Source organism: Canis lupus, chromosome 28 (genome assembly GCF_003254725.2).
Source record: "Canis lupus dingo isolate Sandy chromosome 28, ASM325472v2, whole genome shotgun sequence".
In the NCBI taxonomy this organism is placed as follows: Eukaryota; Metazoa; Chordata; class Mammalia; order Carnivora; family Canidae; genus Canis; species Canis lupus.
Genome location: NC_064270.1, coordinates 21492316 through 21697556, shown reverse-complemented (window position 1 = coordinate 21697556; position 205241 = coordinate 21492316). Strand labels below are relative to the sequence as shown.

General features: G+C 38.8%; 1 protein-coding gene and 1 long non-coding RNA gene across 14 annotated transcripts; both read right to left on the bottom strand.

The window, feature by feature from the left end:
* Positions 1 to 972: 972 nt before the first annotated feature.
* Positions 973 to 125950, bottom strand: ADD3 (adducin 3). Of its 13 annotated transcripts, XM_025467164.3 has the most exons (16): positions 123476 to 123802; positions 122211 to 122438; positions 31661 to 31883; positions 19825 to 19963; positions 15763 to 15914; positions 14708 to 14788; positions 13705 to 13854; positions 12863 to 13006; positions 12657 to 12755; positions 11349 to 11531; positions 10501 to 10758; positions 8909 to 9028; positions 8355 to 8441; positions 5556 to 5679; positions 3815 to 3910; positions 973 to 3208 (listed from the first exon to the last, which is right to left on the bottom strand). In XM_025467164.3, the coding sequence occupies exons 3-16, from the start codon at positions 31853 to 31855 to the stop codon at positions 2916 to 2918; spliced, it is 2121 nt and encodes a 706-aa protein (XP_025322949.1). In that variant the 5' UTR covers positions 31856 to 31883; positions 122211 to 122438; positions 123476 to 123802; the 3' UTR covers positions 973 to 2915. The 13 variants fall into 13 exon arrangements, with proteins under 13 accessions (XP_025322949.1, XP_048959552.1, XP_048959553.1 ...); XM_049103595.1 differs by lacking the exons at positions 122211 to 122438; positions 123476 to 123802 and adding an exon at positions 125708 to 125950; XM_049103596.1 differs by lacking the exons at positions 3815 to 3910; positions 122211 to 122438; positions 123476 to 123802 and adding exons at positions 50854 to 50952; positions 125708 to 125901.
* Positions 125951 to 137341: 11391 nt separating this feature from the next.
* Positions 137342 to 151918, bottom strand: LOC125753943 (uncharacterized). The gene is made up of 5 exons (XR_007406916.1): positions 150358 to 151918; positions 140926 to 141030; positions 140714 to 140766; positions 140484 to 140634; positions 137342 to 137683 (listed from the first exon to the last, which is right to left on the bottom strand). It is a non-coding gene; the product is annotated as an uncharacterized LOC125753943 (long non-coding RNA).
* Between the last annotated feature and the right edge of the window lie 53323 nt (positions 151919 to 205241).

The window sequence follows — 205241 nt, the reverse complement described above, 5'->3', positions numbered from 1 at the left end:
AATACTAGAGGAAAAGGTAGAGGCAGCATACCTTTCATGCTATATATTGACTCTCAAATATAACTTAAAGTTAACTGTCTTTGTTGCTTTATGGAAGGGAGTTTTGAAATGAGTATTCTTCTAAAGCAGCAATTTTTCACCACAGAGTTATTTACAAGCCAAAGTAATAATTAAATATGCCCAAGACTATGAATCTATTCTTCTCTGCCCAAACCTTTCATTTTTATAATGGGTAATTATAGCAAAAACTTCAATTAACCAGAACCCTCAATTAACATGATTTCCCCTTCTTGCACTCTATTTTTAGGACAAAGTGGGGAAAAAAAATCACAAGAAGTCATTCATGTGAAGGATTGAGTTTGAAAATCTTCTAGGATGAATTATGCTAAGGAGAAAAAACCCAGAATAAAATTACATTCACACCTTGATAACCAGCATATATGAGATACATCTATAAATCATCCAGAGTTAGAAGGGAATAGATTTATTTTGAATGTTAATGTGGTGGAACTGTAACCTATTTTCCATTCTTTTTACTGTCACATTGTTACCTAAATAAAAAGTCAAAGAAAAGGGTAAGTATTATAAACTCAGCACATATTCTGCAACATTTTCTATTCGGCATCCATAGATCATAACAGCAGATCTAAAACTGAGAATCGGAGTCCTAAGTCCTTCAAAGATCTTTAGATCCCAGAGATATATTTGTGGTCACCGTACACTATCAAGACAAAGAATAGGACACTAGGGGAAGATTTCTTTTAATGTGAGCTGAAACAAGAAGGGTAATTTTTACATAGTGGATTTTTAATTAATTTGAAAATAAATTTACCAGGACATTACTGATTCAGAAGCAACAGTCCTACCCAAAAAAATCTCACTGTGGTTTAAAAAAAATTTCTTTCAACATTCCACAAAGTAATACAGGCTAAGGAACCACCCCTGAATTGAAAGCTCATGATACCAAATGCATCTATTTAAAATACTGTTTATTTGTGATTTAACATTAATTAGCATTACATCTAAGAGCAATATCAGATAACATTTATACATTTTCCACAGGACACAGAGGTTCATTGGCTCATTCTTTATGCCAAAGCAAGTAAATAGAGGCATTAGCAAAAGGTGCAAATAGTTCACTGTTGCGTTTAAAAAATATTTATGCACATTGCATTCATTTAAGATATATATATATATTTAAAAAGTTATGGGAAAGCATAGTTCACAGGTTACTGTTTCTACATACATTGTAATACAACATAAATGATGTAGAACATAAAAAAATCCTCAAATACAGAATTAAGCAACTGAAAGTTTCCACTAAGAGATTAAAACACTGATTCCAGTAGTTAGTGAGATCTAGAATGAAATTTCCAGGCTCTGTTTCAACTTTGCATCATCATACACATACAAACAGAACCAGACCTAGAACACACTGTAATCAATGTGATTTTTTACATGCCAACTCACCCTCCAGAAACACTTTGGATTATTTTTACCCACTGACCATTTCGGATCATTGATTTTACATTGATTTGTGACATCACTTGGGTGAAGGGGAGAAAAAACTATATTAAGTCTAGGTTTAAATTTGTATTTACATTAGAAAGAAAGTTAAACGAAACAAGATAAGAAAACTTTGTAAAAATTACGAAGTGGTAGGTTTTCTCACGGGGGGATTAGACCCACTGATTTCTTCTAGTGCTGCCTTCTAAAGATTCAGAAGCTAAAAGGAATTGACCTTTTTAAAACTCAAATATCAACCAAGAAATACAATGATTTTGGCAGAGTAGAATTTCAGAAATTTGGGACATGTTTCAAATAAGCTATGCCTCAAATCCTATCAAGACTATCAAACTAGAATTCTTTGTATGACACCACTTTTGTTCCCTTCATTTTTCACTTTCTCTCTTCCTTTTCATTTGGTTACCATATGAGAGCTTCTTCATTTGTTAGCAATACTAAGAAAAAAAATACATGATAAGGTTCAAATATGGATCTAGTTATACCTTGAAATGTTCTAGTCCCCTTTTGATACCAAGTCCCTGGATTCTTGAATTATATTTAAGTATACTTAGTACCAAGCAGCCTTAAATATGCTCTACTGTTATATGATTGGCTAATATGCTTATGATGCTTTTATAATGAATGGTATACAAACATCTCAACATACAAAAATTGTTTTTGCCAGAGTTAAACTAAATAACCCATGTTATGTGTACAAAATCCCCTTTGTTGAAAAATAAGGGGCTTTCTAAACTAATAAAAAAGGAAGTTTTCAAAAATTATAGTTTACTAAAATGATTTTTGTTTTGGCAAAGAAAGTTACTTCAGGTGAGGAAATTTTATACTATGAATAAAATTCCAAATGAATCTTTTCTTAAACTTTTTAAAAAAATTATGTGCCAGTGTATACTAATGCTATAGATTCTTAGAAGCTTTTAAAGCATTCTGTTAATGCCCACTGAAACAATGGGAAACCAAAGGTACAGTCAATAATGGTGGTAAAAAATTATAATCTGATTACCCAGTGAAGCAGCTGCTGAGAAATAAAAATTCTCTCACTTGTTCACTGGTAATTTATTTCCAACAGATATTATGCAGAAGGCCTGAAGTAATTCAGACAGGTATCTGTTTGTGGTGAATTATAGTAATACTTCATGAGGGCAGAGCTAACTAAAACTAACAAGTGTTTTAAAAATCCAGAATCTTTTTCGGAGATATAAAATGAGAGATGAATTTGAAACTTTTTCATAATAGGTTTTTCTTTTAGAAAATCTCTTTCCAGTTCTTAAAGTCCAGTTTGCTACATACCCCCAATCTTATCTACCACTGCTTATTAATAATCAACTTAAATGTGGTATTTAGATGTGCAATGTCACATTGTAATAATAATAATTATAAAACGACTTTAGTTAGGCTTCAACTTTCTCCTTTTTTTTGTTCTTTTTCAGAAAGGAAGGAGTACGGAATTTCTTCTTTTTCTTGGATGGTGATTTTGAAGGTGAGCCTTCAGGTGACAGAACTTCTTCAATTTTTTCTGGAGACTTAATGGTAATCTCGATGTTCTCTATGGTCGTGCTTGTAGTTAACCTACTCACTCGCTTAGCGAGCTCATCTTCAACATCAAGCATATCATCCTTGCCATTCACTACCGTGACAGGCACTTCCATGGAGATGAAGCTCTTGGAAAATAACTCATGGTTTTCTACAAAAGGGGAGGGTAGAGTTTTTTGGTTATTTTATTATAGTTAACATCTTTATTTTACAAAACTGAAATGTTTTAGCAATGTACTAAGACATTACTTTAACTTCAGTAAAGATAAATTATTATCTTTGGATCTATTAGCATGAAGCTAATTTTCTTACAAGGTATAAAGGGGAAAGGGACAAAGTTATTAGACCAAAGGATGAAAGCTGCGTAAGGCTGGTTTGATGATTTGACACTTTCACTATAAATCAAGTCAGGATAAATGAGGAAGACAACATGTATTTTTCTTCAATTTTGGTCATTTGGCAATCAAACTGAAAAAAGATTTCATGCTTCTGATTGGAAGATGTAGGACCAATCACTTTTAATTTCACAAATTCTTAAGAACTACCAGTTGCCAAAATCCAGATTAAGGCAAATCAGTATAAACGCAGAAGTAGCACACCATTTAATAAAAAAATATAAAATTATTGGGAGCTTTAAGTAAAATCCATGGCAAACTTATTGCAATCAGGCATTCAATTTCTTTACATAAAAACAAATGACAGAAGACGAACTCTTAAGACTAACTCGGTGAATGCTATGGGAGGTTACAGTGAATACCTTCTAATTTTTCAGGGATATTTTGCGGTGACTGGGTTTGAGACTGAATTTGTGAAACAGATGAAGCGTCATCTGAGAGTAATTCCTGCTCAGCATCTGTTGGATGAGAGTTTAGTTAAAAGCCATGCAAAACAAAGAAGCGTAAGATCTCAGGGAGGTCAGTGCATATATCAAACACCTGCAGACATGTGATAAACTCTTCTGCAATGAGCTGAGCATGCTAACAGCTTTCCCATATATCAAGAACTATGCATTAAGAGGAGGTTAATATGTTAACACTTCTGGCTGCTAATAGCAAGTTTACATACATGCTTTAGTAAGGAAGCATGGCTACTGACAGCCCAGGCAAATAATATGTATGCATTTAGCTTTTGCTAGGGTGTTAGAAAACCAAAATAAAAAAAATAAAAAATAAAAAATAAAAAGAAAACCAAAATATATTGAGCAGCCAGGTGAAAAGAATGATGAAGTCTCACCAATGATGCTACATTCATGAGGCAGAGTGCCTCACTGAATTTTTGAACAATATCCAATTAGTGATTCCTGTCAGAGCAATATTAGTGAGCTAATTCAGAAGGCCATAACGAACGTGGAAGAAACTATTTATAAAAAATATATATATATAAAAGGTGACGGTTCTAGAGTATATATAGTATTTATTACCTGGCATCTTTAGGCTTTCAAAAAATGAGAGATTAAAAAGGGACACTTAACAAAATAGAAAAAAAAAAAAAAACGACAGTTTCCAACCTTAGGTTAGAATAAACAAATTCAATAATACCACTTATTTAGTATAATCACATTAATGAGTCAGGATGACTCCCTTTTGTGACAAAGGCACTAACATACCGATAAAAACTGTCCCCTGGATGATCCCAGATGTTAATTTCTTCTACACGATATCTAACATGGACACAAAGTTTTTATTCATTCTGTTCTGCTTTGGGTAAAAATTTCAATTGTATGTTGTAGATGGTCTTTTAAAGCAGAGGCTCTTACCCTCTTTTGGGGCTACAGACTTCTTGTCCCTTCCCTTGAATGCCCCCTTTCCCCAAATGTGTATCATACAAAATTAAGAATATATTTTTTAGATGGCTTATGGGCTGTCTGGAGCTTATACAAAGACCCAAGATTGAGAGCCCCTGCTATAAAGAATTTCTTATTTTTGAGGGGAAAAAAAGGGAGCTAGTATTTAATTAACTGGGGTTTCATTAACAACTTTTAAATATAATTCTTACTTAGGGTTCTGAAGTCAGAAAAACTCAACCTCATGACAGTGTCCATATGCTTAAAAAAAGTCACATCAAAATTTTGTCAGTTTGCTTTTGAGACTATAATACTAGCACCTTGTGATACCCAAAAACAACAGAGATTTTACAAAGTATTAAAGACACTTAAAAGACGCTGTAATGTTTAAATCTATTACTATATCTGTATTTATTTTAGCTGATAATTCTTTACTTATCTGTGGATTTCACTTTACTATGGGAGATTTTTGGTAGCCATCCAATCGCTTTCTGAAGAAAACTGTTTCCTCTACATGTTAACATACATGGACTGTGGTGGCTCTTTGTATTTTAGCTCTACCCATACTCAGTAAGGTCTGGGAGAGATGATATAGAACAATCGATTGCAGAAAGAATATTTAAAAACAAAAACACTGACTGTCTTCTATCATCCAACTCAAGGTGCTCTATTGTTAGTAGTATGGTTAACAGGCTTAATCTGAAAATGAACTAACCTTCCAGGCCTTGCTGTTTACGTTCGATTGTCTTCTTATACTCTTCAAGCTCTCCTTCTGTGAGATGACTGAAGGGGTTGGGAGGAGCTGGTGGGGCCTGATCATCATCTTCAAATTGCATGGTCTTGCAGAGAAAAACATTGACAGATCAGAGGCTTATTCTTCAGAACTGGGTTAGAGGGGCACAAACATAGCTGAGGGCTCCCAGAATGATGGTGGGAGACTGGGAGGAGACTGAAAATTCTCCAGATAAATTAAATGGCCTCAGATAAAAGTAGTACAGATATTAACATTTGGGGATTCCCCAGAGAAATAACCAATGACCCTATAGCAAAGCTCACCAGTTCCCAAGCTCTGCACATACCCAGAGCATTTGACTGGTTTTCAGTGACCCATTCTTAAATATACACAGACTACCATGCATTACCAGACACCTGAGGAAAGCTTACAACATGGAAGGGAGAAACCAGGACAAGAAAAAGGGAACTCAGAAGAAACAAGGACAATAAAAATCGCTGAAATTTAAAAGTGATTCCCTTAGAGCAGTAAGAGAAAATGTATCCATGAAAAATTAGGATGTTATTAAAAAAGAAACATTCATGGGGCACCTGGGTGGCTTAGATGGTTAAACATCTGCCTTTGGCTCAGAATATGATCTCCAGGGTCCTGATATGGAGCTCCACTTCCAGATCCATGCTCAGTGGGGAGTTTGCTTCCCCCTCTCCCTTAGCCCCTCTCCCCCTGATTGTGCTCTCTCTCTCTCAATGAATAAATAAAAGATCTTAAAAAAAAAAAAAGACACATTCTGGGAATAAGAAGTCTTAAAAAATTTGTTAAAATATATCAAAACAAAATTAAATAGAAGAATAAGAAAATAAAGTCAATCAAATCTCTCAGAAAGTAGGATAAAAAAACAAAGAGATGGAAAGTGGGGAAAGAGAAAAATCAGAGGCTCAAAGAGGCCCAACTAACGGCAAATCTTAACAGAAGAGACTAGAAGGAAAAAAACTACTGAAGAAATAAATTTTTAAAATTCCCAGAACTGAAGGATAGGACTTTACAGATTGAAAACGGTTACTGGGGGATCCCTAGGTGGCTCAGAGGTTTAGCGCCTGCCTTTGGCCCAGGGCATGATCCTGGAGACCTGGGATCGAGTCCCATGTTGGGCTCCCTGCATGGAGCCAGCTTCTCCCTCTGCCTGTGTCTCTGCCTCTCTGTGTGTCTCTCATGAATAAATAAGTAAAATCTTAAAAAAAAAAAAAAAAAAAAAAAAGGGTTACTGAATGCTAAGAACAAAGACTAAAAGAAATCTACTACAGAGCACATCATAAAATTTCAGAATGGCAGGGATGCAGAAAAGGTCTAAAAGAATAAAAAAGGGCCCTATACAAAGTCACATGAATCACAGTGCTCTTCTCCTACTTCTCAACAGTAACATGGAGTTACGGACAACAGAGTGATGCTTTCCATAGTTTTGAAGTAAATTATTTTAAACTAGAATTCTAGATCTATTATATGAATATATGAATATGAATATGAATATTAATATCTGAGGGTAAGACACAGGATTTGAGGCTGTTACCTCCTAGGTATCCTTTCTCAGAAAGCTAGTAAGAAGATGTACTCAATGATAAAGGAATAAGTGAAAAAACTGGAAGACACAATGCAGGAAACAGGGATACCACACAGGCAAGAAGCAGAGGAATCCTTGGGTCAGCCTCTGCAGCTGGCCTGAAGAGCAATCAGTCCACATCTGGACTGCAATGGCAGAGGAATGAGAGATTACCTGTTACCTTTGACCCTCTGGAAAATAATATTAAGAAGGGCTTTATAATGTCTCTGAAAAGTTTGGGAAGAACTAAACCAATGTACCCAAAATACTAAGCATATGAAAAACAGAGGCACTTATTAACCCCAGGAGTCAAAGTATATAGAAGAAAGGAAATGTAATCATGGGATACTACCTGGCTCAGCAGTAAACATTTAATAATATAAACACTGAAAGCTGATTTAACAAAGAAACTGTAATATAATCTTTCCCCCACATTTTCTCATCTCTGAAATTGGGATTCATCTCATGATTTTTTTTTTTTAAGATTTTATTTATTTATTCACGATAGAGAGAGAGAGAGAGGCAGAGACACAGGCAGAGGGAGAAGCAGGCTCCATGCCAGGAGCCCGACGTGGGACTCGATCCCAGGACTCCAGGACCGCGCCCTGGGCCAAAGGCAGGCGCCAACCCGCTGAGCCACCCAGGGATTCCCCTCATCTCATGATTGATGGCATCCTACAGTTATGATTGTCAGGGGTTTTCTCTCTTTTAGTGATATACAAAATAATGGTACTTCTTACAGTCAATGACACTGATTCAAGGAAATCAATCGAGGACTAAAATTAATAGACTAAGAAAAAGCAGAACAAAGAAGCTCTTTAGAAATGTGGAGGTAGCGATGCCTGGGTGGCTCAGTCAGTTAAGCATCTGTCTTTGGCTCAGGTCATGATCCCAAGGTCCTGGGATGGAGCCCAGCATCCCAGGACTGTTTCCCCTGCTTGTGTTCTCTGGCTCTCTCTCAAATAAATAAATGAAATCTTTTTTTTTTTTTTTTCTTTAAAGAAAGAAACATGAATGCTAGAAGAAAGTCCTTGCCCTTGGAAATTGGGAGTTCAAAGTGACATTTTAAGTCTTGCAATTATTTGACTTTTTAACTTGTGCTTATATTAATAAGTGTTCATATGTAAAATACAAAGAAATTAATGTGGCAGATGAAAACCAAAGATCATACTGCTTCACGGACTTACAGAAGGAGGTTTATCCACAACAATTCCAGCAAGCAATTGAGATTGGGGTCCTGCTGTTTTCAAGTCATATCGGTTTTGTTCTCGAATCTGAATTGAAATACAATATAAGGTTCTTAGGGGCAACTATGCAGATGACCTTTACTCTCTCTTTTCCCAGAGGCTTGCTATTTGACCACCCAGAGCCTCTTTCGTTCCTGCCTCCACAAAATCCTCTCTGACCATCCCAACAACTCACATTCATCTCTTCCACTCTTCTTAATGGGTGATTTCCTATTGTCTTACGTGGTTCAAGAATTACATTTTCCACAAATGCCAGGGTTCACTTTCACTAATACAGCAACAATATGTTTAATACTACTTCTCTGTGTGAGCCCACTCACCAGTGACTAGCACAGAGCTGGAGGTATTCAATACAAGCTAAAATTATACTGAGTTTCAAATTCTTCTTTATTCAACCCCCCAAGTACGGTATTAATTAGATTTAATCTCACTAGTGATTTGAACATAAAATGGTATAAAAATGCCTCCCCTGGCCACAGAAGACCACATCTTACCTTATTTCTCTTTTCTAGTACCTCATTTGGGTTTGTGTTTAAAGGAACAAACTGATTTGGATCTTCAATTTTGATAGGTGTTCCACTACTAACTTTAGAAGAGTCCTCTGCTCTCATCCACTAAAAAATAAAAAAAATATATAAATGAAGCTTTGTGTTAAGGAAACATAGAAGGTTCTTGGTAACTATTAATTGACTCAAGAAGAGGGAGCATACGCTGCCAATATTTCAAAGAATTTCACTAAGCAGTATTTAGTAGTCAATCACTGTCTATCTCATACTACTTAGAAAAACGCTCACCATCAGCACTCACTTAAAAAAATGTGATTACTATTCACATGACTACTCACTTATATGGCTATTTAAATTTTCTCCTTTTGGGGATCCCTGGGTGGCTCAGCAGTTTAGCACCTGCCTTTGGCCCAGGGCATGATCCTGGAGTCCCAGGATCAAGTCCCATGTCAGGCTCCCTGCAGAAGCCTGCTTCTCCCTCTGCCTGTGTCTCTGCCTCTCTCTCTTTCTCATGAATAAATAAAATCTTCAAAAAAATTTTTTTTATCCTTTTGGCATTTTCAAATACGATGCTCAAATGTTCCAAGAACAGATACAGAGCTTGATCTTGTATTAATTCACACTGAGAGATGGTGCCTGCATTGAAGTTTCTTCAACTGATGGCTAAGTCACAAAAAGGACTTGAGGAATCCCTTACGAGATTGTTTTTGAGACTTCATTTTTTATTTTTGGATGCTAGAAAAGGCCAACCCTCTGACTAGCATTTTACAAAGAGGGTAATTTGGTAGTAACTCCTAATATAATAGAACGATAGGGATGGAAGTCTTATAGAATTCTTCTTCACCCCTTATTATATCACTAAAAGAAGGCTAATATATATCAAGATTAATAATGGCTGGCTATCAGTCTTGTCAATAAAATTAATTCTGGGAAACTTAGGAGTTTAATTACTAGGAGATAAGAAATCTTATAGACTAAGGAAAAACGCTTTCAAGTGTAGGCACTTCCATATCGAATGTTACTAATTTATATGACAGGATGAACTAATTTTGAGTATTTAGAGGATATTTGGCAATAAACACTAAACTTAAAGCAAATCTGAAGCAAAATGTTGAAAAAGATAAGACAACCGATTTCCTCTCTCTACAAGATCCTGCCTAAGGATAACTATGTGCAGTCATTCATGAAGCTTTGGCACTATAACTTGTCGGTAACTTTTATAGCTCTGATTTCACTGGGATAGTACAAACTGCAAAACAGTATCAAGTAATGGAGTAAGAACAGGGCTCCAGAGTCACTGTATGCATTCAAATCCTGACTTTACTATTTACAAATGATTAATCTCTCTGTGCCTCAGTTTTTGCATCTATAAAATGGGAAAGAAAAATCCTCAAGAGAATTAAATGAGAATTCATTTATGGCTCATAAAACAAAGTATTCTGTACAAAGTTTATATCTGATAAATGGCAGGTTATTATTATTTTATTCTGCTTTTCCAATTTTTTAATGCAGAATATTCAATTAATGAGTAAGCAGGCAAAATATTTAGTAAAGGCAAACCACATAAAATAGTGACATACTGTGATTTTGGTCCTGGGACTGGTTTCACCGTTCCGAGACTCTTCAGGCACATTCACTTTCATGTAAGTATTTGGAGAGTTCAGCCATCTTGTTTTCTCACGCTGCTGTCTCTGTGCCATGTACTTGAGAGGAGAGAGTGGCACTGTGTCATCCTCAAAGGAAAAGGCAGTCACAGTTGCTGGGATTTCCACATCACTCTTGTGCCTGGGCTTCTCTCGAATGAGAGGATGCCTATAAGCATAGCCAGTTCTATATCCCTACGAGAGCAAAAAAACCCACATTTGAAACAATCAAAAATGTACCAAACACAGAATTTGGACTCTTAATTCTTTATATGAATGATGAAAAAGACTCATTTGTTGAAAAACAAAGGGGAAAATACCTTTCAAACCCCAGATATCCTCCACATAACACTACAGTTGAAATTAAGCAAATTTCAAGATCTGGTTAAAACGGATTCCAGCTGACAATGTGATTTCCACTCACACAACTGTTCCTGACAAAGGTAATTTCAAAACTGCTGACCAGAAACATTTTCCTAGCTATTTTCCAGTTTTCTGGAAGCCAAATCTCAGTGCTCATTTAAGTCTTTGTTCCTGGGTCTGAAGGCAATCTATCTTCTGACCTTAGTGGAAGAGGATAAAATCTAAAGTAAGATGACATTTGCATGTTTCACCGTATGGTTCTTAAAAATGTGGTAAAATTACACTGGAATGCCTCCCTAGGGTCAAACTCAGCTCCCAGAGGCATAAAGAGGATGTTCCCAGAGAGTCCAAAGGGAGATGGAGGCATTCGCTTTTGAATCTGAAGACATGAAATCCAAGTTTACGTTCAGTTTTTCACCTACCAAATTATCCAGAGTCCTCATCAGCCCTTCAAATTCAATCTCGCCAACCTTCCACTTTTGATGGGAACCTATATTCACTCCTCCTCCTCCAGATGCTGCTACAGTGTAAGTGAAAGCTTTATATTTTTGAGGATCCAGCACAAGCAGATTGTCTACTCCACCTGCCCCTGCTAATGCCCGAACCTGTAATCAATGGCAAAATAGAGATGTACAAGACTGTAAGGATTACAGTATTTTACACCTTTAAAAAGGCATAATTTTAATTCAGCAAATACCTATAATACCTGTTCAGGCTACTAACAACAAAAATAAGGCAATATACTTGTGAAAATAGGCAGCTGAAGTATCTTTTCCATCTATCTGAAAAAGATACCTTCCAGAATTCTGATCCTCCCTGATGGAAAACACATTTAGAGCCATTCCTTTTAGCATATTTCAAGAAACTGAATTCTCTTGCCAAATTTTAAAGTTATCTTGCAGTTTTCCCATGGTTATCCTTTTTTTTTTTTTCTGGAAGTTATAATTTTAAAGGAATATAAATACTATACTGTGAATTTAACGATATTTAGGCAGAGGAAGTCAGCTCGTTATCTTAATCAAGGTTTTCATAGCTTCATTTAAGAAGAGGAGGAAGTACTGCTGAAGCAAAAAAAAAAAAAATGTTGGTTCTTAAGACATTAAAATTGACAGAAGAGTTTTTTCCCCTTTCTTGTGGCCTTTCCAATATATTAAAATTATTACTATTTGCTTCAAAAGAACCTTCTTGAAGATAGAAATTAGGTCTGTTAAAAATACATTCAGCTTCTCTGAGGAAAAAAGTGGTTAATAACTATCCAACCTATTATAATAAGGCTGAGGCTGTGCAATTGTTGTAAACTGCATGAGTTCATAAAACTTCTGGCCTTACTCTTACACTTTTTATGAAAGTAGTTACAATACATTTGATCTTTGATGACTGACAGTGGCCTTTGTTTCTCAATTAGTACCACACCACCACAAGGTAAAAACAGAGACATGTAGAATTATACTATCTTAAAAGTAGGATTATAGGGGAAATGATGTTTATGAGGCACTCAGATTTGAGTGTGTGCATCTATATGTGAAATATTTTTTCCTCCTATTTTCAATTCAAGAGATAACTGAGCTGACCCCCCTTTTATCCAAGTAAAGCAGAACTTCTATTAAAAGCTTAACAAAACAAAATGCTACCAACCAATAGGACTTTGAAAATTAGTAAATACAAAACCCACCTCAACAAGCAAATTATAAAGCAATAAAAAAAAGTGTGTGTGGGATAATTTTTCCTACCTGAATCTCACAGGCCATCTGCACATTAAATATATAATGAAAAGCCTCCTCAACTGTTTCTCCAAGGGCTACCACACCATGATTTCTGAGCACCAGCACCTAAAATAGAATCCCAAAGCAATCACTTTAAATAACTGGCATAGCTCACACTGTTTTTATCAACAGCAACAAAAATAGCTCCTTCGATAGAAACTCTACTTACATACCTTACAACTTGGCCCCAGAACTTTCTGCAGCTGAATTCTCTCCTCCTGGTCATCAAGTGACCCTTGGTAGTCATAATAAGCAATTTCTCCCAGGATGAGGGACTCTTGAGAAATTGGAAGGATCCCACACTTCATGGAGGATACCTATGTGATTGGGTCCATGTCAAGAGGACACAGTTAGTTACTTAATTACACTCTCCTAGGAACCTGATTCTTTAGTCAGCTCAGAAAGCACTCATCTATTCACTGTGTTCACCATTCCAGCCCATCTCCCACTTTATTTATATATTTTTTAAGATTTTATTTATTTATTCATGAGAGACACAGAAAGAGAGAGAGGCAGAGACACAGACAGAGGGAGAAGCAGGCCCCATGCAGGGGGACCGACGCAGGACTCGATCCCAGGTCTCCAGGATCACGCCCTGGGCCAAAGGTGGTGCTAAACCACTGAGCCACCTGGGCTGCCCCCATCTCCCATTTTAGCTCTTCACTTCTTCCAGGAAAAAAAAAAAAACAAAAACAAAAATCACAATTTAGGGGACACAGTCAATTTAAATGTTGTGCCAAATATTATGAAAGAAACTTTGCTCCAAAGAACTCAGTACCCAATTATTAGCTGATTAGTTAAAAATGCCAATGCTATCTCTCCAGTTGTTTCCTACAATGTCAGCATTTGATCCAAAGGCACTTTGATTTTCTGGGTATGCAGAAATTAGTATTTTGAATGTGATTCTGAATGATGGGGTGTGAAAGAGTGCAGGTAGTAAAGTATCACATAAGGGAAACCGTGAAAATAATACATTTCCCAGAGCCATTGTTGATTTTAGCCTTCAACCACTTACAGCTGCTGTTGCAAGTGTATGGATGTGTATCACACACTTAACATCCGGACGTGTTGAATAGATTGCAGCATGGGGACTGAAGCCTGTGTGGTCAATTTTCAAATTAGTACTTCCCTGATCAACCACTTCTCCTATTATATTGACTTTCACCTGGAAAAATCAGAGAGACATATTTAATTGGTACACACATATCAAAGTTTGCCTGTGGTCCATCAGCTAAACCAGGGGGGTGGCAAACCTTTTTGTCAAAGACCAAACAGTAAATATTTTAGACTTTGTGGGCCTCTGATGCAATTACTCAACTCTGCCACTTTATGTAGAGCCATAAAGAACTGTAAAAGAATGGTTATGGCTTTGTTTCCATAAAAATTTATTTACAAAAACAGGCAGTCTGCAACAAAACTTAGAATTTAGTAAGAAGCAGTTTCTAAAAAGCCAAATATGTTTAACTCTTCACTAAAGGTCTGGACAAGTATGGCATTACTGAAATGGCTAGAAAATTTCCATTTGCTAACATGGCAGCACCCAGAACCCCTGTAGTGCCTGCCACTCTAGAGGCCAATGACAGTGGCTACGAGATAATCATGGAAAAATAAAATGCTACACAGTCAGACCCTCTGCTCACATCAACTGAAATTTGCTGACCTCTACCTATAAAATACACATACACTTGTGTGTGGGTTAAAAAAAAAAAAAAAAAATTCCGGCGTGTATAGGGCGGGAAAAAAATGCAAAAGATTCCCTTCAAAACATGGATAGGTTTACTGATAATCAGACCAACTTCATTAGTTTCTTCAACTACCTTGTTTTTCTTGATCCCTAAAACTTTTCTTAAAAAAAAAAAAAAAAAAAATCAACATAACTTTCTAAACTCTTTCCTATTCATTATCAAACGTTTTTTCCATCCATACCCTCTCTTGTTCTGTCCTGTACTAAAAACTAAAAGCCGTCAGAAAAGCACAAAGCAGCATAGAAAAAGTAACACAGAAATTAAAATTTATACCAGATTGGAAGCTGTGGCTTCAGAAAAAGACAGACCTCTAGGAATTATTATTATGTGGTCTTGCTCCTTACTTATCCTCACCTGGAAGAAAGAGAAAAAAAATAGAGAATTACTATGAAGGTGTTCGTATTTTGCAGTGTGAATACTACTGGGAATATATTTGCAGTGAATAACTATGTAAGAGATTGCAGGTGGAGGGAGGGTGGTGGAAATTAAAGGTGTGCAACAGGAAACTTTCTTTGAAAAGTTTTCTTTCCTCAACACTCAAGCGCTTGCTAAAAATTTCTGACATAGTTTCTCATTTACTGGACTTACCTGAATTGTCATTCTGGGAGCTCTAAGGTGGCTCAGGGTCAGCTACATTCACGAGAAAATATGAAACGAACGTGGTAGGGACTATAATCTCAATTTACAACACGGAAATTAAGAGAAAAGAGCAGAAGAAAGAGAACTGAGTCTCTTCCTGGGAAGGAGCTGAGAGAGAGATGCAGGGCAAAGGGAGGAGTGGCCAGAGGGAGAAGAGCTGCAGGAAGATGGACCTTGCAGCCCCGCCACTTCCACCATGGTAGTTTCATACTTTTTTGCTTCCAAATATGGTCTGGCTTTCAATTGTGACAACATGAAAACAAATGACAATGAATGGAAGAAATATACTTAACTAAAGCCCAGGGAGGAATTTTCTCCGACCCCAGCTACCTTCTTGGCCCCAAGTGCTTTTTTTTTTTTTTTTTTTTTTCCCAAGTGCTTTTTAATGACACTCACACTCAAATATAATTAATATGGATAGAGAAAACTTTGCCAGAAGGATTTCTTCTCGGATAGGTTCTACAGCCGGTTTGAACTACAGGGACAAGGCAGACAGAAAATGGAGAGGAAAGCTAGGTCAACTGCAGCCTCTCCCTTGGAGAGAAGGTTTAAATCAGGAGTTGGCTGTAACCCAGCATGCAAGATTCAGAAGATGAAGTCTGACAGGACTTAGGAGTAAAAGAGAGAAGAGTACAGCTGCCTTCTAGCTGGGATTTCTAAAAAAAGGAATTGAAAGTCAAAGGACTCACGGAGATATATGTATTTGCCAGCTGTGCCCATCCAAACAAGTCCACAAGTCTGTACAGGCTGGCAAGCTTACAGCGAGTCAGTTTTTCTCCCTTCACATATGAGGATGTATCTGCCCCAGGAAGGTCATTGATAGGTGTGACCATGCCGAGACCTAAAAGGAAAAGTTATGGGGAGAGATTCTCATCAAGTAATGTGGTACCTGGAAGCAACCTGAGTCTGGGAGTGTCCCAGCCTTGTAAATAATGATGGGAAACTTCTCAATCCACACAATGTTTCATTAGGTTATCTTCCTCCAGAGAAGTACACAGAGAGTTAAAATGCACATCAGCAATCTTTGCTATTTCACCTAGTACTGGACTGTGAGGGAGGCAGGCTCAGGCCACCAGGGGAAAATGACCACGTGATCCCAACGGCCAAAGTGTTATTCATACTGAGGTTATTGCTAATTTTATGATGAAAAGATCTCAACAGAAAGCTACTTTCCTAATAGCCCTTTTGACTTTTAATCAAACAAAAATGATTTAAGATGGAGAAGAATGCATTCAAATTGCAGTGTGCCTTCAGCTGTCACTAGGCAACAAAATCTAGTCTTGGGCTTTAGTGACCCAACTGCTAAACTCCAACTGTGACCAAGTTCCACTTTTTCTCAGTCTTCGTTCTCCTTGACACCATTCACCACCTCTTCTCTGGAATTCTTCTGCAGGCCTGTGTGACACCACCTGGACCTCTCATTCCCCTTTCACCTGCTGCTGCTTCCTCTCTCAACGAGCTCTCTTCTCTTCCTCCCACTTGTGACTCCTTCCCAAAGCTCAGTCCTCCACTATGCTCCATTCTCAGTTTATTCTACCCCAGGAAAACACTACAGACTCCGGAGTCTACAGTTGTCACTTCTGTGCAGGAGACAGCCTGATCTCCATCTGTGACCAGGCCCTCCTGCCCCCATCCCCTTTGGCTGGCTGCTTCTAACTGCCTACAACATAATAACATACAAATTAAAAAGGTCTAAAAAGGTTTTATTTCTCCACTTTTTCTTACCTTCTCACTCCTTAGTCTTCTGATACTGATGGTACTACAGTTCGACAGGCTCACACAGGAAATAACCTTCCCTGGACCACCATATGTAGTTCATCACCATATTCCATCATCCTTTTCCTTACAAGTTTCCTTATTCTACATCCTTGAGTTCAGGCCTCACCTCACATGAAATGCTGGCAATAAGCCTTCTCATTCCTGTCCCTGCCTATAGCCCCTCTTCTTGTAAATCTATTTCACATAAAAGTCACCTTCTGCCTCACTGCTCCCCTGCTCAAAATTCTGCAAAAGCCCCAAACTTGAAGGCCTACAAGGGGCCAGGAAATCATGTAAGTGCCTAAACTGGGCCCCTGCTGCAGCCTGGAGGCTCCTAGAGAGGCTACAAGCTGAAGGGGCAGCCACCATTCTGCCATCAGCTGCTACCACGTGAGAATCTGAGTTCAAGGCTATCAGAACTTTTAAACAGAAGTCCCAAGTCGACACTCTAATGTGAAATCTTCTCATTGTGAAATGTTGTGAACTAATTCAACAAAATAGCTTCAATATGTACACCATACAAAATAGTATAGTTTCTAATAAAATTTCAGAGGTAGCCATGAATTGCTCTCCCACTTTCCCTGCCAACTTTAACTTCTGCTTTCCACAGCACAACATAAATTTTCCAGCCAAATTGGCTGATTTCTATTCCCTGACCTCTGAACCATAAGACACAAATTTCCTGCTGCCATGCCTTTGTACATTCCAGCCAGCAACCTTGGCAGGTCAGCTCCCCTTTCCTGCTATGGTATCTAGGGCACTCACAGGATAGCTCCTCTTATTATTTTGGTCTTCCTTGACCAGTCTTCCTCTTCAAATTTTTGAAAATTTCTCTTTAGGCTGTTTTCTTCTCTGCCTATACCTTCTTGAATGATTATTTAATTGACGTACACAGCTTTGAGTAATACTCCTCTATGTCCATCTGCCAAGCCACTCCCTTAAGCTGTAGGACTGTATTTCCAACTGCTACAATGTCTTGGCAACTTTGGCATGCCTAAGGTTGAACTTCTCCATTTCCCAAGCCAAAGAGATCCCCAACTCTGAACATTCCTATTTTTGTCTAATAATACCACGGAACTTCCCAGTTAGTTCTTCACACAGAAACTACAGAGATCTTTCTATATCACCCTCTTGCTTAAAATGGCTTTAAAAAAAAAAAAAAAGATTTTATTTATTTATTCATGAGAGACACAGAGAGAGAGAGGCAGAGACACAGGCAGAGGGAGAAGCAGACTCCCTTTGGGGAGCCTGATGTGAGACTCGGTCCTGGGACCCAGGATCACAACCTGAGCCAAAATGCAGATGCTCAACCACTGAGCCACCCAGGCAACCCTAAAATGGCTTTTCAAGATTAGAATACAATCCAGACTCTGGCTGCAGACTCTGGCTGGGAAACCTTCTGGCTGAAACTTAATTGAGGCTTTGCCTAGGTTTCTGACCTCACTTTGTTCTACTTGCCCCCCACCAAACCATGCTCTTCAGATCATAATCTTTCATTTTTGTTCCTTGAAGAGACTGCCAAATTAATGCTAACCTTATTTCCATCTGACACCTGTATTTATTCTTTCTACCTGGAACATTTTCTCTCAATATTGGTATGGTTCGTTCTTTCTTACCATTCAGATTTCAGTTTAAATGTCACCTCTTCAGAGACTCTCCCTCATCACCCAATCTAAAGTAGACACCTAGTTCTTCTATCAGATCACCATCTATTAATTATCTGCATGGGACTTCCTATTATCTTACCATTTTCTTAGCCTATTCTCTGTCTCCACAAGCACAGGAAAACCGTCCGTCTTATCACAGTATCCCCTATCTCTAACAGGGTGCTTGGAACGTAGCAGATACTCAATATTACAGAAAGAGCAAAACAAACCCAACCTTCAAATTTTTGTTTCTTCTCATACAATGTTTCTCCCAAGCTGGAAGAGTGATTTTAGAACTCACAGTTCTTCCCCTCTATCCTCACATCACTACAACACATCAAATCTGTTACTAAGTTTTCTCTACTCTTTCTTGGCTATGCCTTTCTCATTGATCTCTTCCTTTTTGTACCCACACTCCTATTTTAGTTTAAGCACTTACACCTCACATCAAGACTCTTTCAAAAAATTTTTTTACCCAAATACGTATGTGCCAACATACTGGTCCGCTCTGAGTTCTATGAACATACCTTTAACCTAGCAAGTTTACATCATCCCGTCTCTTTTTATGCTATCCCTCTATTTGGAAAGTACTTGAATTCACTGACTCCTACTTATAAATCTTTAACCAAAAAGAAACAAAGAAGTGAAGAAATGAAGGAAGAGAAGGAAAATGAAAGAAAAAAGAGAAAAAGAAAATCCTTGACTCTGACATGAAGCAGTCCCTGACAGTACCTTCTGGCACTCCGTATCTTTCGGGTATTGCAGTGAGTTCTGTACATATCTTGCTGAGATATAAAGTACTTAGAGTGTCCAGCTCACCAAACCGGTGCTCTTACCAAAGAGCTGTTAAATAAATAAAATGTCCTCACCCCTCTTTTATACCAAATTCTAACTACTCCACTCTCTAAAGCCTGGTTAATTCACACCTCTCTTTTTCCATAAAGTTTTTTCAGTCTACTTCAGCAGTAGTAAGTCCCAACTCTGTCTGTGTTCATAGCATAAAGCCTTATAAAAGGTCATTAGACAATTTCTTATGAACTGCTTTGTAATTTTTCTTCTATAGTTACTTTGCAGTTTTAATCTTCTTTGCACTCATGGAATGTCTCAACTAAAATTACACACTTATCTAGGACAGGGCCCTTGTCTTATAACTATTTTATAGTCTCACAAAGTCTAGTAAATGCCTAGTTGATAAGAAAGGGTAACAGATTTCAACATTATGTTACTCTAAGTATTAGATGTTATAAACTTAAGAACTGAACCAGAGCAGAATATGTTGCCAGAGATGTACAGTGTTCAAAGTAGAGATAAAATTATAATTTTTTAAACTTTCCAAAACTGACGTACTGAGGGGAGGTGAAGTGAAGCCCGAGAAAGAATTGGCCATGATGTAATCTGCAATCTGCTGTAATGCCAGCAATCCAGTTGGGTTATGGCCTTTCTTCATCTGTTCTTGAATAAGGCATTCCAGGTCTTCCCGAAAGGCCTGAAACACACAAAATAACCACTAAGCACATACATCTCACTTGGAGCAGAACGATCCAAACATAACTTTCTCTATAATCAATCTTCTTCCCATCCCTCTTTTAAATAACCTTTCATCTTCACTATTTTAAAACAAATATAAAACACAAATAATAAAACACTGGAAGAAGAAGCATGCTTTCAGAGGAGGAAAAAAGTCATTACAAATTCTTAATCTCAAAGAAAATGAGCTATTATAACATCTACAATAGACAGCTATAGATGAAGCAACCCTGTTAACAATATGGAACTAGAGTACCAGGTATAGACTGATGCACAAAGAGAGCTATTCCTTGCTCAGCAGCCTCATTATCTATGTTAGGCTAGAGTCCCTATTTGAATAGGGGCAAGGTTCTGACTCCAGACTGCCTCATAGCAGAAATCTTCACTAAGACATACTAAGTATAATACGGCTTCCATTTTATGATTTCCATGGCAATTCCCTAGTTCCACAAACATTGAAAGCAAACTGATAAGAGTTGAGAGCTGATTACACTCTTTCTGTAACACTGTGCTAAAGAAAGGACATTTTCCCCCCAACTTTGGGCACTATATGTTCCTGTTCTGGAATTCTGCTGTATCTTTTCTTTTGGGGGCTTATGTGCATGTGTCAGAAACAGTGTTTATATAAATAAAAATTCTGAACATTAAGAGAAACTCTTTATTCTAGTAACTCTTTAGTTGATAATATGATTCATCATCTGAAATCTTGCTCAATCCTTCACATTACTTGAAATAGCTCATTTTTTATTTCGGTAACACCCCACCAATACTTATTTTATTAAATTCATTACTCGTTCTCTTGCTCAAGCCTTTTTTCATTCACTTTAAACATGAAAGCTCTTGCAATATAAATCCTCTAAACCTTGATCTTGGTTACATGCAAAGCAGAATGCCTGCCAGATATTAAACTCGACTTCCCCCCCACTTCACCTAAGAGGGAGAAGGCATAAAACTGCTTTGGAATCACTACCTCCAAGAGAAGTACATATGAATACCTTGGAGATCATTAAAGTAATCTTTATCAGAGGGGTGAATTTCCTTTGAGTCACCAACAGTAGCCTTCCTTGTAAGGATGGGAATAAGATCTCCTGGAGTCCCTGCTTAGATGTAGCCTTGCTTAGAAAATGGTTGAATAACGCAGAGGTTTTCAAAAAGCATTTTTTTTTATTATTTTATTTATTTACTCACGAGAGACAGAGAGAGAGAGAGAGAAAGACAGAGAGAGAGAGAGAGGCACACACAGGCAGAGGGAGAAGCAGGCTCCATGCAGGGAGCCTGACGTGGGACTCGATCCCGGGTCTCCAGGATCACGTCCTGGGCTGAAGGCAGTGCTAAACCATTGAACCACCAAGGCTGCCCTTCAGAAAGGATTCTAAAAAAAAAGGGGGGGGGGATAGGAGCTCATAGTAGGAAGGAGAAATGTGGTTTGAGGCTATGAGGTTGCAGATATTAGGACCAGTCCTGACTTAATGATTATGTTGCTTTTAGAACAAGTTGAGAGGTATCTGTGATGTGAACTGAAAGAGCTGAGTGCTACCAGTTGTAATCTTAGGAGCTCAACCATGGGGCACCACAGAACACCCTAACTGAGCTTAGCACAGGAAGAGGGAGGTCATCCTTCCCTAATGCACCATGGTGGCCTGAACAGGCATGTCGGTCAACAGTGAACTTGCATCTTCCACTGGACAGGATAAGACTAGTTTTCAACACCACTACCACATGCAGGGAGGTACAGTGGCTATGATGGACTGTATGGACTTTAGCATGACTCACATATGCACATGCACACATATGTACATACCATCTCTTGAATACAGAAGTCACTGATGAACCCTTTTGGACTAAGCCACTAAAGTTCTTGGGACAACTTAGAGGGGAGTAGAAATTCCAAGAGAAAAATGCTGTACTTTCTACTAATACAGCAGGTGGATGTTTGAGGGATTAATTTAAAAAATACTAGTGACAGGGGCACTTGAGTGGCACAGTTAGGTATCCAGCTCTTGGTTTCCACTAAGGTTGTGATCTGAGGGTCGTGAAATCAAGCCCCATGTCAGGCTCTGTGCTCAGCAGAGAGTCTGCTTGAGATTTTCTCTCCTCCCTCTGCCCCTCCCACTTGTGTTTGCTTGCTTGCTTTCTCTCTCTGTCTGTAAAATAAATAAATAAATCTTAAAAAAAATAATAGTGACCATATTTGAATTCTGAGTTCATGGACCAGTTTATACCATGGTTTTTCTTTTACAAATTTGAGGCTTGTTAAATGTTAATCATCAGCACAATTATACAAATTCTAAACATTAATTCCATTGCCTGTATCTACTCCATTTTAAATATATTATTTAAACCAGAGAAACTATCCTATAAAATATCCTCTACAAAGAAACATTACACTAATGAGAAGTCTCCATTAATAAATTTCCAAGACTTAGTGAACATAAAATGATTGTGAGCAAGAGTATTTTTACTTTATTTAAGGCTGAAAAGAAAAGAATCTTCCAGATATACTCATTTATCTTTATAGAAACTATAGAAAACTTTTGAATACCTAGCAATGGGGCAGTCTACTCTTCTGCAACTTTATCTTCCCTTCAAAACCCAATTTTATTTAAACTTTCTTCAGCTGAAAGCAGCTTTAATCAAGATTCTTTCATTCAGTTAGAAAAAAAAAAAAAAGATACCTACAATGGGTACCACTCATTATTTACATTGTAATAGCTCTGAGAAATGGGCAGCATTTTATTGAATGCCCCACTTCATATTGTTCCAGGAATAAGTTAAGGTAGATTTCATAGATTAAAACTATACAAAAATAGTTTAGAAAAATTAAGCTAAAGAGAAGAAATAAGCATAAGAAGGTTAGTCAGAGCCAGGATGAGGTTAAGATACAAAGTACATGCTATAAAACTGCAGACATTGGCCAAATTTTATCTAAACTCTCAAGCAGCCAACATAAATTAAGATAATCTGCTCAATTATGCTGATATACAATGGCTTTAAGATTAAAAACCAACCAGATGTTCAGGAGAATCACAACTATTTATGAACTGATGAAATGCTTCTGCTGGGTGGGATGAGAAAGCTAAATATGAAAGGTTGAAAAATTTGTTCAAGGCAGTAAATGTCCAAGGCACAAACTCAGGTCCAACGCTATTTTCATCAGTAAAAATGCTTTTTCCACTTTCATACATCCCACAATATGGTGATCACCATTCTAAAGCTTTGGGATGATCCATGGTGTCACAGAATGATGTATAAGCCCTCTAAAATCAATTAAGAGAAAAATATTAATTTCCCCTTTAAGGCTAGTAAATAACTTCCACACAGTATAGGAAAATAATTTTCAAAATAAATGAAATTTCCTCAGCCTTTTTATACAGTTGAAAGTGCTTCAACATATAAGAATTCTTCTATAACCAAAGATTTAGTATTTTTGCCATGAACATTTATAATTCATTTTTAATGTTTCAAATATTTTTGAAATATTATTCAGATAATTACCTAAGTCATAAAACAATATAGAAACTAATGATACAAAATTATTTAAGCTGGTTTAAAAATTTATCTATAAACATATTAAGCTTGAAAATATTGTATTAAAAGAATAAAAATTTATCTTTATCATGACAGTTAATCATGTTCCTACTAAAATTCAATGTTAATAAAATAGTCCTTTATAGTTGATTTTCACAACAAAGTCCTGAGGATAGGCAATGAATGATTTGCTCAAGGCTGCATAGCTAATAAATAAATGGAGTAAAGATTGAAATCTGGAACTCTGCTGGGCACAGGATCTTTCCTTAATTTATAGGAGATGGGTTGTATCACTGAAACCAAATACAACTAATTAAAGCAGCAGGTATGTTGTGATCAGAAATACAGAGTAAACTTCTTAGGCTAGATTACAGCATTATTTTGTAATGGAGGAAAAAATTTTAAAGCAGCAGATTATGATGATACTTGCCCTCTTACAGCTAGGAATTCTCCCATCAAAGTAGAATGAAAAGCTAACTTATACACAGGGCAGTAAAATCATATGCTGGGCTTCTAAAGTCACACTGAATCAACAATTCTCTAGAGTGTCCACTAGAGAAGAATCAGGTTAAAAGATCATGGGACGCCTGGGTGGCTCAACAGTTGAGTGTCTGCCTTCGGCTCGGGGTGTGATCCTGAGTCCAGGGATCGAGTCCACATCAGGCTCCCCAAGGGAGTCTGCTTCTCCCTCTGCCTAGTCTCTGCCTCTCTCTCTGCATCTCTCATGAATACATAAAATCTTTGGGAAAAAAAAAAAGACCAAACAGCATATATATAGAGAGAGCAGAAAAGAGGAGGTCATGGGAGTTTTTACACCTTCAAAGCATGAATACATGAATGTGAATAAGCCAGACTACCCACAGGATGATAAATTCTTTGTGACCTTCTGAAACCAAAATATAGTCTAAGGGAATTATGATTACATAATCTTCCAAGTGTTGTCATAAAATGCTTTAAATCAGCAATATTGTATACAACTTATCCATACAATTTTCACAAAAATACTTGCCTACTATGTGCTAGGCAATGCACAACTTGCTTTTATGTTATTTAGTTGTCACAACAACCCCACAAGGTTCATTTTACCAACAAGGAAACCGAAGCTCAAGTTAAGTGAGTTTCCTAAGTCACATAGCTAATATGTGGTGGTGAACCCATATCCAAGACAAGCATCATGTGCATATATGTATGTATAAAAACATTCCTATAAACAGATTAAAACTGGAAGTGAGAAAATAGGCGGACTCCTATAAGGTCAAGATAGTCTGGTACTCCAGAATCTCTATAATTCATCTTGTGACTTTTTAGCTATATCTACTGTACTACCTTATGCTCCAGGTTAGCTTATGAGGTTTGCTCACCACTCTCTGATCACAATCTGTACTTTCCTATCCCTGCTCACTCTATTTCATCAAAGGGAAATGCTGGCTTCCTCTGGTCCTTTACCTATCAGTTTTCAGTCTTTATCACACTCATCTTAAATGCCACCTTCTTCTTGGAGTCTCTCCTTTAATCACCCCAATTAGGTGGGATCTCAATTTCTTTTCTCTCCCACCTGCCCTAAATTCTTTTAACGTTTGCCTTTACTATACTTAGGGTACCTGTCATATGACTATGATTTGCTTTTCCCACTCTACTGCACCATGATATGGGATGTTGGGGCTATTGACTCTCACACTTCTAGAGCTTCCTTCATCTTTCAGTGCTCAATGAATAAAATTTTCCCTTTCTTTTCCTAAAACATAAGGAAAGAAAGTAAAGAATCTGATCTTAATCTTGACTGAGTTAATGATAGCAAAATCCATCTCATAGATTTTCAGCACTGGAATTTGGGGCTCTAGAAAACGATCTTAAAAGTCTGTTACTTGAGGGATCCCTGGGTGGCGCAGCGGTTTAGCGCCTGCCTTTGGCCCAGGGCGCGATCCTGGAGACCCGGGATCGAATCCCACGTCAGGCTCCCGGTGCATGGAGCCTGCTTCTCCCTCTGCCTGTGTCTCTGCCTCTCCCTCTGCCTGTGTCTCTGCCTCTCTCTCTCTGTGTGACTATCATAAATAAATAAAAATTAAAAAAAAAAAAAAGTCTGTTACTTGAATAAGAAATTCTTCCTGTGTAGTTAGGTCTGTCCATCATCTAACAGGAGAAATTCATCTTTTTTAATAAGAAATGAATCTTCACTGACTTACAAATTTTTGAAAAGTCATTTAATTCTTCAACTCAAACAAAATTCTGCTTGAAAACTTGGTTTGTCTCCAGAGCATTATAGTTTGGACAGCTCTCTCATTAAACACATGTCTAAAACAGTATGGTAAAAAAAAAAAAAAAAATCACTAGATGAAAAACAGAATGTTTAAGTTAAAAGAGGGTGTCTTAAAAGCCCTATCTGAATCTTATACCTTTTTATTTTATATATGGTCAATAGTGAGGTAGCAATCCTATAAATGCAGAATTCATAAGGTATGGATAAAATAAATAGGATTATAAAAACATGAAAGATGTGGAAACCTGAGATTCATGTAGGTGAGAGTGTACTTAAGTACATACATATTCATGTATACTAAAAACCAAAGGCAGAATTTTCTTGAAGTATCAGACCCTAGCTTCTGTATCTAGGATCCGGGCTTTCAGGAGAAAGGGGTATTAGATGAAAGGTGTTGTAAATCACAGAAAAGAGGGGAGGAAAAATCACAGAAAAGAGGACCAATTTGATAAAAGAAACTGAGCTGATGCAATTATTTCAGTTAAGGCTTTAAGAAAAAAAGAAAAAATCACATAGGCTGATTTCTAAGTAATGTTTATCTTCTGGACATCAAGTAACAGAATACTGATAAATTTCACAGATACATTTTAAATAGTAATATCCGGATGTTCTACCTCAATAATAATTACTAGAGAAAAAAGTTGGAGCAAAAAGAAAAAAGATTACAGACTTGTCTCCCAACGCATCCTGCAATTATGTTATTAGATATCTCCCAAGCGTGATTAGGAGAGTATCAAACTTACTTAGAATTTCTCCATTAAGAAATGTATTCATTTGGAAATAGATTACCACTGGTCCTGTCGAAAGGAGAAAAAACAAATAAACCAAATTTTCTTCTGGATGGTCTTTGTCCTCTGCCTAAGTCTTAATATGAAGCTAAGGGCTGGAATAATAGCTTTTCTTGAAGCTTGTTTATAATAAAAATGCAAACAAAATCAATGAATTCTTGTATCTTACAGTTCCAAAATGATCAGATAAATCATGGTGGTTTTGATCAACTAATCTAATTAAGGTGCCCTCAACTTTTTTTCATTAGAGAGTGAGGGAAGGAAGGACAGAGGGAGGACGAGGAGAGAGAATCTTAAGCTGGCATGGAGCCTGATGCAGGGCTCAATCTCACAACCCCGAGATCATAACCTGAGCTGAAATTGAGAGTTCAGCCGCTTAAATGAGCCAACCAGGCGCCCCATCACCACCCTGGTAACATGTTAGGCCTTACAGCAATACTCTAAAAGGTGAAGTTTCTCCTATCTTCAAGTAAGCTTGTAGCATTACACACATTGCCCTGTTATTAAGAAGTGTCAATGTGCCTGATGTATCACCACGTATATATTCCTGTTGTTCTATCCTTCAGAGTACCATTGCACTACCTTATGCTCCAGGTTAGCTTATGAGGTTTGGTCTATCAAGCAGTCTAAACTGCTTCTCTTAACAGTAAGGTTTAAGAACACTGATTCTTCTTCTGAAATCCACCAAATGTTTTCCATATTAAGCTGTCAAGGTCAGCAGGAGCCTGATGGACAACATTCAAATGTTTAATGTTTAATGACTCCAAGCCCACCCAGCTATATATCCATCCATCTACATAGAACTTTATTAACTATCTACTATGCACAATGTCCTTCTAGTTTTTTAACTTGCATGCTTCCTTAAGATTGGTGAAGCATCATTTAATTCCAACGGTTTGCCCTGGACACTTCATTGTGAGATAAGGGGGTTAATGATAACCTAGGGTCTCCGTAGACATATATATGAGGAGTGTATTGGTCAAAAAAAACCTTGTTGATTCTCCCTAGTATATTAATGTGATCTCTAGCTAAACCTAGTTTACTTACCAGTGCTTAATTTCTAAGACAAATACTGTATTATATAAAGACATTTATGTATATATATATAAAAATATATGACAAAAAGATTAAATTCCTAGAAAGAAGTAATAAAGTAATACTTGGGAGTCTGGATGAGACATACTTTTATTTTCTTAGCTCAAGGCAATAAGGTACTGTGTTTGTCATCCAAATTTACAGACACCAAAATATCTTATGATTGAAAACTCTTCTTGTGTTGGTTACATTAACCTAAGCAACAGAATTTGAAGATGAATAAAGCAATAATAATATACAGGTAGAGTTTTTTCATTGTTACTGAATGCTTTAAGTGGTACAGGCTATTGGTTAAGAGTGTGAGGTTTAGAGTTTACATTCAGAGACCACCATTTAACTAAACTTGTAAAAACTTCAGCAAGTTACCTAATGCCTCTAAGTTTCAGTTTATTCATCTGTAAACTAGAGATATTAATACTTATTTTGATTGAGTTGTTTTGATACATAACAGGTGCCCATAAGTATTAATAAGGGGCTTAAAAAGAAGTATTATACTTTGTTTTTATTAGTTTCTCTATTTTCCTTCTCAGGTAATCAACATTTTAAATAGAAGGCTTATAAACTCTTTTCCTATAAGAATTAGTAATATCTTTGATTTTGATCTTTACTGGTTATGCGTTCTAACAAGAGTAAACCGCAATATTCATAGGAGACCCACATAAGTTTTAAGAGAATTGTATTAGCAGAAATACCACAAGCTCAGGCATAAAGGAATAAAGATAATTCCAAAAGAAAATAAATCTTTGAAACTCGAAACCTCTACAAGAAGGAAGTTCACTGAAAAAAAAAAAAGAAACACGGGACCCTGGGTGGTGCAGCGGTTTGGCACCTGCCTTTGGCCCAGGGCGCAATCCTGGAGACCCGGGATCGAGTCCCATGTCGGGCTCCCAGTGCATGGAGTCTGCTTCTCCCTCTGCCTGTGTCTCTGCCTCTCTCTCTCTCTCTGTGACTATCATAAATAAATAAAAAAAATTAAAAAAATACAAAAAAAAAAAAAAAAGAAACACAACAACATAGGCTACCATTCAAAAAAAGGAAAGATGATTCAGGAGGTAGAACGAAAAGTCCAGAAGGCAGAGCCACTAGCTAGAGTGACCCTCTAGAAATAGAAGGACTGGGTCTCCATCAAGGGAACTTCCAAACATTTGCTCAGATAGATTCCACAATTACTATGGACCAGTTATTCCTTTGTACCTCTAAATTCCCCCTTTTGAGTAGGAATATCTATATAGCAGTTATCTTTGCCTACCCCAGCACTGCCTGTGTGTGAGAGCAGATAACTTGTCCCTTTAGTTCTCAGGTATCTAGACTGAGAGGAACTGTACTAAAGAAGCTCCACTTAAGAAATCACACTGAGGAGCATCATCTGCAGCTGGAACAGAGGTAGACTGAATTGTAAAATTCTGGATTCAGGTAAATACTGTAATAAGATGAGTCTTTTGCAGGGGTGTTAGGAGAGAGTGAGTGCATTTTGCATATGGAAGGAGGGTAAATAAATTGTGGCACACTACAGTGCTTTTAAACTAAATTGTGATCAAAGTAGACAATCCTCCCTTTAAAAGGAGAATCTTAATTCCTCTCTCCATGTATATGAGCTGAAGTTAGTGATTCACTTCTAACTACAACTGGAAGGGATGGTGTTTAATGTCTAAGATTCAGTCATAAATTGTACTACAGACTTCTGGTTCTCTCTCAGATACATGCTCTGGAGGAGAACACTCAAACTGCCTCAGGTAAAGGTCTACATGGCCAGGAATTATGGCCTTTTGCCAAAACCCATGTGAGTGACCCGTCTCAAGAGCGGAAACCTCCAGGCCAGTCAAGCCCTCAAATGACAGCAGCCCTGGATGATGTCTTGACTGCAACTTCAGCTAAGCTGCTCCTGAATTCCTGATCCGCAGAAACGATGAGATAATAGAAGTTTGTTGTTTTAAGCTGTTAAGTTTTTGGGTAACTTGTTATTTAACAGTAGATACTAATACAGGTCACCATGGGTTATTTCCTTGGGTGAAGTTTGTTGTCTTAAATTTGAAAACTGTTATCCCCAAATAGGAAGACAAAACGTATACATTTATTTTAAGTCACAAGGAAATTTTAAATTCCCTACCAAAGATCTAGGGAAAAAAAGTGATCAATCCACAATTCTTTTAAGTCATCTTTGTTCCTCTCTGGGTTTAAAATTACCACTCCTGCTAAATGAATATGGAAATGATAATCTTTATGTCTGATTTTTCCTATTATTTCATTAAGCTCCGTAGGACATAAGTGAAATTGATACCTCTAGCCAATTTACAAATGGAAATACATAGGTATAAAAAAAATCAGAGCATCTACTCAAAGTTATGCTGTCATTATTTAATGGGGAAATTAAATGAAAACCCTCGCATAGAAATGCTGCTTAGTACTTTTTCCTTTTAAACTCTATAGTTAAAACTGGATGGTCCTTTTTGGAGGTTTTTTTTTTTTTTTTTAAGATTTTATTTATTTATTCATGAAAGACACAGAGAGAGAGAAGCAGAGACACAGGCAGAGGGAGAAGCAGGCTCCATGCAGGGAGCCTGATGTGGGACTTGATCCTGGATCCAGGGATTATGCCCTGAGTCAAAGGCAGACACTCAACTGCTGAGCCACCGAGGTGTCCCTTTTTGGGAGTACTTCTGAAAGAAATCTCAGTATTTAACAACTTTGAACAAAATCTGAATTTCATCTCATTCTTTCAATTAGTTTATACTATATATTACTATAATCATTTGGCTAATAAGCTAGTTCTTAAAAGCGGGGTGTGTTTCTTTAGAAAAGAAAATTTATTTATTTTGATCCAAATAATTAATGTGCCCTTCAAGTATTTATAAACACAGAAAATTTAGGTTTGCATAAAAGAAGGCACTGAACATTTACTCCCTCATGATGAATCCTCTGGTTAATCTCCTTTCCATTGGGAAAGGATATCTTTATGGGTTTATTTAAAGGGTAGGTTTAAAGTTAAGCTATACTTAAATTTCTCAAAGCTTGCATTGCTTTTATAACTTGTACTTGCTTTTATCTAGGTCACTGGATAGCTGAATTACTCAGAGTGGAATTCCCCTTCGGCCTTGGGCTCAACCTCTGTAATTAAATTCACAAGGGCACAACAAAAATGATTTACCAGGGCCACCTGAGGCAGTTCTATGCCTTGATGCTTATTTTAGTACTGAAGTTGGAAACCTAATATAACCCCAACATGGGCATCATGTGTCTATGTTTGCTGAACTCTACCCTTAAAGAGTCCATGAACTTCATTATGAATAAAGTTACTTAAAAAAAAAAAAAGAAAGAATAAAGTTACTAATTCATTTTGCATCTTAAATCAAGCTATTCTCTCATTTTCCATCACTGATATGTGACCTTTGCAATTCCACTAAGGGTTTGTAAGAAAACTCACAAATCATTTGAATATGATTTACCAAATTTGGATATTACTGTACAGACAGAATTTTAAGCTTAAGTTTATAATCCACTTTTAATTTAGTTAGCTTTGGCATGTATGCATACATGTATGCCTGCATTACACGTATGTAACATTAGGTTACCAAATCACAGACCACCTGAAAAACCTTAAGTCTTCCTATCCCGCTCTGAGCATCAAGGTACACAAAGAAAGAAAACGTGCTTGGGATGTACCTAACTCATTTCTTGTTTCCCAACAATTCAGTCCTTTCTTTTCTACACAGATATTCACTCTGAATTGGGTATCCTAGCTCAGCTGGATCTTTTGTCCTTTAATGAAGCATTACCCGCAGAAATCACACAAAGAAAATTTACACCATCAAGACAGTACTAGTTTGTTATTAAAGTTTGCAAATTAAGTATTTAAATTAGGGGCATCTAGTAGTCATTCTTCCTTTATCATCTTTCTAATGTGAGCATATTTTAAGGTACCTCCTACCTCACTCTATCAAGGTTTCCAGAGAGAAGAAAAATAAAGCCTTCTATAATTATTTCAACTCACAGGACTTTGCAAGATCTGAGTAACTCGTTTCCTCTGTTCCATCATATTGAAGTCTTGTCGTAGATCAGGAGACATGTTCCTCTCCCTAATGTATTCTGGGTCATTTTCATTGATGCGGTCGAAATACCTCTCTTTGTGAGGCATGCTAGGAGGAGGAGGAGTAGTGACCACGCCTTGGCTGGCATCTGAACTCATGCTTCAAGTCGGAGACTCCCCTTGTTATCTGCATTAATAAACACAAAGGAGGACATTCATGATAAGTTCATTATTAAACTTGGATTTTATGGAGGTCAAGTAGAACTCTTTTTTTTTTCCCCAGAGTATCAGTGGCAACTTTAAAAAGTAGCTTCTCAAAAATTATTAGAACAATATTTTATTAAAGTAAAAATATCTTATAGTCCTAAGTTGGAAATTGCTATTTTCAGAGGTAATGAAAACTCTTCAATTCAGTTATAATAATGTCATTAGCTGCTAACTGAATCTTTAGAGGGAGCAACAATCAAAATCTCCAAAAGTAAACATCACATCTTTCAAAATGGCAAAATTTCCACAATCTGTGATTACTGTCACTAGAGCTTGTCTTTTCTCTCTTATGTTTTCTTATGTTAAACCAAACTTTGGCCATATTTAAAGACCACTACATTTTATAGCAAGTGTAATTTACTAACATATGAGAAAAAAACAGCTTTAAGTTTTTCTGATGATTCAACTTCCTCGGGGGAAATACAGGAATTAACTAAGGTTGCCAGACTATGGGTAACTTCCACAGATAGTGCTTCAAATTCAAGTAAGGAACAGTAAAAAAGCTATTCAGAAACCATGTGAACAGCTGATTCACTTAATTATCATGATAATCACACTCTTCTAGACAGATCTAGAAGGAAGAAGGTAAAAGCCACTTTCTTCTTAGGATCTGAATCTCTGATAAATAAATACTAGAGATATCTGGTCTCATCTTTAAAACACAGGAACAACCAGGGATACAGACAACCAGGGAGATTACTGTATTTGTCTCTAATAATAGTCTTCTCTGATAGCATTAATCTCCACAGCTGCCTTGGTGCAACTTAGACCAAGCAAACTAACTTTAAGACATTAAAAATTCTTGCATTAGATGACATGATACTATATAAGGAAAACCCTAAAGATTCTACCAAAAAACTACCAGAACTGATAAATGAGTTCAGTAAGGTCACAGGATATAAAATCAATGTACAGAAATATGTTGCATTTCTATACACTAATCATGAAACAGCAGAAAATTAAGAAAACAATCCCATTTATAACTGAACCAAAAATAAAATGCCTAGGAATAAACTTAACAAAGGAGGTAAAACACCTCCAAAAACTGTAGAACAGGGGAGCCCGGGTGGCTCAGCAGTTTAGCGCCACCTTCAGCCCAGGGCCTGATCCCAGAGTCCTCGGATGGAGTCCCACATCAGGCTCCCTGCATGGAGCCTGCTTCTCCCTCTGCCTGTGTCTCTGCCTCTCTCTCTGTGTCTCTCATGAATAAATAAAATCTTAAAAAAAAAAAAAACCTGTAGAACACTAATGAAAGAAATTGAACATAAAGAAATGGAAAGACATTCCATACTCATACAATGGAAGAACAGATACTGTTAAGATACCCATACTACCTAGGGCAATCTACAGATTTAAAGCAATCTCTATCAAAACATCAACAGTGTTTTTCACAGAACTGGAACAATCTTAAAATTTGTATGGAACCACAAAAGACCCCAAAAAGCCAAAACAATGTTGAAAAAGAAAAACAGGGATGCCTGGGTGCCTTAGCAGTTGAGCATCTGCCTTCGGCACAGGGTTTGATCCCAGAGTCCTGGCATCGAGTCCCACATCAGGGTCCCTGTACAGAGCCTGCTTCTCCCTCTGCCTATGTCTCTGCCTCTCTCTCCTAGTCTCTCATGAATAAATAAATAAAATCTTAAAAAAAAAAAAAAAAGAAAAGAAAAAACTGGAGGTATCACAATTCCAGACTTCAGGTTACACTACAAAACTGTAATAATAAAAACAGTATGGCATTGTCACAAAAACAGACACTTAGATCAATGGAAGGCAGTAGAAAGCTCAGAAATAAACCCACAATTATATGGTCAATTAATCTTTAACAAAAGAGGCAAGAATATGCTAGCCACTGAACTTTACATTGCATGAGTTTATTTATTTCTCTTAGTCCCATGAGGTAGGTGTTATCTCTGTTTTACAAATGAGGAAATAAAATCATTGAGAAGTAACTTGTCTCAGGCCAAAGAGCTAGCAAGTGGTGGACTGGGGATTTAAATCTAGTCTGTAGCTGTCTAAAGCCACTGGTCTTAATCACAACCCACACCCAGAGATAAGCTAGTACTTTCTTTTCTAATGCTAATTTCAGCTACTTAGTAGAACCGATTATTTTTTTTGTTTTTGTTTTTTTTTTTTTTAATTTTTTTTTAAAATTTATTTATGATAGTCACAGAGAGAGAGAGAGAGGCAGAGACATAGGCAGAGGGAGAAGCAGGCTCCATGCACCGGGAGCCCGATGTGGGATTCGATCCCGGGTCTCCAGGATCGCGCCCTGGGCCAAAGGCAGGCGCTAAACCACTGCGCCACCAGGGATCCCTTTGTTTTGTTTTTGAGGCTGGTAAAACCTTTCTAAACAAATACCTTCTTTCTAAACAAAGAAGTACCAGAATTGCCTTGGTTTGTAAGGAGTCATGCATCTCCACTATAGTGCTTCCCAAGGAGGGTTATTTTAAGGGAATAAACTGGTAGATTCTACTTCTTCTTAATCCTGAACAACTAAACTAAGTATTTCTGCTTCTAGGGATATGGAAAACAACTCTGTTCCAGGGTTCTTCTCTTTAAAATTAACCAAGCCTATTTTTAAATTCAAGTATAATAACATACAGTGTTATATTAGTTTCAGTTGTATAATATGATTCAACGATTCTACATGTTTCTTAGCGTTCATCAAGATAAGTGTCCTCTTAATCCCTTTTATCTATCTCCCCCACCCCCATCTCTCTGGCTACTAGTTTGTTCTCTACATTTAAGAGTCTTAGGGTGTTTTTTTTTGGGGGGGGGTCTCTCTGTTTTGTTTCTTAAATTCCACATGAGTGAAATTTTAGGTATTTGTCTTTCCTGATTTATTTCACTCTGACTTAGACCCTTTAGGTCCATCCATTCTGCTGCAAATGGCAAGATTTCATTTTTTTATGCCTGAGTAATATTCCAGTGTGGTGTTATGTGTGTACGTGCATGTGTGCGCGCGTGCGCGCGCACACACACACACACACACACACACACTCTTTAGCCATTCATCTATCAATGGACACTTCCATATTTTGGCTATTGTAACTAATGCTGCAATAAACATAGGGGTGTATATAACTTTCTGAATTAATGCTTTTGTTTTATTTGGGTAAATACCCAATAGTGGAATTACTGGATCATATGGTATTCTATTTTTAATTTTTTTGAGGAACTTCCATACTGTTTTCCACAGGGGTGGCACCAGCTTCCCAACAGTACATGAGGGCTCCTTCTTCTTGGTACCCTTGCCAATACTTGTTATTTCTTGACTTTAGCCATTCTGATAGATGTAAAGTGACATTTTGTGGTTTTAATCAATCCTATTTTTTTTGTATATTTTTTTTATTGGAGTTCGATTTGCCAACACATAGCATAACACCCAGTGTTCATCCCGTCAAGTGCCCCCCTCAGTGCCCATCACCCAGTCACCCCATCCCCCTGCCCACCTCCCCTTCTACTACCCCTTGTTCATTTCCCAGAATTAGGAGTCTCTCATGTTCTATCACCCTCTCTGATATTTCCCACTCATTTTCTCTCCTTTCCCCTATAATCCTTTTCACTATTTTTTATATTCCCCGAATGAATGAGACCATATGTTTGTCCTTCTCCGTAATCAATCCTATTTTTAGGTTACAATATACAGTTATCCTTTCTAGTACTTCAGAGCAATATAAACCAGTGCAAACTAGCGTGAACTCCACTGCGGAAAAAACATGTGTCTTCTAAGAGGATTCTTTGAATTGAAAATGATGAAGGAAAACAGATCTTTTTTTTTATAAAGTAATGTTATAAAACTTATTGTCAACACTATAGGTTTCCCTCTGGCTATGCAGCTTAGAAACAAGGTATCTGGTATAAACAAAAATTCTCATTTAAAAAATCTTATCCAAATATTTATGAAATAACCACCCAACATGTATGTTTAAAGAAATTTAGGTTGAAGGCACAAATAGATGAAATACGCTTGAATGATGGCTTTCAAACTTTTTAAAAATGGCAATCCACAATAAGAAATACATTTTATAGTGTAATCACATACAAATATATACAGATATATATGAATATATACATATACGAGATATATAACTGGAATAAATTTATGGTACTTTCCCTTACTAAGCAGTACATTCTGATATTCTGTTTTAATCTTTTTCATTAAAAAAAAAAAAAAATACTGGCCAAATAGATTCTTGGTCTACTAATGGGTTGTGACCCACAGTCTGAAAAACACTATTCTAGAAACTCTAAGTTATGGTCAGATGGGAAACTGAAAGGAAAAGAGGTGTGTTTGTATGAGATAGAGAGGAGGGAATGAATATATGCTAGAGATGGAAGGGAATTGGAAATGCTTGTGATTTTTAAAAAAATGTTTATGGCAGGCTATAGCAGTAAGATCCTAGTGATCTGGGGGATAATTAAATTTTCCTCCATTCGGGCACTTAGAAAGTGCCATCTGTATTACTCAATGTCCATTTGTTTTCATTTTTCCTTGAGTTTTATCTACTTCTAGTTCAATTTTCCAGATCTCTTTGCTTATGTATGTAGTCCCCACGGGCGGGGGACTCCATAAGTGGTGGATGAATTGAATTATTTTGCTACATTACAACTCCTCCTAAATCAGTCTGGTTTGTATTAGTTCTAGGCTGAGAATGGTAAAAACAATCTTATGAAAAGTTATTAAAGAAAGTCTTTTCAAACAATTCTTGGCAGTTTTAACAGCTTCTTCTAGAACATAAGCTAAAAGATTATTGTACTTTCAAGTACCAGGCCTATTGTTCCATATTTAAAACAAAAATCAAAGATATGCCAAGACTTCAAAGCAGCATATTTGGTTAAAACAACAACAGCAACAACAACAAATGCTAGCTTACTGAGTTAGAGTTTTTCTTAATGAAATTTACTGTAAAATTGTGAAGGTATTTAAAGTTTTAGAAAACAATTTGGACCCTGCACAAACTATAACAAGCCATTACCTTAGACTGACTGGTGAAGTTTTACTCATTTTAAATTCTAAGAGGAATAAACTACTTTCAACTGCTAGCCGATTTTATAAACAACTGACATGGAAATCAACAGATTTGGAAAAATGGAACTAGGCATAGATAAAAGACAAGAAAAAAAAGAAAGAAAAAAACCCTAAACAATGAGCACTGAATAGCATATGTAATATAAGTAATACAAATGACACTACCTAAGTGCCCCAATGGAAGAAGATTAAATTATCCCACAAGCACTAGAGTCTTATTGTTATAATGCCTATTGATTCTTTTGAAAGTTCTCTTGAAACACTGCACACTAGATTCAAGGATCACATTTTATAGATAAGAGGAAACTACACTCTGAGGCATTAAGTGATTTTTCTCAAGTTACCATGCTCAAGTATCAGATATTGCCATAATAATGGCACATACTAGTACTATCATGTCATTCATAGATTGCTCCATTGTCAAAATTTACTTTTCCAATGAAATATATGGAAAAAAACAGGCCTATCACAAACATTTTATGCAGGAATTCTATAAATATCACGGACTGTGGAGAATAAACTATAAAGATGGCTTACAAATTTTAGCACATGTAAACAGACTTAATTGTATGATTGTCCCTCCAGCATACACATAAAAGTAGATATACAAATTAGGTTTATTTTAGTGGTAATCTGCTTTACCCAAATATACAAAAAATACATTTAAGTAACTAGACTTTCAATGATTAAGAAGTATCCACTAACATATTACCAAAAGTCAAGGAAATGCCTTTCATTTAATTATTTGAAGCAAATAATGGTCCAAATCTCTTGTTTTCCAGATTAGATAATTAATGGAAGAAGTCTTCATAAAGAGATGTGCCCAAGACCATATACCAAGTATCATCAGGGTGTTTAGGTTGTTCTAGTCCAGGGCTCTTTCTATGACACAATACTGCTTCTTCATAATTTGTTATCCTATATACTCGGTCTTTTCCATCAGTACTTAGGAAGCCAGAAATAAAGATAAGGAGTATTAGGAGCTGGGCAGATCAAGAAGTTTCATGAGGTAGGCAAAGATGAATGGTATCATAAAATATTATGGAACATTCAACATAATTTTAGTTCCAAACAAACAGAATGAAATGCAGAGTAAAGGCCCTTACTGGCTCAAATCCCATCTGAAGAAACCATCAGATAGGCAATGACCCAGTACTTTGGAAGTTCTAACCACTAACCTAACAGATAACTACTATGCCTTAATTAGAGATTATCAAAATGACACTGATTGTGCCCTGGGTAACAATAAATTTTGTTCAAGCTTACACTTTTACCCCTAAATTAATTTAGCATCATTTTGAAAGAGTTGAGGGCCTCTATTTATAATGAAACAAATGAACTTTCAGAAAAAGATTATGTTAGTAGTATAAGAAAACTGACGTCACAGATAAGAAAACTGACGTTTAATAATATGCCTCAGATTACCAAATGTTCTTTACCAAATGTAGAATTATTCATGGTTACAGATCTTAATAGGTATGAAAGAGTTGACAAAAAAAGATGGAATGGCTCAAAAGACTGTTATTTCCTAACAGTATATACAACTATTACAACCTTAATTACAGCCTTTATTGTGGTGCCTGGAAATACATTACAGGATCACAATATTTACCACCAAAATAGAAATGGTAAGTGTTCTGAAAGAAGAAAGATTAAAAAGCCTTGTGTGGCTGTCAAATTTGTATAAATTTAACAACTTTTACATTCTGGTCTAGTGCCAGAATCTTTTCAAATGACTTCTGATGAGGATATCTTTACAATAAAATGATAAATTCTAAAGTTCAATTTAAAAGTCAGGAAACAATGACTCTACAGTTGATTAGTAAAAGATACTATTAACCTAAGCCTTAGCCCCGAAATTGAAACTTAAAGTCAAGGAAAAAACCAACAAACAATAACAAAATAAACTGGTAATGGTAACAACACCCCATCATGTTGCTAAATGTCTTCTGCCTAATGGAATTTGATAGCTGGCTCAGTATTCATAAAAATAAATAAATAAATAAATAAATAAAAACCAACCCAAAAGACCAAAAAACAGATAAAAGAAAACTGTCATTGAAGGGCATAGTTATGAGAATGATTTTGTTTCAAAATTTGCTTTATAAAGAAAAAGTATACATTGCTAATCAACATAAAATATTTTAGCAAACATGAAAAATACATCGAGTTGTTTGTACAACTGGAACATAATAATAGTTACATTTTATTTTTTTAAGATTTATTTATTTATTTATTTATTTATTTATTCATTCATTCATTCATTCATTCATTCATGAGAGGTACACAGAGAGAGAGAGAGAGAGAGAGAGGCAGAGACACAGGAAGAGGGAGAAACAGGCTCCATGCAGGAAGCCTGACATGGGACTCGATCCCGGGTCTCCAGAATCAGACCCTGGGCTGAAGGTGGCGCTAAACCGCTGAGCCACCCAGGCTGCCCTATAGTTACATTTTAAATAATATAAATCAAGTACAAAAATTTTGAACAGATGCTTGCCAGGTCAAAATTCAGCAGGGTGATCCAAAGACTAAAAGTATTCACTCAGCTGTTGGACAAAGCATAAGACAGACCAAACCTCTTTGTCACTAAAGTACCAAACCTGATGAACAATATTTTATTATCAGCATTACCTGTTGCAAGGAACAGTGTGTTGGACTCCCATATTTGAAGAGCAGGGATTGGGGAGAAGAAGGGCAGTTACTTGCTTAGACATTGGCAAGACTGTAAGTAACATTTATTAGTAACTTGAAAAGAAACTTTTCATTATAAAGAGATCAAATTTACAAAATACAATGGCTATGCAAGGGGCAGAGTTACAAACTTGAAGATACATACAGAAAGTTCAGATGAAATGTATTTTCTTGAAAGTCCAAAGCCAATCATTATCTAGATTTAGCTCAAATTGTTCCCAACATGAATCATTTGGAAAAACAAATATGAAATTGATTTTTAAATAAATAAATATATAGCCTAAAAATGGTAAGTAAAACAATCAACCACAGAGAGGCAATCCCTCAAGTATCTTGCAGAATCCAAAAACAGATGGCGTTGGTGTCTTTACCTTTTCTACAAAATTTGATGAATGTTCTGTATATATTCCCACAGTCATCGTTTGTCTTCAACATGGAGCTTTTCGAAATGATTGGGAAAAAAACAAAAGGATTTTTTTTCTTCTCCTAAGAGAAAGTTGACAGAGACTAGTGGATTGATTACTTGAATGTGCCTCTCAGACATTTAGTTTCTGTTATTGAATCCCCTGGTATCAGTGAAATTTTTAAAACTGAGATCCAGGAAACTCTCCAGAACTTGACAGCTCATGATAAATGAGAGGTTTTAAAAAGTGGAATTAGTGGAGATTGTGATTTAAAAAAAAAAGATTCATTGCTCAATTTCTGGAGATACTTTAAACCTTTGGCTCTTTACTATATAGTAGTCCTTCTGGGCAAACAGTTTTTGTTTTGTTTTGCTTTTTTAAAGAAACATCAACTCTCACATACTTCATGAGCTCAAGATTATATTTGTGCAGCAGCGAGCTTGAAAAGTTTAAAGCCCCTGCTTTTGACATTTTCTTGAGAACAATATTTGAGGTCAAATTCACTCTTACCTAATACTGTACCTCTATCTAAAAACCTCAGGAAACTTTCCAAAAATGAATATCAGAGTACAAGCAATATGGAAAACTTAACTCCCCCAAATTCCAGGCTTACATCTACTTATTTCTCAAGGATTCTGAACTCAAGAAATTCTAGTTCCTCATTCTGAAGAAATGCAAACAATCCTACAAAGCTTATTATTAAAAATGAGTGGAGTTTGCAAAATAAAACATTCACTCAAAAGTCCAATCTAAAAACGGATTTGTTACTGTTGATGAAACTTCTAACGGTCTGCTCCTAATGAGGTCACTGTGACCAGAGAAACAGGAGAGAGCCTGGAAGAGCACATACACAAAAGGCAAAATTCTTTATAGTAAAAACTGAAGGGAAAAGAAACATATAAAAAGTTAAAGAACACAGCGTTTGAGTATGTCCCAAGAGTTCATTCTGATCTGCTATTTTAGGTATTCCAGCTAAAGAATTTTAGTTAAAAAAAAAAAAAAAAGAAATTTAGGTTTTATGGTTATAACATATAAAATACAGTTGAAAAAAAATCAATCTAAAAGCTGTAGGTAAATCAATACATTGTGACTGCAAGAAAGTCTGATTTGAAGGAGTTCCCACCTTCAGATTTTGGCTAGTAAGGATTTCAAGATCATCACAACTCCATCTGTTTTCTTTCTATGGAAAGTCTAACAGTGAGCCATGAAAATGAAATTTATTAAGCACAGGTAATAGTACTTGAAAACCACTTTCAAAAATACTTGGTCATAACCTGCCGTTTTAGAAATGTGATCACTGTAATAAGAGGCAGTCCATGAAAAGAGATGTTCATCAACCTCAGAAATCTGCTTTCGTAAAAAAATCTTTTTGTGATACTAGTTTTTTCAAATGAATCATCCTTTAGATCTAAACTTTGATTTTACATACTGTACTGGGTTGGACAATGTCCCTCAAATTCATGTCATTACTTCAAAATATGATTTTATTTGAAAATAGGGCGTTTGTTATCAAATTAAGATGAATTCATATTGGATTAGGGCAGGCCCTAAGCCCAATGACTAGTGTGTCTTTATAAAGTTGAGAGAGGGATCCCTGGGTGGCGCAGCGGTTTGGCACCTGCCTTTGGCCCAGGGCGCGATCCTGGAGACCCAGGATCAAATCCCACATCGGGCTCCCTGTGCATGGAGCCTGCTTCTCCCTCTGCCTGTGTCTCTGCCTCTCTCTCTCTCTCTCTCTCTCTGTGACTATCATGAATAAATACATTTAAAAAAATAAATAAATAAAAAATAAAGTCGAGAGATGTGGCCACAGACAGAGGAGACACATGGGGCAAAAAGCTATGTGATGATGGAGGCAGAGATAAAGCCAGCGAACACCAAAGGACTGCTGGCACCAAAAGCTAGGAGAGGCATAAAACAGATTTCCCTCAGGGCCCCCAGAAGAAACCAAGCTGGCTGACACCCTGATTTTGGACTTCTGGCCTCAAGAACTATTGGAGAATAAATTTCTGTTGTTTTCAGCCACTCGTTTTGTGGTACCTTTTTAATGGTAGTTCTAGGAAACAAATATGCTATTCCAATGGAATTTCCATCCTGATAATACTGATTTTTACGAGGCATTTTACCATCATAACAATGTAGATAACGATGTGGACAGATGGCACACCTCTGCAGAATCCAAGTTAGCTCTTTAGAAATAACAGACATCACTGATATATGTAAGGGCAATGGAACATAGATATCTTCCACAGTGGCAGGACTTTTGCAAACTATAATTTTTGACTGAGAAACAAGGTTTCCAAGAAAAATCTCAAGAAGATACCAATATTCTTGTCACATCAAAAGCTGATCAGAAATTTCTTTGTAGGGATCCCTGGGTGGCGCAGCGGTTTAGCGCCTGCCTTTGGCCCGGGGCGCGATCCTGGAGACCCGGGATCGAATCCCACGTCAGGTTCCTGGCATGGAGCCTGCTTCTCCCTCTGCCTGTGTCTCTGCCTCTCTCTCTCTCTCTCTGTGACTATCATAAATAAATAAAAATATTTAAAAAAAAAAAAAAAAAGAAATTTCTTTGTAATACTCCATGAAGATTCACAATGAATGCTGCCCACAAATTAAAGATGAAGTTGGCTCTACTACTTCTAGCATAGCTGAAACAGTGTTAAAGCAATTATCTAACTATAAAATATTACAGTCTAATGGAATGTTTTTTCATTTAGCCAAGGATGGATCTAAAAAGTCACTTGCTCAGGTTAGCAGGTTTCTTGCCATACATAGACATATGCAGTATTTCTGCCCATCTCCCCACATTAGGGACCACCAAACCCTAACCTGCTGTTTCAACATCATGCCACAGGCTCTGGATCCCTAGGATTATGAAAAAAGTAAAACTAGTTAAGCAGCTCAACATCAAGTTAGTCTTGCTACTGCTTTCCACTCTGTTGTCTGACTTGCAATACTTTTATCTAATTCTCAATGATGAAACTCTGTTGGTCTCTCAGACTCTCCACTCACTATAAAGCAGCCTAAAATCCCTTTGTTTCTCTGTCAGGTAACTCTAAATACTTTCAAAATTGAAAGTCTATACCTGAACCTGATACCCAGGTCTGAGTCTTAGACCTTTTTATCAGTTTCCACGGTTTCTGGAGGTCACCTGGCTTATAAGGGATTTCTGATGCCATGCAGAGCTCCCTGGTACTCGGTCCCCATCTAGCCTTCTGCAATTACTGAAATACCCTGTCTCTATGGTCTGCCCATGTCTCAGCGTTCGACACCTACTGTTGAACTTCCCTCTTACCGACAGTCCACACACCTGGCTTCTTCCCTATTGCCTGTTGCTAGGTAGGGGTCTGTCCGGTCCTCAAGGATCTGCCTATATTCCAAATCCTTGTCAGGCGTGTTCAGCCACTGCAACTCCATTCCTTAAACCATCCTTTAGCTTGTTTGTTTTAGCTTGTAATTTAGCTTGTTTGTTTTTTCATTAAAGAAATTGGCGCCACCTTCAGCCCGGGGCCTGATCCTGGAGACCCAGGATCCAGTCCCATGTCGGGCTCCCTGCATGGAGTCTGCTTCTCCCTCTGACTGTGTGTCTCTGCCTCTCTCTCTCTCTCTGTGTCTCTCATGAATAAATAAAATCTTAAAAAAAAAAAAAAAAAAGAAAAAGAAATTACATCAGAATTTTTAAAAATGCAATTTTTGATGAAAATGTTTTTATGTTGAAGAAAGGGATAATAGTCAGTAGTCAACATTTTCTGACCATCTAATGTTGTCTAACATGGTTTCAAGAATATAGCATGTTTGAACTCTTTTAATCCTTTAGAAATAACCATAGAAAGGTAGGTGCCATTATGATACTAATTTTACAAAGAAACAGGACAGAGAAGTTGCCTATCCAAGGTCACACAGAGTAAGTGTTAGCTGAGATATAAATTTAAGGAGACAGGCTCTAGGATTTCTGTTCTTAACCATTGTCCTATATTGTTATCTACCTTCCACCATTCCTCTCCCTAATCCCTATTGATGTTTTTAAATTTTGAGTCATTTGAATTTTATACCTGTGAAGATCCTTTAGCAAATGTTTCCAACTCTTGCCCTACCCCAGCCTCCACCTCTTAAGGGAACCAACTAAATGAACATCATCTAAGTCCCTACCTCTAATGTGAACTCTTTGGTAAAATTTTTTTTTCATAGACTAGATTTTTCTTACAATGAAATTTACTTGAACATTAAAACGTGATATAGGATCTGACACTCGGGGATTATTAAGTCAATAATAAACAAGCAAAATTTCCTGATCATTCAGCAAATTTAATCTTCTACCAAGTGTAATTTACAAGTTGTAGTTTACTACAACTATAATAGTAAGCTTTAGGAAGAAGTAGTACTGGTGGGTGAGTTCTTTGAAACCTAGTATCTAGATTATATATGCCCCACTGTTTCATCTAGAACTGTGTTGGTCATTTATTATTATTTAAAGAGGTCTAGGCTCTGACCACGTATAAAGTAAAATTTAGCCTTGAAAAGTAGGCTTAGTTGATATGAATAAGAACCTTGAAAATGTATGCATAAATTTTGATATTTTATGATAATTTATATGAGAAAGGAGATTGATTTTTTTTTAAGATTTTATTTATTTATTCATATGAGAGAGAGTAAGGCAGAGACCTAGGCAGAGGGAGAAGCAGGCTCCCTGCAGGGAGCCCGATGTGGGACTCGATCCCAGGACCCCAGGATCACACCCTGATCCAAAGGCAGACACTCTGCCACAGAGCCACCCATGTGCCCTGAGATTGAGATTCTTTTCTGACATGGAGACAATGAGGAGACAGAAGATGATGGGAAGACAGAGACAACAATTTAAGTCTCTAAATCACAGCTGGAACTTGAAGTCTTAATAAAAAGAAAATCTGAAAGATGAGCCAAAACATCTAATGTCAAAATCAGGGAAAAAGAGAAAGCATCATTTAATTCACGGAAGAAAGTTTAACAAAGACATCAGAAGTACAGATTTTAAAAGGATGAAGAATACCTTTGTAAGGATAACAACAGAGACAAAACACTTATAAACCCAAAGAACAACTGTTCCAAGATATATATACTGACATTGTCTAATATTCTTAATTAGAAACAAAATAAGAATAGCATCTTTAGAACTTAGGTCCTATTAAGTTCTAATACCTTTAAGGTATTATTACACCTAATCCTATCTCCTCAAGTCTCCATACGAAATAGGTCCCAAAAAGAATGTGTCCTTCAATTTATTTTGAGACTTTTCACATTAACTAGAGTAGAATAGGATACAGAGAAAGTAGATCATATGATCTGCCAAATATAAGAAAAGATTTAAAATATAAACTGCATTAAAAAAATTCCTCTAAAGATTTCTGGCAATAACTAATTTTAGAGGCTACTACATATTATGTAGTAAATGCTAATTTTTATGAAAAAAAATCACCTAATATCTGAAGCTCCAATTTCTTGATTTTAGGTAGGTTATAGTTATGCATTCAGTGTTAACAATAGACAAAACAATTTTTGTGTGTGTATTTTCATAAGAATTTAGAACCATTTAGGGAGCCTGGGTGGCTCAGTTGGCTAAGCATCTGCCTTCAGCTCAGGTCATGATCCCAGGGTTCTGGGATCAAGTCCTGCATTGGGCTCTCTGCTCCGTGAGGAGCCTGCTTCTCCCTATGCCTCTGTCTCTGCCGGTCTTTCTCTCTCTCTCTTCCTCCCCCACCCCCTCTCTCTCGGTCTCTCATGAATAAATAAAATCTTTTTTTAAAAAAGAATTTTGAACCATTTAACTATTTTTTGAAAAAATGAGATTGCTGCTCTTTCAAGCTTTAATGGTAATTCACCAGAGAGAATAAACTTTATGACTCAGCTTTTTGTATCCACTCATACATGCCTGAAGGGTCCACTTAAATTGCTTGCTATATTTTAAATTCAGGCTTGGAGTAGGATTCTTGTTTTGTGAGGCTCACAAAGACTAGACTCACAGCTTAGTTCTATAGTGCCTATTTAGCTGGATTTAAAGCCTACATCAAGTACTTTATTGTCAAATAAAAAGCAATCTTCATGGAGCTTAGGAACTTAAGTAGCTCTCCAGAATTTGTTAAATATTTTGTTTCTACTTTTGATCTCTATTGTCAAGAAAGAGTTCTATTGAGTTGTAAAGTGCCAGAAAGTGTTATTTTAAACATCTAAAAGGTAGTATGGACACTACAACTCTTGAGGTTCATGGTTAAACTGAGAAGCACAAAGATATTCACTATAATTTTCCAAAAACATAATTTTCTTAGTCCTTCCCTCAAAGAAAGAAAAAAGCAACTTGGAGTCCTACCTTTAAAAAATATAGGAATCAGCCTGGGGGTTTCCAAAATTCAGGCTCTGAAAATAGAATGGAAGAGACTTCCAAGTTTATCCCTCACAGACTCAGAGGAAAATGATGACTGTCCCAAACAAAAGCCATTTCCTTGATTGATGCTTTGCTCACCTTATTTCTCATATACTTAAACTGTTTTCCCTCTCATCTCCATCCATCCAAATCTTAATCCATACTTCAAGGTCTTATTCAAAAGCCAACTCCTTCCATAATGGCTTCCAGAATCTCCTCCATCAGAATTAGCTCCACCCTTCTCCCCACCCCCCTCTCCCTGCCACAACCAGTATTGCTCCCAAAACACTTTTTCAAAGTCTGTCTTGCCTTTAAATTATTTGAGGTCTATCTGCCCCAGTAATTGGGTCAAATCTTTTTCCTTTCTTTACTGTCCACTTACAGTTATGCAATAAGGATTTATTAAACTGAGGTGAGTAGGGCTATTGAATCATAATATCCCATTCTCTACTTGTCTTAAAATAAACCAGTGTGGAGAATTTAGAGCAACCCTTGAAAACTGAGCTAATAATCATGGTTTGTTCAGAATGGCCAGGTATCCAAGATGGTTGAGGTAATGAATTTCACCAGCACGTAAAATAAATGTCAAGCTGACTAAAAAGTAATCACAAAAAAGAGTGAAGGTATAAAAGGAACAATTTTTTAAAATCTATACTTTTGGGTTTTGAGACTAGGTACAAAAATGTCATTTTAAAATTAAAAAAAAATAACCTTACTTATCCAATCAAACAGCAAACACTAATTCAGCTGGTTGGTAAAGCTGGTTGGTTTTATAAAGAAATATAAAACACAGGTCTAGGTCCTGTCTTTAAAGAGTTTTCAGTTTAATCACAAAACTAATACATGACTACTACATGGAAAGGTAGCAAACAACAAAAACCAGGTAACTGCCAATTGAAAAATAAAATATCCAAGAGTTGTTGAGAATGGCTGTTAAACAGACTTTTGGGTTAAGACAGTAAAGGAAGCCTAAATGAAAGTAAGGTCGGATTTGCTTCATGTGTAAAATGAGGTGTTTTGATCACAGGACCTCTAGGTTTACCTTCCAGCTCTGAAGTTTTATTATACTTTTATCACATGATTATAGTGGTGACTTGATATTAACTGACCATCCCCTGAATGGAGCTTTCTTCTTCCTAATCATTAAAGAAATAAATAGCCTTGTAAAAGTAGGCAGCCCTCAAATAAGGATTATTATTTTAAATACAAATATCCAAAATTGAATGTGATATATCTCATAAGAGCATTTGATATTTTCTAAGAGAACCTGAGTTTGAGGCTTTTTTCTCTGTTCCAGCTTCTTGGTGTAGCTTCCAGAACTCAAAACAGGCCTTTAAGTGGACATTTTTTAGTATCTGAAAGATGTATTTGAAACCATTTAATTTATTCTTGTCTCTCTGCACAAGATGTGAGTAAACCTGCAAAAAGTTCATCATGTTATTAACACATTGTTTTCTTCTTTGTTCTTTTTAATTGTCATGATATTTATGCCCAGCAGTTACTGATGGCCAAATGTATTCTCAAGCCTGGCCAAAGATTTTTTTTTTAGGGTAACACTCAAAACAAAGCAAATATTGGCTTGGTTATGACACTTGTTGTTCTAATACATTAATAGCCTATTGTTCACTGTGGTTGTCTCAACAAGATAATACATTGAAAAACAGCGTTTCCTGATAGGAAGTGAATTCCCACTGTGTGTCACAGGAGTCCAGCCAAAAGCTGGGCTCCAAAGAAGAAACATCAGTTCCTTCTACGATTGCATAACGAAGCAAAGTAATGATTAGACTTTTTTTTTTTCTCTCTTTACACACACACACACACAAAATAGCTTTCTGCTTCAGCTCAAACTATAATCTATTAGACTGATTCTGCTATCATAGGATTGTTTTTCTAAAATGACTGCAAATGTTTTAGACAAAGCTGTTCAACATCCTGTAGACAGCAGTATCCTGTATATTTCTAACTATAGAGAATTTCCTTAGTCGTAAATGTCACAATGGATGGAGTAACTTGACAAAGGAGATATCAGGATGTGTCATCAAAACATAGTGTGACCATTCTCAAAGATTAGGGTCAGACATGCAATAGATTAAGTCATAATATATGAGGTACAATAATTGTAACAGATTTTTATTAACAAGGCAAAAATTAAGGCTCAATTAATCTAACCACCACGACTTTTATTTAGAATCTGATTAGTGCGACATTGATGTCACTAGCAGATCCACACACATAAGATTGGACCTCCACAGTAATTGACACTGTCCTAACAACACATTAAAACCTTTTTAAATACTTAACATATACCTTGTTTTTATCTATTTTCACAGACTCAAAATTTGAAGAACTTTTTCTGCCCAGTTCCACCTACCAGTGGATATTAGAAAATTCTAACAATGGAAGAAATAAGAGTTATCATTTTGATAGATCCCAGTGAGACAGTCTCTGTCATTTAGATACTCACCCTGCTTAATGCTGTGCTTGGCTCCTAGATGGTCCTCAATACATTTTGCTAAACTGAATCATATCTCAACCAACTGATACGGAAATTAACACAGAAAACAGGTCGTAATAATGCAGCGTTGCTTTGATAATAAATTACATTTTAGGTTTTAGAGAAGCATACTTATTCAAGGTATATCAAGTTTTCTAACAAGAAGCTAGGCTAAACCAGCAGATGAACACACAGAGACTCCCCTACCTCCAGGCTGAGAAAGTATCTTTTTATCTTCTTGTTATTATACAAATCGAACAATGAAGTGCTTTACCATTTTGCTTTCAGGACAGCTGTCCTTTGACAGAACTGCAAAAAAAATCTGGGAAACAGGAGATCCTAAACATCTTATGTGTGATGCAGCAAAAATTCCTGCTTCTGTTACTTTATAACTTTACTGTGTAACTTGATAACTTTGCTGGCAGGATAATAGTGTACAGTTCACCTCTAAGCTGCTTCCTCAGCACCAAATCAGACAACTTTAGCTATGTCAAGCAATATCAGTTTTAGCATTCAATGAAACAAGGAGATGGATTAGAGGACTAGAATATGAAAACAATTTAAACAAGGAGGCTGATGCCAAGTTTCAAAGCCCTGAGGATTAGCCTTGAATGGCTGGATTCATCGAAAATTACAAGGATCCATTTTAAAAACAAACATCACCTCACTCAGAATCTTCTCAAGTATTCAAGCTTGATAAAAGGATCTGCTTTTTTCTGGAATGGGTTGTATACTTTTGAAACAGACTTTTTAGAAAAGGAGAGTTTATATAAATTATAACATTCAACTTATCTTTTTTACATTCTTATACTTTAAAATAGATTAGCCCATATGGTAGGTCAAATAAATTACACATCACACAATATACACAAAAGATGTTTTCAATTTAAACAACAGAAACTTAATATAAATTGGGTTATATAGCTTAAATCAATACTCTTACAAAAATACAGGTAAATACTATAGTTGGAACAGGTATTAAAACTCCTCTATTTTAACCTCTCATTTTATAAAGGGCAAAACTAAGGACTAAGGAGGCTAAATGAATTGCCCACAATCTTACACTCAAGTTACCAGACTTTGAACCCAATGTTAATTTCATTAATCTGCTGAAAAATGGCTCAGCTGTTTAGCACCGCCTTCAGCCCAGGGCGTGATCCTGGAGACCTGGGATCGAGTCCCACTTAGGGCTCCCTGCATGGAGCCTGCTTCTCTCTCTGCCTGGGTCTCTGCCTCCCTCTCTCTCTCTCTCTCTCTCTCTCTCTCTCTCTGTGTGTCTCTCATGAATAAATAAATATAATCTTTAAAAAAAAAATCTGCTGAAAAATGACTCCCAGGGCAGTTCTTACCCACTCATGAATGGCTGGGACAGTGGGGCCTACCCTTAGTGTTCTAGCCAGAGAAGTAGTTGGTAAGGGGTTTTTCTATTTCTGCACAGCACTATCATCATTTCAGCACTTGGGTTCTACCCCAATTAGGATGTAGGAGGACTGATTAAGTATATCTGATAGGGGAGAAAGGGAACAATTTGGAGATAATCTGGATATCTATCAATGGATGAATGAATAAATTCATTCATTCGTCCATACAATGAAGTATACACCCATTAAAAAGAATGAGGTAGGGCAGCTCGGGTGGCTCAGCAGTTTAGTGCCACCTTCAGTTCAGGGTATGATCCTGGAGACCCAGGATCGAGTCTCATGTCAGGCTCCCTGCATGGAGCCTGTTTCTCCCCCTGCCTGTGTCTCTGCCTCTCTCTTTCTCTCTGTCTCTCATGAATAAATAAGATCTTTAAAAAAAAAAAAATGAGGTAGATACATAATGGTGTGCATAGTATTAATTTGGTTTAAAAAAAAAAAAAAGATGTGCACTTACTCACAGAAGTTCTCTGGAAAAATAGAGAAGAAATTCCCTTCTAGGGAGTAGGGCTCAGAGATTAGAGTTGCAAAGAGACGCTGTCATATGCCTTGTACACTAGAATAAACAGGAGAGGATTTAAGGGCAGCCATATAGAGCTACATAGACCTTGGTGAAAAAAATTCACTCCATTTTCTTTATATTACATAATTATTACAAGAAAAAAATATGATGATGATCAGAGAAGGGGGGCAGAGAGAGAGGGAGAGAGAATCTTTAGCAGGCTCGATGCCCAGTGCGTGAGCCCAACATGGGGTTTGATCTCACAACCCTGAGATCATGACCAGAGCTGAAATCAAGAGGCAGACACTTAACCTACTGAGCCCCCTAGGTGTCCAGATTCTTTTTTAAGAATATTTTTAAAAATAAGTAATAAGAGTATATAAAGTATAAAGTATTAGTGTAGGTATTAACTATTGACATTCTACAAAAGTTCCAAATAAGATTTATTCAGAAAATTTCCCAATTTCAACATTTAACAATGAAGTGATTGGTAAGCTTTGCTCTGGAGCAACTATAAAAAAGTCTAAGTGTATTCTCCTGGAGTCAAAGGGTCAGTAGAGATCTTCTAGCTCAGTAGATTGAAACCAACATTTTAAAAATGAAACAGAACAAAAAATAGAATGTTTTCTGTGTTGTAAGGAAAAACTTACTTCAGAAATTAAGTGGTGTGTTATGTGGTTTGTGTACTGGGTCAGGATGCAAAACACAACCTGAAAGTTTATTTTCTTGTTGAGGTGATGATTAGAGAATTCTATTGCTCAGTATAGAATCAAAATGTAAATTTCCAAAATTTCTGATATACACAATTTATTGAAAGTAAAGCTTTAGTTTTCACATCATTTATATGAATGATTCTGGATTACTATCCAAACATTTTTTCCCTCAATTCCAGTACATTGCCTTTAGCATTTTGGGGATGTCTTTACAAAGAGAATTAGAGTATTCTCAGCTGGAAAAGGTCTTAGAGAACTAACACAAATTCCCAAGTTTACAAGTGAAGAAACCAGTGTCCAAAGTAATAGCCATTTAATTCCTGGTCTAGTGCTTTTATTTGATACCAAGCTTCTACCTTATTCTTACATCCTTGTGATGTTAGAAAATGGCTAAACACAGTTACTACCAAGTTTCAAAGAGGAAGCTGAAGCAAGGAAATGCTCACAAGTCTGAGTCCAAAAAGGATGACACAATGTCACCCCAGCAAACTTTACGAAAATCTGCCATTTTCAACATTCAGCTTTGATTTCAACTGAAGTGAGTGGTTCAACTTGCTTGTACTGAATGGGTGTGTCTATCCCACAAGGGTACACGATGAACATGCACAAGAGGAAGACAACAGTCAGTACAGAAAAGATCACAGAGCACAGCCTCTCTCTCAACATGCCTACTTTAGTCAAGCATAAACACTTCACAGGCATTGAAAACCTAGCTACAAATGAAGCTCCATTATGTGAGGGCGGAAAAAGATCCATTTGCAAAGAAAAAATTGCCAAGTGTGGACCTCATTCAATAATGCAATTCTCCTATAGTTCAACTTACCACTCACGTCACAAACTCTAGAAAGAACACAGAGGCACAGACAAGGCATGGAACAGAACTTTGGGCTGCAGCCTTCCCCAACTCTTCTGACAAATACCCAACAGCAGGAAGACAAAGCATCATTATAACAGAAATAAAGGCTCTTTAGATGCTGCCTTTTTTTAATTCAATGAACCCACTCTTACACACAAAGTTCATGCCACGATGTCTCGAAATACAGTATTACCAGATTATGCTGTTAATGGGTCCAATAAATTCAGTGCAAAACACCACTTCAAGCATTTTTATGTTAACTAATTAGCACATTGGGAAACTAACAGTATTTTCCTTAAACAGTCATTGTCATCCCCCAAACAATTAAAAACAACAACAGTTCAGTAAACAGTTTAAGGAACAACAAAAAAAGCAAATAGGTGAACAGGAAAAAATTTAGTTGAATGATAAAGCTATAGGCTCCTTCCCAAGAACACTGCACATTACTAGCAGCTAGCACAAAACTGACCATCTATCTTATCGTGCTTCCCCCTAAGCTGTGCATTATCAGTTTTACAATAGACAAGCCATTACTTACAAAAATATTTGAAGCTGCTGTACATTTCTTAAGCTGGTTTTTGTGTGGCAATTCTGATGCAATGCCGCCCTAAAAATGAACTTTGTTTTAAACAGTGAGATATCCACACTCTCGGTGCGGTTAGAGCAAGGGTGGAGCCCACTGGGGGAAACAACACACCCAAGCAGACCTCAGTGACAGCAAACTGCACGTTAATACTGCCACAACATTTTTCAGGGCTTCAGAGTCAAAACTAATTGGTTAATCCTCTTCAAAGAAACGAGGGGGGTGGGGGGGAGGAGACGGTGTTCATGTTTGTAGATCTGCTTTCCTGCTATGAAATAAAATATTGACTCATTTCTTTTTTCTTAAGAAAGTAAAGATAAAATGCAAGGTAGAACACACAGCTCAACCAGCAGAATGTGAGGTGGAAGTGGACGACTATAAAGGAAGTCCAACCATGCCAACTTCTAAGTTTAGCAACAGCAGCTTCTGTATATCTCAAGGTGTTGGCAACATCGTTCACTTTAGAACTTTACTTTTGGGGTATTTGGCCAAAACAGGGGACCCAATCATGAACTTAAGCATTACCTACCCTTCTCTATCAATGCTCTAGTTCTCCTGGTAATACAGAAACAATAAAAGCACTTCTTATCAACTAACTAGCAAGAGTTGCCTTAAAAAAGGGGGGGTTTGATTTGTAAATTTGTTTTCATAGACTATTAAAATACATAAAAGGGAGATTTTGATGAAAATTACTAATATGCATACCAGACCTTAAAAAAATTTTTATAATCACCTACTTTCAAATAATTTCCTAAGTTTTGATTTTTAATTTTTTCCTGATATATTTCCAAATAAGATATTCTGTCAGATGTATACATACTGCCTAAAAAACTTAGTGACTAAAATAATTTATCAGTTATTGAAACTGTCACCAAACATCTGGTTATTGTTCAAAGTGATTTTAATCAATACTACTTCCTGTATATGCACATTCAGACACAGCCAACAGTTACTTGTAACTGAACTCCTGTAACTCATGGCATGAAAAATAGGGTTTTCAGTAAAATACCCATGCTTAAAAAAAAAAAAAAAAGCTTTGTAATCTTTACATTGAATTTAAAACAAAGAAATGGCTTTTGGAAAAGAGCAGGAAAATATTATTTTTAATGATACATGTTGTCACTTTACCCTCTGCCAAATGCTACTTCCTCACAGTGGAAAAATAAATCAGTTTGGGGTCTGAACATTTCCATTTTCTGCTCCCCCACCACTATTTTCAGAGGTGGCTCAGAACAGCTTCTTTTAGGATCCTCAGAAAGGGGTGCATACTGCCCAATCTAGCCTTTTGTTGAATTATAAGGTCACTTTTACCATAAATTAACCCACTCAAAAAAAAAAATTAACCCACTCAAGCTTGCTTTAATTATTTTTCAACCATATATATAATTATGACTCTCCTGCCATCCCTTGCTCTTCTCCAGCTCACTTCAAACTGAACTTAAAGGTAGCAGATATTTTGAAGAATTCCATTTTGATACTTTTTGGATTTGCACTGCTGGAAATGTCTGTTTTCAAGTCAAACTTCACTTTCACAGCTGCAAAGGAAATGACAAGAGAAGAAAAACACAGCCAATATATATCAGCAATTAATTCCATCCACAACTGCCCAGCTGTTTGTGCATGGAAGAATCAGTCTGTTTCCTTTTGGGGCCTTCACCACTGAAAATTGATACTGCACATTCAGAGACACAAGCTGTTTGTAACATGTCAGGAATGTGCACAAGATCACACAGAGTTGAAAAGACCAAATGAAATCCAGATCTAGTTTTCTTGGGACTCGCCAGTATTATTTCATAGCTGAAAAATAAAAAAATAAAAAATAAAACACCCCAATATCACACAGAGAGCAAGATACATGAAAAAATACTCTCCCTTCTGAATATGGTCCTTCCAATAAAGAGGAAAATCTGCCAATGACATCAGATTTAGTATCAAGAATAGACACTCTGACTTACTGGCATAGACAAGGTGTGACATTCTTAGGAGTCCACGTGCCCCCAGTATGTTAAATCCAGCCAATACTTTTTGGACTACACAGTTGCTTGCCCAATGTGTAGTTAGTCCCTTTAAAAAAAATACCCTTATAAATGTGAAAATTGTTGAGAACCAAGGCTTTCACCACAGTGATGTAGAAAAGCAAGTTTTTCTTGGTTAGTTCAGACATTATTTGGCACTCATATACACCTGCGTGTTTCAGGGATTCATGTAAATTTACTGATCCAATCTCCTAGGGTAATTCTCAAGCAATCAAATTTTTCCTTCCCTCTCCTTATCAGTTTTGTGGATTTTAGATAAAAACACTGTCTATTGAGTGCCAGAGGCTTACCAATTATAGTACAAGCTCCTTTGCAACTCAAAACATTTCCTGACGTACCACCTTCCAACACCAATTTCATTTCAAATATGTTTCATTTAAATGTCGTTTTGTTATATTTCCAAACACACACTATTGTAAAATGGTGTGTATTTTCATTATGTAAAGTGACTTGTAAAAAACTTATGAAAGTTAGAAAATAAGATGACTCTTTAGAAGAAAATAATTCAAAACATATTTTAGCTATCTTATTGGGGTTTTTTTTTTATTTTATTTTTTAATTTTTATTTATTTATGATAGTGAGAGAGAGAGAGAGAGAGAGAGAGAGAGGCAGAGACACAGGCAGAGGGAGAAGCAGGCTCCATGCACCGGGAGCCCGACGTAGGATTCGATCCCGGGTCTCCAGGATCACGCCCTGGGCCAAAGGCAGGCGTCAAACCGCTGCGCCACCCAGGGATCCCTCTTATTGGGTTTTTATATGAAATTAGGTATCCCTATGACTGAACTCACTGTTCTAAGGACTCTCCCCTCCGCTTTTGCTACATAAGAGTTCATGCACTCTTCATTCCCATACATTCTCAAATACAACTTAAATGAGACACTCATTTGGGGCACCACCAGGGCTTGGGGCTTAACAAATGAAGAGAAGATAAACACTCTGCTTCAAATATGAGATGGACGTTCCATAAGCTTCAGAATGAAGATGCTCTCAAGTGCCAGAACTCAAACTAGCACAATGAGAAGCTGTCTCCAACTAAAGTGCTGGGAAAGCACGAAGTGTCATTTGTTAAGGAAACACAAGGCATCTCAAACTTGCAGTTGACTGAAAACAAAGCACGAAACCAAAAAAAGAGCTTATCTCTTAATAAACCCACCAGATCAAGGATATTTCTAGGGTAGGAGAAGGGGGGTGGGAAAAGTTTAATCTTTAGCTGATGGAGACATTAAATTCTGGAAATACTGGTATAACTATTAGTGACTCAAAGAGACACAGAGATGAGCTTTGCTTGGCAAGCTTCAGCTCTCTGGGACATTCAGACTAACTTGAAATGTCTATGGGAAGAGGACACCTGGGTGGCTCAGTGGTTGAGCATGTCTTTGGCTCAGGGCATGATCCCCTTCTGGGGATTGAGTCCCACATCGGGCTCCCCACAGGAAGTCTGCTTCTCCCTCTGCCTATGTCTCTGCCTCTGTCTCTCATGAATAAATAAATAAAATCTTTAAAAAAAAAAAATGTCTATGGGAAGGAACTTTCCCATCTAGAGGAATGGTTCATCAGCAAGGAGCCTGCTTGGGATTCTCTCACTCCTTTCTCCCTTTGCCCCTCTCCCTGCACTCTCCTCTCTTGCTTGTTCTCTCTCTAAAATAAATCACTTTTTAAAGTTTATTTTAAACAACTCTAAATAGTTATGCCTTTGCAACCTATGCATTAGAACATTCCCCACTACATCAAATAACCTGATTGCACAAAGTGATCAGGCATGAATGAAACAGATGGAAGAAGCCTACAAGGAAATTTTTTAAAAGATTCATTCATTCATTCATTCATTCATTCATTTATTCAGAGGGAGAGAGAGAGGCAGAGACAGGCAAAGGGAGAAGCAGGCTCCATGCAGGGAGCCCTACACAAGACTCAATCCCGGGCCTCCAGGATCACACCCCGGGCCGCAGGCGGCGCCAAACCGCTGAGCCATCCGGGCTGCCCCTACAAGGAAATTATAAAGTTAAAAGAAAGTGTACACTCATCTGCTCCAACTACTCCCCTTCTTAGGTGAAAGAAACAAAACTTCTAAAGTTTTAGCTGCCTGTACCAGTCAGCCAGTTGGTCAGTAATGTCTTGGTTAGGCATAGTACAAGGTTCTTAGGCAGCAGCTCTACATTTGGCTTTAGTATGAAGAGAACTTAGAAGCTTGGGAGAGAATGCTGGCTCAGAGGATGAGGTCTGCCACTTACAGGCTATATACAACTTAAGCAAGTTTCTTGGTTTTGTTTTTTTAAACTCCTTTGAATATTAGTCTTCCCCTATGTATAACAAGGAAAATCTTAATTCATAAAAGTTGTATGGCTGGGGGGTGGGGGTGAATGGGTGACGGGCACTGAGGGGGGCACTTGACGGGATGAGCACTGGGTGTTATTCTGTATGTTGGCAAATTGAACACCAATAAAAAATAAATTATTAAAAAAAAGTTGTATGGCTTAAAAGAGATAACTTTTGTAATGCGCCCGGCATGTAGTAAGTAATCAAAAGAAAGAAATATAAGAAGTAGAAGCAAAATCAACAGTTCCAGGGGCAGTTCAAGTATATGCCCATTCATATACTGCTTCTAAGCTTTTGTGCTACCCCTACGTTTGCTCTCATTTTACATACGCAAAGAAAAAATAGCAAATAAAGCATTACTCTTTATTCCCTACCAAGGGAAGCAATTTTTTAGATCTGGGGGGGAAAAAAAGGCTACTTGTTTCCTCTTTACCTTCCTACTATGACAGAACTGGAGTGGTTGGGGGAGGGAGGCACAGATTTTCTACTTTGTAGTGACTACTTCTACCTTAATACACTTATATCTTTACCAGTCTTTGTATAAAGAGCTCCTTTTGCCTGGTGTGATCTTTCTTTTAACCATGAAGTGAGAATTCAAGGCCCAGTTAAAATCTAACCTACTTTACTGGTCTACTTATAACAAAATTAAAGCTTTTTCATCCTGTGTTTCCATAATGCTTTAAATAACAGCATTATAGAACTCATACCAGATGGCTGCTTCCATGAGTTTCCCTTACTTAAACGGGAGCATCTTTGTATTCTAATACCTAGCACATGGAAACCATCCATAAGTGTCTGCTGAATGGATATGCCTGGATAATGGGTACTCAGTTATGATCAAAGTAGCTAAAAAACACTGAGTCTGAACATTCACCAAAAAGAAAAGCAAAGCGCTAGAAAAGTAGGGAGCAGGGAGATGACCACAGGGTTTGAAATTAAATAGATTAAAAGTCAACTGTGTGCAAACTCTTGTGATCCTGGAGAAATGATTGCTGAGCAGTTAAGGTACCACTAGAATAATTCAGACTGCCATGTGCTTTAAATACTTATCCTGTGGGGATCCCTGGGTGGCGCGGCGGTTTAGCGCCTGCCTTTGGCCCAGGGCGCGATCCTGGAGACCCAGGATCAAATCCCACATCGGGCTCCCGGTGCATGGAGCCTGCTTCTCCCTCTGCCTGTGTGTATATGCCTCTCTCTCTCTATCTCTCTCTCTGTGACTATCATAAATAAATAAAAATAAAAAAAACTTAAAAAAAAAAAATCCTGTGCACCACCCACAACAACTCTCCTAGGCAGTACTATCAGGCTCCTTTTATACAAGAGAATATGGAGACTCAAAAAGGTTAAGCACATAAGGTAACATAACTTATGGCAATGGAGATAAAGTAGAGAAGTGATTTTTCATTACAAGTGATTTTCATAATAGACCAATTTTACAGAGTATGAAGAGGCTCTGGGTTTAAGAGAATCCAGATAGTGGAGGGGCAACCAAATAGCAAAAGAGATTCAGCTGAGGGAGCAAAACTCAAAGGGAGAGAAAAGGCCTGGCCAAAAAAAAAAAAAAAACAAAAAACGCACAAAACAAAAAACCAAAGCTGAGACAATTAAGAAGAGTGTGAGTTTTATGTAGGACTCATCTCCATGGAAGAGCCGGCCCCGCTGGAGTTATGAAACCTAAGTTGGAGATGGCCCTAGAACCATAGCAGTGCTAAATCATACCTTTTACTCTTATGGCTCCTCCCTTCCCAAACCAACTGTTCTAAGAAATAATAAAGACAACATGGATAACTACTTGATAAAAATGCCAATCATGGTGTTCACGCTTCAGAAATTAATGAGACCCTTGCCAAGTTGGTGAAACTCAACTCTTGTCTATAGGTTATCTGGCTATATTCTGTAATTTCCCATTTAGGAAAACACTGGGTTTTGACTCCCTTGCAAAGATGAATTTGTGAAGGAAAGCCTCCACGTTGAAGTTCAAAGCCTCAAGTGCCACAGCCCTCTGGCTTACCTCCAACACAGCATTCATTACAGTGGCTCACAATTTTCTGTTTGCTGGTGTAGCTCTTACACATGCTATGAGCAACTGGCAGGCAGGGCTGCTCAGCACCTAGCACAGGACAAGCTCAAAAAACATATGGAGCCTATTTAATATCTGATAGATGGTTTTTTGTAAATGAGGTAACCCAGGATTTAAAGATGAAGCAGTTACAGGAAAGGCAAGAATGGGAATAAGTGGGGACACCTGGGTGGCTCAGTGGTTGAGTACTGCCTTTGGCTCAGGGCGTGATCCCAGGGTCCTGAGATCGAGTCTCACCATCAGGCTCCCCGCCTGCTTCTCTGCCTCTCTCTGTGTCTCCCATGAATGAATTTAAAAAATCTTAAAAAAAAAAAAAAAAAGAATGGGAATAAGTGAAATATAGTAAATGTTCAAAATTAGCTTTTTTTTTTTTTTTGGCTGGATAAAAAAATGCATACTATATAACCTATAATAATTGGCAAGTTAAGCTTAATAAAGCAGAAGTAGAAATTCAGTAAATCATTAGGTCTAAAGATTGGGCATGATCCCCATTTAAAACAAAAATTAACCAAACTAGTGAGCTTGTATTCTATCTGAAAATTGCCAAACTTGGAGTGGAAAAACAGTTATGTGGCTTTGACTCTCCCATGGCATAATACTTTCAAAAATAATGCATTTTATTAATAACCTCTTAGAAGAGACAAAGACTACATGGGGGGGTGGTGAAGAGTAAATATTTATGTGCTATTAAAAAACCTTCAGTCACAAATAATTTCTGCTTTAGAGAAAAGTGCAAAAAAAACAACAGAAAACACATATATGTAAATATACTATGGCCATTTGACACAGCAAACATTCATGACAAATGCAATTTTTTAAAAATATTTTATTTATTTGAGAGAGAAGGGATGGGGAGAGGCAGACCCCCCACTGAGCTGAGGAGCCCAATGCAGGGCTTGATCCCAGGATCATGACCTGAGCTGAAGGCAGATGCTTTACCAACTGAGCCACCCAAGTGCCCCTGCAATTTCTTGTTAAAAATATTACTGTTGCTTTGATTTGCTCCATCCAAGGGTGTGGGACTAATGTAGGCATTTTTTAATTTTTGCTCTTTCTAAATATGAAAAAAATATCTTTAGTTGGAAAAATGGCTCACATTTCAAATAATTTACCCAATTAAAAAAAAAAGCCACCTTTTTTAATCTTGGGAAATTGAAGTATTCTCATTCCCCCCCCAAAAAAAAAAATGTTCAAGTACTTAGCTTTAAACACTGCTCTATGATAGGCAGGTGTCCAGGACACCTGGGTAGCTCAGTGGTTGAGTGTCTGCTTTTGGCTCAGGTTGTGATCCCAGGGTCCGGGGTCCCCTATGGGGAGCCTACTTCTCCCTCTGCCTCTCCCTCTATGTCTCTGCCTCTCTCTGTGTCTCTCATGAATAAATAAATAAAATCTTAAAAAGAAAAAAAAAAAAAGGTAGGTAGCCAAGTTGACACACCACATGACTTAAAGGACTTGATTTCTCAGATCAAGCTCTGGAACACATGCTGCCACTTTATTACAAGAACACATCCCCTCCTCCAAAATGAAAAGTTCCAAATCCCTCAATACTATCAAAATATAGGGCAAGAGACAGGTTTAGAAATGTTCTTCCCTTTTCATTCCCATACCTCAACCCCTCTGGTTCCACCTGCCCTCAATGAAAGTATCTGGATGGCTGGTAGATTTGCCACCTTTCCATTTCCTCAGGCAAACTGGCAGTGTGATAGAAGGTTTAATTAAAACAAAAACACAAAAACAAAATTGGCCTACAAACCCACATCTCCTTAGCATTTCAGAAACACTTCAGTTAAAAAAAAAAAAAGAAAACACTTGAGTTTAGTGCATCATTCTTTCTGCCTCCAAGTATTACTCTTGTTGGACAATATCAACTTGATCTGTGCCATATCTACAGCTGCACTAATTTTAATCTACTCTGATTTTAGATTTTAAAACTTGCCTTTAAATTCTAAGTTAGTAAGTCAATTCATCAATTAATCTTTCTACTTTCTGGTTAAGATTTATTCTTTTAACAATAACTCATTTAACACCTACTATGTGCTTGCAATTGAAGATGTAATACGGCAGAGTATGCAAGAAATGAATAAGCTGTTACACCTGATCCTAAGACATTAAGAACTTAGTGGGTTAGGGGAGGAAGAAGGGAGACACCATTCTTAAACAATTATATTAGAGCTCACTGTGTTATTGTGTTATAATATACATATTACAGACTCAGAGAAAAGAGCCAATTTGAAAGGTTCCTAGGAAGTTACACTTGAGCTTGGTCTTAAAAGGTCTGGTGAGGAGATGATGCACAACTCTGGCAGAAAGATATGAGAAGACAAAGTGCTTCTTAATAAAGCCATGTGTTATAGTACAAGTTTATTTTTTTAATTTTATTTATTTTATTTAGAGAGAGAGACAGAGAGAGAGAAGGAAGGCAAAAGGAAAAATCTTAAGTAGGCTCCATGCCCAGCACAGAGCCCAACACAAGGTTCAATCTCACAACCCTGAGATAATGACCTGAGCCAAAATTAAGAGTCAGATGCTCAACTGACTGAGCCATCCACATGCCCCAACATATGGCTTTACTTTAAATAAAAGTATTACAAATTGCAACTAATACAAAAGGGAAGTAAAATTGTCACTAGTTAACAATTTACAGTGGTATGTATAATTTAAACTACAGGAACCCTACAATCTACTAGCAAACTAAATAGTTTTGTGTCATGAGCTTTTGCTTTTACCCTAATCTTCTGACTTGCATGCTAAGAAAAGAATCTCAAAAGCCATTTATATCCTGCCTTGGAACAATGTTTGTTCTTACACTGTACTAACCAATGACTTAGAGATAATTAAGACCAATTATCTTGAAGCCAGTCAAACTGATCTGCCATCACATCCTCATGGAAGGAGGAATAAGAATGTTCTAGGTTAATACCAAGGTCAGTAAACAAAGACATGGTCATGGCACAGGTACACCATACCCTATGGGTTCAAATCCTTAAAGGTATCAAGTATAAGGAGGTAGATTTAATGGGAGGGGCTGAGAAGAAAAAAGAAAAACACAACTAATCACAAGCACTGTGCTTTTAAGTCACCTAAATTTTCAAGTTCAAGGCTCAGAAAGATGTTGATATATAAGAAAGGTTACTTTTGTGGGCTAATCTGACAAAAGTAAAAGGGATGCCACATTAAATTGCTAAGAACAGATTATCCATTTTGATCAGGTTACTACCAATGTGAAAATGCCATAAGGTTTAAGATAGGTTTCCACATGAAAGTACACATAAATAACAGAGACACATGGGTCCTGCATCAGGTTCCCCTCAAGGAGCCGAGCCTGCTCCTCCCTCTGCTTGTGTCTCTGCCTCTTTCTGTGTGTTTCATGAATAAATAAAATCTTTTAAAAAAATACATATAAATAACAATTCTCCCATTTTTATGAAGAATAATATGAAGGTCATTATTTACAGCACACAATATATGACAACCTCCTAAGTGAGAAACATCTAAAAACTGAAATTAAAGTAGAGCTATTTATATTACGTGAATTCTTTTTTTTAAAGATTTTATTTATTTATTCATGAGAGAGAGAGAGGCAGAGGGAGAAGCAGGCTCCGTGCAGGGAGCCTGACCTGGGACTTGATCCCAGGTCTCCAGGATCACACCCCGGGCTGAAGGCGGCGCTAAACTGTTGGGCCACCGGGGCTGCCCTTATGTGAATTCTTTAAAGATTCCTTGCCAGGTTCTTTTAGATAGCAATCTCTTCTGTGTTTAACATATTATCTGCAATGTAAGAGCTGTGTACTTTATATTCATGAACTCACATCTATAATACCTAAGCTCTGACTCAAAAAAACAAAACAACCTGTCGTAAAATGTCCAGACTGGGAAGTCTGATCCTGGAGTAGGAATTCTCAGTGAAACACACACCTTTGGACAGTGCATGAATAACTTCCTCAGAATATTCAGAGAAAAAGAAACCAAAAACCAAAAACCTTCTTGAGAACTGCTCCTAAGCCTTTGAGAAATAAGGTGACTAGAGTAGTACAAAAACTGGGTGGAAGAAGGCAAAGGAAGAGGCATCTTAAAGGGGCCACGAGTGACAAGCGATAAGGAGGATCAAGTAACTGTGGCAGCAGCATAAGGCCGGGCACACCCACAGGGAACTATGTGGCTTATTTCAAGGGGGTGGAACACTGAACAAATGAACAATTTTGATTTTGTTTTACTGAAAGGTTGTGCAATCCTACAAATGGGAAAAAGAAAAAGGAGCGTTTTTCCAATATAGAAAGTTAGGATGTAATAAATGGCCATCGCTTGAAAAAAATATTAAGAAGAGAATATCTTACATGAAAGTGAAAAATTGAGAACTTTGAGGAAAAGCAATATAAAGTCTATGTAAAAATGGAGCTGCATTATTTATTGATTGTCACGATAAAGCTTTTAATCCTGTGGACTATGCCATCCTTCAAGCAACAAGATCCCCATAAAGCACACTGACAAGAACATTGGGGTACGTGCATCAGTGTAAGGTTTTTCTTCACTCCAACTTTCAATTTGGCAGCTTATGGAAACAATTCTTAATGGCTGAGTTTTTAAAACTCACTCCAAGATAAGCAGGACTGTGACTCCTGTGGGCTATTTCTAAGTTGCCAAGTCATTAATCTAAAACAGCTCTCAATCCCTTTAAACTGATTCCTGCTGGCCCAATATAATAAATGATTTGATGTTTTAAATAAAAAGAGGAGGGAGAAGGAAGAAAGAAGGCCCAAACTAGAACCTCTGGAGTTACTTTTAAGTTTTAAAAAACTGGAAGCAATAAGATAATACACATTTACTACTATATTTTTCAATCATGTGCCTGGAAACTACAGAAAGGATTTTGGAAAGGCCTTTTGCCAGAAGCAAATTACTTTCTTCAATTTCAAGTTTCAACAGTTATTACCTTTGCTACACCCCCACAAATTAAAGCTGGGGAAAAAAAGATACATTTCAAGCTTTTTGCAGATGATTTACTACATTACTCAAATCTGTTCATTCCTGTAAGCATTAATTAATACCTTCCTACAGGAACTGGAAAATGCTGTTGTGCATTCAACAAGTGTTTGCCTTTGCTATGACACAAAAGTCAAGATGTACCTGATAAACCAGTAAGCAATCAGTGCACCCAGACCAATGCTTTTCGTATAGTCAGAACAGAGAAACCAGCCACAGCTTTAGCATTTTGGATCACTGGTTTAAAAACAAAAATTTGTAGCCAGGGCTCAAAAGAGGAATCTAAATACGCAAATCTTTCTCAATATAAAGCCATTACTGAGATTAAGAAATAGTCATAGAAATACTTCTTTTTCAGTAATTTCTAAAATAACTAGGCAATTTAAATCTATTACAAAACAATATAAACAAATTATAAGTGCTTAAAACTTATGAAGGAATCCTAATCAGAGTCATATTCGATTTATTAGGATGCATAAGATCAGAAGTAAAAAAATAAAAAGTTGTTTAGTCACACCAGAGTGGCCACAGCCACTCTGGAAAAACAGTATGGAGGTTCCTCAAAAAGCTGAAAATAGATCTACCCTATGGCCCAGTGATTGAGCTACTGGGTATTCACCCCAAAGATATAAATGCAGTGATCCAAAGGGGTACTTGCACCCCAATGTTTATAGCAGCAATGTCCACAAGAGCCAAACTATGGAAAGAGCCCAGATGTCTACTGACAGATAGACAGAATGGATAAAGAACATGTAGTGTGTATACACACACACATACACACACACACACACACACACACAAAATGGAATACTACTCAGCCATCAAAAAATGAAATCTTGCCACTTGCAATGATGTGGATGAACTAGAGGTTATTACACTAAGTGAAATAACTCAATGAGAAAGACAATTACCACATGATCTCACTCATCTGTGGAATTTAAAAAACAAACCAGAGGATCATAGAGGAAGAGAGGAAAAAATAAAACAAGATGAAATCAGAGGGGGAAACAAACCATAAGAGACCCTTTAATCACAGGAAACAAACTGTGGGTCGCTGGAGGGGAGGGAGTAGAGGCATGGGGTAACTGGATGATGATGGGCATTAAGGAGGGCACGTGATATAATGAGCATGGGTGTTATATAAGACTGATGAATCACTGACCTCTACCTCTGAAACTAATACATTATACGTTAATTAACTGAATTTAAATAAACAATATTAAAAAAATAAAGACCATCTATGTCCTGAAGAAAAAAGTTGCTTGATCCTCTGAAGATGATGACCTCAATGTTGTGAAGAAAAAATTCCTAAATTAGAAAGCAAGTTTTCTTCAAGTGATAAGTTATGGGGGTGGAGAGTTCTTTCTACAAGGTAAGCAGTTGTTATAGACCCCCACCACACATTCACATAAATCCAGAATCGTAAAGTGTAATATCCTCAGTTAAAAGGTAGACAAAAAAAATCTGTCTACCAACAAAAGGAATTAAAAAGCATACACACAGAGACCAAACAAAAACAAAAACAAAAAACCCACAACACCTTAATCTGTCTTTTCCAGAATGCTGACTGGAAAAAGAAAAAGTCTCCTCTGAGAATCTGTAACAACAGGCCTACTCTTCCAACAATCTGGTCTTTGAATACACACACACACACAAACACACACCCCAACATGGTCCAAAAATTCTTTAAGCCAAGAGAACAATATAAAGTGGCTTTCAGTTGTGGCACCCCTGACACTCCACAAAAAGGGAACATAAATTCTGTCTGGAGAAAGGTGATCTCAAAACAGACTGCATAAGGATTTCCATAGATAAAATCTTGCCAAGTTAAAAATTCAAAATTACAAAGCACATGAGTAATAAATCACATTAAACAAAAGTCAGCAGAAACAACAGAGAATAGAATTTTTTTTTTTTTTTTTTTTAATTTATGATAGGCACACAGTGAGAGAGAGAGAGGCAGAGACACAGGCAGAGGGAGAAGCAGGCTCCATGCACCGGGAGCCCGACGTGGGATTCGATCCCAGGTCTCCAGGATCGCGCCCTGGGCCAAAGGCAGGCGCTAAACCGCTGCGCCACCCAGGGATCCCCAGAGAATAGAATTTGATACCACCCCCCAAGAACTGCACACAGCAAAATAATGAGACAAAAAATATGAAATAAAATTTTTTAACAATGTTCAGAATCCTTTAAGATAGAATTGGAAGCATGAGAAACAAGATGTTATAAAGAAAGACCAGAACTGAAAAACTACTGAATAATTGAAAAAAACTTAGCGACTGGATTAAGCAGAGTAGATTAGACCCACATAGAAAGAATAAACTAGAATCTACATTTGAAAAAATGAGCCAGAATGAAACAAAGAAATGGAATGTGTTTAAAAAAAAAAAAAAAAAAGACTAAGAGACAGAGAGTAAAGAGGTCCAATATACTGGAGTTTCAAAAGAGGAAACAGAATAAGGGAGAGGTCGTTTTAAGGAAATCATGGCTAGAGACATAGAGACAAATCACCTATAAAGGACTGGAAATTACATTTGCAATAGATTTCAAAAGAAAAAAGTCATAAACATAGAGATAATAGTGCTGAGAGAAGTTAGCAGCCTAAAATTGTGAATCAAACAGAACTATCAAGAATAAGTAAAATAAACGTCTCACTAAAGAGGTCTTTCTATAAACTCATTAAAGGAACTTCTAAAGGGTGAATTTCAGAAAAATTAAAAGTGAAGAACAGAGATGGAAGAAAGAGCAAAGAAAATGGTAAACAAGTGAGTAATTTTAAAAGTATTATATAAAATAGAAATAGCAATAACAAATGTAGGTTAAAAACGTGGAAGTGAAATCCTGATCAATAATATCACATAAGATGGAAACGGAGAATGAGAGTTAGCATTTTAAGATCCCTGTATTGTTCAGGAGGAGAGAAAAAGCTACTGACTTTAGACTAATAAAACTTTAATCTGATAAAAGATTATCCAGAATAGATTTTAAAAATCACTAAAAGAAAAAAAAAAAAAAAGACAACCTAATCTGCTTATTAGTAAAAGATCTAAACAGGTACTTTCCAAATAAGAACATTCAAATGACCAAGATATGCTTGTCATCATTAGTCATCAGGGAAATACAAATTAAAACCACAAGGAGATATGCTATCTACCTATCAGTATGGTTAAAATGAAAACAAAAGCAAAAAATTGTTAATACCAAGTACTGGCAAGGATGTGGAGCATCTGGAACTCTTAAATAGTACAAATCCTTATGTCAATTAGTACAAGTATTTTGGGAAAATTTTTTGGCATGATCTACAAAACTTAGACACACATAGGCCATGTAATCTAGCTACACCTCTCCCAGGAATACACTCAAAAAATGCATATGCACGCACGCGCGCACGCACACACACACACACAAACACTAAAAACACACAAAAATATTCATGGCAGATTTATTTATTTGAGAAAGAGTGTGAGTGAGCACAAGCAAGGGGAGGGACAGAGGAAGAAAGAGAAGCAGACTCCCCCCTGAACAGGAAGCCCCAGCTTCAGCTCGATCCCAGAACCCTAAGATCATAAACTGAGTAGAAGGCAGATGCTTACCAGATTGAGCCACCCAGGTACCCTTAGAATTATTATTATTATTTTTAAAGATTTATTTTTTCATGAGACACGAGAGAGAAGCAGAGACACAGGCAGAGGGAGAAGCAAGCTTCTTGCAGGGAGCCTCATATGGGACTCGATCCCTGGACCGGCGTCACACCCTGAGCTGAAGGCAGATGCTCAACCACTGAGCCACTCAGGTGTCCCTGGAATTTTTTTTTTTCCTAGAATTATTTTTAACAGCCCAAAACTAGACACAATCTGAATGACCATCCACAGAAAGGATAGATTATTATACATTCATAAAAATACATACAATAATGAGATAAACTATGATGCAACATGGATGAATTTCACACACAGAAATGTTGAGCAAAAGAAGCCAGATTCAAAAGAGTAGGTATTGAATGATCCAATTTATAGAAAACTCAGAAGCTGGCAACATTATACTATGATGTGCCAGAATTATGGCTACCTGGCAAGAAGGAGATAAGGCCCAGGAGGGCAGGCACATGACGGTGCTTCCGGTGTTCTATGTCTTGATCTAGGGTATTATACAGTGTATTCACTTTGAATATACTTGTTAACCTCTATCTTCTGATTCATGTACACTTTTCCACAGGTCTATTAAATCTACATTTAGTGGTTTACATAAAAAAATTAAGATAGTCTATAGGAAAAAGTCTCTCCTTCTGTAGCAAGAGCTTATAACTTGATGTCATCTTTTTGTTGGCCAGTTTAGCTCTCCAGAAAAACCTAAATCCTTTTTCTCACGAAACCAAAGCATTTTCCCAAAGTCTCTCACACATGTTGAATTGTATATTTCCTATAAAAACAAAAGCAAATTAATCCATCTAATTTTAACTATTCAGCATGGAGGAATAAATTGAGAGATTATCAAACAGAATTTAGATCCCAAATCAGTACACTACATACTCTTCACATTGGCAATACAGTAAAAAGACTGAAATGTACAGCAGAGCTGAAATGATCACAATGTTCAAACACTGTGGCAACAGCAATGTTAAGTATTAACACATTCCTTCATCTGACCTATACAACCACTTCTCCAATCTTCAGAACCTGCTACCCTTTTCTCGTAAGTAGAAACATTCCCAACACATTTAAATTAGGTCTCACAGTCATTAAAAAATTAAGAAAATTAAAATTGTTCAAAATTAAGTGATTATGTAAAATAAAAGCAAAAAACTGTATAATTACTAATGCACAGCAAATGATCAGGAATTTTTCCCCCTTGTATCGCATTCTGCTGGGTTAAGATTCTGAAATTCCTATTTAAAACCAACACATTTTAGTGTTATACACTCTTGCCCTAATGTAAGAAAATTTTCTGGATTCTTACTGTACAGAAACATTACATTTATCTTACTTTTGCTTAACACTGTTTTATCTCATGGTCCTAGAATCTGATAGAGAATGTGACATAAAAATATATCTGTTGGCAGAGTACTACTTTCTGATGTTATCGAAGAGCAAAGGCTCGGGGAGGATTCTTTCCCTCAAAAAGTGGAAGATTTAGTCTCATTTACTAACTTATTAAAATTCCTTACTATTCTGAAAATTTTTGTAATATACTTCATACTTTCAAATATATAAAGAATAGATATGTATTCTCAAAAATAAAAATCTAAGAGTGGGGCGACTGGGTGACTCAATGGTTAAGCATCTGTCTTACACTCAGCATCTGTGATCCTAGGGTCCTAGAATCGAGTCCCACATCAGGCTCCCTGCAGGGAGCCTGCCTCTCCCTCTGCCTATGTCTCTGCCTCTGTCTCTCTCATGAATAAATAAATAAAATCTTTAAAAAAATCTTATTAATCCTTCATTAGCTAGTCTATTTGTTATGGAAGGTCTTCATGCAAATGGATGTTTCTTTTTTCTTTTTTAGAAGCACTTGTATTCCATCTATGTATTTGTTTTCACATGCACTGTAAACAGAATTTACCCTCTGTGAAATACAGTACCAGTTTGCTTACCTCTTTATAAAAGTACTTGAAGATGCTCTCATTTTAAGTTCCCAAAGGCTGACTCCAGTCAGTCCTTTCACTTAGACTTCTCTAAGACCAACCAGCAGTAAGAGAAAAAAATACAATCCTTTTCCAGATTGTACTATACCAATAAAAGTGAGTGCCACTCAATAAGTCAACCGATAAGCCCCTGCCCACTATGTATACTGTTAGGAAGCCATCAGCATTAGCTGCGACTACACCTTAACTGTAATATGTGGCTCTGCTTGATGAGCCCCCACTCTCTGGACCACTGTAGCTTCTTTTTTAAAAAATATTTTATTTATTTATTTTAGAGACTGCGGGAGTTGGGGGATGAAGCAGAACAGAGGAAGTGGGAAATGGGGGGAGGGGAAAGAATCTCAAGCCGACTCTGCACTGAGCACAGAGCCCAACTTGGAGCTCCATCTCAGGACCCTGAGATCATGACTTAAGCTGAAACCAAGAGTCGATGCCCAACCAACTGAGCCACCCAGATGCCCTTCACTTGAGCTCTTTATCTTTCATATTATATAGTAAGTCTCTGTGAGTAACAGACACTAATATGGGAGACAAATACATTTTGTGCTAGCAGAGCTCAGGGTCCATGAATAGCAAAAACAGCTGAAAAGACCTTAAAGGTCATCTAGTCCAATTCTCTCTTTGCACCTGTGAGAATTCAGAGGCTCCTAAGGTCACTACCTAAAGTCATACAAAGTGCTTATCTCCTGACTTCAGGCCAGTACTTTTCCCATTCCATCAAAGTTAAAGTTGCTGCTTAGGAGATAATACTCAAATTGGAATCCTCTCTCCTATGGAACATGTTGCCATTTCTCTGTAACATCAATGAAGCATTCCACCTCAACTGAGATGTCAAAAAATATTTCAAACCTATCTGACCAATGTCAAAAATGAAGTTGTGCTAATGTGCATAACCAACTAGTGTACTAAACTTAAACACACATTAGATTGGGGCAGCCTGGGTGGCTCAGTGGTTTGGCGCCATCTTCCTCCCAGGGCGTGATCCTGGAGACCCGGGATTGAGTCCACATGGGGCTTCCTGCATGGAGTCTGCTTCCTCTGCCTTTGTCTCTGCCTCTTTCTCTCTCTCTCATGAATAAATAAATAAAATCTTAAAAAAAAACAAAAAAAAAAACCCCACAAATATTAGAGTATACAATTTCAAGGAAGGAAGGAGCTCTACGTAATTATATTGTTCCAGTGGCAATCAAATTTGTTTAGGATGGTTAGATGAAAGAAATAACATCAGGTTATTCTAAAACTTTGAAAATAAAATAGTGGGATAGTTAGAATACAGAGCAAGTATTTAATTCTTTGTAAAGGAATTGTGTGGTTTATTTTAAAAAATGAAACTACTTCGATTACAGCACTAGTCTAAAACATTCAAAAGCGGGATCCCTGGGTGGTGCAGCGGTTTAGCGCCTGCCTTTGGCCCAGGGCATGATCCTGGAGACCTGGGATCGAATCCCACGTCAGGCTCCCGGTGCATGGAGCCTGCTTCTCCCTCTGCCTGTGTCTCTGCCTCTCTCTCTCTCTCTCTCTCTCTCTGTGACTATCATAAATAAATAAAAATTTTTTAAAAAAATTCAAAAGCTCTTGAGACCTTCTTTTAAAAATGTATTCAGAAGAGGTTTCTTCTTATCATTCAGTTTTTGAAGCACACATACCCCATATTTAATTCACTCTCTGACTATAACCTAGTATTTAACCATTATTCACATCCTTATGTGGGCACATATCCAACCTCTTCCTCCATGAAACACTGGAATAAACTTTATTAGGAAATTAGAAAAATTAAATGAACAGGAGAGAAAGCAAATTCATTTTCACACAAAATACAGGATACAGCTGTGATCTGTCAAGCTTACAGACTATCTCCTTAACTAAGAGCAAACTTACAGGACTCTCCTTAGCTGAACAGGAAGTAGCAATCTAAAAAAACACAAATGTTCCCTAGCCCCAGTACTATTCCCTTCACTTCTCATTTCCAGCACACACTCACCCTTTGACCAGGCCTGTGTAATACACCCATTCAAATACCCTTGATGAAGTGTCAGTAAATTTATGGATGACAAGTTTTTTTGAGTCCACAGAATAACCTTTAATCATGATGTCCCCAGATAAAAAACCTGTGTTGGCTGTACTCTTCTGAAGAAACAGGTTGTAACAAAAATGACAAGACCTTCTTTGGTTCTTAAGAAGTTCATATTTCTGTATGATCCTTAGTTTCCCATTTCTTAAACTTGTTTCTATGGCACCAAAATATAACTAAAAAACCCAGAATTTCCCTTTCTGTCCTTTGCAGGATACTATGTAAAGTCACAAACATCAGGCACCTAATCCAGGCCCAAGGCAACAAGGCAACAGATGTGGAAAAGAAGAATTTCATAATGGAGCTAACACATGATTTATAAGTGATTTATAAACTATAAGTTAAAAAGATAAAAGCCAAGCAAAGCAGCAGCAAGAAAATGTTCTAGGCATAGAAGCAGCATGAGCAAAAGCAGCAGTATATTTGGGATCAATGGTAACAATACCATGGCAGATCCTACAGCTCCACTTTAGAATGGGTTTGTGATCCCAAAGAATGAGTTAGCTGGATGCTTAGATGTTTATTAGAGGTGCTTACACTGAATCAACAGGAGATCATATTCAAAATGGTAGTTCTACATACACATATGAGAGGCTCAAAACAAAGGAAACTGTGATATGCTCAAAAGGGTGTGTTTATAGGAGAGAGGAAGTGGTGAGCATTTTAATCAAGAGAACACTGTGAAATCACTTTCAAAATAATACCCCTTTCAGTTCTTTTATTTTCCCAATTTACCTTTTCAATCAATTGGAGGAGAGAGCAAAGCAGTAATGCCACAGTTCTCAAAGTACTATCTTTGTGAGATCTCATACAAAAACAGAGCTAACTCTCATACCATCTTGGGAAGTCACCAGAAAGTCGCCATCTTATCAAGTAGATGGTATATACTAGAAATGAAAAGATAAGCTATATGGAAAAAGCAATATAAGAACAAATGGGATAGAGAGAAGTAACTCTTTCTGAGCTCCTGCCCTCTCCCAGAGCAGGCTACACAATTTATGAACAGCTGGGAAATTTCTTTCTCACAGGAAAAGGAGGACTTCTTAGTTCACATTAAAGTGGAAATGACAAAAACTATATCACATGGCAAAATAGGTGCTTCCTGAAGGAACGAGACAGCACTGCCTTTACTTAAACACACACACACACACACACACACACACACACACACACACACACACGAAAAGCAAAACACATACAGAAAGCAAAGCAGAAAAAATCTTTTTCAAGAGATAAAGGGTAAAATAACTAAATCAAGGAAATATTTCATGGTAGGATTTAGCCTCAGGTGGAATAATCACTTAGTCCCAATAGGTTATCTCAAGTGCAAAAACACTTAAGGGGAATAACAATTCTTATCTCTATTTTAATAAATATCTAGTTTCAGCTTTTCTTCCATATATACACAAAAAGAATCTAATCTGTTTCATCACTAACTTATCACTAGTTCATATAATTCAGATTTTAAAGAATGCTTGAATGGTTCATTCTTCAAATATACTGATTCTTAACAAGCATATTCCTTCATTCTACAAAAAGTATTCTTGCAATGCCTACTAAATGCCAGACACGAGTTTACATGTTAGGGACAGAGTGGAGAACAAGTTTCCTGCCCTCAAGGAGCTTATTCAAATTGTGAAGGACAGGTTTTAAAAATCTCATTGCCTACTTTCACTTTACTGACTAGAACAGTGGATTCCAAACTTTACAGTTTTTACAGCAAATCAGAATTTTCAAAGCATGAGGAGCTATTAAAAAAAAAAAAAAAAGAATCTCCAATACCCAGGCTGTACCCCATACCATTTAAATCAGGATCTTAGGGGTAAGACTCGGGTATCAGTAATTTTTTTTTGAAGTTTTCTACATGACTCCAAAGAACAGTCTATGGGAATATTAAAGAACCAGAGCATTGGTTCTCAACTTTGGGTCTTTGAAGGAATGGAGAACAAAAATAAAGAATCCCTAAGAAATAGATTGCTCTATCTTCTCCCTGTCATACCAACCAAATCAGAGGTTCACTGGGGGTACAGGACAATTTACTCTGTGGGGAGGTGAGATATACTTGCTATCACAATAGCATCTTCCCCATCCCTCACCTTAGAAGTCCCTAAAAAGGGGGCTGTCAAAAACACTAACAAAAATTAAAGTCCTTTATAGAACAAAATACGGTCCCTTTAAATTCCATATTTCTACATGTTTACTTAGAGAGCAATTTAAATCAACTAGTAAGAGCAAAATAGAACTCAATTATCACCCAATAAAAGGGCATTCCTTGCATTTAAATATATCATTAGGGCAGCCCGGGTGGCTCAGTGGTTTGGCGCCGCCTTCAGCCTGGGGTGTGATCTTGGAGTCCCAGGATCAAGTCCCACATCGGGCTCCCTGCATGGAGCCTGCTTCTCCCTCTGCCTGTGTCTCTGCCTCTCTGTGTGTCTCTCATGAATAAATAAATAAAATCTTTAAAATAAAATATCATTAAAAATTAAAAGCTGATGTACAAAATTCTAAAGAATTCCCATTCTGGACGTGCACAGGTATGTCCAGATCCCTCTCTTTCTGGTTGTTTTCATCTCATAAATGAATCACAAGTATTTCTCAATATTTAAACCATGTGTGGTAATATCCACCATACTCAGGTTTTAGTATGCTGCTTTTCTCTTCTGTATGAACATTCTAAATGCTTTAAGCATGTCCCATCAGTATGTCCCAAGAATATACTTGATAAAAGTATAGTCCATGATTAAAACATAACAATGCAAAAGTATCATACACAAACAGAAAATACAAAATCCCCATTTCTAAGGTACAACCATTCATTATAGCAAATTGCTTGTTAACAATACATTTAACATCTTTTAACATATAATGTTTATGTCAACGCATGTTATAAAGAATATTTTCCAAGTTTAAAACATCTGTCTCTAATCTATGAATACAGCAATAAAAGACTTAGCAAAAAACAAAACAAAACAAAAAACACCTCTTGGTTAAGTAAAAATGCTTTCCTGCATCTTTTCAAAAGAAGGAGAATTTTCCAGAGTAACTATTAGGGAAAACTACTGGTAATTATATTTGATACATAGCAATAATGTAATGTATTCAATACAGAGAAGTTTGTTGTCACACAATATCCAATTAAAGTGTAAATGGATTGGGGTAGGGAAAATGAAAATTGGGGACGTGAAGAAAGAAGATGAGAATGTCACAGATTTCTTAAGAATCTGTGTCCGTGTCACTAACCTCATCCACCTCTTATCAACAAAGGCATCAAAAGATTTTACAACCAAAGGAACTCTTAAGGAAATCATTGGAAACTGTTAATAACCTAGTGTTTCCTTATACCACTGGCTACAGGAATCCAAACAACTTTCTAATAAAGACTGTAAAGAACCAAAAGTAATCTGATTATAATTCCATCTTTCCACTAGAATAACCACTGTCCAAATAGTCCCTTTGAAGGCTGAAGACCACCAACCAAAAGAAACAGTTCTCCATTTGTTCTAGATGCATGCTGAGGGTACCTTTTTTTTTTTTTTTTTAAGATATTATTTATTCATGAGACACACACACAGAGAGAGAGAAGCAGAGACACAGGCAGAGGGAGAAGCAGGCTCCATGCAGGGAGCCCGATGTGGGACTCTATCCCGGGTCTCCAGGATCATGCCTGGGCTGAAGGCGGCGCTAAACCGCTGAGCCAGGTGGGCTGCCCCATGAGGGTACATCTGAGGAAGACAGACTTAGTCACTTCATCAAATTTCACTTGGTAGGAGTTGGGGATAAAGTTCTTGGATTTTAAACTCCTGCCAGTGGTTTTATATTCACTACTTTTGTGAATTTATTCAGTGTTGACTAGAAAAAAAATCCAATTTGTTCATTTTCCATTTCCTTCTGTTCACTCTTGGTCAAAGCAAATTAACACTCTAAACTGCAAAGCAAATTTCTCACTTTCTACTCCAAGTCCTTCAATCACTTTGCAAAAAAAAATTTTCATTTCTACCTAAAACATTAAGGAAAACTATTCTTCTACTTCTAAAAATTAGGTCTACTGGGGCACCTGGGTGGCTCAGTCAGTTAAGCATCTTCCTTTCATTCAGGTCATGATCTCAGGGTCCTGGGATCAAGTCCTGCATCATGCTCTCTGCTCAGTGAGGAGTCTGCTTCACCCTCTTCCTCTGCCCCTCCCCTGCTTGTGCTCCCTCTCTCTCTCTCTCAAAATAAATAAAATCTTAAAATAATAAAAATTAGGTCTACTACTGCTTGTGATTGGGGGGAAAAAACCCTCAACTTAAACCGGACTGTCATCTTCAAAATATTTTAATTCCCTATATAATAGGAGATAAAGACTAATTTTTAAATTCTTGCTGGTTCTCACACTGTTTATATTTATAATATATAATTCATATTTATCATATTTATAAATTGATCATTAAAGAACCAATTATTTAGAAAACATACCATTCAATCAAGGAACAGAGAGTTTACAAATGCAAAATGGAAGTAACTCTGATATGCAACTTACTAATGGAACTACATATTACATACATTTGAGGGTCATCAGAACTCTTCCTGAATTATGTCAACTCAAGGATTAAGGCTTCCTTTCCAACCCTAAATACTGGAACTGGGGGAAGGTGAAAGTTATGCAGCTAGTCATCTCACTAAGAACACCTGAAATTGTGATGTGATTTTGGATTAACATCTTTATGTACTTATAAAAATCTGTTTGCAATTTAACAGTCTTCAGGTCATAAGCTCATATACGCTACCACAGGCATTATATTAGTCTGCATGTTCAGTTAGGCCCAAAGCTTTCATAGTGGTTAGCATGGATTTACAATAAGTGTTCCATTTTACCATTATAGTCTCATTCCATTGAGAAAATTGGCACAATGGGCTTTTATGTCATCTAATAAAACATACTGTGCAAAGAAAGTCTAGATTAGAAAACGATTACATAGTTCCTTCTGTGCGTATAGTGCCTTCAAAGTTACAATACATTTTCTATTGTTTCATTTTATGCTCAAAACAACTCTAAAATTATAACTCCATTATAAAGACTAAAATCCATCAAGGACATAGTAAATGGCAGAATAAGGACTTGTAATCCAAGTCGTCTGACATCAGTCTCTTTATTCTTAGGTAAGCTGCCATACTTCAGTCACTTAACGTTTTAGCTTCTTTTTTTTCTTAATTTGGGCTTTTCTTACACTTATAATATGAAAAATCATGGAAAAACAATAAGTTCTTAATCTTGTAAATATTTATCAAGACTTTGGACCTTAGATAATACTATCCCTCCAATAACTTATATGGTGAAATTTGGCAACCCGTTTCTCTTCAGTTTTGTTCTATTGTGATAAAATACATGTAACATAAATTTACCATCTTAAGCAAATTTGTGTACGGTTCACTGTATTAAACACATTCATAATACTGTGCACCATGACTACCATCCATCCCCACAGTTCTTTTCATTTTGTAAAACTGAAACTCTATACCTATTAAACAGCAACTTCTCAATTTTTCCTGCCTCTGCCTCTGGCGACCACTATTCTACTTTGTCTCTACAATTTTGATTACTTAAAGTATATCACACAGAAGTAGAATTATAGTATTTGGGTTTTTTTGTGACTGGCTTATTTCATTGAGCACATTCCCAAGTTTCATTTATGTTGTAGTGTACGTCAGAATTCCCTTCCTTTTTAAGGTTGATGAATATTCCATTGTATGTATATACCACATTTTGCTTATCCATTCATCTGTCAATGGACACTTGGGGGCAACTCAGATTTCTGAGGACTGCCAAAAATGCAACACTGTATCTAGCACTTAGCCCAAAATACACATATTTAAAAGTAATGCTCAAGAAGTAACACATGTAATATTTCTGAAATTAAGGATAATCATGAGAAGCAGCTAAGTGGTCTATGAAAAGAACGATTTTCTACTATTTTCTATATCCACACCATGACAAAATAATTCCAAACACTTGGAAAAGAAGCTCAGCAGTTCAGTCAAATATTGTGAATACATCTCCTTGGATGTTTTATCACCATAGCTTATTCCTGTTTGTCCTTCTGGTCATTTTTTCCCAGTTTATGTCAGTCAAGGAAGATTTCAGTAGCACTATAACAACAGTTAATATCATTGGGCACTTATTAGATGCCGAATACTCTATGTAGATTTAAGAACAAGAAAATTGGCCCCTAAAAGATTAGCTTTCTTCCAAGGTCTTGAGCTAGTTAAGTGGAATATGAATCTATTACTTCTAACTCTAAACCCAGTGCTCCATCCACTACACACAGATAGTATTAGCAATATTTGACAGTAATAAATTATTTTATGAGTTACAGCTCTTAATCTTGATACTACATTCTTGATTTCCGATAATTATAAAAGTAATACACACTCATATTTACATACCACTCATTAGAAGTGAATTTTAATCAGTTTACCAGGTGTTCTTTCATACATTTTCTCCACATATATTAACAGAAACATTCTTGATCACACTTAAAAAATAACTCCTTGTATGACATATTCTGCTCTACACCTTAGCTTTTAAATTGATTATAGAGTGGACATTTTATTCTAAGTCCATATACGTGGAATGAGGTCGTTCTTCAATGGCTACAGTGTATAGTCATCCACCATTTTCATTTTTTAAAAAACCAACTCTTCAATGATGGATATCCTTATACATATGACTTAGCCATATCCATATGCACATTTTATGGAAGTAAAATGTAAGGTAAATTCCTAGAAATGTGATTGATGGGTCGGTCAAGGGGTAAGCACATTTAGTCTCTGGCAGATATTGACAAATTGCCTTCAATGAAATTTGAATTTATTAAGAGTCTCCTTACCAGTGTGTAAATCAGCATTTTTTCTTTCTTTCTTTCTTTTTTTTTTTTATGATAGTCACACAGAGAGAGAGAGAGAGAGGCAGAGACACAGGCAGAGGGAGAAGCAGGCTCCACGCACCGAGAGCCCGACGTGGGATTCAATCCCGGGTCTCCAGGATCGCGCCCTGGGCCAAAGGCAGGCACTAACCCGCTGTGCCACCCAGGGATCCCTTTTTTTTTTTTTTTTGCATTAATTTTTTCATTTACAATTTCTGTTCCAGGGGAATCTCACCCACTCTTATTTCTATACTCAGTGAAAACATTAATGCTTAAGGAAAAGAAATCAGTGGTTCTGTTAACTTCACAGCAAGATTAGACTGCTAATTTAATTACTGAGTGGTTATGGTTTTTTGTCTTTTTTTAAGTTCCAGTTACTGAGTAGGGTTTGTTTTGTTTTTTTAGATTAGTTAAAAACAGTAACAGCAAGAAATCAAGCTAGAAAAACAAAGGAATAATTGAAGTATATTTTGTGACATAAACTATATATACAGAAAAAGAACAGGTATTAGAATATATGTACTAGACTTTATTAATAAAGTCTAGAGTATTACTAGAAATATAAACATAAAATATATCTAAACACCCAGCAGTGGCCTTAAAGAAGCCACATGGACAGCTGATTGAGAAATGCTCATAAAGTAAAAAGCTAGGGCACCTGGGTGGCTCAGTGGTTGAGCGTCTGCCTTAAGCTCAGGTCGTGATCCCAGGGTCCTAGAATTGAGTCCCACATCAGGCTCCCTATAGGGAGCCTGCTTCTCCCTCTACCTATGTCTCTGTCTCTGTTTCTCTTATGAATAAATAAAATCAAAAAAAATTTTTTTAAGTGAAAAGCTATATTATGTGCTATTATCATCTGCCACAAAAGAATATTAGTTACGATCAAGCAGAAAATGGCATTATTTATTTTTAAAGATTTTATTTATTTGAGAGAGAGATCGCGTGTGCACAGAGGGAGAGGGAGAGGCAGACTCCCCGCTGAGTAGGGAGCCCAACATGGGGCTTGATCCCAGGACTCTGAGATCAAGATCTGAGCTGAAAGCAGATGCTTTAACCAACTAAGCCACCCATGTGTCCCCAAAACGGCATTAAATTCATCTACTTTAAATCTAAAAGCATCTTTTTTATTACCACTGAACTAAATGCAAAAATGTAGAATGATCACTATGGTATGGTAAATTGTTGAGTTTATTTTTCCCCCGTCTGCTATGATCTTATGCTTTCAGCCATCTGGATTGTATTTACTGTACTACTGGGAAGTTATAGTTGCTCACTAGCAAAAGTAAAAGCTCTATCTTTCCTAAGCTCTAAGGAAATTCCTCTTTTCTACTCCAACTTCTCCAGCAATACTGCCTCTGTTAATTTTATGTGTCAACCTGACTGGACACAGATTGTCTAATTAAATGCTACTTCTGGTATATATGTGAAGATGTCTCTGGATGAGATTAGCATTTGAGTTGGATTTAGTAGCCTGCCCTCTCCAGTGAGGATGAGTATCATGTAATCTTTTAGGAGCCTGCAAAGAACAAAAGAGGAAGGAGGAATTAACTTTTTTCTACCTCTTTGAGCTAGAATATTTCATCTCATCTCCTGACCTGGGTCTGGGATATACACCATTGGCTCTCTTTGGTTCTCAAAATGTCAGACTTTGACTGAATTATACCACCAGATTTCCTGGGTCTCTGGCTTACATATGGCAGACTATGGGACTTCTCAACCTCCATAATCAACTGAGCCAATTCTTCACAATAAATCTCTTTTGATAGACAAATATTCCTACTGATTTTTCCTCTGAAGGATCCTAATTAATAGTCCCTTTCACTTGAATCACCGTCACTTTATTATCAAATATACATATAACCTCTGAAATGCTTTTTAAGCCAAACAAAGATAACCAGTCATTTGTTTTTAATATAAGCTATTTGTCAAAATAGCCGTGGTATAGTTATGCAAAGGAGTCTGCACTTTAACCTGCCTCAGGAATCTAATGTTTTACTCTATACACTTGGTATCACAGACCATTAGAATGAAGCAGATATTCTATGAGCAGTGATTCTTTAATGTTTTAACGGGGAGGTGGCCTTAGCTCTTACTCATTTTCCAGGCCGATAAGGAGGTCATATAAAAGATCTCTCTATAAAAACACATTTTAAACTTTTTTTTTTGTTTACTTATAAGTAATATTGCACGTTGTGAAACATTTTAAGGTACAAAAAGTCAAATTGTACAAAGGAGCACAATTAAGTTAGTCTTCCTTCCAACCTTGAATGCCTTTCTAGAAGAAACTATTTTTGCCACTTTCTTGTGATTCTTTCCATATATCTCCTTACCCATTTTTATAAAAATTATAGGACATATGCTCTCTACATCTTGCTTTGTTCCACTTTATGGCATACCTAGAGTTCGTTCTATTTCAGAATGTATAGATCTACCTATTTTAAACGGTTGCACAGTAATCCATTTTATGGATATCATTTTTTAAATTCCCCCATAAGAGGCATCATATTTTACATTTTTCTTTCATAATGCTGCACTGATTATCTCTGAATATACTTTTTTAAAAAGATTTTATTTATTCATGAGAGACACAGAGAGAGAGGCAGAGACATGGGCAGGTGGAGAAGCAAGCTCCCCACAGGGAGCCCAATGAGGGACTCAATCCCAGAACCCCAGGATCATGACCTGAGCCAAAGGCAGACACTCAACCACTGAGCCACCCAGGTGTCCCTGAATATACTTCTCTGCATGTATCTGTTAATCTATATAAAATATACATAAAATTTATCATTTTAACCATTGAACTATATAGTTCAGTAGTGTTAATATATTCATAATACTTTTATCCACAACCATGTGCAACCATCACTATATCCCATTTCCAGAACTTTTTTCATCATCCTAAACAGAAACTATACACGTTAATAACCCCTATTCCCTGCTCCCCCCAGTCCCTGGTAATTTCTATTATACTTTGCCACTATGAATTTGCCCATTCTAGGTATCTTATATAGTAGAATCATATAATATTTGTCTGTCTGTATCTGCCTTATTTCTGTTAGCATATTGTTTTCAAGGTCTATTCAACTTATAGCTTGTATTAGAATTTCTTTGAAAGGCTGAGTTCTTGGGACACCTGGGTGGCTCAGCGGTTGAGCATCCCCCTTTGGCTCAGGACGTGATCCTGGAGTTCTGGGATCGAGACCTACATTGGCTCCCTGAGAGGAGCCTGCTTCTCTCTCTGTGTCTCTGCCTTCTCTCTGTGTCTCTCATGAATAAATAAATAAATAAAATCTTTTATAAATAAAGGCTGAGTTATATTCCACTGTATGTATGTATACATGTACATGTATGTAAACATTTATTTATCCATTTATCAATCAATGCACATTGAGTTGCTCCCATTCTTTGGCCATTATGAATAATGCTATGAATACTGATGTAGAAGTTTCTATTTGAATCCATGCTTTCAATTCTTTAGGGCATACACCTAGCAGTGGAATTCTTGAATCATATGGTAAGTCTAAGTTTCTGAAGAACTGACAAACTGTTTTTGACAGTAGTTGTACCATTTTACATTCTCACCAGCAACTTCCAATTTTTCCACATTCTCACCAACAAACGTTATTTACCGTTTTTTGAATAGCCATCTTAATAAGCATGAAGTGGTATCTCATGGTTTCAACTTGCATTTCCTTAATGATTAGCAACATCCAGCTAATGTGTTTATAGTATATATTTTTTGGAGAAATATCTATTTGAGTCCCATTTATAACCATTTTTGAATTCAGCTGTTTGTCTTGTTGAGTTATTGTTCTTCATATATTCTGGATATTAATTACTTAACAGATATATAATTTGCAAATATTTTCTCCCATTCTGCAAATATTTCACTCTTGACAGTATTTTGTGATGTACAAAAGTTAATATTTAAAAAGTCCAATATGTCCATTTTTTTTCCTTCTGTTGTCTGTACTTTTGGTGTCATCCAAGAAATCACTGCCAAATCCAATGTCATGAAGATTTCCCCCCATATCTTCTTTGAAGAGTGTTACAGTTTTAGTTCTTAGTTTAGGTCTTTGGTTTATTTTCAGTTAATTCTTACATATAGTAGTCTCCCTTTATGTGTGGGGGATACATTCCGGTGGATGCCTGAAACTGCAGATAGTAATGAACCGTTTTTGTTTTTTTTTTTAAGATTTTATTTATTTATTCACGAGAGACACAGAGAGAAAGAGAGGCAGAGACACAGGCAGAGGGAGAAGCAGGCTCCATGCAGGGAGCCCGACGTGGGACTCGATCCCGGGTCTCCAGGATCACTCGCCCGGCTGAAGGCAGCGCTAAGCCGCTGAGCCACCCAGACTGCCCAGTAATGAACCTCATATGTATTATGTTTTTTCCTATACATACATACCTATGATAAAATTACATTTATAAATTAGGCACTATAAGAGTAACAATTTACTAATAAAATAGAACAATTATAATGTACTATAATAAAAGTTACGTGAATGTGGTCTCACACTCTTTCAAAAATATCTTATTGTACTAGTCTTTTTAAGATTTTATTTATTTATTCATGAGACACACGGAGAGGGGGGGAGAGAGACTGAGAGAGAGAGAGAGAGAGGCAGAGACACAGGCAGAGGGAGAAGCAGGCTCCATGCAGGGAGCCTGATGTGAGACTTGATCCCAGGACTCCAGGATCACGCCCTGGACTGAAGGCAGTGCTAAACCGCTGAGCCACCTGGGCTGCCCTTGTACTAGTAGTCTTCTATTGCATTTAATCTTCTTGTGATGATGTGAGATGGTAAAATGCCTACATGATATGAAGAAATGAGGTGAATGACATAGGCAATGAGCCATAGTGTTAGGCTACTGCTGACCTGACCATACGTCAGGAAGATCATTTGCTTCTAGACTACGGTTGACCGTAACTATAACCCCAGAAAGCAAAACTGTAAGGGGTGGGGGTTCAGGCTACTGTATGGTATGGTATAAGGATTTAATTTCATTCTTCTGCTTGAGAATATCCAATTTTCTCAAGATCATTTGTTGAAAATGATTGCCCTTTCCTTATAAAATGGTTTTGGCACCCTTATCAAAAGTCAACCATACATGCAAGGGTTAATTTCTAGGGCAATATTAATTTTGATAGTGCCAAACTGCTCTCCAAAGTGTATATACCAATTTACGCTCCTGCTAATATGTGAGAGGACTCATTTTTCATATCATCCAGATATTTCTGAAAGCAATAAAATATGACCCGAGACAAAATATATTTCATATCATTCTTAAGTATTTTAGTAAGTTTGTAAATATCATACTTAGGTAAATATATTTGTAAAATGTTTCAAACAGAGTGGTAGTTTTATTAGCTGAATATAATTTTAAAACACACTCATTTTTACCTTACCACCCCAAGATACTCCCAAGGTATTCTTTGGGGATACACACAAAACTATTTTTTTTTGGTAAGAAGTCACTGGAATTTAAATTGTTTTTTCATTTTTGCTTCTAAGAGACTCTCTCACTTTTTGTTCTGCAACTGAGTCTTTTTCCTATTGTTGTCTTTTCTTATTTTCCCAAAGATCAACAATAAGGAGCATAACAAGAGTTTCTTTCCAGTGGCCCCAAATTACAAATTTAAGATTCAAAAAAGAATACATATTATGACAGTTTGTAAGATTTTCATTTGTAAAATAGTTCTTAACCATGGATCCATATAAAAACTATCTAGGCCTCTACCCATGGATATTATGATTTAAAAGACCTGGAACAGGGATCCCTGGGTGGCGCAGCGGTTTGGCGCCTGCCTTTGGCCCAGGGCGCGATCCTGGAGACCCGGGATCGAATCCCACATCGGGCTCCCGGTGCATGGAGCCTGCTTCTCCCTCTGCCTGTGTCTCTGCCTCATTCTCTCTCTCTCTCTCTGTGACTATCACAAATAAATAAAAATTAAAAAAATAAATAAATAAATAAAAGACCTGGAATGGAACCCAGATACATAGACTTGTAAAATGCTAGAATCTGACCCTAATGTATCTCCCTGCCATCAGAACTCATTTGACATAACAACTCTAAGTAGTCAGTAACTGTTACAATTTACATTTATAGATGACCAACTTGAGGCTGATAAGTTAGCCAAGTGACTTGCCCCAGGTCATATTATAGAATCCAAGTCCTACAACTATATTACACAAAACTGCCTAAGCCCAATATTACTCACAAGGTCACTAAAAAGTGTGTTAATTTGGCAAAGGTCCTTTTTAGATTATAAATTATCTATGTCAATTTTAACCATATAAATGATCTATCAATAACTCTTAAAACTGCCTTGAAAGTAAATACTAAAGAGTAATGAATAACATATTAAGCTACTGTGAACTAGCTATCCTTATTATTCTGGCACACTAGGAAAGCATGACCCTGAAGACACATATCACCAAGTAACCTGGTGAAAATTCCATTCTACTGTCTTTAGGATGACAAATTCTTTATCTCAATAGTTAGTATCTGTGACCTATAGATAAATCTCATGGTTTATGCTAGACATTACTTCCAAATCACACTAGATCTCAATACTGCTTGAATGCAAACTCTATAAAATAAGCCAAAAGGGGGACAGATTATTTTGGATTATGACAGTATTTCAGGTTTTAGTCTTTTCCAATCCCAAACCAATTATTTTCAAACCACTATTTTATAATGCTTCATTAACAGTATTTTTTGAAGCTCTTATTATGTACAAGGCACCATGCTAAATGATTTACATATATATTTAATGCTCACCGTTAACTTAAAGAGACATCTATTATCTCCGTCTTGCAAATAAAGAAAACAAAGCCTAGAAAGGTTTAACAATTTCCCCAAAGTCACAATGGTAAGTAGCTAGATTTGAATCCCATGCTCTTATAATTACTGCTTTCCAATTAACTTATACATAAAAACTTTACTTTAGATGAGAGTTCAAAGCTTTTGATCCCCCAGTCTCTATAATTACATAAACAGATAAAATTTTTACAGGTTCTTGATTAACTAAAACCTCAAAAATGCTGAGTAGCAACAAAGGACCCTAAAACAATCTATACTTTCACCAGCAGGAACAAAGTCTGGAGGGAACTTCAGCATCAGCACTCTATTCCAAACTCTGCTGGAAAAACTCCTCAAGGAAAGCAATCTGCTATATCCCCGTGCTATTGTTCCTCAGGCCAGAGATTGCTTTATGGTAAGCTTCCATTGGTAAGATTGCAGGCAAAATCCAATCCTCACCAAATCCACATAGCAATCTACTGTAAGGCATGACTACTACTACTACGACAACGACTACTACTACTACTACTATACACACACACACACACACACACACACACACACACACAAACAACACCGAGTACTCAAAGTACGGCATTTTTAGAAAGAGCAATAGTTAAGTAAGGTTATCTAGTTCCAAAGTATAAATCACAATCATTTTCCTTTTTTAATTAAGAGGTCATTATTTTTTAATTTCATGGAAAAAATCTGAAAACTTTACTGCTTGCTGTTCTGATGTAGTGTTACTTCTGTAGTTTACAATTTTATTGTGAAGGAGTATATTTTGTTCCCCTCTTCATAACATCAACTATCCTTGAAATAAAAACTTCATTAGTATTACTTATCAACTAGGGATGTTCTGTTTTGAAGTTTTGAAGCTCATGTTACAGGGGCAGCATCTTTGTTAGACTAGAACACAAAACTACATGAAATATTTGTCTAATTCAATGTGGAAATTTCCGGGTTCCTTGCTGGTTCATTCTCTTAAATATCATGTAATAATAAAAATCAATCAAAAATATGAAGCTCGGGATCCCTGGGTGGCGCAGCGGTTTGGCGCCTGCCTTTGGCCCAGGGCGCGATCCTGGAGACCCGGGATCGAATCCCACGTCGGGCTCCCGGTGCATGGAGCCTGCTTCTCCCTCTGCCTGTGTCTCTGCCTCTCTCTCTCTCTCTCTCTCTCTATCATAAATAAATAAAAATTAAAAAAAAAATATGAAGCTCTATAAAAACAAATATAAAAAAATATGATTCTTACTGTCAAGGAGCCAATGGTCTAATAGGCCAGAAGATACAATAATACAAAATCATAAATTATCACGTAAGGTTTCCCATAGGATACACACACTATAGAATTAATTTATAACCAGAAGTTTCCTTCTCCTATTGTTTAACAAATTTTATCATACCAGACTCATAAGTATATCGGCCCTAATTCTCTTATTCTTCCCAAATCAAAAATAATCAGTCCTTCCTCTGAGCTACTACAGCCCCGATCTGTACCTTCCTACCACTTGGTACTTTATGCTGCAGTTATTTAAGTACACAGCATATCTGCCCCAAATGACGCAACATTCCTTGAGACCTGTTTCTGATTTACCTTTGTATCCTCTATCCTGTTAGTACCAGCAAGAATTAAAATATTTAGTGAATGAAGAATTTAGAACTTCTATGATAATCTGAAAATAGCATCTTAGTTTCAAGGGATTAATGTAGCTTTTACAATTTTCCAATCTACTCTTGAGAGAACTTATTTAGTGAAAACCTATGGTTCCAAAGGCGATATTTTCTTCCCCCTCAAAGAAGATATGTTCTTTTTACCATGTTGTTCTTCCCAAGCTATTTATCCTTAGTTGCAACATAAAAATTAAGAAGCAGACTAGATAATTCTAACCATAAAAGTGTAGTAACAAGGGCACCTGGGTAGCTCAGTCAGTTAAGTGTCTGCTGTCAGCTCAGGAAGGGTCCTGGAAAGGAGTCCTGCATTGAGGCTCTCTGCTCAATGGGGAGCCTGCTTCTCCGCCTACTTATGCTCTGTCAAATAAATAAATCTTTTTAAAAAAAAAAAAAGGAAAAAAAGGTGGAGTAACAGCAAATGGGCAAGTGAAATATGTAACAAACATTCAAATGCAACTTAGTAAAGTCTTAAGAAAAGACATATATACTTAAAAAATAAGTAGGGTTATTAGAAAAAACTGAGGGGGGAACAATTTCTTTACAGGATAATGTTACAACTTTCTCTAAAAACTCATTCACATATAGCTAAAAATAAATTCTCATTTTCTCAAAAATATAAATGTACAAATTTGAAAAGTTCCTATTCCAGATTTTAAAGTATTAAAAGTTTGATGATATATTCATCCTATTTTCAATGCTTAAAATTATTATTTCAACAACTCATTATAAAAACAACTCATCTGGATTTAAAGGCTAAGATTACACCTTAAGTAGAGTTACAAGTACTACAGGAAAAAGGGAGAACAGCCAGGAAGAGACCTCTATCTACCTGTAAAGAGCAAGCAGTTCAACTGAAAAGTGGACTGGCCCAACAACCACACCAACTGAGGTCTCCAGCACACAATTCAAATGAAAACAAAATTACTATGTCTTCCCCTAGGCTATTCCACAGCCTGGAAATAAGTTTTTTAAATCAACATTCTTGACCACTGAACCAAGATTAATCATTACTGGCCCATGCATGCAATTTGCCAAAAAGCTGAAATACATGACAATTCATGAAAAATAAAAGGTGACCTATTAATAAAACTCTAAGGTAAAATACGTATTTCTACTATTTTCTCAAATGTTTAAAAACTAGTTTGGATCAACAATTTAAAATTTCTAGTATAATTTTAGACAAAAAACAAAATCAAATTATTTCATCATTAGTGGAAGCTTTCTAATGAAATAATTAGATGATGGAAATTGTTGAAGTAGTACTTATTTGTAATTATCAAGAGAATTAGATTTGGCTCCTGAGTCTAAGAAGTGAAAAAAATCGATGGAAAAAAGTACCAAAGCAAACTCAGTTATAATATTATTATTAATACCATATTAGTGTGCTAATTCTAAACTAAAAGCCACATTCCTTGTTATTCTAGAATATTTCCTGATCTAAAAAATAGTATTTTAATTGAATGTATTTTCTCTTTTTAAATCATGAAGGTTTTTGTAAAAAGATTTATAGAATTATTTCTCAGTTCACCCAATAGATACTTCACTAAACACTCCCAAGTCACTTGGGCAAGAATGACTTACAAACACACTGCATGAACACTTTTGAACTAGTCAAACCTCCTGAATGCCTGTGCTCTTTGTCACCTTCTGGTTGCCTTACCACTACTGCCCTCACTGCCTCTCTCCCAAGAATATAGAATGTTAGTTTAAAATAACTAATTTTTATTTAATATAGTTGTGTTTTAAATTATCTTACATAACTCACAAAGTATACTTCCAAAGAATAAGGCATCTTTTTGTAACACAAAGTCAAAATTTTCAAGATTTTTTTTAGATAAGAAATTTAACACACGGTCCATGAAATCCCAAGACAGTCCATGGATAAACTTCAGAAAAATTAATTTGGGATCTCTCAAATTAAAAACAAACAAAAAAATATGCGCATTCTGGGAGAGCCCATAGCTTTCATCAGATTCTCAAAGTACCCCGTGACCCCCAAAATTTAGGAAGTGATCTAATTACATTAGGGGTTTTTTGGTTTGTTTGTTTTTAAAGATTTTATTTATTTGAGACGGGGGGGGGGGGGGGGGGGGCGGGACAGAGACACAGGCAGAGGGAGAAGCAGGCTTCATGCAGGGAGCTTGACTTGGGGCTCTATCCTGGGTCTCCAGGATCAGGTCCTGGACTGAAGGTGGCGCTAAACCACTAAGCCACCGGGGCTGCCCACATTAGAGGTTTTAAGTCTGGTTTCATTGATACATGCCAATCAACTGTGAGGTATCTGTCACAAGTAACTCGGTGATTTAGTATCCAATCTCGTAAAATATTTGCTTTTTGAAATACATAATGGAACAGACCCAAAGATACTTTCATATTAACATAACTTTCACTTACTTACATTTTTTATATGACAGAGACAAAGAGCAATGAAATTGCACATAATTCAGAGCACAGCCATGGAAATGTGCTGTGCATGTGAATTCCCTGCATGTTACCTGTAATCCAGCAGAAAAAAAAGCTTGAGAATCACTGACTTGAACCACACCCCTCATTTTATAGATGAAGAAATTAGACTCAGAGATTAAGTGATTGGTTTAGTGACTGAGAAGTCTTGGAACTTCAATCAATGTAACCTTAAGCAGTGCTGGGATTAGAATGAACACCTACACTGGTATTCTCTTAGTCTGGAGAGCAGCTATAAAAAGAACAATTTTATACCTTGGTATTCAATAAAGTTCCATCCTTGGAATACTTCTCTCACTCTGTACATTCACCTTGGAAAACTTCATTTGCCTCCTACAACTTCAACTATAATTTCTCCTAATTCACAAATCTGTATTTCCAGTCCTGTCAAACTTACTTGTGCTCCAGATATATACATCCAACTGCTCCCTTTATATCTCTTACTGCTATGCAAATTTCTCAACCCTTACATGTTAAAAAAAAATCAAACTCCTATTACCCACATATTCTTCAAGGGGCTATGAAGAGGGAGAGGGAAGAGATCTTCAATCCTCATTTTCTTTATGCCAAAAATCTAGGAGTTTCTTCAATCTGACTTTCACTTCCACATTCAGATAGTAATCAATCCCTTCTCATTTTGCTATTTTCCCTCTCCATCCAAAAGTAGAAGGCTCTGACTCTCCATCCCTAAGACAACTGGTTTATTTTAGGCACTTCTCCCTCTCAGGGAATACTATAACGATCCTTTTGCCATCAACCCTTCATCTACTTTCAATATTGCTGCCAAAATGAGATTTTTTTTAAAAGATTTTATTTATTTATTTATTCATGAGAGACACACACACAGAGAGAAGCAGAGACACAGGCAGAGGGAGAAGCAGGCTCCATGCAGGGGGCCTGAGGTGGGACTCGATGTGGGACTCGATCCCGGGACTCCAGGATCAAGCCGTGGGCCAACGGCAGGCGCTAAACTGCTGAGCTACTCAGGGATCCCTAAAATGAGATTTTTAAAACAAATCTGACCACATCATTCCACTTCCTATAAATCCTTCAGTGGCTCCCCATTACCAAAGAATAAAGTCCAAATTCTTTAACAAGGTATGTAAATGACTCCATGATATAATCTTTGCTATAAAACTATCTGCTTTATAGTACAATGGAATAAGGAGCACTTAAACTTGTGGTTAACTACTAATTATGGAGAACTGTTTAGAAATTACTGTACAAGTATACATATATTAATTGGTACAAATATTAATTGGTTAAACTGTGTATGTGCTGTGTAATTCTGCCAATGCAATTTGTTCAGTCATGTTTCAGGTAAGTTGGCCCATTAATCACCTCTCAGTCTTGGCAAAAGTTTTATATCAAGTAGGAAAAGCTAGTAAGACAAGAGGGCTTCTGGGACAGTCCATAACAGAAGATGGCAGGCTTTGACTGGGAACAGTGGTAGCATGAGGGAGGAAATGGACAGAAGGAAAAATAGAAGATTCAAAAAATTCTCTAATCCAAATAAACTCAGTGGTAATCAAAATTAGTCTCAAAACAAGAGCAGCAGCACCAGTAGCAGCACCACCACGACCACGGAAACTTGTTAGAAATGCAAATTATGCTTTCGAATGTGTAGGGTGTGGCCCAGAAATCAATGGTTTAACCAGCCCTCCAGGTACTTCCTGGAGCACACTAGAGTCTGGGAACTACTAGCCTAAAGGGATTCATGCTCAGATTGGTAGCAGGAGTACCAGGCCCACTGCAGGGAGCTGAGATAGCACCATGGTGCAGCTCCTGTTTAGTCAGTTGGTCTTACTTGGTTTTAAAGCTTTTGATCCCATTTCTGTTTGTTTGTAAAAGATTTTATTTACTAATTTGAAAGGAACAGAGAGAGAGAGACAGAGAATGAGTGGTGAAGGGAGAGGGAGAAGCAGACTCCCAACTGAGCAGGGAGCCCCACACAGGACTCAATCCCAGGACCCTGAGATCATGACCTGAGCCACTCAGGTGCCCCTGATCCCATTTCTGTTACTGAGCGGTTGGTTCCTTTCTTGTGGAGAATTATGACTTTAATCGTTAGACTTCCTCACCAAGCAATATCCTTTAGACTGAAGGTTACTCAGATGAGTCTATTCCCTATTACCTGTAACTCTTTTAAAACATGGGATGCCCAGAGGGTGGGGTTGAGGATGGAGATGGAAAGGGAGTATCAATTGGGCACTAAGTGAATGGACTCACTGAAGAAAAGAAACCCTATGAATGAGGTAATTACGATTTGCTCCACAAGAGAGGAAGTGTAAGGATCTCATACTAACAGAACACACAAGGAAAAAAAAATTTATTTCGGTATAAAAGAATCCCTCCCTTAAATCCATTTGAGGTTTGATGGTCTAGTCATAAATACTACTTAGCATTAAACATGCCATTTTTAGTTATTCAGCAAATGTCAAGCCAAAGCTAACAGACACATGGCTTTCCAAATACAACTGAAAATAAAATATTATCTCATGGTTTGGTTTGGCAGTTAATGGTAAGAGAACTTTTTCTGGTAGGAGACTACATTTATACATTACATGTCCCAAACCTGAAACATGGCTGGCTAAATTTCATTGGTTTAACTGAATTTATGCAACAGCTCACAATTTGAAGAGTGAATATATTTAGTATTTTCTATTTCTCACAATATGACACAAAACTTTGTAATTTTCCAACCTAGGGATGATTCAAGATCCACATTTAGCTGTAACATTAAAAAAAAAAAAAAAAGCACACTCAGATATCATGTTTAAGGAATTCATGGAAAGCAAAGAAATGCTTAAAACCCTTGATGTATATTCAAGTGAGAGAATATAAATAGCAGGCTTTGGTAGAGAGTGCCACTGTCTTATTTGATAGTCTTAAAACCTCATTTCACAGAGTTAATTACATGGCAGTACCCTGAGTTATTGAAATCTATGGTTTTCCTTTCAGTTCAAATAAAAACAGACTAGTTTAATTGCTACTAAAACATCTCTTGGGCAGCCCGGTGGCTCAGTGGCTTAGCGCCGCCTTCAGCCCAGGGCGTGATCCTGGAGCCCCGGGATCGAGTCCCACATCAGGCTCCCTGCATGGAGCCTGCTTCTCCCTCTGCCTGTGTCTCTGCCTCTCTCTCCCTCTCTCTCTCTCCTCTCTGTGTATTCTCTTGAATAAATAAATAAATAATCTTTAAAACAAACAAAAAAACATCTCTTTACCTAACAGTTGAACAATTAATTTTATTTTACTCTTGAAAAAATATATAATTTAAATTAGAAAACAGCTTGTTAGAGAATTATCTGGCCTACCATAAGTCAACGTAAATTTTTAAATAAAGTTACAGGGGCAGCCCAGGTGGCTCAGTGGTTTAGTGCCACCTTCAGCCCAGGGCATGATCCTGGAGACCTAGAATCAAGTCCCATGTCAGGCTCCCTGCATGGTGCCTGCTTCTCCTTCTGACTGTGTCTCTGCCTCTCTTTCTCTCTGTCTCTCATGAATAAATAAATAAAATCTTAAAAAAAAAAAAAGTTACATTCACAATAAAACATCAAAATGCCCCCAAATGATATCAGTATCAATTTAAAGACATATCCCTAAGGAAGTAAACATTTCTATGTAAAACTGCCTTATAATACTGATTTGAAAATGAAACAAACACAAATATTATATCCCCCAACCCAAGATATCTGTAACTGTCAAATTTTAATTGTGATTTTAAGAAAAGAATAATCACAAAATAAATTTTGAAATCTAACATTACTTAAGGGCTTTGTTTTCCCCCAAGTACATTCTAAGAAACAAGAGTTCCATAGGATTTTAATACATTTTATTAGAGTGACTGATTTCCCTGGTCTGTGGGACATTTGAGATACACTGAGGTTAGTTTTTTATTTTTATTTTTTTGAGGTTCGTTTTTTAAAGGTAAACTCAGTACCTAACAATATTTCTCAGTCTTTGCTAATGCTAATGTACATTATGAACCTTAAAAAGGAAGAGTAAAGAAAGTATCTTTCTAAACATATTTGAAAACTATTTTTCCTGAGTAAGCCTTAGAACTACAGAACATAGTGTGGGAAATGTTACTGGGCTGAAAATGTATTATATCTTTATGGTGTTAATTTTGAGGTAAAAAAGCGTCCATATTAGTTTTCCAGATCTAATCTCCTACGTTTGAATTCCTTGTCACTTGTGCCAAGTGGTCTTTGACTCAGCCTATGTACCTGCTCACCTTAAACAGTATTAGTTTTGAGCTCATTCTACACAGAAAGTTGCCTAAAGATATTAGGCTACTCATCAGTACTTCAGGATCTTTCTTGTTCACAGAGATTAAGGGGGAAGCAAGTTATGAACCCAGGAACTTTTCAAAATAGAAATGAAAAACAAATTAGTATAATACAATGAAGTTACTGTCACTGCTCTTATTTACAAAAACGCATGAAGTATTTGCACTGTATGTTACAATGTTTATACTATATACATTTTGACATAGCACATGCAAATTTTAAACTTAAAAATTAACTTATTTTTAACTATACTTTAAGAACACTGTTGCCACTATGAATTCCCCAGAAACAGGCTCATCTGATTAGTACAACTGATCTGCCAGCTGGATGGATTCCAGGTAAATTTCAAACTGGCATTTGGCAAAATATCCCTATACCCAGGATTTTAGAAAGAGCATAAATTAAAGATGAATTCTAGAATTGCCACGAGAGTTAAGCAATTGTATGGTCAAACATGAATATAGTCAACCTACCCTCTTTATGCTAAATTTGCGAGCTGAGCAGTTTAAATAATACTTCAGATTCTGTGCTTGAATTCTGCTTACATTTATTCTGTATTAGTCTGTTGGCATCTAACTCTGGATTAGGAAAGACTACCATCTGGTAGTTATAGCAACCTTTTACTAACTTGGTCGGAAGTTGAAGACCATGAGTCTCAAAGAAATGCAAACAGGTTTATTACTATGAATATATCAAAACCTTTTTTTAAAAAAAGGTCAGTCTATAGGACTTTTCACTTTAGAGAAATACCATGCATGCTTACATGCTCACACATTACATAATCAACCTACAAAAGTCAAGTTTTAAAAAGGGTTAAAGAGATGATTAAATAAGCAATTAGGTTCACATTCCCTTTACCCACAAGGCTGCCACTGTCCCTTTGATAAAGCCTAGGGATGAGAGCCAAATTAGCCCTATTTAAATTGGCCATTTAACTCTAACTTCCCTTCATCACATGGGTGCACATATTTTTTCTCCTCTGTAAGAAGTTTCGGGTGAGCAATACTTCAGATGAAGTAAATAACAGTATAAAAACAATAACAACATGTATATAGCATATGAGCACACAGTAAAGTTTTTCAAATTCATCATGATCTTATATCATAAGGAAAGCCAAAGAAATAGAACAACAATTATCTCATATTCTATCATTTCCTAAGGTTACCCAGTTATGGTAATGGTAGAGCTGGGATAATTTAATCCACACTACCTAGTTAGAAATTTTATTTTCCTCCTAGTATTTCAATTTCTTTCCTGAAATAATAGTATCTTACAGTTTACATGGCTTTTAGTAATATGTAATATGCATGTTTATGTATAAAAGGGTTTTGAATCTGAACTTGTCCAAACTTCCCTGCAGCCCACCTCCATCTAGTTTTACTCCTTGAACCTCTTTGTTCTTCCTCTGCTCTCCTTATCTTCCCAAAGTCACTAACACTTCCTCAAACCTAAATAAAAGCAGAAGTGTGTAAATGCAGTATCTAGCCATCCAGAGCACTCATGAATTGTGATTATATCTACTCCAATTTACAGACTAGCATACCAACACATGGACTATTTTCCCATGCTCTCATCCTTAATGCAACAATGTCAAGGACATAGCCATTAAGAGATGACCTAGGATTATTCAAGACTTATCCAGCTCAATACGCTTATTCTATCCCATTATTTTACTTCAACCCTCTTTGTCTATAAAAAGCTCTTTCCTTATATGGTCAGTCTTTGAAGTCGCAGATTTGATATTCCTGGCATTTTAAGAAGGAGACTCTTCTGTATCTCTTCTTGAAGGCATCTGTAACATTCTTTTGCTGACTGATTTTCAAGACAGGAGAGATGTTCTTTCACATGAGGCTTTTAGATTATCGATCCTGCTCAACAGGCTGTCACTAAGCTGAAGTCTCTTCATTAATGTTTGAGCCACTCACTAGGTACTAGCAGGGGAAAAGGCCTAGCCAGGATGGAGAGGGGGAACACTAAAGCTGTTTACCAACAGGAAAGGATCTGCTAACACCATTTGGCAAGAGACCCCTTTATATACAGCTTCATGATAAAGGACACACATAGTTAATGGAAACCACAATGAGAGTATATAATACAGAAGAACAATGGCTCTATAATCAGACAGACTTGGTTTGGAATCTTGATTCTGCTACTTGCTAGCGGACCTAGGGCAAAGTCACAGTGTATCTGAATCTCCTTCAGTTTATAATATCAATCTTAAAGAATTAATAGGAACTAACCCCTGGCTCAGTATCAGGTATATGGCAGGGACCCAATAAACAGTAGCAATTAAATAATTGTTTTTAAATCACTTGTCTTCAAGAAGAAGCTAGTCAGGAGTTAGTAATCACTAGGGGTAGTATGCAGAGTAACTTAAAAAATATGTATCTCATAGATTAGGAGTTAGAGAAGGAGAAGGAGAAGCTGCTTGTAGGCAACAGCTCTCAAAACAGCACTGTAAAACTAACTGGCTCAGCCAAGTTGGCTGGAACAGCTATAGGTAAGGCTTTCTGGGGGAGCATTTCCCTGAACCTCTACAAGCAACTAACAGTAAGAATACAACATAAATTCTCTTATCTTCTTAACAGTATTTTCCAGTAGAAATATAATGTAAGCCACAGCTGTTTTTAAATTTTCTAGTAGCCATATTAAAAAGAAACAGGTGAAATTTATTTTAATATAGTTCACTTAACCTACTATCAAAATATTATTTCAGGAACGCTTGGGTGGTTCAGCGGTTGGCATCTGTCTTTGGCTCAGGACGTGATTCTGGAGTGCGGGGATTGAGTTCCACATCGGGCTCCCTCCCTGCAAGGAGCCTCCTTATCCCTCTGCCTGTCTCTGCCTCTTTCTGTCTCTCATGAAAGAATAAATAAAATCTTAAAAAAAAAATTCAAAACATCATTTCAGGGCAGCCCGGGTGGCTCAGCGGTTTAGCGCCACCTTCAGCACAGGGCGTGATCCTGGAGACCTGGGATAGAGTCCCACGTCCGGCTCCCTGCATGGAGCCTGCTTCTCCCTCTGCCTGTGTCTCTGCCTCTCTGTCTCTCATGAATAAATAAAACCTTTAAAAAAAAAAAAACATTTCAACATAAATATTAAAAATTGACTTGTTTTTACATTCTTTTTCCTTGTAGTAAGTCTTAGAAATTTAGTATGTATTTTATACTTAACATCTCAATAAAGTCAAGCTACGTTTCAAGTGGTCAATAGCCACATGCAGCTAGTAGGTACCATATTGAATAGCGGGGCTCTACAATCCTTGCATGAAGCCCAGGCCAAGAATCTGCCCTAATACTTGTTGCTCTACCATTCTACTAGGGACCCTAAAAAGCCTTGTTAGAAGATCTTACTTTTATTTTTTTAATTTTTTAAAAGATTTATTTATTCATGAGAGACACAGAAAAAGAGAGGCAGAGACATAGGCAAAGGGAGGAGAAGCAGGCTCCATGCAAGGAACCCAATGTAGAATTTGATCCTGGGACCCCGGGATGGGGGGTGGGGAAGAGACTCGACCAATGAGCCACCCAGGTGACCCAGAAGATCTTACTTTTAAAATGTAAACATCAACTGACATTTCAACAGGGATTATGTGACACAAGTTAGCCACCTGGGAAGTCAAGAAGGAGGAAAACTAAAAGGGGGGATGGGCATGCCATGAAAGGAATCTTAAGGAAACCAAAGACATATCTTGTGTAGATCACAGGTTAGCTTAGACCCATGCCACTAAAATCATCTCACAAATCCCTTCTAGGCTGTCAAACCCTGGGCTACTATAATAAGATACCTGTATATCAAAAGCTGGCATAGTCAACCATGACAAACATATACACAGTACACAACTAGTAACAGCTGTTGGGAGCTGTAAGACAGTAGAGGAATGCCAATCACATCAATCAATACCATTTCTTGACTGCCTATTTAACAGAGTGTATTCCAATCAGGTCAGCACCTTTAAAATTCCACAATTTTAAAACTTTTAGTAAATAAGACCTCTGTAAGGGTCACTAGAATAATGTAAAAGTCTTGAACACTTTTTTAAAAGTTGAATATAATCCTTTCTTGCTGAGGTATTGTGATAATTCATACATTTGGATAATTATGCCTTCGGTTAAGTCTGCTTAAAGTTCAACCGTAATTGTAAACAACTTTCAATCAGGTAAGAAAAGTCTGTGTCATATGGTTTGCTTTTTTGCAATTCAAAAAGTACTTTCAAAGTATGTAATGTAAAGTGCAACCAGATGCTGTTGGCAAAGAACTGGATTTTCAAATGTGACCGATTTCCAAGAACATTACCACAGATGTGGCCTACACTATGGGTGAGCATAAAGCTTTGAAGAGTTCATATCTAATCTAATCATCTGTTCAGAACTCTCCATGCTTTCCATTTTTTAGAGATGTTTTAAATTTTCAAATAAAGGAAATTTCTCAAAACTCAGAGTAAATCAAATATGATTTAAAAACAGCATCCTCCTAAATAGACTCAGAACACACCATACAGCTGATGTCATAAAAAGCCCCCATTCTATCCATAAATATCAGTAGATGTTAATGCTTGAACAAGAATAGGTCACTTGCATTTTAATATAAAGCTTAGTCATTGAGTGGCAGTTTTCTTCCATTTAGAAAAGTTTTCCTTAGTTCCAATTACTACAAAAATTTACAATCATCAGTAACCTATTACTCTGTCGACTAGCGTTCAAAGTGGGTGCAAAACACATTTAAATTCCAAAATTGCAATAACCCGTGCTAGCATTTGTATCATATCTAGGAAGAGACAAAAAAAAAACTATCTTTAATAATTGAGATTTTCCTCTTAAATAACTGAAATTTAGAAACATGTACAGATGCTATGTTAACTCACTAACAGGATAAGTATATGGAAATAAAACGTAATGGCAAAACTCATTTCTTAGTATTTAAACATGCAGAAGATAAACTATTTCATATCATTACTTTCTGAAACTTTCAGATAATGGTCCTGAACTAAAATCTCAAATCTCTCAATTAAAATCTAAACCACAAAGCTTAGAAACTAGTTTGTTTTGAACAAACACTGAATCATAATCAATTTAGTAAACTTGCTAAGTTTCTTTAATATATTACCAGCATTCATTTTAGGCATGCCTTCTTCCTCTTTTCTCACAAACAGGGATTTGGGAGTGGTGGATGTAACAATCATTTATTCATTTATAAATTTACTGAGCACCTCAGATGTACCAAAATACAAATGACATATTTTACATGTCATCTTACTTAATCCTCGAAACAACCTAAGAGATGGGTATTTTTATCACAATTCTACATACAAATAAAGTAAAAAAGTTCAGAGAAGTAAAGTAACTTGCTCAAGGCCAGCAGGATTTTAAGTTAGACTGGTCTTATTCATACTCCCTTGTGCTAACTCTTCCCTTTCTATTCCAGCTTGCCTCAACTCAAGCTCAATCAAATGAACCTACCCTCTAACATTCTCATTCAATAATATTTGCATTTCTTTTTTTAAAAATAACATTTGCATTTCTTTAGCAATACTAGTTTTGGGTTACACATTATAAAGGAGAGAAACTGAGGACCAAGAATGATCTTTTTTTTTTTTTTTTAAATTTCAGAAGTGTTCTATTTTCCATTAATTATAGAAGAGTATAGAGATGACTATAGTCCCCCAAGCAAACTTCTACTGGAAGAATCCTCAACACTAATGTAGGACAAAAGAGAAAGATGTTCTAGTGCTGTGCCATTTAATTTGGTAGCCACCAATTACATGTAACTACTGAATACTTGCAATGTGTCTAGTCTGAATTGAGATGTGCCATAGTGTAAAACATAAGATGTACAAGAAAGAGCAAAATATTTCATTAACTTTTTATACTGATGACCACCTTATGTACAAACACCATACATGAACAGAAGGCCCAAACCCATACAATTAAACCTTTTATTTTTTTTAAAGATTTTATGTATGTATGTATGTATGTATTTATTTACTTATTTAAGACACAGAAAGAGAGGCAGAGACATAGGCAGAGGGAGAAGCAGGCTCCCTGTAAGGAACCCAATGTGGGACCCGATCCCAGATCCTGGGATCACACTCTGAGCTGAAGGCAGATGTTCAACCACTCAGCCACCCAGGTGCCCCGCAATTAAACCTCTTAAAAGATAGTGAGCTATCAAAAGAAAAACACTTTGGGGAAATTCAAGTAATTATTCTGATCAGAAACGGCAAAAAATGTTCTTAGAGTAGCCAAACAAACGTAGCCTTCTCCCCCATACACACTCTCCAAAATCTTATAAGCTATCTTTCCACCAACTTTTGATTTTATGTACTTTCATGAACATATTTATCTTCATTACTCAAGAATTGGGCGAGGTATTATTAGGGCCGTTATTCCAAATATTGATTCTAAGTACATTACGCTATAAAGCATATTGAAGTCAATGTATATTGACTTTGGGACCCACCTAGAAGTTACTGTTTCTAATATAGCCCGGAAATCCATTGGTATTTTTTCAACCATTTGGTTTCCTTTCATTAGAGGACCCAAAGAATTTCAGGTAACTGAAGTTTTTAGTAATCAACATTTTATTCTCTGTAGACCAAAATCTCAGGAAAAATTACCAAGAGAAACTTTTTTTTAAAAAATCAACCATTAACTTAAATATTACATGATTTTTATAAAAACTGATTTATAAGGTTTTATTTTATTTTTTTTTATATTTTTTTAATTTTTATTTATTTATGATAGTCACACAGATTGAGAGAGAGAGAGGCAGAGACACAGGCAGAGGGAGAAGCAGGCTCCATGCTCTGGGAGCCCGACGTGGGATTCGATCCCAGGTCTCCAGGATCACGCCCTGGGCCAAAGGCAGGCGCCAAACCGCTGTGCCACCCAGGGATCCCTGATTTATAAGGTTTTAAATACAAATATTGCCACCATATACTATTTGAGACAATATGGACAGACCCAGAGGGTATTATGCTAAGTGAAATAAGTCAGAATGAGAAAAACAAAAATTATGATTCTGCTGATAAGTGGAATCTAAAAACAAAAACCCACAAATTTTGTCACAAGAATACACAGCTAGTACCCAAGCAATTTAAACCAACTTATTAAAACACTGAATTCAAAGCTCTCCAACAAGTATGTTGAACTTGTACCCAATTCCTATTAAAATCGATTTAAAAAAATAGATCAAAAGACATCTTACATACTCACAGTAAAATCAAAAGCAATTATATTTAGACCCCAACCATAATTGTGAATCTTTTTAGTTCCTTATAAGGATGTTTTATCAAAGGCCTTATTTTGAAAAGATGAGGCTATCTTGAAAATTACCTACTAAAACTGTTATGAAACCAGATGTAGTAGCAAAACATGGAAAAAGAAATCCAAAACAAATCTGATAAATTCCTTTCAAAGTCCTTGGTATGGGGGATCCCTGGGTGGCACAGCGGTTTGGCACCTGCCTTTGGCCCAGGGCGCGATCCTGGAGACCCGGAATCGAGTCCCACGTCGGACTCTCAGTGCATGGAGCCTGCTTCTCCCTCTGCCCATGTCTCTGCCTCTCTCTCTCTCTCTCTCTCTCTGTGTGACTATCATAAATAAATAAAAATAAAAAAAAAAAAGTCCTTGGTATGATGCAACACAGATAAAATGCATTCTTAAATGCTAAAAATCTTGATAAATGATTTTATCACAAAATTAGATTAAAAATACTAACATTTCCAACCTGACAGATTTTCTCCTTCACTGTGTTGTACACTGGTTTGTTATGATTTCAAATCCACTTGCTTAGGACCTAAGTAAAGTTGTTTTGATCTAAGGGTGAATTTGTTTTTTTTTGAGGAATCTGCATTGGGATACTATCGACATTTGTTGTTGTTGATGAGCACTTCCTAGCTCAACTGCTGACTGGCACCCCTGGGGATTTACTGATAAAATCAGTTGGAAGAACATCTATGACATAATAGACATTTAAACTTTAAATACCAAGAATCTGTGAGGACTTATCAAGAAAGTTTGGTGTTGGTAAGGCTACCCTTTGCTAATCTAAATTTGCTCTCTGAAGATCTCAAGATTTGCTCCTGCTGTGGCCACACTACTCTTTGGTCAGCAATGGTGTTAAACCATGCAGCAGTCTCCAGAAGAGGGATAGCTGTCCTTGCCTTGGCAAGGACATAGGCAGCGTGTACATCATGTAATGGTCCACAGAGTAATAAACTTCAGAGCAACCCACTTTGCTGCCAACACTGGTACCATCGCTCACTAGCCACATGCCCCAGAAGTAAGGAACTAAGCCAGCAGCTGATACCCAAGTTTTTGTTGGAAGGACTGACTGTACCAAAATCCAATTCATAGAAAGGTACAGCAATTAAATTGTAATTGATCTAGCATTGGTTTGGCATAGGTTCTTTATGGCTAATTAAGAGACATTATCCTGTATTCTATTGGCTTGTGAAAAATTTAAATTATAATTCCTGCAGTGAACCTGTGTTAAATTACTGGCAAAGACAATCTTAGTCTCTGAGCATAATTTGCCTCAAACAAAACACTGTGCCTTATGTAATGACCCACTTAGTTGAAAATAATGGAAAATTGGGGCCATAAATCCTATAATCTATTTTACTCAAACAAATGACCTAAAACTTTCCCTTTTCTTTGGAGTGTGGAACTGTTTCTCATTTAAATCTTCCAAAAATAAATAAATAAATAAATAAATAAATAAATAAATAAATAAATAAATAAATCAAGGGAGCTAAATACATCTAGTTTGAATTTTCAATATAATGTTCCTAAACATGTCAGAAACATTTACCATGTACATGACTGCCTTCAGTGGTAAGTATACTAAAACCGGAACAATATACAGAAGATCAGCATAGCTTTTTGTCAAAATAACAAGAAAGTACATGACACATTCCAGAGGTTTCTTTGAAACTTCAAAAACCTTTTCCTAACTCAATGAAAGATTTAGAAAACAAAACAAAGACAGGTACCAACTATTTCTTGAAAAGTAGCTTCAAATCACTGAGGGATGGTGAGGTCTTTCATTCCGCCTACACCTGATCTAGGGAAGATCAAGTGAAATTCTGGTGAACTCCCTAACCCTATAATTGCATGAATGGGTTAAGATTGCTGGTAAAGTCCTAAGTAGAAAAGGCATTGGACTGACAGTCAGAAACACAGTTGTGAGTCCAGATCAGCCACAAGTAATATGATCTTAAACATGCCACTTTACTCAACCAGACCAGGTCCTTCATCCATAAAATAAAGTAGAGGATTCCAAAATTCTAGGAGTCTCAATTTCAACCCCCTCTTTACTCCAAATGCCTCCCAAACTTTAAAACTTACAGATAATTCCCACTTCCAATCATTAATATAGTAGAAAGTCTAAATGATCCACATAAAGGCAGAATTTCAGCATCCAAAGAGACTTGCAAACCTGGGTAGCTCCTACTTGTATTAGTGGGGAAACTTCCTTTTTATTGCATCATGAAGGCAGAGGTCAGCCTGCGCCACTTTACAGATTTCCACCTCTCCCATAATTACCAAACTTCCTCTCAAACCCACCAACATAGAATTTGCATAGCTGAGGGATATAATGAGGCTATGGTTCTTCACTTTAAAATATGAATCAGGGATGCTGGATGGCTCGATTGGTTGGTTAAGCTTCCAGCTCAGGTCTGATCTCAGGGTCTTGGGATCCTGGGATTGAGCCCCGCATCTGCTTGGGATTCCCTCTCTCCCTCTTTGCAACCACCTCCCTGCCCCTACCATGCGTGCTCTCTCTCAAATAAAAAAGTCTTTAAAAATGTATATATGAGGGGCACCTGGGTGGCTCAGTTGGTTAAGTGTCTGCCTTCAACTCAGGTCATGATACCAGGGTCCTGGGATAGAGCCCTGCATCAAAGCCTGGTTCTCCCTCTCCCCATGCTGCTCCTGCTGATTGTGCTCTCTTTGCATCAAATAAATACATAAAATCTTAAAAAAAAAAAAATGATGATTTAAAGGCTATAGGTTTTGTGCCCCTTGTCTCAACTCCAAGGGCTATTTGAATGACAATCATAACCTTTGTTGCATGATACAGACCTGTATACGGTTTCTAATTACAATCTTGATTAGGGATGAAAATAACAGATTTTGTAACACCTGAAACTTTGATCTTAAAACAACTCTTTTGATCTAAGAATACAGAAGGCTGAATGGGGAATTATTGTTTGATAGGTATAGAGTTTCAATGTTGTAAAATGAAGAGTTCTAGAGATGGAAGGTGGTGATGGTTATATAATATTACCAACAAACTACACCTTTAAAAATAGCTAAGATGGAGGATCCCTGGGTGGCTCAGTGGTTTAGCACCCGCCTTCGGCCCAGAGTGTGATCCTGGAGTCCCGGGATCAAGTCCCACATTGGGCTCGCTGCATAGAGCCTGCTTCTTCCTCTGCCTGTGTCTCTGCCTCTCTCTCTCTCTCTCTCTCCCTCCCTCCCTCCCTGTGTCTCTCATGAATAAAATAAAATCTTTGTTAAAAAAATTGTTAAGATAGTAAATTTTATGTTTTATTTACCATAATAAAAAATACTGGAAGACAACAGATATCCAGGACTCCCAGATGGCGTCAGTGGTACCAGTGAAGAGGAAACTCATGGATGTTAAAATAGGGAAGCTGTGAAGCTGTAAAGCTGGATACTGATGCAGGATTTTGTTCCTAAAGGCACTTGTTGGGGAGGGTCTCAAGGGGGTTACTACCAATATTACAAGTATGTCAATGTAAAGAAAGGGAGCACTGCTGGACTTCCTACAATGCTGGCAGCTTATATGCTGTTCAACTATTGCGCCTTTCTTAAAAGGAATTCAAACATGAGTGGCTAAGCCAGTACCACTGAAGAGGGTCCTGTATGGAGGGTGGCCTGGCACCCCTTCTTGAGGAGCTAGATCATTGCTGAATCCTTTCTTATCCTAATTGAGAATTAACACTCAATAAAAGATGACTGGTACAAAAATAAATATATTGGAAACTTTAAAAAGAATCCCCTCCCACAAATATGACTTTTATAATATCTGCATAGGGGGATCCCTGGGTGGCGCAGTGGTTTAGCGCCTGCCTTTGGCCCGGGGCGCGATCCTGGAGACCCGGGATCGAATCCCATGTCGGGCTCCCGGTGCATGGAGCCTGCTTCTCCCTCTGCCTGTGTCTCTGCCTCTCTCTCTCTCTCTCTCTGTGTGTGACTATCATAAATAAATAAAAATAAAAAAAAAAAGTTTATAATATCTGCATAGGAATGACATTATATTAAATACCATTCAAAACAAGAAAAGAAACCAAGTCTAGTAGCCATAAGCTTGAGTCAGGCAATCTTAAGGCTTAAGAGAAAATCTTAGGACTTAGTGGAAAGCCAAAGGCAAGAGTCAACAAAACAATGCCAAGTACCAAAACTTAAAAGTTTTAAAAGAGGTACTGTTGGGACACCTGAGTGGCTCAGCAGTTGAGCGCCTGCCTTCGGCCCAGGGCATAATCCTGGAGTCCCAGGATCGAGCCCCACATCAGGCTCCCTACATGGAGCCTGCTTCTCTCTCTGCCTGTGTCTCTGCCTCCCTCTCTTTCCGTTTCTCTCATGAATAAATAAAATCTTAAAAAAAAAAAAAAAAAGAAAGAAAGAAAGGTACTGTTATAGCTGGCCTAATGGGGTAGATGCACAAAGATGGTAAAGGTTGACCATTCCTGACCCCTTCTTTAACCTCCCTACTAGATAGAGGATGTTTTTCTATGGGAACACTTCTCAAAATAGAATTTGCTTTGCATATATCATTTCATAAAGTTATTGATCATTGCCTAGGATGAGACATGGAGACAGAGGATTATAATTTCCACTGCCCAATCTTCATACCTCTGTTGTTAAGTGGATAGAAGCTTGAAAAGAACACTCTTTAAAAAAAAAAAAAAAAAAATAGAGAGTGGATCTGGAAACCATACGTAGGAGAACAGGGCTAACTATTTCTCCAGGCTGTTTTGAGCCTAAGGCTCTATTTCTTACACAGCATTTCATCCACCAGGTGTAGGCAGGCAAAGTCTTGATTCAGGAATTTAAAAATAAACAATAAAAAATATCTCTGGAAAAATACACACGAAAGGAGGAGACCTGAGTGGCCTGGGGTGCAGCGATAACTTTCTTCTCATTGTATACTCTTTTGTGCCTTTTTGGATTTTGTTCCATGTCCTTATGTTTCTTTTTTTTTTTTTTTTTTTTTAAATATTTTATTTATTTTTTTACGACAGACATAGAGAGAGAGAGAGAGAGGCAGAGACACAGGCAGAGGGAGAAGCAGGCTCCATGCAGGGAACCTGATATGGGACTTGATCCCAGGTCTCCAGGATCAGGCCCTGGGCCAAAGGCAGGGGCTAAACCACTGCGCCACCCAGGGATCTCCCCATGTCCTTATGTTTCTTACTCAAAAGTTAATTTCAAATGTTTAAAAATGAAAATAATTTTACTAAAATAAGACTCACAGTAAGTTTATCTTAGGAACCAAGTTATAAACTCTTGCTTTTAAATAAATCAGTAAGTGCTTCTACTCTAATTGTCAAACTTTTCATAGTATTTTATGACAATTATTTTTAATAATTGCTTTTGAATAAGCTATTTTAATTCTTAAATTTTTTAAGCATGAAAGTTTTATCCTGTAATATTTTAGAAGTTAGTTCTGTCAAAGCTTGTATTTTCTTCCAACCATTTATAAAATAACTATGCCCGACTATAATATCCTCTTTGTTACATGTCTTATTAAAGGGAGCTACAAACCCACAAACAAAAATAGCTAATCAAAGACAAATCTTATGTTACTTATTTCATTATGCAAATATGCAAAAACTTACTGGATTGTATTCTCTACTAAGTTTACACCAAAAAAATATTTTGAATGTACCCCTTTTGATATTTCTGATTTTTCTAATAGGTGCTTATTACCATGTTTACTTTTGAAGTTCCAAGATAAACCACTAAATGTAAGAGGAAACCTCAAGATGGCATAATGTCCTGTAATGACTACCCGCAATACTTGATAATGAAATGCCCTGTACCTTCAATTCTTTATTATTCCATTACACAAAAGTTTACAATACAAAACACAGCATAAGGAGGTAGTTTCATTTGGACATAAAAACTAGTACACCAAAATGAGGACTATTCAATCATTTCCAAAGGCCCAAGTGAAAACAAGTCCCAAGACTGAACAATAGGGTAATAACTGACAAGCTGTAAAAATTAAAGAAAATTAAGAAATAGTCACATTTCTAAAGTCTTTTATGTATGGTAAGGAAAAGATACATTCAAGAATTTGCCTCATTTCTAGTATTATAAGTGTATCTCCCTTCTGTCATAAGTCAGAGAATTGGAAGTGAAGTAAGACGCATTTAAATTTCCACCCATGGTGATGGAATGTTCCTTCAACCTCTGCATTATTCAGCAAGGTGTAAATATTTTTGTCTTCACAATGTCCCATTCTTTCCTTTCTAATCTCAAAGCCACTGCCTTACTTCATTTGCTTAACTTGTTGTCTCTTTGCCAACACTTTCTCCATGACAACATTCTTCACACCGCCAATCTCAGACACATCTAATTATGCCTCATCAGTTAAAATAAGTGCCCCAGAATAAAATCTAATTTTCCTAAAATAGCACCTAAGGCCTTTATGATCTAGTGCTCTCAACCTTACCTTTCCTGTTTCTTCTCCCACCACGTTTATCCTATAGACCTATATGCCTCTCTATCAAGTTGGGTCTGTAATTCACCCTATTTCAACATTTGAAAGATCCTCTAAAACTCAACTCAAATGTCAACCTCCTTTATTAATTGCTTCTCTCAATGGGATAAACATTTCCCTTCTCTTTGCCCCCCCCTGCACTTCCTTTAAATTGCTGCATAGCTCTCAAGCTAGTGCTGGAGCCAAGTACAGAAGTGCCTCTCCTCCCCTATACTTCTTGTCTGGTTCATGTGTTCTCTTAAAATGCTGAAAACATATTAAATCATCCAAGTTATATGGACCTCTGTTCTCTAGAAGCTTTCATTCTAGTAAAGGAATATAAGAATACATATATTTATTTAAAATAAAATTAGGGAATAAATTTTATGGTATATGAATTATATCGTTAAAAAATAACATTAGGGTAGTAAGCAGTATGAAATTTAAAGATAATTCTTTCATCTACTTCCTCAGCAGGAAACTCTTTGATGAGGGATCCCTGGGTGGCTCAGCAATTTAGCGCCTGCCTTCGGCCCAGGGTGTGATCCTGGAGTCCCAGGATGGAGTCCCACGTCGGGTTCCCTGCATGGAGCCTGCTTCTCCCTCTGCCTGTGTGTCTGCCTCTCTCTCTCTCGTGTCTCTCATGAATGAATAAATAAATAAAAAATTTTTTTTAAAAAAAGGAAACTCTTTGATGAAAATAATAATGTTTTTTAAGAAGGTAAATATCCGTGCAGCCCCGGTGGCGCAGCGGTTTCGTGCCGCCTGCAGCCCAGGGAGTGATCCTGGAGACCCAAGATCGAGTGTCGGGCTCTCTGCATGGAGCCTGCTTCTCCCTCTGCCTGTGTCTCTGCCTCTCTCTTTCTCTCTGTGTCTCTATGAATAAATAAAAAATCTTAAAAAAAAAAAAAAAAGAAGAAGGAGGTAAATATCCTGGTTGGTCTAAAAAAATTAATAGGAATTGAGTTCTCCATATTTTTTAAATTATAGATATGGAAAAAAAAGCTATCTTTATTGACTTAAGATCTAATAAACTTATTTATAAACTGGTTTCTGTTCTCTGAAACTCACAGAAATGATCATCTGAGAGCTTTCTTTTGCATTATCTAGGCCATCTCAATGAAATTGAGAATTAAAAAAATTAAACTCACGTATGACTTGCTGAGGATAGGATCACAAACTGCGTTCTGATTTCTACCTGAACGATCTAAGTATCTTAACTCTGCCTTTCAGTGAACCAAGCTAAACCAGGTTTAGTGTGGTTAAGTCTGGCTTCATCAACTTTCAACTGGAAAAGCAGTTCCATTACAGAAATAAGGTCCATATAAGTTGTTTCAGTTACTTTAGTGCACACATATTTTTCCTAATACCTTTTTTAAAAATTGAGATATAATTCACATACCATAAAATGCACTCTTTGTATAATTCTGTGGTTTTTAGTATATTCACAATGCTATGCAACCATCAACACTATCTAGTTCTGGAACTTTATCATCTCACAGGGAAACCCAGTACCCATTAAGCAGTCACTCCCTATTCCCCCTACCCTCCAGGCCCTGGTAACACTAATCTGCTTTCTGGATATACCTATTCTGTGCATTTCATATAAATGAAACCAAACCATATGTGGCCTTTCATATTTGGCTTCTTTCATTTAACAATGTTTTCAAGGTTCATCCATTTTTTAGAATGTAACTAACTCACTCCCTTCCTTTCTTTGACTGAATTCCACTGCATGGTCTACCACATTAACCCATTAATCAATTGATAGAACTGTTTCCACTTTAAGATTATGAAGAATAATGCTGCTATGAACATTAGTGTATAAGTGTTTTGTGTGAACAGTAGGTTTTCACTTCTCCCAAGTATATACCTAGAAGTAGAATTTCTGGGTCATAATGGTAACTAAATGTTACTATTTTTAACCATTAAACCGTATTAACTTTTTGAGGAACAGCCAAACTGTTCTATTTTACAGTCACACACACATTTCAAAGGACAGTAACAAGAGTTTCACATTTTGATTAAAAGCAAATTGTGCTATTTCTAGAAAAAAAGAATTCCTTTGGGACCAAGTGTCTTTCGAAGTTAAAGTAAACTTAAGGTTTTACACGACAGATTGAATCCCTTCAAAGAAGATAAACAGCAAGAGATCAAAACCTTACTACAGTAAAGTTTATTCTAGTCAAAGAAATTAAATATGCAAATATTTAAAAGTGAAAGAGGAAAATAATGACAACTATCAAGTTTATATATAGTAAGGATAACGATATTTCTACTCACAGCAACTTCCTACTCAGTATCTCCAAGTGGATGTTTAATACACATTTTAAACTTAATAGGTCTCAAACTGAACTCCTATTTCCTTTGCCCCCCAAACTTGTTCCTCCTGCAAACTTCTGCCTAGACACCAAACCTTGTGCTCAAGTTTGACTCACATATACCACACACCCCAGTTGGCAAATCCTATTGTCTATATCATCCAAATGTATCCAGAATCCCATCACATCTCACCACCTGTACCAGATATGTCATCTCTCACCAAGATTATTGTACCGATATGGCATAGTGTCAAAACGCAGCCAAAATAATCCTTCGAAAAACTATGTCAGATCATGTCCTACCTTTTCAAAGTCATCCAAAAACTTCCCAATACCCATCCCTCATTCTGATTCATTCATGCCAGATACTCTTGGGCCTCAGGGCTTTTTCCCTCTTCCTGCCATGATCTTCCCCTCTTATCACATACATCCTTACCTTCTTCAAGTCTTTGCTCATGTCACCTTCTCAGTGAAAGCTTTGCATGACCACTCTATTTAAATTTGCCTTACACCCAAACACTCCCTTTATTTTAATTCCCAGCTCTGTATCTCTCCATAACATTTACACCAATACAATACATACTTTACTTGTTTGTTTCTATTTACATCCAAGACCAACTCCACCAGGACAGGCGAGGTCTTCTGTTTTGCTAACTGAATTCCCAAAACTTAGACATGGCCTGGCCCTTAATAGGTGCTCAATAAATATTTGCTAAATGAATAAATGAACAAATAAAAGAAAACAAAGTTGCTTAGAAGAGTTGAACAGAAATCAGAAATATTTACAAGGAACTAAATATAGTAAACATGGAAGGGGAGTGGAAAAACACCATTTTTTGAAAAATAAGCCATTATGTTTCCAAAGTTTGCTTTAGAAAAAATTGCTATCCTTGCTTATTTCATTGTTTTCAGAAAGGATCTACCCATTGTCTATTGCCAAGGGCCCTTAGATTCTGAAGAACTAAAACTCTGGGGGTTCTGGAGTCTGAATGTCCTTTTCTCAACTGCCACATATACACAGAGCCAAGGACTTTATGGTCTTGGCCTTCTAATATCTATTATCCATAGTCTCAAAACCTTCACAAAGAAACAATCATAGGTTTCTCAGTCATCTTCCAAGTAAAACCACTTGGATCTTAAGATGATCTATCCCAACCCCTACATAATTTATAAGTAAACCAAAGTGAGAAAGAAAGAAAGAGACTTGCTCAGAATATCTTGAACACTTACACTAAGTGATAAGCATTACAAAATCGAAGAATTCAGACCTTTGGAACAAATCCTCTAAAATCCAAAACCAGACACTATTAACAAAAATTAAGTAGAAATGATTATATTTCATAATATCAACAAATCTATCTATACATTAGATTGAAGAGATCTAACAGAGCCATTAGCAGAATTATATTCTGATATTCAGCAAAGTAAATGATGGATGAACTTGGATTTTTAAAAAAGGCACACCTTCTCCCAAAAGGAGCCTCTTGTTGTTGAGTTTTGGAAATGATGAAAATTTCTATGTTTTTATTATGATTTTATTTATTTATTCATGAGAGACACAGAGAAAGAGGCAGAGGGAGAAGCAGGCTCCATGCAAGGAGCCTGATGTAGGACTCAATCCCAGGACTCCAGGATCACACCCTGAACCGAAGGCAGACACTTAACCACTGAGCCACCCAGGTGTCCCTGATGAGAATTTCTAAAGTCCTTTTCCAAGTACCAACTTTCCTAAGCATTACTTCAAAATAACAATATTAGGATGTTTCTATGATAGTCATTTTCATGTGGTTCATAAGGAGCACTATTAAAATCTACATGACCAGGGTGCCTGGGTGGCTGAGTTGGCTGAGCAGCCAACTCTGACTCTTGGTTTCAGTGTGGCTCTTGATGTCAGGGTTGTGAGTCTGGGCCCACACTAGGCTCCATGGAGCCTACTTAAAAAAATAAAACAACAAAAAAAACTACATGCCCTTCACCACCACTTTCTCCCAAATATATATATCTTATATATGTGTATGTATATATTATATATATATATATACATACATACATACACATATATATATAATTCCCTGCAATATTCTAATATACCCTAAAAGGAAGTGTGTCCTTGGCACTATTACCCATAAGAGTATATTGTAGCCTTCAAGTGCCTTACATGAGAAGAGACTGTGAACCACTATTACAAACTATCTCCAATCATACTACAGAAAAAATATTATTTTCATGGACAGTAATGCCTTGCCAAGAACTCTTTTCATAGCCTGTACCTAGTGAAATCCTATCCTGCCTTTCATGGCCCACCCTTGTCCTCGTTGTGGGAGATTTTTTTTCTGACCACTCGATCTGTGGGGCTTCTTTCTTGAGGAGATGACCTAGAGCCTGTGTTATCTGTACCTGACATTCAGCATTCAGCACACTGGGTAAGTAAGATCTTTTGTGTTGTCATAGTAGCTGTTGCCGACCTTTTCAACGTTTTACTGGAATGTAGAGTCAGAATCCAAGGAATTATGTAACTGATATTCCTATGGGGATTTTCTGGAAGGCAAAACATAATTCTCTTACATATGAAAGGGAAGAGTCAGAGGTCCTTAAAGAGTGATTGGTTTAGAATACACAGCACAACCATCACTGAAATGCAATTTTAGACGCTTTTGATTATACCAAAACAATGATTCCTAACCTGTTAAGGTAATAAAGGTCAAAATAGGTTTTAAAAGCCAAAACCACTCTCCAATTGTAGGTATTAAATAGCTCAAGAGGATACACGCATTCAAAACTATTAATACAAATATGAGAGGTACAGTACTCATTTGGTCCTCAGAGTACACTTGGTGTACACAGCAAACTGAAATTCTCCCAAGACCTCAGACTGGCACATGGTTGACTTTTATTATGCTGTAGACATGGAATATTATTACCATGTTAAAAAGTACTATTATCTAAAAATATTTAGGAACAAGCAAAATATAGACAAACAACTAACACATCCCCCATCCGCTCAACTGCAACCACCCTAGAACCTCAGCATAAAACCCTTCTGTAAAGTCAATCCCTTCTCCCGTGAAGCAGTATATTTTAAGTAACATGAAACAATTCACTGTTTCAATTATAAACTTTTGTGGTTTTAAATTAACAAATAATATAGCAAAAGGAACAAAGAAATGAATATTTTAGGTAAAACTAAATGGCAAATATTTGAAGGTCTATCTCATATATACTTCCTGATCCTACTGAAATTTCAATCCTATTTATTTTTTAAAAAGGTGATGATGAGGGGATCCCTGGGTGGCGCAGCGGTTTGGTGCCTGCCTTTGGCCCAGGGCGGGATCCTGGAGACTCGGGATCGAATCCTACGTCGGGCTCCCGGTGCATGGAGCCTGCTTCTCTCTCTGCCTCTCTCTCTCTCTCTGTGACTATCATAAATAAATAAAAATTAAAAAAAAAAAAAGGTGATGATGAAATAGCTAAACAAAAAACTACCAGTATTTTCCAGCAGAGGCATAAATACTTTTCCAAACTTGGTTCAATTCTTTTGTGCAGTCACCAACAAGAACGAGCTTAAATAAATGAGCAGTATAGCATCCCATTTAAAGGAATTAGCTGCGGGATCAAGCTTATCAACTTATGATCTTGGGCAAGTTACTTAACTAAATTTCAGATAGTTTATGTAAAGTGCTTAATATAACCCTTGGCAGGTTTTAAGGGCCAAGAAAATGGTTACTGATTAATTATATATAACAAAGATATCATCATAATTTCAAAGCTTTCTTTAAATTCATATTGTTGAAGTTCCTTCCTGTTTGGCTTTGACAAGCCTATTCCAGGTGTCATAAAGTTCCACTGACCTATACCTGGTTCTGTGACCTCTAGTTCTAACCGTAACTACTACCACTGGCAGTCTCCGGCAGTTAGGAAAAACATGACAAAACAGGAGGCCACTGAGTAAAGCAAAACAACAAAACCCACTTTGAAATAATGAAATCACTCAAGCAGGAATAATTGCCTTAAGAAACAGAGACAAAGTAAAAGGGCAAGAGCAAAAAACACTATGAAAGTATTCAAATACTCTTAAAACCCTTACCTCCAGTTAAACAAATGATTTGATTTTAGGACCAAATTTTATTTTATATTTTTTTTCGGACCAAATTTTAAACAATATTATTGTTGTCTGCAGAAGCCATCAATAACCTAAACCACTAATGAAATATCTCATTAAAATGATTTTGACTTTTTAAAAAAAAGATTTTATTACAGAGAGAGAAAGAGCACAAGTAGGGGGAGCTGCAGTCGCAGAGGGAAAAGCTGGCTCCCCACTCAGCAGGGAGCCTGATGGGGCTCAATTCCAGAATTGTTGGATCATACCTGAACCAAAGGCAGATGTTTAACTGACTGAGCCACGCAGGCACCTCTTCTTTACCGCTTTTGATTTAGTAATGATTTCATGATTGCTAGACTATTATTTAATATAAAGTCTCAACTTCTTCAAGTTTCTTCTTTCCCAACAAGTGGTGAATTAGTTCTTTATCATGTGTTTAGGCCTCCTGCTGGAAAGTATAATTAAAATTAAGAAAAAGAAAAAAACAACAATTCCACTTGGTACTAAGATCCTGTCAAATTCTTCAGTGTGAGTCTGGTTTCTCCAGTAGCCAGCTGAGAGTTCTGTAAGAACATGGGGCTGTTCAACTTGATGCTGGCCATTCAGTAGATGGCACTCTTCCCTTTGAGCCCAAATTAAACAAGCTCAAAGAAGCATGTTCTGTGACAGTCAGGTGTGATACAAAACAGGGTTCTCTCTACAAAGCACTTAACTGATAGTCACGATCCCTCCAGAATTGCATTCATCAAAAGCTGATGGTCCAACCAGACACTTTTTATAGAGCCCAGTGTAATTCAAATTATAAAACCTCAAACACAATAAAATCACCTAACTCAAGTGATTACCAAGTAAACAGCTTCTCAAAGCCTTCGCTATGTCAAGCAGAGACACTGTTCTTATTCAGGTAATAAAATGTTCCTTTCCTACTACATTCTGCTCTAGAGGTGACAGTCTTTCAGTGGCTAGTGACCAATTCATTGTCTATCTAGTATTTCATTAAAGTATTTAATGATAATAGTTTAAGAACTATGATTTTTTTCATTATCAACATTCACTGAGACAAGAGAAGTCTTTCATAATACTTTCAACTTTTGGATAAAAATAAATTCTGATACCCACTTAAAGAGAAACATCCTAACACAACACTACTGTAGATTTAGTTTTGCAAAAAAGTATTTAAATATGGATTTCTGATATATTAATAATATGTATTTTAACTTTAATGCATAATGGCTCCCAACTATTACATGATAAGTAAGGTTTCTCACACATACTTGTTTCAAGATCTTTTTTTGAAATTAAAAAAAAAAATAGTGGTGGAGAGTGATGGAAGGAAATTCCTTTCAGTGCACCTTTCAGCTGAAAGCCAAACTTCTCAGCAATCAGATAGGAATCACCTTGAAGGGGACGCGTGGGTAGCTCGGTGGTTGCGCGGCTGCCTTTGGCCCAGGGTGTGATCCTGGGATCAGAGATCCAGTCCCACATTGGGCTCCCTGCAGGAAGGCTGCTTCTCCCTCTGCCTACGTCTCTGCCCCTCTCTCTCTCTGTCTCTCATGAATAAATACATAAAATCTTAAAAAAAAAAAAAAAAAAGGAATCACCTTGAAAATTCCACCTTTCTCTGGCAATAAAAGTCATAGGAGGAAGGAAAGTGAAAAGAACATGGTTTTAAAATTTACAAAAAAATAAAAATAAAAAAGTTGGGAATGCGGACAATGTATCAACTTCATTGCCAATCTCTCCCCCCTTTTCACTCTTCCCTACACTGCTTGTCCTATGCACTTAAGCGCATTCACAACTCCAAATGAACTGTGACTGTCACCATTCCCCAACCTCTTCCTTAGATATTAAGAAAGGTTGCCCTTATAGAATCTTTTCACGTACTAGTAAGACAAATGAGATTAGAAGTGACAATGCAGCTAACAGTTACTGGCTCTAATTTCTGAAGATTAAAAATAGAGCGTTCTTGAAAGAGTCCCTGGGAAGGACTTGATCCCAAAATATATTTCTTCAGACATACCAAGTAAGCCTAATTATCTTCTCCATAAGAATACTGAGTAAACTTTTTTTTTTTTTTTGTATGGCATTTAGTCATTCCAGCAGATCAAAAGATGACAGGATGAGAATACTGTATGGAAAAAGGAAAAAGGAAATGCTGTCCTTGTACAGGATAACTGAGCCATTGTGGAAAAACGTCACAGAAACACTGCTGACGGTGACAAATTAAAGGCATACACCAAGCCCCAAGATACTGAAAAACTCAGCACTTCTCCAACCTGATTGCCTTCTACATTGTTCAAATTCCAGCTCCCCTAGCAGGTAACCCACAACAGCCTGGGAGCAGAATTAAACTGTCTCCTGAACAGTCCTTTTCTCTTCCGAAGAGGTAAAGGGATGGGGGAGTAAAAAACTTACAAGAACACATTTAAATGAGTATGAAAGGGAGCCAAAAGAATAAAGTAACAATTTTATGTATGTCACCTGGAGTTAGATTTCCATCTTGTTTAATCAACTGCTTGCCTTAATGTCTACTTGCCTTAATTCACCTTGTAAGCATTAAAATTCAAAGTTTTATTAATATAGGCAGTGTACTTCTTGAGACATTGGTTTTAAGAATGTTATGTCATTTGCCCTTAAACTTCCAAAAGGTGTTTTAACGCCTGCCTAGCTAGTTGTGAGAAATCTTTATTGTATGGAAATCATCTATGTCTACTGCAGAAAAAGTGAATTTCATCACCCCAGGTTCAAACTGTAGTCTTATTTGAGAAGGCAATCTTAAATGCTAGTTAATGTACTGCCTATACACCAATATCCTCAGGCCAGGTTTTGGACAATTTGAAACAAAGAGATTTCAAAGTTCATCTTATATCAGGGAGGTCTATTTCCAATTATGCTTTAACTCCAACTTTTAAAAACAAATTAAGGGGATCCCGGAGTGGCTCAGTGGTTTAGCGCCTGCCTTCAGCCCAGGGTGTGATCCTAGAGACCCGGGCTCCCTGCATGGAGCCTGCTTTTCCCTCTGCCTGTGTCTCTGCCCCTTTCTCTCTCTGTCTCTCTCATGAATAAATAAATTTTTTTAAAAAATTAAGTATATGGTGGCAATGCAGATCAGTTTGACATCAGGTTAAAGTTGAATTTAGAAATAAATGCGTTATAAAGATGTAACTATACATCAAAGCCTATACAGTAACAGTTTAGCTTTGGCATAGTCAGAAACAAGTCTATACTGTCTTCCTAACAAGGAATATATACCTTTTGTGATCATGGTACTAGTTTTTGGGTTATGCTAGGTAACATTGAAAGCCATATTCATTCTTTAAGGTTTCTAGGATACTCCTCATTAAATTGCTCCTTCAGTGTAGTAAGCAATGTCCTAGAAACCTGAAAGATTATTAATGCACCTTTTCAAAGATATCCAACAAAAATTAGTTTAAGGAAACAAGAGACTGATTCTTATTATTTGTACCATCATTTAAGGCTTTATGGTAAGTTAAACAGTATCATCTTAACATTCAAATATGTGTTCAACTGTGCAATTAACTTAATTTTGAAGTGTATTTTGAAACTTGTTCATACATTAAAAAAAAAAATCAACATTATTTTTTTTTTAATTTATTTATGATAGTCACAGAGAGAGAGAGAGAGAGAGAGGCAGAGACACAGGCAGAGGGAGAAGCAGGCTCCATGCACCGGGAGCCTGATGTGGGATTCGATCCCGGGTCTCCAGGATCGCGCCCTGGGCCAAAGGCAGGCGCCAAACCGCTGCGCCACCCAGGGATCCCAAAAAATCAACATTAAAATGCACATGAAAAAAGAGCCCACAAGTCTTTCTTTCTGCAACACTTAATTTTAATTAACATAATTTTCAGTTAAAATTGTTCAATGCATACTGTTGATACTCAAATTATTTATTGCATGAATGCCAGATGAATAATTTTTAACTTTACATGAAAGGAAGAGCATCCCTCAAGTAGGATAGTTACATACGTGTGTCCATAACCAGCTACTGCTAGAAGGAAAAAATAAATTCATCTAGTTATTATATATGAGGGATAGATAAAAGATTATAGGTTTTCTTTCAAGCCACAGTCAATGAAAGACTTCTAACCTGTATGATATAAAGGATTCTGAATATATACAACCCATTACAGTAAAAATTTGAGATTGTTTTGGCTTTTGGCCAACAGAGGTTACTTAGTCACTTGCAGAACCCGAAAGACCTCATAACAATATCATCTATAAGTATACTGGAATGGACCCCGAGATCAAATGATAAAGCATTTAACAGAGAAGACATGAAAGAAAGTATCAGGGCACTCATTTTGAACCTCAGTGACATAACATAGTCTACAACTCAATTTTAAATAAGGTGCCCATGTTTAAAAGAAAGAATAGCATTCTAAGTAGACATTTTAAATTTTTTCTATTCAAAGTCTACACATTTAGTAATTCCAAAGGATTTGGAAACAGCATTGAATATTAATTCTAGACAAAAAAATTAGTATTTATTTATATGAGAAACAGATAAGTAACCTGTGTCTTCAATACAGCTTGGGCTTTCTTAATTCAACATATGCAAGTTTTTAAACATTTTTTCCTAACATATTTCACTAAACTGTCAACAAAAGGTTTCAGTTCTCTACAATAATAATTCTAAACATTACTTAAACCAGCTAATTTAGATTGTAATTTATTTGCCTAACTTAACTACATTGGTGAAGCAGCAACACACAGTTCCATGAGGAATGTAAATGACAAAGTATAAGCCACAAGTTATATCTGAAGGCTAATTTTAGGAGGCAACTCAGGTGAACCTTAGAACAAATTTAAGTTAAAATCCATCTTAGGGGGGATCCCTGGGTGGCGCAGCGGTTTGGCGCCTGCCTTTGGCCCAGGGCGCGATCCTGGAGACCCGGGATCGAATCCCACATCGGGCTCCCGGTGCATGGAGCCTGCTTCTCCCTCTGCCTGTGTCTCTGCCTCTCTCTCTCTCTCTCTCTCTCTCTCTCTGTGACTACCATAAATAAATAAAAATAAAAAAAAAAAAAAAATTTAAAAAAAAAAAAAAAAAAATCCATCTTAGGTTGATATGATGTTGATAATCAGAAGATCAGCCCCACTGATTTGGTGTAAAACCAGAATCTCTCCAAGGGTAATAGTGCCTGTTGGGTCTAACATAGATGGCAAGCTTTAAAAAAAAAAAAGGCCTTTAACATCTTTAATAATTAAAAAGACAACCTACTCTAGCCCAAATATAGTATCTTAGTGAAACTTTTTTTTCTTAAGATTTTATTTATTTATTCATGAGAGCCACACACACACACAGAGAGAGAGAGAGAGAGAGAGAGAGGCAGAGACACAGGCAGAGGGAGAGGCAGGCTCTATGCAGGGAGCCTGACATGGGACTCCATCTCAGGACTTCAGGATCAAGCCCTGGGCTCAAGGCAGCGCTACACTGCTGAGCCACCCAAGCTGCCCTAGCCTAGTGAAATTTATCAAAAGAGAATCCTCTTTCAAAGTCAAAAGGTGGGGATCCCTGGGTGGCGCAGCGGTTTGACGCCTGCCTTTGGCCCAGGGCGCGATCCTGGAGATCCGGGATCGAATCCCACATCGGGCTCCCGGTGCATGGAGCCTGCTTCTCCCTCTGCCTGTCTCTGCCTCTCTCTCTCTCTCTCTCTCTGTGACTAGCATAAATAAATAAAAATTTAAAAAAAAAAAAGTCAAAAGGTGATTCTACTTAAAGCAGATTTATCACCACCCTTCATATTTAAACAACCTATTAGTTGTATTAATACAGAAAGGTGTGGCTAAAGAAGACAAGGGCACCCCTGTAGTCTTGGGAATACTCCGAAGACTTTTCACTGATTTCTAACTACTACTGCAAGTATACTAGCAAGGCCCACTAGTTACATGGGCTCACTCTAGATGGAGTCAGACTGAGTTCAGTACCAGCCTGTGGTACCTAGTACCTATACTCCTTGGGCAAAACACTTAACCTGTGTCTCTGTTTAGTCGCTGGGTTGTGAGGAGTAAGTAAATTAAATCACATAAACCGGGCAGCCCCAGTGGCTTAGCGGTTTGGTGCCGCCTTGGGCCCAGGGCATGATCCTGGAGTCCCGGGATCGAGTCCCACATCAGGCTCCCTGCATGGAGCCCGCTTCTCCCTCTGCCTGTGTCTCTGCCTCTCTCTCTCTGTGTCTCTCACGAATAAATAAAATCTTAAAAAAAAAAAAATCACATAAAATCTGTCTGGCACAGAGGTAGAACAAATAAATATTGGTTGTTACAAATATTTGCTTAGTCTTCACTTGCTACATAGCATGATAGATATAACCACCTTCTGAAGACTCATTTTATATACTAAAGATGAAGCATTCATATTCTAAAACACTTTGCTTGAAACAACTCAGAGTTCTGATATTATCATTCCCCAATACTCTACAAACTTAATTTGTTCAGAGTTGAGTTTCTACGCTTTTATGGGATTTCTTCCCTTAACAGAAGTCCTTCTATACCCTGATGACACAAGTCAGTGCTGCTCAATACTGCTAAACAACTGCTTTGCCAAAGAACAGATTAAACGGCTAACAACCTGTATAGGTTAAAGTATAACAAAAACAGACGTGATACACCTACATCAGGAAGCCTCATAACTGCAGAAGTTGACCCCCACCCTGAGTCTAGATTTCAGGAGTGTGTGTGTGTAGCAGCTGATGCTGACGCTATGTCGTCTTAGTCTCAAAAGACATTTTGGTTTTTACAAAGACCATATCCACATCTTAAACATCACTGAGTAAGTGCGCATTCTTCCCAGTATAGCATTACTGAAAAATGGGGTTAGAAGTAGAAAAGTGTACATTTTTTTCATTTTTTAGAATGTAAAACATATTTTGGAAATATAATCCTTCTATCATGCGAAATAAGTATTTCCCAGGTGTCTTATGATCACCTGTCATGTCAAATGTTTACCAATAAACATGTTATCATACATGTAAAAAGCCACAACATAACTGAATGCCTCATAACCAATACGTTTAAATTAAGAGATAAGTTACATTTAACATTCAAAATTGATACACCACTTTTTTTTTTTCTTTAAAAACAGCTATTACCAACATGCCAGCATTTGAGGTCAGTTTTAAGAGTGACCTCTTTGGCCAGGGCGCCTGGGTGGCTCCCAGTCAGGTAAGCATATGCCTTCGGCTCAGGTCATGATCCCAGGGTCCCAGGATAGAGCCTCCTATCTGGCTCCCTGCTCAGCGGGGAGCTTGCTTCTCCCTCACGCACTAGCCCTCCTACCCTCCTCCCCGCCCCCCCCCCCCCCACTCCCGCTCAAACTCTCGCTAGCTCTCAAATAAATAAAATCCTTAAAAAGAAAAAAAGAAAAAGTGAACTCTGGGATGATAAAAAGAGCGAACTCTATGAAAAGATGAAAAGTTAAATGCAACAAAAGTGGCCATTTTTTTTTTCCGGCCCTCCCTCTGCAAAATTAATCTGCTCAATTTAAGCAAAGGAAAATGAGTTGGAGGGCAATTACAATGCAATCAAGATCTGGATACAAAAAACTTTACACGTATGCTCCAAAAGTAACCCTATAAATGAGTTGGTACCATACCTTAATTACACATTTTTAAATAGTCAAGCATCTTAATTTAATGACCAGTTACCCTGCGCTCTTATTTTTCTTTTTAACAACGCTCTCTTTACAAGTCTTCTGAAGCCCAGATTAGGACATACCAAGCATTATGTAGAGGCACTTCACTCCAAGAAAAGCAACCGTTCTCATACTGACTGCTAAATCTGAAATGTTGGGATCCCTGGGTGGCGCAGCGGTTTGGCGCCTGCCTTTGGCTCAGGGCGCAATCCTGGAGACTCGGGATCGAATCCCACGTCGGGCTCCCGGTGCATGGAGCCTGCTTCTCTCTCTGCCTGTGTCTCTGCCTCTCTCTCTCTCTCTGAGTGTGACTATCGTAAATAAATAAATTAAAGAAATAAAAATAAAAAAATAAATCTGAAATGTTGTATGAGATAACGTAAACACGCACACACGTTTATGTCGCTGGTTCCAACTCCCAGAATCTTCTCAACTCCTTCATCACACTTGCATATAATCCCAACTCAGAGCCTCCCGGTTAAGTTCTATTTCTCTTCTTACCACTTCAGCGGTCCGTTGCCACAGCACATGTGCCAAAGAAATTAGTGGTTTTTACTACGCTCCCATTTTGAGCCGACACCTACTTGCAATTAAATCTCTGCAACAAAAAAGTTCACCTGAGGCCATTCTTGCCAATTTAATAGAGGCCTGGCTGATTCTACCTGTGTCTGAGGTCTTGCCTCAGTCCCGACAGCATTACCTCCAAAGCGGCTGGCTGTGCCCCAAACACCAGCAGAGCGGACCCGCTGCCAACTCTGCCTGTCACCCCGGGCAGGCGGGAAGCACCACCTTAACGTGCAAGCTTCTGCAGGGGCGTGCGCGCGCGCTGGGCGGATGGGGACGCGGATCACACCAGAGAGAGGGGGCCGCACACTTTTCGGCTCGCCGAAAGGAGTTTTTTTTAATGGGGGAAAACAAAAACCAACAACCCTTCCCTTCCCTCCACCTTTTCCAAGCGCCGCAACCTCGGGGGCACACCTTCAGAGCTGAAGGCCCCCGGGTCACCGACGCTCCAACGAGCTCTCCGCTTGCAGAACACTCTGCCCCCTCGAGGGAAACCAGAGGAGGCCCAAGAGTCGGGCCCACCCCGAGACGCCCGCAGGCCCTCCCCCGCAGGTCCACCCCCTCCGAGCAGCCCGAGGCTCCCATTCCCGCGCCCCGGGGAGAGACAAGTTCACCTGAGGCCGCGGGGACAGCCAATAGGAAGTGCCCTCGGCCCCGCGAGCCGCCGCGCTCCCCGCCCCCGCGCGACCCCCTGAGGGGTCCCGCCGCCGGGCCGCGCGGGCGCCAGCCGTCCCCGCCGGGAGGAGGGGCTCGACGACGGCGCCTTCCCTCTCCTCGGGATTACCTCGCGGCTCGCCTCGCGCGGCGGGCTTTGTGCTTCCCTTCCTCCTCCTCCGCGGCCGCCGGGGCTGCAGCCGCTGCCCGATCCGCCGCGAACGCCTCTCAAGCGCCGCTCCGCTCCCGGGGGAGGGCAGGAGGCGAGGGGGCGTGAGGAGGGAGGGACCTGGGCGCCGAGCCCTCCGTAGCAGGAAGCGGCGACACCTGGGCCGCGATGCCTCTAGCTCTCCGTCACTGTTTTAAAAAAAAAAAAATCACCTAAACCCCCTTCCTTCCCCTCCCGCCCCTCGCCCTGGCGACCGTTACCGGCCGGCCGCTCGCGCTCTGGCGGGACTGGCCGAGCGCCCCCGGAGCGTCCTCTGGCCCCGCCCCCGAGCCCCGCCCCCGAGCCCCGCCCTCAGGGCCCAGGCGCCCCTGGCTCCGCCCCTCGCAGCCCCCGAACGCCCCTGGTCCCGCCCCTTGGGCCCCCCGAGCGTCCTAGCCCCGCCCCCCGGAATCACAGGACTCCCGGCCCCGCCCCCTCGAGGCCCCGCCCCTCGCGGCCCCTCGCGCCCCTCGCGCCCCTCGCGCCCCTCGCGCCCCTCGCGAGCCTTGGCTCCGCCCGCGGCCGCCCCCTCCCCGCCCGCCTGCACCGCGTCCGTGTAGCGGCGGCCGCGAGGACCTACGGGCCGGCGGGGCCTTTGGGGAGGGCCTGGCGCTGGGCGGCTGCCTGGCACCTCGTCAACGTCCTCCTCCGGCGGTGCAGTTCCGATCCGTGGCGTCCCCTGAGGGTCGGAGGGGGAACTAGCCCCGACGGAAACCCGACTACCAGGAGGAGGAGGAGGAGGAGAGACGCCTCGCAAACGTCGCCCGCCCTACCCTGGGCGCCCTCCGCGTCCCGAGGCCGCGCCGCAGCTTTGCGAGCACCTCGGCCGCCGACTCTGGCCGCCGGGTCCTGGGGGGAGGCCCGGCGGAGCCTCAGCCTCTGCACGCCCCCGTCCGAGGGGCCTAGGCTCTCAGCATTCCTGCCTGTTGGGCGCTTCCTCCGCCTCCTCACCTCCGCGGAGGAGCGGGGCAGGGGCCCTCTGGGTCGTGCTCCACTAGGACCAGTGGGGGGGTCTTCACCCCTACTCCGGCTCCTGGCTTGGGGACCTCATGAGAGCTAGCTCGTTGGAGGGGCAGAGTCGAGGGAGGCAGCACCAGCTTTCAACATGAATTCGGCGCTGGGTAAACTTTGCCGCACGCAATAGCAGGGATGCGGGTCCATCCACAGGTGACCCTGAGCCCCCCCCCCCCCCCCGTCGCCCAGATGCATTCTTACCCCAGCCTATCCTCGACACAGACCTGCCGGCGCTGCACACCTTCCTCTGCCACCCACGATTTGCACATCCTTCCCGCACACGTGTCCTCCACGGACACGAATCCACTCGCAAGCACACCCCTCCAAGCGCCATTCTGGTTATTCATGGTCCCCAGAGTCGACCCCACCCTACCAAACAGAACAAACTTCACTCCCCACCCTTATCTCCCTTGGTTTCCAAGGCACTGGCGGCAGTCCACTTCATTTCCTTCCTCCTCTGCAGACTCTTCTCTTCCCCCTCAAATACTTCATGCCATCCCCCTCATCTTCATCCCCTCCCTCTTCCCTAAAAATGTGCTAATTAAAATGTAGTTTCCTCTTCCCACATATGAAGTGTGGAAAATGAATCTTGTGTTGGCACAAACTGTGATTTCATTTATCCTCATTTTCTCTCTCCACTGGACTAAGGCTATAGAAATTCCAGTCTACCACCATCTCCCATCTGCTCAAAATCTAACCATGCCTTATGATTTTTAAATACCCGTAAAGGATCCAGGGAAGGCTTCCTGGCTTTGGGGAGAAAATATTTAGAAAATGCTCAGCCTGTCATTTTATTTGGTCTTTAAAAACATCTGCAGTATTTGAGAGAGAGATTGGGAGTGGCTGGATGGGGTTTGGTGTTTTTTGTTTTTTGTTTTGTATTTATAAAGCAAAAAATGAACAGCTTTTGCATGCATCAAGATTAGCCTTTTTATGAATAGCAAAAAAAAAAAAGTATGTTAAGAGCACTTATCAGACAATAGTCTCCACTATATAGAGCATTTGCCAGTCACAAATCTAAACATCCCCCCCCAAGATAAATTAGCATAATCCATTTTAAGCATGTCTGATGAGCAGTCTTTTCCACGATCATTCCCTTTCCCACAGTATCTGGACAAAATGGATAAAAGACCGGCTTACCCGCGGAAGATGCAAGGCTTTCCTGGGTCCGGGGTAGTAGACGTGTGTGTCTTCTGTAGGTGTGGATTCTGCAGTGCTGCACTGGAACCCACTGCAGCCTCAGACCCGCGGCGGCGGCGGCGGCGGCAGCCACAGCAGCCCAGCCGCAGCAGCTTCTCCAATGCTGAGTAGTAAAGTGTGTGACTTAGTAGAGGCTCCCCAGTTACCATTAGGCGCTTGCTTATTAAAAAAAAAAAAAAAAAAAAAAAGAGGCGGAATCTTTCTTAAAGGAATGGGTTTTGTTTCTCTTCTCTACTATTGCTTCATAAGAAGCAGAGGCAGGGACTTTTTGGGACTGAGTATAGCTGTGGGAGGTTAAGGTTAAAATTAACCAAATGATGGAGGGGACTGATTTAGTGTGAATCAATGAAATGCTGTAAACGCACATTAGTTTTAAAGAGCCCTGCTGACTCCAAACATTGGGGTCCATGGCAAAAAATAAAGCAGTGTGCCTGGAAACCGGTTAGTATTTTGGGCTAGTATTTCATTTCCAATCATTGCACTAAAATGATACCCAATTAGAGGAGGTTGCTAGCATTTAATACAAGAATTTGAAAAGATTTATAAAATAAAACTCATTCATGTGACTGGGAGCAATGAAATCAAGCCTTTTAACACTTATAAGCATACCTGGAATTTCAGTGAATGTTGGTATCAGAAAATATATTATTGACAGATGTCAATGTGTATTCATGTTATAAAAATCACGATATTTATTGAAAAACTGAAAAATCTAAAATAATTCGAGACAATAATAGCAGAGCACTATTCCATTTCAGTGGCAATTCAAAAATCAGCAAAATTAAGAAATTATAAGTAGATTAACTTACTTTAAATGCACGTGAATCTACTATTTACACTGTTAAAATGTAATGTGCCCATACAGGAGGAACTTGATAGTCTGCATTATAACTTTAAATTTTATTCAATAATTAATATTCCTTGACTTAAGCACCGAACAGCTATGATTATTTTCTTCATGGGTAAATGTAGAGGTGTGGTCTCAAAATACCAATAGAGAAGAATATGGAAAATGTTTTGTGATTGATGTTGTTTGCAGGGCCTTTGTTAACTACACGTGTGATCTCGAGCTAATATGTAAACTTTTGGTCCTTAGTTGCTTGTTTTGTACAATGATGACGTTGGATTGAAATGCTCCTTTAGCATTCCAAAATACTATGATTTTATAACATTTACATGCTTATATTTTTGTTATTTAATGCAAGTATGTCTCATTCTAAATTACTTTTCATGAAAACTTGGAATGAAAATAAATCTTTATTTTAAAGAATTTGTTGGAAAAAAAAAATAAAATAAAATAAAGAATTTGTTGGGATCCCTGGGTGGCGCAGCGGTTTAGCGCCTGCCTTTGGCCCAGGGCGCGATCCTGGAGACCCGGGATCGAATCCCACGTCGGGCTCCCGGTGCATGGAGCCTGCTTCTCCCTCTGCCTGTGTCTCTGCCTCTCTCTCTCTCTCTCTGTGTGTGTGACTATCATAAATAAATAAAAATTTAAAAAAAATAAAAATAAAAAAAAATAAAGAATTTGTTATTAACTGCCATTTTGGAAATTAATTTGCAGACCGAGTAATCATTTTTGTAAAATGAATAAACTTAATTTTGTCTGACTTAAGATTTTTGTACCTATGACCAGTTTTCCTGAAGCAGGACCCTACTATATTGCTAAGAATATGGATTGAGTGGGGTACATAACATTTAATAATAATGAATGCATTTAAAAACTGAGCATTGGGCAGCCCCGGTGGTGCAGCGGTTTGACGACACCTGCAGCCAGGGTGTGATCCTGGAGATCTGGGATCGAGTCCCACGTCGGGCTTCCTGCATGGAGCCTGCTTCTTCCTCTGCATGTGTCTCTGCCTCTCTCTCTTTCTCTCTCTCTCTCTGAATAAATAAATAAATCTTTAAAAAAATAAAAACTGAGCATCACTGGATGGTAGAGTTGGAACAGAGTCTAGAGCTCACTAAAATTTTATAAATGGAAAAAAATGGAAACCCAGAGAAAATGACAACAGAGTTAAGGACAGAGCTGGGGTTTACTCTAACTCTCCACTCTTCACCACACAAGGCAAATAAACAACACGTATGAACATACACACAGTTTCACATACCCACATTGGGGACTCAGCAGGATCTGTCACAACAAAAAACAGTAGTTTCATTCAGTGACACTATTTGTGTACATGTATTATAAACTAAAGAATATCAAGTACTTACAATGTGTGCAAATATTACCACTAATGTTGCCTTCAGGTTTACATTAGAAAGTAATTTGTACAGGAAAAAAAAAAATTTAAGTGACTTCCAAGAAAACAACACTCACTGGCAAGCTCTTGCTTACCTTGCACTTAAATGACAGGGACTTCAACTCTGTTAGTTGTTTCCTTGGGCCCATTGGTGCCTCTGTTCCCTTTTGTCTACATCCATAAGTATGCCTGCCAAGAGGAAAAAGTTTAAGAGCCAGGCAGGGGAAAGTATCACAGACTTAATTCTGGCCTTCAGAGATGCTTTTTGGAAGCCTTTTTTTTTTTTTTTTTTTTTTTTTTTTTTTTTGCTAGATAGTAACATTTTCCCTTCAATCCTGATCTGGTGTTCCTGGTAAAGAACCCCGTACTGACCTAAGCCCACTCTCCCTAGTTTCAAGGGGACATTACAGTTAAAGTCTGTGTTACATTAGATGACATAGCAAACTTGGTGTTTTGTGTATCTGACAATTTATCACCTTAATTTAAAAAAAGAATGGGTTGTATAGAGACAAAATCCAAGGAAATTAGTTGCTCAATGTTTTCATGTTTTTGTGCATCTTGCTTCTCTGCAAGGAAGGCATTTCATTTAGCAAATGGTGGTAGACAATGAATAAAATGGCAACTATCTGCATAATTCAACCCCCCCCACATTAAATGCATTTCTTTGTATCTTCCTAAAAGTGCTGAGTAGAGTCTCTTATAGAAAGGCACTTAATAGATACTTTAAAAAATGAATACACGAATTAATGAATGAATAGCCCCCAAAATACCCAGAAAGTGATCACAAAGTGTTTTTGTTGGTTTGTAATTTGCATTGTCTAAAACAACTGACTCTATTCTCTACCTCCCTTTTCTGACACAGTCATGATCTAAGAGAAACAATCTCCTTTCTGTAGAGCTCTTTAGGCATGCCTGACTTGTATTCTCCAATTAAATTGTAGCCGCAAATCTCCACATGAACTCTGGGAAGATCAAGCAGTAGCCAAGACACTTTCTGCCAGGGAAGCACAGGCTTAAGTTTCAAAATTCCAGGGCTCTAGTTCTAGTTGTGACACCAACTGGTTATGTGACCTCAAACGAGTTTCCTGACATGCCTGTGCCTCAGTGTAGCCATCTTTTAGGTGGTGGTGGATTATAATACCAGCTGTACCTACTTCCTAGGGTGGTTGTGAAGTTCAAATGAAATAATAAATGGAAAAATGCTTTGAAGTTTTCAAAGGGCTATGTAAATATAAGGTATTATTATAGGCAGATGTATTTAAAAGCAATTATCTAGTTCAAGGGACTTTATCCTAAACAACCTGTTTTACTACTTATTGTTTCAGAAAGCAAACAGGTTTATCTGTGTGTGTGTGTGTGTGTGTGTGTGTGTTCACGCACACTCACATGCACCCTGCTGTTTCCAATTTAACGACTTCTCACTTTGAGGCTGTTTTCCTGGACTGGGGAATATGCATCTGCAGTTGAATATGAAGAGCTAAGAATTTGTATAGAGAGCCCTCCCCATTCCTTCGCCAAAATTTACCTTTTCGAAAAAATTCTTAGATAGAAAAGTAAACTCTGTGCAGCACAAAACCTTTTCATGCTATGTAATGTCATATACTTAATCAGCGGGGTTAGATGAGCCATTAATTTGAAAGTTGGCCATATATATACATTTTGATCCCTCTTTTATGCCAGGCCTATCTGGAAAGTATTTGGAAACAGGGTAGGAAAGACTGACATGAAACTCATGGTAATGAGTTCTTCATTCCCTGAGGAGACATAATCAGGACAATACTCAAAAATTCATCAACATATTTTATTAGTACTATGTGACCTATATGGTTTATTTTAAAGGAATTACATCAGCAAAATATCTGACAGGTCCTTATACAAGTGTTTAAATAATCAGGCCTGATAAATTTCTGTAACATTAATGAAATATCACCCTTGGTGGTCTTCTCCTTTTTTCAAAAAAGATATTTATCCTCATTTATTCATTTTCCATTTGGTGAGACTTTTAAAATCACCATAGCTAAATAAATAACTGCCAATAAACAACTACTACAAGCAAGATACTCTGAATGAGAAGCCCGCTCTCAGATAAAACGTAAAAACTCATACAAAATCAGTTTCTGTGTAGAAAAACTGTAAGATGAATACGAAGCAGGCAATTGGTGCGTGAAACCTAAAACAAATTAGTTTATCTTTACATTTTATCACATGGTGATAGGCCTTAAGATTTCAGCTACTAATCTTTAATTTATATGTCCTAATTACCTGATCTTATATTCTGTTTTAATCCTACAGCACTATTTCTAGAATATGATCAGTAACCACTTGCAACAGAAATTACCTGGGGGTATTTCCTGAAATACTGATTCTTGGGCCCTATCCCTGAATTAGAATCTTTTATGGTGAGCCTAGGATTGAGGGTTTTTTAAAGCAGCCCAAGTGATTCTCATGTACCAAAATTTGGGCACTGCTATCCTATAGGAACAAATGCAATGTATGTAGAATCTCAGAATCACAATGAATGAAATGCGGGTCCTTTTTCATTATGTGAAAGGCATTCAGAGGAGGACTAACCCTGGCTCCACCATTTCTAAGGCATAACTTGGGTAAGATAAACTTTCTGAGTCCTAGCATCCTTATCTGTAAGATAACATCTATTTGACCATGTTATTGTGAGGATTAAATAACACATGGAGAGTTTCTACTCTAATACCTGACATATAATGGAACTTAAGTATATGTTCATTTCCTCTCTCCTTGTTCAAAACCGAGTTAAGAGGGGGTACATGGGTGGCTTGGTCGAGCATCTGCCTTTGGCTCAGGTCTGGATCCTGGGACCCTGGGATTGAGTCCCGCATCAGACTTCCTACAGGGAGGCTGCTTCTCCCTCTGCCTACATCTCTGCCTCTCTCTCTCATGAATAAATAAACAGAATCTTAAAAAAAAAAAAAAAAAAAGAATTTAAAGTTGCATTCTTCTCACCCAGTATCCTTAGTATGCTTGGTATGGAAGTATGAACTAGTTGTTTAATGATAGCTAATATATTGTGTTCTTACAATATGCCAGGACTGATTGCTTCGTATGCATTATTTTATTTCATACCTATAATAATCCCTAAGGGTAGATACTATTATTATTTTCATTTTATAGATGAAGAAACAGAGGCTTAGAGCATAAGTAACTTGCCCAGGATCTCAGAGTAAAGCATTAGTGGAGCTGCAATTCAAACTAAGGCTTTCTGACTCCAGAGCCGAACTATTCATTATGCTGTATATTTTGTATATTCTCTAAGTGCTTAGATAAAGCTTATGAGCCAGCCTCTTGGAAGGAATAAGCAGCTGCAAAAATAGACTTTATAAACATGCCAGAAACTCAGACAAATGAATGTCATCATTTCCCTGTTTCAGAATTTTTGCCTATAACACAGTATGGCACATAGTAGGTGTTCAAAGTATTTATCGAATGAATAGAAGGCAGAGTTTTTACCAGCACCCTACTGTAGCAGCTGACATATGTAAACTCAAGCTTTGGGGGTTTTTTTGTTGTAAACTCAAGTTTTATTTTTTTTTTTTAAGATTTTATTTCTTCATGAGAGACACAGAGAGAGAGAGAGAGAAAGGCAGAGACACAGGCAGAGGGAGAAGCAGGCTCCATGCAGGGAGTCTGATTGTGGGACTCGATCCCAGGACTCCAGGATCACACCCTGGGCTGAAGGCGGCGCTAAACCGCTGAGCCACCCGGGCTGCCCTAAACTCAAGTGGTTTTTGTTTTGTTTTTTTTGTTGTTGTTGTTGTTTTTTAAACTCAAGTTTTAAATCGCAAGCCAAATTGGTCTGATTTCCTAAATCAGCTTCTATTCTGACATAATACAAGTTACTAAATTTCAGAGCTACAGATCATCATATCATTTGCAATGAATAGTTCTTGAGCACCTGCTATGAACTATGCACTGGTCTGACACTGGGAAGATTAAAACAAAACAAAACAAAACAAAAAACCAAAAACCTTAAGACATAGCCTATGCCCTAAACATCTAATTGAGAAATAAAATACAAATGTATGAAGCAACTAGACTGCAAAATAACCACATATGAGATAATACATGTGAAGCTTCTAGAAAATGGTGAATACTCAATAAATATCTGCCTATTGTCAATAATGTAACTTTTCATTTTAATAATTATTAAGACATTATTATAGTTTCATTATCAATAGGAAGAAATAATCATTGTTATCACTATCATTTAATGAGTGATCACACGCCAAGCGCTGTGCTTGGCACAGTATATATGCTATATTGAATCATTTTGTCAATCTTGCTAAATCAATATTATTAATCCTATTTTTCAAATGAAGGAATTAGAGCTCAGAGAGCTTGAAGAGCTTGCCCAAGGCACACATTTGGTGAGTATACCAGATTCAGGGTAAGTAATATATACAAAGAGTTCAAAAGGATTCAGGGAAGAGAGAGGCTGATGCTTGCTGGAGAAAGCAGGGAGGATGTCTCAGAGTAGGAAGAAGAGCAGGACAGTGATGCAGAAAGTTGGAGGAGCAGGACCTTTGATGATGGAAGTGGCAGGAGAGGGATGCCTGGGTGGCTCAGTGGTTGGGCGTCTGCCTCTGACTCAGGGTGTGATTCCAGAGTCCCGGGATCGAGTCTCATATTGAGCTCCCTGCGAGGAGCCTGCTTCTCCCTCTGCCTGTGTCTCTGCCTTCTCTGTGTCTCTCATGAATACATCAATAAAATCTTAAAAAAAAAAAAAAAAAGAAAGGTAGTGGCAGGAGAAGAGGTGTGTATGAGTTTTCTTAGTCAGATACCCCTACACTTTGCTCAGGGCCATGCTCATGGTAAATGCATGACCTAGGTCTCTTCATTAAATAGAGACAGGAAAGTATCAGGTATGTTGGTAGAACAGCAAGTAAACCTGTTTGTCTGGAATGAAGTGTAGGGCAAAGTTAGAATTTTGTCATCTCCAAACCATAACCCTGAAAACTCAGCCTTTGTTTATTGACAGCCTGCTCAAGTAGCTATACCTCCAGTTACTCTCCATTAATTCACTCACTTATTTTCATTCATCGAGACCGCAGTGTTTACTGAACTCCTACTATGTGCTAGCCACTATTTGGGGTGCTAGGGATAGCACAGGGAATAAAACAGACAAATATCCTTGCAGACATGACCTTTTCTTATACTGGTAAAACAAAGATGCTAACTGATAAATAAGAATATTTTCAGATGCTAAGAGCTATGAAGAAAATAGACTATTGAAAAGGGGCCACCTGGGTGACTCAGTAATTAAGCATTGGACTCCTGATTTCAGCTCAGGTCATGATCTTAGGGTCTTAGGATTGAGCCCCATGTCTGGCTCCCTGCTCAGCAGGGAGTCTGCTTCTCTCTCTGCCCCTACCCTCCCCCACTTGTGCTCACTCCCTCTCTCAAATAAACAAATAAAATCTTTTAAAAAAAACTCTCTCTCTCCCTCTCTCTGCCGTTCCCCACCCCACACGCACATGTTCTCACTCTCTCAAAAAAAAAAAAAAAAAAAAAAGAAAGAAAGAAAGAAAAGAAAAGAAAAGAAAAGAAAAGAAAAAGAAAAAGAAAGTGACTAGAGTGGAGGTGGGGTGCTGGTAGGATAGCTGAAGAAGGCTTCTTCAAGGAGGAAATATTTGAGCCAAAATCCTGATCTGAAGTTATCAGCTGGAGAGAAAAGCAGGTTCAAAGGTCATGAGGCCAGAACAAGCTTGGTATGTCTGAAGGGCCGAGAGACCCGCATGGTGGTTTCTATGAATAAGTAACCAAGGGGCCCCAGATTTGACTAGAGAGCTGGATGGGGGCTAGATTGTACTTGTCTGGTGGATCAGGGTGAGAGTTTGACTTTTGGGTAGTTTTAAATAAAAGAGGGATGGGGTCTTATTTACATTTTTGAAATTTCACTCTGGCTGCACGTGAGGACTCTGGAGAGACGTGATCAGATGCCAGTTAAGATGCCATTAAAATCATCCACACAAGAGAAAATGGGATCTTACTGCTAGAGTGGCTGTGGAGATGAGAAGTGAGTGGACTTAGGCATCTGGAGGTAGACCTGATATGATTTGCCAATAGAATGCCCCTGGGAGGTAAGGGAAAGGAGAGAAAGAGAGGAATCAATCCAGAGTGTTCTCTAGGTTTGATCTGAGCATCAGGGTGGATGAGGGAATCATTATCTGACATGGATGACACTTGAGAAAAAGTTGCATGACAGGTAAGAGTGAATACTTTGGTTTGGACATGTTAGCTTGAAATTACCCTCTTTCTATCCTTCAGAATACTTATTCTACTCAAATTGTCTTGTCAGTTAACTTTTTGGAGGTATTTGTTCATTGTTAATTTCCTCCCCAAAAGAGCCTTCAAAAGAGCAAGAACTTTGTTAATCTTGCTCCTTGTTGTACGTCTAGATTCTAGAATGCTGGTTGGCAGAGTATATGCTCAATAAATATTGGGATTTGTTAAGTCTGGTTCAGTGGTTCTTAAGTGTACATCAAAACCATCTATTCAAATTGATTCAAAGTTTGGAATCAGCCCCTACCCTAACCCCTCCCCACCATGATTCTGCTTTAATAGGTTGTACTCAGGAAACTGCATATTTAGCCGGCACTGTAGATGGCCGGTGGTCTACAGTTGAAACTAGTGATTTAGATATATTAGTGTTCATTCATATATTTACTTTAGAAACCATATTTTAGCCCCATCCCAAGAGACTTCAAAGTATACTTTCATAGAAGTCAGTGGTATTCTTAAACACAATCAAATCATAAGGTGGGGATTTAAAAGCTTTTGAGAGAAAACCATTGAAAGAATCCTGAGGTCCCTTCCATCTCATATGCTATCATTGGAGACCGGGAAGGGGTCTCTTTGGAGGGTTGTTCATGTGAAGAAAGATGGCTCCCTAAATGCCTCCTCTTTTCTCATGCCATGTGTCTGGGCCCTATGCCTGTTTACAGGTGAGTAAAACTTCTTTACCTGGTGATTATAGTAAATGTATGTTTTTGTATGCACAGTGTCTATTTCCATTTTCAGTAAAAGTGCTTTAGTATTCCTTTGAGAAAACTTTTTCCACCCCATAGCTGTAGTCTTGGGAGCCTGCCCTCCCCCTAGGCAAGGCGTAGGCTCCAAGCAGGAACAACCAGATATTCTCTCACTAGCATTTAAATATTGAGTAGAGTGACATAAAGACTCAAGAAGATCAGAGTTTGGGGGGCCTGGTGGCTCAGTCGGTTAAGTGTCTGACTCTTGATTTTGACTTGGGTCATGATCTCAGGGTGGTGGGTTGGAGCCCTGTGTTGGGCTGTGCACTGAGTGTGGAACCTGCTTAAGATTCTCTCTCTCCCTTTCCCTTTGCCCCTCTCCTCTTTCTCTCTCATTCTCTCAAAAAAAAAAAAAAAAAAAATTATCAGAGTTCATCTTGAAGGAGGTTCCTGAAGAGAATGTGATTAGGTACTTCTGCAAAGATCTCACAGAAGTGACTTGGCTTGTGTCATTTCCGAAACCTGATTGTTTGGCTTCTCCATCAATATAATATGACAAGCTGTGAACCTCATTCTGTTTTGCTTAGAGTGGTTTCAGTTGCTTGCAATATAATCCATGTCACAGCAATTAACAACCTTGCAGCGTATAATTAAGGCTTTGAAAACAAATTTTCCTGGGGAGCAGTAACACATTGACCTAAGTTTTCACTAAAGTGTAAGTGTCTGATAGCAGATCCTGAATAACACACTTCAGCAAGCAAAGGCAGGTGAAAGGGCTCCATGCCTGACATCAGTTCTACCACTGAGGTGGGAAGGAGAAGGCTGGCTTGGATGTGACACATCAATCTTACTTCAGAATTTGCCCTGAGTTTACTCATGAGATAAATACTTTGCTGGAAACCCTCAAAGCTCTCTTTTATTTCATAGTTTCTACTTAGTGCTTCCAGTCCCTGAATTTCTATCTTCAGACTAAACTTTCAGAGTAAACCTTTCCAAAGCAGGGCAGAATTACTAGGCCACATAAGCCTAAGACATCAATTTATGAACATGAGAACTCATAATATTAAATTTAGTTCTCATTTCCTTCAGTGGCCCCTAGGGGATAAGGAACATCCTGTCCTTTTAATCATTTGGGTTAATCCTAGTCATTGGTTGACCTCTCCCCTCACTCTTTTTGAAAAAAGAGACCTATAACTCTTTAAGACTCTAAGAAATTAATGACTTAACTCATGTCTTATAAGCAATAATCTTTGAACAAGACAAGTTTCTCACAATTTTATTGGTAGTGATTACTGAAATCAAGTCACAACAGATAGTATGCCAAACAAAGCCAATAGTACTCTGAGTGTGAGCCACACCCAGGGTGAGATAAAGAGCTTGTTATAGTTTAACAGCACTAGTAAAAATGAAATCTCATCACTTGAAGATTATGTGCTGTAAATGGAGCTCAAATGTAAAAAGCCAAAAGATTGGCTTAGTTAATTTTTTCTTTTTAACAGTGGTTGCTATTTGTAAAAACCAAAAATAACAAAATCTGTATATAAATTTAATACGTTTGCACAAATCATTTTCATTTCAAATTTGCAGTAAGGGTGGGAGAATCACCGTTTTTTACCATTAAAACATAAAATAGTATTACTAAGACTTGCTGAACACTTACTACTTTCCAAGTACTATTCAAAGTACTTCATAATGTAGATATCTCATTTAATCTTTGCAACAATCCCATGAGGTATTATCCTATTATCCCAGTTTAGAAACAAGGGAAATGAAGCAGTGAGAAATTAAGTAATTTGCCCAAGATCAAAGAATTGGCAAATGGCAGGCTTGGGTTTTGAATTCAGATAATAAAATTGCTCCAGAATCTGGAATTTCAACAACCAGTCTGGACTTCTCCCACCACCTTTCAACCTTGCTTGCCCAGTTAGTGAAACAGCAGCTGATCTTTCCTTCTACCCACACTGGAGTTCCTTCTAATCCTCGCTTTGAATGTTTAAAGTTACATTTGAACCAGGTAATCGAAACAAATAGGCTTTCTAGCAGCCTAATTGCTTGGGTGTTAATTGTTAACTAAATGTAGTGAGCCTTTCCAGCAGCCTTGACAGAAATGTACTCACCCAGATTTTATATTAAGTTAAGTAGTAAGAATGAAGATCTCATCTACGTCTCCCAAATGCATGAGCAAGGCCTTCGCTTTTCAAACTCCCTTGAAGGGCCTACACTTGCTCATAGTGGATTTGAGAGGGGGAAATGAGTGGCGATCTCAGAAAAGTGAGTTCTTTTTCTTTTTTTTTTCTTTTTTTTTTTTAATTTATTTTTTATTGGTGTTCAATTTACCAACATACAGAATAACCCCCAGTGCCCGTCACCCATTCACTCCCACCCCCCGCCCTCCTCCCCTTCTACCACCCCTAGTTCATTTCCCAGAGTTAGCAGTCTTTACGTTCTGTCTCCCTTTCTGATATTTCCCACATTTCTTCTCCCTTCCCTTATATTCCCTTTCACTATTATTTATATTCCCCAAATGAATGAGAACATATAATTTTTGTCCTTCTCCGACTGACTTACTTCACTCAGCATAATACCCTCCAGGTGAGTTCTTTTTCTGAGAGGTGATTCTTACTTTTCTGCCCGGGAGGTAATTAGGAGACCAGTGTGGGACCTGGAACCGCCTAGAAGCAACATGGGCATGGCATAAGGGTAGCACATACATGAAATAAGCTTCTCAAACATTCAGAGTCTCTTCCAATACCAGTGTGGATTTTCTGAGCTACCTCCGTGCAGTCTGGCCATTCAGCCTAGAAGCTGGTAGTTTCTTGAAGATGTCACTTAGGTTTTTTTTTTTTTTTTTCTTTTTCTTTTCCATGAAATAGAATGAAGAATTGATCCAACCTTGACTGCTTTTTGGAAGATTGTCAGAGTTCTTACAGAGTGTACCTGTGGTTGGGCTTGGCTTTTATGTTTTCTAAGAGTATGACGGGCCCCTTCCTTCATGCTATTATTTTCTTTATATACAGCATTAATACTTTTATTGCTGGATTAGAAATCCAAGATGTTAAAAAATGTGGGATACACCAAGCCCTTCTACCCCCTGTGCCTTTATTCTTAGAAGAGAAAGGGTGGGGGGCAGGTAGGAATGAAGAAAAGACAACAGGGAAAAACAGAGGCATTATTCTTCCTGCCCCGATCATGGATTGTGTAGGAAATCAAGGTGGAATCTCGGTTAGCCAAAGTCACAAACAATGAGTAAAGGGATTCAAAATGATGTAGGCAAAATGCTAGAAAGTCTGCAATCTTGGACGTAGGTGTGTTCTGTGGACAGGTCCTCAGAAGGGTTACCATGACTCCTGAGTTCTGCGTCAGTTAGCTATGAACTTGAGCAGGTTACTTAATGATTCTGAACTTCCGTTTCTCTATCTGTAAAATGGTTGTGAGAGTCGAATTATACATTTATAGACTTAGAAGGGGAGTTGGAGGGTATTTGAGCTAGCAGCCTCTGGTCCATTGTAGGAAGTTTGTCTATAATATTCCTGACAGAAAACCAATTGCCCAACTCTTGCATGAAAGGGCATTCATCTCCTCATCCCTCTTGTGCCCAGCTAAATTGTGCATCTCAGGACTTTGACTCATTAGTCTTGGTTCTTTCCTCTGAAGTTCTGAGTTGGTGACTTTGATGGCAATAGAATGATAGAGTACAGTGGAAAAAAATCAGGGGAATCTGAGTCTGGACACCATCTCAAGTACCTAGCTAGCTGTGAAATTGTATCAGTTCTGTGAAGCTCAGTCTCCTTATTTGTCTAATGGAAAAATTGCAACCTACTCTGTGAGTTTGTTGAGGGAATTAGGAATAATTTATATAAAATGCCTTCATAAAGAGAGTGCTTAATAAAAAAGACTGGAGGATTCTTTTTCTTAGAATACAATAAGATCAATATTTATTGAGGCTTGAGGAGTTTATGGCATGATATCAGGTCCTTCTTACAATGGTTTGTTCTGAAATCTTAATTTTTCCCCTGCTTCCAGTCCTAAATAAGTAATCACTTCCTATGTATTTCCCTTCTCAATAAATTCACATATTCTTTTGTTTGTACAACTAAAAAGAAGAAGGAAGCTTGAACATGGACTTTATGAATTTGTAGCTGAATGTATGCTGGCCAATTAGGAAAAAAATCGGCAGTAGAGGAAGAGTTTAATCCTTACTCTGAAGCATGAGGGGCTTCTGAGTTTTCCTACAAAAAAAAATTATTTGCTTCTAAAATAATGTATAGTTTGGACAGGACCTAAAATGTGCACTGGAAGGCAAGAGTGTAGCAATACACAGAGTGTGTTAACTTTATCAGAGCAAAAGGAATTCTATGAATTTTGAAGTGAGATAGCACAGGGGTGACTTGGTTTAAATGTCTGACTCTTGAGTTCAGTTCAGGGTCCTGAGATCAAGCCCAATGTTGGGCTCTGAGCTCAGCAGGGAGACTGCTTGAGATTTTTTTCTTTCCCTGTCTCTCTCTCTCCACCTCTCCTCCTCCCTCATCTAAAATAAGTAAATAAATCTAAAAAAAGAAAAAGAAGTGAGATAGTGCAGAGCTGCGGATCTCACAGTCAGTTAAAACTTCATGGAAAGTTCCCTGAAAGTGAAAGCTTCAGAGTGTCTCCTCTTGAATTTGGCCATAATTATAAAAAATAAAAACATATGACTCTTTAACCAAGCAAATCCACTTAAAAGAAGGTACTCTACAGAAACCCTTGTAGGAGCATTTAAACAAGAGAGTTACACACTGCTTATGGTTTCCAATAGCAAACAAAAGAAGCAAGAATCTAAATCTTTCAATAGATTTAGATGTAAAAATAATTATAACAGACCCACAAAATGGAATATGTTGCAGCATTAATGAAACATGACGGTGACCTTGAGTATACGACACTGACGTGATGTCCGTGATATATTGTTCTGGAAAAAAGTAGGTTGTAGAATAACATGCAAAGAGTAATGTCATACTAACATAAATGTATGTACATAATTGTGTGTGTATATATTTGTGCATGCCTATAGATATAAATATATGATGCATGTTGTAGAAAAAAGTTTGGAAATCTATATAGGTGACTGTTAATGTTAACAGTTCTGAGGGATCCCTGGGTGGCGCAGCGGTTTGGTGCCTGCCTTTGGCCCAAGGCACGATCCTGGAGGCCCGGGATCGAGTCCCACATCGTGCTCCCGGTGCCTGGAGCCTGCTTCTCCCTCTGCCTATGTCTCTGCCTCTCTCTCTCTCTGTGTGACTATCATAAATAAATACAAAAAAAAAAAAAAATAGTTCTGAGAAATAGAATTAGAAGGGTGAGGGACACTAATTTTATACTTTAAATGCTTCCATATATATGAATGCTTTTATGTGTATAAATGTTATTTATATTATTTAAAAAACAATAGAATTAGAATAGCTGAATTCAGAAACATATGTTTAAGCACTTGGTTACCTTTCCCTAAATTTCGGGAGCCTTACCTCAGAGAATCCCTTTTCCAGGAAAATGGTTACTCTGCTTCCTTTGGATAAAAAGAATTTCGGCATTGAAAAACCATCCTGTTTAATTCTTGTTTACTTATTTATTTATCTCTTCATTCATTGATCTGCAATAAAACATAAAAGACAGCTGGGGCGTCTTAGAGTTAGAAATACTTTAGTTTGTATTCCTGGCCTAATACTTACTGGTTGTAAAATCTTGGCAAATTATAGAACCACGCCAAGTCTCCATTCCTCATCTGTAAAATGGGAGCAGTAGTTAAAAGGTTGTTGTGAGGATTTTTAGAAGAACATTTAAAGACCCTAGCCCAGTACTTGGCACATATTATATGCTCAACCTGAGTTTGCTATTGTCATGTGAATTTGTCATTCAAGAAAAACTGTTATTGAGCACTTACCGTGTGCCAAGTTTTGTGTCAGATTCTGAATTTTTAATATGGTTAGGATATAATCCTTGCCTTTAAGGGGGTTAAGTCTAGATCAGAGGTCAATTCAGGGACTTCCTGAAATTGGATGAGAAAAAAAAAAATCACATCTCTATTTTTTACCAATCTCTAACTGAAATTTAACATTCCTTCAATTATGAATTTATACAACAAACCACAGAGTTATTCACACTGTATATGACTTTGTCACCAACAGAAATCATGGACATTTTCATAGAATGTTGTAGTTTTGCAGAAATTTTAAATTTCATTTATGCACATTATTTCTTCAAAATTATAATAGTTACTAGACCCACTGTCAAATCTGGGAATTGTGTTAATAAAAAGCACAAATATAACTTTATCTCAAATTTTCTTTTATACTTTAAAAGCTATCTATTAGTTTAATTATTTTGTACTGCCATGTATCTTGCTTTATGCATTTAAAAACAGTGTTCTGAAGTGAGTACATAATATATGCTTTCCATGTATGAGGATGTTCATAACGGCACTATTCATTACAACATAAAATTGTGAACAAACTATGTGTTCATCGATAGAAGAATGGATAAATCAGCAGTGGTATATTCATGCAATGAAATGCCACCCAGCAATGAGAATGAATACACAATTGCTACATTCAGCAACATGGCTGGATCTCACAAACTAAGATTGAAAAGAAGAATCCAGACTGAAAAGGGAACATGCTGTATGATTCAGTTCATATAAAGTTTCGAAACAGGTTTAGTTCATCTCTGAAGTTAGAAGTCAAGATAGTGTTTACCCTTTTGTGGGGTAGTGGTTGGGAGGGGCATGTGGGGCTTTTGGGTTATCTGTTGATCCAGATATAAGCAACATGAATGTGCTCACTTTATACAAATTCATTGAGCTATCCGTCTATAATTTTATGGATTCTATAAAAATTTACTTTAAAAAAGCATCCATAGGCTTTACCAGTCTGCCAAAGGGATTCACAGCACAAAAAAGATTAAGAAACTCTGGTCTGGATAGATGCACAGATCCAGAGAAATTACTATAATACAATGTGTTATACACAGCCTGGATATTCCAGGCCATTCCTAAGCCCAGCAGTCTATCTTAGTGACTCCTTAAGTATAATTCATACCCTTAGAACAAGAATCCTTTATATATATAAATATATATAATATATTTATAAATATATACATTATATATATATATATATAAAGTAGGGTCACTGCAGCTTCAGGAAAGGGATGACAAAAAGCACAGAGAGGAATGCCTGGGTGGCTCAGTGGTTGAGTGTCTGCCTTTGGCTCAGGGAGTCATCCCAGGTTCCGGGATTGAGACCCGCTTAGGGTTTCCTGCATAGAGCCTGCTACTCCCACTGCTTATGTCTTTGCCTCTCTCTTTCTGTGTCTCTCATGAGTAAATAAATAAAGTCTTTAAAAAAATAAAAAAATAAATAAAAGCACAGAGAAGGGGACACCTGGGTGGCTCAGTGGTTGAGTATCTGCCTTTGGCTCAGGTCATGATCCCAGGGTCCTGGGATCAAATCCTGCATCAGGCTCCCTGAGAGAAGCCTGCTTCTCCCTCTGCCTATGTCTCTGCCTCTCTCTGTGTCTCTTGTTAATAAATAAATAAAATCTTAAAAAAAAAAAAACAGAGAAGGGAACCATTAATTTTGCTGAGCTTGGTCAGGAAGATCTCATGGAGGAGGTGATATTTGAACGGAGAATCAAAGGATGAGTCAACTTTCAATTGAAGGACTTCCTGTCAAAGTGAGTAGCATCAGGGAAAAATAGGAAGCATGCTGTGTTTGGAGAACATTGAGTCATCTGGTGTGTCAGAACACTGGGCAAGATGATTGGAGGTGGCAGAGAAGGGGACAGATGGGACACATGTGGGATACTGTGTGTTGTGCTGAGGGGAAGCAACCAATAGTGCTTGTTTTTACTTTGTACTGAAGGAGTAGACATACAGAAGAGTGCCCAGAACATAAGTGTACAGCGTGATAGATTTTCACTAACCAGACACATCTGTTTTACTAGCACCCACATCAAGCAGTAGGACATTAACACCATCCCAGAAGCCCTTTTCACAATCCCTACCAATCACTACTGCTCCCCACCCCTGCCAAGCATAACTGCTATCCTGACTTCTTTTTTTCTTTTAACTGTTTCATCGAGGTCTGATTGACATGTAAAAAGCTGTACATATTTAATGTATGAGTCAGTATTGGTGTCCATACGATGTGCCCATCATCTCCATCGAGGTCATAAAGATATCCAACACCTCCCGTCACCTCCTCGCACCTTTATTATAATTATCTTTGTGTGGTAAGAAGACTTAACATAAGATATCCTGTTATATATGTCAGTAAGTTTTAAGTTTTCAATACAGTATTGTTAGCTGTAGGAATTACGCTGTGTAGTAGATCTCCAAAACCTAATTTATCTTTCAGAACTGAAACTTTATACTTTTTGACATCATCTCCCCACCTCCGTTTCTCCAGGCAACCACATTCTACTCTCTGCCTCTAGGAGTTTTACTTTTTCAGTCTCCAAAGGGAAGTGAGATAATACAGTATTTGTCTTTCTGTGTCTGGCTTATTTTGTTTAGCATAATGTTCTTCAGGTCCATTTGTTGCAAAGAGCAGCATTTTCTTCTTTTTTTTAAGGATGGATAATATACCATTGTAATGTGTACCATATTTTTTTTTTTATTCATTCATTCGTCAATAGGCACTTGGGTTGTTTCCGTATCTTGGCTATTGAGAATAATACTACAATTAACATGGGAATGAAAGTACTCTTTAAGATCCTGATTTCAGTTCCTTTGGATAAATACCCAGAGCAAGATTGCTGGATCATACAGTAATTTGATTTTTAACTTTTTGAGGAACTGCCACACTAGTTCCCACAGTAGTGGCACCAATTTACATTCCCATTGACAGTGTATTAGTTGCCTTTCTTCATTGTCCTCACCAACACTGATTTCATTTTATTTTTTTCTAGGACTACCCATCCTAACAGGCATGAGTTGACATCTCATTGTGGTTTTGATTTGTGTTTCCTTGATGATGTGATGTTGAGCACCTATTCGTGTACCTGTTGGCCACTACCATGATATATAACGCCACAGGTTGTGTTTGCTGGGTTTTGCGCTTTATTTAATGTACGTACTTTTTTGTGTCTGGTGCTTTCACTCTTGTTAAGTGAAACGTAATGTCGTTGCGTGTAACTGCAGATCATTGCCACCTAAGTTTTAAGCAGGGGAATGGTGTGGGCTGACCTCTGTTAGAAAAATCACTCTCGCAGCTTCAAGGAGGGTAAAGTGAAAGGCAAGAAATTTCACACGAGGAACTAGAGCAATAATCTAAGTGAGAAATGATGAGGCCTTGACCCAGAGCCCAGGCAGGGGGAGTAGAGAAGAGGCAGACAGATCAGAGTCACCCTGAGCTCCGGAGAAGCAATTCAAAACATATGTTCCATTTACAGTGTCCTTCAAGCACAGAGGAGAGCACATAACTGAGTGCTCAGAACCAGAACAACATTAATTGACCACGGCATTAGTTTGGGTGCTTGTCAAGACTTAAATGAAACAAGCTGCATCCCTCTAAGAGTCTATTGTCATAGATGACGGAATGAGACAGACCAAAAGCCAACACAATGGGGATAAATGAAGGGTGTCCCACGAAACCTTAATGACCTCAAATGGTTACTGGAGGAGTTTTGCATTTGAGTCATTCATTTTCTTCAATATTTTTTGAGTTGTGGAGTTTCAACATAACATTTACACTAGTTAGGAAAACAAAATCAGGATTAAAGAGACAACAGGAAGGGAGAGAGTTTTAGCACATAGTGGGGAGATGGGCTGCTGTGGGTATGAGATGGGCATGCAGGACAGACAGACGGGGAGATAGTTGGTGAAGCATGAAGTGAGGGCTCATTCAGCACCTGTATTAATCTCATGCTTCTCAAACTCAGATAAGCACACTCTTGACAGCATGTCAGGAGGAACTCAAGTCACCTGATAAATACAGTACATCTTGCTGGAGTGTCCATTTTGCCCCAGGGTCGAGGAGAAGGATGCTATTTATATGGAGGCAAACAACATATAATGGAGTAGAATACAAATTTTATGTGAAGTTTCAAGATAAAATACACGACTCCATATGATATTCTTGCCAAATGCTTTGGCTTTCAGCCCCAATGTCTCCCTCACCGTTAGGTGGAATTCAGAAGAAAATTTTGAGAAGCTTCAACTCCAGTTCCATCGCTCCTGATTCCACGTTCCACTCTATGGATGCTAGCATCACTGCTGAGCTCTTTCCCAGACTGGGTGGTGTTATTCAACACATTCCTTCCTTCCTTTACTCATTCATTCCAGCAATATTAAGTAAGGGCTTGCCATATACTAAGACCTGGGAGATGTTTTTCTCCTGTATAATATTGTAAGCTCCAAAAAGGACTGTGTCTTTAAAAAAACTTACAGTCCCCTCAGCATTTGTCAAACTTTGCATATATTAGACCTCTATAAACATTTGTTGGCATGAAATGAAATGTGATCTTTGAAAAAAATCCAAGAAGAGTTAGGAGGGAGACAATAAAACAGAAAGACACAGATGAGTGTTTGTGAGTTAACTGCTAACCATTATCAATTGAGCATGTTTCATCCATGAAAAACTCTGCAATGGACTTTAAGTTATATCCATTTTATAGCCAAGGAAATTGAGGTTGAGAATGAACAGCTTGCTTAAAGTAACATAGCCAGAAAGTGACAGAGCCCAGATTCAACCCCAGCTGCGTCTGATAATAAAGTCCACGGAGAATATCTATGGAAATGTAAAGTGTACACACCCTTTGGCTCAGATATTCCACCTATAGGAACTTATCCTTGGGATACTGTGATTTATAATATAAAATAAACATATATTTGGTCTTCCTGTTTCTGGCATGTAGCTTCTAAAACTCTTGTAATTTCTTAAATGATAAGAGAGATAAAAGGTGTCCTTTGTTATATTAATGAGATGAGCTTTGGACCACACCTAAGGATGGGAGCTGGTTGCAATGGAAGCAACCATATGATTTTAGGGTTGAAACTTTTAGCCACACCCTCTGGCCTTCAGGAAAGAGAAAAGGGTTGAAGATTGAGTTCAATCACCAATTGTCAATAATTTAATCAATTGTACCTATGTAATGAAATCTCCATAAAAACCCAAAACAGTGGGGTTCCAAGAGCTCTGGATTGATGAAAATATGGAGATTTGGCAGGGAGAGGGATCAGAGAGCATCAGAGAGCACAGAAGCTTTCAGCTCTTTACCCATACTTTGCCCTATGCAGCATCACTTCCATCCAGCAGTCCCCAAGTTAGATCCTTTTATCATAAACTGAGGTTCTAGTAAGTAAAATGTGTCTCTGAGTTCTGTGAATTGCTCAAGCAAATTAATAAAACCCAAAAAGGGAGTTGTTGGAACTTTCAATCTATAGCAATAGGGTAAAAGTATAGGTCAGTAGCATCTGGAATTGCAATTGGTCTGAAGTGAAGGGCAGTCTTGAGGGACTGAGCCCTTAAATTGTGGAATCTGATGCTATCTCCAGGTGGATGTGTCAGAATAGAGTTGAGCAGTGCTTGGGTGGCTCACTCAGTTAAGCATCCAAGTCTTGATTTCATCTCAGGGTTGTGAGTTCAAGCCTCGTGTCAAGCTCGGCTCTGGGCATGGAGCCTGCTTAAGATTTTCTCTCTCTGCACTCCCCACTCCTTACCTCCCCCCTTTGTCTCTCTCAAAAAAAAAAAAAAAAAAAAAAAAAAACAGAGAGAGAGAGAGAGAGAATTGAGTTAAATTGTAGGACACACAGCTGGTATTGAGAATTGCTTGGTGGTGTGGGTACACCCCTCTGCCCCATTGTAAAATTGGATACAGAATCATTAACCCTGTAGATGCACTCAAATAAGTATTCAAAGATATAAACACAAGAATGTTCATTTCAGTGCTAATTACAATAGTACTAAACTGGACATAATTTAAACCTCCTTTATTGGAGAATTGGTTAGATAACTCAAGGAACATACAGAAAGAGGCATACCTAAATGAACTAATATAGAAAGCTGTTTAGGATATATTGTTAATTGAAGAAAAGCAAGCTGTAAACAGCATATGTTATTTGATTACATTTTTTAAAAAAAACAAATGCACAAATCATATATGCATGCATGTATAGACACCAAAAATTCTGGAGGACTACATACCCAACTTGAACAGAGATTACCCTTGGGGAGGTAATGAGGTGTGCCCAGGTGGGGGCAAAAGGGAAGTGTCTTTCCTTTCACTTCATTTCCTTTATGAATTATGTGAAAGCAAATTCTAGAAGATTTTATTTATTTATTTATTTATTTATTTATTTATTTATTTATTTGAGAGAGAGAGCGCGAGACCATGCTCTTGTGCCACTGTGAGGAGAGGGGCAGAGGGAAAAGGAGAGGCAGAGAATCTTAAGCATGCTCCAAACCCAGTGCAGAGCCCAACTCAAGGCTGGATCCCTGGACCCTGAGATTGTGACCTGAGACAAAACCAAGAGCTGGGTGCTCAACCAACTAAGCCACCCAGGTGCCCTGAAATATGACTAGGTATTACTTTTATAATAAAAGGAGACAATAAAATTAAATGAAAACAAAGCTTGAACACTTTTTAATACATAGTGATATATGTAGTAAGCAAAAAGCTTCAAGAGTCAGGGAAATGAGAAGGTGGAGAGTTGAAAAAAGGGGATCTAAGGGAAAAAGGAAATGGTGGTGTTAGGGAAGCTTATGCCAATGCTTTATTCTTATTTTTTATTTGTTATTGGCTCAAACAGCAGAAGTCTATTGTCTCACAGTACTGGAGGCCAAAAGTCCAGGATCAAGGTATTGGCAGGGTTAGCTCTTTCCCAGAGTGGAGAGAAAACATCTGTTCTGTCCCTCTCCCTTCACTTCTGGTGGTTTGCTGACAGTCTTTAGCATTCCTTGGCTTGCGGATTTCTGCCTTCATGTTCACATGCTATTCTTCCTGTGTGTGTGTGTGTCTGTGTCCAAATTTCCCCTTTTTATAAGGATGCCAGTCATATTGGGTTAGGGACCCACCCTACACCAGGATGACCTCACCTTAACTAGTAACATCAGTAAGGACCCCATTGCCAAATAAGGTCACTTTTTGAGGTACTCAAGTTTAGGATTTCAATTTACATTTTTTGGGGGAGTGGGGAGGTAGGGTGAGACACAATTCAATCCAAAAAAAGTAGATATAAAACTTTTTTTTTTTTTTTCAGGGGCATCTGGGTAGCTCAGTCAGTTAAGTGGCCAATTCATGGTTTTGGCTCTGTGCTCAGCAGGGAGTCTGCCTGAGTATTCTCTCTCCCTCTCCTCCTGTCTCTCCCCTCACTTTCACATGCTCTCTCTCTCTCTCTCTCTCTCTCTCATAAATAAATAAATAAATAAATAAATAAATAAATAAATAAATAAATCTTGGGATCCCTGGGTGGCGCAGCGGTTTGGCGCCTGCCTTTGGCCCAGGGCGCGATCCTGGAGACCCAGGATCGAATCCCACATCAGGCTCCCAGTGCATGGAGCCTGCTTCTCCCTCTGCCTGTGTCTCTGCCTCTCTCTCTCTCTCTCTGTGACTATCATAAATAAATAAAAATTAAAAAATAAATAAATAAATAAATAAATCTTAAAAAAAAACTTTTTTTTTTTCCAACTGTGTCACATGTAAGAATTTGAACTTCAGGAATTTTTGGTTTTGTCCATTTTAGAGATGAGTCAAATAATTTCAGGATTATCAACCCTAGATTCTAATCATATTTTACACAAAGAAATTCTGGGAATATTGACAAACCTGGAAGAACAGATTTCTCTAGCTTACTAGAGATCAGTATGAGCTGAGTCAAAGCTGGAAAAATTCAGGGGAATAACATAAATACTTGGTTATGGTTGTTCTGTCATCTGCTGTCTTCTTATATTGCTTTAAGCTGATGCTTTGGGCTGCCCTGACATTCTTTCCAGTGAGCCTTCACAATTATGATTGACAAGTATAATGCGACCAATGGCAATTAAAATAACTATACATGGGCTTGTAATAAGTATACAGGACTTAGACACTCATATCCCTCTCTCTCTCACTCTCTCATTTATTTTTTTTTAAAGATTTTATTTATTTATTCAAGACAAACAGAGAGAGAGAGAGAGGTAGAAACACAGGTAGAGGGAGAAGCAGGCTCCATGCAAGGAGCCCAATGTGGGACTCGATCCCAGGTCTCCAGGATCATGCCCTGGGCCGAAGGTGGTGCTAAACCGCTGAGCCACCCAGGCTGCCCCTCATTTATTTTTATTTAAAATTTTTGCCTGTGATCAAATACACATAACAACATTTACCATCACCATCATTTTTGAGTTTCAGTTCAGTGGTCTTGAGTATATTCACATTACTTGCAATCAATCTCCAGAAATTTTTCATCTTGCAAAACTGAAACTCTAAACCCATTAAACAATATTTTATTTTCTCCCTTCTGTCAACCTCTGGAAACTACCATTCTGCTTTCCATCTCTATGAATTTGACTACTCTGGATACCTCGTATAAGTGGAATCATACTGTATTTGTCTTTTTATGCCTGATTGATTTTACTTAGCCTGTCTTCAAGATTCAACCATGTTGTAGCAACTGTCAGAAGTTTCTTCCCTTTACAAGGTAAATAATATTCTATTATATGTATCAAATTTTGTTTATCCATTCATCCATTGGTAGACACTTGGGTTGTTCCAGATTTTGGTTACTGTGAGTAATGCTATTATGAACATGGATATTCAAATACCTGTTTGAGACCTTGATTTCAAGTCTTTTGAATGGGTACCCAGAATTGGAATTGCTGAATCATATGTAATTCTTTTAAAAAAATTTTTTTTGGCATATTAACTGTCTTTATTAAGTATTCTCAGGACATCCATTCATGGGAACAGATTCCATACATCTACACTTCTTTGATAGTGTTTGCTTCAACTGGAGGAACTTTTATTTTATTATTATTTTTTTCTTTATAAATTTTCTTTTTTTTTTAATTTATTTTTTATTGGTGTTCAATTTACCAACATACAGAATAACCCCCAGTGCCCGTCACCCATTCACTCCCACCCCCCGCCCTCCTCCCTTCTACCACCCCTAGTTCGTTTCCCAGAGTTAGCAGTCTTTACGTTCTGTCTCCCTTTCTGATATTTCCCACACATTTCTTCTCCCTTCCCTTATATTCCCTTTCACTATTATTTATATTCCCCACATGAATGAGAACATACAATGTTTGTCCTTCTCCGACTGACTTACTTCACTCAGCTCTTTTTTAAAATTTTCGAGGAGCAGCCATACTGTTACTAAGCTTTTTAGTTGTGATATACTTACTGCTCAGTTAAAAGAAGGTGGCTGTTTTTCAACATATAAATCACACAACACCCAGGAAATCAGAGTTGCCATCAGTAGAATCAAGAGGTTTTTAAAGAACTCTATGACATCTAAAGCAAATGTAGGTGCATGTTTTAGATTCATTTCCCTAGGAAGTGGAGAAGAAAAAGTAATTGCTGATGAAGCTGCTTAAGGCACTAAGCATTTTCTACCAGGAAACGTTCATCTGTTTGGTGGAGCTGCAAGTTCTGGGGAGTGCCCTCATTAGAAAACAGCTGATGATTCCAGGAGAACTTGGAAGAATCACCATGGTGATACAGAGTGACCCATTTAAAGTGTAAGGCCTATTGTGAGTTGAACTTCAAAAGGTGCCTGCATAGAATCTTCTCTTTCATTTTTCATTGGACATAAGATATAAAATAAGGTAGCATCGCTATTATTATCTCAAGCCTCTTGCAGTCTGATGTACTTGGGAGGTACCCTAAGATGCCTTCAGATTCCAGTCCTGGCTTGGTGTCTTCTTAGCTACATTACTTTGAGCAGACCACTTACCCTCTCCAACCTCAGAGGGTTGACCTAAAGAGCCTCACAAGTCCCTTTAGTTTGTGGGTTTATTTCTATGCATATATATAAGTGCCTCAGCTTCTTTTTGTTTGCTACTCCTTTCATCTGCAACTTGGCTGTCCAGCAAAGACATCTAATCAGACACAGTGGAACATGAGGAAATATGTTGAAAGATGCTGAACAGGGAGACACAACATCAAAGTCCATGGACTAAAGCTCCTTTGCCTTCTTGCTGTCCTTGATCTCACGTGCATATGGTTGAATTAATTACACTGTTGGGTTCACACCATCTCATGAGCATGGACCTGGTCACTCTCTGTCCTTCCTCTCTGATCCCTTTTCTTATTTCCAGGCACTGTGCTTGGTGGTATAAGCAGATGATTGTATTTAATTCTAATGAGAATGCTTTGAGGCGCACAATATTGTTGTCCTCGTCTTACCTTTGGGAAACTGAGTCTTATGGAGATTCAAAGATAGAGGAAAATACCCCATTGGACAGTTCCAGAACCTACACTCCCAAATACCACGTGAACCAATCAAGAAAACTTGTTTAAAATACAATTTGACTGTAAGTTGTTCTGAATTGTCGGGAGGAACCACCCCCTCCCATTCTTAAAAAGGATATGTTAACAGATTTATTTTGAGGCATTTTGCTTCTCTTCATTCATTCGTTTTGCTTCTCTTCATTCATCTTTTGCAGAACTTTATCACCAGAGGCAGTTTTGTTAAACTGGGATCACGGTCTCTTTGGATTTCCTTTTCTTTCTTTTTTTAAAGATTTTATTTGTTTACTCATGAGAGACACAGACACATGGAGAGGGAGAAGTAGTCTCTATGCAGGGAGCCCGACATGGGACTCAATCCAGGGTCTCCAGGATCAGGCCCTGGGCTGAAGGAAGCTCTAAACTGCTGAGCCACCCGGGCTGCCCTGGATTTCCTTTTCTTTTTCTGCTTCTCCTGCACAACTTGGAGTTACAGATGTCAGCTTGGGCCTTGATTCCATTGCTTGCTGGGGACAGAAATGGAATGATATAAAATGGTATTGCCTCTCCTTAAAAAGAAGACCTTTAAAAAAAAAAAAAAAAAGAAGACCTTTCCACTCACATTGTATTGTTTCTGCATCTCATTTATAGTAAGATGATCGTAGATAAACAGAATATGCTCTTGATGTCGTGTTTCTCACCTGGCGGATGACTAGTGAAGGAATTTATAATAAAAAGGAGTGCGTGTCACCTATGAGGTAAATCCATCCCGAACTGATGGTTAGCTAAAGTGATGGCCATTTGACATTCCTGGCATTCCTAGCACAACTCTGATGTGTGATGGGACAAGACTGTTAGCACAGCCTAAGTTTGGTTTGTGAGCCCTTGAAGGAGGGGAGGACAATCCTTGGGGCAGATGCAGGGACAGGAGAGTTTTAAGGGCTTGGTTGACTAAGAATATTCTTCTAACTGGAGTCTGAAGGTGATTTAGCAGGATGGGGAGTTCAGGTGACAGTTGAGAGGAGCAAATCAGAAATACTAATAATAATGTTGATAATAATAATGCTAACAATACTGTCAACCTCTTGAGGGCTTACTATGTATCAGACACTGGGTTATATTACTTTATATGCATTATCTTATTTAATCTTCTCAACAACTTCTGGTGGGTACTATTATGGGGACCTTCTGAAATAGAGACTTTTATAATCTCCATTTTATAGTGGGGGAAATTGAGGTTTAGAGAAATGAAGTAATTTTTTTAAGATCACATAGCTAGGGCAGCCCGGGCGGCTCAGCAGTTTAGCGGTGCCTTCAGCCCAGGGCGTGATCCTGGAGACCCAGGATCGAGTCCCACGTCAGGTTCCTGGGATAGAACGTGTTTCTCTCTCTGCCTGTGTCTCTGCCTCTCTCTCTGTGTGTCTCCCATGAATAAATAAATAAAATCTTTAAAAAAAAAGATAACATAGCTAGCTACGACTTATTGGTCTAAACATTTAACCACCATACTCACACAGCAAGTGAGCTTTGGATCCAAGGGATAAGGTAAGGATAGAACAGGAGAATGCCTTTTGAAGGGAGTGATTGACAAAGTCTACAATGGGACTGTGTGTAGGCCCAGGTGTGGTGGTTCAGGATTCTACTCACATGGCAAGAGAACACCTCAGGGTGGTTCTCCTGATTGGTGCCAAGCATCCATGAATCCAGGCCAGGGCCACACTCTGTCCTTAGAATCATCTCTGCCCTGTCTTCTTCTTAGTTTTAAGGCTATGCTATTATGTAACTTGGACATAACAGCCAAAGATAATTTTCTGCTTGCAACAATTGTATTTTATGTTCAGGAGTTTTGACTGAGTAAAAGACTTTTTTCTTCAAGTAAGCATTTTATTCTCTTAATTGTATAAAGTCCTACAGAAACATCCTTGCAAATGATGGGATCAACCCCCATCTCTAAGAGAGGGATCCTTAGGACTTCCCAGACCTTGCAAGAAAATCATGCACCCCCAGCATGAAATTCATTTAGAATCTCATCAGAGCTTTCTAATGCAGTTTACATGAAGTGTCTTTTATTTTGGACTTAGCTCCTCTGTAACAAATGAGTCATTGATTTTTTAAAAATTTTAAATGTATCCAGAATCTTTTTTTTTTTTTTTTGGTTTTGGTTTTGAACAGCCTCTCAGAAAACCAAAACCAGTAACCCTGTCCTCTCTCCCTGCTGCTTTGCTATAAAGATAGCATTCCTCTATATGGATCACAGTGCTTCCTTTGATGAGAATGAACAACTCGCAACCAGCTAAATTGTTGATCCATGTGAAAGGAGTGACTCACAAGTCTTTCCAGAATGTCTAAAATGTTGCCCAGCAATTATTTTTTAACACTCGTGTGCTACATTCTGAGGAGGCCTGAAAATAACAATAAAATTAAAAAGGAACATTAGAGACAATCTCAGTTCTCTTTGTGATTTATGAGGTATTCTGATCTTGAGTTCCTTTGGAAGCCTTTCCATGTAACTTTAAGTAGGGAAGCCGACTGGAGCCTCACCATAAAACTGTGGTTGGGTACAATAAACCCCTGAGGATTAGTCAAAGACAGATTCACTGGATGCCAAATTCTTTTCTATCATCCAAGAGTGGCCAATGAGACCAAGGGTGGGAGTGAGAATTCACCAGGGTTTTCAACAAAGCATTCCAATAAATTAAAAAACAAACAACCTTTGTTAGAATGAAAAAGGGTTTGCTAATGCTGGCTGGTTAGAGCGCCCTCATGTGTCTCAGAGTGGTAGTATCATTTTAGGGCTTTCAAAGGACCTCAAATGCTCTTGGAATCATTGGACCAACACCACTGAATGCATTCTCTTCCTTCTCATTTGTTTCCAGAGCCACAGAGGAAGCTGCTTCTTCTTTAGGTGTTAGTTGGAATTTCCAGTGTGATGATGATTTTTATCAGAGGGTGTAGGCATAAACCATTTCACTTTCCAGAATCTACTTAATCTGTATGCTTGCTGAATTAGTGCTCATTTAAATCTCAATTCCTGGGATCCCTGGGTGGCGCAGTGGTTTGGCGCCTGCCTTTGGCCCAGGGCGCGATCCTGGAGACCTGGGATCGAATCCCACGTCGGGCTCCCGGTGCATGGAGCCTGCTTCTCCCTCTGCCTATGTCTCTGCCTCTCTCTCTGTGACTATCATAAATAAATAAATTAAAAAAAAATAAATAAATCTCAATTCCTGTCACAAAGTGAAAATACTCCAAATGCCCACCATCTGGTGAATCAATGAATAAATGGAATACTCCTTAGCAATAAATAGGAAAGAATTATTGACATCCACAACAACAAAAGGCCGTGTATTATAAGATTTCATTTATGTGACATTCTGGAATTTGGATACATATTAGATTAGTGGTAGCTAAAGAATGGGGAAAAGAGGGTGGGATTGGCTGCAAATGGATTCAAAGGAATTTTGGGGGGAATTGATATTATTCTCTGTCTTTTTTAAATGTTGGTTAGCTGACTGTATACATCAGTCCAATTCACAGAACTGGCATTGGCGTTATGACGTTGAGTATAGCTTCCAGAACTCATTGAACCATACACTAAAAACAAAACAAAACAAAACACCCACCTAAATTTACTGCATATGAATTATGCCCCAAGAAGCCTCATATAAAAATCTTTAATTTTTAAAAAAAATCACTGTGAACTACTTCCAAAGTACAAATCCTCAAAGCTTCTGGGTTTGCCTCTTGGCCTCCTTTTCTTTGCCCATCTGAAAAAGACACCACAGTGATCTCTTGTGGGAGTCTGCAAGTTCCAGCTCAATTCAAAGCCCCAGTGGGGCCAGACTGCATTCCAAAGGGTCTGCTCCCTGACTCTGCCATTGTGCCTGAGACAGGGTGTGCAGTTGGGTGACACAGACACTTCCTGACACTCGGATATTACAAAGGAAAACATCAGAGTTATAGGCTAGTGCTAGCCTTGCTACCAATAAGTAGCAACCCCTTGAAGGCAACTGAGATCAGGGCTCTGAAGGCAAATTCATGTTGTCAGTTTGCTGGCTTCCCTCCGTGACAGACAACCACCGGTTGTTTCTGGGCAGAAGCTGTGTCTTGTGCAAACTACCCATTAGCCACAAAAATGAACCACCCCAGGCAGTGCCTAGTGTCTCTGGAAAACAGCTTTGGTTCAATGGCTCCCAAAATGTTCTACCAACCCTCATCCTCAACAATGGTGACTTTCAAATGTTAATCCCAAGCCAGTGGTTCTTAAATTTTACTGGGCCTAGTCACCCAACCTGCTAAGAAAGTAAATCTTAAAGTGTTCTCACCACACCCATACACATAAAAGGTTAACTATATGAGATGATGGATGTGTTAATTTGATTGTAGTAATCATTTCACAATATACATGTGTATATTAAATCATGTTATACACCTTTAAAATAGCACATTGTACAACCTAAATATATACATTTTTTATTTGCCAGTCATACCTCAATGAAGTTGGAAATAAATCACCTAAGAAGTATGTTTTCTAAATGCCAGTTCCCGGCCATCTATTCATATCTGAGATTCTAGTGCAATAGGTCTGCGACTGGTCCCTGGAAACTGAATTTTTTTTTTTAAAGATTTTATTCATTTATTCATAAGAGACACACAGAGAGAGGCAGAGACATAGACAGAGGGAGAAGCAGACTCCATGCAGGGAGCCCAATGTGGGACTCAATCCCAGAACCCTGGGAACACACCCTGAACCGAAGGCAGATGCTCAACCTCTGAGCCACCCAGGCATCCCTGGAAACTGAATTTTTAATAAGCACCTCAGATGATCCAGACATAGGAAGTCTAAGGACCACATTTTAGGAAGTGGTGACCCAGAGCTAGAAAATCTCTCATACATAGGCTGAACAATTTATTCATGGAAATGTCTGACCTACCAATGCTTTCAACACGGTGACTAGGAGTGCGCCTCTGGAGTGAGGTTCCTGGGTTCAAAGCCCACCTCCACCCTTTGCTATCAATGATCTCAGGTTACTTCATCTCTCTTCAGTGTACAAGAGGGTTCAAGATCAAATGAGTTAACACTTACAAAAGCACTCAGAATTATGCCAGTAAGCATTAGATAAACCTCAATTATCATTCTCCAGATCGATAAAGATGGAGGGGAATATTGCATGCAAACCCTGAACAAAGAGAGTTACTTCAAACAGCTTTTCTTTTAAAGCTTAGACATCTCCAAATACCTCAAACGGTGAAGAGAAATGTGAACTCCCCTACGTATGCCAACTTTCCTACATTCCTAATCTCTTTGCCCTGTTTTAAATATTAAAAACATAAGCTGGAAAAAAAAAGCTGAACTTAGCAGCACCCTTCCTTTTTGATTGATTAAGGAGCTTAAGACAACTCCCATATGTTAGCTTATTCATCTTTACAAGTTATATATAATCTTTGGTAATTCTTAAACAGAGATTCAAATTAGAATCATGTGTAGAGCTCTTGAAAGGTATACATTTTGACTCAGTAGAAATAGGGACAGGGCCCAGGGAACCTGAATTTCTTTCTTTCTTTCTTTTTTTTTTTTTTGGGAACCTGAATTTCTAAAAAGAGCCTTCCCTGTGATTTGGCTACACATTCCAGGTAGAGAACTGTTCTTACAGGAAGGGGCTAGAATAATCCGCCTTGCCTTATAGCTCAATAAACAGACAGAGCATGTTAAATACTGTGTCAGACATCATTCAGCAAATCATTTGCAGAGGCAGGAGTTGGATTTTGGTAACTCTAAGGCCAATATCCTCTCCATTATAGATCATACCATAGACCCTACTTGTGTAGGATGGGAAAAGGGTAGTAAAACTTCATTCCCTCATTTGTTTATGAAATAATACTCTGACCTGAATTCATAGGGACTTTAAATTAGAACTGCAGATTTGGGATTCTGAATTCCGTTCAGATTCCACCGTTTACCCTCTTACCCACATGTCCGCAATTACTAATTATCCCCATTAAATCCCTGGAAGTGTAAAAGAGAGTCAGCTTACTCGGAGCCTGGGTCAAATCCCTATTGGAAATATGATCATGAACTTGAGGATTCTTTCTTCTGGTGACTGAAGGCAGTGGCATTTGGTGGCCTCTACTCTGGGCTGAGGTTTTTGTGGATTCCCTTTTCATTTTGAGACATATGTGTGACCTGTAAAGTCCCTCAGAAACCATTTTCTTTAATGTGTTATCAGAGAAGGAAATCTGTCAAATTAAAATCTGTGGTTGGAAGGGGAGCGGCCACCAATCAAGTGAAATCATTCTGTTGAACTTGAGCCAGGGAACCAAACTGGGGCAGTATCATTTCACTAACCAAATGGCCCGGCGGGCTAGAATCCTTGCCTGCAGACCTTCACACATCACCAACCCCTTGCTAATAAAACAGACCCCTTTATTGAGTTACTTCTTGGCACCCACTGACTGCTTTCCTTTCAGATTTTTCTCTTGTCCATATTTCAATATCCCGCCTTTGCATTCTCCTCCTGCTCTTGTTAAAATACTGTTTCTTTTTTTAAAAGATCCCTTTTAATCAGATAGCTCCTGCTGGCATGAGCTGTCAGAGGTATTCATTTCAGTGGACTCCGGCCTTATGCTGCATTACCTTGGCAACAAGGCTTAGAGGCAAAGGCCCTGCCTTGAACTTGTCAGAGTCTCCAAGACATGAACTCAGCACTTATTACTCTCTAGCATATCAAGTTGTCATGCCAACCGCGAACAATAAAACCCATCTCTCCCTTCTAGGGTTTTAATTCAATAACTTTTCAGATTGGCTCCTTCTGTAATTCAATTGGCCTGAAAATGTAATATGGAATGTGTGTGTGTGCGTGTGCGTGCGTGCACGCGTATGTTTAACCAGTTTAACCAATGGCCTTCCTCTGAATGACTGGAGATTAGAAATACAATTTAGGTCAAAAGTTCATCAAAATGCAAAGAAAAAAAAAAAACAATGCTGGATCTAACAGAAGAAGCCTGCAATTTTGGAAATCTTGACAAAGAGGTAGCTAAATGGAATCCCAAGAGCTAACTTCTGCCCTCCGATATGTGTACATGACTTCCATTGGCACGGTCATGTGTAGCACGCATAGCCAGGGCAGCTGCACCCCCATATGTATTTAGAACTCCTTTAGTTAGCTTTCAATACATAACTAACTTCAATTTCTTTTTTTTTTTTTTTAGATTTTATTTATTTATTCATGAGAGACACAGAAAAAGAGGCAAAGACATAGGTAGAGGGAGAAGCAGGCTCCCAGCAGGGAGCCCGATGTGGTACTCGATCCCCAGACCCAGGATCACACCCTGAGCTGAAGGCAAACATTCAACCGCTGAGCCACCCAGGCATCCCTAACTTCAATTTCTTAAAAGCACTCCTATTTTTTTCCTGACATTTCATTTTCCTTCAACCTGGAAGGCTTTGTGGGAACCTGTCCCCTCAGAAAGTCTCTTAACTCTCTACGAACATTTAGAAAAAGTATTGTATGGGCCTGGGGCTAGAAATAACTCAGGGTCAGGCTTTCTCAAACTTAAGTGTTTCAGTGCTTCCTTATCTTTGTGCCAACTCGATGATTATTAACTTATGATTTTTATCCTTTAATTGACTTAAATGCATAAATTTAGGGCTGCCTGGGTGGCACGGTTGGTTGAGTGTCCGACTCTTGGTTGCAGCTCTGGTTGTCATTTCAGGGTCATGGGATAAGCTCTGCACTCAGCGAAGAGTCCGCTTGGGTTCTCTTTCTCTCTCTCCTTCTGTCCCTACCCCTGCTCATGCTTGCTTACTTTCTCTCTCCTTCTCTAAAAATAAATAACTCTATAAATAAATAAATAATTTTTAAAAATGAATACATGTAGAAGGGCAACTTCATGTCATGGACCTGATACTTTGCTTTTTTAGGTTCTCTGCCATTGAGGACGTGGTTATTTCTTAGCTTCCAACAACTAACACATGGAGGGCTGATGATGAGCTAGGCACCACTGAAAACACTTTTCACACACTAACTCATTTAATCCTGACTGTACCATCATAGCTCATTGAGGCAGGTAACTGATTTTATCATCTCAACTTCATAGAGGAAGAAAAGGAGACAGAGAGAGGTTAGGCAGCATAATTACAGCTCCACATCTAGTAAATGCCAGAACTGAGGGGTCTGGTTCCAGAGTCTCAACTTCATATCCTGCTTCACTGGATTCTGGATGATTCTTTGAGCCTTTTTGCAGTTTTATGTAAGAAGCATTGATTACCCCAAAAAACAAACTTCTTGAAGGCAGGGACCGTACCTAACACTTCTCTCTCCTTCTTAGTATCTAGGTGAGTGCCTTTCACATAATAATTATTCAGGGATATGGTTAGATTGCTAAGGAATGTTATAAGAGAAACCTAAAATATTACATTCAAGGTCACTTTGAAAAGGTAGTTTTTGTTTAAGTTGGAACAATAGAGGCTTTCATCACCACCAACCCACAGGTGCATAAGGTCTTCTAGAGACCAAACTCATTGAAACAGAGGCCATGTTTCATGGTGTGATGGATATTCTCTGTTGGCACCGCCACAAACACATTCTACCCGTTTCTACTATGCTCTGTCCAGGGCACATGACTTTTACAGACTGTGCACCAACTGGCTTGCCTTCTGGGTTGGGAGATGCTGGCAGGGAAATGATAGAAAACTTGGGGTATTTATACCTTAGCTCGTTCCTTGCCAAGGCACAGTTTGGTAATGTTTGCTTCCCTTTGCTTTGCTGCCAAAGACCATTGGTTCTATTGAGCAGCTCTTGCTGGGTTGGTAGTAGGTTTCTGCAAGTACTAATGCCAGTGTGCCTCACCATTCTTTATTGGTATCCTGTAACTGACCAAATTTTTGTCAACAGTCCCTTCAATAAATATATCATTTGTCCTCTGATAGGATCCTGGCTTTTACACCTGTCATCTGGTCCTGTGCTTCTCACATGAGAAACACCTACAGTGCTGTTAAAATGCAGATTTTGATTCAGGTAACTGGGATGGGTCCTGAAATCCTGCATTTATAACAAGCCCTCAAGTAAGTGGATGCTTTGCAGGGCATCAGTATCAGACATCTAGTAGATGGTCTGTAGTTGTCACTCGATGGGTATTTTAAGTTGAGTACAAGAATGATTAAATGAATGGCTTGGATGCAGTACAGAATTTGTCAACACTGTGAAGGAAGACATGCCTCTGCCTCAGCGATCTTGTAATAACTTACCTCTGAGGTCACAGTGTGGCTGCAGCAGACCCACCTGATCACACCATGAAGCTCATGCCTGGCTAGACATGCTTATTACTATCTTTCTCACTGCCAGAGCTACCCTGGTGATTCTCATCATCCTTGGTTAATACCGTTCATAAAAAACAGCAACAACCACAACTAACCTGCAAGAAATTGAATTCATGCACATGAGTGTTTTTTCTTCAGAGATAAAAGTAAAACTGATTTATTTCAACATCAGAATTGATACCCCCAAGGGACAAGAGTGAAAGGTAGTAGGGAAATTCATAATAGTTTGCCAAACAGTGAGTCTTATTTGCTCAGATTCTGCATAGACTTGTACAAACAGGTTCTACAGGCAAAGGCAAATCAAACTCCAAGAGATCACTCAAAATAAGATCGAGCCCAAGACAAAATGTGCCTGTAAGCAGATCAAGCTGTCAGAAGATCTGAATTCTCTTTCAGATTTAGCTTACCAACACACACTTTTTGAACATCTACTGAATGCTAAACACTGGATCTCTTTGCAGGCCATGAGCACACACATGAGCAAAGTAAAATCTTAGGAATTTTAAATCTGAATAAAGTGAATGATGTGATAATTCTGGCAGATGCTAACCTGAATTTGACTATTTCACCAACCATGCAAAAGATTTATTACACCAATTAATAGGTCAATAAGTTTAAAAAAAAACCTACTTAAGAGAATAAATGATTTTCAAGAACTTTCAAGGACTTTAAAAAGGTACATTTAAGTTTTGACCATGGAGTCACTGGTTGACTAACAATGTTGACTGTTGTGCCAATTAAAGACATTCTTCCAAATGCAATGTGACATCCTAGATTATATCCTGGAATAGGAAACTGTGACATCTGGAAAGTGTCAAGTTTTATAGTAATAGTAATGGTAATAGTAATAGCTTATAGTATATGAATGTGCCAGTGTGGGCTTCTTAGTTTTGGCAAATGTACCACAATAGTATTTAATGTTGACATTTAAAAAATCTGGGTGAAGCATATTTGGGAACTCTCTGGATGTCTTTGCAACCTTTCAATACATGTTAAATTATTCCAAAAATGTGAAGTTTGTTAAATAAATCTTGCACATTCATGAAGTCTGATTCTCCAAGAACTACTAGTAGCGACAATAAAAAAGTTTTATTGAACCTCATGTTCTGTTAGCACAATACCAAGTGCCCTATACATGTCTCACAACAATTTTATGAAGTAGGCATGGATAGTTATGATTATTTTACAGATAAGGAAAATGTGGTCCACAGAGTGATTGAGCAGCTTCTGAAAGACACGATAAAAACTGATGGAGTCAGGATGTGACAAGGTCTGTCTAATCCCAAAGCCTGGGCAACCCCACAGCTCCAGTTTTGCCTCTCCTAGTTTGAGTTTCTCTGTGTAAAAGAGAGTTACCATCTATTCGAATTGACATTCATCTTTCACTGGAGGTGATGAAACATGTCAATCGAGTTCTTGTGTACTGCACCTTTAAGGAAACCAGACTATCATTTTCAAAGTAACCAAGTTTAACACATGATCAAGTCCTGTGGAGGACTTCACCTTTCTGCCTTGTTGAACTGGGATTTAATTTTCTTGCAGGGGGGAGTAGGGGGGAGAGACTGGAAGACACATCTATTCCAAGGAGCTTGGAATGCTTTCCCTTGGCTCCTCTGTCTTCTTCTGCCCATCACATGCTCACTTTGGGATGAGAGGCCTCTTGCCCAGCACTTCCCAGCTGGGCTTTGGCCATGGATGGCTTACTTAGAAATGGAAAAAGGTAGCACACCACAGCATATGTAGTTCAAGGGGAGGAATGCCAGCTCTATATGCAGAAAGAATAACTGGCTCCCTTAACACAGTTACTAGTGAGGCCTCAGAACAGTCTCTGTCCCCAAATATAACACTGTTTGGTCCAGCAAGGTGCCTATGATCAACTAATTCATATGAAATGCAGTGTGTGCTTTGTCATGGGCTCCTTCTTTTCCCAGCACCTCACAGTTTTGCCCAGGTACACCCTTTGTCACATTTTGGGGGTCTCTGCATCCCAGCTGGAGTTTGGCCTAGTTTAATTGATCTTCCTTTCATTCATTTGTTAAGGGACAAAAATGATTACCCAACAGAGTTCCCACCCATTCCTCCCTCTTGACAATCAAAGAGCATTGTATTTTTGTGAATCATTCTGTTCTTTAAGAAGACTTCTGTCATTGCCAGATAAATAGTTCTTCGGGTTTTCTTATATAGAATTGGAAGGGAAGGGGAAGAGGAGGAAGAGGAACATTAACCAAAAGAAAGTTTTGGGAGGAGATTGCAGGGTGGGAGCCATTTTAATAAAAGAAACACAAGAACAGGGTGAAGTTCATAAGAAAGAAGTGGGGCTTAAGGAAATATCATCCTGCACTATTTCCCCTTTTTGGTGTTTAGAAAAATACAAATAAAGGACCATCTTAAATGGATTAAAGAACTGAACATAAGATCTGAAGCTATAAGCCTTCTGGAAGAAAACATGGAGGTAAACTCCTTGACAATGTTCTTGGCAGTGATTTTTTTTTTTTTTGACACCAAAATCAAAGGCAGAAAAAGCAATTAAAAGTTTTTTCACAGTAATGATCCTCAATAAAGTGAAAAGACAACCTATCGAAGGGGAGAAAATATTTGCAAATCATATATCTGATAAAGAACTAATATACAAAACATATCAAGAACTCATACAACTCGGGATCCCTGGGTGGCGCAGCGGTTTAGCGCCTGCCTTTGGCCCAGGGCGCGATCCTGGAGATCCGGGATTGAATCCCACATCAGGCTCCCGGTGCATGGAGCCTGCTTCTCCCTCTGCCTGTGTCTCTGCCTCTCTCTCTCTCTCACTGTGTGCCTATCATAAATAAAAAAAAAAAAAAAAAAAAAAAAAAGAACTCATACAACTCAATAGCAAAAAATAAAAAAAATCCAAGTTAAAAATAAGCTGAGGGGGATCCCTGGGTGGCGCAGCGGTTTAGCGCCTGCCTTTGGCCCAGGGCGCGATCCTGGAGATCCGGGATCGAATCCCACATCGGGCTCCCGGTGCATGGAGCCTGCTTCTCCCTCTGCCTGTGTCTCTGCCTCTCTCTCTCTCTCTCTCTCTCTGTATGACTATCATAAATAAATAAAAAAAAATAAGCTGAGGAACTAAATAGACATTTTTCTAAAGAAGTTAAACAAATAGCCAATGGGTACATGGAAAGATGCTCATGAACATCACTCATCATTAGATGCAAATCAAAACCACAAAGAGTTATCATCTCACACCTGTTACAGTGGCTGTCATCAAAAAGACAAAAGACAAAAAAAAAAAAAAAAAAGACAAAAGACAAGTGTTGATGAAGATGTGGAGAAAGGGAAACCCATGTGCTCTGTTGGTGGGAGGTGTGCCAGTATGGAAAACAATGAGGAAGATCCTCAAAAAAAAAAAAAAAAAAAAAATACAACTACCGTATGATCCAGCGATCCCTTTTCTGGATATATATAGAATTTTTTTTTAAAAGAAGTCTTGGGGCAGGCCCGCTGGCTCAGCGGTTTAGCTCCACCTTTAGTCCAGGGCTGATCGTGGAGACCCTGGATCGAGTCCCACGTCGGGCTCCCTGCATGGAGCCTGCTTCTCCCTCTGCCTGTCTGTGCTTCTCTCTGTGTGTCTCTCATGATTAAATAAATAAATAATCTTTAAGAAAATAAATAAAAGGAAGTCTTTCCTCCTATTTTTTTAAAAGATTTTAATTTTTTTATTCATGAAAGACAGAGAGACAGAGAGAGGCAGAGACACAGGCAGAGGGAGAAGCAGGCTCCCCATGGGGAGCCTGATGCAGGATTCTATCCTAGGACTCCAGGAGTAAGACCTGAGCCAAAGGCATACACTCAACCACTGAACCACCCAGGTGCCCCTCTTCTGGATATATATCTGAAGGGAATGAAATCACTGTCTAGAAAAGATATCTGCACCATTATGCCCATTGCAGTATTGTTTACAACAGACATGACATGGAAACAACTAAGAGCCCATCGATGCATGAATGGATTAAAAAAAAATGTAGTGTATATATATACATACACACACAAATACATACACAGTGGAATATTATTCAGCCACAAACAGGAAGGAAATCCTGCCATTTGTGAGAACATGATGGACCTCTATGGCATTATGTTAGTGAGGTAAGTCAGACAGAGAAAGACAAGTACTGTATGATCTCTCTTATATGTGGAATCTAAAGAAATTGAACTTTTAGATCCAGAGAACAGATCAGAGGTTGCCAGAGGCAGGGAGTAGGGAGTGGGGGAAATGAGTGGACATGGTCAAAAGGTATAAGCTTCCAGTTATAAGACAAATAAGTTCTGGAGATGTAATATTCAGCTTGGTGATTATAATTAACAATATTGTATCTTTGAAAGTTGCTAAGAGAGGGGATCTTAAAAGTTCTCATCATGAGAAAAAAATCTTTAACTATGTGAGGTTATAGATGTTAAATAAAATTATTGTGTGGATCATTTTGCAAAATAGATATATATCAAATAATTTTTTTTGTATACTGTAATTGAATACAGGGTTATGTGTCAATTGTAGCTCAGCAAACTGGAAAAAAACCGTTCTGAAAAGACATAATTGGGTTGATTGATTTCTGAAAGTCCTTAGCAATCCAAAGCCTGGAGACCTTAACCTATGACTTGACCTTTTCCAGGAGCAACATTTCATTGGATGACATCAAACAAAAGAGACAAGAAAACCAAACACACTGAGAAACTTGGCATTGAACACTGGTAACTGCTAATAGCACAAAAAATAGAAAAGGACATGCAAGCACACACATAAAAATCAAACCTGGATCTGACCAAGCCTTCAGATGTAATTTTTAATTTTTAGGAAATACAAGAGCTAGGAGGAGTAAGGGGAATATGTTCCACTCTGCCACAAGGATGCAATCAGCAAAATCCAGACTGAAAGAGACTATGAAGAAAAGAAAGACGTCATTTCTTCAATGAATAAATTGCAAGGGGGAGTAAGAGAAATGGAGGGACATCCTACTGATTAAAAAACAAAAAACAAAAAACAACCTACTGCAATGTATGCATCTTATCTGGATCCTGACTCAAATAATCCGTTAAAAGAAAGGATGGTATCCATGAGACCGTTAGTGATTTGAACACTTATTGGTTATTTAATGGTGTTAAGGGGTTACATGCTAAAATACTTAGAGAAGAAATGACATGGTTTATAGTATTTGCTTCAAATAATATTAAGGGGAGGTGCAGGAATTCGCAGGGAAATTGGCCATGAGTTGATAGTTGTTGGAGATGAATGATCTTAGGACTCATTATGCAGTCTTTCTACTTAATACATGTTTGAAATTCTCCAAAAAAACCCAACCAAACAAAAAATGAGAAACAGAACAAAACACATCACTTCTGTCATCATTGTTTAAAAAAATATTTTACAATATCTCGCTTTTCAAGACTGTATAGAACACTTCTTAAAACTTGCTTCAGTAACACCCAACTCTTGTCTTTTCCCAATGGACATTTCATCCTACATTTACAGGTAGGATTTGCATGGGAAAAAAAAGAAAAGAAAAGAAATGAACCAGGAAGTGGGCTCTCCCCAGAAGCCTACCATGCTGACACCTTGATTTCAGAGTTTCCAGCCTCCAGAACTGTGCACAATAAATTTCTGTTGTTGATAAGCTACTCAGTCTGTGGTATTTATATACAGTTCCTCCTCCCTTCCAGGTATTTGTAAAATGTAGATAAAGGACCAGAAGGCTGAATTTTATTTTGGCCAGTCGGTATTTCTTTGGCCAAGACCTTGCCTGCTGTGAGAGTGGACCATGTAGTGCCCGAGTTCAACAACCATGCATGCACTCACCACCTACGTATGTCCTCTTCTCCCCAGCAGCTGCCACTCCCCTCTTGCCAGCTCTGTTTCTGCTGGTAATACTCTGCTGAGTTCTGCTGAGTCTTCACTGATTTCCCAACTGCCAGAGTCAGTGCATACTTGCAGCCCTTCCTCACGTCGTCTCTCGTCTCTCGGCAGCATTTGTCTGTTGCCAGCTCTATGGCTGTGCCCCATGCACCAATAATCTCCCTGGGTTTGAGGCTCCTGGTGCTTTCTATTCATTATTTATTTAATCCCCACAACTTCAGGAAGGAGGTTTCATTTCCCATCCAACCCTCAGTTTTGCCAAATGAGGAAACTGGCTCAGAGATGTTAGTAACTTATCCAAGTTCTTCCAGCTGGAAAGGACAGAAGTAGCACATTAGCTCAGAAATATTTGATTCTGAAATGTTTGTTATTCTTCTTATTTCATGGTTTAATAAATAATTATTACATTAATATTTTATTATAAAATGTTGTTATAATACTATATGATTAAATTATTATTTTCTATTTCTATTATGCTAGCTTCAGTTTTCAGATTTCACAGCTAGAAAAAAATGTAAAATACTCTGGGGCTCCAGTATGAGGCTGCTAAATGCGTGTGTGTATGTGTGTGTGTGTGTGTGTGTGTGTGTGTGTAGTCTTCAGGGCATTTTTAAAATGCTCAACTACAATATACCGTCACTATCATTTAATTTTAAAAAAATTTCCCAGCAGCCCAGGTGGCTCAGTGATTTAGGTCGCCTTCAGCCCAGGGCTTGATCCTGGAGACCCAGGATCGAGTCCCACTTTGGGTTCCCTGCATGGAGCCTGCTTCTCCCTTTGCCTGTGTCTCTGCCTCCCTCTCTCTCTGTCTCTCATGAATAAATAAATAAAATCTTTAAAAAAACAATTAAAAAAATTTCCCAAAGGTACTGATATGGAATTATTTTTGTAATATGTTAAGAAAAAAAGCAAGATGCAGGATGCTACCTGTTGTATCAGAAATGAATTTCTATAAATGTATTTGCTTGTACATGCATAGAACATTTCTTGAAGATACACAAAACCTATAACAGTGGCTCTTCTGGGTTTGGGAAGCAGAATTCTGGGGTAGATTCTGTCAATACGAACATTTTGAATTTTGCACAAGGGGCATTATGTATTAATTATTCCAAAAATAAATAAGTAAATAAATGGAAAATAAGTCCCTAAAAGAAAATATATTGTTTATATCTCCCCTTCCCATGCATGTCTTGAATTTCTAACACCCAAAAGTGATGGTATTAGGAGGTGGGGCCTTTGGGAGGTGTTCATGAGGGTAGCACCCTCATGAATGGGATTAATGCTTTATAAAAGAGACTCCCTTGAGATCTCTAGCTTCTTCCACGATGTGAGGAAACAGCGAGAATGCCCTGTCTGTGAACCAGGAAGTGGGCTCTCCCCAGAAGCCTACCATTCTGACACCTTGATTTCAGAGTTTCCAGCCTCCAGAACTGTGCACAATAAATTTCTGTTGTTGATAAGCTACTCAGTCTGTGGTATTTTGTTACAGCAACCCAAATGGAGCAAGACATATTTTAACATCTGTTAAAGAAAGATATGGCTAACATAATCACAAAATATTTGAATAAATTTAATCTTACGCTTGTTTTTCTCCTTTTGACATGCCTTGGTGAAAACAGTAGCCTTTGGGCTGACCCTCCCATTCTCACTGACCACTCCCTGAGAGTGTATGGCTGTGATGGCCAACATTTCTTTTGGAGGTCCCTTGTAGGTGCCCAAATTCCAAGACAATTTTTCCAGCATTAAGACATAAACAGGGGGCAGCCCCGGTGGCACAGCGGTTTAGTGCTGCCTGCAGCCTAGGGTGTGATCCTGGAGACCCAGGATCCAGTCCCACGTCAGGATCTCTGCATGGTGCCTGCTACTCCCTCTGCCTGTGTCTCTGCCTCTCTCTGTGTGTGTCTCTATGAATAAATAAATAAATAATCTTAAAAAAAAAAGACATAAACAGGGGAGCCGGATCTGTGTGGATTTGAGCAGTTCTCACTCTGATGCAAGTCCTTGAACTTGTCTGCACTTTGGAATCACCTGTGTGGTTTGTTAGACTCGCAACTTCCCAGAGATTGTGCCTTAAAGGTAGAGCTGGAAATCTGAAATTTATTTATTTATTTATTTATTTAGTTATTTAGTTATTTAGTTAGTTAGTTAGTTTTTGGAAATCTGAATCTTAAACAAGCATCCTGGGGATTCTGATGCATTAGGACCACTAGTTGATAAAATAAATAGCCTTGACTGTGTATCCATCCTTATGGGCAGAGAATGATGATTATTAATACTCATTCAAGTTTTTCCTAAAAATAAAAAAGAGCGAGGTGCTCAGATCAGTGACAGTCAAAAGTCAAACAGAACAACTACCCTCCCCAGCTACACCAGAGGTCAAACAGGATGTGTCTGAGATGGAGTCGACGGATGCAAACAGGATTTGGAGAGAAATAGCAATTTTCCCTTTTCACTCTGAACGTCCATCTGACCAGTTCCGGAAATAGTCCTGATTAGAGCATAATTGATTTGGACTCGTTGAGCAGAGCAGCCAGGCCTGCACAGGGCCTTCCCGCACTATGCAAGCTGTGCAGGATCATCTGACTCTTTACTGCATTAAAAACAATATGATATGACATGTGCTGCGTTTCTAACAACGTTTGCAAGCTAAGTAAGATTACATAGTCTACGATCGTGCCAACCATACTTGAAGAAGCAGCAGGGCATTTCTATCCAGCCCCCAATGGCAGGAAACAAACTCGAGGCATTTTGGTGGCATAAATTCTAACCCTGGTTGCATAGGATTTGGGGTCTTTTGCTGGTCAGGAAATGGTCATGTATTACTTTCAAAGATGAATCAGTTAATCCTGTTTAAACAAGGGTTCTAAATACTTTGCTTTTTTCTTTTTTCTTTCCCATAGCATACATCAGAGTTACAATAATTCAAATTTATTGGGGATTGAAAAGACAAACCAAATAAACAACAACAAAAAACCCCATCGTACCAGAGGACTGGGAGGAAATGAGTTGAGTCAGAGAAGAATTCCCGTGGGGATTTTTTTGGACAGTGTGTTAGACTCTGTCCTTTCAAGTTGTTGTTTCCTCTTTTTGCCCCAGTCTATCAAGACCTCACTGAACTGCAAACAGGCCACCAGCCAGTCAACCAAGTGATAACTGCTAGTCTGAAGTATCTCTCAGATCCACACTATAAACTCTATCCCTCAAACTTACAGTTTCCTAAGATTAGGTCTATACAATCCAGTTATCAGGGCAAGTGAGGATACCAGTAATATTATACACATTATCTGTGAATCTGCAGGAGAGCATAGGCATTCTGCAGTGAAATATTCAGATATATAAGGTGTTTGTTTTGTAGCTCCAAATGGCTTAATTTTGCCAGTGTGCCATTTCATTTTTTTCCATGTAGACCTGAAACCAAAGTCCTTCATGTTAAAAAAAAGACAAAACACCAGACATATATCCTATTAGATTCGCATTTAGATTTTTTGGATAAGTTGTCTTTGACAACTTTTATTTAAATCTTTGTATTATGGGAGATTTCAAGGATCATATATAAAATTAGAGAAAATAACAGTAATGCTCTCCAAGTTTAAATAATTATCAATTTATGCCTAATCCCCAGCCTCCAACCCTGGATTATTTTGAAGCAAATCCACATCCTATCGTTTCATCTGTAAATGTTTAACATGTAGTTTTCAAAGATAAGGATTCTTTTAAAAGCATAAACATGATACCTTTATTGGACATCCAAAATGAACCTTATCTCTTTAATATCAGACAAGATCTAGTCATCCACTGATTTTTAAGCAGCAATCTTAATTTTCATTCTGATGAAAATCAAACAATTCCTGCATTGCTGCAGGAACTGTGTGATCTCCGCATACCCAATGCCCCAAGGCAGGGATGCTTCAGAATCAGATGTACAAAAGTTCTTTCAAGGACTTGAGATTGAACTCATGTGTCAAAACCTCCCCGGCTGTGGAGACCGGGTTGGATTCTCCAGCACTGTTGACTTTGGTCTGGATGTTTATCCATTCATTTTTCAGACCTCCAGTCGCTTGTTTATCTTGGCCATCTCTTTCCAGCCCGAGACTTCCCACACCCTGCCATCTGGCACCCTCTCTGGTTTCATTCCCACAGCCCCAGCTCTGAGCAGAAACCTCAGCGGAAGCCCAGATCCTGCAAACGGTCCCAAGCACTAGGCCCGTGCTTCTGTACCCTAGTCTTCCTGTAGGGAAGAAGGGGCAAAATGTACTTCTGGAGAGGATTCTCAAGGTACATCACCAACAAAGTACAGCTCTTTTCATTGTCAACTGCTAGAGTCATAGTCAATAAATATCTCGGCGCCTTGGTTATCTCATTTCGATAAGCTTAGAAATCAAGGTAGAATAGTACCTGGCAGTTCCTTTTCTAAAAAATTCATCCTATCACTGAATATTAAACTTGTGTCTTTAGTCTATAAATCGCTATAAGTCAAGACAGCAAATTTTTTAGCTGTGAGAGCTTAATGTTTCTTTAGATTAACAGAGCATCTTTGATGGTAAAGAAAGTTTTTAATTAATCCCATGCAAACCGAAGCAGCTCATTTGCTGATTTCTGGAAAATAAGTCTACTCACCATTTCCTAAAATTGTCTTCCACTTTCCTGCTCTTGGGAATTGCCGCTGACTTGTCAAATTTACCAGTCCATGAAGACTCTATTGACCACTCAGGCCAAAGAGCTTCCCTATAGAAACTTCAATAAGGGTGACACCATCTCCACCACCAAGGTGTCTTTAACAGCTCCTGAAAACTTCACTCGCTGCGTGCTGGGCGCTGTGTTTTGTCCTTAGTATATTATCTCATTTACCTCCAGTGTATTGTCTCAATTAAATGGTAACAGGAGGAAAGATATCGTTTTATGAATGAGGAGACTACGGAAAGATTAGGAAAGATTAGGTAAGATTAGGTCCCCCAGTGTCACAGGGACAGTAAATGACAGAGCTGGGTTATATGGCTTAGAGGGCCACCCCTTGATCTCTAAGTCACATTGCTTTGAAAAAAGATTGTATTCCACCTGTGTTATGTATATATGTATGTATATTTGTCCTCTTCTTGACATTGCCTATGAATTTGACACAGTATCTGGCAAATGTGGGTGCTTGATACTTGATCGATGTTAGCTGTTACCATTGTTGTTGTTATTCCCAACAATTATTTACCATATGGCCTCGAACAGTCTCACTTCCATGCTGAGTGCTGCTGTAGATGCAGAAGCATGACAGTCTGGCCTTACTGTCGCCAGATGTAGGAAACAAAAATATGGATGCAGTACTTGGGACATACTTATACTAAGAAGGTATTTGTTGCTTCTCTGAAATTCAAATTTAACTGGGCAGCCTGTATTTTATCTGGCAACCCTAGCCGAGGGACTTAAGAGCAATCAAGAGCCATGACCACAGCACTATGGAGCAAAAGGAGTGCTCCCTGCTAAGCCATCTGGTGCTGATTAGCAGTGTTGCAGGAGTTCTGGGAAGGGAGGGTGCGGCGGGTGCTGGGCAGCCAGAGAGGGCTTCATGGAGGAGATGGGGTTCTCAAATTAGGTAGAATGGGGATTTTATTTTATTTTTAAAGATTTTATTTATTTATTCATGAGAACACACACACACACAAAGGCAGAGACACAGGCAGAGGGAGGAGCAGGCTCCATGTAGGCAGCCTGATGTGGGACTCCATCCCACGTCTCCAGGATCAGGCCCTGGGCCGAAGGCAGCGCCAAAACTGTTGAGCCACCTGGGCTGCCCTAGAATGGGGATTTTAAAAGCATCGAGGCCTTAGAAAGGATTCATGGAAGCAGCCATAGACTATGTGGCTTCTAAAATGTGCTTGTTATGGAAATAAATTCAAAGAACAGAACTGGAAGAGAGAATAATCCTTCAAGTTGTTTTTGAAAGTAGGCAAGAGGGATCCCTGGGTGGCTCAGCGGTTGAGCGCCTGCCTTTGGCTCAGGGTGTGATCCTGGAGTCCCGGGATCCAGTCCCACTTCAGGCTCCCTGCCTGGAACCTGCTTCTCCCTCTGCCTGTGTCTCTGCCTCACTCTCTGTGTATGAATAAATAAATAAACAAACAAATAAATAAATAACTTTAAGAAAGAAAGTACATAAGATAGTGATCTAACATCGGAGTCCCACTATGAGAAAAGTGGGTGAGATGTGTTGAACGAGGTAAGTTGGGGCACCTGTGTGGCTCAGTCGGTTAGGAAGGCATCTGCCTTCTGCTTGGGTTGTGGTGTTTGGGTCCTGATAATAGAGCCCTGCACTGGGCTCTCCACTCAGCAGGGATCCTGCTTGTCCCTCTCCCTCTGCCCCTCCCCTGTACTGTGCTTTCTCTTTCTCTCAAATAAACAAATAAAAATCTTAGAAGAAGAAGAAGAAGAAGAAGAAGAAGAAGAAGAAGAAGAAGAAGAAGAAGAAGAAGAAGAAGAAGAAGAAGAAGAAGAAGAAGAAGAAGAAGAAGAAGAAGAAGGAGAAGAAGAAGAATGGGATAAGTGAGAACTTACTTGAGAAGGAAAAAACGGAGCATAACTGCAGTCTCAGAGAGATGCTCCCTCACAAGCAAAGACGTGGCCCTAATCTCCTCATGCAGAGACATTAAGTCATAAACTTCTGGATAATGCACTGCACAGGGGCAGAACATTTATTCAGTGCCTTTCTGTATCAGGCACTGTAACTACATAATTTAATTCTCATAAGAGTCCCACTTTAAATTGTATTCTTCATTTTATAGAGGAGGAAACAGAGGTTCAGATAACTCCTCTAATCCACTGCAGATCACCCAGCTAGCACGTGGCAGAGCCAGGATTCAAATTTGGGTCTACTAGGTTTCAAATCCTGTTTTTCTCTCCTCACCATCCTGACATGAATCAGTTCTCTGCCAGTCATTTTTAAGGAAACACACCTGCTGTCCTCCACTTCAGAGAAAATAATTGTGTTTTCATTCATGGTGATGACTTTCTTTTGGCTCAGACTGGCACCTGGAGTATTCCTGGGGGCTGAGGTCTTCCCTCCAACAGTGGTGTGTGTCACTACGCCTTCATTCCCGTCCTTGTGCCCTGGAGAGGGGAAGTTCTCCCCTGGTGCTCTCACCCGGGTGCCTCAGGCATCTTCTGCTGGGATCCTAGGTGGGTCCTCAGCACACCAAACCCCCTAAGACGTCTTACTCTGAGTTGGTGACTCTAGAGACCCTGCCTCCCCCCAGGCCCACTGTACGTGGTGTCTCCACCAAAGGAAAGAGAGGAATAAAAATGCATCTAATTAAAATAACTTTCCAGGTGCAAGGAACAAAATCCAGGCAGTTTACAGGTCAGGGCAGGCTAGCCACTAGCTTTTGCAGATGTCTAGAAAGAGTCCACTTACAACACAGAATAGAGGTAGAGACACTTCCAACCATTAGGAGCCAAATGTTGAAGTTGAAGGGCTATGAAAACAATCTAATTTATTGGAACATGTTTTTCTAGCAGCTTTGGGGTAGAGCTGTGATTGCCTCCTACAGGGATTTGTGACCTCATCGTTTCTCCCTCACCCTCCCCAACTGTAACTGTAGGGTTTTCCCGTTATAACCTAACATATGGTTTGCAGCAGGAAGTGCGAAATCCCAGGAATGAGTAGAGGCTCAGGTTTCAGACTGGAGAGAGAGACTCAGGTGAGCTACAAGGAAGGGCCTTTGTTTCCTACGAAAACAAGAGTTGAAAAGAGAGTTCTTAGTGACCTCTGAGTTTGGAATGAGGTAATTAATTCTCCAGAAACTCCCTCTAGTTTCCTGGACAACAAAAATCAATGTTTTGTTGATAGAAAAACTGGGAATAATAAATTGGTTTAAATTACAGATTTTCTTTCTTTTTTTAGATAGTGATTTCCTTCCTATCAACCCAAAATATAAAACAAAGCAAGAAGCAAACAAAAAACTGAAACCACACACACACACACACACACACACACACGCACTAACTCCTTCTTCACCCTTTGATTCACCCTCACTCTTTTTAAAAATTCTAAGTCTAGTGCTGTGTGAATAAAATTATGCTCAAGAAGATAGGGAACGACAAAGGTGGATCAAATCCCATGCATAATTGTACCCAGAACAAGAAAATCTTTGGATATTCTTAAGGCCAACGATTTTCACTCTGAGTGGGGTGATGGTAAGTTCAGCATATCAGAATTCCTGGGGATGTCAGAGGGAGTGAACGAGTATGAGCTTTTTGTTTATCAAAAAGCACTGAGGATTAAAGAAAAAATAATAAGAGCAAGGAACTAGCTTAGACTGCCTTGGCTTTTTTTCCACTTCAAAACCAACTAAGTAAAGTTTTGCTTTTTAATGACCAATTTAAGAACTATGTAAATGGTGTGGTCTTCTTGGAAATTCTATTCATGGCACTTCCTGAACTCCTGGTTGAAATCAAAGCCTGTTTTTCCCCTTTGCTTCTACCCCCATGGCTTGAGAACGTAGACTCCAGAACCAAACTGCCTAAGTCTTGAGATCTCCCCTATCTCACCAAAGGAAAGATATATAGTTTTAAGCATCGTTAAGAAAGAAGAAAAATATGCCAATTAAATTAGAACACAGTGTTAATGTGCCATCAATTGTTAGGGCACATCCTAATTTCAGTGGTACTAACGTGACAAAAATTTGTTTTAGAACTGATGAACTATGACCTTTATTTCGGGAATTTAGTCCTCTAACTTAATCTCTCTCTGTTTCATTTTCACGGTTAGAAAATGAGAGTACAGGGGGATCCCTGGGTGGCTCAGGGGTTTAGCGCCTGCTTTGGGCTCTGGGTATGATTCTGGAGTCCCGGGATCAGGTCCCATATCGGGCTCCCTGCACGGAGCCTGCTTCTCCCTCTGCCTGTGTCTCTGCCTCTCTCTCTGTGTCTCTCATGAATAAATAAATAAAATCTTAAAAAAAAAAATAAAAGGGAAAATGAGAGTACTAATGGTATCTACCTCAACAGGTAGTTTTGAGGATTCAATGAGTTGGTTAATGTAAAATGCTCAGAACATTCCTTGGCACATAATAAGCACTGAATCAGCTCTCATCATTCTTCAATACGTACAACTCAAATTGACAAATACTTGCTCCAATGCAGCGTGGAGGTTTTCATGGTTGTTATTTCTGCTAGGGGGAAAAAACAGCATGGTAACACCCACACATTGCAAACTGTGATTTTAGGGAAATAAAAGCAAGCCAAGTTGGGAGAAGGTAGCAGATTGTTTCTATCTGCCTTGGTCTCTGAGTGATTTCTTCAAGTACACCCTGGTTCCCTCAGAAAAGTGCCTGGCTTCTCTGTTAATTGTTCTGTTGTGGAAAGGGTTCTTGCATTCATGATGCTCTTGTGGATTATTTTTGCCAAATTTTTTTGTGGCTCTGAGCACTTTCTGGAGGCACCACAGCTATAGGAGGATTCTGACCTCAGAGGGATGCCAGGCAGGGTTTGATGCAAACGATCCATGCTGTGCATGGGCCAGATGGTTCTATATGGAAAGCACTGTTATTTCATTCACAGAAAGTTAGAAACAAGCCGATTTTGCCGTTTTAGCCCTAAAAAATTGGGAAAGTAAACAACTCTATCTTGACAAGCAGGCCCATGTCGATGAAACTCATTTTTTGCAAATAGATGAACATAGGTGCAAATGAAAATCCCCAGAGTAATTGCTGCTTAGATGAGGTTGACTCAGAATTAAAACCCATAAGGGCAAGGCTCCAAATCCACATATGTTTTCCAGACTCTTGGAAACTCTTGCGTTTTGTTGTTGTCCTTAGCCTCTGCTATCCCTAACTTCCTCCTGAAGTTATTGAAGAAATAGATATTTGGATGATTAGAATGTGATCTAGCTGGCTCTAATTTAAAGGCATATGTCTGTTTTTACACCCAACCAAGTTTGATCAAAAAAGAAACTGTGTGGGTGTTGGCACTGGGGCTCAGGATGCCAAGCTCCAGTTGGAGAAAAAGCACTGGACTGGGGTTTAGGAGACCTAAGTCCTTGCTTCTCTTTGGATGACCCAAGAGTCATGGTTCACCAATGCCTGTTTTGTTTTGTATTGTTTTGTTTTTTTAAGTTCCTCATGCATAGTCTCTCCTAGCCTTAAATCTCTATGATGTAAGGAACTTAGTAAGCATCTGGTTCTGTTGGGTGCCATTAAACACCATGTGATGGTTCATTTTATGTGTCAACTGGCTAGGCTATGGTGCCTGGGTGTGCAGTCAAACACGAGTCTGGATGTTGCCAGGAAGGTACTTTGTAGACATGGTTAACATGATCAGTTGACTTTAAGTAAAGCAGATTACTCTCCATAACGTGGGTGGACCTCATTTAATCTCTTGAAGGTCTCAAGGGCAAAGACTGAGGTTTCCTGCAGAGAGAGGAGTTCTCCCTCAAGACTAACAGCAGTGTTGCTTGAGTTGAGATCCTACGGGCCTGCCCTACATGTTTCGCACTCAAGCCTGCAACACTAGCTCTTACTTGAATTTCCAGCCTGCTGGCTTTCTATACAGATTTCAGCACTGCCAGCCCCCACAATCCCAGGAGCCAGTTTCTGAAAATAAATCTCTCTTCTCTCTCTCATTATATACATATTCTTTGCTGGACCATTTGCCCTGACTTACCTTGCACTTGACCTCCATACCCGACCATCTCAGGTTCTGACTTAGTTTTCTACACATGAACTAGCCTCTCTCCTCACCTATGCATCTCTAGCTTCACCCTGTGTTTTTTCTCCTAGATGATCATGATTTAAACTTTCTTTATGGTCTACCTACTGTTTCTGTCCCTGAGTCAACCTTCCTCTGATCTGCTGCCAATCCTGAGACCCCATCAATTGGCTCTGACGAGGTACCTAGACACATATGATTGAGCTCAGCTAGGTGTTGCTACACAGGACTGTCCACACCTTCACGGCCTCCGGGGCTTCTGCTTTTTTGTGCTTCAGTGGAATATAATATTCTTGCCCTACATACTTCTTCTCGGAAATCACATTGTTTACACAGCATTCCCATACTTTTACAAAGGGTTAAAAAGCATCCGGAAACATTTCCATCTCCTGGGTGATGTAATTCTTATTCGTGTCACAGGAGATAAGTGGTTATAGGAGTATGTGTTTGTTAATTAAAAGGGAGTGTGTATAATTATTTTTCACTTACTCATAAGGGAGATTCTAAAGAGTATGTGTGGTTGTATGTGTGTATGTGCATGTGTAAAGTCATTTTGCGGCAAATGTTTTGCAAAGCTCTTGGAGATCCATGGAGGGAGGCTGCTTGGCCAATGCCAAAAATTATTAGAAATACAGGCTTTGCTAACCTACCCTAGAAGATTCATCATATAACAAGTGTTTGCCTTCATTAAGGGGCACCTCACTGGAAATCAGGGCATATTATGACTTCTATGCCCTGCCCATCTGTCAAGGTCTAAAGAATTCTATATGTGGTCTCTCTGTCTGCTATGCGTTGAGGACAATGAGATACTTTGCTTTTCCTTTTACTCTAGTGGAATTAGGCTGAGTTCATGTTATATAACACCACCGTCTCACTCTGTAATGAGCAACTTCTAAGGAGGAGGCAGCAGGGGGAACAAAGCCACCTGCCCTTTGCCAACCCCTCCATGCTCTGCCAGTGCACCTGCAGAGAACTCTGAGGGCTCGTCCTGGAAGAGAGACTACTTATTATGTTTCATTGTGTAGATGACACAGGGCCTTTCCAGGACAGGCCAGACTGAAAAAAAATCTCTGCTCTGTTTCTTGGCCAGGTTTTATCCAAGGTCTCCTAGGGCTGAGGGATGATTAAGCAGCTGCCTTACTGAACCCTTGCCTTTCACGTTCACTGCTTTGAGAAATTCGATCCGCTCAGACGGAGACATGAAATATTCAAAGGAAGCTCCCAGTGATCAGTGACTCAATAGCTTTCCAGGGTTAAATTGGGGAAGTGTCACATGTTGGTTATGCCTCAGTAGCACTTGTCCATAGCTCAAGCTGACCAATTGGTGTGCTAAGTCAGAGTGAAGTTTTGCTACTTTTCTTAAGTATAAGATAAGCATCGCTTTCTAGCCCACTCCCTGCCATTGCTAGGGTAGGAGAGGTTTTATCAGTTAGGGCCCTTTCTGTTGAGACAGAAACTCGGTTCAAATTGGTTTAAGTGAAAAAGAAATGTATCGGATCAACTAACTAAAAAGCCCAAGGCTGGGTTGGCTTCAGGAGTGGCTGGCTTCATAGCTCAAATTAGGTCAACAGGACTTGGTTTCTCTCCATCTCCAGGCTCTGCCTTCTGTTTGATTGGCTTATTTTCAGCTGTCATTTGGGGGCCCCAGCAGTTCCAGACTCCCCCTTGTGGTGGTAAGATGGTTGAAATAATTCCAGCCTCCACAGTATAAAGCTGGGGTCAGCAAAATTGCAAAGGTGCCCAAATAGGAACGTTAGGGCTTGTGGGCCATATAGTTTCAGTTGCTGATACTCAGCCCTGTGGTTAGAATGTGGAAGCAGCCACAGATAATATGTAAATAAGTGAGCATGGCTATGTTCCAATAAAACTTTATTTAAAAAACAGGCAATGGGCTGGATTTGACTTGACAGCTATAGTTTGTAGAGCCCTGGAACGCAACAGTTGTTATTGGAAAATGTCTGCTCAGGAGGGGAGCTAAGATGGCAGCCCAGTAGGAGGACGCCAGGCTTGTCTTGTCTCTGGAACACAACTAGATAACAATAAACTCATTCTGAATACTCAAGAAATTTAACTGAGGACTGACAGAACAAACTCTACAACTAGAGAGAGAGAAGAGGTCGCATCAAGGAAGGTAGGAAGTGGGATCTCTGGGTGGTGCAGCGGTTTAGCTCCTGCCTTTGGCCCAGGGCGCGATCCTGGAGACCGGGGATCGAATCCCATGTCGGGCTCCTGGTGCATGGAGCCTGCTTCTGTCTCTGCCTATGTCTCTGCCTCTCTCTCTCTCTCTGTGTGACTATCATAAATAAATAAAAATTAAAAAAAAAAAAAAAAGGAAGGTAGGAAGTGTGGAGATGTGGTTTAGGGGAGAAATGAAAAATAGCTGCTCAGCCAGGGACTCATCACCCAGCTTCCCTGTAACTGAGAAAGGCCACATGATTGAGTTCTAGCCAATAGAACACAGGGAGGTGTTCTGTGGAGCCCTTCTGGGTCAAACCTTCCAATAAGCAGGTATGCCCCCTTTACGGTCTCCTTATCTTCTGAGACTAGTTGCATATAATGAGGAAGTTCTGGTGGGGACAGAGCCACAGGACAAAGGAATCTGATTCCTGAATCACTGTGCAGGGGCATCGTCCAACAACCAGGAATGATTGCCTCAGACTGTTACGTGAGGAGAAATAAATTTCTATTTTGCTCAAATCATTATACATTTTGGGTTTATTTTTAACAACAGTTTACCTTCCTGAAGCAATATAGGAATCAGTGTTAGAGAGGGAGTGATATTGTAAGAAACACCTAAAATATATGGCATTTACTTAGTAGTTGTGCCATGAGAGACAAGAAAATAGAGTAGGCTGCAAAAATGATGACCCATATTACGCAGTGGCAAAATAGATGTTAAAACTGTTGCCCACAATCATTTGGAATGCAGAACCAAGATGAGCCATAGCTCTAGGGGAAATCATTCGAAAGAGACAGAATGTTAATATGTGTTAGAGTTGAGCTCCTTGCTGCTTATAACAAGTTACACTGCTAAAAAAATATGGTCCTTGGCAATAATTGACCAGTTTACAAGCAGAAATGAAAGGCATGAAGACAGCCCCCCAATCTGGAAAAGCCTATTGATTCTGGATCCCAAACAGAAAGAAATAAGGCTAGAAGGAAAAAAAAATTAAACCTTAGACTTGGAGAGGACAAAACCCCATTAAAAATCCTCAGTTAAATATAGCAGCTCAGCCCCTGCAGCAAAAATCAGATTAAAGGTGTAGCCTTTCCACTCAAGTCTATTCAGATGGCCTCAAGGTAGTTGCCATTAAATTCAGAGAGAGCTATGGAGAGGAGGAAAAAAATAATTTAGGCTTCAGAACCATGTCCAGGAAAAAATTCTGGGTGTGGTTACTGGCACTTGAATTTCAATGGAAGCAAATAAATGAGAAGCTTACTAAGTTTTGGAGGGAATCATATTACAAAAGAAGTCAGAAGCTGGTATGAAATCATCTTTAATTGGTCGAGCTTACTCTTTGTTCCGAAATTTGCATGAGAAGAAAGTGCTATGAAGGCAGTACAGTTTTCATAGAATATACTTCAGAAGTGGCCAGAAATAATGATGGACAAGGAAGGATATCCAGGAGGATGGAATAAGAGGACTTAGAGAAAAATAGACAATGAAATCCTCCCAGAGAGCAGATTAAAGGACCAAGCAAAGCACTTACCCCCACTTAGTAGGCAGAAGGGCTTCAACCTGCCCACCTAGCAGGATCCATCATGCTGTTAACCGAAGACTCTCCCATTCTTCCTTTTTCTAAATGAGAGTCTTACTGAAGTTATCAAGTCTCTGTTCCCCCATGGAATATGGTGGATGTGGGTTAGAGGAGCAGATGACTGGTCTTTTAGTTAATAAATTGTTGGACTGAGAGAAGCCACCTGCAAGGGGAAGATTGAGAAGATATTGTGTTCTCAAGAGTCTCAGACTTTGAAGTAGTTGTAGTGACTGAATGGAGCTCTGGGTTGCCTTCCTTGAGTAGGGCATGGGGGTAGGCTCTCTATGTGGGAAGAAAGGTGCAAATGGATAGCTGTGTCTGGAAGGGCAGACTGTGATAGATTGACAGCTGCTTGCTAAAAAAGCTATTTTTCTCTTCTTGAATGCACAACTAGATCACAATTCCTAGGTTATACATACTACGAGTGAGTTCTAGCCAACAGAATGTGAGTGGAAGTGATACAGGCCATTTCCAAGTCAAGAAGTTTTTGTGTTCCCTCCTTGCTGCATCTCCCTTCTGTTGGCTGGACATAGATAATGATGAGGTCCTGGACCCTAAGGGATAGTATGGCCACAAGTTGGAAGGAGCCTGAGTTTCTGAATCATCAATGGAAAAGAGCTGTCTTCAAACTGTTGAGTAAGTGAAAAACAAACTATTGTCTTTGAGTAATTATAAATTTGTGTACTTGTTACCACAGCTTAGCCTACTCAATTAATACAAGAAGCAACGTGGTCTCTCCATGTCATCTGCTTAACCCTTTCTCTCTCTCTCTGAAGACTAGCATTCATCGCTCTGCTGTATGTAAACCAGATGTTAACTGAAATTTCCGTTTTCCCTGAGTTCTAGGTGAAACTAGAATAAACTCTCAATTCCTTGTTCTATGGGTCTCCCAAGCCTTTTCCACAATGTCTCTGAATTCCCAATGGATCTTACAGATTCCTTTAACTCTTGAGTTAGTTAGTCAGTTCTTCAGCTCATATGATCTCTGTTCTGTTCCACAGTGACCAGACTTGAAACACAGACCCTTTCCTGACTCACATGTATATACACGACACCTACACCCTCACACAAATTACTTACAAGCAGGAAAGTTTGTACTTTCCTCACCAGAGGGACTGGTGAGGAAGAAGTGGAGGAAGTGGAGGAAGCACTTACAACTCTGGTGATGCAAACCTTAAACAAACCATAGGTGTTGTCATTCTTAAGTCACACACCTCGTTCAGTCATCTCGTCTGAACTTCTCTCCTTAGCACATAACTGCTATCTCCCTCTTGCTCCTTCCTCTTATATCCAAAACCAGACAAAAGCTCTTGGATACTATGGACAGATCAACAATCTGACCCTCTGGAAATATTAATAATATGATGTCTTCTAAAATCATTATTTGGAAGGGAAGCCATGTCTGATGTGGTGCTGAGTGGAGGAAAGGAAGGAAAGGATGAGGCTCACACTTGGCCTCTGCTGTCCTCCTGAGCAATTCTACTCCAGCCCCAAACATGCACAGCTCAGTAAGTAAAATAAAAAAATTGTGGTTAGCTTGACCCACCCTCCAAGGAAGTTCTTTTAAAACCACTTATCTGGGGCAGCCTGGGTGGCTCAGCCGTTTAGCGCTGCCTTCAGCCCAGGGCCTGATCCTGGAGACCCAGGATGGTCCCTGTAGGGAGCCTGCTTCTGCCTCTGCCTATGTCTGTGCCTCTCTCTCTCTCTCTCTCTCTCTCTCTGTGTGTGTCTCATGAATAAAATCTTTTTAAAAAAAGAAAAAAAAACCACTTATCTGTTGTGCAGCCATGCTCTGGTGGCTCACCCCAACCCATGTGGCTAAACAAAATACCTATTACAAACCTACCCTTGTCTTTTGGAAAGAAGTTTTGGTAAACCCAAATTACCCATTTTCTTCATGTTTCCAGTGTCATTTTTATGTGAGGTTTCACTACTGCTTATAGATTGGCATTTCAGGCACTGGCCTACCAGCTTCCTCCCAATATCGCATTATTCAACTCTTTCTCCGTTTTAGGAGAAACACAAGAAATATTTCTCTTTGTCTCCAGCAGTGTGGCCTCCCTCCTCCCCTGATGTCTTGGCACCAGCTTATCAAGGTACTTTCCTATACAGAGATAATTCTTTAACTCAAATGATTTCTGATTCTAGCTGGTAATTTCTTTTTTTTTTTTTTTAAGATTTTATTTATTTATTCACAAGAAACACAGAGAGAGAGGAAGAGACATAGACAGAGAGAGAAGCAGGCTCCATGCAGGGAGCCCGATGTGGGATTCCATCCTGGATCCCAGGATCACGCCCTGAGTGAAACGCAGACGTTCAACCACTGAGCCACTCAGGCCTCCCTGGTAGTTTCATAAAAATGCTTTTCACTTTGTTTTACATGGAAATGTTAGAATATGGCTATTTTATCCCTGGTATTAATGAACTTCCAACTCTAGCAGGGTTGTCACATAGAATTGTACATTTTGTACACTAAGCAAGTCTAGGAGGCACCTTTCACACTATGCTCTATGAGATTGGCAATCCCTAACATTGTGTAGTCCACAACCCATACAACTATATGTTATAGCCCCGTCTCAAGGACCACCTATCATCTAACTATCATCTCAATGGTCTAGTTTCAAATTCCTGGGAGAAACTGTTGTTCATTTTGGATCAATGAGATATCCCCAGAATGGAAACATTATGTTATAGATACACAGATCTAAAGTTTCATTCCTTTTGGGGAACCTTCCCAGGGGGTGGGGAGTGGGAAACAGTTCTTAGAGAAGGGGTTGTATGGGAAGGGTACACTTCTTAAAACACTGCATTTCCTGAAAGATTTTGGCATTGGTGTTGCCAAGAGCCAATGATAAAAAAAATAAATAGCCAAAGGATGTATATAAATATAATCATGCCAGTGCTTTCAAACCATGAGCTATGACCCATTAATGAGCTATGAAATCAATTTAGTGAGTCACATTTTTTAGAAACAAAAAATGAAATAAAAGAGATAAAATAACAGCATACAAGCCATCTAGCAAAACATTGTCTTGTGAAGTTATGTTTTAGTTATTTATTTGTATATGTGATCAGTATATAAAGTGTGGATTGTGTTGCAAAAGGATTAAAAGCCAAACCAAAGTTCCAACCAGTGACCCTTACTCCTACCTGCAGGCCCACAGGTCTGATGTAGGCCCCGAGGACATTTATCTCAGAGGGACTCCATGGGCCTTTCCTCTCTTACTGTTACTGCCCGATCTTCTTAGCTGACCCTTGGTTTTGTATCTGGTTCTTGCTCCCCATTCATTTAGGTCTCAGACTTCCTCTTGGCTCCATGCTCAGGCCAAGCCCTGGGAAGTCCAGTCTGGTTAGACTCCCCAGCATTCCAGGAAGGGAAAGTTGGATGAATGACAGTTCCTTACAGAAGAAATGCTCTTAAGCTTTTCCTTAAGCATAGATAGGTGGTTCTGTATTGTAAGACTTCACTCCCATTCCATCCCACCCGCAAAATTATAGCTGATTGGAACAGTGGTGAACATTTGTCCTAAAAGCAGCTAGTCCACTGGCTGGCCCACTGGCTATAAGGTAGCTTGGTATAAAAGTTTTGCACAAAGGGATTAATAGTGATTCAGTGACCTAAACGGATGTTCTCTCTCAGGGCTTTGAACTCACTAAGAGAAGGTGAGTTAGTTGGTAGGAGGAACACCCCGGTCCACTTCCTATGTCTTACCACCCTGCAAATCTCCAGATATTGAAGTCTGCTGGGACCACCCTGGAACCGGGGACCCTGTATCTTGTGCTGCTGTCTGACCATCTGAGATCTTGGTTCTAGAATCTTCCTGTCCACATCATCTCAGGCCCAGCTCAGTGCCTGTACATGCCTGGAGGTCAATGAATGCATGCACCAAGGTCCTTCATCTCTCTCTCTCTCTGTCTCTCTCTCTTTTTTTTTTAAGATTTTATTTATTTATTCATGAGAGACACACAGAGAGAGGCAGAGACATAGGCAGAGAGAGAAGCAGGCTCCACGCAGGGGGCCAGGTATGGGACTTGATCCCAGGACCTCAGGATCATGCTCTGAGCTGAAGGCAGATGCTCAACCATTGAGCTACCCAAGTGTCCCCCTCCCTTTTTTTTTTTTTTGTTGTTGTTCTTGTTGTTGTATGTTATTTTTTTTTTAGTAATAAACTTATTTTGTATTGGTGTTCAATTTGCCAACATACAGAATAACACCCAGTGCTCATCCCATCAAGTGCCCCTCTCAGTGCCCGTCACCCATTCACCCCCACCCCCACCCCTTTTTTTAAAGATTTTATTTATTCATGAGAGACACACAGAGAGAGACAGAGATATGGGCAGAGGGAGAAGCAGGCTCCCTGTGGGAAGCCTGATGTGGGGCTTGATCCCAGGACCCCAGGATCATGACCTGAGCCAAAGACAGATGCTCAACCACTGAGCCACTCAGACGCCCCTGTCTTCCATCTCTCTCTTTTTTTTTTTTTTAAGATTTTATTTATTTATTCATGAGAATACACAGAGAGGAGAGAGAGAGAGGCAGAGACACAGGCAGAGGGAGAAGCAGGCTCCATGCAGGGAGCCTGACATGGGATTCGATCCTGGGTCCCCAGGATCAGGCCCTGGGCTGTAGGTGGCGCTAAACTGCTGAACCACCAGGGCTGCCCCTTCCATCTCTTTTGAGTTGAGGTGCTCGTGTATGAGGGGTTAGATAGAAGCCTCCTTCCCATATAACCTTGGGCAAGTGACTCAAATCTTCTAAGCCTCTAGTTTTTCCTTTGTAAAATTAGGGTGTTATTACCTATTTCTTAGGCTGTCGTGAAGTTTCAAATACCAGATGTGTGAAAGCCTGCACATAACAAGCCCTCTAATACATTTAGTGCATCTGAGTATAGGGAAGTTTTTTTATGAGAGTTGTACTTTGTAAGACCTCTTGTAAGTAAAAAACAAACAATCCTCATGATCCAAGGCTCCTCCTAACCAAGGATGGTGGCCTTTTATGTTGGCCAGCTGGCAAGAGAATAAGCAGTTTCCAATTCACTGGCTTTCAGGTTAAAAAATTTGCAATTTTGAACAAAGTCTTAATTTAAGAGTATTCGTATTTTTAACATTTCAAAAACGAGTCTTTATTATCACTTTTACATTACACACTTTTAAATAGACCCCAATCACATTTGCTTAAAATGCTCTGAACTCCGTGATTTGAGAGAGAAGAAACTGAAAAATGCACTTTGTGATGCAAAACGGCTCATTCTTCATGGTCCTGCACAGCTGCGTGTTCCCGCATCACATCAGCCTCTAGATCTGCTCAGCATTCACTCTGGAATTTTTAAATGTCATAACAGTGTGCTTTCAAAATAATATGCTCGTGCACCCCCATCCCCAAGTGTGTAATATTGTCAGGATGTTTTATCTGGTGCCATATATCTTGCACATGACGAATCCATTTCCCCAAACAAACCATCACACATGTCCACACTGTCTATAAATTTTGAATCCTGACATCTACGCTATTACCCTCTGACGTGTGGATTGGCTTGAGTTGGGCATAACTGGGGGGGTGATGTTTTCAAGGAATGAAGGAGCTGTCACTCTTTTCTTCCTGATGGGTCCCCTCTGGAGAAAGTGATGTCAGGAACATGCAAGACTTAGCCCTGCTGGAGAAAGCTGCAGATGCTCTCCCCAGGGGACCAGGAGATTAAGCAGGCCCGATCTGTAAGCATCCCCACTCCAGGGGTGATAACAAGGTCATTCTGTACTTAGGTTTGGCTTTATAGTAATACATCTGGCATCCATAGAGTTTCCTTCTTTCCAAAGTGCTTTCCTATTTATGATCTCATTTTGCCCTCACAGGATGAGGAAAGGTCGCTGGTTAGAATGAGCAAACCTGAGTTTCTCTCCTGCTCTGGGGCTGGGCAGGTCCCTGCATCTTAGGTTCAATTTCTTTGTCTGTCAAGTGGTATCATAACTTCTGTTTGGTGCCTAGGCTTGTGTAAAGTGCACATGTGCCTGTGTGTTGAGCAGGAAAGTGCTTTGGGAAATCTAAAAAGCTATAGACAGAAATCTGGAAGGAACCTTGAGAAATAACACAGTGAAGAGGTTTTCAGCCTTTGTCTTACGAAGACCCTCAGAAGAATCATGGTCAAGAACAGGACACATTGGGATCCCTGGGTGGCGCAGCGGTTTAGCGCCTGCCTTTGGCCCAGGGCGTGATCCTGGAGACCCGGGATCGAATCCCATGTCGGGCTCCCGGTGCATGGAGCCTGCTTCTCCCTCTGCCTGTGTCTCTGCCTCTCTCTCTCTCTCACTGTGTGCCTATCATAAAAAAAAAAAAAAAAAAAGAACAGGACACATTACTTTGGCCAGCTCAGATTTTTGGTCTCTCACTTTAAGAGGCACCTAAACTGTAGGTCAAATGCCATTGCTGGTGTTGGCTCTTACTTTTCTCACTCAAAAAAGCATATCAGACAGTAAGCAAGAGAGATGTTATTATGAAGGTAACCTTGATTTCCCTTTCTTTCTTTCTTTCTTTCTTTCTTTCTTTCTTTCTTTCTTTCTTTCTTTCTTTCTTTCTCTCTTTCTCTCTTTCTTCTTCCTTTCTTCCTTTCTTTCAGATTTTATTTATTTGAGAATGAAAGAGAACAAGGAAGGGGAGGGAGAAGAAGAAGCAGACTTTCACTGAGCAAGGAGCCTGACACAGGGCTTGATCCCAGGACCCTGGGATCATGACCTGAACCAAAGGCAGACACTTAATGGACTGAGCCACCCAGGGGCTGAGAGAGTAACCTTGACTTCATTCAATTTTTTTTCATTCAATTTATTTTCCAAAAAATACAAACTCAGAATCCTTGTATATAATAAAACCTTGACACAAACCCACTTTAGCAACAGATAAAATTTACAGACTTATGTAATAAAACAATGTCCAGGAGCAGATGCTTCAGTCATGGCTGGATCCAGGGGCTCAAATTGTTTCATCAAGATTTACACTATCCATCTCCAAGTTCTGCTTTTCTTTGTATTGATGTTTTCAGACAGAGTCTCTTCATGAGTGATAAATGGCTGCTGGCAGCCTTTAGGCTTGTATTTGCAAAGCTTAGCACCCTCTGTGAAAAGAAAGCTTTATTTTCCCAATAGTTCCAGCATAAATCCTAGGATTAAGACTCATTGGAATGACTCGGAAGCAGTGCCTGCCCGCTCTTCCTGAATCAGCCCCTGGTTTTGGGTCAATGGGGTGTGCTGATTGGCTGGTGAAAATTGTATATTTTCTCTCCACCATGGGGGGTGGAGGGGTGGAGTTAGGATCAGCTTTATCTGAACCACATAGTCTAAGAGTGGGTGTGCGGTATTCCCCAAAGGAAAATTGAGGGGCTGTTACCAGAAACCAGGAGGCTGGGTGGGCGAAACTAACAGATGTTTATTACAATAAACATGGTACTTAGACAATTATTAGTAAGAAATTACTTAACAACTCACATTACAATTGGGTTGTGATTTACCAGTGTGCTAGAAAAGTGTGATTAAAAACCTCTATCTAGTTCATCCTTCTCATTTTCCAGATTTTCTTATAGCTTGGTAGGTTTGTTTTGGGCATAATGAGCTATTTGTGATTTTGATACCTTATTAGAAGGTTTCTTAATGTAAGGAGCTAACCTGAGAGGTCTTCTGACAAGTTTCCAAGAAACAAATGGCCCCTCCAAAGGTGAGAAGGAGATTACTAAAGCATGCTTTATATAGATAGCATTCGTACCTCCTGCTGTGAAAAAAAAATTACAAAATTTAATACCTCTAATTTCCCAACTTTTTCATGACTTAGGGGCGGTAGAAGGAAGTGCAAGTTTTATCACCTGGATTTAGAGACAAGGAAATTGAAACAGAGAGAGAAAACCAGGCTCATGTGTTAATAGCATGGCTACCTATTTCCATGGTATGACTAGAGGCATTTCTGGAAGCCAGTGAAATAAGCAGTCTCTGCCACTGGCTTGCTTTCTTAATGAGATGTGTGTAGCTTAACTGAATCAAAGCATAATATTGCTGGAAGGTCAACCCATAATGCATTTTTGGCAGTTAGTTCAACTCAACAAACAGTTATTGAAGGCTTATTACTAGTTGTATTGCTTAGGGTGCTTTTGGTTGCAAGTAACAGAAAATCTAGGTCCAGGAATTTTAAAATTGAAAGGAATTTTTGGATAAGCCCAGTGGTAAGGTGGCCATTAGATTCAAGGTGGGGCTGAAGTTTACCAAAGACCCAGCTGCTTTTCTTTCTCCCCAGACTTCCAGGCTTTCTACTTCACCATAAGGCTGGCTGCCTATGATCCCAGGATGGCTTCCAGAATGTTCATGTTCAACTCAGAGGTTCATGCTTCCTTATTTACACCCATTAGGATAAAAACAATTGTTCAAGTTTGTAAGGGTGAAGTGTATCTCATATCTCACTAGCTCAACGTGAGCCATGTACTACCTAGTCCTAAGCCGAAGTTTGAGGCAAAGAGGCTAGGATATGCTGGTAAACCAGGACCATGCCTGGCACCATCTTCCCCAGACACATATGGGCTGGAGGTAGGATGGGGAGGGCAAGGGACTTGCCTGAATGGAAATCCATGTACTGTCAATGGAAAGAAAATAAATGAATGCAAAAATGCATCTCCTTAGGCTCTGGCTTTTTATTAGTGAATAGGATGGTATTGAATATTTGTAAATATATGAAAATCAAATCTCAAGGACAGAGTATAATTTTAGTTTTGGACTTACTGGGTTTCAAGTGCCTGCAGAATATTTGGGCAAAGCTGTTGAATAGAAAGTTAGGAATGAGGACACAGTGCTCAGGAAATCAGGTTTTACTGGTAATATGGATATGACGATTAAAAACATGACAGTGGAGTCTAGTGGGTTTAGGGCAAGCACCCAGGGCCAGTGTAGGGCTGTGCCCAGGAGCAGTGCAGGCTGAGTGAGAAGGACCCCAGACACCTACCAAAGTGGGAAAAGGAAGAGGGACCCTGGAGGCTGGAGAAATGGAGACAACACTGTATCAAGAAGGCCTCGAGGAAGAGCAGTTCATGAAGGAGTGGGGATTTGTCTCAGAGGCCAAGTTAGATCAGGCCTCAGCAGTGTCTGTTCAGTTTGGATGCTGGGAGGTTAATGGTGGTCCCTGTGCAGGGGTGTGGTAGGTGGAGGAGAGTCAGCAAGGAAAGAGGGGAAGTGAGGCAGTGGTGGCAGAGACAGGAGACCTCACCCTGCAGAACCTGTCTGTGAAGGTCAAGGCACAGGACAGAATTCAGAGAAGAGACAAGGCTATCTTTTTCCTAATAGGGGCTTAGAGAGGTGAAGAAGTTTCTGTGTTGGGCCTTTCCTCTATCGATGCCCTGCTCTCAGGACAGGGAGGGTAAGTGTGGGCATAGCAGGTGGGAGTGGGGGTTACTACAGATGGCAGACTACAGCCTACAGACCCCACATACTTTCTTCTCCCAGACTGGGTAGGGGCAGTTGGCATCCCAGGGTGCCCATCTGTAACACACCCCGATACCCAGGAACCTTCCTGCTCCTCCATTAGCCCCACCAGCCCAAAGACATCTTCCAGTGACAGTCCGGGCATCCTGGGAGATAGTGGGTCTCTCCAGCTCTCTCCTATAGGAAGGTCCTGGGGCCCCTTCAAACTCGGTTCAAGGACTTCCCAGAATGCCTAATGTGTAGATGACCTGCCACAACAGCCAAGCTCCCCAAATCATCTCACTTTCATTTCTATCTTCATCTTGTGACTCAGCCTTTGTCTGCTTCAAAATCTCCATTTGAGGGACCCTGGATGGCTTAGCGGTTTAGCACCTGCCTTTGGCTCAGAGCACGATCCTGGAGACCCGGGATCGAGTCCCACGTCGGGCTCCCTGCATGGAGCCTGCTTCTCCCTCTGCCTGTGTCTCTGCCTCTCTCTCTTTCTCTATGTCTATCATGAATGAATAAATAAAATCTTAAAAAAAAAAATCTCCATTTGACCTGTGGGAGTGCTTGTGCTCTGGGCGGGAGGGGGGGGGTGCGGATCTGATGAACGTTCTTCAACAGGCCCCTTTATCTCTTCCATCTTCCTGTCTCAATGGACTCGGAGCCCTTTCTCCCTTTCCGACAGTGTCCCTGCTGACCCTTTCCTCATCCATCCCCATGGAAAACACCCAAGACTGGTGGGCAGAGCCTAAGGACATGCTGCAGTGACTGGGCCCCTATCAAGGTGTCTGGCCCACCTCCTCCTCTAACCACTGCTGGGGTCAGTCAGCACTTCAGAGAGCAAATCTCAGTGAGGGTGTTTCTGAGGCTTGGAGAGCTCACAGCTTCACAGGAGTGCTTCACTGTTAAGGCCTCTAGCTCGCACCCAGGGGTGCTTGGGCTTCCTCCCACCTGCTGTGATGCAGTGTAACCATCTCTGGGCTCTGCCTCAGACCTGGGCATTTACTGAAAGTGTGAGGCACTTCTGAGGTGCAAGATGAAGCTTCCAGGAAACGCAGGAGGCCTCAAAGGAGGTTAAGTACTTGGCTAGAGCTGAAGCTGCCCACATCTGGGCTCTGGGGGCTGGCTTCTCTAACAGGGGAGCTCTTAGCTTCTTCCCTAGAACCTTACCTCACCCCACACTGCCCCCCCTAGTAGAGTGTCAGCTACTTTGGGTTCCAAGTGTTCTTGGCTTTGCATTTTACCTCTCTCTGTTCTGAGTGACAACTGATTTTAGCAGGATACCATTCTGCTCTGTGCTCTGCACCCTATACCAATAGTAGGGCCACAAAGGTAGCTTTTTCCTACCTTAACTTCCTCTTTATGCTAATGGTCCAAGTCCAAAGGTAAGACTCCTATAAATAAAATATTTATACAACTGACCAACCTTGTATTTAGTTCATGGAGAAGGAAGAAAATCAAGGCCAAACAGGAAATCAGCACAGTCCACAGCTGTGCTATCTGATATGGTGGCCACTAGCCACATGTGTCTATTTAAGTGTAAATTTATTAAAATGGAATGTAATGAGGCATTTTAGTTTCTCAGTCATCCTCACCACAATAGGTACTCTGTAGCCACATGTGGCTGGTGGCCACCACACTGGACAGTGCAAAGTGAATATTTTGACTTTGCAGAGAGTTCTATGGGGCAGTACTGGCCTAGAGTGACAGAAGAAGTTGACTTTGGAGAATCGGGATGGCTCTGGGTGGGCTAGTAGTTCTATCTAGAGCAGAACTAGATAGAAGAGGAGGCAAAGGGACTTCCAGGAGGGAGGAACTATGCAACTGTGTCCAGAGATTGAAATGAACTCAGCATTTTGGGGCAACCTCCAAGGACAGAGGGTGGGGGGACTCAGGGATGATCACAGTTCTGACGTGACAGGGTCATTATAAGGCTTCAATGGGTGAAGTTGGCAAAGGGTATGGCATGGTTCATGGCAAAATAAACATTACCCACTCATGATGTTATTCCTTATCATACTGAAGCTGTTTGCAGGTTCACTGCATTTATTATTTCTGCTTCCCTCTTAATTAAAAAAAACTGTAGGATTGATTTTTAATTTTTTTCTCCTTCCTGATTTGTGTTCTTTGCATCTTTAAAAATTTTTTTTAAAGATTTTATTTATTTATTCATGAGAGACACAGAGAGAGAGTGAGAGAGAGACAGACAGAGACACAGGCAGAGGGAGAAGCAGGTTCCATGCAGGGAGCCTGACATGGGACTCGATCCTGTGTCTCCAGGATCACGCCCTGGGCTGAAGGGGACACTAAACCACCGAGCCACCTGGGCTGCCCATCTTTGCATCTTATTTAAGAAAATTTTCCTTACCCCAAGATTTTTCCTTACCCTGAGGTCGTCTCCTGTATTTTCTTCTAAAAGTATTTTTCAGTAGAATGTTAATTGAAGTATAATACGTATGGGAAAGTGCATACGTTATTAAGAAAGAGTACAACTCCTTGAATTATGGCCCCATGGGGCATTGATTCCCGAGGTCATGCATTTCAGCACAAGGCGGAGCCAGGTCATGTGAGAGCCAGGGCTCCTTCTTCCAGTTTGTCCCGCTGCTCCTCTGAGATTAGTTGGACCCCCTTTTCTTTCAGCTCAGTGCCAGTCCCAGCCTCCTCACCCCAAGCACTGTTTGTTGTTTCAGGGACTATGCAGCCCTTTGGGGCGTGAACACTGTGCAAAGGTCTAAGGCACAAAGGAAGGTCCCTCAGAGGAGCTGGAAGGTGGGGCTGGAGTCCAGAGAGAGAGTCCTTGATGAGGTGGAGGGGGCACAGGGCCTCACCCAGCACAGCAGCTAGATTTTTAAAGCCTGCCTGCAGTTGAGAGGTCCTGAGAACTAGTGATCACGACCTCCAACAAAATCATCTTTAGAGCTTTCAATCTACAACAATTTTTTGTTTTATTATGATTTGACACTCACATGATTCCAGTTCTTCCTAATTCCAAAGAAAGGAAGAAAAGACCTGGCTGGTGATGAGGTCATACAATAGAAACTTTTTGTGTTACTCTCTCTCCACTTAAGAGCACTTCCTGCTTTGCTCTTACTTCCTTAGGCCACTCCCCAGCTTCTTTGTGGCAAAGAGCCTTGGGGACAGGCTGTTTTTACAGCTGTGCTGAGCTCCAACCTGAGAGCTGTCCGTCCCACTCCACACATTCAGGCAACTCTACTAAGAAGGGAGAGGATGTAAATCATGTCCCCCCACCCCCACCCCTGTTTGTTCTGAGCTCATTTATCTTGGAGCCTCACCCAGGGGCCTCTTAACTTCTATTAAATGGTGAGCCAGAACTGCCCAGAAAGGTGACTCTTTAGCATAACAGTAAGGACTACCCTGTGGGCAGAGCTACCCTCCTAGGTACAGGTGTGCCTTGCTTTACCTAATCAGAGCATTGACAAAACCCTAGATTGATAGGGCCACACACTGGTCAGGGCCACCCTTCTGGAGAAGGAAACTGCTCTTCTCATAAGTTCAGTAAACTAGAAGGTCTCCAAGAACTCCGGTTTGACAGTCATGGTTTTATGAAGATGTATAGATAATCAGGGTTTTAAAATGCACTGTGGGAGTTCACCAGTAATAACACATCTAACATGCACTGTGTTCTTTCTGGGCTCCGGATACAGTGCAAAGTGCTTCTCCTGTGTTCCTTTGTTTGGCCTTTAGACAACCTCTAGGGTCACCTATTCTTCTGCCCAATAAGCAATGTGCAATTTATTATAGGAATTGATGTGCTGAACAGAGAGTAAACTAGATGGCACTTTCTGGAGACAAGTAAGGCCCAGCTCCTTGCACCCAAGGAGGTGAAGGGCCCCAGCTCACAGAACTTGCACACTCTTTCCAGCCTTTCTCCTGTGGAGGCTTGTGCTCTGAGGCAACACTGTTGTTCTTTCTCTTTGAAATCTGTGGAGGTCTGTAAGACCTCCACAAATAAGCATCTGTGGCTTATTTTGTGAACTTCAGCCAAAAGGAGGTCCTGCAGAGGGCTAGAGCCTCCTCCTTGCTCTTTCTCAGCACTCTAGCGCTCCTCTTTTGATCATCTGCTTCCCAGATAAGCCCTCCAAGCCTACAAAGACCTCACTCAGTAGCCCACCATTGTCTGTCAGTCTGTCTGGTGTTTGTCTTTCTCTCTTTTAACCAGAGTCATGTAGGTTGGGAGTAGTCCTGCAGCACGTCTGGTATTTTTACTGTAAGCATCTTTGCCATAGACACCTTTGCCACAAACATTTTTGCTGTGTAAGCAATTGGCCATGAGGCATTGGCGTCATAAAAGAAAAAAATAATTGGTTGACAGTGTGGTTTCATTTCTCCATTGATGCAGTACTCTCTCTCTCTCTCTCTCTCTTTTTTTTTTTTTTTTTTTTTATTATATAAATCTTAGCCCTCATTATGGTCTGTCTCTACAGTGGCACACTTTTGAAGCCACATTTCCCATAGAACTTTAGAACATCTATCAACAGACATGTGATAGATAATATGCCAAGAGCAAATGCCAGTAAAAAGGCTCTCACAAAGACCGCTGGAGTGGTTCAGTTGGTAAAGCGTCTGCTTTCGGTTCAGGTCATGATCCTAGGATCTTGGGATTGGAAATCTGCTTCTCCTTTTCCCCCTCCTGCCCCCACCCTCCAGCTTGTGTGCTTTCTCTCTCTCTCAAAAATGTAAAGATTTTTTTTTTTAAAGGAGGCTTTCACAATGCAATACAAAGCTCGGTAACAAATATTCATCCTAGTATTTTGAAATGGCTACCTCTTTTAATGAAGGAAGAAATTTTAGGGGAAAAGAAAAAGTGTGATGCTGAATGAAAAGATGAATGTTGAATTAACAAGTAAAAAAAAGTATATGTAGTACTATAAACAAAAGACTTTGAAGACGAGTGCATAGGTACAGTCCACAAAATAAAATCAGTTATTTGTGCAGTATTGCCATGAATCTACACTATATGTTTTGAATATATTCAAATATTTTGCATTTTGTAATAGTCTTTTAAATTTTGTTATTTATTTTTCATGTTTCATTAGGTTCTTTTAAATGTATGTCCCTCTTTTATTTTTCATGATTTTATTCCATCTTGTATAGCAAAATGGCCTATGGCCAATTAGTTAATGTGGCAAAAATGCTTGCAGCAAAGATGTTTATGGTGAAACTGCCTAGAGCCCTCCTGAGGACAGCAGATGCACTAATGTCTCACTTATGTCTCAATGATTTGGATCAAGAGTCCCCAACTCATTAATTTCAGGAACAAGGCCGATAGCAGGAGGCATGGGGGCCCACCAAGCTTGTTGCAAAATTTTAGCTAGAACCACAGGCCCAATCTTAATAGATTTGTGTGTGTGTGTGTGTGTGTGTGTGTGTGGTGGGGTGAAATCTCTTCATTTTTATGTGTTGGCAACTATTTTTTAAAAATCTTAAAATACCATGTGGGATGAACTAAACAAATCTATGGACTAGACTTAGCCCTTGGGTACCCAATTCACAACATTTGATTGCAGTTTTCACTTGAGTGAATTTTGCGGTAGAAATTATCCAGGGAATCACCTAATTCTTCACTTGTGTCATGTGTATGGATGTAGCCCTTGCTCTTGAAATGATAGCTATCCAGGGTTTGCTAAGCTGGGTTTGAACAGCTAACTGAGAGACTGTGGGCTGAACTACAAGAAGAATGGGGTGGGGGGAGGTGGCACCTAGGTGGCTCAGTTGGTTAAGCATCTGCCTTTGGTTCAGGTCATGATCCCAGGGCCCTGTGATGGAGCCCCACATCCTTGCTCAGCAAGGAGTCTACTTCTCCTTCTCCTTCTGCCTGCCACTTCACCTGTTTGTGCTCTCTCTCTGTCAAATAAATAAATAAATGGAAAGCAGAAGACCAGTCTTCTGCAGTAACTCAGCTGTGTAGCCTTGCTTACATGAATCTTTTGGTTTGAACATCCTCATTTATAAAATGAAGGCATTGGTGAAGGGATCCTTCCATTCCAAAATTCCATAAATCTATGGCTTTATTTATTTTTTATTTTTTAAAATTTAAAAAAAGATTTTATTTATTTATTCATGAGAGAGAGAGAGAGAGAGAGAGGCACAGGCACAGGCAGAGGGAGAAGCAGGCTCCATGCAGGAAGCCCGACGTGGTACTCGATCCTGCGTCTCCAGGATCACACTCAGGGCTGAAGGTGGCACTAAACTGCTGAGCCACCTGGGCTGCCCTATGGCTTTAATATAAGTGATTGAATTAGTATATATATATTTTTTTTGGTTTGTACCTAAAATATCTAGAATAGGTGCTTAGAGACTCAGGCTTATGGTGCACTATGGAAACAAATCTGATTTACTAGGGCATAGCGGAACTTAAAATTGTAACTTTTCCTGCCGGTTTCCCTAAAAGGAGAGGCTAAGTGAGCGTTCACTCTAATATGAAGTGCGACCTTGCTTCTCCAGTGGCAAAAGCCATTAGGAATATCATTTGAAATATGGGAAGAGTAGATGGAAGAAGGAGGCATATATACATAAAGAATAGAAAGAACAGACCAGCATATGGAACTATTGGAACGCTTATTTATTGCTGGTGTGCATATAAAATGGTGCAACCCCTTTAGAAAACAGTTATGCAGTTCTTCAAAATATTCCACATAGAGTAACCCTATGACCCAGCAATTCCACTCTTAGGTATATAACCAAGAGCAATGATATATAATATATATATATATATATATATATATATATATAATATAATAATATATAACTACAAAAACCCTTATACATAAATATTCAAAGCACATTAATTATAATAGCCAAAAAGTGGAGATAACCCAAATGTCTATTCTAAAATTTATTTATTTACTGATAACAAATAAAAATTGCATATATTCAAGGTGTGCAATGTGATATTTTGATATATGTATACATTCTGAAATGATTACCACAATTGAACTAATTAACATATCCATTATCTCCCATAATTACTTTTTGTTGTGGTGAGAATACTGAAGATCTACTCTTTCAGCAAATTTCAAATATATAATACAATATTATTAGTTGTATTTACCAAGTTGTACATTAGGTTTCCAGAACTTATTCATCTTATAACTAAAAGTTTGCATCCTTCGATCAATACTACCTCTTCCTCCCTTACTATCACTCCCAACCAGCCTCCGGTAACTACCATTCTACTCTGTTACTGTGAGTTCAACTTTCTTTTTAGAATTAGCATATAAGTGAGATCATGCAATATTTGTCTTTCTGTGTCTGGCTTATTTCACTCAGCATAATGTTTTCCAGATTCATCCATCTTGTCTCAAATGGAAAATTTCATTCTTTTTAAAGGCTGAATAATATTCCATTGTACATATAATACTTTTTTAATCCATTATCCGTTGATGGACCTTTAGGTTGTTTCCATGTCTTGGCTATTGTAAATAATGCTGCAATGAATATGAGAGTACAAATATCTTTTCAAGATGGTGATTTTTGGATATATGCCCAGAAGTGGGAATGCTGGATCATATGGTAGTTCTATTTTGATATTTTGAGGAACCTCCATACTATTTTTCATAATAGCTGTATCATTTTACATTCCTACCAACAGTACACAAGGGTTTCCTTTTCTCTACATTGTCACCAGCCTTTGTTATTTCTTGTATTTCGATAATAGCCATTCTAACAGGTGTGGGGTGATATCTCATTGTGATTCTGATTTGTTTTTCCCTCATGGTTAGTGATGTTGAGCACCTTTTCATAAACCTGTTGGTCATTTGTATGGCTTCTTTGGAAAAATCTCATTTATAAATTAGATTATCACTTTTTACTATTGAGTTGTATGAGTTCCTTATATATCCCAAGTATTCATTTGAATTGATAAATAAACTGTGGCATATCCATACAATGGAATACTCTTCTACCATAAAAAGGGCTGAGATACTGATACAGGCTACAACATGGATGGACCTTGAAAACATTATGCTAAATGAAAGAAACCAGACACAAAAGGTGTATGTATGTATTGTATTATTTCATTTATGTGGAGTGCTCAGAAGAGGCAACCCTATAGAGACAGAAAACAGATTATTGGTTTTATAAGGTTTGTGGGGGTTGGGGGAAATGAGGAGTGATACTAAAAGATATGGTGTTTCTTTTGGAGGGATGAAAGGTTCTGAATTAGATAGTGGTGATGGTCACCCAATTCTGAATATGCTAAAAGCCACTTACTGGTGTATTTTAAATGAGTGAATTATATGGTGTGTCAATTTCATGTCAATGAAGCTGTTTAAAAAAATAATAGTAAGGATAAAAAGATTTTTTTTTAAGATTTTATTTATTTATTCCTGAGAGACACAGAGAGAAAGAGAGGCAGAGACAGAGGCAGAAGGAGAAGCAGGCTCCTTGAAGGGAGCCTGATGTGGGACTCGATCCCGGCTCACCAGTGTCACATCCTGAGCCGAAGGCAGCTAAACCGCTGAGCCACCTGGGCTGCCCGGGATAAAAAGATTTAAATGAAGGGATGAATGAATAAAAATCTGGACAAAGGTTAATGAGAAACAGAAGAAAAGAATGTCATATGACTAAGTAAAGTTATTAATACATATTTTTAGAGATCTTCATTTTATTCTGAGAAGGGGCTACTTTTAGCAGGCAAATTATGGTTGGAGGAAGGGATGTTAACAACAGAAATTGTGATTTTTTATTCTTGGCTATTGTCCTAAGCATGAAATTGTTTTCCTGATATTTTTATGCAGTGTTTTGAAGCTCTTCAGGCAGACTGCTACCCTGTTTTTCAATTCCATTTGTTTGAGTTTGGCTTGTTGAGTTGGTAATGAGAATGCTTTATGGCAAGGGACACTCATGACATAAGTACCAACAGGGCTGCCAAAATTCTGAAGACCTTGCCAAGCCCCAGTGAATTGCCCCATGCCTTGCAAAATCCAAATCACTCAACAGGAAGAGTGAAGGACTAGCTAGGTGGTGCTAAATTCAGGGCATTTTGATTCTGTGTTTAAGTGCCAAAGGTGAAACATTCTGGCAAGATGCAGTTGATTTAACTCAATTACAAGGGCAATTTCAGTGGAGTTGAAATTTAGGCTATGCTTTGTCAAAATCTCCAGAAGTTACAAACTAGGATGTCTATACGGGTCTGGCAGGTAACAGAGAAGAGCCTACATGGTCAAATGGACAGCTCTGTCCCATCTTAAGGGACAAGCCTCTGTTCTGTTCATGCTATTTGTTGCTGCATAGAAGGAAGGGCCAGTTTTGCCAAACCATCTTCTGATTTTCCAAAAAAAGCTGAAGATAGGGTTTTTTAAATAGCAAACCTTTCTTTTTTTAAATGTTGCTTATCTAATTAGAATTTAAAAATGCAACAACCCACAGGATGGGAGAAAATATTTGCAAATCATATATTTGATGAGGGACTTGCATCTTAGAATATATAAAGAATGCTTACAACTCAATACTGAAAAACAACCCAATTTTAAAATGGGCAAAGGATCTAAATAGCTATTTCTCCAGTGAAGATATGCAAATGGCCAATAAGCACATGAAAAGAGGCTCGACATCATTAGCTCTCAGGAAATGCAAATCAAAACCACGAGATACCATTTTATAGCTACTAGGTTGATTAAAATAAAAAAAAAAGATAACAGAAGTGCTGATTAGGATGTGGAGAAATTGGAACCCTCATACACTGCTGGTGGGCATGTAAAATGGTGGAGCCACTTTGGAGAACAGCTTAGTACTTCCTCAAAAGGTGAAACATACAGTGACCACATGACTCAACATTTTTATGCTTATGTATATCCTCAAGAGAAGTTAAAGCATGTCCACACAAAAACTTGTAAGTGAATGTTTATAGCAGCATTATTTGCAATATCCCAAAAGTGGAAACAACCCAAAGGCCCATCAACTGATGAATGGATAAACATTACATGGGTTATTATTTGGCAATAATAAGGAATTAAGTACACACTACAACATGGATAAACCTTGAAAACATTATGCTAAATGGAAGAGGCCAGTTACAAAAGGCCATATACTATAAGATTCCTTTTATATAACATGTCCAGAAGAGGCAAACCTATAGAAAGTAGATCAGTGGTTGCCTAGAGTAGACAGGATGGAGGGAAATGGGAAGTAAATGCCAAAGGGTGGTGCTCGCTTCAGCAGCACATATACTAAAATGCCAAGGGGTGCAGGTTTCTTTTTAGGGTGATGAAAGTGTTCCAAAATGGAATATGCTAAAAACCATGGAGTTGCAGACTTTAAATGGATCGATTGTATGGAAAGTGAATTATATTCCAATAACACTGTTATGAAAAATGACCATAGTGAGAACCCCACAAAACATATCTGCCAGACTGCCTAGTTCAAGTCTTTTGATTAGAACTCGATCGGAAGCACAGCAAGTCTGGAAGGGGCTGGTCAAATCCAAATTCCTGGGAAACCAGGGAAGAGGATGATCTGCCAGTTTTAAAGTCACACGCCTATTTAGTGGCCCAGCTAGGGCCAGAACTGGTCTCTTGACCTTTACCTCAAGGCCATACTGTTTCTATCCAAAGCCCCGTTTTCAAGGCACAGCCAGGAAGGGATTGTGAAACGTCAACATCAGGAACAGCTGGATGTACTCTCATCCTTTTCCCACATCTTCTAAAGGACCTTGAAAGACTTCTTGAGAAACGGATAAAATATGGTAAAAAAGAATCCTCCTTAAAGGAAGAGACAGACATAGTGTTTCCTTGAGCCTCTTTTCCTATATCATGGGGAGGTCTGCATGTTCTAGTCACTTACTCTGTATATTCCTGATTCATTTACACTTAGCTCATCATGATGTTGTTTGTGCAAGAACCATTTGATGTCCAAGAAATCCTTTGGGTCTCTTTAAGTTAAAAAAAAAAAAAAGTTTTTTCATTTGAACAGAAGAACTGAACTTTGCCAAGAGTAAATAGAACTCAGATATCCAGAGGTCTGAGTTCAGTTTTCATTGAATACAAAGGGTGAGTAGATTCTGAGCTGAGCCAAATGCATTCACCCACCCTTAATTTACAGTACATTGTTTTGGCAGACTCTACAATCCCCCAGATTGGCTTTTCTTCTCCCATTCCTTTCTAGGGTGTAACCACAAGCCTATTTCTTGGTTAACTTTACAAAAAATAAGGCCATATTGTAACAGTTTATGAGAGCCTCACTCATCACTGGTTCTATAGCTCTCAATTTCATTAGGACAAATTGGAACATTTGAAAAGGTTAAAACCCTCCTCCGAATTTGTAATTTTGTTTGATATCCTATAAGAGTTTTTATTTTTTCAGTTCTTTCATCTGGGGGTTTATCAAAAGGGATGCTGCCCCCTTCCCCCCATCAATGGTGAAGCCATCAACCAGTTATCAAGCTGAATCCTGGAGGGTTGTGTATGCTTGTGGTGCTCAGATCTGGAGAATGGAATAGGTCTTTCATTCCATCTCTAAAGGAGAAAGAGTCAGAGAAATGAATAGTATTTTGAGGCTTTTTAAAAAATAACAAAACCAATCACAAAAAATTAAAAAGTGAAGCAAAATTAAGAACACCCCAAATTCAAGATAAGTGCTGTTACTATTTTGTGGATCATTTTCCTTTTATTATAAAAATGTATCTATATTAGTAGATACATATATGTATCTACATATAATTATAAAAATGGGATATTACATTGTTTTGTAATCTGTTCTTTCCATTTCTTAGTTCATGATTATTAATATTAATAAAATTATATCTACTTCATGTATAAAATTCAGTTGTAAAGATAGAACATAACTTATTTAAATGATTCAGTGAGGAGTCTTTCAATTTCAAGTGACAGGAAATCCATGTCAAACTGACTTAAACACAAAGGGAAATTTTTTGGCTGACATTTGAAAAGTCCAGTGGGAGATTTGGTTTCAGGCATGGCAGGATTCAGGGCTTAAATAACACTATGACATTACTGCTTCCCTTCTTCTCTTGTCGCTCTGCCTTTTGCTGCTTTGGTGCCACTCACATGTTGCATGTAGAGGCAGTCGTTCCAGAGAACACACATCCAGGTTCTTGCCTGGCAGAGGAAAGAACAAAGCCCTGTTCCAGCACTCACTGTGAAAATTGCCTTGCCCTAGTCCCAGAGCAATCTCTGAGTCTTCACTGCAGCATATGCCCAGGTCGTGAAAGACTCCTGGAACCCAAATGTTTCACCAGAATAATTGAGATTGAGAATGAGGGGGTGAGGGAAGAGGAAAGATGGGTCTTCGGAGGGAAATAGGTTGGTTTGCGGAAGGAGATTGGATGAATATTGTGTGGCCAAAATAAGTTCCGCAGTTTATATGCTTGAATGTTTAGAACTCATTTTGTAGGCAGCCCTGGTGGCTCAGTGGTTTAGCGTTGCCCTCAGCCCAGGGTGTGATCCTGGAGACCTGGGATCAAGTCCCACGTCGGGATCCCTGCATGGAGCCTGCTTCTCCCTCTGCCTGTGTCTCTGCCTCTTTTTCTCTGTCTCTCATGAATAAATAAATAATATCTTAAAAAAAAAAAACTCATTTTGTATGGTTTCCTAGTCACAAAGTACTATAAACTTTGTCACAAAGTACTATAAACTGGACGGCTCAAACAGAAACAGTTCTGGAGGCTGGGACTGCAAGACCAAGAGAGGGTTGGTCCCTTCTGAGGGTCATGAAGGGGAATCCGTTCTGTGCCTCTCTCCTAGCTTCCAGTGGTTTGCTGGCCATCTTTGGCTTGTAGATATATCACTGGGATCTCTGCCTTCATTGTCACGTGGTGTTCTGTGTCCAAGTTTCTCCTTTTTATAAGGATACCAGTCATATTGGATTGGGGCCAACTACTTCAGTATGATCTCATCTTAGTAATTATATCTGCAATGGGTCTGTTTCCAAATACGATCACATTTTGAGGTACTGGGGGTTGGGGCTTCAAACTAGGACTTGTGTGTATGTGTGTGTGTGTGAGGGGGCATGATTCAACCTACATGGTTTTACAGGGGCACCTGGGTGGCTCAGCTGGTTAAGTATCTGCCTTTAGCTCAGGCCATGATCCCAGAGTCCTGAGATGGAGTCCTGCATTGGGCTCCCTGCTCAGTGGGGAGTCTTCTGTTCCCTCTCCCTCTGCCCTTCTCCCCTGCTTGTGCTCTCAATCTCTCAAATAAATAAATAAAACCTTTATTTAAAATATGTTTTTACACACTTAATGTTTCTGGCTCCATCTAAGGCCCACCCAGTCTGAATTTGAATGATGAGTCTGGTTGCTTCTCTCTTTCCGGTGTGTGGTGTAGAAAGTTCGATGAGGTGACCTTTTCTGTTCCTTTGTGTTTAAGGGTTTGGGGGCTAGGAATCCATCCTGCTGCCTGAATGTACCTTACAGAGCCCTACCACTGCCTAGCTTGTGGCAAGTGACTTAACCTGTGCAAATCTCAGTCTCCTTGACCAACAAAATGAGAATAACAGTCCTCTGTTCATTGGGCTGTTGCGGGCTGGGCTCACAGTGCTCAGTAAATCTTAGTGATTGTTCCACCTCTTCAAACATGTGAGGACTGAAGAGTCAGAAGAGCCTGACATATCACCTTTTGTGATAATCTAGCTCAACAACTTTTCTCTGAGTTTGTCCCAAAAGAAGCTTAAGATGGGGAGGGGTGCCTGGTTATACAGCAGACCGGAATTCAAATCCAGTCCAGGGAACACAAAGTATTCTCTTTCTCCCCTAAAGCCAGATGCTGTAAATTCTGAGCAGACTCCTCCTAGGCAATGTGATTACGAAATACCTGCTTCTTTTTATGTCCCACTTCTCTGTCTCTCTGACATTTCCTTTTTTCTCTTACAACTTGATCTTTCCCACCATCTATCAGGTGTGGGCTGGAACCAGTCATTTTATTTACAATCTGTCTCTTCTTGGCTCTATAAATTTGGGGATATGGAACAGCCGTCTGCTGCTTTCCAAGGTGTCACATCTTTTAGTTCTTTCAGACTTTTTCTACGGGGCCTAATTTAGCTTGTCTAAATGCTTATTCAATAATAACCAGAACTTCAAGTTCTTGCAGGCTGCAGAAACTATTTGGTACAGGTGTATTAGGCCTTCACCAAGGTCAAAGCGAGAAGTGTAGATCACCTTTAAAAATGCGGTCACTTTCACTTAGTAAATATTTCCTAAGTGCTGATTCTGTGCCAGGTGCTGTTCTAAGCACCAGGGTCCCTTACCCTTGAGAACTGTACATTCTAAGGACATTAATTCCTGCAGAATATATGCAATGAGAACCTACCACATGGCAGGAATTATTCACCATTAAACAACACAGACACAATCCTTGCACTGATGGCTATTTCGTGTGTATGTGTGTGTGTGTTTAAGAGGGGATAGAATGCAATACACACAAGTAAATTTTTATTATAGTAAAAGGCGATAAGCACTATAAATAAAACAGTATGGTAAGGGGGATTAGGAGTGACAGTGGGATTAGCAAAGACTTGAAGGCAAGGTGAGAGAAAGGTAAGGAAGAGAGCCCTAATAGTTGGGGGAAGAGCAAGTCCAAAGGAAGAGCATGAGTGTGCCTAGTTTTTTTCAAGGACAGCAAGGAGGCTAGTTTAGCTGGAGTGGAGCGAGCAAGGTAAGAATAGAGGGAAGTGAGGTTAGGGGCAGATCAAGTAGAGCTTTTGGCTTGAGTGACGTGAGGAACCATCAGAAAGCGCTAAGCAGAGGAGCAACATGATCTCAGACTTCAAAGGACTGACCCAGCTGC

What these genes read in the sequence shown, in the direction of transcription:
- ADD3 (XM_049103595.1), bottom strand. Translation starts at nt 31,855, where the DNA reads ATGAGTTCAGATGCCAGCCAAGGCGTGGTCACTACTCCTCCTCCTCCT. An exon ending in CTTCACTTCACCTCCCCTCA is followed by an intron (nt 15,915 to 19,824) that starts GTACGTCAGTTT and finishes TTTTCCTTTTAG; the next exon opens with GTCTCGGCATGGTCACACCT. An exon ending in AAGCCACAGCTTCCAATCTG is followed by an intron (nt 13,855 to 14,707) that starts GTATAAATTTTA and finishes TGATTTTTCCAG; the next exon opens with GTGAAAGTCAATATAATAGG.